This window comes from Melospiza melodia, chromosome 1, assembly GCF_035770615.1.
Source record: "Melospiza melodia melodia isolate bMelMel2 chromosome 1, bMelMel2.pri, whole genome shotgun sequence".
Lineage (NCBI taxonomy): Eukaryota > Metazoa > Chordata > Aves > Passeriformes > Passerellidae > Melospiza > Melospiza melodia.
The window spans coordinates 140,878,039-141,166,396 of NC_086194.1; the positions used below are offsets into that span (position 1 = coordinate 140,878,039).

Genomic DNA, 288,358 nt, shown 5'->3' on the forward strand with positions numbered 1-288,358 from the left:
CTGAGGAAACTTCAGGTTATTCACTGACAGGCTCACTATGCTATATTTAGTCAAGGAAAATTGCTAAATATCCACAACATTTGTACATTTTTTTTTTCTTAGAACAGATGTAGTCTGAACTTTCCCCACTACAACAGCAGGCTGACCTGATCCTTTTCAACTGTTTCAGGGTTTTATACAGTCACAGAGTACTCAGGAGAAACCATGGGAATTTTACAGTGCTGAGATAAAGCTGTGTGAAAGTCCCTATGCATCTCCACGAATATTTCAAAACTCAGAATCTCAGGAGACTCATTTTGCACTTAAAACTGACACGTGAAATCTTGTGAGCGTGAGGTTTTGAGCAAAAGTGATCCATTTTCTTCAGTGAGGTTCATACAAAGAAAATCCACGGCCCATATCCTAGTGGCCCCACTAGCAGATAATTTAATTTAGGAAGGCTCTTAGCTACTGCATCCCCAAATTTTGAGTAATAAATTAAATGCAGCAGCACCTTTCTGGGAACTGTAAAATATTCTTTTCTCCTTGTCAAATTTCTCACAGTCATTCAGAGCTGTTGCAGTCAGTCTCATGCATTTTGACAGAGTTGAGACTTTTACATGTGTAAATGCCTCTGCAAATAAGGAGTTGATGGCAGGGCTACGGACCTTGGCATTAGCCGTGGTTCACCTGGTCTGAATGTTTATTCTGAGGTGAAGGTTCTACATAAATACTCAAGAAAACAAATGAAAACACCAGTAGGCTGAAGGTCAGATTTTTTGGCACTAAATTAAATGAGTATGGAAATATAATTGTAATGGAATGTATTATACAGCCATTTCTAGTGAAGTATAAGAGCTCCTTGGCTATATAAGTCAAGTAAATGAAAGAAGTTAGTAGCCTGGAGCAAAGAAGGGCTTAATCCAGCCAAAGAGGCTTTAGACCTCTGATGCCACAGACGCTTTTCTGGGCAGGATCTTCCACTTTAAGAAATTATGCAAATGGCATGTGAAAATGTTCATTGTGAAAATAAACACAATTTCATTATCCTCAATAACTGCAAGCACCCAGATCAAGTCTGTCTTTTTAGACCATTTATACCCCCTCCTAAGAACATGAGGCAAAGGGATATGTGGAATTTGTAATGCAGCTTGGACAACCAAGGGAAGACTGAGCGTTGCAGCACATGATAACAACATCTGGTAAAAGAAGAGGGAAACTTTCCTGGTATTCAGATATGACATGCTAAAGTTACTAGTATTTCTCTTTGAATGCAATTCCAAATCTGCAGAACATTTTCCAGGGATATGTTTTTGAGGAAACTGCACACTTAAGAAGGGCAGAAAAAAAATATAAAGAAAAAGTGAAGAGGGAAAGATTTCCTATTAACAGAGGTTTTTCTACTATCTCAATCTCTTGCTTTGGTGAATGCACCAATTATTTGTTATGACATTTGTCCTATGTCCAAAAGTCTTCCAAGTACAAGCTCTACCTTTTTCACTGTTGTATTACAAACCAGATTTCCACTCCCTAAGCTGAGACAGATGTAAAGCAGAAAGTTCTAACTGCTATACGATCATCCAGCCTACTTTTCCAGATTGCATTGGATTTGTATTATATTTAAAGAACTATGATTTCACATTCAGTGTAACAAAAACGAAAAAGAGAAGGTCCCTATGTTATATATAGCACCACTGTTACTCACAGCAATTATAATCACTTAGTAGCCTTTATAATTGCCACTATGGTGACAGGTTGGATGGACCAATCTGAATAGAATACCCTGCTCCTGCCAGTGTTCAAGAAATCAAATTATACACTCTAAATTATTAATCTATCATCTATACCTTGTCTAGTCAGAAGTTTCCCCTGATATTTTGTTAATCTATCTCCTGGTTTTGCTGCTTCACATTTTTCTGAGGGTTCTATTTTTCACTTTGCATTAAATTGCAATTCACTCCTTAGAGTCATTGAGTCATTTGGGTTGGAAAAAATCATTAGGAACATCTCATTGCTCTTCATATTTATTCCCTTCTCAGTCTCAATTGTCAAATGTCACTCCCCCCTCCCCAGATTACTGGATCACTCATCAGAAGTGAGACTGAACATTTAAGGATTTCAGAATTGTCTGTCCAGGCAAAACAATACAAAATCAGCCCTTAAAGTATGCTCTCATGTTTAGAAAAGACTATTTTTACTAGATTATATAGCAACATTTTAACACAAAAGAAGCACACTTCATGCATATTGAACTCATGACTGCCCTTTTAGTGTATATAAAACATTTAAAATAAATATCCAAAGCACTATTAAGCTTCCATGATCCTTTTTTCCTTTTATTAATTCAGATATTGTTTAGACTGTCGAGGAAATCCAAATATCTTTCAAGGAGCCACTAAAAATTAAACTTTCCTGTTTGCTTGTAAATAGACTTTATTTAGTCTTTGATGCAGAGTTGCTCTCTCTTTTAACTCTAGCAAGAATCAAAAACCTATGAAACCTGGGTGGACCAGAAATAACCTCAAGGCATCAAGCCTGCAGCCTCAAAAACCACTAAACGAGGTTCTTTTTCTTTCATACATCCCTTTTACTTGGCAAAATACTTAAAGTGATGCCAGAATCATAAAGAAGATGATCTACCTCGTAAACTCTTGGCTACTGATGCTTGCCCTGGAGTCGCAAGCCCGTTGTTTACCTTTCCTTTTGAAGCCTGGGAAAAAATATATCAAAGTATTTCAGGCTGCCAGAACTTTGCACACACAGACATTGGCATTGTGACAGGAAACCCAGATGAAAAAAGATGTCTAGGCTTAAATATCACACTCTTCTCTGAGCTCTTCTTGGGAGCTTAAAAACTAGCTTGCATCAAGGAGATGATGATTATAAAATCACTCACAGAAATGGAAGAACAGTATGACTGACCTACTCTTTACATGAACCATCTGGGCCTGACATAATCAGGCATTTCTTTCCCCAGACTGCTATGGGAAAAGGCCTGAAAAGGGCCATTTTGTTTTCCAGCCCATATTTGGCCATTCATATTATTTACCAGTGTTGTTGAGGACAGAACACCCCTTTGCAGCAAACACTTTGCTGTAGAGCAGAGAAAGTGACTCTCTTTCTAGCTTCATGTATTGATTTGCTAAATGGACATAGATCCATTTTGTGCTGAAAGGTTTGGCACAACTCACAAACTGCATCATTCTAATTGCAGAAACTATAAGAGTGGCTTTTTTCTTTTTTACTTTTTTTTTTTTTTTTTCAGGAAAACATTCCCTTTTCCTCTGATCTTCCAAGTAAAGCTTTTTACTCTCTTCTCCCCCTCTATCTGTCTCTTGTCCTGGTAAATATTCCACTTTACCTGCTGAAACCTTTTGCTACAAACCACATAGAGCTTATGTCTTTCTGTTACTGTATAGAATGTCTTTGCATAGCCATGGGGTGTAAGGTGCTCCAGCCATCCTGCAGTTTAATTGAACTTATTGAACAGTTAGACCACTATTCTTCCTCAGTGTAAATAATAGCCAAAGAAGTCAAGCTTCCTGGGACAATTTCCTGTACCATTTCTGTATACTAGAAGTTTTCCCCTAAGTCACACCTCTGTGATGTGATGTCCAAGGCTTAAAATAATAAGAGGACCTTAATCCTTTGTAAGTCCCAAGTATATGAGGTATGTCACCAGGCTAAGAGAAGCAGCAGTTCTGCCTTATTTGAAAAAAACATTCCACCACAACTTAGAAATACCCTTGTAGTGAAGAAGAAAGGAAAAGACACCCCATCAACAGACAATTTTCTCTGTTCTGAAGTACCAGTCCCTTTTCTCAGCAGGTCTCTTCACAAACACAGAAACTGGGCAACAACTGTAGATTCCTCAGGTTAGCTTCCAAGAAGGTTTAAGCAGTTGGTTAATTTGTTTTTTAGACTAACCCACACAATACATTTTGCTCTTTCCTATATGGACTATGTAGTCTTTGGGCAACAGAAAGACAGCAGCCATACATAGGTACAATACAAAATAAAGGGATAAGACAGAGCAAGGCAATGATATGATTACATGTTATGCATGTTCCATTCATTCACCCCCACCTCCACTACAACATTCCTTCAGGAGATCACCCTGTCACACCATATAATAAGATGATACCTTCTCCCATCATTCCATGGGATTTCTCTTTACGTAACATCTTTGTGTTCCAGATGTTCCACTGAAAATAATTTCAATAGTATAGAGGAGACTAAAGTGTTCCAAGATGTTGGCAACTACCAACCAAAATTCCAGTAACACATAATTTTAACATCAAGATCCTCTGTTTGAGCAATCTCTTTGCTGTGGGCTATATTCCAGCAACACCCTTCTCCATTGTCCTAGCAGCAGAAATAGGAACTGTGAACATGCAAAAGCCTTGGGGACAAAATCCCTCTGGGCCAGCAGCTCCCTGTTCTATGAGAAGACAATGTTTGCAGATGTTCCTATGAGGCCACTTGCAAAAAGCACACATCTCCCCAAGCCCACAGGTGTGCCTGACGAAGTGTAGTGCTGCCACAAGAAAGATTTCTTTTTTATTATGAAGAACCCTTGTAAAAATATGATTCATTTTTACTAGATTTTTTTCTGATAGAAGCAAGTAAAAAAGTTTACAGGTAGCTGAAAAGGAGTATTGTTCAGGTAGTTCAATACTTTTTTTCTGTCAGAGACTGACTCATCTCTCTCTTTGGTGTTTGTATTTCGAGCATTCATTCATTCTGTGCCAACTATGAACTGAGTTTCAAAATGCCACTCAAGTGACTGAAAGACCATTTTAGAGCCCTTTTTACTTCAACAGGTTCCCAGCACAGCTAGGGAATAAAGTCAATTTTCCTCTTCCATCCCAAACCATGTAATAATTTTGGTTACATGAAAATAGACTTTTCGTACCCCTGGTGTAGCCCTGTAAGGCATTAAGTCTGACTGGGAGCTCAACCAGGTCTATGCTGGCAATATTTTGTCTTGTCAGTTGAAATTCCCTCTGTGGAGCATGCTGAAGGTAAATGACCTCTTTCTGAAAGAGCTCACATTGCTTTTGGTCCAGTTTTCAACTCATCACCATTGGCTGTGAGTTTGTTGCTTCACGCTGAAAATGGTCAGCGTGCACCAAATATCAGCCAGCCTCATAAGCAAGCAGGAGGCAGGCCAGGAAATACCTTCACCAGTAATATCAGAGAGGTCCTAGAAGAATGACACAGCCAAACCCAGAACTGTCACCTTGAAAACACCCCTGTCCACATCTTTTGGATCCACTTCCCCCTGCCAAAAAACACCTTTATGATCAGGTTTGAAAAGATGTAGATGCATTTGCTGGCTCTCAGCCTAATTCACCTAGGTGGGATACACCGAATTCTTTAAGGTTAAACAGTTCTGGCCTCATTTTTTGTGTTTTTCTTTGAATAACTGGGAACTGTGAGACCCCACAACTAGTTGAAAGCAGAGTTATGCTTTTTTAATACTATACAATCTTCAAAACAGTAATCCCAAAAATATCTATATGATTGTACCTGATCTTGCCTTAGCCCACCAACTAAAACCCACCTCTCTGTTGACTTTAGAAAATAGTTTCCTTTTCCTTAAACTTCCAAATATTTTTATTGCACTTCATTTAAATGTACAGCCAATGTCCGAAACTACTCCAATAAAAACTCAGAATCCACAATCTCTCCTTATCCTGTAACATTTTTCTGAAGCAAACAATTGCAGGAATTACACATTTTGCACCCATTCTTTATGTGCTGCTTTTTAAAAAGAAGTATTTAACCACTGAGCACAAGCTAGATCCCACTAAAAGCCCGTAAGCATGCCACTTGCTAGAAATTCCCTCCTCATTTGTCACTTCCAAGACACCAATATGATGTGGTAGCAAGGATGAGTGCGTTTAGCATGGATCAGAAATGCTCTTGTCTGCTATTCCACTTCAGCAAAGCAGTTGTTTCAAACAGACCATGTGTTTTTGGGTTTCCCATAATGTTTTTTTCAGTGGATGTTACAAAATGACATGTGAGATATTTAGAATCATAATGCATTCAAGCTTTAAATTACCAGTGTATGTCTTCAACCCAGACTGAATTTTAATGTATTGTTTTGTTATAGCATTGTCAAGATCAGTACTTTATTATTTGCATATTTACCTATTCCAGTTTTTGTTAGGAAAATATTTGTTTCAATTTATTCCAACCAGCTACAACTTTCTTTCCTCACTTGTTCCCACCTTATCTTAATATATATTTTGTCTGTTTCAATCATAGAAACAGTATGGATAAAGTTCAAATTATATTATTATAATTATTATTAGATTTTTTATCTCTTTGTTTATTTTTTGGGTTTTTTTGTTTGTTTGTTTGGTTGGTTGGTTTTTTTTTGTTCAATTCAGAAATATTTAGCAAAAGCAACAAAAGAAGCACAGAACAAAAAAGGTTAAGGGACCCTTTCCTGGCTCAGGAATTTGTTTGAACTTGCTGACTTAATAGCTCCCAATGATTGAGCTATAAGAAAACCACTTCATCCCCAAGACAACAGAAATTGTGAGATAAACTCTGGAAACAAATCAAGCATTTTTGTGGGGAAACTCATGTGGTCCTGTGGAGCAAGAAGAGTTGTAGGAAATGTCTTTGAAATCAAAGTTTATGAATCACTAGTGTCTCTAAAAATTGCATACAGATGTTATAAAGTGCCTTTTCAGTTATGATTGCCAAGAAGGTAAACTGAAAACACAGTAGTTGTAAAATGAAGGCATAAAAAGCTGATCAGTGTCATAAATATAGAGGAGAAAACCTGTTTTTTAAAATACTTTTTTATTTGTATCATCTACTGATGTAACTTTTGCAGCTGTTATCAAAATACAGATATAACAAGTTACCTCATGATTCAGATTTGTTCTTCTGCATATATTCTATGCTCTTGCATTTGCTTGTGTATACAATTAAAAAAAATCCTATCAGCATCTCTAATCCTCCCCAAATCTGCCATCCACTTTGTTAGAACAGTGTTCAAACCTGTTCTCAAACCTTTGCACTACTTCATGACTTTCTTTGGGGTCTTTTGCCTCCTTACTTCTATTCCTGAATGTTTGGGAAAGAGTGCATTGCATTGTTTTTTGGTTTTTGATTTTTTTTTTTTTTCTGAAAAAAATAGCCAAGTGGCAAAAATGTTGAAAAAAGTATTACAGATGCCAGGTGCCATGTCTGCTTTTCAGCCATGCTTTATCACTTACACAGAGATTCAGAAACACTGGAAAAGTTCTTATCTGGATGTATAATACTTAAAACCTCTGAGGCAGCTAGCAACATTGGCCTTGTGGGTGTTGAAGCAGTGCAAAGCATCTGTGTTGAATATCAGAATTTTCCTCTATGTCCATTTGTTAGCCCAGCTGGCTGTTCCTGAATGCCAGGTACACTGATACTGTCCACAAATGTCCACAGAATTATAAAAAGTCATTCTGCACAGATAATCTAGTATCCCTGTTGGATTACTTTTTCAAGCCTGAAGATATTTCTTCAGCGAGTTATAATAGATCTTCACTTTTCTCAGTTTTCTAGATCATATATTTAGAAGACAGGAATCATCCTGAGATCTCAACTTTTGTTTTAGTTAAACAAGCTCCATGGAATATATTTAACGACAACAGCACCAAGAACAGAAATATTTTGGTATTATAGTTATGGAAATCTTTTTTTTCTACAGTAGAAGAAGAAACATTTCCTTTGCTCTGCTCCTCACATGGATGGTTGAGTACATCAGAAAATAAAATCTGGGCTGGGAAATAATTCACTGAATTTAAGTGAGTGATGAAACAGCATGATGTATAGACTTAACCTAATTGGTCAGGCATGTGCACATAATGCTTCAGATATGTAACAGAACATTAAGAAGTCTGAACTTCTTACCAAATAAAAAAATATGGTATATATTACTAACCCACTTCCCTGAGTGTCTGCATCAAAGATGCTGCTTTATGACCCTCATTTTCACTTATGCCACTGAATGCTCTGTGATACAGGGGGGAAGAAGTCAAGCTCAGCATTTCCTGTCCTTTGTTATTTTTAGAAAACTGAGGTAGTGTATACATCTGTGAAACTGCTGTGTCTAGAAAAAGCACTTTGTGCCAGGCTGCTGTATTATTGCATTCAGAGGGAGGTGGAAGCAAGGGTCAAAGCAGGTGATGGTCTCAGAAAGACCTCCAGCTGGAGTTCGGTGGGAGTGAGGGGGCACAGGGTGCTCTGGTGGAGATGGTGATCATGCAGGACACATGAGCAGATACTCTACATATTTATATATACACATATATACATATACATATACATATACATATACATATACATATACATATACATATACATATACATATACATATACATATACATATACATACATGCATACATATATACATATATAAAATTGTTGACCTCCATTTCTAATTACTGAAGAGGCAGAGTTGGAAGAGCCTGGGTTGTTTTCCAAGATGGTTTTAGTGATGTGCTTTTCTTTTCATTTTCTTTGCTTGTACTGACTAGCTCAGCTTTCCGGTTCTGAAATTTGGACATAAGGGACAGGACACAGAGACAAGCACCACAGGATGGAACAAATTACATCAGCATTGAAAAAAAGGTTACCTGCTATTTAAAGTTCACTATAATTTTAAAAGGAAATAGTTTACAGATGAAAATGAGATAAAGCCATCTGGGTCCTGATGTCTAAAGAAAAAGGTGGCTCAGTGTGGGACAGCAGCTCTCCTACAGCTGCAAAAAAGTAATGTCCTCAGACAAACAGGCTGAAGTATGCATAGCTTCAGTCCTCATCTCACTGAGTGTGCTTCTATCTGTGTTCTTCAAATCACTATCCCAAATTTCACATGATTCAAAAGATATTTTCCAGCCCTGTGACTATGGCTGAGCTTGTGATTCCTTTCACCTGCACCCCATCAGAAGGTTCCCATAAACAATCTGAAGTGGAATTACCCAACTGTCTCTCATCCTGAGACCCTGAGGCATGATGCTTTTCCCACTCTGAGTCAGATTTTCCAGTTGTGATGGAAGACAATGACTGCTAACACAACAAACCTAAAACCCCCTACACTAAACACCTACTTAAACTACTCATGTTTTACTCTTCAGTTTACAGAAGTCCACTATTTCTTTCCAAAGGGGCTTTCAAAATAATCCTGCATTCATATTCATTTTGCATAACACAGCTTTTAATTTCCCTGTTTCGCTCATTATATGGTATGCATCAAAAACTACATTAACACTCTTGCACGTCTCCCTTTATTCTGAATTCTGATTACATGAGCAATACCTTAGTATTTGCATGAGTGAGTGTTGAAAATCAGGCTTTCTGAAAGTGCATATATTTTTGTTAATTCTTTTGATTTGTGTTTTGTGGCCAGGGCTCAAAAATTAATTTCTTTTATTATCAGGTACCAGCTTCAACTACAATTTGAATCAATGAAATGCCCTACAAAATGTCTTGCAAAGTGATTTTCCTTCCACAGAGGAAAAAGGTAACTCCTTCCTAAACTCCAGCCATGGCTGAATGACCTGATGTTGGCAGTGGTTCAGAGACAATCTACAAACAAAATTATAATCACTAGGCCATCAGTTTCCATAGGTCTGGCCAGAAAGGATTTTTCCCCCAGACCTTATCCCATTTAATCTTGCTTCTTTTGTCTTCATCGTTTCACTCTCTTCCTCATACTTAATTTCTCACGCTTCTCTCTGAGTCTTTTTCTCAATCTCCACTTTGGTTTCCCTTTCCAATCATCATCCTTTATTTGCTTGATAACACTAGGTGCAAGAAAATTCCAAATGAATCAGATTTGGCTCAGGTCTTAAGGGGTTTTTTGTTTGGTTGTTTTTTTTTCTTTTCCTATTTTTTTTCTTATTTTAAATAAAGCTGAGATAGGAATTGTAGTCTGAAATACAGATACTAAAATCTGATTTATGAGTTTTGACTCCTACATCTGTATTTTGGCATCTAAATAAAAGTGGTTCTCCAATAGCTTTGAATATCTGCAGTGGAAGTGTTAAGTGTTGCATTTAGACATTCACTTATAAAATGTTTCTAATTACAAAAATTGAAAACTTTTGGTGGTTAAAGTATTCTGTAAGTGAACTAGTAATCTTGTCTAGAAATAAGTGCTTCATAGTAGCAAAGTTAAAAGTGGTGCATTCCACATCCTGTGAAAGCTTTTTTGTTCCATGGTTCCATAACACCATGTTTTTCATATTATGTTTAATTATGGTATTTCTTAGCCAAGATAATAAGGGTTCAAAAGGAGCTGCAAGAGCCTAATTAATAATAATCCCCATCCCAAAGACTGCAGTGAGATTTGGGAAATTAGTATGAATAGAACCATTGGTCTTTCTAATCCATCCATTTTCTTTGGGCTTCTATTCATCAGCCATGCCCCAAAATGCTCTCCACTCACTGCTCTTCAACTCCACGCTGTTTGAATCTTCATCTGTTGTTAGACTTTTCAATACCCTAATTAAGTTTTTAAGTGAAAAATCTCTCATTAAACCCCAACCTAAACCTCCTTCTCATTTCTCATTTCAAGTCACAGTGGAAGCAAAACAATGACCATTACAGATTTAGCCTTTTTTTATGCAACATTTGTTACATTTAAGTTTTCCTGTCAGCACTTTTTTCAGACTGCAGACATTCAACTCCTCAAAACAAGATATGGCTGTAATATAGCCAAAGGCAATCACATCAAGGGAGCTTCAGTAAACATCTTTAGAGAAGCTTTTACATTTGGAATTTTCCTTAGCTTAATGCTAATTACTTAGTTATTAATGACTATATTTTTGTAGACCTGCTAGGGGAATATGGACAGCAAAAAGGCATCTAGTATTAGTGGCGGTGTGGGTTTTATAGTGCTATTTGTAAACATGAATTTTTGGTTCCTAGATCGAATCTCCCTCTGAACTAGAGGTCAAGAGATGTGTGGAGGAAAAGGTAGGCAAATTGCTTTTTCCCCATTAATAGTGATGAAGAACTTCCTTATACAATTTAAATGACATGTCCATGGTGGTATGTGAAGGACTGTCTCCCCACAATGCATTTTTCTTTGTAAACATCCTGTCAAGGTGCCTCAGTGAGTTCTGAATTGTCTTATCTCTGCCTCAAGGGGAAAAAGACAGTTGTCTTTATAATCCTGTGTTTTAGGATGCTTTAGATGCTGATCTAGTCTACAAGGATTAGGCACTCTGTGGCATGTTCCTTAATCTGGGCCCCAGTGAGGGCTGTGTTCAAAGCAGAGCACACTTTGGGAATTGATGCAGGTCCCTTGTGGGCTCAGCACCTGTGGAAAGTAGGGGAGAGGAAGAAGGCTAATATCTGCTTGGGACTTCTGAAATGGATTTGCAACACACAGACCTAAACATTCACATCATGGAACCGCTTCTGGGGTCCCCTACAGCAGTCATAATAGAAGCATAACATTTAAACTTTAAACAGATGCAAGTAGGAATGTTAAACACTTCCAAAAAACATGTTGCATTTGAAACAAACAATTGTCTCTCCACAGCCCAACTGGCAAACAATTAAACCTTTAATACTTTTCTCCTGTGTGCATGCCATCAGATGCAAAGTGTACAGAAGGGATTAGTAGGTCACTGAAGAATTTTGAAATGAAGTAGAGAAGGAGTAAATAAAATTCCCAGATGCTGTGAGGTGCCAATTTAATCTGTATCCTCAAAACATTGGAACGTGAAATGTTACTAACAAAATTAGTTGTTTTATAGGTACTATCAGTATTTTGACATCTGTAACCCACTTGGTTGTGAGGAGTTAATAGGTGTAGGGGTCTGACTGATATGCTCCATCCATGCCCTTACTGAAGTAAATATATTATGACATGCTGTGAAAAATCTCATCATTCTGCTTATTTACATGTCACCTTACATGTCTATATCAGATTTTTTGCACTTGGACTCTGGAGGATTATGGTTATATCCTATATTTGATTTTATAAACCATGTTGCTGTAACAGCAGATGTAAGCTGACAAGTACATTCCCCACCTGACATGTATAGGTGATGTTCCATCTCACAAGTTCATGTTAGGACCAGTTCTAATAACAGCATACAAATCTCAAAATATCATACAAAACTAGGTGACAAATGCTTGGCCTTCCTCCACAAGCTGGTGAAGGGTAAAACAGAACTTTCTAGGCAGTCGTTCTTGGATATCACACCAGTCTGGATATTCCCCAAGCATCTGATCCCGGCTAGAAATATTTGCTCTTTAATTTGTTCTGATCTCTATGACATAAATGTGTCATGAGCCCCTTACTAGATCCCAGGAGGGAAACTCTTTCCATTTCCCTAAACCAGGATAGGAGCCTTTCTTTAAACACCAGCCAGCAGGCAAACCACAAGGGATTAAAGAAGGTGACCTCTCATGTGCTTTGGCAACTGCAGCCTCCCAACATCCTTTCCTGTCTAGGGCTAAAAGCTCTAAGGATTCTGAACTATCTTAAAAGATATACCTGTGACTTTGTCTTAGCAATAGTAAGCTGATAAAATAGAACACTTGGTGTAACTAAACAAAAAAAAAAAAAATTGAAAAGTTGCCTGAGCAAATATGGGTTCAGAAGCCCGGGACAAGATTTGCAGTGAGACTTAAGCAGTTCTGAATGACTTACAATGAACAGCCTCCTTAATAACTTGCACTCTTTCTTCTTGTGGATCACTATTAAAAAGAGTAGTAGAAAACAATAATAACAAATATTTATTACTTAGTACTTGAAATAAGAAATGCTTTTAATGTTTGTTGCCTTTGGGAAATGGAATTGTAAATGTTCACACACAACGGTGGCTGGGGTCAGTGGGACTCCAGAACAAGATTTGTGTTAGCTCAGTTTTTCATGAGCAAAGCTGACGTAGCCCTGACACTACCCAGAGCCTGAAGTGGCTTGGAGAGATAATGGGTGAAGGCAGAAGCAGGACTGCTGCTCAGTACAGCAGAATGGCTGCAGTTTTCTCACAGGACAAGGTGCAGTTATCCCTGCCATGCTGGGTCACAGGCACACTGTTCCCTGACAGCTCAGCCAAAAAGACTTGCATGGTTCTGGGCTACAGCTGAGCACAACCAGCCTTTGGCTACTGAAGTGCACACACCTGATGCCATTGGTAGAAATAGGAGCCAGATGTGTGAGCTGGATGTGTAAAATATGTGAACTGACATGTCTGCTGAGGTCTCAGCCCCATCCACACTGTGTAAATCCCTCAGTAAGCCCAGCGCAAGTGGCAGCCCAAGCCTGACCCATCAGCTGATTGTTTGTGTGTTCAGGTGTCCTGGAAGTGCAGACAAGCTGTGGGTGCTGACCACACTCTTCACTGGGCCATCAACCCTGCATGTAAACCAGAAGCAGTTCCTGGCCAGGGAAGCTGGGAATGTTCACTGAACAACTTGCCTGGACCATGGGAACTGCCTCTGCACAGCCTTGGTTGGATTGGTTCTGTACCTGCACTGAGAGCTGGTTCACTCTTGTCAAGCAGTTGGAGGACCCATCCATGGTCTTGGAACAGAGAGCATTTTCATCACTATTTTTTAATTTTAAAATTTTCTAATTTTTTAAAAATAAAATGATTTAAACATACAATATACTGGTAATTAAACTCTTACATTTATGTCTCTCTTGGAAGTCAGTTTTGTTCCTAACTCAGATATAGGATTAGGCTTTTGTGAAAGTGTTTGCTGTATGCAGATTATGACCATGTATACAATAGTGTGTATTTGGACTTTTTACATATTTTACTACTTTTAAATATTAAAACCTGCATGTTAGAAAATGGTCCTTGAAGTCTTCACTATCTAGTTGTATAAGTCTCTTGCTATTATTTATGTAGCAATACTATGATATAAAAGCACACATATAGAATGCACAGTAGAGATTTTTTGTTCTTGTCACTGTACATTATATTCTCTTCATTACAACAAAGCATCTTGTCCTCAGATGACTCTCAAGAGAATCTGAGCTCTGTGTTGTGATCTGAAGGGCTTGCATTATACATTTGCCTGGAGCTTTCATTATTAATAGACCCTCCTTGAGCACCTCTTAGCTAACTGACATTCATTTGAGACCACTGAATTCCTAAACTTCTCTGACCTTGCTGCATGAACTCAAGATTCATAGTCTCCAGTAGAATGGATACATCAAAGAAAATATTTTTTATTATGAGGTCTCAAATGTTGACAGCAAAAGAGAATAAAATTATATTGAAAATTTGTGTCTAGAACAACATGCTTTTATTCCCCAGTTTTATGGTGTTTTTCTATTGTGTCAAAGTGAAATAGCAATTTCTTCACTTCTAGCCAGTTATATTGTATTTGTAGTAAAAGTTGAATAGGAAGTTTTTCAGAAATTATTTTCATGAGTGTTTGAACAGTCAAAATGACATCATGGATTTTTTTACAGTAGCATTAGTCCTTGCCAGCTATAATATGTCAGTCAGTACAACTGTAATATGAGACTCTGGTAGGAATAGGTATTGGATTTGTTTTATGTCAAGGTTTCCTTCAGATTTTTCCATACAGTCCCTGCAGAATGAACTTTCCTGTGTTTTGAGTCGCTTACTCTAAGCATTTATTCTTTTGTTTCCAGCACTTTGAGAAGAACAAGAAGAGAGGTCATTGACAGAAAAATCCCAGCCTCACTGCAGAAAACACCGGATCCTTTTTGGGTTTTGGGGTTGAGAGCACGTCCCTCAGCAACATACAGCAGGCAGCCTTTGTGTAAATTTGTCCTTTGGTGTTCTTTCTACTACTGAAGTTGAGGTTTGAAACACAAAACATGCTACTGAGGAGGGTGCTTCTTGAACCCTTGTTAAATATGAGCACACAGTATTTGTCAAAGTCTGCAGGGTTCATTCCCTCAGCACATCTGAGTTTCCAAGTGTCTAAGACTCATCCCTTAAGGAGCAGTTTGTCTCTCACAACATTTCTGCCAATTCAGAAGAGTGTAAAGTCCCACTCACAGCCCCAGGAGAATTTTACCAACAAAAGCTCCATATGTGTATGATAATTCAGAACAGTTAATGAACACCATAGATGTCTTTGCCATGTAGACAAGAGGAGTTCTGCAGAAGTATCTGGGGAGAATGGAGCCTTCAAACAGCTCAAGTCCTCTGTCCAGGTGACATAAGTTTCACAGGAACCCTCTTTAAAATCTGAGCAAGGAGAAGATGTATAAACTTGAGGTATTGCCCCAGCTACATAGCTAGTCCTGAAATCCACAGTCATGTCATATTACCCTCTCTGGATTATTGCTTTCTGTTGGAGGGATGTGATGTAACATGCTTTCAGAAATACAAGTCCATAAATTTATTTTCAATAATAAAACTATTTTAGATTAGTCAAAAGATACTGTGTTTAGACTTCCATCTATTAAGGCACTGCAAAAATAGAGATGCTAAACTGTGCACAAGGTTGTATACATAAGCTCCCTGAATTTTCCTTTGAAAGCAAATTACCACCCAAAATGCAAATAAGAAGGTTGCATCTGGTGTGCCACCTTTGGAACCTAATTTAAGTGATTTGAATATATGCTTGGAAGTATCTTTTTCCACTGACTACAGTAAAAGTCCAGGGTAATTGCCTGGGATGAATTATTCACTAAATTTAGGTTCCTGAACTTAGACAGTATGATTGTCTTTATTGCCTACTGCTCCTGTCTTAGTCTTTAGACTTCTAAAGGTGGGGAAACAAAGACATAAACAATTATATCTGGTCAAAGAGTGAAGAAATTAGGTCAAAATGTTTACAAAGTCCCTATTTTTAATAAAAAATATTTTGAAAATGTTCTGAAGATTTTCCTTACTGTAAACATTGTCTTCCTACTACCTAGAGAAGAGCACTGCTTCTGGAAGAGGTGCTACTTCAATTTACCTGGGAGAGAAAACGACACCTCAGAAAGTTTTGTGTGGTTTTCTGTGTCTGGAAGCCTTTCAAGGAGCATGCCTGCTATGGTAATATTACAGCAACACAGAGATACTGATCAAGGACAATACCAGCTCCTTCCTAGAGGTGTTTGTGGCAAATGATGTCTGAGGTTTCCTCTCCCCCTGACTTGTGGTTGCCTCAGAGGTTTGGGCTAAGGAGTGAGGGCACAGAGCAAAAGCAGAGCCAACATGAGGCAGAAAGACCATTCACAGCTCTCTGCATGAGAAAAAGTGGCAAATGTCACAGTTCCTGCAAAATTTGGAGCACTGGACAGATCTGAGGGTGGTGACTGGGATGGGATATAAATAAAGGGTTTTACTTTTTTCTTGTTCCAGTGGAGAAGAAACTACCAGGACTATTTGCCTGTCTTTGGAGAAAAGCCAAGGGTTTTATCCCAAGGGGAATAAATTATACACATAAAATATGAGGCATCAGGTAATGTAATTAGCTCAATTTAGATGCACTATTGACATGACACTAGTGCTTATTACTAATGAATACACTGCTAGTGAATCATTAATAATGGGAGTATCTAACTACCACGCTTATGAATGCTTTATTGTGGAAAGGTAGAAAGTTCATTTAGGCTGTTGGATTTTTGTGGGACAGTTGTTTTCTTCACTTTTCACCTTTTTTGATCAGCTATTCTCACCTGGGTTTGTGACTTAAAAGAATATGAGCTGAGTTTTGAAGGAAATTTGATGACAAGGGTAATGGAGAGGTATTGAATACCTTCAGTACATTTTCTTTGCATCACAGTTCTGGCCAGGACACAGAAAAAGGCACATAAATCTGGAAGCAAACTGAGAAAGAACTGAATCAGCAGCAGGCAGATCCCATTGGTGCAGAGGATGTGCTTGCTGGAAGAAGAGCATTTAAACAATGGGGAAGACATTTTCAGAGAGGATTTGCAAAGGTTACAAAGACAGTCACAGAGGTGTGTGGAAGGGGGAAGTAAAACAGCTACAGGGACCTGTTTTGCTCCATAGCCATATCCCAAGCCTCTCACAGGCCCTCATCCTAAAAACTGGATGTGTCCTGGCAGCTGCACTTGTGGGACCAGGACTTGGAGCAGGGACACTGCAGGTGTGCGGCACGGTGGAGGATGTGAGCAAGGGATTGGGCCTCGGGCAAGTTCCTTAAACTTCAGCTGTGACTTCTGGCACCAGAGGGTTAATGGCAATCCCTGGTGTGGCAAACTGCTTGCTTCAGGGCAGCTCCATTTGTTTTAAAGTAGAAATCAGGGATATTTGGAAGCCCTTGCAGTGGTGACTGGTGCTGGGCGGTCACAACAGCTCTGTCTTTTCTCAAGAGGACACCAGCCCTGCCAGCAAACCCTGTCCATTGTAGCCAGAGGTTTTGCTCCTCACCAGATACCAGGCAGTGCTCCATGTTTCAGGATGTGGTGCTACATCCCCAACTCCTCAGTGAAAACGTTCAGGGAGATCCAGGTGCATCAAAACTGCATGGATAACAGGCTTTATATTGGAAACGCTAGCTGGACTCTCACCAAAACTGAAATATTTTACAGGCTGTTTGGAATCTGAGCAGTAGGATGCAGAGATGTGGTATCTTGTGACAAGCTGGCTCTGGCTTCTGGTATTGAAGCAATTCAACTGATGAGATTTTGCAAGCCCAGGATCACTCTTGTTATGCCCTTGCTAATTGATTGAAGCTGTTCCAATACCAACATTTTCCATATAAAAATGAACTTAAAAAAAAGTCTGCCTTATAGGAAATAGAGTTTTCAAATAAAAAGTATAATTTTACTGATTTTTTACAGTCACGTTTTGTTCTGTATTCTTAGCTATAGACCAGATTTGTGTGATCAGGATTGTATGTCTGTGTTGAATTCACCCAAAAGGACAAAGTGCTCAGGATGTTTCACGACCTTGACCTTCCCCTCTGAACTTGCTTTATCTCTTTTCAGAATAAAACACAAAATAGATGTGCTCAGACTTGCTTGTCCTTTTCAGTTCACACCTTGCACCCTACACAGCCCCTTTTGCATCCATTTTCCTCCTTCCTTGATCAAGATTAGTCATGCAAAATGTAGAAAACATCTAACCCTTGATGTACTGAATTTTTTCAAACTATTTTGACAAAGATGTCAGATTTTAAAACAAACTGAGACAAAAATCACACAATATTTATGGTGTGTGAGTTGAAACAATTCCTCTTGGATGGATAATTTGTTTATAAATAAAAAAAAACTCATAGAAAGATCATGCTCTGAAAAAATGAAACCTTAAGTGAACGTGTAGTGCATTATTTTTGACTGACTTCATATTCATTTAGCACAGTTACATGAATTTGCAAAGGAAATAAATATTCTTTGGGAAGAAAAAATTACTTCTAATCTAGAGGATTTTTGCTCTGGATTGTCTTTCTTTCTCGAATTACAGTATGCTGGAGGGGACCACAAGTGATTCTCAGTTCAAAAGGTAGCTATAGAGGGTAAAATAAATCTCCTGGAAGCCAAACTTCCATTTTTTTCTGGCATGCTGTACATCAGGCAGAGTGTTACACTCTGGGCTGCAGCTGATAAAAATGGGACTCTTCCCATCCTTATAAAACATATGAGTATTTGCTAGCACTTACTATGATTATCCCCGAGAAAATATTCCTGTGTGAACATGGAAACAAATGTCCCCAGTCTACAATCAGATATGGGACTATGGAGCCTGAAACCCACAAGACTCTGCACAAGCTACAGCTCTGTATCCATCCCACGGTGGCTCAGATTTCAGGATCAATGCCCTAATTATCCCAAACTTGAAAAGTATGCTAGAAAAATGGTTTTTGCCAAATAGAGAAGGAAACGGAAAAGACATTTCCAGTGTGAACAGACATGTCTATGCCATAAAGACAATTGGGGTTGGTTTCAACAGAGTTGTCAACTGCCACTGTCAGCCCTGGGAGTGTTTAATCACTGAGGTAGTGATATATCCTTCAGTATGGGAGGTGCTATTAAGGTGTTGTGTTTCCTTCTAAAAGCTTCTAGCAATCTCATTTCCTAGAAGGACACAGGTAGTAGTTAGGAGCAAGCAGAGTACTTACTGTTCAGATTTTCAGTGGGAATTTTGTGCTACTTGGGTCGTGGAAAGGTTTGACACATGAGGGTGGTGGGTCCCCAGTTTTGCTCTTGCTTTTCTTTCAGACTTCTTGCCTTTCCAGTTTCAGTTCTTGTTTCTCCAAGTTCTACCTCCCAAATACCAAACATTTTCACTCTATGGACACTCCTGAATTTTACAGTATGCACAGGGAATCCAGTACTTCTATGTCACATTAAGCTACTGCACATATGCACATACTGTGTGTATGGTGAAAGTGCAGAGTCAGATGCTTATTTAAAATGCTTTGCTCCTGGAACCAGCATTTGCCAGTCCATATGCACATATTTTTTCATGGCCAATTCTTGATTGCAGTATACCTCCCTTCCTCTCCTATTACCGCGCCTGAGTGGGTCGCAGCTGGTGAGAGAGAGACGGTGAATCTTGTTTCTTGAATCAGAAGGCTGTATTTATTAAGATATTATATATAATACATTATGACTATGCTAAATAGAATATAGAGAGAGGTTTGCAGAGCAGCTAGGCTAGCTAAGAAAAGATAGAAAGAATCCACAACAAAGCTGTGGCCAAGGACTCAGTCCCCTGGCTTGCACTGGTGATTGGCCCTTAATTATAAACATAGAACATGAACCAATCACCAATCAAAATAGGTGCCCCTGTTGCATTCCCCAGCAGCTGATAATAATTGTTTACCTTGTCTTCGGAGGCCTCTGGCCTCCAGAAGACACAGAAATCCGAAAGAAAGGATTTCTGTGAAGAAATGTCTGCGACATTCTCCCATCCTGCTTTCCACTGGGGGACAGTTTTCAGTAAAGCTGTTTCCATTCTGGAGCCTCATGAGGACAGCAGGTTGTGTGATCAGGATTGTATCTCTGCTGTAAACTGAGTTCCTGTGACAGCCTGACTGCAAAAACGATATTGCAGGGCTTCAGGAAAACAAACTTCCATATCTTCAAGGAGATGGTCAACAGGATCCCCTGGAATATTGCCCTCTGGGACAAGTGGGCGAAACAGAGCTGGCAGATCTTTAGTGAAGTCTTCCATGGAGCATAAGAGCTAGCAATTCCCAGGAGCAAGAAATTGGTCAAGGAAAACAAGAGATCTGTGTGGCTGTGTAGGGAACTGCTAGTCAAACTAAAGGGAAAGAAGCAAGTGCAGAAGCATGGAAACAAGGATAGGTAACCTGGGAAAAGTATAGAGATGAAGCACAGTTGTACCGGGATGGAGTGAGGAGGGCTAAGGTGAAGCTGGAACTGCCTGGCAAGGGATGTAAAGAATAACACCAAGTATATTAACCAGAAAATATCAAAGTGTTCCCTGCTGAAAACCAGGTCTGGAATACTGTTAAAGCAGGTGAGGAGAAGGCAGAGGTAACAATTTTTGCCACAATCTTGAATGTTAGCCTCTCTTCCCACACTCCTTGAGTGGATGGACAGCAGGATGAGGACTGGGGGAGCAAAGTTCCTCCTACTGTAAGAGATCATGACCACCTGATGAAGCTGATTGTACTTCAGTCTGTATGACATCATGAGCTGTATCCCATAGGCCTCAGGAAATTGGCTGATGTAGTTGTCAAGCCACTCTCCATGATATTTGAATTGTCAAGGCAGTCAGGTGAAGTCCCAGGTGACTGAAAAAATGGTAGAAAGGAGGACCCCAGGAACTACTGACTGGTCAGCCTTACCTCTGTGCCTGGGCAGATCATCCAGAACCTGGAACCAATCCTTCCAGAGACTAAGCTTAGAAACTTGCAGAACAGGGAGGTGATTTGCAGGTGAGAAGCATGAAGAAGAAACCCAGGACAACACCCTGTGCCCTCCATCTTGCTTCCATCCACAGCATACTAAAAGTCCCAAAACCTAAATTTCTCATGTAAGTGATACACCAACACTACTCTCGGTAAGCTATTTCACATTTTTGTGGATTCTAGTCTATCTTGCAGTCTTGGAAACTTTCTCCATGAATGAGGGGCAAAGTCAGTGCTCCCCTGGGGGTCAGGGCACCCCAGAGCAGACAGAGAAATATTCCTGGTGCCCTGGGTTTCCACATTTGCAGACCTGCTTATCTCTGGCAATTTAGCTGTAATGCCTCAAACCCCCATGAATTTTAATGATTTGTATGTATTTTGCTCACTCTGCTCACGAACCATGTAGAGGATCTGAGAAACATCCACAAAACTGATAAGTGCGACAAACCTTAGTTCTCACTCTAATAGATTTGGAAAATATTGACTACAGGGTGATTTCAGAGCTGTGCTCATCGCACCATAAGTGCGCACATCTCTGAGTAAAATGCACATAAAGGTTCAGGCTTCTACATAAAATTCCTTGGGTCCTGTAATCACATGCTGAAAGCTGAGCCAGGCTACTGACAGAATAGTTTGCCTGCAGCCATAAATAGTCTTATATGGCTTCCTATAGGAGACTGCTTGTTACCCACAAAACTGGACAAATCACAGACATGCATCTTTTTCAATCGTTCCCTAATATCTCACACATTGCAGAAACCAAATCTGTATTATGCATACTGTAAATTTTAATTTAGTACTTAATTATCTCATTATAAGAGAGATAAAAGTGAGGGACCTCTCTCTCTCCCTTTTTGGGGCAAGGGTGTCTTTTGTAGATAGGTTCTCTGATTATGATAATATAAAGGTCTCTTTATGTGTAGGAACATGTTCATCTATTTTGAGAGACAGTGGCTCCATTAGATTTAGATTTTCCATTAGTGGCTCCATTTCCATTTAGATTTGCATTGGTGAATATTCTTAATATCAATTTATGTGCATGTGAAGGTGAATATTAAGACAATTGTTTTGGAGCTTTATATTTGATAACTTTCATATGTTTATTCATAGCTTCAAAAATTCTAGGAAGTTTTACAGACTTTTCATCTTCCCACTGCACCCAGATTTGCCATCTTGTGCTGGTCATTACTCATGCTCATTCACCCTCTTTTGAGAAAATGGATTTCTAACTAAGGGGAAGCCTATGCAATGGTTTTAAAATAGGATAGCATTCTTCCAGTCTTCAGGAAAGCACAGCTGAGCTCACACAAATTGGTGGGCTCTACTTCTCTAGTGATTATTTAGCAACACAATGGCTCAGCAGCTTATTTTTTTTGCTGGTATAGTTGAGCTCCACTAAAACAGTTTTCAATCACCTGAAGCTGACTTTCAGCTAATTAATAGCATTTTTGTCATTAACAATCTTTGCTATTCCCTTTGTTCCTCTTTATCCCTTTCCTTTTAATCACTTCTTGACAACTGAAAAATGGGTTGATGTTGATGTTTAAGCTAAACTCTCAAACCTATCATGTCCGAATTGATTTGAAATTGGGGAAAATGAGTTTTTATGGCTCAGCAAATGTAGCTACCCTGCAGAAGGGCCTGAAACTGCCCATGATAATTGTTTTCATATTATCTCTACTGGAACTTTCCAGTGATGTATTTACTGCCTGTTCTGGCAGAGGTACAACAGCACTAGTGGGCAAGTACATGTCAGACATTCCTGTATTTGTAATTATGGTTCCTTGCACATGCCAGATGAACTGAAGCATGGCACAAGTGCCTGTGTGTTTCTTCAGTCTAAATCCATACAATTGCTCTAAGCTTTTACCAGCCTGGCAGAGGAATCTCTTGTATTCAGCCTTTTCTCTTCAGCATATAGAAATTTTTATTACATTACAAGAGTGATGAAATGTTGAGACTGTCTTCTGCAAATCTGATACAAATCAGGAGGCCAAATTTTTATTCACATGAGCAGTTCAATTGCTTTTTGTGGGCATAGCACATAAATATTAGCAAAAATTGAGACTTGAGTGTTTTATTACATTTGCTGTGAATGAATGTGGCATAGATTAAAAAAAAACTGGGAAGTGAACTTAGTGAAACTGTTTAGTATCATAAAGAGCACTGTGAGGGAAATCCTTGTTCCAAAGGAATTAATGGGAAGCCTGATGTAAAGGACAAGCGTCAGAAATATGGTGTATAACCACAAGAATTCTCAGGCATATGCTCTTAGTTAAACAGTTTGGAAGTTTTACTTCTTACATAAAATCTAATATTAGGAATATTTGTGTTAGTTTAGAACTCAAATAAGTTGAAGAGGGCTTCATTTCAGCAGATTACCTTTCACACAGTGGGTTCTCTTATTTGTGGTGGAAGACTAAAATTTGTTTCCACTGGAGAATATAATTGTGTCCTGTGTGAAGTACTGTAGGTGAATTGGGAATATATGATATTTTTTCTAATTAGAGCCAGGCTTTTGCCTAATTAGATCTGAGAAAGGATTTCCAAACTTGGGTCTGACAGACTTTGTGTGTGTGATAATTTTATTGTGGCAAATAAATTAGTTTCAGGCTCATGAGGCTATATTCACTGCAAGAACAGAGAATGGGACAAAGCCAATACCTTTGCAACTCCTTGTGAAACTTAGTAGTTTCAGGTATATTTTGTAAATATAAACCTATAGTAACCTATGGATAATCTAGGAAAAACCTATGAACGCCTGTGTCCATGTTGGAAGCTGGAATGGTGGATCAGAGCTGCTCCCAGATTTTCTAGCTATCTCCCTTTTCCTAATCCCCTTCAACTGGGTATTTGCTGAAAAGCCCTGGGGGGTCTGGTTTAGCAAAAACATATGAAATTCCTATCTGTTGGAGCCCTCCCATAAAAAAAAAAAAACACTTTCTTATATTGAATATATGTGTATGTATATATATATCTCAATGTATTCTGATAAGTATTTGAACTCTCCTTTCAATAACCAGAGAATATTTACAAATATTTTCAGTTCCTCATAGTCTAAACAAATGTACTCATTAGAAACAACTGAGCAATGAAAACAAACATGCCCAACCATGTAAACCAAATGCAAAAAATCTGCCAGTCATTTGTGAAAATGGTTTTGATTTGACTATATCTAAATTGGTGGTGGTAGAATTTTCCCTCAGGAACACTGATGTGGTTTTACATGGAGGGTTTAATAAAAGAGGTGGCATTTGAGAAATGCAAAAAAAAAAAGTGTCAGGATTGTTATTTTTCACCTAAAAATATTGAGACAAAAATACAACGGGCACTGTAAATTTTACTTTTTTTAAGATTAAAGATACTCTGTACCATCTTTTGCTAGAGGAAATCCAGACTTACAGGGATAAATGCTCTACTACTTTCAGAAACATGTAACATAAATTTTGCTCTAATACTTTATTTTTCCTGTAGCACATATACAGCCTACTCTGAGTTTGAGCACACCAAGACCAGATTATGAGTGTTTCCAATGATCTTAGTTCTGTAAAGCACAAATTTTATCAGCAGTAGAAAACACTCTCCCATAGGAGTCTCTCCTGGAACAAATACCTGGTGTTTTTTGGGGTTTTTTGGAAGTTTTTTTAGCAATTTTATCTGTGTGTCAATTGCAATATGGTTCTCTGGTTCATATCAGAAAGATAATTTAGTTGTTACAACAGGTCCTTTAAGTGATACTTCATTATTTGTTCTAATTGGACCAAAAGTAAGAATAGCTGAAGTATTTAATGGTATGAAAAGTGCTGAACAATTTGGGCTTTTGATTGTTTGGTCCACCAAAAGGTGGACATTTTTATCAAAAGACTACTATGCTCCTAAGTATGACTATCACATTTGGAATTTATAACAATGTCTTGTTTTAGATAACATCACAGTGTTGCAATTCAAACCTTTATTTTAAAACAAGTATATTGTCTTCAATATACACTGAAAAAATACTATTTAAACATAATGAGTGACAATAATTCCTACTAAGTTCTTCTCTTTTCAACAAAATACTGTATTCCGTGGAGCAAGTGGCATGGTTAAAAATGTCAGTTTGTGCTTATTCTGTGCCCAGTATCTTTCTATAACTTGTGGCTAGCTTTGATTACAGTTTTCCAGCACTGTATGCTACTCAAATTAGAACAAGATTTAATTAAGAATATTAACAAACATAGATGGACAAGCCTGCAAAAATCTGAAACAAGATTCACTGACTTCCAGGAAGTCCATAAGGATTTACACTATAAACAACATTGCAACATTTGGCCCTACTTCTTTGCTATATCCACGTGTATAAATTATAAATCTCAAATCTGGACTCTCACAGCCTCTCCACAGATTAATTTCTTTATCCAACCTCATAAAGACTTCTAAGACTCCTCACTTGGGCTACAGAGAGGTTTCTGATGCCGAAGTCCAGAAGGTTGTGCTTATTCCTGCACCCTTTAGAGGTCTGAAGGGGCATTGCTGCTGCTTTGCATCTGTGATTCATCTGCAGTGGGATGGAAAACCAGCCCCTGCTCTGCTCTGCAGGCTCTTTGTGTAGCCATGGCTGTCCCTGGTTCATGTCCTCTTCCCCTCATGCCCTCCCATTGCCACTTTTTTTCCAGCAGCCAGCACTCAGCAACTCTCCTGCACCTTCAAGACACAACAATTATATTTACCATGTTTTTAAGGAGATTTACATATGGTTTTCTGCCATGGAAAAGTGAAATCAGAACATCACATCAGAAAATGGATTAAATGCCACAGCCTGTGAGACAAACAAATCTTTCCTCCTTTAACAGCATCAATGACTTGCAGCCAAGTTAATGCCCAGCTGCACATGTCTGCAGTAAATCTTCACCTTCTTCAACACCTCTGCATGATTTGCTGTCTTTAGGTATACTGACACCTTTTCTCATGTGAGAACTTTATGGCTTGATAACCATAAAGGGACAGCTGGCCCTGCAGAGTGGTTACTGCTTACACTCACCTCCTAGTTAGTAGCAATCTAAATATATAGAAATGCATGTACAATTCTCACTTGTAACCTGATCTATGGGAAATGTCTAAGCTTATTACTGCAGGGATATGTGTCTTAGATCAGCAGTGGCTTTTTAAGTCCCTTTGTAATAATATAGCTGTGGCTCACTCTGAGCAGCCCTGAGCTCTGAAGGAGACTGAATGTAGTTCTCAGTCTGAGCCAATGGGCTGGGTCTAGTTCCAGCTTTGGCTGCCTCTGTTCATGTAGAGAACAGAGTGCAGAAAAATCATTCATAGGTAGGTATTATTTAGAAGAAATATCTAAATTCACGGTGCCGAAAGTGTGTTTGTGGCTGATTTTGTAAATAAGGGAAAAATCAAGACATTAAAAAACTTTTATTATTTTCTCCCTTTTTCTTTCTCAGTGTAGTCTTGAAGATCATTTTGGAGGTGATGCACTCTTTCCATGAGGCTGGGATGCCCTGTGATTTCCTGTCTGCAAGAAGAGCAGACTGTCTCATCTTTACAGGCCAGGCAGACCTGTAGGGACAGTGACTAATTACCTTCATTTATCATGCTTCCTGGCATCCCTTCAGATAATCTGATCAAAATCTCTTATTTGACAGCGGCTCAGGAGTCATCATTTCACAGGACCACCAGAGAAAAGTACTGAGGTTTGGGGATCCACTATTGTTCTGGCTGATAAGGTATTTAAATACTGTAACACAGAGGGAAAACATTGCACGTGTGTCAATTGCTAATAAAACTTATGTCTTTAGTTTTGCCTTTATAAATCCCGAATTCAAAGTAATTCTAGGTTTGTGGTTCCCTCATTTCACTGGGATGAGAAAGAATACAGAATAAAGAATACAATACAGGAGAACAGTTGTTGTCAGGTAGCTGGGAAAGAAAGGATGAGGGAGCAAGATGCATGACAGAGGCAACCTGTTGGTAGCTGAGCTGCTTTCCTTTAGCTCCCCATCAAAATTAGGGCATCCTATGTATGGGTTTTTCCACAAAGGAATTGTGAAGACCAGACACTAACTCTTGCCAATGAGATATTGTTGGAATTTTCCCCCTCTCCTGCCACTGAAGAGAGGTCCTGGCCAGATGGAAGGTGTTCAATGGGGCCATAAACATTGGCCTTCCTCTCCTGTGGTGCGGAAAGGCACATCCAGGATTGTGGCTGGAGTGCATCCACAATGGCCTCATCATAAGAAAGCCTTTTCCTTATTGCCACTTTTCAGCTGGATGAATGATGGAGGATCTTTAAGGAAAAAAAAGAACAGCTGGAGGTAATGAGATGGAACAGCTAAAATCAGAAGTGTTTTGTTTCTCAGAAATCAGAAACCAGCCAAAGTTTCCAGCAATTGCAAGGACGGCCCACAATATGATAATAAAGTTCTCATGACTTGATGGTTTCTGTGACAAAAATTCCTACAGCTGGACTACCGTGATATTGTTTTGTGAACTTTCTCAAAAATTACGTTTTTCTGCCAAATTATCAGTACCTCTTTCTCAAAGCTTGTATCATGTCAGCAAGTTTTCTTTTCAGTTTAAGATGTGAATAATATCCTTTGCTTTTACCAACCTTTCATTAAATTATTTTAAATTCATGAAACATGCCTTAAATACTGTTTATTTATTTCATTAAAATTTCAAGTGTTACTTTCCTCCCTTAGTAAAAGTCACAATCTTCAATCCATATCCAGATCCTTATTAGGGTTTTTTCCTTATCTGAATGAAATGTTACCTTGCAATTCCAAGAACCTAAGAAACTTAATTCTGCACTTAACAGAAGACTAGATTAAATTGCAGAAGGCACCTTTTGTTCTGTTCCTGATTTTTTCATTACTTTTTACAAAATTTACCCACGGCAAGAGTTAATCTTCATTTAGGGAGAGTTGTTTATTGTGCTCATTCTTTATACCATTAATCTGAACTTTCCCCCTTGTAATCCATTACGTGAGCAGAGGACCTTTGCACAGAAAGATATCCATTTCCAAGCATGAAAATGAAATGGTAAAAAATATGTTTTTCCAATTGCAATATTCCACAAGAGAAAAAACCCTCAGTAAAATTATTTATTGTTTTGAGAAATTGTACTTTACTATTTTGTACATTCTCAGAATGTAAAATGAATTGGTCCATTGACCTAGGATCCAAAATTTCATTTATTTAATCTTCTAGAGCTCTGTTAAATATATCCTCAGCCATGTCAGTAGCAGTGTATGTCTATGGTTTTGCAAGTCATGCACTGCATGGTATTGTGTTACCTCAGAGCTATATTTTGAATCCCACACACATCTATTACTGTAAAATGGGAAAGTACTTTCCTTTTGGCTATGCTCTCTTAGATATGTCCTTGCACTTGACTGAAACTCTCAAAGACTTGTTCTGTTTGTTAAATAGATATTCATAATTTAATAATACATTCCAAGAGTGATCACTTCAAGCATCAGGTACTTGGAAGGTTTGCAGAACAAAGCCAGTACATACTTGTACGCATTTCATGACGATTTGCCAATATACATTTTGCTTTCCTTGACCTATTCCTTGCTTTTACAGCTTAAAGCAGAGCTTTTGTGAGAAAACAAAAAAGCTTCTTTTTGGGATCATCTCATAATTTGGAATGTTATCACTTGGACTACAGTGGCTGTTTGACTTTCCATTCTTTTGCTCTTGCTGATTTTCCATTCCTTGAATGGAAACTGTTTGTGTCAATACCATCCTATGTTCCTTAGCAATTATTCTAATGCAATACAATTTATATTAAGGTTCTACCACTACCAGGCTTTTATATAGGAAAGAAAAATGCAACATTAATCACACTATTGCTATGCCGCAGAATGGTGACAGGAATATGGCATCAAATGAACAAAATGAAAAAGTTCCCCATTTCCTGGCAGAGGGAGGGGAAAAGTCTGTGGTATGTGATTATCTATACAGCTCATTTAGAATTATATTTTGCTATTACCTGCCCTGTTTTCTCTTTGATACAGGTAAAATTCCTAAAGAAGACTGAAGTAGCCAGGAAAAAATAATAAAAATTAATATGCAACATAAGACTGTAGTACAAGTCTTTTCCTGACCTGTATCTTAACTAACTTAATGAACTTTTCTAGCCTCTCAATGGAAGGCCTGCAGTCAGTAAGGCTGTGCATTCACAACAATTTATGGTAAGAAACAGAAGGTAGATGTCTTTTTGTATTATTTTATGGACAAGACAAAGTTCCATTGATTTTAGAAGAAGCTTGCATCCTGCTCCCCACCCTGCCATTCCACAAACTGTCCCAGTCAATTTTGTGACATCTCATGCACACAGGGTTAGGCCAGGTAATCAGTGGAGCAAGAGGACTTTTCCCTGTCCAGCTCTGCAAGGCAAGTTTCTCTCTGAAGGAGAGCTTAATAATTTTTGTTCATGAAAAAGGTTGTTTTAAATTTCTCAGAGTGGTTCCAGTTGCTAGAAGAAATTTTAGGAAAGATGGATTAGTGAATATAATGGAGCTAGTGACCAATCCCAAGTGTGCTTTATTCCTGAGGTAGATCTACAACTCCTAAATGCAACTGTATGTTTACAGGTGATAGCACCTTAAATTTGAGTCACTTTTTCTGGGTATAGACATGGCTCCCAAAGTGAATACATTTGGTCTGAGTTTGCATTTTTGGCCTGTGAATACATTTTGCCAGAGATGTGGCATTCTGACAGGCAGTCAGGGTAGGCAAACTCATGGCTTCCAAGTAACAAAATGCCTGTTTTTAGTGCTGCTCAGGTTTTGGGTGGAGGTGTGAGGAGCAGGGTTGGGATTTTATTTTCACTTTTGTAACAGAGGATGAGAATTATTCTCCGGATGGATGCTCAGCAGAAGGAACTGTGCTCATTCCAGGCATCCTGAGCCAGGCAGACACTGTATTTTGTTTTACTGGCAAGAAGCAGTGATGGCTCACCAAATCTGCTGCCCCAGGAAGGGTAGGAGACCCAGGTCATGCTGTGGGAAGGCAAGAGGCAGCATGTGGTCAGGGTGGGGATGCATCCTGGGAATGTCACCCAGCCACTGCCAGCTACACAGCCCAGACCAGCAGCAAGGTCAAAGATCTGGAGACACCAACCATCACTGATGGTTTAATTTAAATTCATCCATGTGGGTGACTCCTTAGGCTTTGTGGGTAACTCACAGATAGATCACTATGTACAGGTGGCCTTTGAGTCACAGTAAAAGATATGTACTGTATATAGGCCTTGCCCCGGTAGGTCCCAGTTGTTCTTGATGGGCTGCAGCTGCGATGTCCTTCATTGGGCTGCAGCTGCGGCTAGTGAAGATTACTGGGATAAAAGGGGGTGGGTTGGCTGGTCAGGGAGAGCTTTGAAGGAGCCCTGACTAGGAAGGAACTGTGTGCTGAAGAAGGAGTCTGTGCTGTGGAGGTCTGCAGCCATAAGAAAACACTGAGAGAAGGTATGGGACTCTGGAAATAAAATAACAATGACTATGGTCCAGGGGACCTGAGATTAGGAACCATGAAATAATCTCTTCAGACTGGAAAATAAAGGCTGAGGCTGTGTGAATCTCTGCAGGGATTGTGTTTCAGGACTCAAATTGTGCCAGCGTCAATGGTCATTAGTGTGCTCCCTTTTGGTATCACAAGAAAATTTTCCACCATAGAGAAGAACTAGCAAGGTTAACTTTTTAGCACTGAAAAATCATCAAGAAAAAAATAAGCTGGCAAATACCTGTAAAAGCTTCTTGTCTGCAGGTGAAATGTCCTCAAAACACTGTTGGATAAAAAAAACCCCATAGCTCTGAGAGAGCTGCACTCAAATTACTGCCACACAATCTTTTTCTCACTGATAATACTTTTTTTGGGAGTTTGTTCATCAAATTATAATTAATGTATTGAACTACAAGTCATCAGTAGGTTAACCACAGGTTTGTGACTGTGATAGGCAAATAAAGCAAGTGCAGCAGCTTCCAGGGACTCTGCTATCCCTGGAACTGATTTGCAGGAATGCTTGAGCAGACTCTGGTCAGCACCCCCATTGCTGTGGCTATGCGAATCCTCACTGATGTGACAGTGCTCCATGATGGTGGGCTAATCCAGGGAGTTACTGCTGCAGCAAGGAGACCTCCAAGTACAGCAAGCACAGTCTGAGCAATTCCTTGGGAGAGTTTCTCAACATTGTTTTATCTTCTTGTAGAGTTTCTTTTAAATGTAAATGGAACAGGTGAAGTTGGAAGGCATCAGACTAGAGATCACCAAGTCATAGACTAATAGAATAGTTTACTTTGAAAAAGACCTTTAGTACCATAGGTTCCAACTGTTAACCCAGCACTGCCAAGCCCAGCACTAAACCAGGTCCCCAGGTGTCACATCTACATGTCCTTTAAATACTTCCAGGGACAGTCACTCAACTACTTCTCTGGGCAGCCTGTTTCAATACTTATGAACCCTTTAGGTGAGAAAATTTTCCTAATATCCAATTTAAATCTCCACTGGTGTTGTTTGAGGTTGTTTCCTCTCATCCTATTTCTTGTCACTTGGGAAAAGAGACTGAAATCCTGCTAGGCCTCCTCTGAGGTAGTGCTAGAAAGTGAAAACCCAATGTTTTCCCCAAAATGGTGTAGTCAGACTTAGCTGCCCTTTTCTGTAAATATTTGCTTTGAGTTAAATAACTCAGAAGAAATCTACAAAAACTGTTGAAATCAGCCAAAGCAGTTAAGTATCTGCTTTGAAATGTTTTGATTCACTAGCTGTTCTCTAAAAAAGTGCCATTTCAGTAAGCATTTTGGGAACTCCAGGTGATCTGAATGACTTGGCTTTTGGTGTGTGCAGGCATGAAGAACATGGTCACTCAAAAGGGGGAATGTCTGGCTTCTCTCATGGATGAAGGTCCTTGAGGCCCAAGAAAAAGGTACATCAAAGCATGGGCAGGACATCAAGTACACGAGCACTGCTGTTGCCTGTGGTGGGACTGCTCCCAAGCTGGGGGTGAAACCAAAATTAAAAGATTTCCTGGTCTTCTGCTTCACCTTGCACTTGTTTTTAAGGCACGATTTAATTTTTTTAAGCAACAAACAATACTTCATGCTATTGCAGGCCAATGTAACAAGACGGGTTCACTTTATACACTAAATTAAAAAAATAAATCTATTCTCAGTTTTCACCTGAATTTGACATTTCCCTTGTTCTCTTTGTGTTTAAGTTTAAAAGTGGTAGCCTAAGGGAAGGCGTTTGAAGAATTCTGTGTTTATAAATGGTCTGTATTATATTTTATATATGTAGGCAGTAGCTATAGCCTTCCCTTTTCGGCCTGAGGGGAAGGCAATGGTTTCCTGCATGACAGAGCTGCAGCTCCTGTCTGTAGGCAGGTACACAAAGCTCCCTTTAACTGCCTGGAAGGAGCGGTGAGATGAAACATGCCCACTGATGGTTAACAGATCTGTCCCTCAAGACTGCTTTTCACCGAACATGGCATTTGTTTACACTCAGCTAAAGCTTTTAGCATTTTTGGGCCTATAAGAGGATTTGGCTGGTAGCCCTGCTGCTGATTGTCATATTCCCTAGCTAGAAACGTCAGTTACCACTTCTCTTTCTTCTTCCGTTCATTAAACTTTTTGTATATTTTCTCTGTCTTTCCCAGGAATTAGTGATGACATGTTCCATTTGCATATTACTGTAGTTCTTCCAGGGGATGTGAGAGCACACAGAGCTTGCAGCTTTTAACCCACTAGGGATTCAGGGACCAGGAGCAACATAATATCACCAGAATATTGTTTGTAGCATCTTGTGTATAAAAAAACCCAGTGAAAAAATAAGAGCTGTTCAGCAGGAGCTGAATATACACACATTCTGCTTTTCTTTCATGACCTACCACTGAGCATTTTCTCTGCAGATGACAGGAAGGTATTTCTGGAAATCTGTCAGAGTATAACTATCTGAGAGGAACTCTGAGCTAAAATTGTTTAAAAACTCCCCTTTTATTACTGTGTGGTGCTGAGTTGTCCCACTGGCAAAGCAGCTGATTTCTCAGATTTGCCATTGAAGAACCCTCACGGGGTTGTTGCTTCATACCGCCTGCCTGAGGAGTTACCATGGGCTGTCTCTGCTTCTCCTGTGCTCACATACAGGGGAGAAACACTCTTCCCCCCTTTCCTTAGGTAATACAACTTTCATAATAATGCAGAATAGCCTGCCATGCAGGGCTGAGGCTCAAGACCACATAATTGAAACTTCAGCCATGGACAGATGATGCAGTCCAGCTGCTGCCGATTCACATTTGTTGGTTCCCACCCCAGAATGCTCCGTTCTGCCATTTTTTCTTCCTGGTTCATTCACAAACCCAGAGTTCATTGACAATTATTTACACAATCAGAACTGAGGAGGCAGTAGCCTCAGGGAGGTGGCTAGGAGCAAGCAGCTGGGCATCAGTAGCAGTTGACTTAATTTGCCTACCGTAACTGTCTTGGCTTGTTACAACAATGAACTGGAGGGATTTAACCACACCAGAGTCATTTCACATACTTCTACCTAGCTAAAAGTTATAAGCTTGTCCTAGCTCACAAACTAAGTACCTTGTCTAGAAAAAGACAAGGTACTAAGGTGCTTGTCTAGAAAAGAGACCCCAGAGGGAATTTCTTCTTAGATGCTTTCAGAGCAGCTCATCTCACTCTGTCTCCCTGGATGATGGTAATAGCTACAGATTAGGGCAACCAGGCTGTATGGATCGGTCTGGAATTCCAGGGATTGAAGAAAGCTTTCAAGATATCAACTTGTCCAGATTTCAGTAGCATGAACTGATGCCTTGAGAGGAATACTGCAAGAGATTCATCTAGGATGTGTCTTCCTCTTCCTCCTTGATATGAGTCTTAGCAACTCTTACTCATTTCAAACCTGCAGCAGGACAGGAAGTTTTCTGCCCATCATGTTCCCTGTCACGTTTGCCATTCCCATTATAGCTGTTAATCCTGTACTCAGAGTCAATCTGTTGTATTGCAGGTGTAGATTACCTTGGAAACTTCAAATAGTTAAAATCCAGGGAAATTGAATGTGGTATAGACATGGCAACACTGGCTTTAAAATGGATAGCTCAGAGAACAACAGCAAGTAGCTCTAACAGCAGGGACCTCAGTTCATGCTGAAAAACCTGCCTTTATGAAAAATTTTATCAATCTCATAGCAGAACTCCATTCAAGCAGGGCTACATCCACAGCCGTATCAATTAGCTACCCAAGACTGTATCACACAAGTTACCTATGCAGTAATGAAATGTGCATGATCTTACTCCCTGTCCCTCTCAAAGGAGACTTAGTCTTTGACAAAGGCTCTGGCCTAGAGAGGCTGTCGTTTATTAAAGACCCACAGTAACCCCAGCTCAATTTGTGGCTGGCGCTTGGCTTTTATGTATGATGAATTAGAAACTGGGATGGTTCCTCCTCACACTACAGGTTTCATTTTACTCTTCTTTGTGAAAAATTCCTTCCTTTCAACCCACAGACCTGGAAAGCATTTCAAAGCCTGTCCTGTTCATGTGATAGTTTGGTAACTCCTCAAGAACTGGTGAATTTAAGAAGTTAAAAGTTCCCCATGTTCAATTCTGAAGCATATCTCAGGGCAACTTATATTGTTTCATTTTGTACCACTTCTGGAATGTCAGAGATCACTTTGATTTTGGGTGGTAAAACAATGTAAATATATTTCTAATAATTCAACTAAACCAGCTGAGCACCTTCTCTGTCAGCATGAATACTGCAAGGAAAAACCCATACAACAAAATTTTTCTTGAAAATGCCCTACAGGACTGAGGAAATTTCAAGTATATATACGTTTACTTTTTTCAAACGCACCTTGTTTATTTTATTTTTTTTCTGTGAAGTAGTCCTTTAAACAAAGTCCTCTAACTGTTTTTTAATTGCAAGCTGTTACGTGCATGCCAGGCTGTACATCCTCCTGTTATCCTCTTGACAGTCCAGTGAAATCTCTGCTAGACACACAGCTGCTGTGGGATCCAGTTTCATTAGCCACTTCCTGCAGCTCTGTGCTGTTGCTGGGGCTCTCAGCTATTCTTCTTCCCCTTCTTTCAGTTTGCTCCCCCCTCATTTATTCTCAATAGAGTAATATACTGTAAGGTACATCAGCTCTGATGTCTTTTCTGAAAAGTTTTCAAAAGAACTGGTGCTCTTAAAGCATGCAGAGATGAATGTATCTGGTTTCACCAAAGTACACATAATTGAGGGAAGAGGGAAGTTTCAGGCAAAGGCCTCAGTTCCAGCAGTAGCAGGGCCGCATTTGTATCTTGCACATCAGCAAATTATTTACACAGCCTGAAAGTGCACTGAGAGCATTGGTGTAGAAGGGAAGGGACTGCCATAGTTTTAGAGCAGGGACACACAACTTCTGCAAAAATTCAATAATTATAGCATATGCTGAAACTGGCCATATTCTGCTGAGATACTCTGCAAAGTTATTGTACGCATTTCACAGAATGGAATTTGGCTAACTGTATATCATTTAGTGTAAGTCGTTTGCAGTGGCTCGCTACCTTTGGATAAGGATGTTGTATTTGATCTGTTTTAAACAGGGACTCTTCAGTGCAAATGGTCTTTTTTCATGAGTACACAGTCTTAACCCAGCGGAAAAGGATGGTTTGTCAATGCTATGTGATAAAGACAGTAATGCTACTGATTTAACAGAAGCTTACAGCTGATAGGAATTTTCTTCTTTTGCATTTAATCTCTCAAGAGGATTAGACTTCTGAAGGAATGTTTTGCCTTGCACTCATTTATTTGTCCTTTTCCCGTTCATTTATGAAAATTATTTATTTTTAAATGCACAAAATGATATTTTATAACAGATATTAACATTCAATTTTCAAAACAGCCAAAGCTTCTAAGTATTTATTGGATAAATATTTGGATTTGGCACATAGGGAGCTTCATGGTTTGAAATCTTTCAGCATTTGAACAGCCTAGTGAAAAGCTATTTCCTTGTGACTAAGTTATCACAGTTAAGTATATGTGGCTTTTGTAGAAATCACAAAGTGATTGTTTTCCTAACTAACTAATTTTCTCCTGCCTCCATGCTTGCTTGTGTAAGTAACCTTAGAGGAGTGCTCAGTCTCTGAGGGTAGGACTATTCTAGTAAATTAAAAAGTGGCAAGGGATGTTCCCAGGCACTGTGCTTCAATTACATTTACTTCTAAATTTTTAAAAAGGTCCCAGGGATGGTTTTGGCTCACGCTAAATATCCAGACATGATCTGAGGGTGAGAAAGGGATGGAAAGCCTTCCCAGTGGCAACCTGAATGCAGGGACCCCATTTGGAGGGCAAGAGTGTGACAATGTGAGCCCAAGTACCAGCTGTGCTCATTGCCAGAAAGTGGTTCCAAGCATGTTTAATTTATTAGTTCAGATACAATTTGAGTGGTATTAAGGGTCATCTACCTCTTTGGTACTTGAAGGGCATTTAAGGTACCTCTCTAATTTCAAAGGAACTGATAATGAACCCACAAAAACTTTGACATGCAAAGACACTTAACCAAGTAAGCAATTCTCTGACAGTCAGCAGTGTAACTCATAGGCTTGGGGTCAGCTCCATCTTCATCACATCTCTGGGCTGAAGCCTAAAGTATGTAAGTTTGGAGCTCTCTGGCCTCACTGAAGTGGAATCTTCACAGGATGGTCTCTTGTTACATTGTGAAAAGAATCTGAGGAGACACCATTTCAGCCCAATTTCAATCATTAGGCCTCTTTTTAGTACAGGCACGCTCTTTATCCACAATGAAATATTTGGTTTCTGCCCACTTACACGGTTACTCTTTATCTAACCTACACGGTGTAGGAACAGGAAAAGGCACCAGCTGGTGCCTCGTGTCACTTGTCTCAGGAGACTGATGACAGCACCAGTGTTGCCATCCAACTCAGCATCTTTAAAATAGCACAGCTTAGGGACAAAAAACGTATAGATGACAGCTGAAATGTCTGAATCAAAACTTGCATGTGCCATTCACCTCTTAAAGATAAAATGGAAAAGCTGGTACATTTGTCATTGATGAAAAGAGAGAAAGCTTGTATCCCTTATTTTTACCATCTGAAAACTACATCTCTGACCTAACCTAGCTTAGGTTTCATTTGAGAGACAAACAACACTAAGGACACCTCAGAGAGTATTCTTGAAATGAAAGGCTTCTGAATGTACCTTGAGGTTGTGCATTAAGTACCAGACTTAACATAGCTAAAATAGAATCCTACCTTAACTCCTTACATGAGGATTTTTACATTTTTCTGGAAAATAGATGCTGTTTCAGTTAGATATAATGTGTCTGGAGTCATTCAGTGAAATTTGGTTGTCTGTGTTCCTATTAGAGGAACTTTACCTCTGTGTTTAAAAGTTACTGGCCTATAAAATCATGCAGAGATGGCACACACAGAATGACAGAAGCAAGACTTAAGTAGGCAGACTATACACAGAGATGCCTTTGCATGGTTTTGCCCACCACAAACATATGGATCACACATTCAGCATCAGCATTTGATACGGCATCATTTGGTGTTGGACGGCCTTTGTGCCAAGCTGCCCTAATGAAAATGTTGTTTTCAATGCAGGGCTTGGTTGTCTTCATTGTTGCTTCATAACACTATGAAGTGTTAACAGAAACTTTGCCATGACATGAAGGGATTCTCAGGAAAATAACAAAGCTTTGTTGTTTATTTATTCACATCAAGCTCTGGATGTGGTAACAACTCCAGCACAATCAGGGTAACCAAGCCGTCATTGCAGTAACTAAGCAATACAGCTCAGACCAAGAAGAGGGCATCTTGTGCTTCTTGTGCTAGGATGGATTAGAAGAGTGTCTGAGAAATCTGACAGAAGATTTGAAAAGATAAACATTATTGACCACTTTAATCATCATTTATCAACAATGACAAACCTCCAAAAAGTGAACTGTAAATCTTGAGTACCCAGAAGTGGAGAAATAAAATCCAGGGGGAAAAAAAAATCTGTGTTGCCTACGGGGAAGCCTGTTGGTCAGGACCAAAGGTAAAAGGTTGCTATGAAGGGATTGCAGATGGAATACCTCTGTCAAAAAAAAGCAAGAGAGTCTGCCTATTTAGTCAGACCAGAGGTAGCCCAGTGTGGCATTGCTATGAGGACCAGGCTGGTGGACATCCTCAGTGCCACGCAACTTCTGTCAAGTGCGCTTGCAGTAATTTCCATAACACCAGTTGCAATGGGAACAGACGGGTAGGTTGCACAGAGCTTACTTGGAGTACCTATCATAGCAACAGGATACCAGTCCAGCCTGATATAGTAACAAGCACACAGTAATTAGTCTGGGTGTGAAAAAGAAGCCCTGCCAGAGTTGTATATCTTGACTATAAATAGGTGGGCACATGGACTTCTAGTACTTATTGAAGACATTTTACCTCTCCCTCTTTGGATTAAAACCATCAAGCTTTAGGAAAAAAATCACCAGCAACTAAGTCAGGCAAGGATTTTTGAGTCTAGAGACAACAAGAGCCTCAAAGTGGGAAGTAAGAAATTTAATTGCTGTTTCTCTTCTCCTAGCCCTTCTCATTGAACAATTTGTCATATCTGATTGCGGCTGGCTGATTTTATAGTGCAGATGACAGATCTAGGCAGGCAGCGCTGCTTGTACAGTAGGACCAGGAGGAAAGCCCAGGTAAATCTGTGCCAGCTCATGAAGTTAAAACAGTTTTGCATATGAAAAGGAAACCATAACTAATTAACACCAGGCAGGTGGTCTAGCTGGAAAACTAAAATCCAAACTAGGTCACAAGGGAATATGGGACTTGGCAGATGAAACTGTAACTGAAATCATCTCCTAAGACCAGCCAAGTGAAAGCAGAGCCAACTACCCTGATGAAAAAATATGCCTGTGCTAGTCGTTTCTGGGAAAAACAAGCCAAGGACAAATGACTGCAGCTCTCAGAATGAGCATGATTACATTTAGTCTTCAGGGCTTTGTTTCTAAAAGAGTTTTTTGTTAAATGCTAATCTTATTTGGTCAGATTCACAGTGAGATCAAAATCAGTTTTCATGGTGCTTTAAGAGAATCAGCAGGGAAGATGATTGGGGGTATCAAGTATTAAAACAAAGGGAAGGGTGTGAAAATTTATGTCAAATTTTGGTGAGACTTGGAGGAAGCAATAGACCCTGCTGAGTTATGAAAGCAAAAGCAGATACCAGCCAAATACAGAGCTGGCTATGTATCAACTACAGTATCAGGAACTGTAACCAGAACGGTGGGAGAAGGTTTTGTTTGGAGGAAAGAAATGGAGAAAGTGAGATTTGTGAGGTGAAAGATTCTGTTCTTTCACTGAAAGTAATGACTGAACAAATACAAGCACAGCATCTTAAAACTTACCACTGGTAGTGTATGGACTTTGGGAAACTGAACACCCAGATCACATATTCAACTGGTGGCCCTTAGGGAAACCAAAATGATTCTGTCCCCTCGAATTCCTGAAATGTAATCCTATGTAATCCTAAATGGTAAAGCAGACTGATGGAGACCTACCCACAAGTAAAGAAATAGGTGATAGATTTGGACTTTTAAAAGCTTATGAAAGCTTGCAAATGTGTAAGCTAACAATGTGTACAAAGTCCCAGCTATTCCTGCTGCTGCAGGTAGATTATTCCACTCAACTCACTGTACCTGTGGTCAGAATATGTCTAGTTTTCCATGTGAAAATCTTGAGCTGTGCATTTAAAACACACAAAAAAAATACAGCCTGCAAGATCAATTGACTGTATTTTAATGGCATTCTTTGGCAAGCAATTCAGTGAAGAGCTAATTGTAATCAGCAAGCAGAAGTAGCTCTTTAGCTTTAATCAGCCTCATGGTACCATTTATACTTCCTACTATAAACACTATTATGGTAATTCTGTAACAATTCTCATTCATGCTTCACTAAGATCGTGATCGTTTGGCTTTACACAGCAACACTCACACGTAGTCACTCACATATGCATAGCATTAAACACATGCCTAAAATACAGAGGCCCAAGTTTTTACCTGATCAATAATGGTGTAAACTACTGCTGCCAGGTAAAGTCCACACACCTGCATGAAATCCCTGCCTTTCAAATACCTTTTAAGCCATATTTAAGTGTGTACAAGGCAAGGCACAAACTACTAAGGGATCACATTTTGCTTGTAAAGAAAGCCTGGGACATGGAATGATGCATTCTGCCAGGTCAAACTAGAGTACTTAAGACTTAACTGTCCTCATTTCTCCATTGCCAGCTCACTGGACCTCCCCTGAGCCTTCAGCTCCACGCTATGAAGGCCACCCAGAATAAATGAGCCCAGATAAACTTCAAAACTCATCAACGAGGTTTGAGTTAACCCACTAGCCCTGTGCTGAAGTGGATTAGGAAAAACTCCCCATGCTTACTGCTGAGGCTGTGTTGGCATAGCAAAAGTCTGTCAGGGTGAGTAACATCTTCTGGTACCACAAGGTTTGCAAGGTAAACGTGTCATGTATAAGAGAAATGAGCCCAAACATAAAAACTATTAGAAAGATGGAAAAGAGAGGTTATTTGTCACAAAAGGCTTAGGAAAGTATTTCATCTAGAGGACAGCAGCATGGAAGGCAAAACAGTTAAGACTGGGAGGACGTAAAAAGGGCAGAGCTGATACCAGAACTTAAAGCAGCAGCATGAGAATGTAGTTTATAGCTCTTAGTGCATGAGAAGAGCTGTCAAGCATCTGCATCAAACTGGGAATAAAGCATGCAGGAGCTAGAATCTATTTCACCAAGACAAAGGGGAAGTTTAATCCCCCTTTCATATCATGTTCTCACTAATTAACTGCTCCCAAGACATTGCCCTGCTAACTTACTTTCTTGTCTTCCTCCAAAAGCCTTCAATTCATAAAAAATAAGCAATTAAAAACAAAATAAAAGACAAGGTTGACAACTGAGCAGCCAGAATCTCTTCTCTTTACACGTTCTACTTTAAGCAGTACACTGTTCTTCCAACAGGCAAGAATATTCTCTGAATGGGAGCCTAACCAGCTGAGTACCACTGTTTAAAAGCTCCATACCATCACTGACCTGCTGCAGTAAACTGTCTGCTCAAATAATTTGGGAGTCTTCTACCATTTGTGCACAGAAGAATGATGGACTAATTGATGCAGTCATCATAATCTCTGTAGAAACATTTCTCATTGTCTTGAGGGAAACATATCTGAATCTGTAAGAACCTTTATTACTTATATTAAAATTATTCTCTTGCACAATTATCATATTGACTTGGGCAATGTAGACTTGGGCATTAAGTTGAAACCAAGCTATTAAGAAACCACCCTGAGGTGATTTTTTGTAAAACTTTTAATTATTGAATTAAATAAAACATCACTTGTCTTTTAATGAAATATGTCATTGCATTCAGCCTTTCCCTTGGGTTTACAAGGTGTGCTCAAATGAACACTCAGAGACAGCTCTGTTATTATAATTTTTATATTTATAGTGCCAGATAAGTGCTTGTTGTAGTCTAGAGAGGGACAGATAGTAGTCTAAATATGCTTGGACTACTCAACATGCAAATGAATATCACAGGAAAAGAGGCTTTAGGAGAATGAAATGAAATGAAAGAAGGTCAGTGTTTGGCTGCCATGGAGCAAAGCTGATAGTCTGTGTTGCAGACTCACTGCATGGCTACAGAAGAAGGCAGCACTTTCATAAGAACCTCAAATGTCCAGCCTGGGTCACCCAGGCAAACCCTGTTCCCAGACCAATTGCAGGCAGGTGCCAGACCTGAAATGCTCCCAGACTACAGGAAAGGAATGCCCAGGGCTAGACTATTCCTCTGCCAGGATGCAACTGCTGTTCATATGGCAGTGAGCCCAGGCATACTGAGAATCCCATTATGGCTTTGTTGTGCATGCAGTCCAAGGGAAGACAAAATGGCCTGGGAATCACATTATGGAACTTCACGAGATTTGCCTCAGATGCTCCCATCCCTGTCAGGGCACATGTTGACTGCACATGTTCAAGGCCCTGACTGCTGTCAGGGACAAAGGCAGTGCTGGGAGACAGCATCTGCTTTATGGAGCAGGAGTGGTCCTTGACAGGAAGAATCCTGCTTCACTGTCATAAAGCATCTTCTCTGTCTTGAACTAGCAGCACAGTGACAGGGTAACACCTTTGTTATCAGTGTTTTGTAAGTGCTTAAAGTGAGGATAATGGGTGCCCTATGAGGGAAGCAATAGAGGTTTAGATGATACATGGGCTACTGCTGGACTTGGCCCAAGGCACACTTTGGGTGAAATCAGAGTCATCACATTGGCCTCCCTGGGATTTGGATAATGCCAGTCTGGCTCCCTGACCACCAGGCACAGTTTGTACTGTTCATGCAGATTATGTTGTTACCCTTTTCAGCTTGATTATCTATGCCAAAAAATTGGAGGCTTGAAGGTTATTCTCTTTAGGAGGAGAAATTGATGATGGAGTCAGACAACCTGCCTGCAGTTCTCTCTGGCTGCCAGCCCTGTGTTCCTAAACCAAGGTAATATTAATCAGTGGGAGACAACTCTGGCTTTGGCCAAACACATTTGAGCTTTTGAGCATGTTCTTACACCTCTTTGAGTAGAGGCACAGGTTTGTGTTCTGTTTTGAGAGGCTGCTATCATTTCTTTTACACACTTCCACAGAGGAACTTCATAGTTCTTTTTCCAGCTTCCACCCAAGGAAGGGTGGCAGCTCAGTCCACTTCCTTCGTGATCACCTCAGTTCAGCCTGCCTGTTTCACTGTAGCCATTCCTCACACCGCATGATTTTCTCTCTCTATTGCTCTTCCATTTGGTATCAAATTTTCTGCACATTTTGTGTATTTTATGCACAATGAAAATCAATAAAACAGATTGAACAATGAAATGCTAATGAATAACAACTGAGAGACTGCAGCTGTTTCATTTTATGATGCTTTTAATCTCCATTACCATAGCCAACAACATGCTTTTCAGTGACAATGGTTGCCAGGACAGACGTACTGTCCTCATCACTAATTATAAATCACTGGAAGACCTACTCAGCTGCAGCATTGCTGTGAATGATCTGAGTCCACTGGCTGAAGCTCCTACACCAAAATGTAGGGGTCCCTGTGCAGCATCACTTTCAAACACTCAGATCTATGGAGCTGTTCCATGAAGTGACTGAAGCAGTGCAGCCCAGGCTCTTTCCGTCTTTGCTGATGTGCCTGGGACACAGGGGAAAGTTAAGGCAAACCAGCTCAAGGTGGGAAGTACTGCACATAAATTACAGCATGCTAATCCCTTCCACAGATGCTCTCATTTAGGTGTAAAATGGTTTAAGGTTATTGAAGTTCCATGCCACTGGGATTTATTTACATTTCCTGTAGGAGGCTGTGGTTTGATGTTACAAAATGGACAACAGTGATACCAGCTTAAGAGAAATTTCCCCAGTTACAAAAGGAACAACAAAAATCCCCAAAAGACCCAAAGCAAAATATGGCCCAAAGATTTTTTAACTGATTTTGCAAACAGATCCGTTCACCAAACTTGTTCACAATGAAGTCACACAAATAGCAAGCTAGAAGCCTTCCTTTTCTTTCTGATAAAGTTTGTTCTGGAAAAATTGAGGTTTTATGTCCATGTTTTTCTGTTAGCAGTTAAGGATAGTTCCATTGTAATCAATTTTGTTCAGTTCTGCCTTACTAACTAGCACAGTAATTGCAAAAGTGATTTCAAATAACTGTCTTAATTAGCTAAATATGTATATGCATAGTTAAGGCAGAAACATGAGAATATCTATTCAAAAATTTCCCTCATCATCCTGTACTTCTGCAAATCCTTTAAGTATTTGCACAGTTGCCATGAAGCCTAACACAGAATTAGTGAGTAAATGAAGTCAGTGGACTCTCTCTGGTTTGTAAGGTACAATCCAAGAAGAATAAAACTCATCTTACTGAGACTGGTGCCTTTGGTCAGTAGGGACCCTGGTCTGGTAAAGAGAAAATACCTGGGATTACAGGTGTCCAAAAGCAATCTTCTAGCTCTGAGACCTATGTGGAGATGGGAAAGTTAGGACCAGAAAGAGAAGGCTTGGAACCAGAGTGTGAATGACAGTGTACAAAGTGGAAGGAAAGAGTGTGAGACCAGTTTTGAGTTGTAGTACTTAAAATCCCCCTAGGAGCTCTAGGAAATGGGCCAGGATTTGGCAATCTTAGGAATTAGACCTAGAAGTGATCTCTTGACATGGGGATGGACTGAAGCTTGTTCCTGCAGTAGGAAAAACCTCAGTAACTCTACAAAAATGCAGCAGTAACTACTGAGTGGTACTGCCCAACCAAGTAAGAGACAATGATCTTTATTCTGCACTTTTCTGTGGTTGGACATGCTGGATAGATACTGGCAGATCTGCTGTGGAGGTACCTGGGACAATTCAGAAATATTAATCTCCATTTCTAGTGAATGAGTCAAGGCAGATCCAGTGTCCCTAAAGTGTTTGATACTCTTAAAAAATTTACTTTTACTAAACATATTGTCTATTTAGGATTACATCAACATTAGTCAGTAGCATTCTTTGAATAATAAACTAGAGTCCAGCTCCCTGGCAAAACTCACCTTGATCTGTATTATCATTTAGACTGCACCTGAAAACCTCATTAATTTAAATAAGCAATAGAGACTGAAATAAAATTCCATTCATGCTTAATTCTCCAATGTGGTTTTGAAAAATCTTTCTTCTTTAGCCAGTCTTATGTTACATGCTGGATGGTCTTTGCTTTGACCACCTCATAAAAAAGGGCCCATAAATACTTTCATGTGTTATTTAAACTAGCGGTACTCCCTGAGGCACCATGCTTTTATTTTTAAAAATCCTTTGTGTATTCCTAAAACATTTCTAAACCAGTAGCAGAGGTAAATGTGTATTTTAACTCAGGCAATTCACCTTCTGTCAATATCAGAACACAAATTTTCTTACTCTGTGCTGATAAGAATAAAACATTTTTAGCAACTTCCAATTGATTCATGTGCTTCTCTCCTAAAAGTCAGCAATTTCTCATTATGAGTGTAAATAGCTGAAATTATTTTTCTTGACTAGATGCTTTCCAGAACAGAAAATGAACTCCTAGTATGCTATAAGGCACACACTGGGAGGGTCTCCCTTTCTGCTTGGGAATACTTTGAAAGAAGGAAAGAAGTATAAAAGCAGCACCTGGGATGGATGAGAGCTTGCCTGGAGAAGAGTGTCATTAGTTCAGGTGTGACTGTAGGCATGTGGAGCAGGTGGGGAGATGGGAATGCAAAATATCACCTGGCATAAGAGATGTTTTGTTTTCCCTAATTGACAACTATGAATAGCAGTAGAATTAAGTTCTACTGTGAGCAACAAAAAATATACAGCAATACTGATGGAATATCACATTTTAAAATATTGAATGTAAAGTAGCACTTAAAGCAAAAATATTAGAAATTACACAGTCAGAATAGACATCAGGCATTTGGATAAATCCAGATATTCCAGAAGAGCTAGAATGGTTCTTCCACATTCCAGTTCTGCTCCCAATTTATCTTTCAACAGGCAAAGAAAACTCCAAAAAAATTTTTTTTGGCTTGCAGCCTGAGCATACACTTGGCAATTTATAACCTGTGAGTTTCTTTGTATTATCCTAAATTAGGTCAGGAATGACATCATCCTGAGTGAGACAGGTATTGTCTTAAATAACTCCTCAAAAGACCCAGGCTGTGGTGCCCCCACCAATATACTGACAATAAAATCTAGAAAGAGAAGATTTCTAGATCTTTTCCTTAGATTCTGCTGTTGTGCTGGTGCCTTGGGTTTAATGGCAGGTAGAGGGGGGAGCTATAAGAGTGCCTTCCATGAGAAGCTGCCTGAAGGTTCCCCAAAATCTGGTAGAGCCAATGCCACATGGTTCCAGGATGGATGTGTTGCTGGCCTGAGCTGAGTCAATGAGAGATGGTGGCAATGCCTCTGTGGTAACATATTTAAGAAGAAAGAAAATTACATTGTGTAGATGTAATTGTGCTAGGGGAGGAAAGGAGTGAGAATATGTGAGAGAAACGCTCTGCAGACACCAAGGTCAGTGCAGAAGGAGAGGCTGGAGATGCTCCAGGCAGCAGAGCTGAGATTCCTCTGCAGCCCATGGCGAAGACCATGGTGAAGCAGCTCTGCCCCTGCAGCCCATGGAGATCCCTGGGGGATCAGACATTCACCTGCAGCCCACACCAGAGCAGCTGGATGCTCAAAAGAAGGCTGTGACCCTGTGGGAGGCCCACACTAGAGCAGGGTCCTGGCAGTGACTTGCAAACCTTTGGAGAGAGGAACCCATGCTGGAGAAAATTTCCTGGCAGAACTTGTGACCCTGTGGAGGACCCACGCTGTAGCAACCTGTTCTTTATGGACTGCATCCTCTGGGGAAGGACTGACATTGGAACAGTTCATGGAGACCTGTTCCGTGTGGGATGGACTCATGCTGGAGAAGTTCATGAAGAACTGTCTCCTCTGGGTGGGACCCACTCTGGAGCAGGGGAAGGACTCTTCTCCCTGAGCAGCAGCAGCAGAAACAATGAGTGATGAACCAACCATGACCTCTGTTCCCCATCTCGAGAAGGCAAAGCCCAGGAAGAATTCTGATTGGTAATAAATTCAATTAACATCCACAAGTTGTGTCTGTTTTGCCCATGATGGTAATTAGTGAGTGATTTTTCCTTGTCCTTATCTCAAGTCCTGAATATTTTGCAATATTTTCTCTGTCCTGTTGTGAAAGGGAGTGATAGACCATTTTTTGATGTGCACCCGGCATCCAGCTGGGGTCAACCTGTCACAGGTGGAATCTCCTTGGACACATGAGGATCAGCTGGTACAAGGGATAGATAACCTTTTTGTTCATGCAGTTCGTGTCAGTGCCCGACAGGTCTTTAAGGTTCCCATTTCTTTAATGGATGAATTTCTATTAAAAATTTTTAAGTTTTTCAGGAAAACCCGCCACGCACTAATTCTTGCTAAGATGCATCACTAAGACTCATTTACAACCTTAGAAGTAGCTGATCTGCTAGATACCATATTTAAGAACAAATGTCACAGAAAAGTGTTCACATACTCTTTTTAACAGATGCTCTTTTAAATCAAATGCTCACATTGTCAAGACTTCCTTTCATTTATCCTCAGAGTTTTCAAAAAAACAGACACTGAGGAAAACAAAATAAACTCCCCTGATCCTTGACCAGAAATCTCAATTACTGGGTAACCTTCAGGATTAAAAAAAGGAGGTAGAAAAAGAGGTTTATGAAGAGATGAGAATTCCGTTTAATAAGGGAGAGAGAAAAGTGGCATTAGTGCTGGTCTAATAATACTGGATTTAAAGCAGCTTTTTCTGTAAAACTATTTCTTCCTCCCTCCCCCACACTCAGATAATTCCCTTCAAACAAAAGCAAACTTTTCACAACACCTTTACCATTCAGCTGGCACAGTAGCTCTAGGATTAAATTCCAGTTCAATTATGGTGCTGGACTGCAATGGTCTCTTACACACCTTGACAGTAGCCAACATGGGAGCCATGGTCAGGAGCAGAAGCAGAGTTAGGAGCTTTGCTTGTAAGAAGCTTTCTCCTCTGGACATGTTAACAAATTCAGCCAGAGATGAGGTTCCTCCTTCCCTGCAGAGCCACCAGCCTTGAATTTAGAGGGGTGGGAGAACAGGAAATGTCATCTCCATATGTTTTTGTTGTGTGTTCACCAAGGATGACCATTTTCCTTACCTCTTATTGCACCCTATGCATCATTTGGAAACCTAGAGTTAGGCCACTGTAATACCCTCGAAAGGAACACAGAATTTTATCAGGAGAAGGAGAAGAGGGTCTCTAAAAAGTCTGTTTGACCCACTGGGATGGAGTAAAGAAAATAACACAATTGAAATAGAAGTAATACTACAAACTAAAATGAATTTTGTGTGTTGGAGAAATACACGATACCTCACTGTATCTGTAATCTTCCGTTGTCCCAGCACTGATCTATGTATGGTGTTTTCCTTACTAAGAGGCAAGAGACATCAGATACAGTCAACAAGTCTCGCATGACCCGGGGAAATCAGAGGATGCAATCTGCCTGTCCTTGCACTCCCTCCAATACATTGCTGTTGACCCACAAGATATCAGCTCAAACTGGAAAATGTATTTCCATGAGGTGCCTTGGAGGACAATAGTTGACAAGGATAAGGACTTTTCCTTGCTGGCTATATTCACACTTTACCTTCCTAGGCAGCATCCAGGGGATGCACATGCTGTACATCTCTGCCTGGGGTTCATTATTTTAGCTCTGGTGCTGCATGGGCTCAGCTGTCCCTGCAGGAGCAGCAGAGGTAGAGGTGAAGATCCCCAGTTCACAGGAGGGTCACACATGGCTGTGCTGCTGTCAGACAAGCTTGGCTGCTCCTGCCATGGAGCACTGCTTGCTCTTCTTTCCAGGGGATTGGCTAAGCCCCAGCCAAATTATGACAAGATATTTCAGCTAACGTGCACTCTGAAATCAACCACAAATGCTGGCATGGCATGCAAAGTGCTCTCTAAGCCAAAGCACATCTCCTAGCCTGGCTGATCCTTTCTTCCAGACTGCTGCCTGTCTTTTAGTTTCTGAGAGACAAGTAATGATTGATGTTTTTCCATCAGTTGTGTTATTCAACCTGTTTTTTAACCTAGCCTAGCCTGGCCTAGCCTTTTATTTTTAAAGATCTAGAATAGTTGTTATACACCATGCATCCTAAACTACTCTTAAATGAAGGAACACTAGAATGCTTGCAGACCGATGCAGACAGCATCTGGCAAGATTAAATGCTGTGGCAAAATAGCAGGCACCACATGTTAGATTTGTGGGCAGAGGTTTTTACCATTATCCTATTTGGTTTTGGGGTCTTTGGTGTTTGGTAATCAGCTGTCCTGATTAGTGTTACTGAAGCATGGTTCTTTAAGATTTACTGTCTGTGCTACAGACCTGAAGATTTGGGGAGTTCTGGCGGAACTGAACATCAGTGCTGGTGGATAAATAAAATGACTCAGTTGCACAGATTCAACTTTTGGCTTGTAGCTTCAAATCATAGAAGTGTCTTTCACTTGTACTTGTTTGCTTTCCTCTTTGAAGCAAAGAAAACTACAAACCACTGTAGATTTATAAGAATATATAAGGATATCAGACTTGGTTAGAGTCTGACTACTATGGCCCCATAGTTTATTTTTTTAATAGGCTATATCACTAACATCACAGTTAATCTATGTTTTGGAGAATTGATGATTAATTTTATTTATAAACTCAATGCAGTAGTTTCTTCCTGGCATTGTATCTGTACCTGACAGGCTTAAATTTTGCATGCTGTTGTTAAGAAGTACTGTAATGAGTTTGAAACACAGCCTTTCTTCTATCCATAGACCTAAATTGTCTAGGTCTTGTCTTCTATCCATAGACCTAAATTGTTCAGTGATTCCCAAAGACAGCCTGGGTAAAATAAATTATGTTTATTTTATATTCTGTTTATTTTACCCAAGCTGCCTTTGGGAATCACTGAACATGAAGACAAAACAGAAAATTCTCCTTCAAGTGAAGATATAAAATGAATGAGACATGAGGACCTGATATGTGACTCAGTGTCTTGATTTAATAGGAATCCAACCTGTGTAAAAGAGATAACATGCCATGACAACAAGACACAGCTCTGCTATTTTGTGTTCTTTCAGCATTACTACAGCAATTGTGAACACAGGGAATTACTATTACATAATATCAAAAGACCATGGTCAATGGGGCTGAGGCTCTGCAGATTTATGATGCAGAGCTGCATATGGAACAGCTTGAGCCCAGCTGTGGCAGACCAGGCCCTGCACATCTGGTGTTGAGGCTGGTAATGAGCAAGATGGGCACAGAACCATCTGCTGCTGCTCTGGTGCTCCATTCCTGGTGTCACCTGACTGACACAACAGAAAAGCAGGTGATGGGTGGCTAAAATACTAATTTCTGCATAGACATGGAATCAGAGTATCTGAAGACATGGGATCAGAGTATCTGATGATGGATGGGCAGGACCCATGGTGGCCCTAGGTGCATTTGGGAACTCCACTGATACTGACCACAATTGATTCTGGAAAAGAAATCCAAGTGACAGGGAATGAAGCACACAGGTTAGAAGTCTGGGGAATGCTTGTTACCTGTTTCAGCATGTTCATGTGCCAGTTCTGATGCCTAGAGAGGCTACCTGGAACAGAGGTTAGACAGAGTTAGAGGAATAAAGTAGGTATTTATAAAAAAGCCTTCAAAGGAAACGTCTTGGGCAGCACAAGAGCCCGGCTGTGGCTCTGCCTAAGATGGACCCAAGATGGAAAACTGGTCACAAGTTGTCATACTTTTATAAGTTTTGGTCTATTCACATATTGGGGTTAATTGTCCAATTACAGCCTCAGGTTATGAAGTCCCATCCTCTGATTGCTCTCCTCAATTCACTGTTTTTACCTTTTGGGCCCAAAGCTGCAATGGTGTCCTTGGTTCTCAGGCTGGAGAAGGATGGTTTTGTCTAACTAGACTGGGAAGAGAACTTGCTAATTTACATGAAGTTAGAGTCAGACTCTAAAGCAGTACAGAATCTGAAAAATATGAAAGCTAAAACTTAAGGCATCACTTCTGCTACAAGAATACTGCATCTTTCTTAGCTTTTCTCTCTTAGTTACCCTCTTGCAGATTAAAAATGATATCATTTGGTCATTTAGGTGGATTAGTAAACTTAAAGGCCAAAATCCAAATCTCAATCTCTCTACCAAATTGTGGAAATAACGGGATTTAACCTCAGACTGCAGCTGTCCTTTATTTCGACTCAAAGGATGTTTGAAGGGGGTCTACTTTCCATTTCCATTTAGAAAGGAGTGGATTAAATTATTTTTTTTCCATTTATGAGAGCCAAAATCTTCCTATACTTTAGACTTCTGCATGAACAGAATGTCAACTCTCAAGTCTAAGGAAGTGTAATTAACAGACTGATTTGAAGGCAGTATTCTTAGCTCATATTCAGATTCATGTTACACAATGATGCATTTACAATGGTCTATTCTTCTTTTACATAACAATTAGGTCATAATTTCAAATAAGATTTTTATTTCTACAAAATTGCTGGCAATTAGTTTGTCATCTGGATAGTAAAACCATCTGTCCAGAATTATTCCCACCAGGAAACTGAGGGTTTAGAAATCCCATGTACTTCCACACTTTGGAACGATACCACAAATATTCACCAGAAAGCCACTGTCTAAGAATTAAACCAAGTGCCTTGTGGAACAGACTCCTTTTGCCAGCATGTTTTCAAAATTACTAGAATGGTTTTAGAAACCTGACCAGAGACAACATAACCATTCAAAATCCTGCCAGAGACGTACAAAAGGTTTGAACATCAGTCTATATTTGGTACAGATGAAAGAGTAATTAGAAGGCTGTGGAAAATATTAGTATCCAAACTGTAACTTTTCCTCCACATTTCAGGTGCAGTACTCTCCATCTCAGAAGAGAAGGAAATGCATTATGTACTATTATGGAAGTGTCAAATAGCTTCTGTCTCAGATGTCAATGTTTAAAACTTTGGTGTATCATGGAATATGGAGGAGGTCATTGCATGGGTTAGGACAAAGCTAAAATGACAAGAATAAGGTCATAAAAGATCAGTTTTTCACAGACAAATGTGGGAGAAAATATGTTAAAAAAAAAAAAACAAAACAAGAAAAGAAAGGAAAAAAGGAGAAGCACGAGATCAGTATCTTCTCTCATCACCCAGTGTCCCAGCTCAGGACTTGGACTGCTCAGCAGGAAGGAGGATAAACACCAAACCACATTTCCAAGCAAAACATGATTCAAGAACTTAATAAAAGTCTCCAGTCAAAGCTCTGGCTTCAGGCTGCCATAGCACTCATCACGTTTTTCTCACTCCTATTCCTTGTGGAAAAAAAAGAGCAAATATTAAGCAAAAAGTCCAGTAAGCTTTAAGGGTCTACTACAGTTACAGAACTGCACACTTGCCCATAACTTTAATTGAAACCAATGGGCAACCCAATGCCTGGAATTTTTAATAGACAGTTTATCTTCAGGTTTTGAGGGAAATGTAGCCTTTGACTGCAAGGAATCCCAATTCTGCATATCTGTAAGAAAGGAAATCACAGAAAATTAATGTCCAGAAATTGAATTTCTCAATTGTCATTTAACACCCACCTGTTGCCTGTGTTAAGCAAGAACAGCCAAAAGTAACAAGGGCACCTTCACTCCCACGAGGCACTAACATTGGCTCTGGTACCTTCTTGGCACACCCATTGCCTGTTTTGGTTCCTCTGCAGGGAAATGCCCAAGGACAATCAGCAGAATCTTCAGATCTGCTGGTTCACACAGCTACTGGAGCCATGGAAAGAGGTGGCATAAGAGCAAGTATTTGAGAAATTCTGGACAAAAAGCTTACAGAACAGTGGATTACAGCTGAACTATCGAAATATCAAAAATAATGCTGATATTCACAAGAGCTGACTTTCCCCTCCGTATAACTGTTGTTTAATAGGGATATTGCAACCTTCCTAATTTTACTTTGATGGGTTTTCCTTGTCTTCTAGAGAACTAAGTATACGGTTTAGGGTTGTTTTTTTGTTCCAAGTCCCCTTTAAAAACTTTCTGTCTTGAAACAAAAGGACACCAGGAAGGCTCTTACCAGGTATAAATCTGTATGGTTTAAATTGAATTTCAAACTCTCGTTTTATAAGAAAGTATCAGGAGCAGTCTGAGAGGATTTACCTGCTGTGTAGTGGAAATATTACTGAGCAGACCCCCTGTGACCCCAGATTAGTGACAAATACCAAATGGCATGTAAGTAGACCTCTGATATCCATGATACAGATGCTCTACTGAATTTTAAGTGAGTCACATATAAATAATGACTGCACAGATAGATTTAGGAGCTGGAACATGAATTTAATGCAAAGTTAATAATCCCTTCTGGAATTATAGCATTTCTTGAGGTAAAGGGGAATGTAATGGCTTTTTTTCTATTCAGTTGCTTGTCTTGGTACTGAGAACTGCACTTGTTTACTCTGGAGAGGTGTTTTGCTGGTTTTGGCTGGGATAGAGTTAATTTTCTTCACAGTAGCTTGTATGAGACTGTGTTTTGGATTTTGGCTGAAAACAGTGTTAGCAGTTCAGGGATGTTTTAGTTACAGCTAAGCAGGGCTTGCACAGAGTCAAGGCCTTTTCTGTGCCTCACTCCACCTCACTCCAGCAGTGAGCAGCTGGGGGTATGCAAGGAGCTGGGAGGGGACACTGCTGGGACAGCTGACCACAACTGACCAAAGGGATATCTCCCACCATATGGCATCAGGCTCAGCATATAAAGATGGGGAATGAAGAAGGAAGAGGGGGGATATTTGGAGTTATGGTGTTTTCTCAAGTCACCATTGTATGTGATGGAGCCCTGCTTTCAGCTGGGATGGCTGAACACCTGCCTGTCCATGAAATTGTGAAGTAAGACCTTGTTCTGCTTTGTTTGTGTGCACAGACTTGGCTTTAGCTATCAAACTGTCTTCATCTGAACCAATGACTTTCCTCTCTTTCACTCTTCCAATTCTCTCCCCTATTCAAATGTGAAGGGAGTGAGTGAGTGAGTGAGTGAGTGAGTGAGTGAGTGAGTGAGTGAGTGAGTGAGTGAGTGAGTGAGTGAGTGAGTGAGTGCATGGGGCTTAGTGACCTGCTGGACTGAAACCAAAGGAGGAAGGAAAACAGGTATTCAGTCTATCCCATGGATTTTTCTGAGGAGAGCTAAGGGCAGCACTGGGTTTGGTAGCATGAGCACATGCCTCAGAGACAGGAGCCCTGATTTATGTGCCAGTTCCCAGGACTTCCTGTACTTTGCATTAAGCAGCTACAGAGAGGCAAAGTGTTTTTGCTCTGCAAACATCATCCTCATGTGCTTCACTGAGAGCCTGCACATTTGCCCTTCTCTTTTCTTCCTCTCCCACAGAACCCCTCTAGCTCTCTGAGAGGATTAACAGCATGCAGCTCCCACATAGCTCTGGATGGGGTTGAAAAGAGGCCTGGCCTAAAGTCACCTGTGTCCTGTGCAAGTGGTCACTAATCACTAAACTTCTGCAGGGATGGTGAACAGTGGGCGCTGCACAGGACACGGACAGCTCCTGCCATGCTCCTCAGCATGGGCAGCGTCCTGTCCTGCACAGGAAAGGATTCCAGCCATCACTTTGGGGGCAAGATGTGGCACCCAAGCTCCTGGTAAGGGCAGGATTTTGTGCACAGTTCTGGTGACAGTAGCTGGCTTCAACAGCTCCTCACTGAGGCTCCCAGTTCTCCTCATGGAGAGCATGCAGGACCAGCCCTGGATGTCCTGCAGGTGACCAGCCACAGTGACACAAAGCTTTGCTGAGCCTGAGTCCTAACAACTCCTAGGGTGTTCTGTGGCAGAGCCAAGAAATTAATTTGTCTTCCTAAACATAATTTTGTCCATTCTGAACAACTCAGCATTTTTCCTCACTCCTTGCTTTGCATTATTTTCTCCCAGATTTATTATCCTACATTTTTCAAATGAATTCATGCTTTGTCTTTTTATTTCTAACTACTTTTCACCTTCTCTGCACTATACCATCTATCACTGCAATCTCAGCTATTAAACTTAATCTGATATCTAGATGTCACTTCACTTCCACGTCAAATTTGACATGACTTGGCAATGAATAAAATAAAGCGGGCTGGAGCTTCCTTTGCAAATTATTCAACTCCCACTTTAGAAAACAATGCACCTGTGCATAAAAATGGAAACAGCACAATGTCAAAGGCCAGCCCTTCAGGAAGCAGCAGAGAGCAGTCCATGCAAAACATTTCTAAGTGAGGGTGAGAAACAAAATCCAAGCCACAAATACCTCTTCCCAGCTGAGACACTGCCAGTGCTGGTGAAGTGATGGGAAGGGCAGATTGCATACTTGTACCTAGGTCTGACTTCCACATCACCTGGCAACATCATGTGGCTTCCATGAGAGCTGGCATACCTGTATTTAGCTCTAGATAAATCCAAATATTTTATTTTTCTTCTGATGTTATTCTATTATCATTAGCAGGAACAAACAACCACTTAAAAACCAGAAACGGCAGTATAGAGTATTAATAAAAAACAACCAAAAAAATTTCCCTGGTGTATCAGAACTGGTGGAAGTTTATTTATACTCACACAGACTGAAATGCTGACAGTTACAAAGATGGATGATTTGAGTAGTCAAATGTTTATTTATCTTTATTTATCTTTCATAGCTGTGCTGGAGAGCAAGAGTAAGGGGCATTTTATATTGCAAACCATTTGCATAAAGTCACTCAGGCAACAGGTTCAATGATACACCATTTTAATTTTGCTGTCATAACAAAGCTCGGCAACAAATATGTCTGTCTGTATTTGTGTATCTAGCTATATATCTATATGTATGTATATGTGTGTGTATATATGCACATTTATAGTGCAGAGAAGGTCACACAGTTGATAGGTTGAGGAGAGAATTCAGGGCATGTACTCCAGAGTTTTCCATCTTTGCTGTGTCCTTTCTGGCACATGCAGGTACATGCCAGCTGTGCAGAGGTAATGGGGACAGGGCAAGAGTTTCAGGAGGAGCCAGAAGAGGGATGGCAGCCAGTCCCCCTTGATTTACATCACCCTGCCCTGAGGCCCATACTGGGTTATGTGCTGCTGTCCGCCAAGCTGTGGCCAAGCTGCCATCCACACCATGAAGGTGGTGGGATAGGGTGGCCAAGAGACTGTGGGACCTCTCACTGGTCTCTTGTCCCATCAGATTCCTGAGCATAATCCTGAGCAGCTGCTGGGGGCCCATCTAGGAGCACTGGGTGCTCCACTCAGTGACCCTTCCTGGTTACCTGCAGACCCTCCTTGCAGCTGTGGCCTTGTAACCCTCACACCTCTTCTCTGTGTTTTTTTCCAACCTGGGAGATGCCTGTCTTCCCCTGGATTTTCCCATTTCTTTCTAGCCCTCTGCCTGCACAAGAGAGCTGGACAGTGTTGGTAGAGACAGTGCCTGGCTAAACAGAGAATGGCAAAAGTGGCAGCTGTGCAGCCTTGCCATTGACAGAGGACAGGAAAACTGGGACAGGCCTGTGCCTCTCCCTTGGCATATGACACAAAGAAACGTGTCTCTTGATATCCATCCTCGAATTATGCAGGGCAGAATTCAACACTGAGAGAAGTAGAAAACTGAAGAAAAAGGCAAAAAAGAATTTCTAACAATATTTTATTGGCTTGCATGGCAAGCATTTTTGAGACAAAGGTACCACTCACTGAGCATGCATTCCAGTCATGAGAGACATAAATAATAATAATTACTATTTTTAATTTCACTTTCTTGGCACTACCTCAAAGTTACATATGTGTTATTCTTAGAATAAAAACCATTACAGCTGAACATTTTTATCAGTGAGCATCTAAGAAATGGAAACTTCAAGCAGTACTGGCATGCTTCAAAAAGTGGACCCCAAGTTTATGTGTTGCCTATATTATCTCCTTCACTCTATAGGACTTCTTTCTTTCTTGCAAGATTTTGATTTAAAAAGTGTTTTCATATTATGCGCCTTAATTTTTTTTTTTTTCTGAGTATTTGCTCAGAAAGAAAGACACTAACTTCAGGGGGCATTTACATGCTTACTTCATCACACTAATTTCTAGCATGGTTGGTGCTGTGTCAAAAACATTTAATTCAGCTCTGAGCATGCAACTTCCATGATGGTGCCAAGTATGTAGAAGCTGGTCCTTGGATTTGCTTCCATTTGTTATGTCTCACTAGACCAGCAAATGAGAGTAAGGAAAAACCTGCTGGCAGCCAAGGCTCTCACTGATGGGCAGAGAAGCAAAGAGAGATCTTCACCAGACCATGTGTGTACAGCAAAAGTATAAAATTGCTATAAAATGGTGGTCACTGGCATTCTTCTCAATTTAAAGGGCAGCCCTGCTCCGTGCTTGGTAAAATTAAATGCCAGTACTGAATTCCCAGGTGTTCAGGCCTGTTTAACCTCAGAGGATGGGACTTGTAGCCCTGAGTGAGATGTCTGAATGGCAGATTCATCCATTCATATGGATTGCTTTGGATGACAGAGGCACCATGAAGTTCAGGCATTTGCTGTAACTCAGAGACATTTCCAGGACACCAAGGCCTTATTTTGCACTGACTATCTCTAGCTGCTGCTCCTAAGCAAAAAAACTGCTGCTCATCTAACAGAGCCTTCTGTAAACTAGTTGCAAGTATTCTTTAACCTGCTTAACGTCTCAGCTGGGCACCAGAAGGTGAATACCTTCTGTGTCTTGAGACAGCAAAGAGACGACAGAGGTCTCCTCATTCCCAACCCAGAGGGCAGAAATATCACAGACTTGCATACAAGACAATTGATTAATACGTTCACAAATCAATTTTATTAATTTAAAACAAAATTAATGAAGAAAAATTCTGTACACAATTGTGGACACAACACACTTTTTGTACAATAAGGCCCAGATAAACTGTTATTTTTTCAGTCCGCGAGTGACTAAAAATTGAAAAGAGCCAAAGGAAAAAAAAGACACCAATCCCCCCCATCACTGTCTACTTTGCTTGAGGAAAGAAAAGGCTAATGATAGTCTCAATTCTAAAAACTATCCACAATGTGCTTTATGCACGTACGTGACTCCAGCATGAGTTGCAGAACCCATACTGGGTAAAGTAAAGCACACGTGCAAGTCTTGGTAGGATAAAAACCTCTCTGTTGGTACTAGGGCAATCCACAAATATTTTATTCTAGCAGCAATGTGATTCCTCCAATAGAGAAGGGTGTTGGTTTGTAGCTACATTGGTGCTCTGTAGCTTTGCAGGTAGCTGTTTCGAGGCTGGTGGTTTTTTAAAAAAAATGAAAGAAAAAAACCAGAAAATTAACCAACAAAGGTGAGGTTTCTTTTTAATAAGATATTTAACTGGGTCAAGGGAATTGGTACAATTCAAGCCAAAAAAAGTCAGACTAACAGTTTATTTAACCAAGTAGCTCAAAGCCTTCAAGATCAGAAAAGTCACAAGTCACAGACAGACACGGTCTAGGTTTGTCCTTTAAGTTAGTACGGACAAAAGCAAATTTTAACTCCTTGTTGATAACCATTTCAGCATTTCCATTGCCGGCAATGGATGTTATATCTTAGGAAAATCTGACTCCTGGTGGAAGAGGATTAAAAAACTTCAATGTATATGAGCATTTTTGTTTAATTTTTCCAAAATATTCCCATTTCTAATTTCTAAAAATATTAGTGATGATAATTTCCTTCATTTTTGGATGAGACAAAAGCTATTCAGTACCAAGGTTCCAGTTTAAGTTACATCTTAAAATATATTTGTGTTCTTTCTCTACTACTTTATGGAACGAGCTCCTAATTATTTTTTTTAATACTCTAAAAAAGAGTTATTATGTTAACTTTAAAAGAGGAAACAAAAAGACAATAAAGGCCTCCTCTTCACTTGGGTTTTATCTGTATTTGCTTCAACCAGGGGGGACACACAAAATCAATCTTTTCTTAATCAGAGGGGGTGAGAGAAGAAAATGCAGAGAAACAGCTGAGAACAAAACCCAATTCCTATTGACACTTGACATCCATGCTTTTGGTCTTGACAAATTTATCTAAAAAAAAAATCCATTATCTACATATTTATATCCAACACATTGATAAGGCACTGCACAAGTTTGTGCACACGTGGCCTCATTCTTCACCAACAAGGCGTTACTATCTTTCAATAGCATTTACCTTAACAATATGTAAAAGAATCATTCATTATTACAAATTTACACAAAAAATTCTTCCTGTACATGATTGTCTCAGTGATGTACCTATTAGTTTAAATTAGACATATTTTAAACTACTCTGTAATGTGCTAAAATCAAAAGTAGTTGCTGTACCATAAGGCAAAGGCTTATAATAGCCTTTTATCCTATTATACATATCCTCAGTTATATGATGTCAAAATACAGTCTGTTCATAAATAAGTAAAGATGTACAGAGTACCCTGGGTATGAGAAACCAAACGTAAACCTTCTTTATAAGAAAATTACTCCACTGGTATTTTGTAAAATCTCAGTCTTCATTGTGCAATCAAGTTTGCTGTGTTGAAGAAATTGTGTGTGTCACATTGAAGAGGCTAAAAACTACAAAGCATTTGCAGGTCCTTTTTCTTTTCTTCACAGGTATGAACCTCTTATTTCCTTTTCTTCTTCTTTTTTTTAAATTTTCTTCCCATTTTATTTTTTCCTTCTCTATTTCTTTTTGGTAGCAAATGCGGTAAAGATGAGTTGTTCAAACACTCGCATGGCTTATTTTGGTTGGGCTGGCAGTGCCGGAGCCAACAGCTGTTCTGAAGAAAAGGACTTGCTCCTCTGTTCACTGAAAGGGCAAGGGTTAACCCCGACTGCAGCTGTACGTCAACATGCTGAAATCACAGAGTTCTCTAGTCCAATGCTGACACTAGACACAGGCATCTCATCCACGGGCAGAAGGAGGCTCTGAGGTTTGAAAGTGCTGCTAAGCTGCTACAAGTACTCCAGTTCCAAGGCATGGTGAAGGGCCATAAGGTCAGAGTGGCTCGAGATCCTCCAAAACGGCATAGCATGCTGTGAACAGCACAGACAACATGTAAAAATAACCCCAAGCATTCTGGTACTTAGATGCACACTTTGTCTTTCACAGGGATAAGAGAACACTTGGGGAAGAGAAAAAGAGCTCTTAAAACCTTGAGTCCTTCATGTTTATGCCTGGTTTCTCTGACCCACCCCCTAAGCATAAATTTTCAATAACAGCAAATCTATTTGCAATAGGAACTACAGCAAACACATCAGGAGATCATAAGGAAGGGAGGGGCTTCTAATCTCTTTATATGAAAAACAGATTTCAGAGCACTTCAGAAGAAAATATTATTTCTGGAAAAAAAGAAATCAAATAACATACATATGAAGCATGTGGGTAGTTTCAGGAAGGAAACAGAAAGAAAATAAAGAAAGTGAAAGTGTTGTTTACTCTCAAAATGTATTTGCTCCCTGTAAAAAACTACTCTTGGCAGAAGAGTCAAGAACAGAGAAATGGTCATTCAGAATAACTCATGTGTTGCTCACATCACTTTGAAAAGATTTTTATCCCATTGGCTTGTATAACACTGGTCATTGCTAACACTGATCTTAAAGCATCTTTTCCATGTGAGACATTAAAATAAATACATCTTTTTTTCCTATTAGTTGTAATAAAATCTGTCTGGAGCACAAATACTTTTGCAAAGAACTTGAATTAACCAAAAACACAAATCCCAGGAAAAAGCACAGATCACCTCATTCATGAAGGGTAAAAATCTGCTTAAGAACTACCTTTATACTTGAAACTGGGGGTTATAATGTCAGCAAGAACTTTTGCATAAATTAAAAAATAAGAAAAAAGAGCTTTTGTCAGGAAATTATTCTCTAAATCCAATGGGAAAATAGTTTAAATTCAACAGTATTCTGAAGGCTAACATGATGGTGTTCACCTTTTCATCGGGTCAGTTTGTGTCTTGACATCTTTAGGAGGCAAACCACAAGCAATTAATTATCACATTAGCTTTTAAGTTCCCCAACCATTTTTATCTATGATTTTCCAAAGAGGCTTCCATCATCCTACTTCAGCAGCTCCTGAGAAAATTCCTAATTCCACTGAAATCAATGGCAAAACTCCATCTCCTCTGTCACTTTTATTCTGCTCTCCTTTTTTCATTCTGGTCTTCTCAAATTTTAGGTTAGAGAAAAATTTTGAAAACAATGTTAAACTCACTGATTCTAGCTGCACATTTACTGTAATTTCTGTACCTGTCTCAGAAGGCAAACACCTTAACACTCAGCCTATCACATCCTCTTTGATATGACACTCCTGATTCGAGTGAAGATGCAATATGGATGCATCAACACGTGCCCACAGTCAGAGAATGCCTAGCTTCTAGAGCAAAGGAATTTCTTCAGGAAGAAAACATTATGATCCCCAAGAAAACACCATTGTAGCAGTTTCTGTTCTGGTTTGCTTTGCTCTAGAGTGTTAGAAAGCCTTGAGAAACAGCTGACTGAATCTCAGCTTAAAGATAAATTCATGAGCGATGGCTGACAATGGAGACAACAAACCAAACAAAATTCAGAGAGACAATAGAGGTTTTTTTTTTTAATGCTCGTGATATTTCCAAAACACATTTATATATGGATCTTTTCCTTAAGAAGGAAATGTTAAACACTACAACACTTTTTTTCCCTACATCTTCAATCTGGACTTCCACTGTACTGTCTCTACGCTCCATCAGCTACAGAAAGCAGATGCAGTTAGCTCACTCAGTTACAACTCCATGTCCCAGGATCTTTCTTCCCTGTTACATTATACAGGCAGCCTACCCTCTGTGCTCTGTCAGGCCTGACACTGCTGCTTTCCAACTCAGATTTCCTGAAGGTGAACTTCTTGCATCATGTTCAGCAAATGAACCAGCAAGAGCAATACAAAATAAAAATTACTAGCCATGCCATTCTCTGGATTTTGTAAAAGCTTCTGTGCACCTCTCTAACTTAGGCTGCAAGATCTTTCTGGCAGGATTTGAAATACCTGATAGGGATACTACATCAAGCACAAAGAGTCACAGGTTTGTGCCTGCAGCAGGTCCATGCTGTGTTTGCCAGATGACTGCACAGGTCGGCGATGCTCAGCAGTGCTGCCTCATTTTCGTGGGAGGTTGCAGCTTCCCTTTTCTCTCTCACACCCCTGCCAGGTGGGACACAGCTGGTCTCCCTGACAGCCAGCCATAGCTCCCTGCTCCATCTCTTAGTCAGCTTGGCAGCAGGTCTGCTTTAGCCACTGGGTCAGGGAGGTGTAAACAGCATACCTATGATGTGTCTGGCAAAGACTTTGGTGGACACCTGCCTATGCAAAGAGTCTCTGCAGAAGCCAAGAGTCAATGACACGGATGCCCTCCAAGGCCAGGCAGCAAACCAATGAATAGGGAGAGCTATAGGAATAAATTCTTGGCTTCCAGCTCCCACTCCATGCAGTTCCAGCTTTATACTGCTTCCCTAGTAACAACCTCAGCATCACAGAGCATACACACACCAGATAGAGCAGTTAAAGACTCTGATTGATTTAACAGAAGGTTTAGCTTCTGCTAAATCAAATTACAGCACCCTGTGCTAGATGCCCATGCGCAATATTGAGTTTTGGATTACCCTGTTTATGGGTCAGCTGTTGATGGTCAGATTTTAAACCAAAACTGTTAGCAGTCATTATTTTGACTATATATTTCTATCTCAAATTCAGTTAAGTGTCTTCTGCTTTATTTATGTCTGTCTGTGAAAGGAATATACCTATATTTACTCCATGCAGTTACAGCAGCAAAGTGTGGAATGACAATAGAGAGTCTCATGAACAAAAGGAGGTTGTGTAAATCTCAGGATTATAATTATTTTCAGGCCTCCTTCATGTAGGTCTAAAGGCCAGCTGGCACACTCCTGAGAAATAAAGCATGCCAAGAACATGGTGGCTGCATGGGGCTGGAATCTGCTCTGATGCCCTGGGCATGGCTGAACGTGGCCAATTCAGATTTCTATCAGTCTGACCCTACACTACATCCTTCAGAGCTGTGAGGAGGGGAAACAAACCTGATACAGCTCTATATATATCTGTATGTTTGTGTGTATATATAGAGCCTCACACATATGTGTTCATATATATGCCTGTGTTTTCATGAGGCAGGCATACTAATTTCCACCCCATCTAAGATAATGACTCTATGAAACTAGAACCCTTAAAGTAAGAAAATTATCATACACAACCTGGTCCATTATTCCTGTATTAACATGCATTGTTGATTCACAACTATTCAGCCACATCAAAAGTGGCAACACACCCATGAGATGGAAGTACATTTTCTCTTGCCAAATGACTTGAGCTCATTTGAGAGAGCAAGAGACCCTTTGTATATATCTGTACTAAATATTGCCTTTAAAAAGCCATCCCTGCCAACACTTAGCACACCCCTGCCATGCAGAATGCTTCTATTCTGAGCCAAGCAAGAAATGCTAATCTCACATTTGCTGCTGCGGGAGAATGGATGACAAATGCTAACCACTAATAAATAGGTGGTGAAACTGGATGCATTAATATCTAATGGAACCCTAAGTCTACTATTTCAACTTATTCCAAGTAAATATGAAGCATTTGTCTTTTAAAAATCATGAATTGTTTGGTAGATGATACCGAGTAATAAAACATCTATGAACTTTTAAATTATTTGATTTTGATGACATTTTGAAATTAAATATGGTGGCAAAATTTTAATTTTAATGTAAAAAGCATAAAAAATCAAACTACAAATTTAGTAAGCCTAATAATTAGAGTATTATTAAATAATCTAAGATATTAAGCTATTTTATTTCTGAAATAGAAGTAATTTTATTTTCAGTGTGTACTTACTTAATGTACAAAACTTCAGCTATTTTACTCCACCAAATAGTGCTGCTATTAATACATATGCAAAACAAATCCATTTTTTGATAGCAACACCAAAAAGTCCAGATTACCCTCTATCCTCCTTCCCTTAAATGAATACATATTTTTAAAAAAAATTACTCCTGAGATTTGTGATGGATTTGAATAGAAAACTCATCAGTTTTTGTCATCTTTCATGGTATTTTTATTGTATTCCTGCCAGATTTGCTAAGCGGCCGTCTTTACTTCCTACCCCAGCCCTGACCAGCACAGTGTGACTCTGAGCTTAAAAGCAGTGGCATATTGGATACCCATTTATATTCTATTTATTGCTCCACAAAGATTTATGATTTTTCCTCCCAGGCAGCATGACCATTTTTGAGACAAAGGAGAAGCCCATTTGCCTAGGCTCTCCCGAATCACCTGATGTAAAATCCAGCTTCTCAGTGCAGAGGAGCCTTTGTCTCATCTCACAAATTAGAAATCCTTTGGAGACTTCTCCTAAGCAGAGAAACTCGGGAGCTGGGGTTTTTCTGTCTTATTAATATTTACTAAATGTGTCTCCAAAGGCAAAGGCAAAAGCTGAGCACAAAACACAACACAACAAAACAAAATAACCTCCAAACCCAAAACACAAAACAAAGCAAAGCAAACCAAAATGCTGAGACGATGGAGTCTCTGGCAGAAGACCCCAGACCCTTGTACTGAGAACAGCTGTGTCACCACAGTGGCACTCTGAGGTGGTGGCTCTGCCCCACACTGGTGCCAGCAGCTCCAGGGCACCCTTTGGACTTTCACACTGGCTTCTCTCAGCCCTTCTCTCCCTCTTTTGTGGGGGAAGCTGATATGAAGGTAGCAACCTTCGTGTGAGCCCTGGTGTTACAGCCAAGCTCACGGGCTGCTGCACTGACCCAGAAGGGTACAATCATTCCTCAATCCACAGGGCAAACATCCTGAGAGTTTAACTATCTCATCAAACATTTTGCTGGAAGTCACAGCTAAACAAAGGTGTCACTATCCTAGTTCAACTAATGCTACCAGAAATGTAACAGTGTGCAGTTTTCTCAGTGTATTATGTTTACTTGCATCAACCAAAAGAGGCATTTTATTACCAAACTGTTTTTCCTAAAAATGTTTCTCAATAAAGCAATGATCTTTTAAGTGGCATTAAGAAATTTCTATTATTGAATTTTTATACTAATGACAATAATAAAAAGATTTTAAAAGTTTCTTTTATTTTCCTACTGCTGTATTGACTCAATATTTTCCATGATGAAGGACATACATGAAAATCTTGTTTTATGATGAAGGAATTTATAAATGATTGGTAAATTTTTTAAAATAATTTAACCTTAACTTTCTTAACTCCTAAGCTGGAAGCTCAACTTTTTTTTAAATACACTGAATGAACATAGAATAAAAAAAAACCCTAATTAAATAGGCTTGAATTTATATGCTCACTTGAAAAGACTCATTACAGTTTACATGTAAACAATGAAGTGCTATCTAAAGAAGGTTGTGCTGTTTATGCTCTAAATAGTGTAAAGAAACACACGTATGCTAATGGCTTCACCTCAGGCCAAAGCCCTTCAGAAAACTGCTGTGCAAAGGATAACAGAAGACCTGTCCCTTCTCTGGAGAAGGCCACAAAAGCCGACATGCTGATGGGAAGCAAGGCAGGACGGAACCAGCTACCAAAATTTAGGAGTAAGCATGACAATGGGGTACATCACAGGACAGTTATGCCACTCTGGATTGAGATGCTTTGGGTAGTTTTGGGGAGGCAAAGCTTCTGTCTTGTCTGTGTGCACTCCAGAGAAGGTTTCTACTCTTGAAGGACGTGAAGGAAAAAACTAAAAAGGCAAAGCCTGCATTCACAGTGTGAAAGGGTGAGTTCTTATTTGGTGGACTAAGAAGCAGGACAAGAATCACAGAAGCATTTTCCTAAATCAGATTGATAGTTTATGCAGAAAGGCAGGGCTGCTGCTCTACTTATTGACTTCTCTGGCATTGCTGCAGCAGATAATTTAATCCAGAGCATCTAACATGCTTTCAACCTGAAAATTCCTTCCACCAGGAAAGAATACACACAAGTAATTGCACAAAAGAACTTTCTATACTGCTACTCCTCTTAGTGACTGGAAAGGCTTTCTCTTATGCTTTTCTGAATCATGTTTCCTGTTGAAAAAAGCATTGGAATAGATAATGTTACCAAAAGGACTACTCCTGCCATTATCATATACAACACTATTTCACCGAGCAACAGAAAAGGAACAAAGAAAAGGAACTTTTTTTTCCCCCTGATCTTAAATACAGCTTTTAAAATGTAATCATTTGCAGCGGGAAAACATTTCTCTGCAAAGATGAAAGGCATTTATTTCTGAAGGAGAAAGGAGCAAACTGTTCCGCCAAAGGGATATATGAAACTGAGACTCTGCAAAGTGCTGGGACGAGCCGGGAACCTACCCGCGAGGCTTCAGGGGCTCAAAACCCAGATTTCATGAAGCAAAACCAGTCAATGGTTGTTAAAACGCCATGTGGACTAATTAGTTTCACTTTTCCAATTTAGAAAGTCACAGTGGAAAGAGATAGAAGTATCACAGAGAGTTTTGTGGTGAAAAAGCAGCTGTGTAAAAGCAATTTATCTGTGAAAGGGAGCAAGAACAAAAATGCCCATTTTCCTGCTCTTTCTCCTATTATTCAAATAGCCAAGGTTATGCCTCATTCCTCCAAGCAAAGAGTGTGTATCTGCAGATTACCTAGGGTAATTTTTTTAGCAAGACTACAAATAAAGCCTATTATTTGTGAATGGGAAGTGTTGCTTTTTATACAGCTTAATTCACATTGAAAAAAATATTTTTTCCCTTCTTCCCAGTGGGAAGCAAAAAATAATAGACAGTCAAATAGTATTCTCTGCTCAGTTATCTGAGATTATGAATGCATGCCAAGCCACAGGTTGTTGTCTGAACAAAGAATCCAAATTATGGACACACAAGAAAACGGAAATTCCTGTCTACCCACTCCAGTCCTACATGTCTTTTTAAGGTGTGACATATACGTATTTCATACAGTTAAACAGCACACTGCCTTTGATCACTAAGAATCACCATATTTTGCTTACATTCATAACATCCTATGTGGTATTTTGGGTTGCCAAGGAAAACAGAACTGTTAGTTCTTGGCACAAAGGCCAGAGCCCATTTTCAGGCCCCTTTTTGAAATGCATCAAACATACATAGTTTAATGTGTCTTTTGGAGAACAGCAGGGCAAATCATTATCTATAGGCTTACCTGGGTTTCTACTAGATATACTCAACACAGATTTTATAAGGCAAAGATATCCAACTTAAATGTCAGTGCATGCTGTCCCATGCTGAAGCAAAGACAATTATCCAGACTCTTTTAACCAATCCTCACCAAAAAAAGGTCATTACCTTTTTTGCGCCTTGTTCTTCTTCAACACCATCTCCTATAACAACATACACTACTTTTCTTCCAAATCTTTGAATTATTCGCTCAAAACAACTTTCCTTTCCTGAAAGAAAAAGATCAGACTATTCAAGGTAGGTGGTGATGGGATGTCATCAAATAAATAACGTTTTAGCTTTTTAGCTTGGATCTCCCCAACCCTTGGACTTCTTAAGTAGAGCTACAAAGATGAGGAGAGTCTGTCCCTCAGGATGGTGTATCAAGGCTTGACTGCAGCAGAGACAGCATACTAGAGATCCACAATATGACCTTTCTTGTCTCATTCCCTAATATGAGAATGAGACACAGGTTTTGGGGGGAATTTTACCACCAGGAGAATTATCTACCATTTGTTTATGACCAGTAGCTTGATTTGAGTAAATTGATTGAAGCTGAGTTGAAATTCTATCTTTTTCTCCAAAATCTGTTACCTGATTAATCACAGCTCTTACAACAGTAGTACCTTGACTTAGAAGGTCACTCAAAAGATTAAGATTTAAATGCCTGTAATCCAATACATGGGCCATGTCCTTGATCCTGCGCTGGGATCTATTCATATAGGTCATTCTTTCCCTGCACACACCTAGGGAAATGATCTCAGTGCTCCAGCCCTATGCACAAGTACCACAGAATCACAGAAATGCTAAGGGTTGGAAGGGACCTTAAACTCATTTAGTCCCAAGTCATCCTGGCATGTGCAGGGACAGTCCCACTATAATAGATTATTTAAGGTTATCCAAGGTTATCCAGGTTATCCAAGGCCTTACCCAACCTGGTCTTGAACACTGTCATGGTTGTGGCATCCACAACTTCCCTGGGCAACCTGTTTCAATGTTTCACCATCCTTACAGTAAAGAATTTCTTCCTAATAGCTAACCTAAATTTCTTCTCTTTCAATTTGTACCCCTACTGGGAAGTTTCAGGTACAGTACTGAGAAGACAAAAGAAAGCAAAAACCTAAAGCTGAGTTTTCCCATATGTCCCCATTATGAAAGGTCACTTTAGTTTGGCCATGGGATATGCTGAGTGTCTACAGCAATGGATGGGAAGAATTGTGGTTTATAAAATAGCTATTTCATCTAAAGAACAATAAAAGCATAAGAAAAAGTAGGCTGGAAATTAAATGAAGTTTTCTAGACATTACAGAAGCCAAACTACTTAATGATACCATTTGACAGTAGCACCAGGCATAAGAAACCTCCAACACTAAGCTAGAACATTGTTTGAATATTATGAATCATGCCATGTCACAAAAATCTCATGGTTTCTTGTGAGAGTCAGTGACAGAGCATATTTTTCCAAAACCACCCTTCTACCCCATATATGTGAAGTCACAAGTGAAGATTTATTAAAATATGTTTTAATTAAAATGTGTATTTAAAGCATTATATTTCAAAGCTATTATTTACTACAAAGTTTTGATAGAGGGCACTATAACTTTTATATTCAGGAAAAATTTTAAATATTTTATGGGAATGCTTTCAAATTTCTCTGTAAAACTATGAACCAATTTTTGTTTTGACTTGTTAAAAAAAAATCAAAAATATGCTACCATTTGAGCTTGCTGTATTATACTTAAGATACTTAAGAACAGATGAAAATTGTGTCCCACAATTATGAGGGAATCTGAGACAGAACAGATATGTCATAATCACATTAAAAACTACAAACACCATTGCCATCTGGTCTGGGGTACTTCTACATACTCAGAATAACATCTTTTATACTGAACCAGAAAACAGAAATAAACATTTGCCTGGTTGAAGCTTATTATAGTCAGTATGAAGAAAGTTAAATAATTACATTTTGCAGCAAAACATTCTTGCTTCTGCTAAATTGTTTACCAAAATTTTCTCCAGAGCCCATGAAAACAAATAAGCCAGGGCTTACCTTTACAGAATTTCTCCTACTGCTGCTCCAGGGAGACTTCAGTGTTCTGTACTTACTGCCTATTAAAAACCCTTCTCAACTGCTACACAGCCCCACAGTTTTGAGAAATGATGAAAAAACGCAATCTTTTTTTACATTTCTTCCTAACAGAGACTGTACCACTGTTAATAGAGCTATAAAAAACGTTCTGTGCTGGATCATCACACATTCAAAAGGCACTTTTAGGATGCTTTAGCAATGTTTCATGAGGATCAGGTGTTACTAATCTCTGTATTTGCTACAGTGAAAGCAAGTTAGAATTAAATATAGACTACAATACCTTTTCTTTTTAGAAATACAGCTTTAAATGTATCACAACATGATGAAAATAGCTCACCTATTTTAGTTGCACTGTAAATATTCTCTATGGGAAATACAACCCCTAGTCCGTACAACAAGACTTTTGCCAGAGCTGGAATTAGCTGAGTAGTTGTTACGAGAATGTTCACACAGTTTGTCCTACAGAAGAGAAAAATGCAAATATCCTTTTTTAGCAATACAGAAAGAAACAAAAACAAAACAATAGAAGGAAAATCTTACCCATCCCATCAGAACCCCTTCAACATTATTATCACCTCTTCAAATGAACGTTTTTTTTTACCACCGTATCGAGGAACAAGGTGTGGCATGGTCAGATCAGAATAAGAAACGAGGATAAGGTCCTCCAGCTTCAACATTTTGCCCACCACACCAGACAGCCTCTTCCAGATCATAATCAGACATGCTGGAGCTTCCTCCCTACTCTCAATACTCACCTCGAATGTATGAGGGTGAGTGCTTTCAGTGCAAGTGTTAACCAAGAATCTGTCAAAGCTTCAATTTCTGCTCTCAGTTGTAACCAAGCCTCTCTTTTTGCTGGACCAAGAAGACCTGTGGAGTAGACAAGGGCATGTCTGCACTGGTACTAAGTAGCGCTCTGTCATTTTCCTTTGCTTTCACCAGCTCAGACAATTTTCTGCACGCTGCAAACTAAGCAGCTCACTAAACACTCCTAGGAAGGAGCAGAAACCAGTTCTTCCCATTTACCACCTCTAATAATCCGTGTTAGTCAGACACTCCAGAGTCACTTGCCTCCAACGTTGTTTTTGTAGGTGTTGTATATTTCTTTTACTCGTCTGTAGCGGAAGGCCAGTTTCCGCATCCAGTCCACTCCTCCGCGCACGCCAGTGGCCAGGCACAGGTTGGCGCTGGTGGCAGCCGCGGGAAAGCCGTCGGTTCCGAAGTTATACGTGCTGGGCAGGGATAACAAACCCCACGGATTAATAAAGGGCAACAGGCTGCAATGAACCACCAGCTACCCACTTGGCTGGGCTGCAAAGAAGACAGCTAAAGGAGAGCAGGATACTTGTGAGCATCGCAGCAGCCCATCCCTCGCCCAGGAAGGAATTTGCAAAGTAACTGCTTATCTTAATGAGTTCTCTTGTACCTTAAATCTTGACCGTTGTCATCCGAAGACACGTCGTCAATGTGAACCTGGTCGCATTCCTAAGGTGACAGAAAGATTTTATAATTTTCTTGATTTTGCAAATTTTGAAAACAAAACTATTTAAAAAAATCTATGACCAATCTAGTAATCAGGGATATTATTAATTGTGGAAATCAGTAGATGGCAGTCTTGTTAAAACAACTATTTTACTTATTCTTTGTGCTCATTCCTTAGAATAAATGCACACCGTCATTAGCTACTACTGTTAAATGGCTTTCCAAAAACACATTTTTGTGTTTAGAAATGAAAGTGGTTAAAAACAATTAGCATATGTGTTCCATAAACGTTCTTGTAGCCTTTCAGGTACCTTAAAACATCATGCTGCTCAAAGCTGATTCAGTCAGTGCATAAGTGTAACTGAAACCAGACATTTTGGTAAATGTAACATATTAGAAAAATTAAACCTGATGCTAACCGCCAATGAAATTATGACCTCTGATTGCTGTTGAGCCACACACCAACACAGCCTGAGGCCAGTGTTTCAGAGGAGTGCAGATGAAAAATCTGTTCCTAGTTTGCCATTCATTTGAGAGTTGTGAGTTTCCTTCTCTCTCTTTGGTCTTAGTGCATGAAAGCAGCATGCAAAGATGAAGGAAATCTGAACAGAAATACCGAAATCAAACCATCTTTCTTCAGCTGCTTTTATGCAAACTAACACAATATATTAAAAATTAGCTTTCTCCATCTCTATTGCAATGTATATTGTTAAAATTAAAACATTACTATTAACATTTTAACTGTTGGCAGGAAAACAAATAAACCTCTGACATTTTAGATCAATATCAATTCAATGCTTGTAACAATAAGGGATTTCAATTATTTTAATAATTTCCTCCTCTCTCTCCTAATGTGAAGTCCTATAAAAAGTATGATCTATTTTAAACATGAAAATGCTGCAATTCTTTATTTTTGTGTTGCTTTCCTCTGAACACATTTTGTGTTGCTTTCCTCCTTTTTCTCTCTCCATGGATTTGTGAGGAAGGGAGGGAAGATAGAAGTGGAAAGAAACTCAAACCAGCTGTTCCCTAACAGAATTAAAATCATGACCCTCAACCCTTTTTCTAAAACATCTATTTTCCAGCCAACCCTCTCCCAGCAAGCAGCAAGCTCCAAGGAGGAAAAGACTTTGACCCTGTAACCTTCTCCTCCTCTCCTGAGGTCAACAACCTCAGATAAGAAAAAAGCTGAAGAAGCCTATGTGGCCTCACATGGTGGCTGTGGATTCTAGATTTTTAAAAACACAGGTTTACAAAAAATGCCTCAGAAGCTTGAAATGTTTTGAAGAACAAGGTGTGGTCTTGTGCACTTGTACAACATATTCTTACTGTAATGCTTACTCTTCTGTATCTTATGCATAGGTAGCTTGTGCTAAAGAGAGAGGTAGAAGTGACAACCAGCACAGGAGAGACAATATTACATTTGCCCATATTTAACCAGCATACAGTGAATTTCCTCCTTAGGTAGACAAAATGCATTAGATGTACAGACACAGCTGAAACTGCAAGTGTGAGCATATGCTGCCAGGCTTTGAAAATCAACTTGGCTGAAAAAAGAGCCAAGAAGCTTCTTCAGCAAGTTATCAAATTCACATAATTTTTTACTGTTTTTCTGTTTAAAACCTAGAGCAAATGCCCATCCAAATGCATACCACATTAACAATTCAAATATGAGCTGAATGTAAGCTAAAGAAGCAACACGCTCCTGAATTCATTAGTTTCCCACTTTAGTTACTCTTCTACTGCTCAGTGATTCCTCCTTCCCCAGCTTAGAAACTATGAATGACAACTGCAACAAGCTGCTGGAGAAGAGGACTCAAAATAGAAATCTGTTAAAAAGAAACTATTTTTTTTGTAACCACAAAACTAAAGGAAGGAGTAGAAGCTCATCTTGTCAAAGGAGCAGATGGAAGAAGGAATAACTCAAAAATCTTCCAAATTCAACTCTCTCAGGGAAAAGATAGAGGAAGGAAGAATGAGACCACCACAGTTAGAGAGAACCTGGGGACTTGGAACTTTAATTCACAGCACAAGATCTTGGGACCATCACAAGCCTTGGATCATGCCATTCTCCTCTTCTGTATAACCACTTGCTTGGTAGGGAAAAAGTGAGAACCGCAGTGATATGTTAGAAATAGAAATTGTGGCATCAAAAGAAAGAATTATTTTGGAGAGAAAAGCCCAGAAAATAAATCCGAGACTAAAAACTGATAGGGCAAAGGTACAGAAAGCGCCAAGAAAGTAAGAAAAAGGAAGGAAATGTCACAAGCACTGCAAATTTCTGACAAAATACTGACTATTATAAGGGCGAGATACTGTCCTCTTTTGTCAGGAATAAAAGAAGGAAAAAAGGCAGGAAGGGAACAAAGCACAAGAGATACATGTTATAATTTGGAAAGGATTAAAGCCCAGTGTGATTGACACTATGTTACAGCTAAAGGGAGGTCACAAACAGTGCACGACTGTTTTGTTCCTTTTGAGTGGCAGGGCACGGCTTTGAGGCTAAATGTGAGCTTTGAGCGCCAGGTATTTTTTCACACTGTCTAGCTGACTCAGACTTTGGGCTAATGAGTGATGGCTGCATTTTTCCACCCCTGAACATGGTAAGGAAAAACATTCATTTAGCAATTGCCCTTTTAGCAGGGAAGTTATTTAGGAGTAATTCTTCAAAGAAGCCAATTACCTGCCTATCATTAATTGATGTGGTCCATTCTTATATCAGAACCCCCTGTATTTGTTTCCACCTGCTTGGCTTGTGTGGAATATTCTATTTGTGAGCTACCTGAGACACTGCTCAGTCCTCTGACTAGATATAAGCAAGCACACACCGTCAACAACTTAAAATAGCAGTTAGCTCAATGTGCACCACAATCAGGGATAAGGTAAAACACTGCCTAAAAAATAAAGCATGTCCTTCAAACCAGAACATTTTCACAAAGGTGTATGTATGTATACACATAGACTCTAAAATCCTCAAGCACTTCTCAGAAAGGTGAGGGGAGCTGACTTATCGCTAAATGGCCATCAAAAAAAAAAAAAAGTTTGTTTGCAGGCTCATCATTTCAAAATTTCACAAATGTATTCAACATTTTTGTAAAACTTTCATAGGAAATACAGTACTAGAATTCTCCCTCTAATTCTCTGGCAAAGTGATATCTGAAACCAATACAGAGAGTCCCTGTAGAAACACTGTTATTTATGCAGATGTATTTTATTATGACATGATCAGTTTAGCAGTCAAGTCCAAAGAAGAAAATTAAAATTGTGGGATTCTCTTAAAATAGGCTGAATTGGCAAATAAAGAGCAAAATATCCTGTGGCTTACACATAAAGCCTATGCAGCTAGCTGTTTTTCTCCTAAACGTGTTGACCTTGCAGCTTCAGTGTATCCAGTTTGAAATCTTCAGGAGGAACTACAAGTGCTAACATGTTTGTACTGAAGATTTGTACTTCAGCCAGACAGGCTGAGATGCAGCTCTGCACTTTCAGATCAATCCCTGGAAAGCAAAATGTGCTTGGTATTGTTTAGAAATAACATTTTGAGGGAAAATGGGACTGTCAGCATGTGTAACCTGGCAAATCTACCAATAGTAGCTTAAGAAGTTCCTGCCCATGCTGTCCTTCTTTGCTCTTTCACACAGCTGGCTTGCACGGATCCATGTGTTTGTGTCCCTCAGACCTTTCTGTGCCACAGCTGGTAGCTTAGATTGAATCTCCTGCAGCAGCTCAATTAAACCAACAGATGTTGCATGGAATAGCTGAGATTTGTTTCTCCATTCCCTTCTATCAGCTCTGCTTTGGGGCTCGAAGCAGCAGCAGATATGTGCTGGACCAGCTTAAAGCTGCTGCAACCATTTGCTAAGTGAGTGTCTCCAGTGAAATGCAGCAAGCCAAAGAAAAACAGCAATCAAAAATGAATGACTAGGTGAGTCTAGCCTAAGATTTGTACATGGAAAGCTTATGTCTTCTCCCTCTTCCATTCCCAAAGCATTTGTTAACTTCTTCCTGCTGAGTTTTCCTCCTTCTCTTTTCTGTTTTTGTATGACTAGCCAAAAACTCCCAGAGATGCTCCACAGTCATCATTCACAGCTCTTAAAATGCCTGGACCTATGTAGTCCTCTGGAATCATTCCTTTAAACTAACTTAGGATCTTTATAAAGATTCATATGCAAAGCATTAACTTATGGCAGAAATGTTCTGCAAATATTTATATTACTTTGCTCCTTCACTACCACCCGTCAAGTTGTGTACTTCTGCCACAATTATGTAAAATATGCTTCACTACTCAACTTACTGTAGGAAAATTAATAACAATAATAATAAAAAAAGAGATTAAGGCTGTTATAATAGTTCTCTTATCCGTGCCAATACTACATGCCAAGTGGAATGACGCAACAGTCAGCATGCTGATCCCCTACATTTCTGTGTTACAAAACTAACAAAAATAAATCTAATAATTCTGCTGCCTTTGAATAAACACTGACATAAGGTAACTGTGGAAAAGTCTGCACAATATAGAGAGGAATAATGTGAATAATATTAACATAACCTCAGAAGTATTACAGCTTCAAATCTGCTGATGGTAGCTAAAATACGTTTCCACATTTGGTTAATCTGCTTAATTTACCGTGAGAAAACTAACACCACACTGCCAACTAATTATTCCAATACCTTAGTCTGCAAAGTCAAATGAGAGAGGGGAAAAAAAACGCCAACCAACAAGTTCACTTCAGAATGAGCTATTTTCATTTTGCCTTTACATCAGCGGGCCCATTGAGACATCCTGGAAGCTGGCCAACTCACAGGAAATGATTGCTGGGATTCTCTGTTCCTCTCATATCTGTCATTACGCAATTATATCCACTGCTTCATTTTCCCTACTGAACAGTAGAGAAATTTGGTCATGTACATGTGAGAACAGATCAAGTTAAAGATGCAATCCTTTATAAATGTGAAGTATCTGTAAAAAAAAAATTCAAAAAATCCCCAAGTGTACACTGCTGTGATTTTAATGCAGCTTTTTATGACAGCAGTATCTCTGTTTATGTCTTTTCCAGGAATAAGATATATATACACTTTCAGTTGTATATACCCTTTAAGACTATTATCTACTCCACAAATACTCATCACTCCTACTAGCCATCACAATGTGCTTCTTTTAGAATCATAGAGTTACAGATTGTCAATTTTGTTTTTCCAGGCAACAATTACATATTTCAAAGTTAGGTTGTGAATGCCCCATGCCCCCATCTTTTTACTCATAGTTGTGACCACATGCACCAACAATATTTGCCAGCATTCATTAAGCTTTAGGAGTCAATCTCTGGTTTTCACTTGACTAGAAGGATAAAATCCCTGGTATGTGCAGGTTGGAAAATGGAACAATCTAAACATCCATGTCTTTTGTGTGCATGCGTGTGTGTGTGTGTGCATATTTTTTTTTTTTTTAATATAGTATGAGCTGCATCTAATGCTTCTCCACTGTACTTCTGTGCTTGCTAAATCCAAAAACCCTCTGCACTTCCTTTCAAGCTGAGGCAACAAAGACTGAAGTGCTGAGCTCCCTAAGCCATCATTGCGGAACGCCTGCTAAGGCACAGCACAAACCCCTGTGAAAGCAGCACTGCTAAGGCACAGCCAAACCCCTGTGAAAGAGCAGCGCTGCTAAGGCACAGCACAAACCCATGTGAAAGAGCAGCAGTGCCTGTAAGGCACAGCACAAACCCCTGTGAAACAGCAGCACTGCTAAGGCACAGCCAAACCCCTGTGAAACAGCAGCAGTGCCTGTAAGGCACAGCACAAACCCCTGTGAAACAGCAGCACTGCTAAGGCTCAGTCAAACCCCTGTGAAAGAGCAGCACTGCTAAGGCTCAGCACAAACCCCTGTGAAACAGCAGCACTGCTAAGGCTCAGTCAAACCCCTGTGAAACAGCAGCACTGCTAAGGCTCAGTCAAACCCCTGTGAAAGAGCAGCACTGCTAAGGCACAGCACAAACCCCTGTGAAAGAGCAGCAGTGCCTGTAAGGCACAGCACAAACCCCTGTGAAAGAGCAGTGCCTGTAAGGCACAGCACAAACCCCTGTGAAAGAGCAGCACTGCTAAGGCTCAGCACAAACCCCTGTGAAAGAGCAGCACTGCTAAGGCTCAGTCAAACCCCTGTGAAAGAGCAGCACTGCTAAGGCACAGCACAAACCCCTGTGAAAGAGCAGCACTGCTAAGGCTCAGCACAAACCCCTGTGAAAGAGCAGCACTGCTAAGGCACAGCCCAAACCCTTGTGAAAGAGCAGCACTGCTAAGGCTCAGCACAAACCCATGTGAAAGAGCAGCAGTGCCTGTAAGGCACAGCACAAACCCCTGTGAAAGAGCAGCACTGCTAAGGCTCAGCACAAACCCTTGTGAAAGAGCAGCACTGCTAAGGCTCAGTCAAACCCCTGTGAAAGAGCAGCACTGCTAAGGCTCAGCACAAACCCTTGTGAAAGAGCAGCACTGCTAAGGCTCAGTCAAACCCCTGTGAAAGAGCAGCACTGCTAAGGCTCAGTCAAACCCTTGTGAAAGAGCAGCACTGCTAAGGCTCAGTCAAACCCCTGTGAAACAGCAGCCACCGTGGTTCGCAGCTTCTCAGCGCTGGCACTCCATTGGCAGGACCTGTCATCTCTGTCTAGCCTGCACTTTGTGACCCTAACATTTTCTCTTCTTTCCCACCACAATTATTCAGTGCTGAAGAAAAAAGGTGCAGATTACCTGTGGGTCAGGCACAGGATATGAGGAACAAAGAGAGTTCTTGAAATCCACTTCATTCTGTCTGACAATTTGTGGATGAACAGTCAAGGAATTAAATTGGGCTGTGAAGGCTTTCAAAATGCTCCCATTTTAAACTTAAGACTATAAAGAGAAGCTTATAATGTAAAAAAAGCCCACAAAAACCCTACCAAAACTCACCAAAGCCTATCTTTCATTGTTAAATATAACATCAGAACAAAAAATTAATTCATTAGCCATATAAACTGTTATATATTATCTATATAAGCTGTTATAAACACTGAGGACTAAGAACTGAAATTATTTACAAACTCTTTTTCACACCCAATGACTTTAAAGTACTCCCCTGCGCTGAACATGCAACCCTTTTGTAGCCCAAAATGGATGCCATTTTTTTCCTAATAGAAAAGGTGATTAAAATCCTATTTTGCTTGCTCACATCCAGAAACGCATTTGGATCAAATATGATACTCCTAAAGTAAACAATGTGTATTCCAAAATAAAGGTCTTATTCTGCAACTTGTGTTTGTTGAAGTAGCTATGCAAAAACCAAGGTTTACATTTTCATTTCAACTGCACCTTGTAACTGGAAGAATCTAATTTAATATAAAATATGACCTAAACAAGTATCTGCAGTGGATAGAGTGCCTCTCTAAAAATCAGTTCTTGCTCCAACTCTGAAAAAGCAATTTCTTGTTCTCTTCTGTTATGTTATTCTATTTCTGTATATTTTGCAGGAAGGGAAGAGGGGGGATGTCAAAGAAAGAATTTTACCAATAGATAGAAACAGCTAAATAAAACTCAAGTGAATCTGCTTGAAGGGTGTGTTTTATTCCTGGAGAGAAAGGTGTTAAGTTTAAAGAGTCAAAATAACTGTATTTTAAAAGGCCAGCACTTCACATGTGCTTTCACATAGTATTTTTATGATATGTATCCAATTATCTGCTAATATATATATTTGCAAAGACAAAAAAATTCTATGATTAATGGGAGACAGTGAAAATAAAATATGAAGATATTTTAAGAAGAAAAAAAGCCATGAATCTCATCAGAATGTAATGAATTATTCTCAAACTCATTAACTTGAAAGTATACTTTTAGGAACATACACATTTTGTTGAAACGATACACTAAAGATTGTTAAAATATATTTAAATTTTAAAGCACTTAAAATTAAACTTATGAAAAGAATGATTTTTCCACAAAAGCCATAAAATATCTAATTTCTCTTGAAATAACAGGTTCATGTAGAAATTTCCACAAGATGACCTAAGCTGTGTGTTTCAGTTCCACGTGACCAATTAATTCAAACTTACAGGGCCTTGATGCTGTTGATAATCTTCTAAATGCATATGTTTAAAATGAAAGTTGCAATACTTTGAGGGAGTGAGTCTCCCATCTTTGTAATTGTCTGCTAATAAGACAAATCCAGGATTTAAAATTCTCTCTGCTAACCTTGCCAGTATGGACAGCAAAAGCATTTTCTTCTATGGGCAGCCTGAAGACCTTTCCACAACACTTTGAATTTTCTCTTTCCTTTTCTTTCCCACTCCCAGTGTTGTGGGATTGGCTCAGTGGCAGAAGTGGGGAGCAAGCTGACCCATCACTGCCTTGCCCAACCAGAGAAGAGGAGAACAGTTCTTTGTCAGAGTTCTAGGAGTGCCAGCTAGAGACACAAGAGTTTTTGTGCCACCTTACAGCCTGTGGTGCTTTAACCCCAGCTGGCAGCTCAGGGAGAAGCAACAGAAAGGTGAATAATGACAAAGTGATGCTACAAGCATGCTCCTGGGTATTTCAGCTCAGCTGTACATCTGCAGAGAACAACCCATGTGATCCTCTTGAGAAAGGAAATCATATAGGCTCTATTTTTAGGGGCACCTAGCATGAAGGTACTTGTCATTTGCCATGTGAAAGAAATTAAGTGGTTAATAAGTTGCATAAGCCTATAGGAATGGTCTTCTCAAGTGAGCAAAGGAGGTATTTGTTATTCTTTGTAGCTCTAACACTCAGGAACTGCAGCAGCACATTCCACAACAGCCAGGCATCTTGCATTTCAGATGGGTTGAGGCTTTTAGCTATGTTTTGCACACACCAGCAAAGCCACAGTTCTGCCTGAATGAAGACTTTGTTTTGCATTTTTGTTCATTTACCTACAGCTACATGTGTGATGTAATTTAGTCCCACATTCATGAAGTGGAACTTCATGAACTTTCTGCAAGTCACCCATGGTAGTAGCATCACAGATGAGAAACAATTTCCAGTCATTCCCTCACACACATATTAGGGAAAACCCTGTACTGTGATTTGTATTTCCTTTCTTCTCTCTACCCTTCCTTTCTGCACTGCAGCTGAGCTGTTCTTGAATTGCTGCTGTGGAAAATTAAATGCAAATAGATGGGCTTTGTGTCTCAGTCGGAATGTGCAAAGGGAACTGCTCGATACCTGCTGGAAGGGAGTTCACAATTGTTGATGAGTTCCTTAGAAAGTGAACTTGTCTTTGCCAACTCTTCATAGAACTTACAGTACTTTAAAAATTAGGTTTAGGTCTCTAAAAATAAATTAAATGTTGTTAAAAGGTTTTGGAATAATTACATTTTGCTTTCCCAGTACTCTCCATTGATGAACTATCAGAAGCTGAATCACATGCTTCTTATAAAGCATCCCTGGGCACTACCTGGTCAGGAGGTTCCCATTACAGACATCACAAACATTGGGAGGAGGTGAACTTTTATTTCAACCAAAAGAGAAAAGTAATTTCTGAATAGATATTCTTCTGATGACTCCACTCTGGGTGACCAAAGATTTGTTCAGCTGCCATCCTTATGGTATTAAGGGGTGGGAGGAAAATAATTCAGTCAGCTCTGTTTGAAGCTTTCTTTTCCCTGAAACCATTCCTTGTATCTCACCAGGAATAAGGTTTATTCAACAATCATTCCTGCAATTGCTTATTTTTTTTGAGTCTGATGGCCCAGAAATCTATTTTCAGTATATTCTACAGTCCTTTCTATGTTTGGTGTTTTTGTTTTTTTTTAAGAAGTGACCTCAGACGTTTCTTATTCAACCTCTAGCCAACCAATGAGGAAATGAAGAGCCAAAGGTTTGCTAAGACTTTCCAGGATCCATCCTCCAATCAAAGCCAAATCAGACCTACTCTGCCAAAATCACATTCATGATTTTTGCCTCAAGCAAAACAGATATTTCTCACAGCAGTAGAACTAGACCTAGAGATCTGAATATGAGCTTCTGTCCATTGTTTATTGCAAAATGAAGGTCGTCTGGCAAAAACAATCATGAATGATTACATTCAATGGTCAACAAGAGCTGTTTCCACTTTCAGCTCATCTTTAACTATTTTACTCTTTTGAAAACTCTTCTCAAGCAAAAAGATTTTCTTTTGTTTTTAAAATATTTATATTGAAGAAACATTTATTAGAATTTTAAAGAATGCACACACTGTTTTTCTATTCTGAGAGAATGTGATATGTAACTTCCTAAGAAATTTATTTTCTTTGGCATCATCTTGGTCAACATTTACTTTTAGGTTGGTAAACCTATCCCTTTATCTCAACAGTGGTTGACCTCCACCTATCAACAACACAGTTGCTTTATACTGGATTTTTTTTTCTTTTTTACTGCTATTGACACATCTAGACTGAATTTCTTCCTTGCTGCCACATGATTGGTGATCCCAGCACAACAAACCAAATTCATGCCACAATGAAAAAAACTGAGGTTTTGCAATGCTCCTAGACAAGTTTGCAAATGAAATGCTTTAAATAGAACTGGGGTAATTGTCCATGATGAAAACAAAGAGTAGGAAACACTCAAAGAAAAGCTGTCATTTTTACTTCTTGAAAGAGCTGCTACCTATTTCATTAAAAAAAAACCAACCCAACCACACAATACAAATAATCATAACCCCTTTCATATTCCAAAAACTTGACTTAGGAATGGTGGAACAACTAAAACCCATGAAGTTGCTGTATGGTTGTAAGAGAATCATTAAATTCTATGTAACTTTAATCCTCATTTTGAATGGAAGACAATGCCAGCTCCACTTGTGGTGCTGCAGACTTTATCAGTGGGTTAAACTTTTCAGCATTCTGAAAGCTTATCACAAACCAAATGGAGATAGGATAACTGTTAATACTAAGTTCATCAATACCTTAATGCATTGTCCATCACAATTTTCTTCTAATAGTATCATTTCAAAAACCATAAATATGTAAACAAATAGACAAGTGATACAGGAAATAATAGAATTTATAAAAATTATAAATAAAGTAAACAATTATAAAATTTTATTAAATTCTAATACAGCAATTTTTTCCTTCCTCTTGAATTATTTTAATTCATATCTACCAATATTTTATGTTCTGCCATGGACTTTGGTATAACTTTGAGGTAATTCTACTGATTTCTGGAGCATTTTTTCACACCCCTGCAACTGAACGACTAGAAGTCTCACTTGCTTTATGGCCAAAAGAAATGAGCTATTAAACAATACACACAATCACAGGTAACTTGTTTTGGAACAGCAGCACTTAGAGAAGCAATACTCTGATTTACTGTTGTTCTGATTTCTTCTTTTTCTATGGGTTACCACATCATTTTGTAAACATAATTTGTCACCAACACCAGCCAGAGTTCTCTGTAGCTACTTTTTGCCTTTCTTTCAGATCTGTTATTCCTGCTGAGAGAATCTACTAAAGAAGAATTTTTCATACTGACACCAACTGTAGTCTTGCTGTGAATAACCACATTCCCATAAAAATCATTCCATTTATTGCAAAGTTGTTGGCAGACCATAGGAATAATAGTCAACTCAGGAAACCTTTTATCCTGAAATCACACAGCTTAACCCTTTGCATGACCACATGCAGTTCATACATAAAAGCTATATTACCACACTGCTATTTAATTTCATTGTAAAAGCTTTTTTGCTGTTAGCAAGGTTTTAAAATTATTTTCTTCACAGAACTTCATTTAAGTAAAATTTAAATAATAGGTTTTTTTAAGACTGAATCTGAATTTTTCAAGCAGTATCCAGGGTTTTTTCTCAGTATACATTGCTGTATTAAAAGTTAGATATTCTTTTCCACTACATGAAATATTACATACCATTTGAGGGTGGCTTTGATTATAAAGTAAAAATTTGATTATAAAGTAAAAAACATCCACAGAAAACTTTTGTTTTTTCTACCTTCCTATGGTAAAGAAAGATTTATGAATTTGCAATATAATTAAAAAATTAGAAATAAAACCTGTTTGCTGTATGATTTTTATTTTTGGTGGAAGATACTTCTGCTAGTCATTATATTTGCTGTGTTAAATACCAAACTAGTGGAGATTAGATTCAGGAAAGAGATTTTAGTTCTGTTAGTTAATCCTCTTGACAGTTTGGGAGTCAGAGGTTGTATTGCTTGCATTCAAATTTCTGTCTGAATTTATTAAACTGATGGAACAAAAAAAATGGTGGCATATGTTTTCACTGCCTATCTTGTTCTGCCTGTAAATCCTTGCTTGTAGGTAACCACAGCTTGATTTATGCTTTCTTCATGTGCCCAAGGCAATAATTGGAGTTTTGGACTTGTGAACACACCTTTGAGAAAAATATATGCATTTTGTTCCAATAAATGAATTTAAACATTTGTATTTTTAAACTTTTCAAAGTCAAAGAAAATTCCTAGAAACTGTCTCTCTCGTGTTCTAGCTGCTGCTACAACTGTCTCTCCCCCTTGCCAACAGTGCTAGGGAAGCAGTGATTCCCCCATGTATCCATACTTTACATTCACAATGTGAATTATACAAATATGCAGAAGAAAAAGATGAGGTTTTTCAACTGATTGAAGGGATTTTCTACAGTTCAGAAAGTGTAATTTGCTCAGATAAAGCTGATCTTTCTGGTGACAGCATTTCAGCTGAGCCAGTGCTCAGCAGTCTCACGCGACAACTCTCATCTCCTGCCTCACAGTGCCACAGGTAACCTTCACTTAATGCCTGGACTGCCTTCTTCTGACTGGACAAGGATCTTGGAAAACCCAAAAAAAAAAAAAATCAATGCTCCATTCCTTCAATACTTCATTGTTTCTTTTGTTAAACTTTTTGTCTGCATTTTTTTAAAGTCCTCGTAAAGTCTCATGCTTTAACAGCACACTTTAGGGTAGTTTTAGTCTGCTATAGGATCACCCAGCCTCTTGAACATATCTAAAGAAAAATTTTATAAATGCAATTAACAACAGTCAAATCTGACCTTAAACCACAGAAAAATAGAAGTGATACTGCAATGAGTAAAGGAAATAATGCTCTCCCCCTTTCTTTACAGTTTCATTAGACCATTGAACTGGATGAAATTCAGATAGAGGCCTTATTGTAACCACACTGAAACAGTAGAATTCTCCTGAGACTGTGAAACTCAAACATTTTGGGAACCAACTTCAAGCACTCTTTGCGTGCTTTTAAAGGAAAATGAATGAAAGAAAAGTCTTAATTTTTTCCCTGTGGAAACATTTTATTATAATTGCTACCAAAAACCCAAAACAAGCAAACAAACAAACCAACCAACCTAAAACCTCAGCACAGATATGTTTAAAATTCATATGTATGCATATTTTCTTAACATTTAAACTTCAGCCATGGCACTCACACATAACCACACCAGCACAAATGGCTTTCATGATATAAAACAACTTGTAAACAACTCTGTAAATCCATGCCAAATTTAAACCTAGGCTGACAAGACTGATAGAAACAACCTACCATGCATATTGCTAAGATGCTTAAGCTGCGGTTTCAAATCTTTGTACTTATGTGAGGATTGGCTAATGTACTCTCATCCTGCAAAATAGCATGTAAGGAGGACACTTAGTTTCACCCAGCTTTCCTAAAATGATTACATTATGTAATTTTCAGAGATTAATCCACTCAAAACCACTCAAAAAATCAACCTGAATAATTCAAATATGAGATTTAAAAATCTTTCCTAAATCAATCAGGAAATATTTTTTCTAAAGGTTGACTATTATGCTCTCTTCAGTTTGCCTTCTGGGTTTTTGTATTGGAAGAGTCCAATAAAAAATATAGTTTTCCACAAAGTAGTGGAATCAGCACAAAATAACTGCATTATGTGAATAGAAAGGGCAGGCTGGGAAAGATATTTGAGTGTAAATTAATGTTGATCTTAGCTGGAATAACTTGCACTCTTTAGCACTTGCAGCTGCACCAGGGACTTCACTGGCTATATGAGATTTTACACATCTGTCAGCTTAATCAGAGACAAAACACCAAATCTACTGTTCAGGAATGAACAATATTCTATTTTAATTTATAAAACTTTTATGATTGCAAACAAATAGTGGAATACTTAGTGTTATGAACAAGTCTTGATACCTATAATAGTAGATAGGATTTTGTTCAGTGTTATCAAATTCATAATATTTAAATAAAATGTTAAAAAAGTTCACATCAGTTCCATGAAATATTAAAAGCCAAAGTGAAGCCTCTCTTCACAAGAATAAAAGGAAAGCCATACCATAATTAGCACATTAACTGCTTTTACTGTTAGCATCAATGATTTATTAATTTATTTGACATTACTGCTCTACTGTTTCAGATAATTCAATTAATAAAATGAACTTATTCAAATCTGAAGTAACAATTCTGGCACTAAGGGGGCCATTATTACCTAGTTTGGATCTAAAATGATGAACCATCAGGCAGTGTATTGTATCTGTGCTTAGGGAACGATTTGCATTGTAGAAAACCTCTGTGGCACATATCAGCAACTTTGCAACCTCTCAAAAATAAAAATTCATTAGGGCATTTTTATGTGTCAGCAATATAACATAAGACAGTTTTGAAACCTGCTAATGGTTGCAAAGTTCTCAATCTGTTACATTTCTTGTGGTCAGTTTTGCATCTCTTCTTTTCCATCAAGTCTTAGGCTTTTTCAAACAACTTTATTGTTTCATTACTGGCTGCAAGAGAATTTTCAAAGTGCTGCCTCATGTCCTTCACTACACAGCAATCTGCATGTTGCCTTTCAGAGCCTGCCTCTGCAGCCCAGCACTTCAGAGCTTTCTGCTGCAATTCAAGCTGGCATGTGTGGGGTGGATCTGGGATTCCAGTGTCAGTCCCTGCCTGTACACAGCTTTGACACAGGTATTGGAATGGCTTCCAGGTGCCTTACCACTGTCCTTCAACACACTGTCTCCTGACCTAGCTGATCCTAAATCTGATATTTCAGACTCTGCAGAACCTAGCTGTAATGGGGAGGTACAATTGCTACCTGGAAAACATGCCAGCATATTTTTTTTCCTGGGAAAGGGACAAGAATGTTAGTTCTGTCACTGGAAGGAGTACCTTTAAATATCTAATTTGGGAAAATACATAGACAAAACATGTTTTGACATTTTGATAGAAATTACTTTTAGTGTACCAACTTGGAGATGGGTCTCATACCATTAAAAGTTACCATGCTGCCTACCCCAAACCTTTTTGGACTAGCATATATTCCACTGACAAGTGGGATGCCATCCAGAGGGACATTGACAGGCCTGAGAAGTGAGCTAATATGAATTCATGAAAGGCAATAAAGTGCAAGGTATTGCAGTTGGACTGGGACAATCACCCATATCAGAACAGGCTGGGTGGTGAACTGAGAGAGAGTAGCCCTGTCAAGACTTAGGGATTCCAGTGGATAAAATCCCCTGGATGTAACCTGCACCCCAGAAAGCCAACAGTACACAGGGTTATACCAAAAGAGGCCTGAAGTCTAGTTGGGGGAGGTGATTTTCCCCCTTCCCCTTCTCTGCCCTGGTGAGATCCCACATGAAGAACTGCTTCCAGCTCAGGGGCCTCAGCACAGGAAAGAGAGGCAGGCTGTGAGTCAGGCTGAGAGAGCTGAGGTTGTTTAGCATGGAGAAGAGAAGGCTCTGGGATGACCTAATTGTGGCTTTTCAACATATAAAGTGGATTTAGAAGAAAGATGGAGAAAGACTTTTTACCACTGGACACGGAATAAGGGGTAGGAAAGAGGACAGATTCAGATAGGTACATGGAAGAAATTCCTTCCTGTGAGAGTGGTGAGGAACTTGAACAAGTTGCCCAGAGAAGTTGTGGATGTGGATTGCTGAAAGTTGGATGGGGGTTTGAGCAACCTGGTCTAGTAGAAGGTGTCCCTCACCATGGAAGTGGGTAGGACTAGATGATTGTTAAAGTCTCCTTCCAAATCAAACCATTCTGAGATTCCATTAAATGTTCTATACTATACTGGGCAATTTGCATGTCCATGCATTTCTCCACAAAGCATGCCTGCCTAGTCTTTAGCTGATTTATGCTACAGAAAAATCTGGGTATCCCAAACAGAAGCCCTGGTACCAGCTGACTACATGGAGTTCCTACTAGCTCCCAAGTACACACACCTGAAACACTGCCATGACTACTGATGACTGATGCCCTTCTGCTTTAAATGTTGGGGTGTTTTTTAACCTGTGGCTTTAAAAATCAGACCTTACCTGAAATGCATGAATAACTCAAACTGAAACAAGTACAACTTACAAAAATCATTAAAAAATAAAACAAAACAAACAAACAAAAACAAAACAAAACAAACCCCAACATAGAAAAGAAATAGAAATTTAATACAACAGAAAACTGGAAAGCTTTCTTGGCTGACTATTTGCAAACTTTTGGTACTTTTTTTCTTTTCCCTTATTTGAAAATACATATTTCCTTATTGTGTCAGTAGAGAGAGAATTTGTGCCAGTATGTTCCTGAGGACTAATATGTTAAAGAGACCAAGCTGAAGCTTTGTTAGAAAGCCAGCTACAATTGTACACAATAACAACTGCTATAATCACCAGACTCAACTGCTGATTTTCTCTCTTGAGTACTTTATGACAGAATTATGATCCTTGTATCTGTAGATATCATCCTTATCATCACCATGATGAGAAGACTAAGGTACACTGATGAGGAACTACAAAGTACTGGCAACCACAAACACAGACCTCGTGTCGTGTCACCTACATAAGTGTTTGTAAAATATGGTCTAGACAAGTGATTAGTACCTAATGCCAGCAAAGGTTCATCCTGTCAATGTTCAGGGCTTGGAGTACAGCTTTAGACACAAAATGACCTTGATCTGATTTTTATTTTGTGGAGAAGTTGAGAAAGCTTTTCTCTCTGGTAATGGTGTTTCACAATCTCCTTCTGCACTTCCTTGGTCTGACTGCAGCTCCCTCAGCTCCTATCACGGATTGTGGATCTCTGTAAACCTAGGCAACGTCACACCTGTCATGGCTGTCCAAATCTGGCTCCATGACATTTCTACAAGGTGTGGAAGAATAAATGATGGACTTCTACACTGCTAATAGTGGCCAACCTGCTCTCCCAGCTTGCTTTGGAGCTTGCTCAAAGTCTGCACTTAAGAGCTGGCTTGCATCCAAGCACTTCATTTGTTAGATTATTTGAATCTAGGACCAGATGTGCTAAAATGCTTTCAGAAAGAAGAGCCTTTTACCCTACAGTGGTCATGGTTCTTTGAGATGTGCAATAACCTGCATATGGAAAGCCTGCTGAATGCAGTAATGAATTCAATAACAAGAATTATCATAATGCCCAGAATCCCAAACCATCCTTTGGAGTGCTACTGTGCTAAAAGTTACCAGTCAGAGTCTGTGGCGTATTAAAGTGCCTCAGACCCAGGTCTGAGGGGAAATGATTTCCCTTTCTCCTTCAGATTAAAGAACCAGAACATATGGCTGTATTGCTTCAAAGGCATTCCTACAGGGCACTGCGTGGTACACTGGGGACATAGCTGTGTGCACGGTCACTGAAGGACCTGGGAGGAAAGTCACTTAGTCTCCTGTGGTGTTACTGATACCTACAAAGGAGAAATTTTCAGGCTGATGAAAAGAGGATATATGTCCCTGTCATGAAAAAAGGTCTCCTTAAGTGCCAGAAGTGATTTATAGGGTACATTTGCTTCCAGCAGCAGGGAGGCAGCCAGGTTTCACCTGTAAGAATTGAAGGCAAAGGCCAGAAAGGAACTAATGTTCAAGGAGCTCTGTTCCATGATCAGGCTTTATGGATGTTGTCCTGGGTATTAGTTGTTCCCTTCCTTTTCCCTGAGTTCTAACAATGATCTCCCATCTTGGAAATCCCTGTAGTGCCAGGTGTTAGTGCAGAGTGTATCCCCATCTGCTTTAGTGACACAGCAGTCTGCCTTGCAATGTGGGCTTAGAGGTCCTTTATGTTCCTTTAGGGAACAGAAGGGCTCAGCATACTGCTGGGTGTCAAACATCTCCATCACATTTCAAGTAAAAAGCTGTCCTACACACAGTCATGAGCTTGAAAAGGAATAGAAGGGAGAGGTAGAGTTGATAAACACTCACAGTCTAATGACTGGGGGCCACAATCAAGAGAAAAACTTCCACATAGCAAATTATACAAGAAACAATCCACAAAAAGCAGTTTTCATTTTAAAAATCTTATAGCTAATTTCTCCCTACCAACTTCTAGATCTGAGTACGTTCAAGGTAGCAGTTACAGACTTGCAGGAAGGATTTATTGCCCTGTGTTTGCACACAAACAGAAGTGAATTGTGAACCCACGGGTGTGCACTATACATCCCTCACAAATGGCAAAAAAATTAAGGCTAATCATCACCATGTGTGTCAAAGGTGGGAAAAAATGTTTTTTTATAGTATCATTAGAATCTTATTTTGAACCTTCCCACAAATGCCTACACCAAAACCCATGAAATGAACAAACAGAAATAAAAGTCCTAAAAGAAAAAAAACCACCATGCAATAAAACTGCAAATTAATTTGCCTTTCATTACTTCAATAGAATTCAACACAAACCAAAAAAAAAGTGTTAGGCAAGATTAGACAAGATTTAATAAGTGACATATTCAGCTTCAGTATATACCTCTAAAGGAATAGATCTAATGAGATGGTGTGATTTTAGAACAAAGTTTGCAAAGCACTTAACTAACTTTTTCAAATAAGATGTTCCTAATGATTCACTACCACCAATACCTAGTGATACCTTTAACATACCTTGCTATAATATGTTCCCGATATGCCAAAAAAATGAGTAAACTTTTAAAAGTATCAGTATAAACATATACAATCTTTAAAGACGCAGATAGAATCACAAAATGGTTTTGGTTGGAAGGGACCTTAGAGATCGTCCAGTTCCAGGCCCACTGCCATGGGCAGAGACACCTTCCACTAGATCAGATTGCTCAAAGCTGCAACCTGTTCCAGTGTCTCACCAACCTCACACTGAAGAAATTCTACCTAATACCTAATCCAAACCTACCCTCTTTCAGTTTAAAGCCATCAACTCTTGTCCTGTCACTACATGACACATTGTAAAAATCCCTCGTTGGCTCTCCCCTCTACTGAAAGGCCACAATAAGGTTTTCCTGGAGCCTTCTCTTCGCCAGGCTTAATAACTCCAACCCTCTTGGCCTTTCCTCATATGAGAGGTCTTCCAATCCTCTCATCACCTTTGTGGCCTTCTCTGGAGTCACTCTATGCCCCTCTTTAGTTGGGGCCCCAGAGCTGGACACAGTACTCCAGGTGAGACCTCAGGAGAGCACAGCAGAGAGGAACAATCACCTCCTCAATCTGCTGGTCATGCTTTTGATGCAGCCTAGGACACAAATGGCTTTCTGAGCTGCAAACACACATTACCAGGTCATGTTTAGCTTCTTGTCCTTGAACACCTCCAAGTCCTTCCACCCAGGACTGCTCTCAATCCAGTCTGCTTCAGATTTACCCAGTCCAGATGCAGATTGCTGAAGAGGCCAAGGTCTTTCTTCCAAAGTGCAGTGTTGAGAGCTTCCTGTGCACCCTCCTTGCTGCCCCAAGTATCTTAAAATCCACCATTTCATGGTCACTGCAGTCAACCCTTGAGCTTCATATTCCCCACCAGTCCTTACTTGTTGGCGAGAACAAGGTCCAGCATAGCACCTCTCCTTGTTGTCTCCTCCACCACTTGCAGAAGGAAGTCATCACCAACACATTCAACACATTATAGAACCTCCTGGATTGCTTATGGCCTAATTTGTTGTACCTCCAAGAGATATTTGGGTGGCTGAAGCTCACCATGAGGACCACAAATTGCAAATGTGAGGCTACTCCTGTCTATAGAGAGCCTCATCCACTCAATCTTCCTGGTTAGGTGGTCTGTAGCAGACCCCCACTTAATGTCACCTGTTCCCTACTCTCCCTGTAATCCTGACTCACAAGCTCCCAGTCAGCTCCTTATCTATCTCCAGGCAGTGCTCCATGCACTCCAGCATTGACATCCACTAACACAGAGGGTTACAGGCCCGCCTTGTCTCCCCTGCCTGTCCTTCCTAAACATCTTGCATGTTTTCATTCCAACACTCCAGTCACAAGAGTCATCCCACCAGTCTCTGTGATGCCAATAAGACCATAGACCTGCAGGCATGCACATGCCTCTAACTCTTGTTTACTCCCCATGTTGTGTGTGTTTGCACAGAAACATTCAAGATGGGCCTCTGATGAAGCCAACTTACTGGAATTCCTTTGTGCTGTTCTTCAGGTGCTCTTCTGCTGACCTGTGATCCCACTCTGGACACCTATGGCTGCCACAGGTATCAGACAGGTAAGAGTGGGATGGATTGAGGTTCCTCTTCTCCAGTTTAAAGAGGGCTTAAGGCTCTTCCTCAAGCCTATGACTGAAGATGCTCTTCTCCGACAGATGGAGCCAATCAGCCCCACCAGACCAGGTTTCTCAAGCAAGTCCCATGCTCTAAAATACCTGAACCTCTGCGGTACGAGTTCTGCAACCATTTGTCAATTTGCCAGATTTGACTGGCCCTTCCAAACTCCTTTTTTATGGCTGGGAGGATTGATGAAAGAACTGCCCACACTCCAGAATCCCTTACTGCTGCTCTGCACAGGGAGCAGGGCACTATAATCCATCTTGACTGTTTTTGTTTCCTCAGACTGGTGCCCAGGTGAAATAACAGCAGCCGATGACAGAAGTCAGAGGACTGCATGAGGCTTGGTAGTCTATTGGTGACATCCTGTCTTGGGGGCACACCCCAAGGGACATACCCCTAATACAAGGCTCTGGCAAACATCACACCTCTCTAGAGAGCACCTGATGCTGGCAAATAAGACTCTCAGAAGTGAGTTACCTACTACTATCACCTCTCTCCTTCTCTTAGTTGCTGTCATTGTTACATGGGGGGGTTATGGGGTCAGGCTCCTTACTCAGCTCCAGCATCTCTCCTGTGTGATGTGTCTCTCCTTTTCAGTCTGCACACCAGTGATGCAGTTCTGCAGGGGCACCTCAGGTTTTGGGAAGGTATCTTCCTCCTGCAGGTTCTTGCTTACATTCTGCAATGTTATTGCTCCCCCTCCCTTCTGTTTGTGCCAGTGGGGGAGGTTTTGGCTCTTTGGTCATGGGCTGTGGGTCTGCTGCAGACTGCACTTGGAAGCAGCTATGCAACTCCACTGAACCAGCTATACAACTCCTTCTCAGCCACCCCGATGCTGTGCAGTCTTCCTGCTGCCTCCTGCAGCTCAGCCACCTGCCACAGGAGCTCCTCCACCTGGCACACCTTTGGCAGGCAGGTCTGCTGTCCTGTCCCTGCCTCAGGAGAAGCCTCAATTCACTTTCTGCAGTCTGAGTTCTGCACTGCAGTCTTGTCCTTCAGCAGCCCTGCCTGCAGGGAGGCATTGGCCACTGTCAGAACAGACGGTGCAGATCCCCCATCAGAGCTGCAGCCTTTCCCTCAGATGAGTGCCCACCATTCTGCCCTGGGAGTCAGGTGGGATGAGTGCCCCTGACCTGTGCAGATGGCTACAGAATGGAGCTTGGCTGCTGGTGGACTTCACGTGCCCGCGCTTGGCCAGTGGATGTCCCACCTCTGTGTTGTCACCTTCCCTGCACACCCTGCTGAGCAAACTGCTACACCAAGACCTGTCTGCCTGCCCTGGCCACGTGCTCCTGGCCACAGTGCTTGCTAGGGCTGCCTACTTTGGGAAGAGGGGTTGGCCATCATTCCTCCTGGCCTCGCACATGCCACTCTCATAAGAGCAGCCAGCTCCTGGTGGGTCTCTGTGCCCCCCTGGGCCTTCCCTGGCTGAGGAAGGAGCTCACATTCCCTGTGAGCCACTCTCCCCTGCTCTGCTGTAGAACACACCTGCACCAGAGCTGATAACCTCTGTGGATGTCACATCTCAGTCCTATCATCAAGTTGCTCATTTCCCTAAAACACTGGAGCATACCTCGTTAAATACATAATATGTGTAATTGCTCCATATAGACCTTTAAAATATTATACCTTATTATCTCTATCACAACATAATCAGCATGCAAAATCAAAACTTTTTATTTTCAGATGAGATAACCGTGGTTCTCTTGAGGGCACTACACTAATGTAATTATTCCCTCTTGCACACAATTAAAATTCAACTATAAAACAGAGAGTATGAGACATTTACATAAAAATCTTCAATACTGAAAACTAAAAGCTCTTGTTCAGAAACCCAAATGCAGATTTTGGAATCAAAATTTTTAGAACACTGCACTATCTTCCACTGTTCAGCCTGGTACACTTCTCTAATTTTATTATGAAATTACTTCTAATGCATGAAAATACTGTTTATTATGGTACTTAGATCGAATTATACATAAGTAAACATTAATATTTTTCCTTTCAGTATGTTAAAAATTTTGTCATATCCCTTTAACATGCTGTTTTAAGAAATATTCCTAAAGATCAGAAATTGTTTGCTATTACATCACTTTGAAATTAATTACTCCAAATAAATCTGTGGAAAGTGAAAGAAATAAGCAATTTATTTTATTTTTTTCAAAGCAATAAAATAAGAACTAGTGCAAGGGTGCAAATCTAACTGCAGTTCACCCATCCAGAAACAGAATACTGACTTCAAAGCTAGATAGTGAGATCTGACTGAATTTTTTCAATGAGTTTGAAATTTTTAATTACAAGTATTAATATTATTATTACTACATAAAGAACAACATACAAAAAAATAAATGATTCATTTACCTGGCTGTATCCCCTACTAAATTTAACTGATACACAATGGCACTTTACACAGACTAAAAACTGACCACTGTAGAATTTAACCTAGTAACATTACTAAATCTCTAGGCTGAACTTTGAAAAGCCAGTTAGGTCATACATAAATCAAACTGTGCTTCAGAGATCACTGCTGCAACTCTGCCCTTTGCATTCAAAATGTTCAATCAGACTTCAGCATTTTATAAGACGAAAAAGTATTTTCACTTGGATAACAAGAGAGCTATTCTGATTATAGAGTTTTCTGGAATGTTGGATGATTTTTTTATTTAAAAAACATTAACTTGTGGTATCTGGAAAAATGTGCATCGTAGGCCAAAGCTATGACAGATGATTGCCTGCCTTTAAAAGCTGCCTCTGTATGTGCCAAGAAGGGTTCCCTCTGAGCCTGGGTGAGACAGAGGGCATCAGCTTTCACTTTCCCACTTTGAATTAAGCCTAGGCTCAAACACACATCTACTCTGTGGGTTAGATATGTTCCAAATCTCGCTTTGCTGTTCTTCATACGACTGCTGGGCATGGATAGCCAGGCTCTGCAGCTCACAGGCAATGTGCCTACAAATGTTTTCAATCCCAACAGCCCAGATACTTGTGCTGATGATCTGCAAAGCTTAGACCTGATCTAGATCTTTCAGACTCAGTTCTTCATCAGTGAGAATAGATGCTTTAGGCCTGAGGCATATCCAAACCAAATTGTCCACAGTTTTGCTGGAAGCCTGTCAGGCTGTGAGCAGCCTGAACTCCAAACCACCAAGCAAGGACTTTTGAGTTTCTGAGATGGATGTGAGGAATCTGCCCTGAGGTCACAGCCCTTGGGAAAACGGCAGACCCTGCTTGCTAAATGGTGATGCTCACAAGAATGACAACTGTGGCTCCAGGAGGACATGCTCCTTCAAGAACACGACATTTCTGTGACATGTTCAAAAAACTGTCTCACTGCTGATGAACTGAAAGCCCCAGTCTGTGATGAGGCCTAGTCCTTACATGCAGCTTCCCACAAAGTACAGGCTCCCTTACACCCTTCCACTGTGTGCTCTGAAGGCTTGTCCGTGCACACTGAATGTGCTCTTCACCCCTAGGCATGATCCCTCAGACTGGAGCTCCTGCTCCCCAGCCATAAGGATTAGGGCTGGTGTACAAGGACAAGCACACAGCTGCTCACTCCTGGGTGCCTCTATGTGTGAGGAAGGCAGGCCAGGGTATAGACACCAACTATTGCACTTCAGTTTGGACATACAACATAAACTGGGGTTATGGTGGAAATGCAAAGAATCAGGCTTAGCATGAGCTCCTCTGCCTCCATGAACCAGCAGCTGTTTTCTCATACACACCTTCAAAGTTCTTGAGTGAATGAACCACTGTGCTCCATTGTTAAGGCTGCAACGTGTCTATTAGCAGAAGATAATCTGCCACCCCTAAGATGTGGATGATTAACTTTCATTAAGTCAGTGAGGCTGACAATCCTGTATGAAATAGCTACATATCTGGCTCTGCATGGCAAATGAAAACACACTGAACTTTGTTAAATATACTTAAATACAAAAAGAGTAGTACTTTTTCATTCTGCTCTGGTTAAAATGAAATATAATCAGAAACAGAGTTGAAAAATAACTAGCATTGTTATATTTTTAGATAAATCTGAAAAATAAGTCTCATACATGCAACTCATTGGTGCTTCTTATATCCAAAACTACAATATCTTTAAATACCACCTTAATGGAAGAAAATGCTACTTTAAAATTTCAAGAAACCAGCTATTTTACTGTAAGTATAAAAAATAAATACTCTAAGGAATGGAAGAAAAAAAAGCATGTTCAATAATTTCATTACATTCTAAGATGCCAAATCATCTGTGAGTGGTTTCTTTTTAGATGAAAAGAAATCAAAATATAGGACAGATGTTGGATAAAACCACATTTGAGGTCTATCACACACTGGCATTTTTCAAATTATTTTGGCTCATCTATTGAATAAGGTGTATTTTGCTTGATTTTGAAAAGGGAAACATCAGGAAATATTTAAAGGCCAATTGCTGCCAATTAACTTTGATCAGCAAAAGTTGCATTTGAATCTTTTAGATTCTTTTGCTGTCTGGAATAACACACTATTCTAAAATCTAGCAAAACAACAACTTGATGATTAATGTGTGTTGGCAGTCCCACCACAAGCTTGCTTAACAGCTGGATTTTAAATAAACAGCTGTCTTCACTATGATGGGAAAGAAGTCTGACTGTTTTCATGTTTTTCTGTTATTAAAATGTGATCAGAAATTGCTTTTTTCCCTTTTAAGATGAAACAGCCAGGCATTAGAGTGACAGTCTCTTTCAGCAGTTTGGAGAGCTTTGGAAGGATCTCCCAAGCATTGCCAAACCATAGGCTGTGCAGGCTAAAAAATCCCTTGGCAAGGCACCCACAGCTCCTCTCTGCAGGCAGAGGGACCCCGGCACAAAACACCCCGTGGCTGCTGCAGGCACAGCAGCCCCAGGAACAGCCCACAGACAGCCCATGCAACATTTATCATGTCCCTTGGGGCTAAGGTAACACTTGCCCACCGTGGGATGTAAGCAAGAAATCTGCACCCAGCCATCAACTGTTTACAGAGTTTAATATTTAATGGCCTGTGCAGACTATTGAATTCTGTGTGTTTATGGGCTCCTTTGGTGTATCCACTTCTGAAACTTGTCTACTGTCATCATAAGTGCTAAAACCTGTGAGGACAAGATTCTACCATTTAAGCTGCAGTAACCTTTGAAGGCCAGTTCAGACATTTAGTGTAGATATTATATATCCTAATGACTAAATGATATAGCTATTTTCTAAGCATTTGGGTATTGAAACTGCAAATAATTGTCAAAGCATCTAACAACACATAAAATCAGACAAATACTAAATATTAATCATCTCTGTGTGTTTTAAAAGAATGAACACTTACTTCTAAATCGTTAAAGAATAGATGCGTGTCGGCCAAATTGAAAATCATCTCTTCCATTCGCAGTCCAAGGGACACAGAAGTGGGAGGATCCTTAAAGAAGAAATTAAGCAAGTACACCATCAATACTGTGCCTAACACATATACCCAAATACAAACTGGAGGAACAGCTTTTCATAACATAATACTTATATCAAATGCAACATCTGCTTTGTCGGTTTCAGTTCAGTAACTCTCTTACCCTTTACTACAGCACTTCCCAGTAACACTCAAAAATATGCCTTAAACTCAACTGACTCCTTGATTTTGCAGCGGGACTTCTGTGGTCCCCCTCATGCATCCCTGCCACTGGCTCTTTGATCTCTGTGCAAATCCATTTCAGCTAAAACTTCTCCAGATTCTACAACTGCTCACAAGTTTTATGATCAAGCAGGGGTATGATAATACTATTGTTACTCAAAATAAACTGGTCACAAATGACAGGGTTCAACCCTGGGAATACCTAGTGACTTTAAAGCAAAGAACTATTGATGTTTTATTTGCAAATGGTAATTCTATTTAAAACCACTCCTTGATTGTCAAAAAAGCTTTAATTATGTTTCCAGTTTGGCCCACCCATGCAGAGTGAACAAAACTATTGTTTGTTATTAATACATAACACACTTTAACTTCTCTACAGAAATTACCGTAACAACTTACTCCTTACTGAGCTAATAAACTCAAAAAGCATGTTCAGCATTGTGGTTACCAAATGCATTACAGATGTTTGTCTTGTTTTGATTTTTTTGGTGTTTTATATATTTTCAATCTGAAAAATCGAAAAGAGAGTCTAATACATACGTTTGATATAGAGTTTCTCATTTATAATGCCAAGTCTATCCAAGAGCACAGGAGCAGGAGTTTGAAAGAACATGTTATATTATCCCATAAAAGCCTCTATTAATAATGTTAGTTTGTTAGGAATTATATTTTAAATAGAACTGAAGAAGTGACAACCCATATTTTACTTAAAATAAGCTAATATTCTAAACTTGATGACAAGTCACAGTTAAAAAGCAAGAGATGCAGTCCTTAGTTTCTTTTTCCACCTCTAAATCAAATTAATAGATGCTTCAACATGATCTCTGAACTTTCAAACATTTTTCTATAACTACTGGTTAAAAAGGCAAAATGCGTCACTAGTGAAGAGCTGGAAAAGATTGGTGATTGGGAGCCTGTTTGCCTTCTGGAAATGCCAAAACCCAAGAACTGCTATCCAGAGAAAGAATTTTTGAAATTTCAAAGCAGAGCAACACTGAGCAGACAAAACATCTATTCTTGAACCCACATCCATTAAGAGCAAGTTTTTTAAAATAAATTTAAAAAATAACCCTTATAACTGGGGAAAAAAATTGCATCATGCTATTTTGATGAACTTTGCCCTTAAAAATAAGTCTTTTATTTAAACTGGCACAGCCAAAAAAAAAAAAAAAAGGAATATTTGGCTTCTTAGTTCAAATGGAAACACTTTGAAATATGAACAAAAGTATTCTGTCTCTCTGTTTTAATATTGCTCTGTTTGTAGACCTAAGCTTTCCTCTGCTTTACTTTTGTAGGTGAGGTGGAAAGCAGGTGGTATTTTCTCTCTAGCTGGGCCTGAGGCTTCTTCTCCCTGTGACATTTCTGCTTATCTTCGTGCCCAGTTAGCAGCTCATCATCCTACACAGCTCATCGGGCTTCTTTATTTTTAAACAAAGATTTTTGTTGTGCCTGAGCAGTAACAGAAGACACCTCTCAGGAGCCTCTGCTGTAGTTATTAAAGGAATCAAATGGGCTAAAAGTCTAATATGCAAATGAAGACCACTAGCTGATCTTGAGTATCAACTACTAATGCAACAAGGAAGAAATAATTCCCTTCTGACTTCCATCCCTAAACAGCAACATCATTTTGAAAAGCAGAATAAATGGGGAACAGAGCATGATACTGGTTATGAACTCATTTGACTAATTTTGCAGTCAGACTAATGGCTGCAAATATATATTTTACATTTCAGTGCACATGACTTGCTTTTATTATTATCGAACATTTTTATCACATTTCTGAGTCTGTAAAAAGAGGATTTTGTCTGTAAAAAGCTTCCTACCCATTTTACTCCAAGGTATTTTTACATGGCAGAAATAAAACAGAATGGTTTCCTCCAAAGTAATACTAAAATAATGTCATTTATTAGGTTAATATAATTAGGCAGAAAAAATGTATGAAACTCATTGGCACCTACTGAAAGTGTCAATTTAAATAAATCCAAACTAAATGGATTGCTTTTCAAAGAAAGTTTAACTCCTAGTTTAAATACAATATTTTTATATAGGAAGTTCTACTTAACACAAAAACTATGTTAAACTCTGGCTCTCGGTAGCTACATATTTAACAGAAGCAAAAACCTTATCTGCATTAACATTTTAAATAACTGTGTAGTCACAAACTTGCAACTAATCCAATGAAAAGCACAAGAACCTTGGTTAAAAGCATTATAGTATATCAAACTCTGCCACCAGACATTACAGTGGGGGCAGTAAACTTTAAAAAAAAGATAAGGCTAGAACAAGATTTAAAAAAAAATAATCCCATACCCAACCTTCTTTTGCACTTTTAAGCCACTAATTGCTAACTAATTATTGTGAGGTGTCTCACAATGAGTAGGAAAGCTAACAATCTCTTCATGTTGCCTGGGATTTGCAGGTTCAGTCAGTGTCTTTTCAGGTATGGTCAAAATCAGGTACAAATCTCTGAGGGAGGTACAGTTTGACTAAAGAAAAGAAATACCAATGTCAAACTGCTTAAGTAGGCCTTTTGTTTTGAATACTGGCATTGGAGCCAAAACATTGCCTTTATGTCATTTCTAAATTCTAGCTACTTGATTTCTTTGTTTCCTGGAGAAACAAGAAGCTGAAAAACAGGAAAGTTCACTTTGGGTACCAGGCTTATTTTCCACTTAAGCCTACAGGTCACAAATGAAGGGTTAAGTGAAACCAGGCTTTGTTTTTCTCTATCTCTAAAGTATATTAAACCACAATAAAATAGCTTATAATTTAAAGGAAAATTCCTTTAAAACCTCTGCATATAACTGCTTTCACTGGGGATGGAAATGTATGTAAAGACCATAGTATTCTGTGCCAATGCTGAGATATATTTTCACCTGCTCTTAAAAGGCTCCAACTTTTTCCAAATGCCAAAACTTAATCAGCCCTAATGTCAATTAAACTAACTGGTAACTTTATATTTGATCAATACATCTCTCTCTGTACATAGTTAAAAAAATTCAAAAGCAAATGAAAATGTTTTGGGTTTTTTTGTCTAATCTTCTGGAAGGGCATATTCTTTGAGTTTCATACATTTCCATTAAATTCACTAAATTCAAATTATCCTTAAATAAAAATTAATGTTTTATGGAATAATTTTTGCCATGAATGTATAAACTGAAAAATAAAGGTGTTATTATGTTACAACAAAACTGAAGGAAAAAAGCAGGAGGAAAATAGAGCACAATAGCAGCTAAAGGAGAGCAGGTGATAAAAACAGATGTAAAAGTAAGAAGATACAGAAAAAAATGGTACAAGGAAGAAGTTAGGAAGAATGAGGGAGAGAATTAGGCAAAGAAAATCAATCCCTTCAGCAGCAAGGCCAAACATCATTCATAGTCATTCACCATGAAACTCACTCAGGCATTATGAAAAGAGCTGAATGCCAAGTTGCCAAATCCCCTATTATTTAATTAGGACATTCTTGTTTGTTTGAAGATCCAGCTTTTGTATTTTAATGATTATGTGATCACCCTAGACTTAATTTTTTAAAAGGGCATTTCTAGCCCTCACCACAGCACAGATTTATAAGAGAACATGATGTTGGGTTGCTCATAAACAAGAATACAGGTGAAAAGAGCAATAATTCCCCTCAACTTTCATTTTTTTCAGATTAACTAACGGTCCAGATTTCTGATTTTAAGTCATTAACCAGAGGCAAACCCTCTTTTAAAAACATGCACCTTCTGCTGCCACAAATAAACCCTAAAATTCTCATGGTTTAGCATGTTTGCCTTGAACATTTGACACTGTCTCTCTAACATCCCTGGAAATTACTAACTGTTGTCTGAAGCTGTCAATAGCCCAAGAGAAACTCTGATTTGAATGAAACCTTAAGAAAACAAAACCAGAATGGCAGTTTCATGGCATCATCTGGGAGCCACGGACAGGCATGTTGCTACCCCTCACCAAAAAGATTTCGTACTTATCCAAAGATTAAGCAGCAATGCCATGATTGCTCTCACCATCAACAGTTGGCTGTCATTTAGCAGTGCAGGAATATTGTGCCAGATGCCATGAAACCAGAGCCAGCTGGGCAAAAGCTGCATCTTATGTAAACAGTGCCAACAGAGATCGAGCTGCACCCAGGAGTCAGCTCCCTCCTTGCAGCACACATATTTATATCTCTTTGCAATTGAATCCCAGCCACTTTCCTCAACTTCAACCATCCAGCAATAAAGTGTTTATGTTCAGGTTCTAATTAATGAATCCACTACAGGGAACTAGTAACAAATGGAAAAAATATGCTCACATTAGTACTTCTATGGCAGTGACTAATTAATTAGGCTTTCCCAGCACTACTCTGCTGGCCAAAAGCCAGTGGTGAGATTCTGTTGACACTGAGCTTTTTTGTGAGCATTGGGATTTGTTCTCCTCATTCTGAACTAAATTGTCATAGATTTTGGGATACCACACAAAAGCTGGTTTTAGTTTGAAAAATGGAAAACAACTTTTGGTAAATATTTAATACCCTTCGGTAAGTGCTTTTGTCCATACATATCCATACAATAATTGTTGAAACATTAAAGTTTCAACAATTAAACTAAATATATAAACATAAAAACTAAAATAAATATAAACTAACAACACCTAGGAAACCAAGGTTGCTGAATTAACTAAATATAAACTAACAACACCTAGGAAACCAAGGCTGCTGAATTAACTTGCTTTTCTGACATATAATGAAAAAAACCTAATTATATTCTTTAAACAGGTACACTGTTATTACAGTAAACACTTCTGCAAACAAACCTTACCTGAACAAGGAAGAAAGGTTGCAAAGTAGTATTGCTTTAGACTTTTATAGTGCAAAAAGCTATTGAGAGAAACTCAGAACCTGACCCAGGCACAGACTGAACTGGAGGTAGCTTTGCCCTTCACTCATCTGGGTGCAGGGTAAAACCTTTTAGTGCTAAATAGAAGCTTTACAAGAAGACATAGGCATTACACAAAGCCAGACAAAGCTATGTAGCTGTTCTTTACACATAGAAATTTTTGAGGTTAACAAAAAATCACATTGCAGTCTTAACTCACAGGAGGTGAACATAAAAGGCTATAACAGATTTTAGCACAAGCTGTTAACTTTCAAATACAATCCTGACAAAAAGAACTCTGATCTCATAAGGACATTCCTTCCATAAACTGTTCTTATTCACCAAAAATCATGTTTCTCTTCTGAGAATTACAAGGAAATCTGCTGTCTGCAGACATATTCATCAGTCCAGTTATGATTTATAGACTGTGCATAATATAAAGATTTGACTCATAAGCAGACTTTTGAAAACATCAGTCAATATTTAGATTTAAAAAAAAATCAAAGGTAAAAAATTTTAGATTAATCTGGCCATGTCCAAAAGCATTCTTCCTCTTTCCCTCTCAATACAGAGCACAGCCAATCCATCATAGCAATCATTCCTGGAACTCTCTAAAGGGATGCAGATCTTCGCAGATTTTGATGATGTCAAAAGGTTTCAGACAACCTGTATCTACAAACCAAACCTCAAGTGGTCAAAGTATTAAGTTTGAGTATCACAAGTATCAAGTAACCCAACATTATCTAAATATGTACTGAACACAAGAGCTGAGCAACTGCAAAGCCTAGACATGTAAAACAGCTTGATATTTTTTTTGTCTTGTAAGGCCAGTACCAGTTTGCCTCTATAAATCAACTAATGTTCTGGTATTCCTTGTGTATCAACCATAAACCAGCAAATATTACTGAACATTTCCACCAGTTTCTTGACACTTACCCTTCCATATCTGTTAGCATAGGACCCTGTAAGCAAGGAATGGAAAATGATGATTGTCTCATCCAAATCCCAAATGAATACTCTCTGTAAAAAGAGAATCAAATCAATGTGTTCCTTTGTGAAGCTAATACTTGAAATGGAAAGTTAAAATTTGAATCAGTAAGCACAAAAATGGGAAAATTGTACTGATATGGTTGCATATTAAAACCATAGCTTCCCTGCCATTTATTTTCAAAACTAACAAGTAGGTTTTTTTTCCAGGGTAGGGTAATACAATCTGTTAGCTTTTTACTATAATTTCCATTATATCAAATACTTCTATTAGAATAGAATTATAGTATAGTCAAATATACACAGAAAATGAAACTGTACAATGCAATTTTTGAAGCTTGATGTGAGATAGAAACTCAAATAAACAAAGAGAAGCATCTGAAAATTAAATCTTTGGGGTTAGAATTCTGTATTTCTGCAAGTCTTACAAAACAAAAGTCTTACAAAAATTCATGTAAGTGCCCTTGAAAATTACCTCTAAAACCAAAACAAAGCAGACTGCTGCTAAGCACTTTGTTTCCCTTATGTTAAATTTAATGCATTTTAGGCATCTGAAGAACAAAAACTATGAGCTTGGAGGATGTATGCATAAAACTTATGGCATTAGTAAATAATTATTTTGCTTAGAGACAATGGAAAATACTTGTTTTAAATTTGTCCTCTGACCACACAAAAAATGATAACTTAATGAAAAATAAAGTGTTCAAATACAAACATTTAAAATCCTGGTGAGATTGTATTTCCCATGATGACAAATGGGGTAAGCTTCTGGAAAGGAAAAGTAATGCAGTGTGGACACTCATAGCTGTGGTGTGTCATTGGAGATGTGTTCTCAACATAAACCATGGGCCACTGGGAGGAATGTGAACAGGGCATGGGAGAACAAACCCCACTATTGTGCTAGAAGTGTCTCTTGTCCAATTCAAAACCTTTATTTGCCTTGGGAAAAGATTGCTCCTTTTTTTTTCTTTCTTTTTTTTCCCCATTTGGTTTGTTTTGGTTTGTTTGTTTGTTTGCTTTGTTAATCAAAGGAGAAAGAAACACCCAGTATTTTTCCAAGGAAGTAGAAGCTCTTCCTGAAGAAGGTTCTTTAGAAGAAAAATCCTATTATCTATGGAAATACTGTTAGGAGAAAGGGAGTTTCAATGCCACTTTATTTTTGATGCATAAATAACACTTTGTGTGAAATAATGATAAAAACAAAATTCTGTAACAGGCCAAAGATATTTCATATATAGTACCTCCAGATCAGAGTCAGGTGGTGGTGAAGGATTATTGTTTCTTCTGCCACGTCCACGTGATTTCCCATCTGAGCTCCGACGCAATCTGTCTGAGTCTGAATCTTTAATGGGGGTGGATGGACTGTGGATTGTGCTGTATTCTGTCACAGTAAAGAAAGAACACTTTTACCCTTCAGTTCAGCACTCAAAATGTTCAGCTTACTTGCTCAAACCCAGTCCTAACTAGAATAATGAAATATAAAACAGTAAGAGGTCATATCGATTCATAAATTAATTCAATCTAGCTCAAATTTTATGTAAAAAGAGTGACAAGCGATTTCAGTAAATGCCTATAAAAGACTCAGGAGATAAAAACTTCATTGCTTCATTCCTTCGATTATTACAAGATTAAGCAAACAATTTTACAGGATGCCAGTTTTTCATAAAACAGCATTAATTTAACTCTAACTTTTCAAACTTAAATACCTTAAATGCTTTAAAATGACTGTTATGGTGACAGGTAAGAAAAATCCAACCAGGTGTGAAAAAAGCCCAGACAAATATAAATTGAAATATTTTCCAAATTGCCTGGTTGGACACTCTTAGATTGCTACATTTGAGCCAGAAGAGTAGGATTATTCCAAGATATAGCATAAACCAGAATATTTATTTTCCTACAGTAATTTAAATGAATAAGTGTTAAATATGCATCAACTGAAGGTGAGATTTCAAGTATTTTTAAAGGCCTAATCAACACTGAACATTTCCAATGAGTACCTTCAAGACAGGATACAAATCTTTACAAACAGTATTGCATGCTAATTATTATGCCACATTTATTTATAAGAATATTTACTGTTACTGAACAGCTGTAAAAAGAGCGATGATTCATGTAGATAGGAACAGCAGAGTTTTTCTGAAAACATGCAGCTTTGAAGATATTTTGCTACTCTTAACATCCATATCATAGTGAATGCTTGTACATTAACAAAGCATACACTGAGCATCAGTTTTCCTTCCCATTAATTTAATTAGCAGTACCGTAGTCCTTAGAAATGCAACAACACATTTTTAAATCTCTTTTGAAAACTTCCTTTCATAGTCTGAATTTCAGAAATACTTTTATTTTGATGGTCACCATGATTTCTTTTTGTTTTTCCTAAAAACACTACTTTATGAAGGCAGCTGCAACTTTTAAGTTTTTCAGTTTTACTGCTAGGTTAATATTAACTACTCTTTAGAGTTCAGTAGATGCAAAATTTTAAATTTGAATCTGCCTAGACCACAACATTCCAGCTTGAACAGACAGGTATACTTCTCACACAAGGGATTCTCTCTCCTAGGAAAACATCCTGTTGAGGTCAAAGGTTAAATTAAGGAGGAGACTCTGGACATCTGTGTAACACCACATATGCACAATTACTCCAAATAATAACAGTTACTTGTCCTGAATGAAAGGAAAAGGTCTTGAAATTCTCATGCTCAGCCTTCAAATCTACACTTATTGAGAATAGCTCACATATTTCACCTTATATATTTACTTAAATATTTCAGACTACATCAAACAAAGATGTAACTCAAAGTTAAGCAGAGAATCCTCTGAAAACATTTGACCTATACTAAAACCCCATAAAATAAACAGACCAGAATTTCTTCAACAGGTATACTGGTGATATGATGTTCTAAATACGTACTTCAAAACTTAGATGTAATGAAAAATTGCATTTTCTATTGACTAATTTAAATTTCAGCTGCCTTTGCTCTTTGACACTGTTTTCAGGAGTTTGGCTTTAGTTCCCAGTTTTAGAAACTTTTCTTACAGACATGCTATGCCTGAAAGCTTCAAGAATTAAACTTGCTGGAGTAATACTAAAACAAGTAGGGAACAGGTGAGATGGAAAGAGTATAAACAAAACTCCATGACAAATCAACAAACAAGGAAACCTAAATGAGTGAGGACACAGAGCAGAGCATGGTGGGGGCAGGGAAGAAAATCTGTCTGTAAGAGGCATCCAGCTCTCCATCTTTGCAACACTTTCACTTATGAATACTTCATTTAAAATTTTAAACACAGGGCTGCAAGTTTGGGTGGAGGCTCATTTCCATTTCCCCTTCCCAGGTAATCTGTCTGGATGCACCAGACTGTCACCTGACAGAAAAACTCCCAACCCTGCCTCAGGACCCCTTCTTGGGACCACTGTACTTCCATCATTCCCAAAAACATTTGTCTGTCCTGCTCTTATGGATTTCCCCAGGAAATCTCTGCTGCTTGGACAGCTGCATCATAACATACAACTTCAGCATTCATTACAGCAGTAGAAGTTTAATCTGTGAAAGTGGGGGAAAATCACTCCCTTCATTGTATCTGCATGCATTTGAAGACTGTTCACAGATCCCCTTTGTTGTTTAATTAACCCTTCCCTGTCAATCTTTGCTGGGGTCTGATTCTTATTCTCTACAATCTCGCCAAACTGGACAACATAATGCAAAGCAAAATCAAGCAAAGCTTGACTTCCTGAATGTTCTGCAGGCTACCCTCCCAGGACACCACTTGGCCAGAAAAAAATTGCACTGTCTACAATATTTCCATAAATATTGGACTGGGCATTCCTAGATTGTCCTCTGAGGAAGAAGTGACATTGAACTGGTTGTTTCTCCAAGACTTGGCCAAACCTTGCGCATGACTGAACAAGCAACATTGCTGATACCTGCAGCTCCTGAGCCTGCTGAGGAGATCAGTGTGTTACAATGTGACAGACAGCAGTCACCAGTGGGGGAAAACATGAGGTTGCGTGCAAGAAACCTGTTCCATGTACGTGAAGGGAAGCCTCTGTGTGCACGGCTGTGTCACCAGCTCAGTGTCCAATGGTCACTCTCAGGGCCTCATAAGGAAACCCAGTTAAAGAAGTCAGCGTCCACCTGAGCCCTGAGCTTCAACACGCCCAGCCCTGAAAAATTCTGGAGAAAGAAAAACAACAGTGGCTGAGGGTACTCTGTGTGCCACTAATGTCTGCAGTACTGAGAGGGCTCTGCAGGGAAAGGTAGAGCCTGGAAGAAGCTGCCAACATTCCCTGTCCCACATTTGTGCAGTTCATCATTCCTGCCTAAATGTATACCTCACACCTGCTCCTATTCAGATCACATCTCCATTTTTTGAGTTCTCATCCCGTTTCCAAAGGCCTCACAGCCCCTCTCAGCATGGTGTCATCTACATATTTAATAGGCAAACACATTCTGTTCTGTCACATAGTGATTAATGAAAATGTGGTCTGGTGCTAGGCCCAAGGCAGACACTGAGGAATGCTGCTGCAGCCATCCCTCTGTTTTAGCAGTGAGCTCTTACTAACTCCTCTCTGGACATGACTTCCTGAACTGCTTTTTATCCTTCTGCTGCAATTCCTGCCAAACTGCCTTAGCCTAGCTTGCTTTTAAAATTGTTAAGTGAATTGTTAATTATATTAAGTGAAAAGATTTAACTGCCAGGGGCATCAAAAGACTTGCTGAAGTCAATTTACATAGACACAAATAATGTTATCACTACACTCATTACTCTATAATCATTGCTAAGAGAAGGTTAATTTGTTCAACTTCAGCTGACTTGTACCAGACACTTTAATACTAGCCAAGTGAAATGATGATTTTTCTAAAACACTGAATTCAATTTTATCCTGTCCTTGAGCATCACAAACCCAAATAAGTGCAGGAGAAAACCCTGCCCTGCACATAATCTTGAGCAGAGAAGAGGGTGAGGATCAGATCCATTGCCTGCCCAACACAAAAGCAAGATCACCAAAGGGAGCTGGCTGCAGCCTGGTTAAATACAAGGAGTTCAGATAAAACGAGATTTGTCCACATTTTGTAAAAAAAAAAACCCCATGCCAGCCTCTCAAAATGTTACATGGGTTCAAGAGGGGCCTGAATACATCCCTGGAAGTGAAGCATTCAGGGTGCTACATTAGCAAGTTGGATCAGTGGGATCAGGCAAGTGGTGGCAACGACATCAGGCTCTGCTGGCTGTTTCTGAGAGGTTGTTCCAGTGCAAGTGCATTCTCAGCTGAGCTCCTGGGCACCCTCAGAAGGGCTGGAGCAATTAGGAGCTGTTCTGGAGGACACTTTCCAGGTCAGCTTTGACTGGAAGGACTCCACTTGGGTGCCCTAGGACTGCTCTACTGAGCCGAAGCTTCAAAATTAAAATACTAATGCAGGCACACCCTAAACACACAAACAATAGCAGGTCTGGAAATCCCCCGAGACAAAAATATCTGGGATCTGGAAAAGTGCTTAGGGCAAATCTTACACAAGCCCAGCCTGCCCTTGATGCTCCCAAGGTGCCTGCTGATGGCCCCTGCAGCAGGCAGGGTACAGCCTGCTGGATCCATCAGCCCACACTGCCAGTGCTGTGGCTCTGTGTTGCAATGCCTTCACAAATTTGTATTAATAGCAACAGTTAATATTAAAAATTTGTATTAATAGCAGCTGTAGCAACAGTTATTCTTCTGCATCCATGGACATACACATCATTTTAGATCTCCCTGCTATAGCAACTCTCTGTTCTTTGCTCCAGGCAGACACGAAATGTTATAGGTTACTTCTGCTTCACCTTCTGAACCTTGGATAAGTATAAAAGTCTCCCTCTTGACTTCTACAGTCAGTCAGAAAAAAAAAAAAAAATACGTTTTAAGCCCAGATTCTGTAAATATCTTGTTTTCCAGGTGTGACTGGTACTCCCCTGCTTCTGACCTGGTAGCAACCCCTGTAGCATACAGTGACATCAAGCCTGACAAAAACATAACTGCGAGGAATGAAATATGTTTACATTCTAGCCTAACTAGAATAAATGAACCAGACTGCATCAGACTTTCCTCTCTGCTTCAAGGCACCATAACACTGCAACTTGACATGAGAGTTCATCAGTTTATAATTCCCTTTATACATCACTCTGGGCAGCGTTGATGGTTTTGTCACACAGGACAATTTTCCATCATCTCAAAACTAAAACCACCTTGACTATTTATGAGCTGACAGTACAGCTGCAGAGAGAGCATTTGCAACACCATATTCTGTAATTCATTTCTGTTTGTTATGAAAATCCCCCATAGTAATTGCCGCATTTTCTTACTGTTGATTTCAATGTACAGCAATAGTGTCCAGTGACAAATCTGGGGCAAATGGCTACGCCAGAAAGCCCAAAATCAAGTGTGTCTTTAGGTAAATCCAGCTGGTGTGTGTGGGTAGAGCTTTTGCTGCTGACAAAGGCGTTGCAAATTTTATTAGACTTTTTCCTTACTACACTGAAAGGTTATGCAAAAAAGAGTAAACGTACATTATCAAAGTAATCATATCTCATGTCACAATGTAAATCACATGGATAAGGTGGGTCCAGGGTACTTAGTACGGTCAAATGTCTCTACAAGTACCTATGTACAAAAAACATTCCATTTAGATTGTGCCCCGATTAATGGCTTTCCCTTAAATCTTATACTTCATTTTGCCAGTGTTATTTCAACTTCTGTGTACCAGAATAAAAATACAAGATTCAAATAATTTGAATATGTCAGTCTCACACTATGATTTTCTTACTTTGCATAATTAAAGTTTCCTTTTGCATAAATAAAACTAAACACAAATTCCATGAGCACCTATACAAACTTCTGCTTGCATACAACTGGACCAGGATTGAACATTGCAGCAGAATCAAGTGTATTTGTGGATGTTCCTTTTTTTACTTGTCCACTAAAAAAATAATACTGTATTAGCAGTAAGTAAAAGCACAAAGTAAATATTGCAAGAAATACAATAATGCCTGCTGTCAGGATCACAGAAGTATATGTCTAGTGCTGTTTTGACAAAATGTCAAAATCTTCACTTGAAAAACAAATTTAATGTTTGTATATTGAGAGTTAAGAGCATGCTATTATAAACTTGACAGAAGCTCTCAACAGTCTGTTAAAAATAGTGGCAAAAATGACTATTTATTTCAAAGCCTGGTTGAGGTTTTGATTTAGGTTTGCATATTTAAAATAATGACAAAATATCATATATAACAGTATTTATAAATATATATGACCACAACTGACAGTGGTCCAGATTTTTGTCCTCCAGCATTCTTTATCGAGGAAAAAACATGAAACAATCAATAATGAACCAGTAGTACCTGTATCCTTATTAGTTATTTCTTCCTTACTCATCAGTTCAGTTTTCAAACAATTTGAAATCATTGTTACTTTTAATCCCACCAAAACCAAAGATAAGCATCCCAGGAGAACAATTATTATGAGAAAAGCAAAACCAGTACTGCACTTTGCTATTCACCACTGTATGCAATTTAATTTCTGTTTTGACAGAATTTTCTGTGATTTTCCTTCTTTGTATAATATATCCTCTAGATTTACTCTTCATTTATATTTATGGAAAAGAACAAACATTAGAATACCAGAAATGTGCTGCAAATATAGCTGCATTTTTTTCCATAGAGGAAAGAAAAGTCGTCTATATAAACTATTTACCCTCTTTCACTTTTGTGTCTCTAATTTATTGTTATGAAACATGATAAGAAGAAACTGTAAAAGTTGCTTTCCCTTTTGTAATACTAAAGATGATATAGTACTCAAGGAAAAAGAAGTTTAGTCTTTAATAGCAAAATAGTGGCCCATGTCTGAGACCAAGTTTTGCTGGCTGGCACAACCCCTGTGAGGTTTTTAATCTGCATTGAGAAGTATGTGAGTAATATGAAAAAAACCCCAAACCTTCCAGTAATATATTAAACACACTTATTACAGAAACCAAGAAAAATGAAAGAGATTGAATCGCAAGAACAATGCAAGTCTCTCTTGTGAGAAACACTGTTTAATAAATTATAAATATATCATCATATGAAACAGAAGGATAAATTCAGCCTTCCTGACTGAATGAAGAAAAAATATTGCACAAATCAAGAACTTTTTATTACAATTTGTGATGATGGAGTTGAAATATTGCAAGAGAAAATTATTATGGCTTTATAAAAGGTAGTTTTATTTCCATATTAACTCCTAGAAATAATGTTATGAATGTTACACTAAGAATTTTTGAGCATCAGGGTAGGCATAGTGAATGGGGGCATAACTCCATCTCTCCAGGGTAAATTTCACCACTGGCAAACAGCTGGAAGGTAAGTAAGAAAGCATAAAAAGGACAGACATCCACACAGCACTAATTAATCCCCAGTCTCCACTGATCTGCTGCATCAAGAATTTCTTGTTGTCTCTGTAAATTTAATATTTGAGCTTGTCAAAGTTAGGCTTGAACTGGCACAAACATTTTGCATCCACAACATCCTGCAGCAAAGAGCTACACAGCTTACCTACATGGAACATAAAGAAATACTGCTTTTCTTCACTCAACCTATTTCAATGAATTTAAATAGTGGAAGGGAGAACAAATATTTGCTCATTTATCTACTTCTATTTCATATTTTTAATTCTTATTACTTCTCTTAGATACTACAGCTTAACAAAAAATCTGCAATTTTCTGATTACATCACTAAGAAAAATACAGGCTTTTGTTCACAAGAAAGTAACATTAATTTCTATATCTGATTTATGGATACAAAGACTATAAACATTTGGGCAATGAATGATTTTATCCTGACTGTGGTACAAGAAAGTTTCAAATCCTGAAAGCGAAGAGAAAGAAGAAACACTGAGCATGGAAAATCCCAGGTTTTTCTGCAGGAATTCCTGCATGTTCAGGATTGCATGGCAAAAACTTTCAAATTTAACTAGTAACTGAGGAAAATCATAAAAGGATTATTTTATATTTGGACAAGGAATAAAACATATTTGAAGTGAAATTATCTGAGATTTCTGAGTCGGCAAAACTCTATTAAAAATGTCACATGAGCACAAAATTACTTTCTCCCTTTCACATTTTTCTTACCAGACTCTTCTGTTTCACTTATTGGCCCAAATTCATAGAAACCACCTATGTCTGTCAAATCATTCTGGTGCCTCTGTAAAGTCTGAAGGCTGTTCTGTGCTTGTCCTGGCATAGTTCATAACCACATGGATTACATGTTTTTTTTTAAATATAGAATATGTCTAAGGACAGACAGCTGCAATTCAGCAGCTGGAGCCCATCCTACAAAATGTGATAGCTCTGCACTGCTCCCCACATCCCTCATATGAAACATTCCAGTTGTGGTAAAGAATCAGCAGCCTAACTTGAGCAGATGTGGCAAAACAGCTTACAGAAATTTTACTAATTGTAATAAAAATTTGTTTAATTTGCTGTTTTGTTCTGTGTTTTTGACCCGACTGTGAATGTCCTTCTGTTGAATGTGCCTTCCACTTGTCCCCACTCCACCAGCATTTCCTTCCTATATGTTGATCCCTCTTTTCTTTGAGCCCAGCCTTGCTTTGTCCTCCAAGCAGGCTGTTTATGACCTCAGCTGAGGGCTGGCAATAAACCTCAACAAGAAAAAAGCACAACCATTTACTGTCCAAGGAGAAATGGCAAGCACAGCACTGGATTCACTGATGGTTCCTTCTTTCCTTTCTACCAGCGCTGAAGATGAGGGAGCAGAAGATTCCTGCCTAATTTCTCCTTAGGAAGCCAGCACAGGTATGTTAGCCACTTTAAACTGTTTTCATGCCACTGGAGAGGCTTTGGCATCTCAGGATTAAGACTCTTGTTAAACTGAACTCTGAGAAGTGTTCATCTCTCTCCAGGCAATACAGAAGGAGCCTAAATGAGCTTGATGCTAACCTAACTGCATAAAGAAAAAAACTGCATAAAGAAAAATGGAGAAATTTGGCCCTAGACCTTCTGCTGATTGCAACCACATTGATGGAGATGACTTTCACCAGTTCTTTCTAATAGGTACACAGGTACCACATTTAGGTACTTTCCTAAATGTGTCTCTGCCTCTGGTAGAGGCAGCCAGCCCATGATAACTCCATTGCCACATTAAGGGTTGCTATTTGCAAACTGCTGGAAGGAACATTTTCTGAACTGTTAAATCAGTAATGTTAATGTCTCGGGAATGAAATGGAAGTCCCAGCAATGCCAGAGGAGGTGTGCACACGTCTGAGAAAGGGCTAAGCAAGCAGTGGTAGGGCATCCATGGATGTACAGCTTTCAATACATGAAATAAGAAATTAGAAGAAGGATTAGGTGCAGAACTCATCCATGAGAAAGCTCACCAAATTCTTTCAAATTTTTAGACAAAACTGTCATAAGAAGAACATGGAAGATGTGGGGGAGAAAAGAAAGACTTCTTAAAAAGGAACTGAGAAAAGTTCTGTTCAGGCTTATAGAGCACAGAAAACTATTTAAATAGGAGGACAGTCTTTAACTCACTAAGTTTGAGCTTGGGAATATTATACCTCCTCTCTTCATATGCACATTTACTATAGCTTTTAGGAAGTAAATGCTATAGTAAAGATCAATTAGAAAAATGCATGCAAAAATATTGCAAAAGATCAAGACACAGATGATACAACGATTCAATTTTAGTATCTTGATAACAGCTAAAACTTGATCACCGTAGGGTTTTGGGCTAAAGAGGAACTTAACTGCTTCCAACTTAAAAAGAAAAGAAAACAAAATCACAAGAAAACAAAAGCAAAAAATTTTCAACAAGTGAAAAGCAGGATAATTATGCAGACATCAATATGCATCCACATCTAAATGCCACAGACCCCAATAAGCGCTCACATATTTAGAAAGATTCCTTTCTCAAATACAGTGCACACACGTGACCTGGTGTACATAAATGCACACACCAGCTGTATTTTCTTCCTTACTTGCAACAAATGTCTCAAAAAAGACAACACTGCATAACATTTTCTTCTGGTTCACACTCAGGCAGAAAAGCAACAGAGGCCTAGCAAATTATAGTAAAATTCAGCATTGCACATGGAAGATCAGTCCCATCAAGTGCTTCAAGAGAACTAAAACCAACCTCATCCCAAAGAAGCCAGAAACAAAACCACCTGATAGCACTGCCAAATCATAACTGCTTCTTCCTGCATTACTAAGAAACACATCTGCAATCTTGGAATTTCTCTCTGACAGACTTCATACCTCTGCCATCTACTAATGACTGACACACCTGATCTTTTAAAAAGATGGATTTTAACTTCTTTTTAATAATGAGAAAAGTATTTTTCACCACTCATTTCCAAAAACAGCTGGAGCAGTTTGGCATAAATGTTCAAAAAGTATCTCAACTAGTAAAGGACTGCCAAATTCCACCAAGAAAGGTAAAATGACTGGGAAAAAAGAATAAGCCACTGAAAATCTTTTCTTAAAATGGAAACACTTGTGCAATTTCCACTCTCCATTGCAAGCATTATTATGTCCTCTGAAAGAAAGAGCTCAAAAGCTCTCTTTCAAGTAGACAGTTGGGTTATGGTTCGAAGGCCTCTTGATTTCAGTTTTAAGAAAAATCAAAGGGGTTTATCTTAATGAATACAGAGCTTAAAAGCACCAGGTTCTTGTTTACTGTTAAGACTTATTCATACCCTGCAATTTTTAACACACTTTGCAAATAAATACAAACAACTTGTATTCCAGATAAGCTTTAAAAATGTTACTGATCCTCTTTTTTCTTTACTCTATTTTCTGTTAAAATCTGTCCAAGATATGCCACAGGCTCAGGATTAAGAAATAATAATAAAAAAAAATCAACCATTACACGAAAAAAAATCCAATTCAATCCCCTTTCAACTTACAAAAACGTGCCTCATAGGGACCATAAAATCCATGTAATTACCTGCTGCAGGATCTGTAACTGCTTGACTGGTGATGCCAGATGGTGGTTCTTGGAGCTGGTATGTTGCATTTGTGGAGGGTGTCGTAGGGCTGGTGTTGCTGTTTGTCATGTAATGTGAAGGGTATGGTGAGCTATTGTAATACTGTGCATATTGGCCCTGGCCAAAACTGGGATAGGAGGGATATTCCTGCAAGACAAAAAAGCAACTGAGTAGCCCATCAAAGTTTTGCTACTTTTCAGTATAAATTCCAAAATATAACTACAAACACATGTCAGACTTTGAGCACGTATGCTTCCTGGACTGGATGCTGTAGGACCTAAAACTGTGAGGCAGTAAAATGAAATCTAAATTACACATAATTAAGTATGTCTTCTCATACAAGCAGTTTATTAGACACACTGCTGAAGATGCGTGAATAAGAACATGAATAAGAACATCAACCTCTGACAATTAGCTCTCAGATGACAGATTGAAGAAAAACATTTATAAACATTTTAGTTTGACTTGAAAGATGACAATTTCTTTCAACAAACTAAGAGCTATATTTTTTCAGCAGATGAGAATTCTAAGTTTGCCAAAGTTTGCTGAACTCCTATTAACAAATTTACCTGCTGTGAACTATTAAATCCAGTAGAATTTGTGAGTGAATTATTTCCTGCATATATTCCTGATGATGTTGTAAAACTGCTGCCTGAAATGAAAGGAAAAATTATGTGAATTACTAAAACAAAGTATTGGAAAATAACTTATATCACACAATTATATCATAACATTATGGCATATTTGTAATATTTCCCATATGTTGACCGATTCAGCTCTATAACATGTTAATACTTAGAAAGTGATAATTCATAGTTCTTACACTCTGTGTTTCATTATTACAATAAAAAAATCCCCTTGAAATTTAGACTGGAATTTTGGACCCACCTCAGGTCTCATTGAAAATTCAGCTATCACACCTCTTTAAATAACACCCAGCACTGTGGAAGTAATGAGGGTTTCTTTACTTCTTTTTTTATTTTTCTTTTTTGTTGTTGTTGTTGAACAATAAGGGCTTGTCCTGAGAGACACCATCTCCCCTCATGAAAACCTGGTGGCTCTGTTTCTCCTGCCACCTTTGAGAACTGTGTCCTCTCCCCTCCCTGAGCCTCAGCCCCTCACAGGAGCAGCAAAAGCCATAACTCCCTGCTCCAAACAGCTCAATCCCACTGCAAAGCCATTAGGACTCACTAATCGATCAGAGACAGCCTTGGGCTGCAAACCTCCCCTCTTTTGACTGAGTGTACTGGGCATGACACAAGAGAAAAAAAGTACCTCTCTGAAAAGGGAGCCCCAAGATGGAATTTAGCCCAGAGACTGAATTGCTGCCTTCATCTCCCTCCTCCAGCTTTCATGAGCCACCAAAAACAGACAGATGGGGCTCTCTAATACCCAACCTGAGAAGCTGTTCCACTAAAAGGGCAGTGACCCCCTTTCAGCTGTCTTGCCCTCGCTGGCTGTAACCCAGGAGTGACACAGCCACCAGTTGAGACATATGGATGCACAGGGTGAAGCTACATAAGCCACCACAAAGTCTGTAATGAGGCAACCTCTTGAACTCATCCAGCAGGAGAGCATCAGTCAGCACAGGTTATTAAAGTGCACAGGTTGTTTACAGCCTCCCTCACCACCAAAATCTGCCTCAGTGCAAAGATATACAGAGACTTTGGGGGTAAAACTTGCAGGTGAGCAAAGGAGACAAGGAGGGATGAAAATCAACAGGGAGTCAGACACACAGATGCACCAATCCTCTGACGTACCTGACACAACTCAATTAATAAACAAACCCAAAAAGAGGTTACTCATTGGGAGAAGCAACATTTCTTGCAAATCCAGAGGACAGAATGCAGGCAGGGGTCTGTACTTATTACAGCCCCTGAAGGACATTTGTCCCTCAAAATGCTATTTACTTTTCTTAAACAAAAAATACCAGACCAATAGGTATTGTAGCTAAGAGAAGTCAGAAGGAAAAATATTTAAATGTTTTGACTGCAAAAGTTACTAAAACCACATACAAGTTAAGTCTCAAAGAAGTAGATGAGAAGTTCAACAGCAATGGGAGTAAAGGATGAAGCTTAAACTTAATGTATGAAATAACTATAAACATTTATCTTCTATCTTCCACTAGTGCAAAATCTCTGATTGTTGATAGATGCTACTAATCCTGTGAACTAAAATCAGATTACTTCAGCAGAGGAGTTGACATCCAAGTTTAGCAGATAGTACAGATAAACAGTACTAATGAGAAAAACATGTTGTTTTAAATTTAATTTAAAATTGGAAAACAGATGTTATTTTTTTTATTGTGACAAACACGAAAGCCAAAATACATCTGAAAAATATTTTAAATTGCAATTTGAAATAATATTTTATTTCTAATAGTGCTCTGGCTGGAAAACCATAAATCACTGTGTCTCTTCTTATTTCTAAAGGTTTTTTTGCACATGCAGTAATACATTCAAACCCAGGTTTTAAAGGCGCACAGTTTGAGCCACTCTAAAAAGATATAAAAGGCCTCTCATAGTCATAAGTAGAAAAAAACCCAGACTTTGTTTGAGGAATATATTGTCTTTCCTCAGAAAGTTTGGAAAATAATTTGCAAGAGCAAATGAGAAAAGTAATTACATGCCAGCCAGCATCTCTCCCTCTCAGACAAAGACACACACACAGTAACGTGCAGATCTCTCTTTCATCTCATGGTCAGCACTGGCTTCTATGGAGGAGGGGTAAGGGTCTCCTAGACCGTAACAAACGTGAAGCAGGTTTCTCAGAAACAGCTCTGTGGGCCACCCAGAACTACAGGCCTGAAGTTGTTTTTAAAATACTCCTGATTTTGCAAATTGTTTTTTAAATATTCAGCCATAACATGGCATAGAGCCGCTACCCTGCTTTAGCCGAACAAACACAAAAATAAGAATCACTACAAAACGTGCAAGATTTACTGCCCTAAGCTGGCTGGCTACATAGCTTTAAAATGTGATAAAAGCTGTAAATTGCAGGTCAAAGGTCTATTTTGCAAAGAGCTCTGACCCACATTAAAGCTGGGAATCCCAGTCAGCATCGGAAGGCGGCCGGACCCTGCTGCGAGTAGGGCGCGCTCCAGGTGCGGGGCGCGCCCTGTGCCGCCGCAGGCACGGGATAAGGTCCTCCCCCGTGTATTGGGACAGAAGCCCATTTGCCTTCCTAGCTCAGTCTCCTTGCCATGGGCTATGTCTATCATCAGGGTACAATGTATGAGGCAGAAGTTTAGTGCAGCTCTCTTGGGAAAGCCTTCGACGGCCAGATGGGCTATTTAAGCTCAAGGTTTCTTCCGTTTGCTTACAGTGTTTAAAAATCCTTGGCAAACTCCCCCTTGTTGTCCTAGTAACTGCTTAGCCATCCAGCACAATATTTTTATACTGTATAATAATAACCAAATACCTTAACATTTACTTTTTTACGGTTGAATTCCCAAACCGATGGGATAGTTATGCTCTATCATCACAGCCTCGGTAACTAAAGCAATGTCAGTGCTCATCACAGGTCTAGCACCCTTCCAGTGGTAGGGTACTCGGTGGAAGGTACAAGCCATGCTTTTTATCACAATCAAAGGAGACCCAAATAAGACATTTGCAAATGGAGTTCTTTCCTTGCTGTTTCCCCCAGCCCTTCTCCACTCCATTTATCCTCACTGTGCAATCCTTATAAATCTGCCAATATAGGAACAAGGGCCCATTCCCACAGCCATTAGTCATGTAAGTGGTCTTTCAACATCTATGAAGCAACTTATATGAAAAACAGCTTAAGGAACACACTCGTTAAATAAAGTAGGGGGGGGGAAGAGGGGAGTGGGGAGATGGGTCACAGAACTGCCTGAATCCTCTTGTCACCTTCTCCCCTATGCACTCTGTTAATGAGATTATAAATTTGTGACAAACAAAAATCCAATTACCAGAATAAACTTAGCAAGGAGTCACAGGCAGCAATTCTCCTTACAATTTTCATAAGCTGGCAGCCTCTCCCCCCACTATTGTTGGGTGACTAATGACGCTGTAATTTTAGCAGGGTCAGGAAAAGCACTGGGTTTAATTGGCTGCACACGCACCGCGAGGCAGCGTCTCTGCATTGCAGGCAGACATCCATCCCAGGGAGAGGAACCAGAATTAACTCCAAAGCTTTGGAGCACGAGGTAACCCCAGTCAGGGAACACGAGCAGGACAACTGCAAGGCCGCTAGGAAATCCCCTTTGCCGCAGGCAGGAATGCCAGCAGGGCCCCGAGCCGCTGTCATGTAACGCTCGGCTGCGGAGTAGGTTGTGGGATCCATTATCTCCATTTAGCAGCTCAGCAGCTGCACGCAGGAGATGAAGAACAGCTATTGCAGGCTATGACAAGGCTGGGGCTGCAGCCTGCCCATATACTGCTAGAGGGAAAAGGGAGAATAAACTCATTTTCCTCTCTGGAGGTTTCTGCACAAACAACTGAACAGCAGCGGCAATAACCCCGTCTTCTGTCATGAGAATCAATTTTGTCCTTAAATAATAGTTGAAATTATGAATAGGTTCTCCTTCTGAAATTAAATCAGGAAACAAATGTTCCTGTTTACTTTCAACAGCTGTTCAATCAAAAGGAAGAATTAAGTCAATTTAGAGTTGTTTCAAATACACAGTTTACTTAATGAAAATATCACTAAGACATATATTCTCACATGTAGTACAGACATATATTGTCAAACATTTAACTGCAAGAAAGACCTGTTCAGAAATGTGATTCTTTTCTACTTAGCAACTAACAGCTCCTCCAGTCCTTTCATTTGAAATATTCCCCTTATTTCCAATCTTATGGTCTCTGTAGAAAACCAGTCCTTCCCTCACCCACACATTGTGCTATTTATGAGCACAACAGAAAGGACATGCACACCACAGGGATGCTCCAAGTCTGACCTGTGGCTCTTCTGCCCAACCCAGACTGTCAGTGATCCATTGACTTCCACAGGTGGGCAGCTCTCAGCCCAAGCACAGCACCGCTAGAGCACAAGCCAGAGTAAGACCTCCCTCCCCCCAAGCCCTGCAGACAATTCCATCATTAAATCAATGCTTCTGATCCTTTTCCTATTAGAGCCTCCCAACTGGGTCATCTTTAACATATTTCTTTTTGCAGAATATTTTAAGATCCTTGCTTCTCAAAGCATACAGGGAAATGCTTTCCAAGATGTTACCGTTCCATCTCTTGCCAACTGTCATCCTTTGCTGAGCTTGAAAATTCTGATCTTATACAAATTTTGCATATAGCAAAGAAAAAAAAAAGCAATGCCCTTTATGGCAGACTCTGTAGTATATTGACGGAGTCCAAGCTCTGCACTACTAATGCCAGCATTCACATTACTTACAGCTTTCACTTAAAATTTTCCAAGCACTCTCTACATTATCCTTTGCTGCTCCCTCTTCCCTCCCTCTGTTGAATGAGTTTCCCATAGACATCTGCAAAACTATTTCCCTGCCCTCCCTAAAATCCCTTTTTATTGACATCCCTCTGCTTGAAATCTTTCAAAAAACACCTTTAGAGCTGTTAGATAACCAGTATGGGGTGCCAACTGTACATTATACATAAGCAGTGTCACCTTTATTGTTTCATTAGGCTCTTCTAGTCTGTATGTTTAATTTTAGCCTCCAACTTCAATGGACTATATTTTTATTTGCCTGTAGAAGTAAACACGACAGGATCCCAGTATATGACTGTGGCATGAAGGCACTACTGCAATAGAAATTATAGGCAGCCCAGACATGATTTTTCAATCACACCATTTTCTAGCAACTGTGAATTATCAGTTCCTTAAAAGCTGAAATGTTGATTCAGAAGTTCATATTAGCTGCTGCTGGCAAACATTTTGAGTTTTCCCCTACAGAGAGGTAGGATTTTTGGAGGGGGGAAGGTGGGTGTGGAGAAGGGTGTGGAGGTGTGTTTGTTTGAATTCTTTTGTGTAGCTGCCTGCAGAAAGCAAACCAGTAACCTTGTTTGGTTATATTAACTCTGACGAGGAGAAGACCATCAGTATTCAGCATGTAGATGAAAATCCATGTGCTACTCTGGTCCTGTCCCTCTTCCCTGTCAGAGCACACTATAAATCAGCAATATTTGAGATGTCAGATGGTCACTTCTGCCCTATGGAGCTACTCAACACGCAGTTCAAAAGAAGATTTAAAAAAATACAACAAAAAACATCTCTCTTGAGCCTGAGCAAAGTACAGGATCAATGTATCCTTACAGCTGTGGAACAAAAGCAAAATTTTATTCACTTAGTCTCTGAAAGCACTTCTGCCTCAAGACATTTCATGGAGTGTTTACTTGGTGGCACACAGTTTAGACTGAGCTTGGTAATATACAAAAGTGCAAAGCTTATAAAAAAATTTGGTCAATTTCTGTGATTGATTACTTATTTCAACAATTCCAAAATCACAACACACCTGATATCTACTGCCAAATTCAGGGGTGAAAAGGCCTGCAGCAGACATCCCAAAATAACTATTTCTGGTAAACAAAGATTTTTTAAAATATCTGTTAAATGGGAACAATCCCAAACCAGGCACAACCAGTGACTTCTCAATACAGAAGAGAGAAAAGGAATTGGGGGAACAAAGTGAAAAGACATTAAGTAAACTAAACAGGCAAGTACAGCTACAAAATATAATTGATAATAATAGCCTGCACATACAAAGACTTACAGCTTTTAAATAGACTTCAAAGAAACAGACTTCAATCATTACTTAGCTACCTCCACAGCTGCAGTAGGTATTTTTATCTTCTTCTCCCTCCTCAAACACGCTCAGGTGTCAAATTATATTTGGCACTTCCTAAATTCATAATCCTGTCACGTTTTACAGGACTAGCTTTGTCTCAGTCACTATTTGCTAAACTGTTGCTATTCAGAGAAACATTTTTTTACTGTAACAACACTAGAATATTTTGCTATTTAAAATTTAATGAAACAAGGGGTCTTCTAAACTGCTGAGAGCTGGCCTGTTACTCTCTCAGCAAAGGCAATCATCATTTCATCAACAACTGCAATAAAATCAGAGCTAAGAGCTCAAGCAAACATTCATTTTTATTCTAGGAATATAACAAAATAAGGAGGAAAAAAACCCACCACAGTGTTAACTACAGCTAATTAATGGTAATATCTGTTTATACAGACCTTGCATCTGGTAGCTATAGGGAGCCTGTCCAGGTTGAGGTGTGCTAAAGCTGGCACCATAGCTGAGAAATCCTGTTTGTCCAGGTGACTGTGACTGTGCCAATCCACCTTCTGTCTTGATGCCTGCCCACAATGCACCTAAATCAGTTAGTGACAGCAAATCTATTTGTTCATATTCAAACAGGGATGGAAAATAAAATCACTTAATTAACAGCCATTTTAACATATACCTACTATTGCCTGAGAGAACAAATATTGAGAGCATGCACAAATTAATAAGGTAATGGCAGTCTAAGAGCACACTGAAAACTGAAGTTCACCAGGGAAAGGTTAAATTCAAAACTGTGTTTCCAATAACTGCAAAAGAAATTTATACATGAACAGGAAGTTGCATTATTCCTTTTTCCCTCTCCTGCCAGAGGCAAACTTTTCCATATATTCATGACATTACACAGAGGTAGATTAGCAACTTTATATGAATTTAATGAAGCATAGCATAGCCAAGCTCTCCTGCCATCTACCCATTAATGACATAAATGAAAATTGCATTGGATATTATTCCTACATGAAAATCACACAGCTCCAAGAATGGTTTTTTTAAGAATTAGAAGTGGATAAAGAAAACTAGCATTTTTCTCTACTAGTATTAAGTACAATGATGATTTTTCAAAGGTAATTAAACGTTAATTCAGTTCTTTAACAAATAAGCACCTAAGAGACAGGAACTATTCCTGAAGCAATCTCCTGAACTGGGAAAAACATAGCAGAGTCATTAATCTGGTGGAGAAATCCATTACACACCACATTACTCTCTCACTTCCACATTTAGTTATAAAATAATCCAAAGTCTGATCAGTGAATGACTTGCTGCCCAGTTTCAGTGATTCTTCCCTCAATTTGTAAGGCAATGAGCAAGCAAATATCAGCAGGCAAAATACTGAGGAAATGCACACAGTTCAGCCTCTGTCTCTTAGTTTTAATTATAAGTTTGTCCCAACATGAACTACCATTTAAAAATAATTATAGCCAAAGTAATGGAAAAGTGATACAATATTCTTAGGTTTCACTGTGGCATTTTGTGATAACTCATTGTTCAGAAACCAACAGTATTTGAACTGGATTTACTAAGTGTGAATTAGTAACATTCATTTGAAAATTACTGTTAATCTAAGTTCATTTCCTGGTTGGATTTTTCTTTAGACAATATTCAACAAGGTTTCAAGGTAGGAGTGGGCTCAGAAACTAATGCATTGGCAAAACTTCAATACCTCCCTATATACAAATGGCAGCAAATTTTCTGCCATCTAAGTAATTATTTTTCAACTGTTGTCATTAATTAACCTCAATTCCTTCTGCCAGACCTTCTAACTGCTGAGCTAAACCTGTTTGCTTGTTTTTCCCTGATGCTTACTTGATTCTTCTGTTTCATGTTACAATTAAGCAGTTCGAATGACGAATCTCGACACCTCATTTCCAAGGGGAAACTCCTGCTGTGGATGGCTTGGTATCAACAATCCCTATTTGTTATCTGTTTAAGGACTTCTGAAATGCTGATTAAATATGGCTTAGAGAAAGTTTAACTAAATCAAGCATTAAATTTCTAGTCTAAATTTCCCTTAGCAGCCTGATCCAACACACCATCTCAGACGGAGCAGGAGATGATCAAAAGCAGCAGTAGGAGGATGCCACTTGAGTGAAGACAACTTGGCACTGACATGCCCTTTTGCAAACCTCCATGCTATGAAGAGCCTTTCATCTCGTGGGACTTACACTTGCTCTCATCCCCAAAGCCTTCACTCATCAAACCTTGATGCTCCCTTCTCCCAAGTCTAATGTACTCAAGGAAGTGGGAAGGGACAGTGACATAAGAGGACTGCCAGGATTTGGAAGGTAAAGAAGTTGGGAAGCAAAGCCTGTGCTAGATGCTGGTGCTGGAGCAGGCAGGAGGAAAGAGCTTCAGGAAATTCTCCAGCCTCCTCAGGGGCTTTGCAGATGAAGCAGAGCCAGGAGCCCCAGGGCAGCAGCTGTCAATGGCATTCCCCTCCACCCCCCTTCCTGCCTGCATGGCTGCATGGCTGTGGAGGTGGGGAACTGGAAAAATGAAGAGGCTAGAGGTACAGCTGAGCACCTTCCCAAACTCTGCTCTAGAAAGAAAACCTGGGGCAGGCTGATACAGGAACTCACAAATACTCTTTCTTCCAGTAGACCCAGAGTAAAGAAACAAAAAGAAAGAGGCCTCAACTCAGTTTTTTCTTTCTTTCTCATAGGCATAAGTCTTCTCCCTTTATACTGCTGTAAGATTTCTGCCTGGATGAAAGGCAAGACAGAGGGTACATGGGGTCTAAACTGCAGATCAAAGAGTAGAATTCTGGTTCTAAGCAAGGCTTCAGCTCTTGCCTATTGCAAATGAGTGTCCTAATGCTCCCCAATTTCATTTGGGAGCACAGATTATATGGCATGCCTTAAATAAGCAAAAAATATATGTTAAGTCCTAAAACTTTTTAATAGTTATTTGCTTTTAAATATTACTCCTATAAAGGACATCAGCAGGAGCACCTTAGCACCAGCCACAAGGCACAAGTCCGAAAAGAACAAAGCACATAAAAATTCTCTTGGCTCAGGAGCTGAGGATTTCAGTGGTCAAAAGTAAGCTCTGCAATGTAAAACATTGCAAATTTATCTGAAGTCCTAGGCATGGGGGATGGACTAGGCAAAAAACCAAACCAAAACAAAAGAGCAGGCAGGCATGTTAACCCCCACAAGCAGTTGCCAAGTAAAGCAACTCTCAATTACAGCTCCGACGACAGTGAGACAGCTAAACTCAAGTAGTGAAATCAAGGCCTGGCTGAAGTCAGTGGGAATTTTAGAGCTGACTTCAGTGAAGTCAGGATTTAATCCAGAGGAACCAAGCAAAAAACCAAAAAAGTCACAGTTTGGGCTGCCCAAACATAGCAGTCAGCCAAGTATGAATACGAGGTGTCCACAGGAGAAGCAGGTCAACAAAAGCAGGGTGGGGAAACAGGCTGTTTGTTATCATCCCCCCTGATCCAGATGGAATTAGCAGACAAACTCTCATCAGCAACAGGAGCTCTTGTGTGTGTCTGTGTGTCTGTGTGTGTCCAAGACTCCTCATCTCACAGTGTAAGTTTAAAATGTGTTCATTCGAACTGAAGCTAAAACATCCAATTTATAATAAGAAACCTATTTTAAAGTAAGGGAGAAAATAATGCATTTCTTTTGCCTACTGTTCACCATAATCTGCCATAGGATATACTTGAGATCCAGTGGATTTTCAGCTCGCAGACTTCAAGATTCACCAGTTTTGCACTTAAAACTTTTAATACTTTTAAACTGAACAGCTTATATGGCAAGTTCTGTCCTTTTGGTATAAAACTTATATTATCTGAACACATTTTTACAAAATATACTGCTCAAAGCATGTGGATTGTATATTTTTAATATATTCCCCCAGAGGAATATAAGACTTATTTTCTAATAATGCATCCTTGCTGCTGCACTGCTATGTGGTCTGCCAGCAGACAGTCTGGCAGGAAAATGGTCTCACCCATGGCAGCTTGTTTTTAAATTAAATTTTTTGGGAAATATTTGCTACTTAGTACTATCTCCTTCATCAGGCAGACAGAGCTTTAGTGGCAATTTACCTCAATTTTCACCTCCAGGGAGTTTTAAAACATTGGAAAATGAGATTTTTTTTTTTGATGGAGGCATTTTTGAATCTTTTTTTTTTTTGCCTGCTGAAAATCAGCACAGCCTCGCAGATTCATCTGGGTTCTAGTAATCTGTACCAGCTGAAATTCAGACTTTAACATCCCGATGTAACCTCACACACTGCTGGGGAGCAGAGCCCTGAGCAAGTCACCAGGGGCTGGGTCTGTTTCATGGAAACCCTGAGATCTCTTTTCCCATTTCACTGCTGTTTTTGATGTCACCAACAGAAAGCTAACCATGAACCTCTCCTCCTGACCCCAAAATGGCGTTTAGTTTCTTGAGTACCTTTTTAGCGCTTTAATACATAAATTAAACATCACTCATTCCAAGGTGAGAAAACTAACAGTCTTCCACAAGAAATGCTCTAGTGCTGTCCCACTAAGCACTAACCTAAGGGTCCCAGAGGCTTGATCTAAAGAACGTTTACCTGAGGAATAAAAGAGCACGGCCGGGATTTCTTACCATAGGAAGGGATTCCGTAGGGCTGGCCGGGCTGGGGGTAGGTGGCATAGGCTGTGGCTTGCTGCATTCCCGCTGGGAACTGTGCCTGCCCATAGGCAGCCATCGTTTGTGAGGACGGGGTGGGGAGAATGTGTGGGTAGGGTCTGCTATTGATTACAAGGGACAGAAAATAGGACAGACACTGCATTAGACAGACATGCACGTACTTATTTTTAGCTTTATTATAATCCTGCTGCTTCATTAACACATAATCATAGGCTGTGCTAGACAATGGAAACTTTAGGAGACAAAATAAGAAATAAATAATAATAATAATATAATAATAAAGAAACCATAAGAAATCAATAATAAAAGAACAAGTGAAATACGTACTTTACAAATATTTTTCAAATACATTCTTAGCATTTAAAAAAAAATTCCCTAGAAGCTGCTGCAGTTCAAATTATGGCTTAACAGATGGATCCAATTATTATTTTAAATGAGGTTAAAATCTGCCTATTCCAGTTATTATTATTACTACTACTATTATTATTTTAAAAAGATATCATACTTGGAAGGGTAAATCTGTGGTGGGGAGAACTGGTGTGTTTGTCTTGGGCTGAAACCGCTGCTTCCAATTGCTGCACCAAGGAGAAAAGAAAGCATACAGAAGTGTAAATACACACACCAAAGATAAATATTATTTTTCCTAATAGAATTTCAGAGTATTAACAAGATTTTAATTAAATTCAAATATCATTGATATCTTAGATAGAAAATAATATTTTATGAGGAACTATACAGGAATGCTTAACATTAAAATCTTGATTGCAAATCTCAAATACTAAACTGCCCCTTTGTACAATTCCTGAGCCATAGTTTATTCTTTGGTTGCACACAGGCAACATTTTCAATGCAAACAACCTATTTCCTAATGGAAACATTTCCCTTCATATTTTCAAAGGATTGTTGATATCTCAAGTGCAACATTTTATTAACTTTTAGAATTTTTAAGACCAACATTTTATGAAGGAGCTTTATGCGTGCCTCGATTGGAAACACATGGCCCACTTCAGAGGACACGCCTCTTTTTAAAAAAAAGAAAAATTCCTAATACAGACTATGTATTACCTTATTTCAATTCTATTTTTTTTCCACCTAATCTGCTGTCTAAAATGCTTTCAGCCCTTTAAATCAGTATTGCAGAAGGATGTCCAGGGTGCAGATGCAGTCAGTGAAACAGGTAAGCGGAGGAGGCTGCACCGCGAGCGCTCCCCGCGCAGCCCAGCAGACACGGAGCCTCCCCCAGCACTGCTCACTGCTGTCAGCATCTCTGGGTGCTGCTCAGAGCGTGGCAGCTCTGCTGGCCTCCTCTGCTCAGGACAATATTTTTGGGAGCCCTTCCATCTCTGGTTACTGTCTGGGTGTCACTTCTCCTCTAGGTCCCAAGGTGGGCCTGGGAGCCTTTGCCAGGAAAGGGTCAGCAGCAGGTTATGAGACTACTGTAAGATCAGACAGCCCGAGAAACAACAGGCCTTATGGCTAAGTGCTTGGAAATAAACAAGGCACACATAATTACCCCTCACCAGCTACCCCCTTCCTGGCCAGCTACAGGGAAAATCCATCATCTTTACACTCTGCGAGGGAAGCAGGGAGTCTCTTTCTGTGCCTTCTACATCCGATAATTTTTCTTTTCTGTGGCCTGTGAGGCTGCAGGCATGCCAAGTGTTAATCTCCAACCTTTACTCAGATCACCAAGATGTATGTAGCTACAATTAGGTACATACTGTATTTTCTTCTTTCAGAGAATTAAAATACCTTAGAAGCCTTTCTTTGGGCTTTCAGGCTTGATGCTTTCAAACTCATCAGCCTTTACAGAAAATGGAGGCTGTGACAAGACCAGGAAAGGGCTGGCTACCAGGAGTCTGACTGGTTGTGAGATGTCAAATTTTGCCACTACTGAAATGTAATCCCACAATATAATATTAGATCCTTTTCTGATTCGATTTGCACCATAAAACCAATGTGCTAGAAATACCACAGTTAGTCCACAGGTGTGCAAAACTGAGCAAACATCTTAGATTCTTCTCACAGTGTTTGTATATTGTACGCCAGGAGCTAAGATGCATATTTGCCTTCCTCTAAGAAAAGAAGCCTGACAAAAGAATAAATACTTTGATAATAAATTACAATAAATGAGGAAGACCTCTCCTCAATTAGAATAATAATCACAGAGGCATGTATGTTTACTCACAGAAAACAACAAAAAAAAAATACTCTGGGCCAGAAAACTCCCTAGTGAGACTCTCACCAAAGACAATAAGCCTGATATCAATAAGCCTGATACTGTGATGCTCCTCACTTGGGGAAAACTCCTGCTGACTTAGACTAAAATGTACAGAAATTGTAAAAGATGGAAAGTAGAAAAAGCTTTTTAAGAGAGGTGTGCAGGTTTAGATCACATGGGATAAGAAAATAATAAATGAAAAAAATGCTGAGCTTAAAACTTGGGTTTATTCCTTACCTGATCCTGAGAAATTGTCTAAAGACCCGTCTGTGGTAGTAGTAGTAGCAATCTCACTGCTGTTCATTGGTTCTGTTTTAACTACAGAAATATAAACAGAAGATATTCTATATGCTCCTAATATTCTTGCAGGCGCATGCACACACACTCACCACAAACACAAACTCAATAAAGCAAAAATCTGCCAAAAAAGTTCTAAATCATGGCTATCAATATTTTGCATTTTATGTATTTGTGTATACAAACAGTGCAAAATACTGGCAGCTATGATTTATTTACACATAAATATAAGATGATCAAGAGGGTTATTCCTGTCCCCAAGGAATAAAAGCCACTGTAACAAACCAGAAGTCCCCATGCAACTCTCTGCACCTGTCCTGATTCCTCTTAATCCTACAGACCCAACAATAAGGATCCACATTTAGATCAGGTCACACAGCATTTATAGGCTTGAAAGACAGCAAATTGAATAAGACAAAAGAGGAAATAATTTTTAAATGGTTTTCGCTGAGGGCTGTTCAAATCTTGCTTCCAATTAAATATTTTTTCAGAAGAAAATAAAGGATTTGTGATGAAGTAAAACACTTTTCTTGTGGTGGATTTCTCCTCTCAAAATGAAAACCAACTTTATTCTCAACAACCCTGAATACAAAAAGAGGACACAGTCCTCACCAAATACTTCAAAGAATGCTTTTACATTTTATCCCTCTGCACCCACAACATGACACAGCTGTCTGAGAGTTAAAAAGAAATAGACCACGTGATTATTGGCTGGCTCATGCTGATTCATAATCAATAATCAATTAATGACTTTAAGTAAAACCTCAAGTAAATTAGCAATTTACTTTTCTGTCGGTCCAATGCAAAGTCTGTAATGCTAAGATCAGGACAGTATCCTGATCCAAAGAGCAAGGATGGGGCTGACTTGGCATGGATGCAAAATAGGCACCAATAACTACTCCCTATACAGTTTGAATATACATCTGTGTTCAGGAATTACAACCATCCCTAGCAGAAACCTTTGGTACCAACTTTGAAAAGGGTGAGGCAGAGGATGTCCCTCTTTTCACAGAAGACCTTTCCTTTCATTGCCAGTCCACATTCTTATTTCTGCATGTTTGATTTCCTTCACCAAGCCTCCTCCATGGGATTTGTAACAAATCTCTCCAGATTTTACTAATCGTCCAGTATTTTCTTTTGACTCTCATGCAGGATTTCTGCCTGCTAACTTTGGAGGTCAATGCTTAGCTGCACACAAAACTCTGCTGTGTCTGCATTAACAAGCAATGCAGTCCATTTAGGAAAGTTTCATTATGTGAAATGGTTGGGGCAGAGGGCCCAGTGTCCAGAGGCTGGGCATTTTTGAGAGCAGTTATACAGCTTGGGAACATTATCTGCACTTCTGCAAAGCAGCTTTTTTGAAACAAGTGAAGTCCAAGAGACTCCCTAAGGGGAATTACTGTGGTAAGAAAAAGCAGCCACGAGGTTCACTCCAAAAGTGCACTCATGATTTGAACCATAACTCTATTACAAAGGTATTTCTTAAAAACACAGAATGTAAGTTATACACCATCCATTTAATGACTAAATAATGAAAGTCTAAAACAGAGATACAATGAGGTATTTATTGCAGAGTGTGTATCTAAGAAACACTTTTACAACATGTTCTACAGTTTGTCAACCTAGATACAAAAAATTATAGGATCTACATTATCTTCTGCCTTTTCTTAAAAGTTTATCACAGCTACATTTTACAGCCAGATTCATACTTCTCTCATAGACTACTACAAGTTTCCCCAGAATTTGCAAGTCTTCTGAGCCTAATTTCCACAATGCAATTGTACTTTGGGAATAACAATGAAAGATGCTTTCCTCTATAGCTGGCATCTGTGGTGGGGGAAAACAGAGGAAGATAAGACAGATCCACCTAACCTGGAGTACCGGGGTGGAAATTTTCAATATGTGCTTTCTCCAAACTCTTCTCCATTGCAGAAACAACATTCCATATTCTTCATTTTTTGGATCACTCCAAATTAGTAGTCCGAGGGCTATGCTGAACTGCTTCACACAGTATACAGAAGTATAGTGTCAGTTTTTCTAAATAAAAAGCAGCCCTTCTGAAAAGGACTTGGGATTTCTGGAGGATGGGAAGTTAGGTGAGAGCTGGAAATGTCCATTTCCAGCCCAGAAAGCCCAGCTGCATCCTGGGCTGCATCAAAAGCAGCGTGGCCAGCAGGGCAAGGGAGGGGATTCTGCCCCCTGCTCTGCTCCCTGAGACACTACTGGGAGAGCTGCATCCAGCACAGGAAGGACATGGACCTGTTGGAACAAGTCCAGAGGAAGGACACCAAGATGACTGGGAGGGTGGAGCACCTCCCCTGCAAGGAAAGGCTAGGACATTTGGGACTGTTGAGCCTAGAAAAGGTTTTGGGGTGATCAAATTGTGGCTTTCCAGTACATGAAGGGAGTCCACAAGAAGAATGGAGAAGGACTTTTTACAAGAACATGTAGTGTCAGGAAAAGGGAGAATGGATTCAAAGGGAAAGATAGTAGGTTTATACTAGATACCAGAAAGAAATTCTTTACTCTAAGGGCAGTGAGGTACAGGAACAGGTTGCCCAGAGGAGCAGTGGCTGCCCCATCACTTGAAATGTTCAAGGATAGGTTGGATGAACCTTTGAGCACCTATTTGGATACTTGTTCAAGATACTGTTTTCCAACAACCATAATCAAAATCTAATTTCTGTTTCTATAAGTAATGAGCAATACTTCTGTGCAACATAGTTTAAAGATGAATGCTGTTTACTACACATATTATTTTAAAGATATGGAAAAAATATTAAATACAATGCACTGCCATCTTCACGGGAAGGAATTCTAGTTGCTGACTAAGGCGCTCACCAATTTTTCATAAAAACTTTGTCTTCTCTCTCAGCTGTTTTATCTCCTGAATATATAAAAATCCCAGGATATAAGAAAGGATGTTCCCACTATCCTGGATATCTGGATCAGGATACCCATTACTTGGGTGATAATAAATATGCCCTAGAATGCTGTCTTTAGAAACAACCACAACCTTAATGAACCTTTGTGGCAAAGATAGCTGGGAATTTAATAAAGATGAATAGGTACTGAAAAACTCTCCATTCTCCAAGCACTCTAAAATGCCTGAAAATTGCTGCATAACTCCTTCTATCAGCCTAAGCACTTTTAAGAGGATGAAATCTTCCTATACAAATAAATTGAGAAGAATAGCCATGGGTTTACCTGTTGGAAATATTTACATGTAGTCTTACTGCAAATGAAGGTCTCTTTGTCCAAGACAAAACTCAACTGCCATGGAGCATCTTTCCCCTCAGAATCACAGGCAAAGAGAACTGCAAAGGGATTGCCTAAGAATACAAGGCTCACAGTCTATCCCAGCAGCACATGAATCATCCATGTCTATGATGAGAGACATATGGAGCTGTCCAAGGAAGCCAGGCTTTGGCTGGGCACAGATCTGGCCCTGCCACATGCTGCTTACGGGTGCTCTGGAGTTCAGCTCTTCACATTTCCCATGGCAATTAACATTTCTGCAACGTGTCCTAAGCTTTCACAAGATGACACTGGGACATGAGTGGGAATATTGCCACATCTAGACAACACATATGGCAAGCTTGCCAGGACCAGCCAACACCATGCTCACTTGTGGTAAAAACTGTGAAAAGTGACACAAGAAAAGTTCCCCTTCCTGCTGTTCCTTTATCAAAACTGACCTTTACAGAGATGCAGAATCATCAGACTTGAATTCTAGAGACAGACCCTGATTTAGCAATGTACTACTAAGTTTTAGTGCCATCCAAATCACTCATGTATGAGATTATCAATAAGAAGTCCAAGAAGCAGACTAATATCTTCTTAACCTGCTGCAAAAAGTCTGTTTATTTACAACCAGTGATTTTGATTTGCTTTATATATGGAAGAGCTTAAGAAATTATGTCAACAAAGAGATTTTTCCCCCTTACTTTTGCTTCTAGTAATTTGTGAGATTCTAAAAATACTTAAAAAGAAACTGTGTAAGAAAACACATGGAACAGTAGAAAAAATTAGGAGTAGCAGATAATAGCACAAATGCTAGCTTGAAGAAAAAAAGAAAAAAAATTCAGAGATCCCACAACCGCTGATCTAATGTTATATAGATTGTTAAGATTTTTCTTCTAAAAGAACTCAGGGACTGCAAGTGCAATGTGCCCTGTTTTGTCAGTTGTATAGCAAAAGGTGGTCAAAAAATGACTGACATGGCAGTTTCTGAACTCTATTGAGAGAGAGAACTCCAGACCAGAACCCACAAGTTCATGTGGTTCATTGGCCAAGTAACAACTTTCTGAGTTCACAGCTTATCATGCAGTTCCTGGTATATATATCAGTAAAGACTGTTATGAGAATGAGATGCTGGCTGTTTTAAATATGGATTTTGAGACCTAATATTTGGCTACTCCTAGCACAGAAGTTGTAGGAATACCTCATAAAGATTTGCACCTTCAAGCATGCAAAAAGTAAGGTTTTAAAATATCTTTTAAAAATTGCTTTTATTACATTAAATACATATAAGTCTTGCTCTACTGAACTAATTTTTGTTCACAGCTATACCATATACATTAAATCAGAATAGAAATGTTGCAAACATGCCTGACATTAAATAGGTTCTAATTTTACAGTTTTAAGATTGAATTAACACTATGATGTTATATTCTTTGTATTTTACAAAAAACTGGGCAAAATTAAATTACTCTTGGCTGACAGCTCTTTCATGGGCTACAAGAGACTCAACAAAGTGTGGTAGTTAGTTTATAGACATATATAAAAACACAACCTCTTGCCCTATTTTGGCTGGCATCTTCAAATAATAGTAGTAACTAAACACCATGTAAATCTTGATTAAGTACTTTATGCATAATCAATTGCTATTCATACACTTTTTTGCTTGACATCATCCCGTTTCTGTACTCACTGCAGAAGTCCAAAGTTCACCTAGAAGCATAAAGATAATTTTTACTAACAACAAGACAAGAATTCTACCTGGAACCTCTAAGCTGATTATATTTTCCATTACTTTATTCAAACAGCCCTTTGTTTGTAGTGAAGAATCTTGCAATTATACAAAGGTTACAGGTTACTCAATTATACTAATTCCTATCCAGGATATTATTGTCTCTGTCTATCACAGATTATCAAATCATCAGCTCCTGACCATGAAGCCTGATAAACTTACTTGTTACTGCTCCTCAAAGAAGAAAACTCTTCCTGAATCTTATTGTCTGGAAACTACCAGAAGGTAATTTCCAGCCTAAATTTTTGTATGGTATTCAAAAAAGTCCCTGCTCAAAGCAGCACATTCTAGTTCAAGCCCAGACTGTTCCCTGCTTTCCCCTCCTCTGATGTGAGAGGCTTCAAAACTTCCCCGATATTTGGGCTGTGGTTTTACCACATACATCCCCAAGATTCTCATCTTCCTCTTGTGCATTTAAGGTGAAAGAGCTTTAACATCCTTGTACCTCCTCATCTAGCAGTAAAAACCTTAAATTTACAAAGAAATGGTGTCACTGCTACAGTGCAAAATCAGAAACAAAATCACAAAGAAAATTCAAAAACATCTGGATAGAGACAAAGCTGGACAGTGTTTGCAGCTGCTAAGCAAGATTCTGCTTGGATTTTTATCTGAAAGTACAGTCAGGGGTTAAAATTCACTGCAGCTAGGGGATGAGAGTATCTGAGTCAAACTAAGGTTCTTATCCCTTCACACTCACATGTCCAATTATACAAAATGTTTTTATCTCTCCCCTGCAAATGGAGGCAGCATATATCCAAAACCAATACTTTTAAAAGTGTCATGGACTATTCTCTTTCCTATTTTTTAAAATTTTCCTCTTTTCAGTTGGGAATCTGCACATGTTTAACATTTTGCAGTGCTCCCAAACAGTATTCATATTCTTTAACCAAAGCCAGACAAAATGACCACAAAACATCACAGGCCCAGTCATTAAGGGCAAAGAAGGTGATCTTCACTACCTTCTGGGAACATGGAGGTTTTCATGGGAACAAGAGAGCAGCATGGAGAAGTCAAGCCTGCTCTGCCATTACAAGACACAACACTATCTCATGAAGATAGAAGCACAATGACAAAGCAGGTGGGACTTTTCATAAATGGGAAATAATATGCTCTACATTTGGCCAGTGACTGAACTCCAGGACTGACAGTTCCCCTGGACAAAGAGAGATAGTTCTAGCTTCTGTTCCCCTCCAGCCAGCACCAGCAGCAGCAAATTCCCTAGCGTGTTTCACCAAACCTGGTGACACAGGTACTTCACTCACTGACCAGGGGTGAAATGACATGGCCAACCCTCAAGTGTAACCAAGTTTCATGCTTTTTTATCTACTTGGGACAAGCAAAATCCATCAGAAGATTATAAAGTGCAAATGCAAATGCTACATCATCAAGCCACAAGTCTGAAGTTGCCAAGGCTCTTCAAATACTACCCTATTAAGGTGTGATCTTAGACTAAGATGTTCTACTTCTGTTCCTTCTGCAGGTGCACAGTGACAGCTGGGGCTGAATTTCCTTCTCATGTATTACTGGCCAGGCATATGACAAATGACACTTCATGTAACATTTTTGTATGGAATCACACAACTGTACACACACATGCATAACAGGCTGCTCCCACTGGAAAGACACCACTCCTAGGATGATGTGTTGTGGCTGGTTTTGAGAAAAGAAATGGATATCCTCACAGGCCCTTGAAACTCCACAGTCCGTGCACAACCACTCTGGGACCCTTGGGCACACTCAGAGGATGCTCTCACACTACCACACTTCATCCACTGTCTGAAACAACATGTGTTGTGAACATCTATCTGAGAAGCTTTCAAAAATAAATTATATAAAAATAATAATGCTTCTAAGATTTTCCTTTTTTAAAAAAGTAATTTGCCATTTGGAGTATTTTGTTTACCTCAAATGCCTGTGGGACCAGTATTGCTATTAACTTATCACTTAAATGAGGTCCTTTCTTTCAGGAAAAACTTACGGAGGAAACTGAAATAGGGACTCTTTCAAAAATGGATGCACATACATATAGAAAAGACACTAAGTAAATAAATATTTATTAGCCAGTCTCCTCCCCAAGACCTTGCAACAGGAGTTGCTCGAGTCAGCAGAGAAGTGGACAAGTCATTTCACTGGCCAAGTGCCTATGAAAGAGGAATAATAGAGCATTATGCTACGTGTGCTCAGGACAGAAAGACTCTTGGTGAAGCAGAAGAATAAAAGATAAGACAGAGTCTGGAAGGAAGCCAGTGTAATACAGCAAGGAAAAAAGGTGAAGAGCAGGGAAGAAAAGATAGATCACGTCAGCCCCTTGCCTGCACATAAATCAGCTGTATCTGATTTTTATCCTCCAGAAGTGACATCAGGTGGAAGGCGCTTACTAGCCTCTACAGACCCCCAGCTTGCATTTGGGAGCCAAAGACCCCTGCAGTTTTTGCCTCTGGCCAAACAATGGTCCTCTTGCACTCTTCTGGGATGAGTGAAGAATTTAGGATCCAGAGCTCTTGATGCTAATACCCTACTAAAAGGCAAATATTACATCTACCTTTAGTATGCTATTATTTCAGGATGTCTACATACAGAGGTATCAATTACAAGTTTCATACCATCAAGCTCCTTAGTGCAAACACAAGTATAGAAATTTCAGCATACATAATTAGCAGGACCTCAGAAATGAGTAATTAAAAGGTACTGGAATTCAACCAGAATCACCAAAAGAAGCATTATTTTGTCTGATTACCATCACCTACCATAACTTTGCATCCCAAAGCATACAAAAAGCCAAAAATTTTAAGTAAAAAGAATAAATTAAAAATAATTCACTGCCAATGTGAATTGCTTAATTGTAATACTGAAAGACTATTTTGAGTGCTACAAGGTATTTCTAGAATCTCAAGAAATATAATTTACAGAAATATAATTTACTTAGAGAAATCTACATCGCATGCCATAACAGCAATCAGCTCTACCCTCTCTATAGATTTTAACATCTTACTCCCCCATTACTTTAGGAAATACTGAAAACAATTTTTTCTCCATTCTGTAATACTGCAACTTGACAGCAAACATACCACACAGTGCTGCCTTTTGAAACCCCGAAGATGGATTTATGTTCACCAGACTTAAAACAACCTTTTTAATGGCCACAAATCAGATAGTCTCGTAGTGGAGAGCTTTGACTGCCTTTGTGTCAGATCTCATTCTCATGTTGCAGCAGGTACTTAAAGAGTGAGAATCATTTTTTTCCAAAGGATTTTTAATGTCCAACTCCCTTTGAAGCCTCCCTTCCTATGTATCTTTGAAAATCTGATCTTCAATTTGTTATCCATTTTCCCTTCCCACTTGATATCACAATGCCTTCCCTCCTTCCTTCTTAAACGCTCAAATAAAAGGGCAGTAGCAGGTCTGTAGTGCTTAAATGAGTGAAGAGAAGTTGCTCAGAAAATAACAGCTCCTTCTCTCAGTCCTCATCTATTCTTTTCCATTTCAGTTGCATAAAACATCATCATGATGGGCCACAGGCTTCTGTTTCTCACTCTATGCCATCCATCAGATTTGATTTACATTCTTAAGATAAAAGTAAAGATCATCGTAGGCAGAAACTGGATGCAGTTGTCTGCCATGGAAAACAGATTTCCTACTCCTTTCAAGTTTACTGATTACTCACGGCCTTTCCCCTCTAAAGGGTATCCACCAAAGTGGGCACTGTGTTGGAATAGCCACCAGCTGTCTGATAAAACTTAATGAATGGCAATTTTATGAGCTTCTGTTGTTATTGTTCCTTTAACTCCTTCAGTATCAACCCACCATGGCAATTCACTGGCAAAGGAAGATTAGAGATAAAGTAAAACTATGAAGATTTTGATCCCTACTCCAGTAATTTGTTTTAAGAGATTTTCTTAGGCACGTTATACAAGGCCATAATTTTGATGGTGTCCAGTACCTGCTCCTTTCTACAACAGAGGGTATGTTGTGGAAATATACTTAAAGAGAACAGGAAAACCTCAAATACTGTAGTATTTATATAGTCAGCATCACCTTGGCATACTAGGCCTGATTTTTCCGAGTGCCTTTAGCCAGACATTTTAGTCCTCTGCATTTGATCCTGGGAAACTTCTGTCTGGTCAAGATCTATAATTTCCTTGTTACTTCCCCGTCACTGAAGACCATGCTGCCTGGCCAAGAGGAGAATTTTGCTCTCTCAAAGTGAATTTAAGCACACAAAGAGTTATATATAAGCTGCATGTAGAGATTAAATTCAGACCTAATCACACAACTAAATCCTCATTCAGTGCTTTGAAAACTTACAGCTAAGTGTGAAGCTAAAAATATTAGCTAACAAAGTGAGCTATCTTCCAACCACATCCTCTTCCAGAAAAACATCAATAGAAGACAAGTCTGAAAATGTGCCTTAGAGGAATTAATGAACATTTGTTTGAAATGCAGCCATTTCACTTTGGGACAGGGTTTTTTTTTCCCTTCTTCTTTCTTCTTCCCCTCCCCTCATCTAGTGAACATATCCTGTGCTTCAGGGTATGGAACCCTGTCAAAATCACACCCATAGTCAAATCAAATTTAACATATCTTTACAAGATATTTATAACATGCAAATACCTAGAGGCCCTTCTTCTCAGTCACATGAAGATCTCTTATGCTAGGGAACGAGGGCTCTTTCACATTAGTGAGAATCTGTGCATGATAGAAGCTGATTTCACATATTATATTTGACATGTGAAGATTCAGCAACCCACATCTCCACTCCATGTGCAACAATCAAGCAAACCACACTGCAGCATCTAGAAAGAGTTATTCAGTGAGCCCTTATAACCACATCCTTACAATCAGCCACTTCTGGCTCAGCAGGATTCTGCTTCAAGAATCCCAGAAAAAATAATTTTACTTCAACCTTCATTAAAAAAAAATAGGAAACTTTTGCTTCATTCACTCCACTCCTTCTTAACTCTTTTAAGCAGCTCAAGGAGCCTAACAAAACATTTTTTCAAGATAAAACAGATAAGCAGTAAAAATTCCACCTTCAGATTCTTAGGGATCTGCTTCACTTACAAATTTTGTCTCTTGGCACACATCTCATTCAGAAATAAATTATTCTAGTTTCTTTGAAAAACTTTTCCTTCTTTGTCACTTAAGAGCAATCAGAGACAGGAATTTTCAAATTAGAGAGCTCAGAGCAGAACGGCCAAGCACAAGCTGTCTCTCAGGACACTTTTGGAACAACATCCAAAATCGCATGCTGAGTGCCCACGCCTGCAGCACCCAAACCTGCAGGGCTCTGTGTGCTAGGGCTGAGCAGCCAGTCTGCAGTGCTGAGGAGGGTCATGTCACCTGAGGGAAAAGGGCAAACAAAAGAAAACCATTTGGCTTCATCTCAGGAGGCAAACATCTATTGCAAGTTAGAGCTTTCTGGGTAGAATTCACTCCAAATTCTTTTAAACTGGAAAGTTGTAGTGTCAGACAAATAAGTTACCATGGTTTAATTGACTTCCTTCAATAAACTCTGATACCTACCTAGAAGTTGAGATATTATTTCCAAAATTATTTTCTACCTGAAGTCAGTGCATTAACAGATACAACATATACCTCATTTCCTGACAAAGTAATATTAAGCATTTCTCAGAGTGGATGCACATGGCACTACATGTTGAACAAAAAGTCGTCAGATGATGAACATCTTTCAATGTTTCAAGAAACACCCCCTATTTTTTTTTTTTTTTTTTTTGCTACAAAAGAACCTTCAAGTTATATAGAAGGTATAAAAGCTCATGAAGTTTACAACAAAGGCTTCTGTGAGCTAAAGGAATTTTAATTTGAAAGGGCAATTTTATCATGTACCAAAAGTGGTATATACCTGGTAATATGATATAAAAAATATAATAACATACTTGTATATTTTAAAGGAAGAAGATTAATTTATGGACATAAAATATTTTCCCGCTTAAACTCCATGAGCACACTAAGCACTTTATTTATCCTTTAAAAAGGGTTTGGGTTTTTTTATGGCTTAATATTTGATTGAAGCAATACTTTTACAGCAATAGCAAAAAGTAAATTACACACAAGTCTGGCGCAAGTCCCTGTTAATCTGATAACCCATAAACTGTCCCCACTACCAAGGACTCCAATTACAATGAATAACAAAGATATGTGGGGAATTGAGGGGGGGTACAACATCTGCTTGATTGACATGTGCCTTTCCTGGAAAAATGCATGTCCATAATCCTAAAGAGTTTGACAGCACTACTACAACCCAGTTCTTAGGGGAAAAAAATCATATCTTTGCTACAACAGTTGTAGCAGTTTACCTATACAGTTATACTGAAGAGCAATACTGAATCTGCATGACTCTGTCTTCCAGTAATGCATTAAGTCTCTGTTCACACAGCCAGTTAAATATCCCATATGATCCTTCCACTATTGCCATAGAAATGCTTCAGGAAAGAGCATTTTTTGCTGCTCGTTGCATAAACCCTTCTGTGTTTCATTATATGTATTATTATATGTATTATAGCTGTATTATATTACTGGCAAAGCTGTTAGGTTGTTCTGCTGTTAGTATTCTACTGAGAACAAACATAACTTATCAACTGCCTGACTGCTTCTTGAGAAATAGGTATCAGTTTACCCCATTGAATTACTACACCTGTTTGAATTTTGGTCACTCCATCACAGCAGCAAGCTAGCCTGAGGAACTTTCAACACTCAGTTTTATTAGCCTACTTGACAAAATTCTCATAGCCTTAGGAGCTTACAAAAAGTGAGACATAAAGAAATACCAAAATAGCAAGAAAGACTGAAAAATTACATTTTGTATTATGGCAATTGTAAACACCTACTTCTTTTCTCTCATCATTAAATTTCCTTTACAGTTTTTTGACTTTTTGACTTTTTTTTTTTTTAATTTAAGCTCTGCACATACTACCTGCTCTGTCCACTCAAAACCCATGAAAGAAACATAAACCTGTAATGAAAGCTATTGCTGAAACTTGATAATAGTAACTACTAATAAACATTGAACATTGCCTTTATGTAACATATGAATAAACACAGAACACCTAAAATAGAAAAACATTATATAGCGTGCTGACTGTGAGAACACCAAAGATAAAAAGGAGAAAAAAAACCAAATTATGAAATATTGAAAAAAAAAAAGTCTGGCTCACCTTCTGTGCCATTGGGTGTCATGGAATTATTATTTATATGGGAGTTATCAAGTTTTGGACCGCTGGGGGATTCACTACTACCACTTAGTCGTCTGTGTGGGCTGGCTAGATCCTGCATTTCCATAGACCTGAAAACAAGATGCAACTTGTTTTAGTGACATAAGTCAACATGAATTACAGAGGAACTGCCTTTATGAGATGCAGCCTGCTATTTATCAACATCCCAGAAACGCTTAGTAAAAAATTAACTACTTTTCCCAACTTGATCTTTTCCAGTGCTTAACTCATGTTGTAGCCCCAAACGGGAGTGGAAAGCTACTTTAATTATTTTTGCAGCTTGTAACTAAATAAAACCTAGATTCCAAGTACTGCACTTTAAAAATTGATGCATTCTCGTATTTTTAAAATACGTACAAAGATGGAATCCCCAACATATGAAGACATATATTCTCTTGAAAACAAATTAACACTGCTTTTTCAAGATTTACCACTCAGTGGCAATATAATGGGCCTCCAAAACAAATAAAACACTTGAAGCAATTGTGGAAACCTATCATCTACTGACAGGGAATGAGATATTCCTGATGTATGTGTTTACTCTGGCAAACTACTTAATTGTTCCTCTGTTTCCTTTGAAACAAATGCAGCATTAAAACATTATTATGTCTGCTCACTTGTTTGCTTTGTGGATTACATAAAGCGTGCCCAACTGGGAAGGGATCTGCCCGACATGCAGTGAGTCCATGCAGGCGCTGGTGTGCCTGAGCACTCTGCTGTACCTCAGCAGCTGTCGCTCACTCAAAATGAGGAAAGAAAAATTCCCAGCTAAAGCAAAAATTAAACGTTTAAACAGCATTAAAGCAGCTAAATATTTCATATTTGTGCTTTCAATGGCCCTACATTAACAGGACAAGAGTCATCGCCACCATGACGTGTCCCTTGATTGGTGGTGGGACTTATCACTGAAGTTCCCTACCCTTCTGTGCCTTTATATCTAAAACTTCTGATATTGTTATTTGACGTACTCATTCAAAGTAATTGCTCCCAGTAGAAACTTCATAGGTTACTGTGCCTCCAAGGCATTTGAGCTAGTCATTTTTCAGTTTAAAAGTAATGCTTAGGCTCTTTTAAAGACTATTAAAATTATATATAAAATTACTCCTGCAGTAATGGTACAAATATTCTAAGTGTCATTTCAGGTACGAAGCTTTTGTATTTTAACTGAAGTTTTATCACAGATTCTAAACATAGATTCTTCATTTAATATTTCTTTACCTAAAACAATCTACACAAAAAGAAGAAGATGATACTGCTATGAGTTCAAAATGCCTGCATCAAATATAAACTCAAACAATTTAGTGGAAAAGTTACGTGCTCATGGTTTACAGACTTGGTTGCACACACGTAAAACCTACGCTCCAACAATTACTCATCTGCTTAATGTGAGAAACAAGAATAAATACTTTCATTATCACTTGAAGTTTAAAAAAATAACCAACAATAGAAGGCTTGTAAAAAAATTAGCAATTTTCAATCAAATCCTTACCTGCAGCTTGAGGAAACAGCAACATCTGAACTGGTTTGGGACTTCTGCACCTGTAAACCAGGGAAACAAACAGAAGCTTCTCTTACTCCACTTTACTACGAGGCCTTAATTTAAAGAAAGGATATCACTATGGATGACAATTCTGTCCTTTAAATCCAAAGGGAGAGGAGGAGGGTGCGGTGCCCCTGAAAGGCATATTGTCTTTAAATTGAAGGCTCAACTGTTGTTTCCCCGGCAGGTCGCTCTCCCTCCTCCCCGCGCCAGGGGACGGCAGCCAAGTGACGGGATAGTGATTCATCAGGGGCCCGTGACAGCTGCACGGGGGCTCAGCCCTCCTCCCCCGGCACGGCTCGGCTCGGCTCGGCTCGGCTCGGCTCGGCCCGCACCCCGCAAAGGTAACCCCGCCAAGGGCAGCACCAGCTGCTCCTGCCCCGAGCCCCGCAGCATCCTCCGCTCCTCTCATCCCTCCTTCCTCCTTCCGTCCTGACCGATTCTTGCCCTCATCACACTGGTTTTCTTCTTCCTTTGCTCCTCGCCATCCTTCCTCTGTGCCACAGGGAACCCACCAGTCAAGCTCACCCCAAAGGCGAGCTGGAGATGCTGATGGTGTTTTTGGGGGAGGAGGGGTAGAGAATAACAACGGGCAAGTCTACCTATGGTAAAGACCTCCACTATATAGCACGCAGCCTGACAGAATCACCTCTAAAAGAAGCCCATCTCCAGCCAGGTCAAACTAAAATAAAAACTCCACATAGTTATTGCATAGTAAAAATTTCAGTTGCTAATGAGATTTCTGGTAAAATTACTTAAAAGCATACTTCTGGCTAAATAAATGGGAGGAAGCTGTAGAATTTACCTCTGAGGTCGCTCATGAAGAAAAGGAATCTTTTTCCACTGGAAAGCCCACCAATAATTTTTTAATTTAATCAAATCATTCCTTTTATAACTCAGGTGAGTAATAGTTTTCATATTTCATCAGAAAAACGCTGTTGCTTTACTAACAAACTTTAGGCAGTAACAATTGTCAGCAGGTGATAAAATTCAGGTGGAAATACACGCCTAGACACTGTTAGCTTAAAAGCACACGAAAGCTTCCCTGGGCAAGGTATATATCCTCCCAATGTCTGCAGTGAGGAGCTTTCTTGTGCGTTTCCATTCAACCTGAACTGACATCTCTTAAATGATCACAGAGCAAAGACAAGGGAGATGAGGCATTTTAAGTGCCATAAAAATCATCCGAGCAAATCCTACTTATGTGTCTGTAGGGTGGGTTTTTTGTTATTTTTAATCACAGACGGAATTACTACTAGCAAGAGTAAACAACTGCTAGGGGCAGTCAGGCAAGGAAGAACATTACGAATGATGTCAAGAAGCATGCAATAATGCATGCTGAAGAACATCAATCTTTTTATAACTGGGCACTTAAAGTACTGCATAACACGCTTTTCAATACATTGCTGCATGCCAAATCAAACTAGACCTGCAGATAGAGTCAAAACTCTGCATTTTGGTTGAAGGAATTTTTTTCCCCCCTTAGTTCTTTACCCCAGAAACTGCTGCAGAGTGCCTTAGGATATGCTTCTGCTGTTACTTCTAAACACCTGGAAAAAATTATAGGTGAGAACTAAGTTTGCCTACAGAGCTATCTTCACTCCCTCTTGCACAGGATCTTTTAAAACCCATCTTTTATAATAGAAAAAACTTCCTTTTCCAAATGGATGCTTTAACAACCCGATATTTTCCAACATGCACTACACAATTATTAATACTTGATTCAAATTTAAAAAATGTAATCCTCACTATTTTAAGTACCAAATATTTACAAAAATAGCAACTTCTGTACATTTGAAAATATATACATCATATACATATATACATGTCCATGTATGTGCATAGCAAGAAAGATCTCATTAATGTATTTGTGGGACAGGGCAAAAAAAATAACCAGCTCATTCACAGTGAATTAAATATATATCTTAAATGTCCTCCAACACTCCATGATTTGTGAAAGTTCATATCCACAATTTTCATTTTCATTAGACATACTTTAGATATATTCCTTTGTGTCTCAAGGATTATTTAAACCATGTGTTGCACGTTACCAAATTTAAAAATGACTCTTTAATCAAAATAACTTTAAAACAACTAATCCTCACTTAGGCTGGTCAGCTGAATCCACAGAGTGGTCCAGGAAAAATAAATCTACTCTCAAGAATGCGAATGCAGACAACAATTAGACACAGATGTGACTGAAATTAGTTACAGTTTACAAAATGCTACACTTCACATGCTTTCAGTTTTTTATGTGCAGTACAAAATTACAACGTAGTAAGGAACCACACTTATGACGACCAGTTAATTCATAGAATAAGAACATTTCTGGGTGGTGTGTGCTTGTGCTTTCCCTCATATATTCCCATTTTGTCAACAGGTTTCTGGGTAATTGAAGTTTGGCAACATAACTCACATATCAAATAAAAAGTGGGGGAAAAAAACCCAAGTGCTTGGCCTTATCTGGATAGAAATGGGTCACAAAAAAAAAAAAAAGGAGCTGTCACACCCCCTTCATACTCAATGCTCTGCTTAAACTAAAAATGCCTTATAGGCTGAATGGCATACAAGTTCTTCTTAATGCTTCAAAAACATTACTCTGTATAATTTGATTTTTGTCAGTAACATTCACATCTTTCTCCTTAATACAGACTGCAGATTGGGCACTATGTAGTACATGGCGAGAAAAAAAGGACAATGATAGCAAAGCTACTTAAAATTCATCCATTTAAGAATCTTAAATCAGTAACATCAAATTCTGATTAGTTAATGAGGTCTTTTAAGTTTGCCCTTTTTTCTAATTAAATTTATAATTCTTCACAGATGTAGGTTTTGTTGATGTTCAATTTGTCTCTCTCATTTTGTTAAACCTCACATAGTACTCCACCAATCCACTGAATAGCCACATTAAATCTGTTAATACCATGCTCTTCAACCCCAGAAATTATTTCCAGAAGGCAAACTTGCTTTGAGAGATCATCAAACAAGACTTAAGGTACACATTTTATCACATTTTCCCTACCACAGAGCTCAGGATGCAGAGGAAAATTCATGACTTTTGCACTGTTTATTATACTTTGCTAAATTACAAATCAAAAGCATCTGACAGAAGATCATGTATGAAGCCAAAAAGTTAATAATGTTCTGTGAAAAATAAACTGTAAATGGGAAGAGATTCTAAATTTCAGCAACACAGAGCAAATAAAATGTAGGTACTTGTCTAAATTACAGGTTTTCCACAGTATTTTTGCTTGCTAGGAGCAATTTTTTTAATGGCTATAATTTAAAACATTTTTCCAGCTGAAAAGAAATTTTCAAAGTGAAAATAAGAATTTAACCCAGAAAACTATAGCCAGCACACACGTTTTCTCTTGAAATACAGTTCTTCTTTAAAGAAGCAAATTTCAAAGACACTGGCAGTTTTCAAATGAAGGTGTTCCTTCTTAGGGGAAAAAAAAAAATCTGTCATTTTTAGGAAGGGGTGGAGGGAGGGAGGGAGGGAAAGGGACTTTTTCCCCAACAGCACTCTTTACCTCCCTAAAAGAGCAAAGCAGTCAGTATCTACCGACATAATGGCTTCAACAGCCAAAATGTTACAAAACTAAAATGCCAATTGGCTGCAGAAAGGCACCTTGCTGGCAACCCAGGAAACTTGGTAATGCTTTCACTCTTCCAATAATCATATAATGCTGGGCTCCAAGAGGCTGGGCTTTTTCATTAGATATTCACATCAAGGACAAATTGTACTTATTAAATTAAAAGCAAGTAATTGCAGTTTAAATTAAATTTTTAATTGCCAGTTTAAATTCTTCTGAAGTGCTATCCTGTGTGCTCATTTCATACACTCATGAATGAAACATTTTGAAATCCCAACACTTTCTTCCCCTTAAGAAAGAAATACTACAATGTGACAATGCTTCTATTATGACCAGCTATTTAAGAATGTCTTTCTACTTTTCCAAGATTTTTTTTGGCTCCTGAGAAATATTTCATACTTATTGCAATTCAAACAAAATGATTACTCATTCTTTTTTTCTCCTAAAGTGAAGCATGACTCAAGCTGTCTGTCACTGCACAGAACTGTTGAGAGGGGATGGCTGCTCATTTCCAGACCCTTCCAGGCCTTGGGAAAACTCTGACAGCAGCGAGGTGCTTGGCTAAAAACTGCATGTCATAGGTTTGTGAGCAACATGAAAACACTGTGTGTATACGTGTTTATACACCTGAAATTCTGTAATGTGTTTACACACACGTATACCAATGTACTTCTACCAATGCATATCCATATCAGTACTATTCATTTATTTGACACCCCAAAACAGTAGTCTGCGTTCTGGCAGATGCTTTGTGAACCATCTCAGTATGGGTAGGAAAATAAAATAATCTTTATTAGTCTTTATAACTGGTATCTAATGTTAAAAACTTCCAATGATACACTACACCACATTTCCACTTCTTATTCCAAATTCCCCCCGGTGCTCATTTTTAAATTTAAACAAACTACACGAAACACACTATCATTTTTTTTCCCCGGAAAGCTTTTATCTCTTCCGCTTACCTCAATTTTGAATGTTTGCTTACAGAAGAAAGAAAACCACACCATACCCCAACCACCTTCAAAGAAGCGTTTTTAAGTGCACTAACACCTTATTTTTCCAGAATCAATCTTGCACTGTAAAGGGCAGTCCTTCCTCTTGGTGTTTGAAACACCAAGAGAATGTTTGGTGGGTCTTGGTTGCTCAAAAGGAAGATGTAAATTTAACAAGACTTCAGAATGTCTTTAACTTCCTTGTTCTAAGATCACCGTTCTGAATAAGCCACCTAAAATGTCAATAAACGTCAGATATTTCAGTTGTGTAGATGTTCATTCTGTCATCTTGAAAAGTTCTCCTGTGGGGATCTGCATGTTTTCCTTGGTGTTTGGAAACTTTAAACATATTAAGCGAAAGGATTTCCTGCTTCAGAAAGCACTGTCAAAATCTCTGTCAGGCATTCTTCCTCCCAATTTTCTTTATTATTTTTCTCACGCTCTCATGTCTCTTTCAACAAGATCTGCTGGTTTCGTACCGTACGTGCCTATTTCCACCCCCCCATTTACCATCTCCCCATCACGTTACTGCTATCTGCCGAACCATTAGCGCTCCAGGAAATCAAACAGGAGAATCCCCAAACCTGGCTGATCACAATAAACAGAACCTCCTAACATCTGTTTTGCGGGAAGCCTACAAACCCCAGCCTGAACTACGGCCAAAATTAACGCTGCAGCCAGTGATTTATAATTGAGCGCCGCTCTCCTCCGGGGCGGCAGGACGCGCGGAAAGCGCCGCTGCCCTCGGCGCCGCCCGGACCCCGCTCTGCTCGGCAGCCGGGCTGCGGCAGGGCCCCGCTCCCGCCGCTCTCCTCCCTCCCTCCCTCCGCGCTCCCTGCCGGCGCTCCGCCCGTGCCGCTCCGCGCGGCCGCTGTCCGCGCCCCGGTACTCACGGTGCCGCTCGGCGCTCGGGGCGCTCAGGGCGCGCCTCCCATGGCGCGGCGGGGCAGGAGCGCCCCGGGCCGGGCCGCGCCGCGCCGGGCCGGGCAGACAAAGCGCGGCCGGGGGAGGCTGCCTGCAGCCCCGCCGTCTGTTTGCTCAGCCGTGTGCGTCTGCCCAGGCACTGCCTGCGGGCACGCCGCCGCTCCCGCGCCCGCTTGCCTTCTCACTCCCCTTCGCCTTTTTTTTTTTTTTTTCCTTTTCTTTTGTTTTTTTTTTTCTTCTTTTCCCCTTTGGGTTTTGTTTTTGTTTTTGTAATGCAAACCGCAGCTATTCTCTTGTCCCAGCCTTATTGGTTTAAAAGCAACAACTGCAACGAGGCTTGCACGGTCTCAAGTCAGCCGTCCTGCACGGGCGAAAGGCGGCCGGGGCTGCCGCGCTCCGCCGCGGAAACTGCGCGGCCCCGGCCGCCCCCTCCGCCCCCTGCCCGGCCGGCAGGGCCCCCCTGCCCTGCACCTTCCCCAGCCTCACCCCAGAAACACTCCTGAAAATCCCTCGGGCCCCTCCTCATTCAGAAAGTTGAATTGTCCGTAGATGCGTCCCCTCTTGTAAACTGGGTTTAAACTAAAGCCGTCCTAATAGAATAACCGGAATGACACCAACATTATATCAATGAGAGAAGCTAAACAGGGATACTCATAGAGGCTCTTAAGCGTACAACCGGCGTGCACGTCCGGACATGCCGTTTTGATTGGATATGTAACAGATTTGTTCTCAAATATCTGAGATTCTTGCAACCTTGTAAAGAAAGGGTCTGCTAAAACTATTTAAGCTACCCTTCTCCAATTTAAGGGTATTTATTAAACAAAATATCTGGGACTTTTAAAATGGTTTAAACCACTTAAACCATTAAATATCTGTACACCTAAAAACAATTGCAAATATAGTCAAATTCATATTTTAATTATTATGAATCACTTACTAAAGTTTTAAAATTTGAAACTGTATAAAGGCTGTTTCCAGAGACCATATAAATGTTTCCAAAGAAGGAAGAGATGGTTGCACAGAGTTAAATTTGTGCATTAAGTAACCTTAGCTTTTACCAATCAATAGGTAATTAAATTATTTCATTAGTAAGCCATTAAACTGAAATGGGTTTATGATGCTTTTCTATTACAGAACTTTTAGTTGCTCATAATTTAAAAAAACAACAACAACCTAACTCTTTCAAAAATACATACATTACGTTAAAAAACATTATAGCATACATAATAACTAAATTTGACCAGCATTCTCCAGAGCATTTCCACTACGCAGACAGTATCTTTCCCTTCACGTAATGCTAAGTTTTCTGCACCGTTTTTCAGTGCTCATAATCCAAATATGATGAGGAAAACAGCGTAACGATTCATAGTACCAAAAAAGAAGTCTTAATACCATTCCAGGTCTAAAGTACTGAATTTTAAAAAACCAAAACAAAACCAAAAATCAGCAACCCCCCTCCCCCAATTTTACACTGTATAAACAGATTGAAACAGAACTTTTTTTCCTCTTTACAAAAACCTGTGGTTATTCACTGCTAATATATCCTTACCTTCAATTAACTAATCTGTGAATGTGAAAGCAATACTTCTAGAGGAGAAATATCTTCTGGCTACTACATCCCAGTAAGTGAGACATTATTTTGCAGCAAGTACATTGGGAATGCTTCAGGAAAGCAGATCGGTTTGCAAAGCTACAAGTCAACCTCGAGCTGAGAACGCACCTAGGATTTCATTTTGTTTAGCGGAGAAAAGGGATCTCGGGACAGTCACACACCATATATGGGAAGCCAGGTCAAAATAAGCAGCTTTCGATTGGGCCCGTCTGCGTAGCCAGCACAAACACAATCCCATCACTTCTTCAGAGTCACAAACCACAGCTCACGCCAAGAAAACTATTTACCGTGTTCTATATTAAACTGTGAAAGAAATGCAAATTACTTATTATGGAGTCACGCAGTTGTGCCAGGTAAAAGTCACTGAAACCCTGAAGCACAAGGCTATGCAATCTTTCTGAACTATACACTTTTTTGGAACAGCCGCGATCTTCTGGAAAATGCTTACCACTGAATTCTTTACCAGTGTTAATAAGATCATTTTTTAAAAGCACTACTCAATCTGATATAAAGACACATCTTGCTTCACTGACTGTAGGAGCTACATCTATTAAAAGAATAATATCAGGCACAGATTTTAATAAAGCAGAAGTTCATTTCTTTTTCTAGAAAAACTCAAAAATAGAATATTGTTGTTTTGAGATACAATCTAACACTGGAAAATGCTACTCAAAACTCTTTTTCAAAAACAGTGATACTTAAATGACGATGTGGAAATAAAAAATATTTTAGAAGAATAAAATGTGTGACTTCACTGTGACTTCACTGAGGCATGCAAATTTTAGCATAAATCTATTTCATTCCAATATTGAGAAAAAACCCCACCAAAACCAAATAGCACAAATATATGAATAAATTTTAGTATTTTAAATGTAAAGATGACTGAAACGGGCTTATTGTTGTTTAGTTTATAGTCCCTACTGGGAGTTATATCTAAGTAATAACTTCAGGAGTGTGCCCAGTATCTGTATTTAATTAAAATAAGACAGATCCCCACACACATGTACAGAGCTTGATGATTGAGGATAAACATGGGATAAATTACACAGAGGCTAAGATGATCAGAAAAAGGGTGTTGGCAATGCATTGCAAGAAAAGAACCAGCTTTGAATTTTTAATCTCTTCTGTAGTATGGCATGTAAGCAGTATGGGAACTGAAGCTATATAAATGATCTAGATGGGGAATATAAGATAAAGTAGGGTCCTCTGTGTTTATTCAGCCATTAAAGAGTGCCTTAAAGTTCTTTATCTGATGTCTGAAGACTGGACTTCAGATCAGTGTATATCATTACCCCGTGATAGGGTCTAACCTATGAACTTATCCTACAGCTGATACCACGGACTAGATCCTCATTTGGTTTGGGTGAGTGCAGTTCTTTTTATTTCAATAGGTAATCTAATTATGACAGCTGAGTACTGCACCGATTTGAAACCTACTTAAAAGAGGTTTGTTTACTTATCTTTTGGGGTTTGTTCTTCCCAGTAACTGCATACCAAATCAGTGCAGGGTGGGTTGTTGGTCACTGGCACCCAACATCATTTTCAAACCACAATTGCACTAATACTGGGTTTGGAACAGAGATTTCAGTAGGATTTGCATATGTTTACACCATGCCTAAATTTGTCCTGATTCTGCATTCCCATTAATGCAGCTGGCATCACAAGAGTCCTAAGAAGTGAAGGACCAGGCCTATTACATAACATCAAATGCACAACAAGCCACTGGGTATATTATTACAACCATTACTCATGCAATATGGTTTTAACTTCATATGCAGTGTCACACACTTGTTTTAGCACAAGTAAAATGGGTCCATCTGGAGCACAACATTTACTGGGCGCTTAGGTGCCACGATTACAGATGTTCTGGTAATTAAGAAAAATTCGATGTAAGATGGATATGGAACAGTGGGATGTTCATATGTTTGTCTCCAAGCAGGAAATACTACTGAAATATTTAATATCAGAAATAGGCCTAGAAAGACCACACTTCACTAAAGCAAAAGATGTATCCCACTGCTCCTGAGAGCCACCACCTGGCTCTTCCCATAACAACTGCAGTGCGACGTCAGAACCCTCTGAAGCAGCAATATCCCTCCTATGCCTCCATACAAGTTTTATCTTACACATAGCAGCTGTTGCCTAGAGACATCCCTGGCTGGAACAGAAGTTTGCAGCATTTGACAGGAGCCCGCATTGTCTCATGCTACTCATGTGAGCAAAAGCAGAAAGACCTTGGTAAATACAAACAGTAAAAGTGACAGAAAGCAACAATTTAAAGTGTTCAGTCCAAAAATTATCAGTGTGCCTAAGAAGAACAATTTAATTATATTCTTTCAAGATATATTGGATAAAATTCACATTGAACTAAGGTCTGTGTGTAATGTGTTTTAAGAAAAGGTATGTGCTGTTAGCCATCGTCCTTAGCCAGAACACATATGAACTGCTGGCCCCAGTTTGCTAGTTTGGCTAGTTTGCATGCAATTGCAGTTGTTTTCAATCCATCACTTCAGTACAAATTACAGAACCTTTAGTATAATTAAAAATAGGAAATAGTAATCTTTATTAATGTAAAGTAGAGGCTGCTTTAGTTTTTTGAATGAATGCATGACTTACATATGATTCTGAAACAGCTGACAGCTATGACACAAACAAATGCAGACACTGCCCACAGAAGAAGTGTTAGAAGTCCAGTTTGAAAGCAAATCCCTTATTGTACCTCGATTTTTCACTCTCCAAAGTGAAAGTATGCTTGGTTTTTTTTCAGTAGATTTCTTGCATCTTAAAAGCTTTATGTTAAAGGGAGGAAAAAATAGTGTGTGTACAAGCACCAGTAGTGTAAATTATATATATACTCAGTACTCCAAATACAAAATAAAAAAATAGTTTGGCACGGTGAAGGAAAGGTTTCCTAGATGAACTTAAATTTTAAATGTTTCTAATACTATCATTTCCCTTCTGGTATTTTTTAACACCCTACATTATTTGTCTCTTCTAGAAATCTCATTAAGGGAATGACTGGCACACAAAAATACTGAAAAGCTTTGGTCTCCACATCCTCCGAAGTGGATGTTTTACCCAAAAGTGATGGCTTTTCCCTAAAAACTTAGACACCACGTCTGTGGCATCCTGAGGGCAGAGCTCTGAGATCAACTCCAAGTTTAAAAGTAATGTACCTTTTCCAACTAAAAGAGTCTTCATCTTAGCAATGTTTTAGCTATTAAACTGAGCTATAGAAAACTACGTTCCATTTTCCAATAAAGTTCAAGAGTTTTACGGGGGATTTTTAATAGTGTCTGCAGTACCTAAAAACCAGTGGAGTGCTACTTTTATTTGTTGCACAAAAAACCTCTGCTCAAAAGAAACATAAACATGTAACTACTTATAAAAGAAGTCCTGCTGAAGACAACAGAGATGTGTCTGAAGAAAGTTATTTGGAGAATTATCAGTTTACAAGATAGGGGGTGAAATCAAGGAAGTAAATTGCAAGCTGTGAGCTTCCTTAAGAAATAGCTAATTTTTCTAATTGACATTCAGGCTTTTACTCCAGCTCAGCATGGAAACATAACTGCCTAAACCTTGAAAATAATCATCCTTCACTGTGATATGTGAATAATAATTTGCTTATAAAAATGAACAAGTCAAATCAAACGCACCACTGATGATGAGAAGCAGCTCACTAGCATTCTAAGGCGTGATAAAAGCTATAATCAGTAGCTCCTCCAAAGACTGGGTTGCAGGAAGAGCACACTACAAATGAGAGATTACCAGTGAGCTGACAAAATAATCAAGTCCTGTTGTTCTGCAAAGACTATAAAACACATCATTTCACACACATGCCATTTTTCCATAGTTCACCCTCCCACGACTGCTTAGGCCTTCCTCATCTTCCATTTAGTGCTACTAGAATAAAGGTGGAACTTAAAAACCATCGCAAATTTTTTTTCACAGCAATAACTTACATTTTTGCCAGTGATATAAATGCAGCACCCTGCATGACATCAGTCAGCTCAGTAATACTACAGTGTCTTTTTTCCAACTTTTTCCCACTTAAGTGAACAAAACCAGCTTTCTCAGCACCTCCTATAAGGTGAAAAAGAAGATGGAAAGTTCCTCTTTGTTTTTTAACTCTGAATTAATCATACTCAGAATACTTTACTTGGCTAGAAAAAGATCTTTGTTCTCTAACCACAGAAACTATAGGTTTTTTTTGTTGTAAATTCCATTTTGCTTTTATTTCCTAAATGCATTTTGGTTTTTTTTTCTGGAGTGTTATTCATGTCACTGTTCAACAGTAGATGGAGCAGTGGATCATTAGTGTATTTTAGTTATTTGTTCCAATTATTACATAATTTTTCAGCTACTGACACATAAGGTTGCACAAAAACCCCCAAAAATATTATATAGAGAAAATAATTATTGATTAAAGCATTTTGAATTATAAAGAATGTTGAAAGAACAACAACCCAGGCTCATTTTGACAAATTATTAAGAAAAACCTGCATATATGACTAATATAAGTAACTCATCAATACACATTCAAATTACAAACCTTCCATGAGCTGAATACAGTGAATATGTACATCCTTAACTTTGAAACATTTATTCACACACATTTTTTCTTTTGGTGATCTGAATATCTTCTAAAAGGGACATGCATAAATATTCCCCACTGTGGGCCTTGTAATGGAAAGGACAAAGTGGAAGTGTAATTTAAAATAGTCCCGTGATTTATTTTACACTTGCAACCATGTTTTTCCCAGAAACAGTTTTTAGGTAGTTTAACACAATAAATTCTTCCAAACTTTACAGTAATTATATCATGAGCATCATTTGTTCAGCAGATTCTCACCTATGTGTAATCATCTAAAATTAAGGATTTAGTTGAAGGTGCGCATGCAAACCTTCATCCACAGGGGAGAGGGAAACACTTCCAGTCAATGCAGGGGACCCAGTTGTGAGGTGTCCCCTCCCAGTAGACACAGATAATGGATTTAAGCTACTCTTAGGTTTTGGTAGCTACAGCTGCCCCAAGAATTCAGACTTTGTCAAACCCAACAGTATAATTTCCCTCAGAATCAATTTGGTCTCAATAGTAATTGTATTCACAGAAGTTACAAAATAGAGCATTCGGCTCTATTTTGAAACTTCATATAATTACTGACTCAGACTGCCAATATTTGTTGTTACAAATCAAGGCCAAAGGAAAACTTCTCAGATGGCTTCAAAGACCCAGTTCTCATCTCCAAGCCCAGCTCCCTCCCCCGCTTCCTTCCAGCAGCATTAACTTTTTCTCTGCAATCTCACAAAAAGGAAAAAGAGTAACCTCTAAAGCTGTTTTAGACTGAAGGTCAGAATTCAAAGGATTGGTAACTTTATCCACGGAGCCTTGCAATCACATTGCTATTGGAAACACACCCAGAAGCACCAGCACTGGAGATGTTTTTATTAAGCAATGTCAATAGGTACAAAATTTGAAGGTTGGATTGTTGGGGCTTTTTTTCCATAGCGTAAGGTTTATCAGGACTCATATTTGCAAGAGATCAAATTGCTTTCTGCCACTGAATTTTAGTTTAACATTCTCTCAGGTAAGGAAACTGGGCTCTGTGTCACATGCTAATGAAAACAGCAGCTTTGGTTTGTTTATCTAAATACTTAAAGAGAGGCACCTCTTGCAGCCAAAGTGTAAACAAAGCTTAAACTCTTTTTTACTGCTTGGATACTTCCAGGCTACTAATATGGAATTGTTTTTTGTAATTAATGGCATTATACAGATTTTCTACATATATATCCTGCTTTAAAATATACCCTTCTGAAGAAATATTTAATTCTTAAACCAATTATTCATAATTACACTTTGAGCCCACAAACACAAGATGACAGATCCCTTTTAAACCTGGGCTCAAGGGGAGGAAGAAAACCATCACAGACAACAGTCAGAAATTTTGTCCCTGCAAACCTGTCACTAATTAAGAGGGAAATAGGTTAAAACAAAAATTTCAAGTGAGTTTCACAATAATTAAGAACAAGCAAAATTGTGATTCCAGTATCTAGAAAACAAATCCTATACCTTGATCCTCTGTCTTGTACCACCTCTGCATGCCCAAAAGAGTGAAGCATTCATATCCACCCAAGCTATTCACCTGAGGAAGTTCTGAAAATGCATCTTTAGGGATGCCTTGCCTTGCACAATGCAGGAATCTCCAAGCACAACCACCTCCATTAACTGGTGTTGCTAAACTAGGCCCAGACAAACAAAAATGCATCTTGCACTGGATGCCAGTTCATGGGCTGAGAGACACAGCATGGGTGCTGCACCCTGGGCAGAGGCAGAATGCTTTTCTTGCTGTGGTACCAGAAGAATGCAAGATCCTAAGGAGAAAAGGACACAGAGCTACACACAACCGCAGACAACTGCATGAAGAACTTGAAACAAAGTTGAGTAACCTGGTTTTGCCCCTTACAATTTGATTTTTAAAAAGTTGCAATCTGTCTGCTATCAGTGTAAGGAATGTGTTGAGTGCAACTCAGAAATGCTTATTTGTCTTTGGTGAATCTAGTGCCACTGTAATTACAAGCAGGATATTTTTTGTAACTGGGCTGATTTTTAATAGCTCTTTTGGAGAGCACAAAAGCCCAAATTAGAGCCACCTTGAAAAATTTAGTAGTTTTAGTAGCCTGGAAATGCATTAGTTTGAAATATATTCCACCAATGTACTCCACTGCAGATGACCAGTTATTGAAAAAAAAAACAGAATTAAACTTGTGGAGACTGAATGTCGCATGTGATGCCTTATGGTGCTTGGGACACAAGGGCTGCATTGCCCTGGCTGAGGACACCTCCTGCTCCACCAAGCCCCAGTGGGCTTTGGCCATTCACTAAAGCATCCCCAGCCCCTGCAGCCATGGATGAATTTTACCCATCCCTCAAGTCTCCAGAATGAAGGCTCCCTCTCCTGAAGCTTAATCTGTATCTAGAATGGTTTTGGATTAAAAAATAGGCTCAGGAACTGTGTGGTGGTCTCAGGAACAGTTGAAAATGGGAAATCCAAGAGTCGGAGAGTGGCTGACCCTCAGCTGGCTCTTGTTCTTCTGTGAAACCCAAAAAGAGCTGCCACAAAGCAGCAATGATAGCCCTAGAGTGTATTTCTCTTCTTCAATCTCCTTTCTCATAAAATAATCATTGCTTTCAGCTGGATTTATTTTTTTTCCTTGTTGTTTGTTTGAGTTTTTAAATGAGAAAACACTCTTTAATATCTTCACCTTCAAAATACTATAAAATATTATGTATGCATCTCTAAAGCTTGAATTAAGACAGAATCAGCATCACAGTAATTGGTCTCAGGCACATGCAGTATAGCAAGAACAGCAGGAGGTTAAAGGTTGGTTTGTTGGGGTTTTTATACATATATTTTATACATATCCATACAAATCTTTCTCTACTAGCTGATGAATTACAGGATTTGCCTCTTGTTTTCCTGGTAAGTAAGTAAATAATAGTATATAGTTATGCAGCATGTGTACTAAAGCAGCAACTTTTAGGTCAACTATTTTTTCACATCAATGTAATGTGGGGTTGCCTAAAATTTTTTTTGCCATCTGATGAATGTGCAGGATGAAATGCATTTGAGCAGCAGGTCCTACATTACAAGGTTACTGTCAACCAGTGTTGGGGTCTGCCTCAGCCCAGGCCACTGCCCGGCAGTGCAGTCCAAAGGTGGACTGTGGTACCCATCAGTTGTCCTCCTGACCTCAAGGGGGTTGTGTACTGCTGGCTGGAGGCCATCCTCACAGTCCAGGTTGCTGGAGACAGGACTAGCTATCTCATCATGTTTGGATGCACTGAAGTTCACCAAGACACCAGTTCCTCAAAATTTGAATGGGTAAAATAAAATGACTTGAAACGAATGGCAGTGAGAAAATAGCTGTGAGTTAATATGCAATAAAAATGTTTCCTATTAATTTAATAAGAGAAGTATGCTTTAGAGAGCCTTAATAAGAGAAGACTTCTGTTTACATTTGGTTTAGAAACTCATAACTATGAATAAATCCCAATAAATCACAGAGATCTAAGAGATTGGTCAGAGACACTGATTTGCCAAATCTTTACACTCACCTGAGCTTGCTTTTAACTTTGCAAGTTTCTCTGCTTTAATAAAACTGCACTGCTCAGCTTAGGGATACCTGCTGAATTTCCAACTTCAATGCTGTTTAAGCATGTGTAGCTTTTCTCTTGGTAGAAGGATCCATGGATAATACCAATAAATCTTCCCTGAAATAGCTGAGAGCTAGCAGTAATGCGAAGTATTTGCAATCAGAAAGCAGTGATGTCATCTAACAGTCAATAAACATGAAAGTACACAGGCACACATCAGTGGAAATGGGATAACCTCATATTTAATAAAAATACTGATACCTAGACTTCATAAGATTTCCACACAGGTGTCATGTGCTCAGGGGAGTTAATATCTCCTTTAGGATATCACAATGTGTTTCTTTCCTTCCGTCCCAGAACTAATAAGCCACAGCATCTATCCCTGCCTAACATCAAATGCCATGCTATCCAAATTAACATCTCTGTAGGGTTGGTTCTACTGAAAGAAGTAAATCCAGTAAATTTTCATCAGTTGTATTGGTCTTGGATTAGCTCCATTATTGGAAAATCCCCAAAAATGTACTTCTGAAATGTGTGAATGGATTTACGGAATAGAAATCAAAAAAAAAAAAAAAATTGAAGTCCTGACTTCCTCCAAGACTAAAAAACATAAATACTGATTTATCTTTTAAAATTTGTTTGGTTTCCTCACCTGCCTTCAATCATAACTCTAACTTCATTAGCTGAGTACTGCTAAATGCATTCCAATCATCTGTTCATAACTGAGCCCTGAAAGACTGTTTCATTTCTTCACTCTTGATCACCTTATCTGATTATTTCTCCATTTACATAATTCCTTGCTAGCTCTGGAAATTACTTTCCAGAGACCATTTATCACAGAAGTCAATGCATTGTCCAACACGCCGGTGTCTTGCCCCTAAGCTCGTTACAAATTCCTTCCTCGGAGCTTGTTCTCCCCCACAGGGGTGACTGCCTCATGGCGTGTCAGATGTTCACTTCCCTCCTCTTGACTCTGCAGCTACGAGAATGGAGTGGATGTATATATTAGATCATCTCTGTGAAATCATCTAGATTTCACTCTCTCATCTCCCCTGATCTGAACCCCTGAAGTAGGAATCACTGATATTCTGAATTATACTGGCACTGAGGACACTCCTGTGGCACCACAAGCTAGGTGGCTCAAGGTTTTGCTCTCCATTTATTCCTGAGCTGCCAGCAACAGCTGACGATGCCCACATTCACCTTGCATGATTTTCCAGCTCTCACAATTTACTGTTTCATTACTCAATTTACAAAGTTTGCCTTTCTTTACACAAGCCTGTTAAAATTTCCTTCTCTGGGGGAATACTCACATGTATTTGCCAGGGGAATTTATTCTCTTAGATATTCTGTAGGATCAAGAAGGTGTTTGCATTTTGTTTGTAGGGGATCACTCTCTCTGATACTTATCAATTTGTTATATATTCCTCCTTACCTCTTTAACCCCATCTTGCTAGGAAGGGTGTGAGATTGTCGGTCCTGCTGGAGATGTGATTGTTTCTTTTTTGAGTTTGGGGTCTTGGGAAGGAATTTTGTTGCTTTACAATGTCAGCAGTTGAGGATCTCTTGGTTAAAGCTGTGTTATACAGAGAGAAAGAAAAACATTTCTTGTCTCTGATCTTTTGCATCTAGCATTCAGTCCATAGGGCAGAGAAGTTAGGATGAACTGACAAAGCCCATGACAGACTAATTTGTGATGGAATTATTTTGCAGAAGATTGCTGCTCTTTGACAAGACTTCCAAATGTGAAAACCACTTGGTAGACAGGGAAAGCTGCAGAATACCTGCTTCTCATGCCAAGCTTTTTAAGGGCTATATTGATTCAGAATTACTCTCATTTTACAGGCATTGTTATTTTTTGACCTGCGGCATCTGTCCTGGGAAAGCCAAGGTGGTACAGCAATATACTGACAGCTGAAATTAGTTCCGCAGCTCTTGAGTTTTGGAGGGATGCAGACACCACATGATATTTGTTTTCAGACATAACCACTTCATCTTTCATTCTTTCCCTGAGCTGGACTGACAATCAGAAACCATGAGCTTTGCTTTATTGGATTCATGATGTTGAATGGAAGCCCAGTGGGTAATAAAGTTAACACCATTCATGACTTAATTAATGATAAGCACCATGTGTCTCTTACTAAGCCAGCAGTAACTGGACACAGGACACAGTGGATAGATGGGTTCTGAAGCAAATGCAGAAGTCTTTCCTTTTACCTTCTACACCTTTCTCATATCATCCTTCAGTGCAGCTACAATCTTCAGAGTACAAAGAATTCAATTAATCCAATACTGAGATCAAAGTAAGACTCTGGATGCATTACCAGAAGGTTGTTTGATACCTGGTGATCTGATTCACATACACATCTCCTTTACAGTGACGCAATAATCTGTATTTTGGAGGTTTTTATGCATACATGGGAGTAAAGATTTGAAATATATTTTCTAAATGTGCAAGCAAGTTTAGTGGCTTCATGAGAAAGTAAATTAAAAAATATTTCCATTCTAAATAATTGCTGAAACAGTTTTCTTTTATGTTTAGCTACTTCATTCATATGTATTTTTTATTTCTGGAGAAAAGTGGAGTTTATGTCAATAATCAAAACAAAAAAAATTATGTGATCACTTGGTATTTACAATGGCTTTTGCTTCATTGTCTGCATATTATTCTGGTTGCATAAAAACACCCAGGGAAATTTTCAAAGTGGTGCATAGAGACTACACTATGCAGTTCCTATTAATTTGAGTAAGTCACATGGTTATGTTCTCACACTCTAATTTGAAAATTTCCCTCCTGCTTTCCACCATCTAAAATAACCATCTAATTCCGGGTATGCACTGTCTGCATCTCCCACTCTGCAATCTATAAATACAGAAGGAACATAGAGTCTTTTCATACAGACACTACAGGATGCTCCATTAGCATTTCATACTCAGAAGAAAAAGTCTCCAGGCTAATGAGAGTTACTCCATTCCTCATGCTGCTCCTAATCCTCATCTCCAGGGATATTTCCATTAATATTTTTGCTGAAATGCCTTTTAGATGCATAGAGTATCAGTATCCCGGGAACGTCTAAAATAATTAGAAATACAATTACAAAAAAAAAATAGTATCAAAAGAACCACTAAAACTAGAGTAAGAGATAATCAACCTCTAACTCATCAAGCAGTCTGAGAAATTGTGCTTTGACATTCCAGAAGCTAATGACAGCAAGTATAAATGAAAGATTTTTGCATTTGACTATATTTGAACTTTCCCCACAACGTGCCAGGAAGGTCAGCCAGGGTATTTTAGAGCAAGGCGGTGAGTAGAGAGAATTACAGGCTTAGAGTTACTTACAGGGCCTTGCCAGAGATTCCCTCTGTTTTATAGCTCACAGGCTTCAATTTTCACAGTTGCTGCTTCTAACCAGTTTTTTTACATCTCCTGAAAACCAGGAGAGGGGGAAGGGAGGACATTTTCCCCACACAGATAACTTCAAGAGATCAGTGCCCATGGAGGCAGAGGCAATGAACATGGGCAGCCAGGGGGAGCACAGCTGGCTCAGAGCAGCCCTTGGAACCAGGATGAAATCTGGTGGTGGAGCAGCTGCAATGGGTTTGGAGCTTCTGAGGAGAGAGGAGAGGAGAGGAGAGGAGAGGAGAGGAGAGGAGAGGAGAGGAGAGGAGAGGAGAGGAGAGGAGAGGAGAGGAGAGGAGAGGAGAGGAGAGGAGAGGAGAGGAGAGGAGAGGAGAGGAGAGGAGAGGAGAGGAGAGGAGAGGAGAGGAGAGGAGAGGAGAGGAGAGGAGAGGAGAGGAGAGGAGAGGAGAGGAGAGGAGAGGAGAGGAGAGGAGAGGAGAGGAGAGGAGAGGAGAGGAGAGGAGAGGAGAGGAGAGGAGAGGAGAGGAGAGGAGAGGAGAGGAGAGTCATGGGATGCCTTAAGAGAAGAGAATCAAGTGGCAGGGAAGAAGGAGATGTGTGCTGATGACATTGGTGTAGTTCTGGAGAGGAAAGGGTCTGGCTTTTGGGATGCAAGTTGCTTAAAAGTGAATTCTCTGGGCTTGGAAGTCCTGAGGGTGCAATGGCTTGGGGTTGGCACAGACCAGCCAGGTACCTCTCACCAACACCCCAGTCTGGAGAGAGGGACGCACAAGGGCTTGTGTCATCACCAGCACCCTTAGGACCAAAAGGCAGCTTGCCTGCACTGGAGACCTGCACGCCTCCAACCATACATTCAGCAGTATGCAACAGCCCTGTCCTAGAGTTTCACAGATGTCCACCCAAAGATACATTTGTCTTTAGCCTCTCATCAGCCAAGGACACCTCCACACATTCTCCACAATCCATCTTTGTGTTTTGCTACAGCTTAAAGGAGTGTGGCACATGTGAGGCTGGACTGAGATTTCCCAAGAAATTGCAAAGAGAAAAAAATTATTAGGAGACATGCAGCTAGACAGACACATAAAAAGAATCTGGTTGCAAAAGCCTTTTTGCTTTAGGAAACCAGGTTTTAACAAGAAACTGCCTGATCTCCATTTGCAGTTCTGTTCAGCTATTTTAATGAAGTTTTTGATTTTGCTGACAGGGCAAATTCATTTTACATAAAAAGACAGTTCCCCAGAGGGTAAGATCTGTCAGTTGTCACAAAAAAGCCTTTCAGTCCCTACCTACAAAAGTAAAACTGTACCACAAAAAATCAGGTTCATCCTATTGAGCTGCTGAAGGAAGGAAAACAACACTACAGATACAAAATTATGCATTGCTTCCTTTCAGGGACCAGCTACAGCTGCAGTCAAGAAGTCACCTCTTATTTATATTATAAATTGTTTTAATTTTTTTCAATCTCAGATCTGGTGCTGTTAACAGCTGGACTCTCCTCTCTTATATGTGAGTCAGTTTGGCTTTTTCCTCTTCACCACATTGCAGCAGATGATAAGCAAGAGTGATGTCAATGGAGAGCATCTTTCTTCACCCATTCTTTCAGTCCACTTTGATGGACACCAAAAAATAAAATCAAAGGCACCATGGCAATGCAGGGAAGGATGAGACCACCAAAAAAGAACTACAAGCCAACAACAATGGACACCATGTATGAGCTCATAAATAATCTGATTTTCCACCAAGTAGGTCTTGAAAAGGCTTTGTTACACAGCCTGCTGGAATGCCTGAGGCTGTCAGCTTGTTTCAAAGCAAAAGGGAAGACTGCTGGCAACCTCAGGGCCTAAAATGGTGGGAAAAAAGCTTTGCATCAGGGAGAGCTGGAGCAAGAGTCTTTCGTCCTCACTTAATGGCTTGATGCCTTGATGATTTCCAGCTAGAGTTATCTGGTTTGGGAAAATCATCAATGCTCTGTAGAAAAGGATTTTTTCCTCAAACAAATAAGTCACAACTCAGGAATCTTTTCACCTAAACTATCAAAAATATTTTAAAAGGTGTAAAAATAAAGAAGCTGAAAAGTCTTTGCATTTAGAATGTCCTAAAACATTTACTGTATGGTGCAATTTTCTGAAAACCCATGTTTTCTTCTGGTTTTAACAAGTGTTTCCTTTTTAATATAATTTCTCTCATGCAATATTATTTTTACTACTTTCTTAACTCCTCTTCAGAAACCCGTTTCTAGTAAAACAGTAATGGAAGGGGAAAGCACTAAACAAGCAACAAAGGTGAAAATTTCACACCTCTAAGTAATATTAGTACTAAGCTCAATATCTTTTTGTAAAAAAACACTTTAAAATTATATTAATTCAGAACCATACTAAATTGATTCAGTCCTTTATTAATAAAGACAATTGACCAAAGACTATAACCAACTAGACTCAACCATGTCATGTGTTTTCACCATCAGTGTTAAAAAAAACCTCAAAAGTTGAATACAGCTGAAATCAATAGGTTTTAAAGATAGTGATACCTATGCATTATTCTATTAATTTTGGTCCTTATTAAATGAAAAAAAATAAAGTAGAAAGAAGAAAAAGAAGAAAGTTAAGTCTTTAACAAGCTGTAAATGAAAACCTGCCTACAAGGTTTTCATAACAATGGTGAATTCATCACTGAAATTCTAATTTTCCTCACAGATCATGTCTTTGCTCAAGTAAAACTGTCAAAACTTGCATTCAAAGTATTGAGAAGATGTATCAAAAAACCCCTGCTCCATAACATAAGATGGTTTTAGGGTTTGTGTAATGCTTCAGCCTTTGAAGCTCTTAGAAATCTCACTTTTTCACCTGAAAAAAATTGTATCATCACATGTAAAAAGAAGAGAGGAGTATATGGAGAGTTGCAATCACAGTCAATTTGCAAACACTGAAACTTTCATGCAATATAGGTGTAAAAATTGCATACACCTACCAGTACATCTGGCCTGACTGGATAGCTATAATTTAAGCAGGTGGCTGACAGATGTCATATCTCAGGCATGCCTTTTCATGTTCATTTTTATTTTAATCTCATTTTCATGTCTCAAGTATGCATTTAAAATTATTTGCTAACATATTGTAGTGTGTAGTGTACATGATCCTTGAAGGAGATTTCAAAGTAGAGTTCAAAGCTGCCAATTGATTATACAGTGGGAAAAATGAGAATAATCACTGCCAATTTACCAGCCCCCAACACAGACAAAGAAGGGCTGTTCCACAGCTAACTGCAGCAACAAGGTTTCAGAATGCAAAATACAGAAATCTTTGCCAAAGTTAAAATGAAGTTTTTGCTGCAACTTGGTGAAAAATATATTAAAATGTTGCTTTTAGGCTTAGAAGATGTAGATGTAACTCACCCTTTCACTATTCAAAGATCTGCAGATGGTAATCTCATTGTACTGCAATGTTGCAAAGGTTTTCCTCTAGACACTATTTTTAAGCTTCATTCAGAGGTTTGGTTCTGCAGAGGAAGTGTCAGAAACCAGAAATTACCAGTTATGGTACCACCACTTGCTTCATATAAGATCTTGGTACTTTAAAAGAACAACTTCTGTGTAACTACATCCCAATCTTACACATGACCATATCTATCCAAGTGGGACATGAGTGGTTATTCTGGAAAATGAGAGCTAAATTCTCAGCTGGCAAAAGCAGCATACCAAAAAGCAAACTTAAGTTCTGAATATCATCTGGAAAGTCGTCCTAATGAATGTAATCTCCCTCACAGGAATAAAGCCATTCTAACAAACCCACCAGGGTACACTGAGATTTAATTAACTGTCCTGACTTTCAGGAAGAAAGCACCAAATAATAACAACAGGTGACATTGATAAAGTCTTAAGTACAAACTACAACTGTTTTGCCAAATACAAGCAATACTCGTTGGTTTTTATTAACAGATGCATAGTGTCTCATTCCTTCAAGATGAGGGCTGAAATGCTCTATAATAATTTGTGTGAACTTTGGGGCACATTTACTTAAATCCTCTAAAATATGCAGTCTATTTGGCCAGTGAATTTCAAAGTTAATGAAGCAAACATCCTCTTACATGCATAAGTGAGGAAAAAAAGGAAATAAATCTTTCTGTTTGACCCCCATTCAAATCTGAACATGAAACACGAGCACTTTTAAAGCAATGAAGAATTTTGCAATGTATTAAAAGCATATGCTAAAGCCTACTGCTACTAAAAAGCCTCTTGCTCCTCACTTTATCACTGCACTGCATATGCCACCTCACAGGTGTCCGTGAGCTTTTATACACACACAACTTCTAAATGGGAAAAAAGAAGAATCAACTAAGAACAATCTTATGATGACTTTGCAATTTAAAAAAGAAAGCTCTTTGAAATGCTGCCCTGAGCCACACAGAACTCCAGTTGAATAATTAATTACGTATTGACAAGGTCTTATAAAAGAAAAGCTCAGAGCTGTATTGACATTTATATCTTTTTCTTAAATTCATTAGAAAATGTCATTCTGCTTGAAACAATTTTTGGTAGCTTACAGTTTTTGCCTTCATATCCAAATGCTTATCAAGAAGATATGTGACTGAGGATGCTTTATGGTTATAGGACTTAACAAGTTGCCTAAAATCTAATCTTTATGATTGTGTAATTTATATTACGAGAACATTAGTCTTCTATCAACAATTAAGAAATTATTGTGTGAACTTAAAAGCAAGTCACAGTGTGCTGCAAACATTTCTTTGAACTATTCTAATTATGCTTTATGTCTGAATTTTCTGTGCAATTAGGAACTATTATCACACAAAATATAACAAAAAAAATGATTTAACATGACTGTCCATGAACTTTATTGGCAGGATCTAAAAATGAGATGCACAAAATAATTGCAGAATATGCAATACTGTCAAAATTCTTTATTTCAAAAGGAGAAAGGATAAATTTTCATATTTCTATTTTCCTATTAAATTTGCAATTAATTGAACTAATATGGCATGCACATTTCTGCTGGAGCTCTTCTGTTACAGTACTTCAGTTGCACTTAATAAATTGCACCTTCCATGAAAAGAAAAGGTGATGGATTGAAAAATGTTTAGCACAACCATGCATAATTGATAGGTTCCCTAGTGCAAATAAGTGTCTAATAAATAATTAAATTTAATCTCATTATAAGAGTTTTCATAATGGGATAATTTAATTAAATGAAAGCCAAAGGGTTCTTAGGGGTTGAAAGATGCTGCTGATGCTATATTTGGCTAATGGTCTGGGGATAGTATAGTGAAGAAGGGTAATTCACATGGGTACATGCATTATTTAATGAATCCCTCTGAGATGGAGGAAAGGACAGATCAATGATAACTTGTCATTTTATCATTGCTTACAATGCACATTTAAACAACCTGGGAAATGTTAAAAACAGAGAGAGAATCGTGCAAGCCTTTGCAGTGCATCAGGCCCTCTCTGCCAGACACACAGCGAATGTTGCCTTTTGCAATATGCAGTTTCACTCTCATCTAGCATTGTTAATTTTTTTCCTTCTTTCAGACCAAAAATAAAAGCAAAGCCTTACAAGCTTCTGTACAGTTAGGGCAAGCCTGCCCCTAAGTGAAAGTTATAATGGATACAGCATGTATATCTGATACTAAAAAATTGATAGCTGTGTCACGTGGGACCCATTAACAAGCTTTCTGAGTGGGCTGAGTTTTGAGCTTTAAGTCTCCAGAAGCACTTAGCTAGGGTAGGATACTAAAACCATACAAGTCTAAGTAGTTAGCTCATTTGCAGGTGATCAGTTATGAATTAATATGAATACTGAAGGCTATATCTTTACAGATGAGACAAAAGTGTCACCTTGCACACAATAAATGTGAAAGACCCAAAAAGCTAAATGGATGAGTTTGCAATCTGAACTTTCACTTTTCCATGACCTGTACACTCACAAGAATTCCCATTTAGAAACTTTTATCTTTAGTGGTAGACCCTGAATACAATGACCACTGTAGCACTGCAGGCTTGCAGTTTGTCTGATGGTACCAGACATTTTTATCAGAAAGATAACAATCACTCTTTTAGAAAAACAGAGGGATACAGTTGCCCATGATTTTGCCTTCTGATGCCTAAGGATTATGTAACACACATAAAAAAATATTTTTATTACTGCACTTATTATCTGTTTTACCTTTGTAAGTACCCTTCTAAATCTTTCTGAGCCTTAAAAGTGATTTTTCTTCTATCAGTAATACAGGCCTATTACTTGCACAAAGAAAATATTTTTTCTAGTATCAATGAAACAATTTTAGTTTTTGTTTGGTGCTGTGCTATGAGCAGAAGTGGCAATAAGCTACACAAAATGATGTTTAAATGTCTGTAGGAGCTATGACTACCGCAGCCCACATTGTCCTACAAATAGTTTGCATTATATTGCCAGTTATATGAGGTCCCACAGGAGTTCTTCAGCCTTTCCTAATCTTCACCTAAATTATCTTGTCTTAAATTTGCCATCTCTCCAGTCATCCTATTTTTAGTTGATTAATAAGTACATTAATCAAAGTACTTTTATTATAGATGCTGAAGCTTTTGCATGATGAATATCAATCTCCTATTTCTCCTATTTGTTTTTTAATCTCCCAGACACTTTTCAATCCACATGGAAGTTTAGCAGTAACATGTTTTTTGAATTATTTCTTGTGAGAAAATTTCTTTCTGGAAAATACAAATACACTGTATCTGTCTGGTTTCTGTTCACCTTCTCAGTGACTCACACAAAGAATGCAGAAACCTCATTGTGTCTCACACATGTTCTCTGAGGGATTTACACTTCCACACTCGCTGGTTACCTCATACAAAAATATGTCTCAGTGCTTTCAGTATTGTTACTTATGTTTTTTGACCACCCCCTTCTTAAGCTGAACAAATACAATGCCATTTGGCTTTCTTGCTGCTCTGTTATTTGGTTTAGCACCTCCTTCAGCATTGAAAACACAAACAGTTCCTCACTTTGTATAAAAAGTAGGTGTTTAATTTTACACTTACACAAATGAATCATTCACGAGTCATTACAGAGATGCAGTGCCTCTTCCCTTCTCAACTGTTATATTTAGATTGTTACAGTTTAATAGCCTGACTGATTAATGTTCTGGCTTTTACAAAAGAAATAACTGGATGGTTTTTATTCTAATGGGGATTTGCAAAAGGATCCTAAGAAAAATTATCACAGAATATTTTATGTTATTTATAAGATACCATCTTCCATCTATTTATTTGCAAACAAACAAACAAACAAACAAACAAACAAAATATACATGACTTGAGAAAATGAAATGTTTTCTGTCTAGGGTGCCCAGAATTCAATAGCCTGATTTCCATGAGAGTTAGACATTGGTGTCTATAAAAGAAGTTTCAGAGACAATGTACTGAAATTAGGATGTTCTTTTCTATAAATAAACTTCTTCAGGCACAGTTATCTACTTAAATATTTGTGTACATTTTATTACAGATTATTCAATTCAAATGGCTGGGAAGATCTCTGATCATTATAGTCCTTCAAGAACTAATAAAGCTCTCCATCCACTTCCCATCTTCTCTAAGGAGATCTCCACTAAAAGAGACCTCCAGTAAGCCAAGCTAAAACACACAAGGCATTATAAAATTGAGAGTTCCCCTGTCTTATATAAAATACAGGAAAAATACAGTAGTATTTTTTTCTCCTTTTTCAAATTGCATTTCCACAATGTCTTATTGGAGCATAACTTCAATGCTGAAATATTCTGACTGGTATCCAAAGTTTAAAGCATTCGGGGCAGAGGAATTTTGTTTTTTTAAGAGAGGGACCTTCTATTTTTCTTATTAAGTTACAAAGTTCATTCGCCTGTCTCCAGGAACTAGTTTTCTTACCCCAAAACCTCAGCAGACTTCTACATATAATGTTGCAATAGTGATCATACCATAGATTTGAATTACAATCTGTGATTTCTACTCATAGAAATCTCCTCCTGCTTTCCCAGCCTGAATGATAAAATTCCAATAAATCATAAAAGGGAAAAAAGACTCAAATAAGAAAGTGACATGGAGATATTTTGATGGGAAACTACCTAAAAAAAAAAATCTGTTTTCATAGTTTTTTTCTTTAAGAAAATTTCTGTCAGCCACCTAAAAGTCCAAACTTTGGCAGTCAGAGTTTTCACTCTATACTCCAGTACCTGCAAAATTTAACATTCACATGTGGCAGAACAGTGGCTCCATGTACTCTGAAACAGTCAAATCACCACAGTACAGTATGGAAATATTGTAACTGAGCTGCATCAGCAGCTTGTTTTCTAACCTGATTCTACACACCAGCATCTCCTAGTGAGGAGTCAGTGCTTGGCACCAGTTAATGCCTTTGTGGAGCTCTGCTTATTGCACGTCTGCACTGCCGAACCTCAAAGCACTGGAACGAGGAGGCAATGGAAGAAATACATGTGATATGGCCCTTTTAAAGCCAAGGAAAACCCATTTCTAAAACTGCATCTGTACCTAAGTTATTGTGCATTTGGGGCTTTTTTGATATGGCTAATATTTCTTTTGAAATCTACTTCTGTGAACATAATTTTGCTGTAGTATTATTGCTTCAAGAAGTGAATCTCTTTTATGATGACATTGAGATAAACTGTGCAGGACCTATTTAAAATATATCAATTAAACCTGAGAATGACTTCCCAAATAAGTATATATTTTATTATTTCCAAAAGTACCATGAATCAGTATTTCAGCCTAGCTTTTATTTAAAAAACCCAAGCACTAGTACATGAATTTACACTTTCAATTTTTACAACTTGATATACAGGAATGACCCCAGAGGTTTTTTCCCCAGTGTATCAATCCATATCTTGTAAGTTTGTTCAGTTAAACATAAATTTAATAGGCCTCAATAACCAAATGAAAAACCACAGTTTTACTGCCATTTCTGGACTCCTTCCTTCTGCTATGAAGTCCTTCCCCAGCCTATTTCCATGACCTGAGTTCTCCATGAGACATATTAGCTGGCATAATGAACAACAAAACTTCAGTTATGTGGAGAAAAAAAATCTACTTAAAATAGAAAGAAACCAAAACACTAATATTTTTCCTGCTTGCAGCATGGGAGGGATTCTCTGGTAAAACTGGTCAAAATCCCTAGAACTTGGACTGGTTGCTAAATGAAGCCTTCCCAAGGCACTGCAGACATGATGCAATCAAACAAAAGTCAACTAATAAAAAAGCAAACTGTCCATCTATCCATACATTGATCCTGTTCATTCAGTAGCTGTTGCCAAATCCAAATGATCACAACTTTTGATATTCAGAAGGACCTGGAGATCTGCTCCATTCCTTCCCCATGCTTTTCTGTCCCTCCATCTAGTACGTCTCTCCACAGACTCAGGTGGCCTTCCAAGGATGAGAACCTCCTACCAGCCTTCCAAGGATGAGAACAAAATGCTAAACTGCTGTCCATTTCCATAAAGACAGAAATCAAAAAGAAAAGTTTTCTATCTCTACACCTAACCATTGCAGACCGAGTTTTTACAGTAGAAACAACACAACAGTACACAAATCTAGATACCAAACATAAAGCTATCAGAGAATCTCAAGGAATTCTTTATGTTTCCTGCCAACAGTTTGTGCTGAAAATTGTCAGTTAGACAAATTTCATTCGGACTTCATGAAAGCCTCAGCTTCACACGACCCAGCTACTAGTTCTCAGTAGCCCTACAAGGACAGAAACATTGGAGCCAAGCATAAAGTTGTGAGAGATGAGCAAGACTCCAAAAAAAAATCTATGAATCTGGTCTTCCCAACACCTTACACACAGTAATTTCTGGTGTGCTGTAACTGCTGAATGCAAACTTGTTAATACAGCTGGACAGGTCAGTTCTGTATTCTTAAACTACTGGCTAGAAAGTAATAGATTTTCACTTTTTCTCTAGACATACACAGGATTTCTTTACTAAAATGGGAAATAAAAAATGGGATTGATACATAAAATACTTATGCTTTGTCTATTTTAGCATTTTTCTTTGAAACAAATATAAGACACACCCTTTAATTCCCTTTGAGCATGTATGGGAATGTCCCCACCTACTCCCTTAAGTCCAGTCTTAATCCAGACACAAGAACAAAACATTCTTGAATGCAAAGCAACAAAGACAGCTGATGACAACTTTGAAATACATCCCCAGAAGGCTGAGATTCATTGATTTGCAAAAAAAAAATATCTATGTTCATAAAAGCAGATGAACCACTTTTCATCTGTATAAATATTTTTGAGACACCTCATGTTGAAAATTAACTGTGCTAAAAAAACACACAGCAAACCAAACCATATAGCAATCAAGCAGCAGATGTCCTATGAGTTTTATGAAATACTAAGTAGTAGTTAAATGGTATAATCTGGTGAAGATCAGCAAAACAGAAGTTCTCTGAAGATAAACTTATGTTCCCAGTAGCTTTGTACATCTGACTTTCATTTTAAAGTTTAAAATCCCATCAAAAGGGCAGAAGGCAAAAAGGATGCCAAGACAGTATGTCCTCCTGAATAGATTAAGTGGGAACTGTAGAAGAGAGGAGAGCTGACCTTTGGAGGAACCTTGCGTGATTAATATAAACACCAGATTACTCCTGTCCTGTGAAGAGGCACTCAAAACTTATGCATGCAACACAGAACTCTGAGTATCCACAACCTAAAAATCCCTCCCAATACTTTAGTTCTTTATAAACTGAACCTCTGGGCACAACACTCACAACTACTCACTGATGTCAGACCAACACTGGTACAGCAGGGAAGGGCATGCTCCTAACTAACAAAAGAGAAGGCAAAAAAATCTGGACGACCTAAGCATGCCAACAGACAGCTGTTGAGAGCTGTTTAAAAGCTAACATGGGGTCTTTATTTCTCAAAATAATATGTGGTTTAGCCAGTGGAATAAATCACACAAATTCTACTGAGTTTAGCAGGTAAGGGGGAACCTAATTTCAGCCTTCCAGTACCTGCAAGAAGGTCATCAAGAAGAGCCAGGCTCTTAACATTCATTGATGCCTGGTGGGAGTTTCAGTGGGCACAAGCTGAAACTACAGAGTTTTAGAGTGTAGAATAGGAAAATCTTTTTCACCCTGAGGTTAAAAACTTGGAGGTTTTTCAAGATTGAACTAGATGAAGCACTTGTTCTGGCTTTTTGGATGATCTTGTTTTGAGCAGGAAGATGAATGAGGCACCTCCTGGATTGCCTTCTAAACTGAGTTTTCCTATAATCCTAACATCCTAAATTATTAACTCTTAAAACAGATAAATGGCTAAATAATTAAATATGAATTACAGAAGAATTAATGCACAAAGCAAGAACATGTAGCTCTAGCATATTGCTTAGCATTAGCCATTGCATGCTAGGCTTTCAGATTTCCTACAGCACATTATACAAGTGTCTTGATAAAGCCTTACTTAGCATGTATTAAAAGCTCAAAAGAAAATGGCAACAAATCTTAGTCAATAAGCCATAAATTAAATTGTCTCCCAGTAGATCTTGGCATGTTACAGTACATTTCCATCCAATAGGCCCTGATTGGCAGATTGTAATGACTCATATTACATTAGTAATTCATGAAATAGTACAATATACATAATCCTTAAACTATGTTCAGACATAGTGGAGAGGGGCAGCTCCAAGAAGCTGACTATTCTTCTCCATTCCTCACCTCCAGCTAAAACAAACAGCAGCCCACCCTGTAGTTTACTAACACAGTCCAAAAAGTAATGAAACACAGAACAGATAGTTTCACCATGACCTCTCTGTCCTTCTAGGTTCACTTTTCCTGATAAGAAAGGAAACAGATGGTACAGGAAAATTATCTGTATCATTTCTGGGCAGGGACAGGATTTAGGTAGCCACATATGCATGTCCTTCAGAACAACCTGATTCCTGGGAGAAATAAGAGGTGAACTTTTAAAATGTTTTAGAATAATTTCTGGACATCTCTGATTAAACCCTTTCCTAAAAGGCTGAAGATTTAACATTGTCAGGCTCCAGCAGCGTCCTTTAATTTGTGTTTGCAGTAGAACTGCAGGCTTACACAGGTAACTGAAGCACCTAAAACCTGACTTAGCAGCTGTAGGTGCTCTACAAGCCAATATGCTTTTAAAGTCCAGGGATTATATGCAATGCTATATATTTCTGAATGTCTAGGCATGTATTGATATAGATACACACATACACATAAATGGTTGTGATTCATTCTCCCAGGAATAATTAGTTTCTTGTCAGTGGTTGATTTGCCAGACCTGGGCAGTCCCACTAGAACATGGAGAATGTTCAGAAAAATGGTATTTATGACCTATTAAATCAAAATTATGCTGAAAATCTATTTACAACATCATTTTATTTGCAGTATCCCTTCTGGTGCAGTGAAATGGTAAGGAAATAGTCGTTTTGTTTGCGGTTTTTCAATAGTGATTTTGCAGAAATATTTTTACATTTTATCATTTCAACTAGGCAAATTCTGTTACATGGCTTTCTTAAATAAAGCACTGAACAGTTGAAATGATAAAATTCCAGCACCAAGGATTGTTATTTATGTCAGCAATGGTAAATATGCCATAAAGGTTCAGAAAGGTAGAGAAACATACCTCTGCCATATTATCTATTAAACTTGCAAAAAAATATGAAAGTACAATTTCCTCCATTGGAACAGAAGGCTTGCTGCTGAAGGTTACAAAGAACATCTGGTTTTCATTTGAGGAGCAATGAAGTGTTCATTAAAGTGTCCTTGTTGGTCATTTTCAGCCTTTTTCTTTTTTCTTTTTTCTTTTCTTTTTTCTTGCTTCACAATAGTTTGTGTCCTAACTCTGGTAATTACAGCATACTGCTAAAAATGGTCATTGTCATTGCACCATTTCCCTTTTTCTCCCCTTTGAAAAATTGCAGGAGAAACATGAAAGAACCAAATGCAGATCTCATCTGATTTCAGTGTAAGAGCAGCTTCCACAACTCACCTTGTTCATACTTCCTAGGGGTGTTTATTTTCTGCAATTATTCATCTAGGCTTCACTGAACTTGAATACTAATAAATTTTAAGAAGTGAAACGAGAAGCCATCATGCTGTCTGCAGGGAGGCCTCAGAAAACTCTGCATTGAGAGTTATTAGTATCAGCACCAAAGGTGTTAATTCTTTGTTACTTGTCACAGAAAGCCAGATCAGGTGAAAAACATAGGAAAAAGAAAACAAACCCTTTGTACATTTTCTCTGAACACATTAACATCCTCTAAATGATTAATCTAAAGTAAAAAGGTTTAATATGAACTGTAAATACTTTCTTTAGATTTGTGTTGTGGTCCTCTATAAAGTTCTTAGATGCATTATATAGAAATCTTGGCTTTAAAAATTTAACTTCAGCAGTTTATACCCAAATTTGGGAGGAAATATCAATTATTTAATTACACAAAAGAATGTGCATTATTTATAGTCACAGTTTAAATTTAAGGAAATTACTTCTGTGCTTTAAGCTACATTTCTGTCTCAATGCTTGAGGTCAAGAAAATTCAGCAACACACTGGTACTGCATCCTAAGTAAATTAACATTGGTATGGTTAACAAAACTACAAGGATTCAAAACACTTGAAAGGCAAATAAAAAGACAAGACTGCCTCCAAGAACTCTTACATGTGGAGTTAGACTGAAACCTCTCTGAAATGCAGCAAAAATTCACAGGATGTAAATGTGGGCTTTAAACACACATAGGATGCACATGCTTACTGTGTTCTCTGAAACTAAAAGTATTTTAATGGTTACACAGGTTACACAGAGGTGGTTCTGCCAGCAGGCACAATAAAAGCATTCTCTGAGTGTTGGGGGCTATAAAAATGCTTAAAAGCCTTGCAGCCTGATAGGGAAAGGGTGGCAAAGAAGTTGCAGCAGAAATGGCTTTTCAACTTCCCAGCCTGGCTGGCAGAAGCCTATAAAGCTTAAGTGTACACATGTTCTAACTAGTAGGTGAACAAGTTCCACAACAAATTTGCAGCTTCCCAATATCAAGCTGATTGAAAGTAAAGTGTCAAGCAAAAGTGTTCAGCCATTTCTAGAATCATAAGAAAGAAAGAAATTCCACCCATATTCAAAATAATTATAACTTTTTAAGTTGAACAATACATGAGGAATGTGAAATTCATTTCAGGGCAGCAATTATTAACTTTACTAGGAATCTTATAAAAAATAGTTAACCCTGGAAAACTGCACTTAGGGGAGAGACTTGACAACATATCACATTTTAGCAAGTCAGTCCTATGGACCAATCTGTTCACACTTGACATGCTTTGAGGAATTCTGAGAGCTGTCTCATAAAATTAGGTCAGCAATGGGATTTATCTTCTTTCTAATGATCTTTTCCTTCCCCTCATTCTCTGTCTAGTGTCTACAAAGGACAGAGAAAGAAGTTGATTCAAATGCAGGGAAAGAAGAGTAGCTGAGAGAGAAAATGAGTTCTGTGGCTGAGGAAAGCATGAAGAATAGGCAGACCAGTGAGCAGAGGAAGGAAGAAAGCTAAGGATTAGTAAGGACAGGAGATAGGGATGCAGGGCTGTTAGGGGCAATGCAGGACTGGGGTTGGAAAATGAAAGAACAAGAGGTGGGAACACCATGGGAATGAACACTAGAAGTGACCATGAGAAAGAAGAGTGACCAGGAGGATTCTCTCAGGAAGAGACATCAGTATTGATCAGGGCTGAGACTGCTTGCTGGGGTAAGACACAACGGGGATGCCCAGGGGATCCTTCGCTGCCCTCCCAGCAGAAGCCACAGGCAGGCAGCCCCTGGGCTGGGGGCTCAAGCATCTCCCTGGCCAGCCCAGCGATCCAGCTCCACACGCTGAGGACAGGCAGGGGGCAGCTCTCTGAAAAGCTTAAAAGTTTCCTTAAAAGCAGACCAACATATCCCAACAGTCAGGGAAGAAAAGCAAATTAATGCATAGGGAAGGGACAGGAAATAATACAGGCGTGTGGCTAAAGTAAGGAAGACATTTTTTACAGATTCTGAATGTGATCACTAAAGGCAGGATAAAAGGTGTTTATTTAGGGTGGAACCATAACCTAGAAAACAATGTCTTCTGCATGAAAACGAACCACCTTTATCAATAATTTTGCTAAGTGCAGAAGATAACTCATTCTTAGAAAAATGTTTCCTTACATTCATGCCACCTCCAGTTCTTTTTTTTTGACTTCTGCTTACTTGACTTGACATCACCCTTAATATAAAAAAAAAAATTACCCAACAGAGACCATCCAGAAAATTCTACTCTTCACAACTCTTTGAAAACCCTTACCTACAACAACATTCCCATGTTTCCTGAGCGTACCACTTACTCTGGATCTCTTTATGCAGCAAAGATTATTGTATAATAATTTAGCATTGTTCACTGCAAATACTTCAACTACGTCAAGCATCCGAGAAAATGCCATTGTTAAAGGATCCCCTGAACAAACTGAGTTTCCTATTTCCCTGATAATGAAAGCCACAGTAGTTGTGGACAGTAAGCACACCAGAGAACTGAGACTGGGATTAAAAAACTATCTCTAAATACCAGCAATCACATTTCTATGTGACTTCTTAAAATAAGAAAGATAACTTAAATGCATTTAAATACATTTAGTTCCTACACATTCTACATAATCCAAATATTCCATTCCTATCTTATACGTGATCCATGGCACAGTACTGTCTGCCTAAACACTCCCATTTACTACAAACAGAATAATTTGTTTAGCTATATAATCAGCAGAGAGGCAGCACACAATAAAAGAAAGCATTCCAGCTTTAAAATGAATAAAAATTGATTGTGTCCCTATAAAAACTAAATTGGCAGAGTGTTAATTGCATTTCACATAAACATCTGTAGCAGTCGGTGACTTGTTACTGTGCTGTAATGCAATACAGGACACTTAGGAATAAATGCATCCTCTAGATGAGTTCATAGAGATTTTCTAAAAGCGCCTGATGAGATTGTAAAAATCTGATTAGTCAGAACTGCTAATGACACTTAAAACAAAGGGAAATCTTTAAATAAAATTATTTTGCTTTTCTTTTCTCTTGATAAATTATATGCAAATTACTGTTGATTGAAAAATGCCTGCCTTGAAGGGTAATTCATACTAATGATGGAAAGGTCATCAGAAAACAAAAGTATTTGTCAAAGAAATCTGTAGGCACTTAAATAATATGCTGGAATAAGAAAAGATATACATTTCTTATATTATTTGTTGTTGCTATAATGCATGAAACTCTCCAGGGAGGAAAGCAGACTGGTTTTGCTTCCCTGGAGACCTCAAAGACTCAGTTCTCCAAAGATGCAAGCACGTGTTTAACTGTATCACCTCAATGTCAACCACATTAGTGACATGCAAATACATATCTGCAAGAACATGGACTAAGAAATCCATGATATGGAACATGCTCAAAACCAAAAGTTTATGCCTGAGCTGATGACTAAATAAATAAATAAATGATGTATAGAAATTACCAGAAAAAAATAGATGTCCTTCTAATTCTTCCACTAAAAAAATCAGTAAAACAGGACTGGAAATACAGCTAGATAAGAAAAATACATAAGTTTTAATAATTTCAAATGCAGAACGAGTGATTTCATTGTAGCTGTGTTAAAGCTCTATTGTATAAAACATTTATTTCAACAACAGCGATAAAATACAAAAATCAAGTGAAATAAAAGCAAAAGTTGAAATTCAAGATTCTCACTGAAAATTTTTAGAATTCCCTAAATGTCAAGTCAGAAAATTAAGCCTATCTTTTTAGTTTCTTCTAATTATCATCAACTAAAATTATACTTAATATGTAAAACAACTACAACATCTAAACAAGAAGCTGCACAGATACGAGAAAGCCACTAGTGCATAAGTTGCAGCGATGGAGAAATGGTTTTAGAGCAGATCACAAAACAAATCTAAGCAATATGTGTGAAAAATGTGTTGATCCTGTTGTGACATGCAAAGTAATCCTCCCCAGAAGGTGAACGTTGCAAAGAGCAACAGAGACGATCAAGTCGAGGAAACACGAGTTATCAGGAATTGCTCAAAGAACTGAGCTTGGTGGGTCTAGGGTTGGTGGATCTAGAAAGAAAATTGAAATTAAAAAGAAGAATGTGATGTATATCATTACTGATTCCTAAAAGTCTCCCAAAAAGGCAGTGAATTAACCTCTGTGAAATGGGAATGGAGCAAACTCCACTACCATGCTAGAAAAGTGTCCCAGTGGTACAATGGGAATTAAGATGTTTGATTCTGCTTCAGAGACAGTGATAGATGAAACAATCTGTTGAATTTCTCATCCATGCTTCAATCAAGATTGTTCATTTTACAGTCAGCACATTTAAAATGTTATGGTGGTATGTAATGTAGTAAAGGAGAAGTTTAAAAGGGGTTATTTTATTCAGAGATCAATGATGATTAGTCTCACACGGGCCTTACATACATATACATATACATATACATATACATATACATATACATATACATATACATATACATATACATATACATATACATATACATATACATATACATATACACATACACATACACATACACATACATACATACATATGTAAAACAAATGTTCTTTGTATATAAATGGTAAAGCAAGTACTGAGAACAAGATTGAGAATTGTCTTGTATCATTTTTAGCATTACCACTTAAACTACTGCACCAGCCAAGAATGGACTTCATCCTCCCTGCATTTCTATACAACAGTAGTCCCGTTCCTGATAAGTGTCTCTAAAGAAAACTCTTCTATAACTCTAAAAATAGCAAGTCCCAGTTTCAAGCACTGATTTTAGTAGAACAAACTCATGAAAATGCAGCAAAATAAATACTCTTCAATCCTTGAATGGAACATAGCAGAGTTCTAAATTCAATAAATGTGTTTTCACTTCAATCCCACATGAACTGTAATTTTTCAAATGAACAAGGCTTGTATCTAACCTCACAACACACTGTATGTTCCTTGCTCAAATAGATTATTATAATGTGTTGTAAAGCCACTTGGTTTGAACTGTGGCTGATGCAGTACCCTTCAATAAATAAAAAATGAATGGACATATGGAACCACTAGAATCCACTCTATTCATCCCTTAATGGAGAGTCCTAAATCACAAACCATAAGTTTAGCCTGTTGGTAGCTGCACTGATTATAATGAGACCATTTACTCCTGAGGTTAATGCTTAAGCTGACTCAGATTCTTAAAGCAATCAGATAAGGCTGGCCAAGATGTGGTGCTAGACAGAAGTGGATGTTCAAAGGATTTCCCTGCTAAATAGAAAGGCAAGCAGAAGGGTTTTAGTTGGGCTGCAAAGTAATCCATATTGCCAGGAGAGTCCAGTTTGCTAAAGGTGACATCCCTCAGCTGCTTTGGGACTCAGAAGCAAGGCAGGCCAATGGAGCACAGAGACTCTTTCACTTCTTACTGGGAAATCACACTCTTTCTCTCTTTGACTCTCCTGAGTAGGCAGTGGACCCCAGGCAGCTTTTCATCCCCAGGGATTTTAGGAGGGGGCTCCCACAGTGAAGAAGTCTGTCCACCTCTGGTTTAAAATTTGGAGGCTTGTTGAATGAATTGCACTTAAGTATTCACAATTCAGCCAATTCCACATTCTCACGAGCCTAACTGCAGCAGATTCAACTTGGCTGCTTCCTCAAAGACATTGGGAAATACAGGACACATTGCATTTGTGCTCTCCTCCTTCACTGACATTGCCCCAACAGCAGCATCAAGCAAGGAAGAAATGAAGAACCATTCAAGCCATCTCCCACAGAAAAGCTCTTCCCTGAAATGTCAGCAAAACATCTCTGATTTTATTTAAATTACTGATTAGAAAGCAAGACAGGAAATTCATTGGATTCCTTCCAATTAATATTACTGTTTTCTGTGAATTTCTGCTAAATAAATTCATTCAGTTAAAGTAATTTTTGTAGTAAAAGTTTTATACATTATAAAATTACCAATTGCATCCACCTTGGTAGGGGAATTAATTTTTCCAGGATGCATGAGTGGACAATCCCTTGAACTTGCAAGTTTTAGTGCAAAACTGAAATACTAATGCTTTTAGCATATGAATATAGGGAACTGAATACATGTTTATGTTTCTTTCTCTGAAAAAAGTTAATATTTTTATAGTAGCTACAAAAGAAAGATTACTAGAAAGCAGCTCTGACAAGTATCCCTTTTGAAAAAAGGAAGAGAAGATAGGAAGAGAGCTCATTCTCCATGGAGTGTTTTTCTCTGTACATGGCAAAGTATTTTTCAAACTAAGTTATTTAAAAAACAATAAAGGTACCCTTCTGCCAGATGAAAAATATTTCTACATTTTCTGATAAAGGATAACTTTTGCCCTTTAAAATCTATTATACAGACAACCTGTAAAATGCCCTTCCGAGATTGAGTGTTGTAGCAGTCTTGTATGACTACTTACTGAAATACTTTCAGTGCATCATAAAATTAAATTATGTGTTCCAGCTCATTGGCTTCTAATTTAGATAAAACAGTAAGATCTGAATTCATAAGGCTAGTTGGTCTGTAAGGGGGCCCCAGTAAGGGACTGCATATTAGGCTATTAAGACTTTAATTTTAGCTGGGTTGTAGTTATGTCATGTACTTGAAGTGAAATCATGATTAAATATTTTGAGAAAAAAAATGATCAATGCGATGCTTAAATGAGCATTTATGGGGAAAGCATTTAGACCTGGCATTTATGCAGACCATAAACAATTTCTAATTACATCCACAATGTCTTCTCTATGAATAGATCATGTTTTCTTGCTTTTATAGATCAGCATTTAGATAAGAGGCAAAGAATTGCTTAGGGGTTAAATGTAATTTCAAATAAGCGTCAGATTCAAACTCAAAGATACAGTTAATTGCTTCTCCCTTGTATGTAACTAAATCATCATCTTCTCCTCTGGAAGGAATAAATCTGAACATATCTCTTCCATGGCAGCAATTTTCCATTTTGTACAACCATACTCTCATCTCTGTTACATTTTAAATAAGTTCAGTGAGTGAAGAGTTTACCACAGAGAGTTCATTTTTACAGAGTGTTAGTTCAGCTGCAACTTCTCCTGAATGATTTAATACATATAGCTATTATGTAACTCAGATTGTCTTCCTATGTTTTAATTTATTCAGTCATTTCCTTTTTAAAACATGTGTTATAAGGTACAGCATACCTCCTGGTTGCGATTTTGAAAGCTTTCAATTTATTAGTTAGATTTCAGACACTTAAATATTTAGTTATAAAAATGTAAAGATTTAGAACAGTTGGAAACCACTGTTTCCATATTTTATTCCCGTCTTGCAAGGGCTTTTGTCCCAAGGTGAATGTGGTAATGATGTAGATTTGATTTGGATAAGCCCAAGATAAGGTATTTTTTTCCAGAATACACATTGAGAAGTTGGTGAGGAGAAAAAGTTATGAGAATATCAGCAAGCCACCAAGGATTAGAGGAAGGAAACTTGGAGCTGCATCTCTTCTGCTGTTCAAGTATGAAGTCGTCCAACTCATTAGTTATCTTATTCAACCTTGACATTCATTTATATGGAAGACAAGGCTACAAATGACTTTAGCAGGCATGCTGAGTCTCTTCCTGAAAGAAATACAGTCAGAAAAAAAATACAGTAGTCATTTTAGAGCAACTTGCAGAAGGAATGTTGTCTCTGTTAGGAGCTTATCTCAAGACATTAATTATTTGTTTCCCCTAATAAACATCCAATTACACTGGTTACTATGTTTAGGCTCAAGATTGACAAGGAGGTCTTGCATAGCAAAGATTTTAGCTACTGTCTCATGGTGCTGCAGACCAGATGCTCAAAAAACCTGGTCTCACACAGAGATGTTTTAATATTTGTGTAGCAGCCAGGCAGGCGAGTTTCCTGTATAAAAAGGACATTTGAACTTTAGGCGTCAACACTAAAAGAATTCATGTTCTTTAATTAGGTCACTGATCCCTCTAAATTTCTATGTCTTGACTAGACATAGAAACATTTTTTGTTCCTCAAGACAGTCAGCCTGTCCCCTCTGGTTCATCTGAAAGAGGATGGTTAAAACTGTCTTCCAGGCACATTCATCTAAATCCCCTAGACATTGTTATCTACATAACACATAGAGTGTTTATAAAGGAAGAGCAAATCCTATCAAATAAAATCAACATTTTCAGAAATGTGCATAATGAAGTGGGCCACCTTGCAAGCGAGAATATGATCCACAAATACCTGGATAAGGTGTAATCAGTTTTAACTAAGACCTACAGTTGCAGAAGAATCTTAAAAGTCTGATGGTCTATTAGCACTGTTTAGTATAACAAAAGGGGAAATGAACATTAAAACATACCAAAACTTTTATGGTTCTGCATCACTTTTGTGTTGGCCAGGACCTGTTCTTTTTTTTTTTTAATTATGAATAGTCCTGCTATTAGTTACTTTCCAGTGAGTATACATCAATAAATTTCTTTCTTACTATTAATGCTGGCTATTACATTGGTAATTCACTTGAGGGGCTGCTGTGGTACACACAGAAGTACTACATGAGTTCCCATCAAAACGTAGGACACAGAAGTCATACAGTGGAGATTACTTCCTTCACACTCCCCATCTTACCTCTTTTGGGATTTTAAATAACTTTCAATTGTTTCCCCAGGATGTGTTATCCAAGTTATTGATTTCATAATCTGACTGTGCAAAAGATCCAAAGCTTCCTTTTAACATCAATGTGATCTGAATTTTAAAAAGATCCCATGGAATCTACTTGACATCTAATTTCTTTTACTCTGAGGTGTATTTTCAACACAGGATAATGCTTAAAGCTTTACTTTGACATCTGTCTTATTTATATTTTATTTTTACATGACAGAAAGATTATTATGTTAAAGGGTATATGCTAAAACTTAATTTTTTTTTTAATTTTAAATTCCACAGCAAACAAAAATCCAACTTCACATAAAAAGAAAAAACACTAAGTATTTTACTGTCATGCAGACCATGTGTTTGTCATCCTTTGCTTGGTAGCATTTGGATCTGATAGACAGAGGGCAGCTTCTACAGTGCTAGGGGACAGAGATGCCTAAGTGGAAGAGAGATTCTTCCCCATAATTGGAAAGTCTGCCTCATAACCTCAGTCAGATTTTAGATAATAGGAAATCCAAGGAGGAGACAGCTACTGAAAACTGAGCTTCATAAATTGCACCAAAGGTCTACTTTTAATCAGATAGAATTCAAAATAATAGTCTTGGAAATGCACAACAGACTAATAGACTAATCCACTACAAACCAATTATCAACTGGTAGGAACTGCCACATATATATAAAGGGAGGAATTTGGGCCATGGAGTTATCTCAAGTAAGTAAAAATTACACTTGCAAAAAATTGGGAGGCTCATCCCTCTGAAATCAATGATTTCTTGCTGATTTTGACAAGGTTGTAGTTTCTCTCATGATATCTGCATTAGGTACCAAATCATTAAAAATAATTACAAATATCTTAATGTACCTAGGAATACACATGTGATTAGAGCCCTAGACACCACACTGAACAACATTTATGTTGTTTGTATCATGAGAAACTAATAATAGGTCATAAACAGAAGAACAGGTCTGCAAAAACACTGTTCATAGGACTACCTATAGTAACACTGAAATTCTTCACTTACACTTGGTTCATACTGAAGATCTTCCCTGTATAACCTGAAAGCTCACAATCAAAAATCAAGCAGAATCAAACAGCATGACAAACAATCTGCCTAATCTTCACCTTGGCTGGCGTTCAGAAATGTCACCTTAAAAATGAGTCTTGGCACTAGCAGAGTTTTCTTGATAATTTTTTTTCACTCAGATTCCTAAAAAAGTTAAGTGTAAAAGTCCCTTTTATAAGTCTCCTTCTGGGAGATGCAATGTACTAACTTTGAAAGGTTTTGTGATTTTAACTTTGTTTCTGCTGAGATGAAAAGATAATACAGAGGGAATTAAAGCAAGGGATTAGGGATAAATACTTGAAAAATTCAATTAGTTTTTAAAACAAAATTTGCTTTAATAGATCATTTTTCTTTTATGTAAACTTGAGATCCATTCTCTACTGATGATAGTTACAGTACTACTGAGAAGTTTTCTAAACATCTTCCTAGTTTACCCAAAATATATAACATACATATGTATTTATATAACATAATTATATATGCATGTACCAAAACACATGTTTTATTCAGGTGTGTTTTACAGAAAAAGGCAAGTCACTGGAACAAAACATTTAAAATCAACCACTTCATCAAGGACATTTCTGAACTGCAGCTTCACCACAGCTGAAAACAACTGCATTAATATTCAACTACATGCCTAATTTTTTCCTTTGTGAATTCTTGTATAAATCTTATTAATGAGAAACTCAAATGTAAGAGATACAAAAAAAAAAAATTGGTATAATGTTATTTCAAAAATTCATCATTAACACCCTTTTGTAACTTATGCAGTCTTTTTAAACACGCTCATTTATTAAGGTCTTTGAGTTGCTTTATGGAGTTTCAACTACCACAACTATTCCAGAAACCACTGAGTGAGTCTAATTCTTACCCCTAAAGGATCAAGAAGAGATGAAACTTCAGGCCTATTACTATTTTCAGCATTATTATTTGTGCATATTTTAGAAAATAAAGTTATTTTGAAACCTTACATATAGGTTCAGCAAATTTAAGACCTTAAAGGAAGTGTCTGTGATGGACCCAGTTTAAGCCCTGCATAATGCAAGCTACTTTATAAAACTAAGATTTTACAATTTAACACAAATAGCATGTTGTGTTAAGGATATCCCCAGGCTTAAGCCCAACGGGGCAGCAGTTACTTGATGGAAACCTGACTGCAAGAAGGGACAATAGAATTTAAACTAGTTTTCAGTAATTGTTCTTGAAGTACCTCCTTAACAATTTCAGAATTAATCATGTTACATTTAGCACTCAGTAGCATAAACTGGATAAGGTGGACAAGGCAGAGAACTGAAAACATCGCCTGTATCTACATAACTCAGTCTTTGCAACATTCAGCTTCGTGTCTCAATTATCAACTCAGTATTGTACTCCTCATTGTAACTTATCTCACAATATGAGCAAAGCTAAGTCCACTGATAGGTACCAAAGAGTTATGGCTTTTTGTCGCTGTATTAGTAAATTCACTAATTTACTGATTACTGCTCTTCCCTGCAGACAAGGGCAACAAATGGAGTACTTAAAAAAACCCTCAATATAAAAGGCAGGGAACTGGAGGCATCCCAGGAAGTAGGGAAAAGCATTGTTTTAATGTTGTGGGTATTGAACTTGTTTGGTACATTACATAATGGGAAAATATTTGGGCCCTGGTGTTTAGCTACATTAAATAGTTTTTGCGGTTATCAAATTTTGTAGCCCAGTTTCAGCTTTTAGAAGTTGCCACAAAAGCAGTTTTCTGTTATGTACACTGTACAGGCATAAACATTATCAATTAGATAGACTGACAGAAAATTGCTGGTCATTCAAAAGCAAGCACTTCCCTCAGGAATTGATAAAATTCTATCATGCTCCCAAAAGTCAAGGGGTGTGTTCATGCCAAAAAGCATTACACAGGAACAATAGTCATTCAAAATACAATAATTACTTTGCATTCTTCTTCAAAGCGGAAAAAAAAGCAGAAAAGAGCACACTTAGATCAATTTCCTAACCTAAGCAGCCATGGTTTACATCCACAATCTGCACTCATGTCTTACCATTTGATTTCTTTTTTGCTTAAATGGGCAGCCACTGTTAATTAATGCCAATTTCTAGACAAATGCCTGCTTATTTAAAGCTATTTCCTTTGAAGCTTAGGGATAAGAGTGGCCTTGAAAAATTGTTCTCATCTTGGGAGAAAGGAGTATGAAAGCAGTGCAGGTTTGGCAGACTCAGCAGTGGGTACTGCACAGTGATGGGTGAGATCAGGAGCACAGCACAGCCCCACTCCCCCATCTGATCATTCAGAAGAGCAGGTGGGACCTCTGGCAGGAGCCCATGGGAGTAGAGGGGCCCAGGAAAGATTGTTCACCCTCAACAACAGCCTCCCCAGTGCTCTGTCCTTTCCAACACGTAGGAATCTGAGCAGGAAAGGCAAAAGGCCAGCATGGACGAAAAAGACACTCTTGATTCAGCTTAAACACAAAAATGAAGAACACAGAAGGTGGAGGCAGGGATAGGCTACTCATGAGGAGTATAGAGACATGGCATGAGTGTGTAAGGATAAAGGTAGGAAAGAACCATCACTGAGCATCTCTGAGAGGTCACAATGATTAGAGGAGACTCCTTAACACTTCAGAAAAGTAATGCAATATCATCATCAAGAAGAACAAGAAGACTCTGGGAAAATACAGTCGAGTCAACCTAACCTCTGTCTCCAGGAAATTATGGAACAAAACCTTTCAGAAACCATTTTTAGGCACAGGACAGACTAGAAGATAGAAAGAAATAGCCAGCATGGATTTAACAAGGAGGATTTGTGCTTAACTTGATTGCTTGTGAGATGAAACAACTGGCTCTGTGGACAAGAGTCTGCAAGCCTCTCATGGTATCCTTTCAGACAAATATGTAAAAGATCAGGCAAGTGGAGAATTGGCTAAACATTTGGGCTTCAAGGTTTGTGCTCAGCCATGTAAAGGCCATCTGACAGGTAGGTGCCAGTGTCATCAGGCATTGACAATACAGCCCATAATGCTTGCTATCTTTACCAAGAAGCAGGGAGAGGGGTGATGTGTACTCTGAACAAGTTTGCAGACTGCCCTCTGCAAAGTTTACAAGGGCAGACTGCCCTCCCCAAAGTTTACAAGTTTGCAGCTCTGCCCTCCCACACTGGTAGGGGAAAGCTGCAGCTCATCAGAGGGACATTGATAAACTGGAGATATGGGTGTGTAGGATCTCATGGAGTTCCACAAAGGAAAGTGCCCAGCCCCATGCCAGGACAGAACACCCCCATGCAAAAGTGCAGGCTGGGAGCTGACTGGGTGCAGATTTACAGAAAAGGATGAGAGAGCATTTGAACACGAGCTACGAGAAGTGAAGAAAGCCAGAGAATACGGGGCTGTGTTAGCAGGAGTGGAAGCAGCAAATCATGGAACATTTTCCCCTCTTCTATTTGGCGCTTAAGAGACTGCATCTGAATTACTGTGACTAGTTTTGGCCTTCCCAGTATAAGACACTGGAAAGGGCCGGACAGGAGTCTGTCAAGATTAGGGGGAACATTCTGTATGAGAATAGGCTAAGAGAACTGGTTTTGATCTTACTGCTCTTTTTTTTCCCAGTAGGAAGATAAGAAGCCTGATTCTTCTTGGAGGTGCACAATGACAAGGTGAGAGACAATAAACACCAAGTTCAATATGGGAAATTACGCATAAGAAAAAAATTCACCATTAGAGTAGTGCAGTTTTCAATAAGCTAACCACTAATTCTCAGAGCATCATTGTGAGATACTTCTACTGGCTGTCAATTTGTTCTTTGGATAAACTGAACACAGTTTATTAGGGATACATAAGAATATGTCAATACCAATTTTTTCCTTGTGGTAAGTTTGCAATTCTTTATTGTTCCACACTGGAATTCCCTATGATTGAATGGCACACTCTCAGGAGCACCTGACACTTTATGCAGCAAGACTGGCATAGCAATAGGTCTCATCCTAGAAATGTTTTTTACATGCATGAAGATGAGTCTTTCCTCATAGCTTAATCATTGAATGTAAATTATACAGTGAAAGAAATAATTTTCAGTAGGAACATCAAAATAGGACAATTGGCTGTGCAACGAGACGTTTCTATTTAACACATCTGATGTAAGGAAGCTATTAATTTTCTAAATGCATGGCCAAACTTCTTTGTAACACCTGACACAGCATTTTGCTAGGGTAATAAAAGAAAGCTTGACAGCTGCAATTTCTAGAAATATGGATTAAGCCTTTCAATATGCTCTTGGGGAAGTTTTCTCTTCTATAAGCTTCTCTAATTTGTTTTAAAATGGCTGATCATTCAGACCCAGAGCTCTGCATTCCCTCCAGCTCCAGCTTATTTTTTGTCACAAATATATTCAAGCATTGAGAAAAAAACCCATATAATCTCCTTCATATTCTCTCTGGCATTGGTTTTAAAATTATTTTGTTTAAAACTTTCTTCCAGGTATTCATAACACTAAAGATTACAGAAACAAAAATCATGTTGATAGACTTGATTACCACTTATGCTAAAAAAAACCACCCCAAATTATATTAACTGAAGGGGAACATTGCAGAGAAAGTATCTGGCTTTCTCTTCTGTGAGCGAGACGCACTGGTGCCTTGTGCTGTCTGGTGACAGGAACTAAATATATTATCTGAATTCTCCAAGACATTCCACTTTGAACTTAACATGCCAGTAGTCATGGTACTAGTAAATGGACAGCTGCCATGAGGAAGGCATTTAATGTTTGAAACAAAGATTAATAGACCAACCACAGTTAAATATAAATTAAATAGGAGAAATACATATGGCAAATACTTTTATATTTATAATGTAAAAATAATTATTCTAAAATTTGCATTATTAAAAAAACCATCAAGTTACAAGAGAATAGATTCTTGCTGCTATTAAAATTGCATCACGTAGCCCTCTGTTCATGTAGTATCATTTGTACACAGTAGCAACAGCAGATGACTAAAAGTAAGACTACTAACTTTGTCCAATCTTAAGAACAGCCAAAGAAAAAATTTAAAATTTGCTTTAATTTATCCTGGCATTTTCTTCATTTTTCTCCCAGTACCACTTTGCATGAAGCTACTCAATATACTAAAAAACTACTAAATATATTCTATAATTTGGGTTATTGCAGAATATTCCCACACTATATTCTGACCAGATGAGAACAAAGCAATGTGAAAGTATTGAATAGTGTCACTTAAAGATGTGCTTAGCATTTTAAAATGTCAATGTCTGCTATAGAAAATAATTGCTCTAGAATTTAAATAGCACCAAAGCATACCTTTTTTTCATAAAGTATATAACAACCATGATAAAAAGTGTGTGCACTCACTAAGCAGAAGAAGTCATACAAATAATATGACTTTAGAGAAATTACTGTATTTACCAAATATAGAAGAAAGTTCTGGATCAAATTCACAGCTTTAGCTCTGCACACACAATTCTCATTCCCTCCATGGGGACAGATAACACAGTGTTCAAATCTAGACTTCAGATCTTTATCACTTCAAAAACATATGGGTCAGTCTCTGTGTGTTTTGTATTTGTCCACTGGAACATAGTTTCTGTGAGCACTTACACAGAGATCTTCATAGATCTTCATAGTTCATTTTTCATGCCTGGCACTCTCATTTTACTTTCAAAATGATAAATTCAATGCTCAGGACTATAAGACATTGCTTAGTGCAACCTCTATATATAACAGAAGCTTACCACAACTAACTCAAATTATTTAGACTAATATGATGAGAAGGAAAACATTACTGTCCCAATTTGCAGACAAAGAATAAGCAGAGACAAATTACAGGGCATCACAGTCACAGAAGCATTTTGCAGGACAGCCGTGGAGAGGATTCATTTCCCAAAGTCAGACTGACGTCTTAACAACAAAACCCTCCTTACTACCAGAACATTACATCCAATTACACAAGGAGATCTCAAAGCAGAAAAATTTCATTTCCTCCTTACTGAAGTCTTAAATGTTTAAAAAGTGTCAGCGGAGCAATCAGGAAGCCTTTAGTGACAGTGTAGGCTAACACAAAGATCTTGGATTAAACACATCAGATGTTACAGTTAATCCAGTCCTGCAATTTTGACAGATTCAGAACTGATAAAAATAACAAAGTTTTAAAACTCCTTTATGAACAGTAAAATGAAAGGGTGTGGTGGATTTAGGGAATGCCTGTTTCAGAAGCCCAGCTCCTGGACTCCACATGGTCAGCTTGTTTATGATCCCAATGATGCTTGTTTAGTGCCCCTCCAAGAGCCTCTACAGCTCTGCTAACACCACCATCACACACTTCATCACAGCCATGTTTATTTTTCTTGGCAGACCTACACAGGTCCTGTGTAACAGTTCCTATCACTTAATTTACTCAAATGTTACTTTTATACCTCCAAATTACTCACAGAAAACAAATGTTAAAGCACAAAACACATTGCGTTTGTCAGCACCACTTGTTTCTGACAATCCTCTTTGACTTATAAACGTAACTCTCAATTTCCCAGCAGGGTGCAAGGCTTACAAGAAGAATAATAATGCTGTCTAAGCTTGTATCTCACAAGGAGTTGGTACGAAAGATACTTAAGCATGAAACATTTGCCAAGCAACCCTGTAAAAAGAAAAAATACTAAGACAAGAACTCCATGACAGTAAATGCCATGTGCAATAAAAAATGTGGCAAGAGTTTGCAATCCTCTCTAAGTAACGGCAGTAACAACAACATAAAATCTCCCACTGAGTTCGTTTGACACAAACTATCCTCAACTGCTCAGCAAAACCAAGAAGGACAGGACTTCTATTTGTAGCAGCTGTCTCTAATGCTGAACGCCCTGTGAACACTTCGCAGCGAATAATGTTCTCCTACTTAGCCACTGACAATGAGAAACACAATGAGCAGCACAAAACATCAGTGCTTGAATAAGATGAGTGCAGAGAAAAAAAAAGTCTCCAAAAGAGCACTGGTTTTTCAGCAAAGACAGCTGAGATCTGCAGTTTATTATTAGCACCAGCTGACAGTCAATGGGAGTGAAGCCAAAGTTGTACCAGTGCTTGAGGAAAGGAGTCAGGATGACCTAAACTGCATCAGTTTAAATCTGGCATTAGTGTGAAGTAAGCAAATTGTCAAAACGCTCATCAGCAGAAGTACATAATTGATAACTCTCAAAGTCATGCTGGGAAAATATTTAACATCCATTTTTATTTTTGTGGCAGAAGACTGAAGAGCTCAGAGGCACAAATAATTTTTCAGGTATGTGCTGCTATGATCCTCGGTCAACTGAAATAAAGGACTTTTCTGTGCCAGTAAAACATGAGAACAAAGATGAGAAATCAAAGGCTTGGAAAGGCAAGTAAGTGGAGGAGTACTTTCAGCTGAAGGTAAAAAGAAGGAGCAAATGACATCCTTCTTTTTTTCCCAAACTTGCCTCACCTCCCATTCAGAGTTATCTTCCACAGCATGTTATTACCCACTCCTGGATTACACTGCACAGTGCAAATCTCTCCTTCCTTCCTACCTTTGCTCAGCACAACCTCCTCCTGCACAATACACTGAATGCCATAACATGCAGGTAACAGCTCTAACACACAGGAGAGGCTCCAAAAGGCCCAGGAATTCAAAGGTGCCGGCATGACCCTTCTCACTACATGATGACAAGCAGTCAATACATCTTGGCATTTCAAGTACAGAGGAGTCATCACACCCCACCATCACAATGATCCACACACAGACTGTCTAAATCTTTAATAAAGAAAAGCAATTAATGCTTTCAGAATTTTAAGGTATTATAACTGCTTTCTTTCTGCTAACACTTCTTGCTCTCTTCCCACTTATATGCCAAAACCTTTCAAGGGGAGGTCAACAAGTGGATAAAATCTTTGTTATGTCATTATAATCCAATGGTCATTGGATTAACTCTTCTCTGGAAGAAGCCTGGGAAGAGACAGAAAAGGGATTTGGAGCTGCTATATTGCTGGTGCCCAAAAAAAAAAAACAAGAGTAGGAGGAGATATAATTAAAATAGAAACAGCTTCTGTCACCTACACACCTTTAATTGTAATATGTTGACCAAGTTGGGCTCATGATCTTATCAGCTGTTCTCAGATCTACAAACTATGCTGGTACCAGACAGTGCAAGGTATGCAATGTTTTAGCACTTTTGCCAGTTGAAGATTCACAACTCAAGCGCCAGAGGAATCATGCATGTTAATTAGGACACACTTTTCTTGAACAGAAGGTAACAGAGGTGGGAAAGAGGAAGAATAAAGTGTAGAAAGAAGAGCACAAGGTAAAAGCAGAACCACACATTTTGCACTCCAGCTGACATGCTCAGGATTTAGCCACAGAGCACAGGCGTGATGATGCAGACTGTCTTTTCAGTCCCAAGCTCTAAGATTTACCCAGCAACATTGCAGCAGGCACTGGCTGCAAGCGCCCACTGAAGCCAGGGGTGCTAAACTGCCTGGGGCCTGAGTCTCAATAGATCTGACTGGTTACTGATCTTTAACTACAGGGACAAAGCCCTGTATAAGTGTCAGCATTCGAATAGTGCATCTGTTCAACCAAAATATAAGAAAAAGCAGTCACTGAATTACTTATTAATAGTATTGAATAATTCATTTTTCATTAAAAAATATAATATTTAAAAAAAATAAAATAGGTAGTTCAATTCTCAGAATTTGCTTTTAGAACAGATGGGCTTAAAACTCTAAAATTTAGTCTTCCATCATATGTTGCTCTAAACTGAACATGCAATTTCTTTAGGTGACAGCTTGCTTTTCCCTTTCCTCTCTCTGTGCCACCTGCCAGAATGGGTCTTTGATCTTCCCCCAGATATAAAGGACATGTATATTTTTTTAAACTCACAAAGCTACTAATTGACCTTAATATTACATAAATAATTAAATGTTCCCCAGCAGTATCTTTTCTTGGTCAGTGAGAAGCAGGTTCTAAAAGGAAAGTAAAATACACTCCCATATGCAAGTTCTTCTGGTAAGTTATGTTCCCACTCTCCCAAAACCTATCTGTCTTCCCTTTTGAGTCAGACCATAAATCAGAACTACCCAGAAACTTTACTAGCAAGGGGAGAAGAAAGTTTTGGAGACAGAGCTTTTAACAAAAAGATTGGATGACAAAAGAAAAAGGAGGTAGGTGGCTGAGGCAGGTGTTTCCGACAACCCTATCTTACAAGCCAAAGAATGCAAAAGAGATTTTAAATGTCACTTCTGCCTGATTAGAGCTAGAATTCAAACTACTCCTCCAGGAAAGCACCATTCCTCTTGTTTGTCAGGAAGAAGTTGCTCACCTGTAGCCAAATGGGCAGAACACTTGATCACAGAGGCGAGGTGTTCATTCACCTCTCCGCACCGGCCCAAGCTCTCTGTCATGGGCAGACTCCCAAAGTACCATCACCAGAGAACAGAGTGAGGGGGGGCTGGAATCACATCTTCCTGATTTGCAACTGATGCCAGTGCCCCCAGTTTCTGGTGTTTTTCTGTGAAAACTTTTTAACTTAATTCATCACAAGTTCATACAGAGTTTTAGCTTCCAAGACTTTTTTGACTGATCATCTTTAGTGAGAACGGTTCTAAATGTCTGTCAGAGACATTACACAAGCTGAGTGCCACACACCACAGTTAAATACTTGAAACTGGAAAAGGGCTCATGTTCAGTAGCCTCTGGAAAAGGGCTCAGTTCAAATGCAAACACAGGAAAACATAGGCCAAAAAATAACCCAGCCCTGAAGAACCATTTGTTATTGTCTCAGATTAATACAAAAACTTCATTAAAAACATGCAAAAAGCCAACATTTAACTGTAGTAACAAAGGAAAATTCAGTCAAGATAAGACTACTACAGAAACAGTTAAATTAATTTTCTGCATGATGCTCACTATCCAAGAAGAGAAGACTCTGACAGCAAAGTATCAGCAGAAGCTTTGGGAAAGATTAACAAAATGAAGAGACACAAACCAGCCAGATTCAAGAGTTCACCCAAGAGCTCTAAAACAATGGAAGCATGATCAAATCAACTGCTATAATAAACAAGATAATTGGTAGGCACATGGGAGTATGATGTAATGGGGAAGAGAAAGCATAGCTTTGTAAAAAGAAGCCATAACTTCAAGATTACTAGCATTTCTGTAAGGAGTTAACGATTATTTGGATAAGGATGATTTGGTTAATGTAGTATATTTAGATTTCTGAATAGCTCTCATAACCCAAAAGCTCTTAAACAATTTTGTCATAAGGTAAAATAAAAGATCTGTCATGATTTACTATTTAAAGGATGGAACTGAGTAAGTGGGCAGTTTTCACAATGTTACTAGTGGAATTGCAAAACAACCTGGTCTATTAAACATAAATACCCTGGAAAAGATGAGATATAGAAAGGTTACAAATTTGTTACATAACTCAGGTCAGCTCAAAGTAAATCTGCCTACAGAAAACTGCTTTTATGGTGACTACACATGACAAGAGTTGGTGAAATTCTGTGTTGATAAATGCAAAGTAAAAGACAACTCAAACTAAGAATTCACAAGGATAAGTTCTAAATTACCTACTGTTCCCAAGGAAGACATCTTGTAGTTGTTGCCAATAATTTTCTGGAAACAAGGCCTTAGTGGCCAATGGCAGTCAAAAGGGTGGAAGTAGTGTTTAAAACTATTAGGAAGGAAACACATAATAAAACAGAAAACATCACACAGCCGGAGTGCTCACATCTTGAATCTCTCACACAAAGCTCAGCAGCAGCCTCGGGAAAAAACAAGGCTCTTCAGTTTGGAAGAGACACCTTTGTGTCATGAAAACAAGAGAATTCTACCAAATCAGGAAAGAGACTGCAGGAAGTGAGCAGATTGGCAAGTCATTATTTCTCATGTCAGGAAAACTTAAGAACCCCATGTTTTTGCTGCAGTTATTATGCAGCAAGCATAAAACAACAGAGCCACTTTCTTTGAAAACGCATCATTATATTGTGGAACTTACCACTGCAGAGAATCAAAGCACACATATATCCAAAAGCAAATTTATGAAGGACAGCATTAAACACAGTGTTTTGGATGTATCTTCCATCCTCTCAAAAGCAGGATTTGCTCTCTTCCTCCTGCTCTCATTAAGTGTCTGCCACCAGTCCCAGAACACCAGGATAAGTTGTCTATTCCAATCTGGTGGCACTTACCTCTTGTTCTCTCCTGTGCTAGTCCCAGTCTGAGGTTCTTCAAGCTGTCATATGAGGCTCTTGCTTTTCTGTCCAGCCCTGAAAGTGTTTGCTTCTGAGGAGTTTTTGTCTTTAAGCCTCACTAATCAGACCAAATACAAAATCAAATGAATTACACTCCTCAGAGATAATTATTTTATTTTAAAAACTTGCAGATGGAGAAGAAATTGCAAAGATGGAGATTCCAAGCTACCAAGAAGTGCATGATACTCTTTGCTCCTGCTGATCAAAAGCGGATGCAATAGTGTCAAATAAGACAGTCTTTGAGCCTCAATAAACAAAACAAGCTAAGAACAGAAAGAGCTGATGTCCAGCGCTGCAAGGATTTGGCAGTGTGCTTGTCTTCTGTTTATAGAAAGCATAATGGCAGCATACAGCCCTTACAGGGACTGAGCAGAGGATTTGTGCAGTGTCTGCACTATAGAAACCTGCTTGATGTGCCACTTAGCTTTTACAGAGCCTTGCAAAAACCAGAGGAAAAACATAACATAGATCTTGCACCTTCTCCCTTTTCAAAGTATTGTTGCAAAGGACAAAGATCTGAGGTACTCATCAGCCCACCACTAAATACACCTTGCCTGTCCCCCAAAAAACTAATGGTTCAAACTAGAGCAGAAAAATAGAAGTGGAACAGGGCAACCCTAAATTTAGACTCTTTCTTCATTACATATAACTGAAGGTGAAAGCCAGGCATATAAGCATTTAACTAGTTGATTCTGAATACTGAGATACTTTTAGATCTTTTAAATTATTTACAGGCCTAAAAGGGTGGTCAAACATGAAAAATATGCCCAATTATTAAGAATAAAAATAAAATAAAAAATAGATCATGCTTACTTTCTAAAAATATCTACAGTACTAAACACACATTCATCAAGAGTGAATTCCTGAATCTATGAGCACCAAAGCAGTGCTTGCTCTAAAAGGTCTCGCTCTTTGAATCCCCATTTATTTTGCCCAAATGCTACACTTAGATTATATTTTAAAATTACTCCACAAGCTAAGGAAAGTATGAAAATGCATCTGAAATTACTTACTCTCCTACTTTCTTATTTTAAAATAGAATTTAAAAAAATAGATAAAACCAATTTTTTTTAATCTTCAAGCAATTTCATTCCTTGACTCGTGACCACTAACAGCCTTTACATCTCTGTAATTTACAATCAGGATAATCAAATCCTGTGCTTTGGGGTAGGAGCTGACCTCCACAGGGGCTGGGAAGAAATTTTCTCCCATGTGCTGCACTGCACGGTTGTAGAGGTGCACTGTCAGTACAGTGGAAAGTCCACCCCATGTGAATGGTGGTGGCAGAATATAAGGCTTTGAATGCCAAAAATGCCGAAATGACAAATTCTATGTGATTGATGAGAAATCCCTATGAAGCTTTCTATTCCCTGCCAGACTCTGCTGCTGTGCTGTGCACAGACCACGAGACCACTGAGTCTACGACTTCCAGGACAGTCTAGACAGTACAGCTCCAGCAAGGCAGACAGAAATAGAGAAGAATCTCTTTCCTACCAAGCCTGAATTTAAATTTCTCCTGTTGTAAACAGCTCCTTGACTCACTAATCTTACCCCCAGCAAATATAATTTGATTTTACTGTAGCCATATATGTAAACATAATATGAGAAAATCATGGCATTAACATTATTAACTACTAACAAAATTATATTCCTCAAGTAAAAGCTGGAACGTAACTTAATTTAATCTAATACATTCCATGCACACAGACACACACAGACACACATATATAAACTCACACCAAAATAACATTAATTTAAACATCATGTTTCTGAAATCCACTAATGTGAGGTCAGTATATACATGATTGAAAATGGAACTTAAACAGGATTTCTTTGTCATTCTATTGTATTTTCTATTACCATAGGACAACAGTAAGAATGAATATTTCAGAGAAATCTGAAATTGGGAGGAACTTATATTTCAATATCCTATATAAAATAATAAAGTAAAACTAGAAGTTTGTTCTGTATGTAGGAGCAATACCAGTGACAGCCACAGCCCAACCCAGTACCATAAATATTTAAGTGCCAGCTTGAACCTCCCATCTGCTGACATTGCTATCCATACAGTTATCAGGACACACGTGAGCTGCACAGCAATGCCCCATGCCAAGAACCACCAAAGACGGCAGAGGGAAAAGGGTGAGTTGGTGACCAAAATCCTTGTCAAAATACTGTTTTAAGGAAACATAATTCCATTAAGCACAGGTAGAGCAGCTTCACTACTGGCTTAGTGACTCTTCTTACAGACAACATTCCTTCTGCTGGGAAGCTCCAGCTCACCTGAAAGTCAATGTCATGGGGATGAAGCTGAGTGCTGGAGTTGGTCTGTGTCATTAGCGTTGCTAAATACAGGGCTCTACCTATCCCATAAATATGCATGGTATAACTCGAGACCAAATTTACAAGAGAATGTCTCTAAAAAAGTTGCTGAAATCCATGTGATTGCTCCACACTGCCTTTAAGATGCTCATTCAAGTAGCTGAACATGAAATGCCTGATCTGTAAAGTTTTAATTTTATTTCTAAATATTCACATTCTCTCTTTCTCCCTAGAAGTATTCATAGAAAATTTTGGGTTTATGTATGCATTAAAATACTTATCCTTTGTATCAGCAAGAGTACTTTAGACTAGAAAACACACTTAAAATTGTATTAATTTCCACATTTACTCAAATGGCACCAGGACAGGGGGTGGAATAAAACAGGGATGGCATGTAAGTCTTGGCATCTGAGTGACTACCCCAGCTTTTGAAGCAGCAACAGAAATACATCCTTTGAACTTGAAATTATTATTTCAAGAAAAACCGTATGTACTTAAAAACAGCATTCCAGGTAGTCCACATAATATTGCAAAAATATACTTTGTACTAAAGTTTTTTTTATAGAAGTCAAATTCAAAAAACAGTTTAGGCATGTGCATGTACAAGTAAAGCAGCCTGTGTATGTGTGGGTGTGTAAATACCATATACCCAGATGCAAACCTTCAATGCATTAAGTAAACTTCAGCTCTATACCTTAGTACTCAATTCTGAGTCTGGTTACCTTCCGGATTGTTAAGTCTTTCTAAATTAGAACAAGCAATTTCTCTTTGTTTTACCTAATATTTGAAAATGGCAAAAAAGTCCCATGGGTCACTGAAAATTATCCCTTCATTCCTGCCGCCTGTTTCAAGTCAGTCAAAACATTCCAGACTTCAAAAGGGGGCTTTGCCTGCTTAGGCCATTTTGGTGTCCTTCTATGGTTGGCCTATGAGGGATTGGTTATTTGGATAAATTAGTTTGTGGAGCCTGCTGGCCTTCTAGAAGACCTCAGTGTCTGACTGCAAATTAGTTCTACCGAACATGTAGAAATCCCTGGGCAGACGAGAAGAAATAAATGGTGATAAAATCTAATACTACAATGTTTGTAATGTGATTTTATTCTGCTCTGTAGCTTGTAAGCAAAGCTAATGTTGAATTAAAAATTTTCAAATATAAAAATGTCCATGAAAGCACAAAATCAGATCAGTATCCGAGTCACAGCAGAGAAGGCTGGATGCCAACTTTAAAGTTAAGCTTCCCGCAGGAATCTTTTACAAGAGCAAACAAAAAACCTCCTGGTTTTCCACAGAATCAAGTAGGTATTTACATTACGGATGCACCCCTGCTTAAGCCAGGAAGTCACACAGTTGAATTCGGCTGGAGCTTGGGCTGTGAATAAACTGCTATGCAGTCTTTCAGTGCATAGTTGTACAACTGCCTAAGGAGAGTTTATCCTTAAGGAAGAGAAGTCAGAGAGCCAAAACTAACAAACATGGCTCCTCAAGCGGAACAATGGTCCAGAAAGCCTAGTAAAAAAGAAAATAAACTTCACTGGCAGTTTGCTTTTTACTGTTAAGGGCTAAGCTACAACTTCATCAAGACTTTCAAGAAGAGACTCCATGCTGAATAGTTGCACACAGTGGCTGGAAAAAGTCAGATGGATTGTGTATTTCTCATATGCCCACTTTTACAAGTCTTCTAAAAATGCCTCACTCTGTTAAAAAGCAAAAGTTCCACCCCTCTGAGGAAACAAGGATTTGCAACTAAGAAAAGTGGTGGTATCTGTGTATGGACCCCAACAAAACCCCTGCAAGGTCTTTGTGACCTTGAGGAATCTGCCAAACACTACAAGCTGTGGGTAGCAGTACTTCTGTCAGAGATGCAAGCACTGCTGCCTACGGCACCTTAGGATTTCTGCCACCAATGAGGAAAGGTACATTTTAAATGACAAGAATTTCTCCATGGTGTTTCTGCAAACATAGATGAATGAAAAGCCTGTAGTAAATAATGTTTTAAAACTGTCCACAAACAGCTTACAATTTTCGGGAGTATTTTCACTAAAACCTTTTGAAAGAAAAAATTCTATTAATAGTTACTGATTGAGTAGTTGCTATAGACGACCTAGCAGCAGCTCACTTCAATTTGGGGAACTTAAATACATCAGCTAGTTCCGGCTGTTCATTCTTTTTGACACTTACTGAGCGTAATACGTGGGTTTTGTGGCTTATGTTTCCAATATTCTACCAATTTCAGATAGAGAGGGGAAGGGGAGTGGGAAGGGTGCAGGCGATTACATTTTATAGGCTCAGTTACAGATTGCAATTGCATGGTGCTTGCTGGTTATTGCCTTGCAGAGCTTTCCAAAAAGGAAGCGTGTCACGCATTTCTTCAGAACAGGAGGGGAACACAGAGGGGAGAACTTTGCCAGTCTTTGACAAAAACTAGGCAGCACATGCATGACTTTCACATGACAACGCTCTAAGTTTTCAACCAAAGGTAAAATACTTCTATTTTCACCCTTCCTCCTCGTAGACTTTGTTCCCTAATATGACAAACAGGTAATGTGAGTAAGCATGACAAGCATGTCATTGATGATGCTGTTCAAATGTGCAGGTCACCAGCCATGCCCTCAGGCACAGCCATGCCATCACCGTGGCCGTGGCCTCTGAAACCGCTCGAGAGTTGTGCCGCCGGATCCTGGCTCGCCTTGAAACAAAATGAACTTTCTAGCCCTTCTGGTAGTGAAGATAACCTTGAAAATGTGAAGAGAGTGTAATCTGATGCCTCAGTAAGACTGCAAGGAGCTTGAAACAAAGACAGAGAGATGTGAACTGCCCCAGCCATCTCTCTCTGGGCCCCATGGACTCAGCATTTCTGTGGTCGTGGAGTCTGGCATTTTTCCAAGATTCCACAGAATCTCGCATGTTTGCTGCAAAATTCATTATTTTGCTGCAGCCAGGTGCTGGATGTTTTTTGGTTTGGGTTTTTATTTTCTCCCTCCCCCTTTCTTGCAGAAACCAGCTACTTGCTCTGTGTGTTTCCACTAAGGGAGGTAGGAGGTGAATTTTCGGTGCAAAGTGCCGCCCTCCGGTACGTGGCATGGGAGAAGGGTCCAGGGAGCAGCAGGGAGGAGAGAGAAGTTGGAAATACACAGCCAGGCTGCCCAGAGTGCTGACTGAAAGCTGAGGTTTGGGGGCTCTGGGGGGAATTAGAGAAGACTGACTGCAGGAGTGGACCAAGAGCACCTCCTTTTTTGGCTCGTTGGGTACACACCATTTGGATCTACCTTGACTGCTGAGGGCCTCAGAGTCTTCGCTCTGTTTTCCAGATGGGCAAACTCCATCATCAAAAACACTCCTTGCTGAAAATTCTTCTTGGTGTGCAATTTTGCAATGAGAATTTTCAATTATGAGCCGGGACAGGTTAGGAATGAAAATTATTTTATGTTATATAATAACTTAATATCGGTACCAGAGAGAGAGCTATGGAAGAAAAGCCCTCCAAAATATCCCCAGAGGGTATAGTAATTGCTAAAAACATGCCAGTATTTACTTGTGAAAATTTTCTTGTGCTGAGTTTTGCAAATAAATAAATCCCACACATTAAAAAAAAAAAAAGGCAAATCAAATAAAATAAAATACTTGCTGACCTCTACACTGCCTTTTTCGAGTTTTTTTAAGAAGTCATAATCAGGGTACCTCTAACCACCTGGGTTATCATGCTGAATCTTATCATTGTTTGTCATATTTTTAGGGCTTCTAGAGGGTTTCTAGGGCAATAGATTCATGTCAATGCCAAGTTTGGAACTGGTAGACTTAGCCTACCACAAATACAAGCAATCATAATTTTGCATATATATAATATATACTATTACACAGCCCCAGGTACCTTACAATTAGAATTTCTATAACACCCAAAATGACATTTTCATCTCAAAAATAATTAAAACAAGAGGTTGTTTTTTTTATTTCTCAAGTATATTTGAGCAGTGGGACCTGTTGCAAATGACTGACAGACAGAAAAGCCCCTTCAGGATGATGAAGAAAATACTAATTAAAAAAATTCAACCATTTGTTCTAGCTTGATGAAACATGAATGAACCATCTTTGATAGGTGCATATATCATTAGCAAAAAATCTTCAAAGTCTTTTTTGGACTTGGAAAGAAAGCAACAGAACTTCAGTGAAATTTTCAGACAGGATGAAACACTGACATCCTCTGTCCAGCCAGACTCAGGTTTGTATGTTGCTTCTTTCTCAAGCACCTAGTAAAGGAAAGGCAGGGGCAGACATAATGTTCAAGTCTGCAAGCTCAAGTTTGAAATTCATTTCCTACAGAATGCAAATCAAATAGGTGGCAATTAGTACAATTAGCACCATTTCTTGATTAGGAAATGGCTAAAATACTCTCTCAGCTGTGTGAGGGTAACAGAAGTGCAGAAGTGAATTTACTGGGCTTATTATGGAATCCTCTGTACACATTAACACTGACAGGCTGTATTCCCAAGTGCAACACCATCCTCTTCCTCAAAAGAGAAATCTTGGCCAAAGACAATGGCAAAGTACTTCCTCATATACTCTCTCTTACTGTTGTCTGGTAACTTTTTTTACATTATCCACCTTCATTTGTCAGTTGTTGAATAAAGCTCCTCCCTTATCCACATGTACCTGAAATTGCTTCCACCACATAGTTTGCATTGGCCAGTTGCAAAATTAAATTACCTTTCAATTGGTATGTGTAGGGAAGTTTTATTCTTTTCCTGTGGACTATCACCAGGTTTTCAAAGTCACTACATGTGTTTGAGATCTTAAATCCCAAAAAGGTTTCCAGTTTCTAATTACAGAGTGCTAATCTATCCCTCACACTCTCTTACTTTCTATGCACACACACAGAGCAAAATAAACAAAAACCAATGTTCATGCCGTCATTTTTATTTTCACTGAGACTATTTTGCCTTCTGATGACTGCTTTTAGGAAATCTCCCTGCTGGTCAAGTGGCTGATGCAAATGCAGCACACTGTCCGGTTATGAATGACTTCAAGTGAGATCTAATTGAAGGATCTGACTCCAGGGTTTAATACCCCAATTTTAAACCTCTCCAATGACACTGCAATCAGAAGAGTCACACCCTGCCCTTTACCATGTACCTTTGGGCACCTCAGCCCTAACTTACAGAAGCCTGAGTGCTGGTCAGTGCAGTGAGTCTATTCAGCAGTTACAGGCTTAGATTTTGATAATCCTGATACCATCAATAACTACCACCCACTTGGGTAATGTGAAGGGAAACTCTGAGCAAATGAAGCATTTTACAGGCTCCCTGGACCAAGTGGTGAAAAGTAGGAACGGAATGAATAACCCCAACAGGAGTGCTGGTGGTGCCAAACCATGAACAAATATTTCCCTTCACACTCCTGTTATGTTAAGCAACATTTACATTTATCATTACACACAGCCCCAGCACACAATCACCCAGCCCAAACCCTCCACAGCACACGGAGCCCAGGCTATGCCAGGCACACAGAGGGGAAGTATTGCAGTGGAAGCCACAGAAAATCCTGACAGCATCAGGGAATGGCTTTTCATGCATGAAGGAAAGCCTGATTCCAAATAGAACGAGGAGCTTGGGTGGTGCTGAAAGCTCTGGCATGGCAACTGCAAACAGGACCATCCCTGTTTAGTGCCTGTTGGTAACCATGGCCACCCTTTCCCTGAAAGTGAACATGGTGGTAGCAGTGATGGATAAATATCCAAACATACACATAGAGACAAGACTGGAACAAATGAACATTGGAAAATAATCAAAGCCATATTGCTTCAGACAGCAAAAATTGCACTACACATGAAGCATAACAAAAAACACACAACACAACAGGCTTTTCATCAGGGACTTGGTTTTTTCTACTCTGTTGCTACATGAAATGGAAGCATCAGGAAAACTGGATATAGAAACATAAAATACAAAGGGAAGAGTGAGAGAGAATAGACTACTGTCAAATGTAGAAAATAAACACATCAGGAAAAAATGCAGGAAATAAGTCTAATTAAATTTACTAAATAGCTTTTGGACTGATTTTACAACTGGTAAAAACAAGGTAATCTCAATACACACTCTTTCTGTTAAACAATTCAGAAAAAAAACATATATGTAGTATTTTGAATTTCACTGAGTGCCAAGAATGATGTCACAAATTAAACTAACAAATCCAAAACACACAACTAATCATTTGACCATGCATTAAACATTCTTAATTGTGCTTGATAGTTTGCAAAATTTCTTAATAATGTGACTCTACAAACAGGCATTTACAACAACAACAATGCTACTACATTTTTTTGCCACCGTTCTTAAGATTTTGCAGCTAGGAGTTGCACTTGGTTTTCTCAGAAGCAGTATTTTCATATATTCACAAAGGCTAAGAGAAATAACTTCAAATAATGGGAAGAAAACTCTCCAACAGATAAAAATGTTAACACATAAACACAGCAGGCCAAATATTTCTTAGAGAAAGCAACAACCATCATTTTGTAATATGAATCATTGAAGACAAATATTTTTAAAGCCTTACTTAATTTTCTGTAGCTTTAGCACAAGCCTCCATCTCTCAATTAATTTCATCATTCCCTGCTTCTTCCAATCACTTAAAGTGCATGTAGTTCTCTTAAGACTTTCCTTCGCTTGGTTGCCACAAAAATAATTGCCACTTTAAAAGCCGCAACTTTTTTTCTCAGGACTGACAAGTTGTTTACTTACAGACTTCCCATTTATTCCCTCGGGGTCTTCCATTGAAGATTTCTCCTTCCAAATTATATTTGGGCTATTAGTTACAGGGAGCTTCAGACAGTGCTAGCACACACACACCTGTGGAAAAGACAGCACCACATCGGCGGATTAATTTGTTGGCATGAAACTAGGAGCTGATCTTCACTTCTGCAACTTTCCAGCAACTAACAAGTATTCACAAGTTGGGAGCAGTTGCCTTTGAAGAACTGAATCAGTCTTGAAAATAAACACATAGCTGAGCTGTTTATTGCGAATCCACGCAAGCCAAAAGCAGGCAGCGAGAGCCCTGTTGTGCTCACTGTCTGCAGAAGCATAAAAGGCAGCCAGGAACGCTCCTACCGCCACTATTTCTGTGCCAACAACACAGCTCTTCTTTTTTCCTTTTTTTTTTCCCTTTAGGAAGCTCAGCCTTCCCCTGATATCTATCAATGTCAATCGTACTTTAATGCTAAGAGGAAATAATAACAAAGCAATATGATTGTAGACTGAGCCAGGATAAAAAAGAAAATCCACAAAGTTTTCAAACGTTGCCCTCAAGCTAAGGATATTTTTATACTAAATCTCTTCAAGTTTACATTAGGTCACAGTCTTAGGCCTCATAAATTATAAATATGGGATGCTTTGTGTTCTCTCACCTTCAGAAAGGGTGCTTTTTGATGTTTAAAGTAACAGTGAAGTACTCAGATGAAACACCAAAAGCTTACCCTCCCAAGCAGATATCAACCCAAAATATGGTTTCCTTCCTCCCTCCTTTAGAATAAAATGCTGTAAACATCTTAAAATTCAGAATTATTCATTGGTGTAATTTAAACAAACCCAGCTAAAGTCTTCATTAGAAAAACTGGCGCTTTTTTAAAATACGTGGGGAAAAGGCTGTCCATAAAGAATAAAAATGAAAATGTGATTTTTTTAAAGTGTGTATAGACACACACACACACATACACGTTATATATACACAGAAATGTGAATAACACTTTGCTCCTCTGTGACAGTTGAAGATATGGTCTGAAGACATTCTGTTTGTCCTAAAACCACTCTGCATAGGAAATACATATATTTTAGGAGCAGGAACCAAAGTCTCATTCTTTATCTTTCTACCTGGATAAGACTCTAGCAAGAAAGTAAAAAAAATCCCTTCAAATCCATTTTTTTGGACACTACTCACTGCACATATTTGCCTACTTGTATAAAATCTAAGCATTAAGAAAGTGTTAACAGGTCCACTCCACACCCTAAGGAAGATGCTAATATGAACCATGCTTCTGCAATGCATCCACTCCCTTCTTTCTGGTTTACAATTGAGAGATCAAATCCAGTCCTGCTCCTGCTGAGAACAATGGCCAATCTGCAATATTTCTGTGAAATCAGGGTTTGGTGCTTATATTTGTTCTGACACCAGATTATAGGTTAGAAAACTATTTATGGCTTTTAAAAGTGACAATTAAAGTTAGGGAGGGAAAGGAAAAGATTTTTTTCTAACTTAAAAAAAAAAAAGAGAGAAGAAAACAGCCCTCTAACAATGCCCCACTCCTAAGCAATGACTGACATCTGTTTCAAAAACTCTTTTATTGCAAAACTCAATAAATGGAAAAACCGCACAAACTGAAAGTCTGCCACTTCAGCGAGGGAATAAAATGGAGCCTTTTCTAATGGAAAAATATTCAAAAGTCAATTGATGTAATGCTGGTATGGATGACCTGATGGATTTTCAGATCAGCAGTGCTCTCTTTACTAATGGAAAGAAAACTTTACAAAGACTGGTAATTTTCTCTTGAAGCCCAGAAGGAAAAAGCATATATGCTTTAGTGTATATTATAGTTCAGCCGTAATTAGGCGACCTAACTTGCAGGAGCTGCTGTGGCAAATTTTTCTCTCTCTGGGAAAGATTCCTACAACACACCAGTGTTAAAAGAGCTTACTCTTGTAATTTCTGCTCTGACATATGCTGCACTTCATGTCACTGCAAAAGAGGTTTACAAAAAGCTCTTATATATGTGGGCACCCACCCACACTGCTAGGGGCAAAGACTTGTCTTGCTCAGAAGCCACCAGAGACTTCTGGCAGCAGAATCAAGTCACAGTAACATGAGGGCTTAGATATTAATACAGAACAGCTGATCCACAATGAAGTAATAATAATTAAGTAATTTTAATTTTGAAAAATTCAACTTTTAAACAAGAGCAATTCAGCTATCCTGATTCTAATTGCCATGTTGGGTTATTTTCAACCTTTAGTGAAGCTTAACAAAAACTAATTAAATTCCCTTGACATGTTAATATATCAAAAAATATATCCAAATTACACAGTATCTATTACAGAGAAGCTGTTATATGCAAAATGTGCCATCAAATATGAGTAGGACAAAAACTCAATTTATTGAAAAAAATATTTAAATTGAAGAGAAGTCACAAAAGCACATATCCTGTTTTATTTTTCTCTACTTCTTTGGAAGTCCTTTGCTTTGTGAAATATTATTACCATTAAATACACAACAGTATTAAGAGTCCCACCAGCTAAAGAAGCACCCAGCAGCCCTGTTTCCAAGCAGCTATTGCCATTTAAAAGGGCATTAAAAGAACCCACAGAGGAGCACAGAAAGCGGTTTATGGGGATTTCTGAACCGTTCGCCAGCGCTGTGCAGTTTTCCCCACACACGCAGATCCCAGCCCACGCCTTTGCTGCCAGGCACAGGGCGGCTGCCAGCCCCTCCAGCCACTGCAGAGGTGGCAGGAGCTTTATTTTAACGAGCTCCTTCTCATGGCAGTGCTGTCCCCCTGTCCCCATCCCAGCAGCCATCTGAAAACCTGGCAAAAGCCAGTGGTGGATCACCCGGGAAGCAGATGTTAAACACAGTCACTGATAAACACCCTCTTACAGTCAGGAGGTGCCAATGGAGGTGACCACTTGTAGAGAAAATACCAAACACAAGGGTGACCAAAAAGTAACTGGCCATGGCTGACCCCTGGCACCTAGACACCTACATCTAAGGACAAGGAACCTGATTCTTTATGCTTGCTGAGCTGTTCCTCATAAAAGCTGTGCATTTCCCATGCAAGACCTCCAACGCCACTAATCCACACCTTGGAGCTGTCCCAGGGCTGCTGTAACACACCTTCAGCTGCCCTGAGCCCCTGGCAAAACTCACAGTGACCAGAAACAGCACCAACACATTACCTTGGGCTGCCTTAGCCCTTCCATCACCAAGGAGAAGGAATTAAACTTTTCATCCTGCTCCTCTGCCACCAGCAAAATCAATCCTGTCTTACAACCTCCCAGCTGATTATGCCATTGCAAAGTCTCCAAGATAAGGTCACTTTTAGTGCCATCAGTGGTTTCTGCTTTGCCCTTACTTATTTTCTTACACTCTCTCAGGAACTGATGGATTTTTCCACTAACACTTTGAAAAAGTTATATCTCCCCAAACTATACACATTTGTTAGAAGAAAAAGAGCCCAAAAAGCCACACGTTCCTTATCTTTTAGTAAAGAAAATAACAAAAGAAGTTCTGAGGCTGGATGAAATGGCCTTTTTTTTACCCTGTAGATTATAGCATGAGGTATTTTACAGTTAATGTGAGGAAACTCAATGGTTTTGATTTTAGGTGCTATATTTGGTAAATTTCCTTTTAGGCACTTTCTAAAGACTCACAACATTCACTCCATTCCCAGGTAGGTCTCTCGCCCCCACCCCCACTTCCTTTTAAGGTGTTACATTTGGCAGATAACCTGGGTAGCATTTAGAAAACAATTATTTCCAAATGCTGGGAAAGAAACTTGCCAAGTGTAACAGCTGAAAACTGAAAAGAAAGGAAAAAAAAAAAAAAAAAAAAAAAAAAAAAAAAAAAAAGAGGAAGGAAATAAAATGGAAGAGGAAAGGTATTTTTAAAAAATGAAATTTGGTAGAGACCTTTCAGCAGCTTTATAAACAATTACCTCCAGGGCTGTGACTGAAGACCACCTCTGATTCAGCCTGGAATGCCTGCAGATGCAATACAGCATCTTGCCCTCCAGTGAGCCTCAGGGACTGCAGCAAAACAGATGGGCGCCCAGTTGTGTGGGCCCTACCATGCACATCTGCATGAAGGCATCCCACACCAACTGCAGAGCTGACACTGAGCAGAGAGGGAGTCTGGGGGTGTGCAATCCCCCAGTCTGCTCCGTAGCCAGGCAGCAGTTGGTGTGGGATGTGTGGGTAACACACTGAACAACACCACAGAGGGTAAGTCACTATTTCTGCACCCCAATAAACATCCATGTTCATCACAACAGAGCTTTTTTTTCCACTGCCATCAAACAGAAATACACCGAGTGTCAGGACTTGTGGCTGAAGTAAACCTGTGGGAGAGAGGGCAGAAAGTTTTCAGTTTTATTGGTAAGGTTTCCTTTATATAAAATAGAACAAGCACTCTGGTGTCCTGGACAGGCATGTTTAAAACCCATAGCTCTTACACTCACTGTCAAGTTTAGGTCTAGCACCAAATAAATCTTGTTCTTTATAAGGAAATAATATAAATTCAGCATCAAGAATTTTGTTTTGCAATCTAGGTAATCACTTTTAACTTTACTTTAAAGATTAAAACTATGCTATTTCCCTAACATTTTTAACTTCACTGAGAAGTTAAAGTTCTGGTAAGGAAACATGAGGTCTTATCTGCCTACACAGGAATCTCACTGGGTGTTGGACCAGAATAACCAAAGAGACTCAAGAGTGAAAGCAAGCAAGAAGGAAGGTAGAAATGAAGCACTATGAACACAAAAAATACATCACACACAAATGATATCAGGAACATTCTGGGAAATACATCTGTGCTACTTTCTGAATCCTGATTACATTTATAAAATTTCTATCACACTGTAAGCCTAAATATGTCTTGAAGGAACTACTCAACAATAGAGTTTGTGCCCCATTTCTCCCATATACCATTAAATCATGGAAAAGGTGTTGAGGACACAAGGGCCATGACAATGGTTAAGACCAACAATCCTCCTGGCGCTGTCTCCAGCAACAGGAGGAGGAGGGCAAGAACAGAACAAGCATATGCCATTTTCATGGCATTTTCCCAGTTTCCTGCTATTTCAGCTCAGAGGGTTTCCTGAGACAGATGGAGTTCATCTGTGTAGCAATCCTCAGTACAACTCTCTCAAGTACTTGTCTATTCTCCTCATGAAGCCTATGTAATTTTTTTTTTTTTTTGGTTCCTATCCTAGCAGTTCTGAACATTCATTTTTGGGAGAATTGCTAAGAACTGAACAAATTTTCTTGGAATTATCTTAGATGCCAAGACCCCACTTCTGAAAGGGTCAGCCCAGGGCCAATCACCTTCCATGTACAGCTACAACTATTTTAACTGAGGTTCAGCAGTTCACATTTATATCTGCAGAATTTCAGTAGTCATTTTCTTGTCTACTGACTTGTCTCATAAGATCCTTGAGCAGTTCTTCACCACTCTCCTTGATATTCACCTCAAGTGGAAGAAACCTACAAAAATTATTCTGCTTGATTAGCACAGTTATTGAGACCTTTGGAGAGTGGAGTGGGGATAACAGAAAAGTCCTACCTGAAGAAACAAACAAAAGGCAAAAGATATTGGCATGCTTTTATGGGTATCTCCTGGTTGCTAATTTCAACAAGCTCAGAAGAGCTCTCTGGTCTCCCAGAATTGGAAGAGATGGTCAAATACAAAGAAAACTTTCCTGAGGTGGAGACAGAAGCCTGAAAATGTGGTGTTCAAAAGTTAGAAGGGTAATAAGACTGAAGAACTAGAAAAAATGAAGTAAATAATTTGCCATTGCTTTCACAAGATCTAAACTTGAAATATAACTGTTTCAGAAACTGTCTTCAAGAAGCCTTTGAGTTGCTTCCTGCATCCAATGGTCAGGAATGGTTTTGAACAGGAATGAGGACCTGGTATGTGTTTCAGGTATGAGACCTGGTGCCTGCAAAGGGCAAATTTCTAAATTCAATCTCCCACACACAAACATCCAGGAGGGCGCCTCAGGCAGGAAGCTCCACAAAAGCCTAAAGTGGGAGACATATCCATACAAAAATTTAAAGGAATAATGTTATTCTAAAAGCAGAGCTCTCCAAACATAGCAAAAGATCATATTTTTCATTGAATACTAAATGCACACAAAAGCCAAGCTGTAGAACAATGTTAAAATTATAGTGGTTAGTTGCTTGCCAGAATTTCTTTTCTAAATTACTTACAAAATTAATACTATATTTAAACTATCCAGTGGGATCAACTTGATTTGTGTCTGAAATGTAGGCTGAAACTGTTCAGCAGAAAAACACACTAACAGTTTAGGACAGGAAATAAAGAATATTCTTAAGGACAAAACATAAAAATTCTGCTTTTAAAAATTAATAAAATTACATTTTACAAGGTGAACTTTGCCTCAAATAAAGATTAAACAGGTTTCCCCTCAGCATTCCATAGGATCTTTATCGTCAAAAAGTTAGAATTTCCCTGGTTTTATTTATACATCATTAACAAAGAACAAAACCAGAATGCAACAGCCAATTCCTTTGTCATCACGTCTTTGAGCAATAGATCTGCTTTCTGCTTTCTGTGTCAAACAGACTACAAAAGGTGGGGGGGATGAACAGATTAACACTATTAGGTGAAGTGTCAAGGTTACTAAAAAATATGAGATACATACAAGAAAAATGCTGAGCTACAAATCATAACTTGCAACTGGAACACTTACCTAGCTCAGGAGAGAAGTGTAAGATACTTCACAAACAAAGCTTTCTTTCAACCCGTGTGGTTCTGTACAATGCAGTAATTATACACGTGCTTTAAGAAGCCTTTCTACACCTATTATAAATTTAGATTAAAGGTAGAGCATTACTTATTATTTTACATGTGCTTTTAAAGTAGTTTGTAAAATATATGAAGTCTATAAAAGTTTGTGGTCTAACAACAAGCAACTTGTCCTGCTTCTGCATAATTCAGTGCAAACAGGTAAAAGTTTGCTAGTTATAATTAATACAGGTCACATGTAGAGGTTTTAAGGTTTACACAGAGCAATTAAAGTAATTTTCCTCTAGGTGAAATGTCTAAGTTTTATAATTTTAAAGGTTTTTTTTTAAATAAATCAGATAAATTTGAGTCTGAAGTTGTAACAACCTTCATTAAAACCTAGGCTTCCCTCAAGGTGGTAAAAGCATTCCAGTAAGAAACACTACCAGCAATATTTTCAGTAGTGGATGCCACAGCATCCCAGAGAGCAGCAAAATCCACCTAGACAGAAGGAATAGAAAGTATGGATGCAAGGGAGTCACCCTGGCTATAGAAAGCCAACGTTCAACCAGGAAATGCAGAGGCCAAAGCCTTGGCATCTCCTGGTGAGGGGGACCAAGCACTGGGTCAGGGCCAGCTGAGGTCCCACACTCTGTGAGAACCACCCAGCTGCCTCTGGACTCCCCCTGCCCTTGGGAGCAGTTGTCCTTGTGTGGCACAGAGCCATGCCTCTGGTGTCCCCATGGGAGTGCCACTTGCACACCTCACAATGAACCAACTACCAACTCAGGGTGCATAGCAGGGACCTTCCTCACACCACCAGCAGCAAGGCTAAGGATGCTGCTCTCTTCCTTACAACAAGAAAACTCTGTCCTCCTCTGACCCTGTCCCTTGAGGTCCACCAAAGTTTTCACTGGTAAGTCACAAGAATCACACACTGCAAGGAGCATTGTATTTTCAATCTTTACAACAGATCAATTTCTACAAATACTTCTGCTTCTCTTCCTGCAGTGGAGAAGCAGAAGTATTTGTAGAAATTGAAATTGAGATGAATTTCACTAGTAGGTGCAAGTAGTCTATTTTCTTCATTTGGACTCATTTCTGAGAATGGGGAATTTTTCAACCTCTGTTAAATCCAAATGAAAGAGCATGAATGGTCCTAAACTGAGAAAACCAGAAGGCTGTACCACTGAACTGTCAGATCTGTCAGTGTGAGATCCAATGGGACATTTAAAGGCACCACATCAGCCTAAGCATCTACAGCCATTTACACTTCCTTGTTTGGCTGTTTTTATTGCAAGCACCCTTGTGAATTACAGTAAAGACCCAGCTGCACCTTTTGCCACCTAAACACTCTTGGAAGCCTGGCCCATGGTGACCAGAAATACCCACAATTCACTAACTGAAAACTAGTTTTAAGGCAGAAGTGACACTCTTTTTACCTAACAATGATGCCAACTTTCCTTCACGTTTCTGTTCTACATCCCCAGCTCTTGCCTCTCAGGAGCAATCCCAGGGAAGGCCCTGCCCAGCTCCCTGTGGGACCATCCCTGCTGTCCATGGGTCAAGCAAGGAGGCACTGGCTGGGACCTCTCTCTCTTTTCTAGCCAACAGTCACTCCTTATGAAATTAAACCCCACCAATACACTGTTGACAAATTTGGACAATTAGCATTGGAATATTACAGGGAAGAATAAGAAAATTATTGCAGGAGTATTTATAGGACTCCAAGTTCCTTGCAAAACAATGCTAAAACACTTTTGGTTTTTAATGCTGTTCTGTTCAACCTCATCATATCTTTTGCTTGACAGACGACATCCTTCTCCTCTGACTTCTTCCAGACTATATCTTCATGAAAATGAATTCAGTAACTCCTCATTATTAACATCATAAAAACTGAAATCTTAAGGATTTGGAACCTTGATAAATAGGTTTTGCTTACACAACTACACAAAGATGCATTTTGTGGTTTTTGTCAGCAAAAAATGCACCTAGTCAAACAACAATATTCAGTTTCAGTTCTCTATGTCTCCAAACTGTACCTACCAATGAGAATGAACTCTATATACACTCAATAAAAAAACCAAAACACTGAAGAGCAAAACACAGTAGAAATTAAGTAGTTAAACAAATCAGACTGTCCTCTAGAAACAGGCACATTTCCTAAGTGTTTGCTTATCCTAATAGTCTTGCAATCTTTTTCGCCATCACAGCTCAAGATGAAACTTTAATTATTGTTAAATATTACTGACTATAGCACTATTAAGTGGGAAGAACAGAACAGACACTGGTTATTAACTATCGAACACGATTTTTATAACTATTACAAAAATAGTTTAACTTATCAAATAATGCTATAGCTAAGTTTTTATAAATAATATTTCATAATAAAGGAAAAAGTGAAGAATGAACTATACTATCATTTTGAACATAATATTTCACTTTCTTTTGTGAACAATATAAAACATAAAAAAAACAAAATTTTATTCACACAACACCATGCAATCTCCTTCAATATTCAGATGATAAAGAGCTCAAGCTATTGAGCTGAGTAATTAAAATTCAAAATTTTCAGTAGCAATAGGTGTGACTCGCTATGGAAACAGCATGGGAAGGACAGAGAAACAACTTGCAGTTGGAAAAGCTTTTAAAAGCATATGAAGTACCCAGCTGTGGCCTCCTTGATTTTAAGGACTTTACACACAATTTCCGTTCTTATAAATAAAAAGAGCTTTCTCCTAGCTCACTTCATTATAAGGGGAGCTGCAGAAATGCAGACCCACCTCAGAGGGTGGGAGTTCACTCGGGGATTTTTCCAGGCAGCCCAGCACAGAGGGGCCCTGGGCACACTGGGGCACTGACTGCGGGCACTGCCCATGTCCCCACATCCTGCCCAAAGCCTGACTGGGGACAGCAGCTGCCCCCAGCCCCCCAAGGGCTGCACCTCTGGGGGTCACTGCCAGGCAGCCACAGCTCACTGCCACACCATCAAATCCAGGCAAACTTCTTGGTCCAACCATTTCCATGGTAGCTTGACCCATATCACAGAATTCAATGGTAAATTCGTATTTTACCTCCCAGCTCCATGCAGTAGGAATAGCACTATCAGATAGAGGGAGAAGATATTCTGTGTCACAAAGGGAAGGAAAAAAACCCAAAACCACATTGTTATGTCCAGACATTTGAGAAATCATTATTTTATGATGTTTGGTATATCAGATTAAACAGTCAAATAGAGTAAAAATGATAGAAAGGAATAAAAATCTCAAGCCTCCTAACTCAATTTCAACTCTTAATTTTGCATCACTCTCCCTCTCTCTAAATCTAGAAGAAAAGGTTATTTTGAGCAATAACATTTTTGGATTCTGAAATTAAGCAATTGAATGAGAGAAACAAAGAAAATAACGTAAAACTCTCAAAATGCACAGGATGCAAGAGGGCCCCAGTTTCTGGCTGACTAGGAGAAACTGTTCAAATGACCTTTGAAGATTTTACAATTCTCCTGCCAGAGTCCATCCCTCACCTTGCCCATAGTGACAAGTTTTGCAGCACAAGGAGGACAGAGCCACAAACAAACAAAAAATAAAAGAGCGACTTGCTTTGTCCCTTCTCTTCCTACCCTGTTTGTGATTCACTTCACATGGGAAGATGTAGTTAATGAAGAAAATTAGTAGTGATACATCAGGCTTGGAATGAATAACACCAGTTATTGGTGCTATTGGTAACCATTGGTTATGGTCACCAAAGGAACCAGTGACTTAATTTCTACTTAAATGGGTTATAAATACTTTTATTGATGCTATTATAATTTCTAAAACTTTGAGGGCTGGTAAACCATTCAGAAAGAGTAATCCATACATTTTAAAAGGTTGTTGAAGAACATGCATTCTTGTGCTTTACATCACACTTAAATCTACAGCAGAACAAGTTGTGTACAAGCTGGAACAAAGGTTTGGGAAGAACGTATCTAGACTAGCCTTCAGAAGATGTGCCAGCTACCTCCACGAGCTGCAGTCCTCAATTAGGGACATTTCCATACATATTGCCCTTCTGTCTCTCACTTTCTGCTGCAGTTGGACTACCTGCTCCGTGCCTACTCCACGATGCTACAACTCCCCTCATTACGGCTCATGCTTACACAGCTTTTGGCAGAGAATGAACAGCTCTAATCTGGAAATTGTTTCATAGGGACTTTCCACACACCACTCTTTTTAAAGAACTTCTGACAGCACTGAATGACCATTTTCTCTTCTTATAACCATATTTTTATTTTTAAAGTATCATGGAAAGTGTGAGTCTTCAAACGTAGCAACTGTCTGGTGCTGCTGCTCATACTGCATTTTGCTGGAGCATATGTAGCAATAACAGTGTTTTGCTACTAAAAGTCTGTGGGAGCTACTCTGTGCAATTTAAACAACACTGTGCTGCTACCAATCTAATAGGGAAAAAAAGGAGGGGGGATCGAGGGGGGAAGCCTACTGTTATATTTTCATAACTGAAGAAAACTCTGACTTTCTGATAGAAAAACTGCCAATTTGAGTACAGTCTTAAAGAACAGAGTATTTCCTCCAAAAAATTAAGCTTTATCTCCAGGATGAACAACAGAGACTAAGACCATTTCATGAGCACCCACATCCATCTATCTCTTTGAAGGTCTTAGGTGACGGCGGGAGAAATGACAGCCTCGGAAAGCGAGCTGAGGCACCTGTGGGCGCACCCTCTCCCTGCTGCCCTCGCTCTGCGCTGTCCTCCGCTGGTGCCGGGATGCGCGGAGCGGAGATGGGGGAGCACCGGGCACGATCCCTGCGTGCCCCGACCCGCGGGGGGCAGGCAGCCGGCGGGCTCCCGGCGGGCAGGGCCGCCCCGCGGGGCCGTGCCCGGACACCGCTGCGGTCGCGCTCGGCGGGGTCGCCGTCGGTGCCCGTTTCCCCGTTCGTCCGACGGAGGAGCTGCGCGCTTCCCGCTCCCCTGACACTCGCCGTGCCCACAGCGGGCAGCCCCGGAGAGCGGGGCGAAGGCGGACACGGCGAAGCGGGCACGGGTAACAACAGCCCGTCACCCTCCGACACCCAACCCGCGTTGTGTCACCCTCCGACACACAACCCGCGTTGTGTCACCCTCCGACACACAACCCGCGTTGTGTCACCCTCCGACACACAACCCGCGTTGTGTCACCCTCCGCCACACCACCCGCGTCCAGCGCAGCCGCAGCGCCCGGCGGCCCCGGCCGGCACCGGGGCTCCCGCTCCGCCGCCCCTTCCCCTCCCACGCCGGGGCTCCGCGGCCTCGCCCCTCCCTCCCTCCTTCCCTCCCTCCCTCCGCCCGCCGGCCCCGCTCCGCTGCGCGCCCGCGCAACCCCCGGCGCTGAGCCGGCGCCTCCCGCCCGCCCCACGTGTCCGGCACCCCCGGCTGCGGGCCCGGCCCGGCCCGGCCCGGCGCGCACTTACTCCGCGGGGCCTCAGGGGCGGCGGCGCGGGCCCGGCGGCTCCCCAGGAGCGGCGCCCGGCGGTAAGTTTCGAGGAGCGCGGAGCCGCGCTTGGCGGGGAGGGGTTTCGGGGAGGCGGCGGCGAGAAAACTTCCCTGGAGCGGCTCGACCGCCTCCTCCGCCTCCTCCCGCCGCCCGCCGCCGCCGCCTCTCCCGGCGGCAGCACCGCGCCTGCCCGGCCGCGCCGCCCGCCGCCGCCGCTCTCGGCCCGCCGTCACACGGGAGAGCGCCGCCGGCCGCCCCCCGTTCCCGCCCCACCAACACGCGCTTCGAAAATCATTACTTTCTTTCTTTTTTTTTTTAATTTCTGAGGATTAAGATGTTATTAGCGAGGGAAGGATGGGCCGTGAGGAATGCCGGCTCCTGCAGCGCTGCGGGAGGTAAGGCACGGCTGGCTGCAGGTTACCCAGCCGAGCCCGGCCGGCAGCTCCGCCGCTGGCTTGGCAGCGCCGGGCCCGCACGGTGGAGTCGGAAAGGGACCGGCAGCATCCCCCGGCCCCAGGGCTTGTCTGACACCGCTCCTCGCCATCGTGCGTAAAGCCATCGCTTGAAGGCACAGAATGAGTCGAGGCGTCAAGGTCTGCGTGGGAATGCTGCTCTGGGAGAAGCTGTGATAGGCATACGGCACCTGATCCCGCGGACTTCGGATCATCCCTAAAATCCGCGCTTGTACGCATCCATCCCTCCTCATTACCCATGAAGAGAGAAAGATGGGTCAGATTCCATATGTCTTATGCTTCAGTTATAAAGTTACTGCAGAACAGGGGTAGAACATCCTCTTCCCTTCCTCATCCCAGAGACATGAACTCAGACCCTGCAGGAGGTGTATAGCTCGGGCATCCGAGTATAACACAGGTGAAAGCACTGCTCAGTCTGGCAGCCTCGTCCAGACACTGAAGTAAGCAGTAAGCAGAGCTGCTGGGGTTTCTTTTACCTATAGTTGTAAATATGAACAGTGCAGTCCAGGCCTTCTTGTCCTCCCTTTCCTCTCCCTTAAACCAGAAAGGAAACAAAAAAGGTGCTATTGCTTCAAGTTCTTCCATTCCACTTCTTTGTCTTCAGTACATACTCTTCCACTATTTTCTTTTCCCAGCCCTCTTGGTGGGCGTTTATGCCAGTTTCAGAAAGTAAACAACCTACTTCTGCCTTTAAAGAAATTATGTCCCCACAAGCATTTATGTCAGTATACAAGCAATGCCTTTTAAATCACTAGAATATCTAATATTTGTCCTGAAGGACACAAATCACATGTAATACATTTTAACTTTTTAACAATTTCAAGAGTTTTGTCCTCCACATATTTCTACTCCAATCCTGTAAATTAAAGGGTGAGAGTTAATTAAAATGTCACTCATGGGGCCATATACAAAATACTCAGAGATCCACATTCTTCTGAAGGTAAATGAATCCATTAGGCTGTATTTTGAATTGACAAATACGAGATGTTTATATGTATATATTTTTTTAAACTTTCATTGTACCTGTATTACTTCAACATTGTATTTCTTGTTCAATATCATTTTAAGGTATAAAACCAAGTTTAATTCCCACTAAATCCAGTAGCGAAAACTCACCTTGACCCACAAAAATGGGATAATGGATTTTTACACTGCAGGGAAGGAGATTAAATTTTGGTAGCATACCTGAGCTGTGAATGTGATATAAAGGTTGTAAAAATTTTGGTTCACAGGTTATGAAAAAGACTCAAGAAAGGTAAAGCTGCTGATCTACTTGCTCTCTTGCAGTGGAATATGTAATGGAGAGCAGCACATGTGATTCCATAAAAATCTCTAGAAGCAAAATGGAAAACCTCATCTCATCTCTACAACATACTTTTTCCTGGACTTATGGAATAGACATGTGTAGCCCATATTCTACCTTGTACAATGCAGTTTCTTCAGAAATTCATGATCTTTGTTTGACTATCCACTCTGGCATGAAGCCTTTTTTCAAAATCAGTTGTGGGGCTAAGTGTACGTCCAAATTCTTTTTTCATCTAGAAATCTTACTGGTAAAAAAAAAAAAAAAAAAAAAAAAAAAAAAAAAAAAAAAAAAAAAAAAAAAAAAAAAGTCAAATATTCTTATTTCATAATTTTGAGCAAGTATGAGAGTATTCAAAAGCTATACACATACCAAAAATATTTAAGAAGGTCTCTGCCAAAGCACATCTAATTCCCCAGAGGTGCTCTAATTTTTGTGTTTGATACCTCAGAATAAAATCTTAATGTCCACTGCAGCAAGAGCAGAATTGTTGCACAGGCATGTGAGAATGCTGGCAATACAGCTCCAAGGAGGACCGTGAGAGCCCTCAACTTGCTCATAAAAGAGTGGACCTCCTTCCTACAGGAAGCCCTGGACACTCTGGTGGTAAGTGATGTGGATTGTCTTAGATTTGGCTTAGAGGTATTTCTGTTAGCTTTCCTTTTCTGCAGGGTTATGAGCTGTTAATGTTGTGAAAAGAACACAAGTGAAGGCTTCAAGTGAAGCCTATATGATAGTTAGGCACTGAGTAAAAAATCAGCATAATTACCTTTCACAATAGGAAATTGGTAAACATTTATAGATCAAAATGTTTAGAATAGCAGTGAGATTGCCATCCTGCTTCCTAGACCCCAGTCTAATGAGTTGTCAAGCATCTGCTGTTGCTACTGGATTAAAAACCAATTGTGAAAACTCCCTCCCACCCCAAGAGCTGCCAGGTCACCTGCTGCCATTTATCCCCTTATCTGCAATAGAAACCTCTGAAATGTTAAGTGGTTTATTCGACCTATAATGTCAGCTAAAACTGGTGTGGGTCTTCCTTATGTAGCTAATGAATTTCAGTAGGAATAGTAAGAAAGCATATTAGGTCTGACAACTCATAGCCCTGAAATTTGAAAGCCCGGTGCCTTTGAGAGCTGACAGTAATGCCAAGGTAAACAGTTTCTTTTCTGTTATTCTTTCACTCCTCAAAACAAGCACCTCTCCAAATCTGAGAGCTTCTGGCAGGTATGATGAATGGCAAATCCTAATGAATCCCATGGTTTGGCCAGAAGTGTTAGGACTTAGCACTCTGTACAAATTCTCATCTGAAATAGGAGTATCAGGAGCCAATTTCTTGAACATAATTTATTCCAGACACTCGCTGGAATAAACAGCATTCTGTAACCTCCTCAGATACTTTGCCAGTAGGGAGCTGTCTTTACACTTCTTTCAACTAAGCAAGGGATCCAAATACAAAATTCATAATTCAAGAATACAGTGTGGTTTAAGAGACTGGAGGATTCGAGTTCATTTCCAAGGACATTTTTGTGTCCTATCTGTATGACATTTTCTTTCTGAATCAGGTCTACTGTGGTTTGCTGCTACCTTGCCCTGATGAGTTTACAAAAACCCCAGCACCGGGGTTTAACTTTCTAGAAGCGTCTCAAACTTACATTCAGTTTCTGCAATATGTTTCACTTAAGTTTCATACTAGAAAGGAAGTATAAACCCGGACTTCCTTAGTTAGTAAATGTTCTTTTGTCTCTCTAAAAGTCTTGTCAGACTTTGATTCCTTCAGTCACCGACGGGCATTTTGTTACAAACAAAAGCACTGCCATGAGTATGAACCTGACTTATCCATGCAAAGAAGGACAAATAAAACTCAGCTTTTCAGTTCCAGGATCAGATGCTGTCCGTAGCTACATGTAGATGTAATTAAAAGCAAGATTTTTATTACTACGAAAAAAGACAAAATTCAAATGATGCCTAATGGCTTCTGATGGAACTGGGAAACATTTCTGAGACAGATGCTGTTGGGATCCAGTGCAAACTGGCACCCATAATGCCGTGTTGGAGAGCCACATGTGACAATAGATCTCCACCTATTCCTTTAAAAGGTCCCACGAGAAGACAAATAACAAATAGTCCATTCAAATGTTAATCTGTCTCATCTTCTAACTCTTGATTATACTTTATTTAACTCCCCAAAATAAACCATTTTCATATGTGATGCTTATGTTTTCAATACCACCAGTGTTTATCTTCCATATGATTGGATGATTTAAATATAATTTAAAGTATGTTTCCCTCTGCTATGCTGCTCATTCCCCACCCCATCCCCCCAGTAATACATTATTTTGTCGCTATCTTTCTGATAGGTGGTTGTCTAGAGTTAATGAAGATGGAGGTAGGTGGGAAAAGCAGCCATTTAGCATTGTGTGGAGGAGCAGATAAGATCGTCTTCCAGTTTCATAATCTGCTAATTGTGTCGCTGCAGATAGAAACTTCCCACAGTCTCCAGGTCAGTGGGAAAAGTCCCTCTGACTTCCAATGACTTTTGAGCACTGTTTTTTCAGTATCTGAAAATTATCGGATGCTAAGATCTAACAATGCAGACGCTTATGTTTTAGTGAAACTGCTCCCTGAACTATTCATGAATATATGGATTTACAGAATTTTACTCCATGAAATAACTGGCTAAACCCAGATTATAGAGTAAATTATCAATGTAATCCTGTATTTTAAACTGTCTGGTAATTTTAATTGTGCCTTAGCTCATTAAGATCTTAAAACTGAATACTCCAGTGCAGTGAAAGAACACCCTTAACCGTGCTCTCTGCACAACTCTAGATGAGGTTTTTCAGCAGTAAAGGCCTGGAATCAGAAGCCTGTGTGCCTAACATCGGTATTAACGGGAGGCTGAACCATTCAGAGCGACAAGCCACTTGTTTAATGTCATATTCTGCTAACATGGACTTGTGCATTATTGAACATAAGACCGTTCATAAAGTAGTTAAGTGCCGTCAGTATTGCAAATTTTGAAGTGCAGTTTATCAGGTACAGAAGTTTAGTCAAAGGAGTCTTGGGAGACTTGTACGTATTTCACATTCTTTGTTTTTCTTTAGAACATTATGACTCGATTTAGCTCCCAGCAGTCCAAGAGGCTGGTTGGTGTAATTTAATCATTTTTGCTGACAATGTTAAGTCCTGCTAATCTGTCATTACCTGTATCCTCACCTGTTTCACTGCAGAAAATTTCTTAGTATAATTGAGGAAATGGTGTTTGTAACAGGACGTTCAGGTGTCTTTGAAGAAAATAGTAATTAACAAGGCAATTATTTATGGTAATGATGACAAAATTAAAATAAATGTTTTCTTTTGGTGAGTGAAATTATATGAAGGCGTTGCAACACATTTCTGACAAGTTAATAGGAAAAGGTATCATCCTTAGCTATCTGGGGAGAAATGTTTGAATTTAAAATTACCATCTCTGAGTTGGCTCAAATCCCTTCTGAACACACGTCTGGAAATACTGTAGAAAGAGAATTTTTTTGTCAAAAAATGTAACGAAACGACGAATTTTAAGTAAATATTTTCCCACGATGAAACTGGGCAGTGCAAAGGGCCAGGAGCAAGGCCGGGCGCGGGGGAAGCGGCGCCTCCCGGCCGCAGCCGCCCCAGCCGGGCCGCGCTCGCCGCCCGCCCCGCTCCGCCCCGCGGGCCCGGGACGCGCGGAGCCGGCGGGGGATGCCGAGCCCGCTGCTTGGACACTCCCCTCCCTCCCTCCCCGGCTGTTTGTGGGATTTTCCAGGCTCGGGGGACGAGGAGCCCTTGAGTGATGGATGCTCCGAAGGACACGGCAGGAAGGCACCCGGCGGCTCTGTCGCCTCGGTGCCCCGCAGCGGGGTTCGGGGGAAGCCGGATTGTGGGCCGGACTGGGCTGCAGCCAAGCGTGAAGTCATCCCCTTCCCCCCACCATGGACCGAGCCCCGTTTCGCTGAGGTGACCTCCTGTGGCACCCGGGGGATGCTCCTCCAACACTGCTCGGTCACTCCAGTGGTTTCTTACGGCCAAACTAGGAGATCATATGGGGGAGAAAAAAACCGCAAAACCTATTCCTATTCGGCTGAAGCCTGAGTCACTGCTCCCGCTTAATAACGTTCTAAACGGGAGTAGACAATGTCCCACTGATCCCTTTGGCCTATTGCTGCCCTTGAGCGCAGCCATTGCCAATAGTCGCCTAAGGACTTTGAAGTTATGGATATTGTCTTCGCAGGCAGCAGTCTGTGCTTTAATAGGTCTCGTTCCGGCTCGGTCGCTGAAAGATGTAGGCAAGCCAAAACTTCAGCGCTCTTCTGGGGCATCTAAAACGTAAGGTCCCTCCTCCGAGACGGACTTCGGTGTGAGGCCAAGCGCGAAGAGACGAATGAGTGCATATGTTCAAAATTACATTTTCGACAGAAATTCAGATCTACCGGGTCGTGTTTAAATGCGAAGTGGGAGAGAAGGGGGGGGCGGAGGGGGGGCTCAGTGTGCAGGAAACATCACTGGGAAACCTGGAATGTAACAGGCAGGATCAAAAGTTAATGGCCTATTTGATGTGAAAAGTGAGCTGGGGATGCCGGGGAGCGGGAGCGAAAAGAGCCGGCCAGACGCACGCAGGGCCCCGCGCAAATAGCTGAGCCAAAAATGCAGCGCAGGTAGGAGCGCCTCTCCGCCGGGCCAGCCTTCAATGCGGTGAGTTTGTGCTCCCGAGCGGGGCGGTGCGGGGCCTCACTCGGCCCTGGAGAGCCGCGCCTGGCATCGGCTGCCCCCGCAAACCCGCGTACAAACCGCGTACAAACCGCGTACAACCCGCGCAAAGCCGGCACAGCCCACGGCAGCCCCCGGCCCTCTGTGCCCGCAGCGCGGCGGTGGCACCGCGGTGCCCGCGGAGCTGCGTGCGGGGCGCTGCACGGGAGGCCGCGCTGGGGAAGGGGTGCGGGGGTGCGGAACGGCCCGGGGCGCGCAAGGGCCGCCCCTGTGACCGCGCTCGCTGCCCTCGGTGCCCGCACCGCCGCTCCGGGGGCTGGGCCAAGCGCAAGGCTGTGTCTGCGCCTGGCACAGACCGACAGGGAAAAGCTCAGGAGGAGAGGATGCGCTCCTATGGATTGGCAGGCCACGGTCGATGCTCGCCAAAATTACAGACCGCCCTGCGACACAGCCTCGAGCCATTTCTGTGTTGATAAAGCTAAGAAAAAAAAATGTTAGCCTCTAGCACCATCAGAATATTTCATCCATGCCAATTTGTTTAACGATATTTTTCTAAAAATAACTCTTTCCATGTATGGCTCAGTTTCTTCGGCTTTAGCATACGCTTTGAATTAAAACTGTTGACAGGATTGTAACGAAAATACTGATTGATGCAAACATGCCCTGAAACACATCCACACCTGATTCTGGTTCTCTGACTACGCTGATTAAAGCCAACCCCCGCCTCCAGCAAGCCCGACCGGGGTCTCCAGCTTCCAGGGAAACTGCCCGTCGGGACATCCCGGCGGCAGAAAACGAAGGCACGGGGACAATGACCTAAAACCAGGGTTTGAAGCGCTAGGGGTTCCCCAGGTTGGCTGGAAGTGATGCCGAGACAAACACATCGAATGCAGTCTGTTTCCTCCTCTTTGGTCTTATCCCAACTCCCAGATACAGTCAAATGTTGAGAGGAGACTGAAGTCAGGCCACTGCCAACGCTAGAATAAAAAGGCTGAGAGAAGCCAAAAATGCCTGTGGTCTCCGTGAACTACATTAAATCACGGCGTGGTTATATTTAGGTGGATAACGAAGCGCGTAAAACGGTAGATAAAAATCAGTTGCTATGGACTGTCTAGGATTTCGTGTGTTTTTATTAATTTTCATAGGAGATTTTAAGATTTACGTGCTCCCCCCGTTTCAAACCCCGGCCGGAGCGCTCCCGGCGGCGGCAAGGGCCGGCAGGGGAGGCGTTCGCAGCCGCCCCGCTCCGCTCCGCGCCCCACCTGGGGCCGGCCCGGCCCTGCCGCCCTGCCCGAGCGGCTGGCGCTGTGAGTGGAGCCTGAGTGAGGAAAACGGGGGGATCTGATACCGGGGGGCGCGTCAGAGCTCCTGCTCCCGCCCTGCTGACCCCAGCTGCAGATCGGCTCTGCGGGAACGCCAGAGAGGTTTGGCCTGCTCCGGCAAGGGAGGGGGAGGATGCCGCTGCCTCCGCACAGCAGCTCTGCTCGCTGGCTGAGCAGGACAGCAGCACAGGTCCGGCTACAGAGCCGCCAGCCTTGCAGCCTGCCCATCCCCTGGCTGACCACAGCCGCCACAATCTCCCCGTGCTCCCCCTCCTCTGCTCCCCTCCCTGGGCCGCCGGCACCAGAGGCAGCACCAGCGGGGGCCACCGGGGCCGGGTAAACAGGAAAGTCCTGCTGGATTCCCTGGCGATTCCCCGAGCCGAGGGGAGGAGCGGCCGCCTCCCGCTCCCTGCTCTGCCCCCGCCTCGGCCGCTCCCCTCCCGCCCACCGCTGCGAGCGGGACACGGGCACGGCGGGGCCGGCGCGGCCCTCCCGCACCTCCGAGGGTACAGCGGGATCCCGCGGCATGCGGGAAAGCTTCCCGCTGGGATCTGTGTTCCTTTTAACAGCTACACATTGCCAGTGTAATAAAACCCAACAACTTCATTTTCAGTGAAATCGGTATCACTGGGAATGTGTGACTACCGACTAAGAAGGGGCTGGAACGCGGGCGGGATTTGCAGAGCTCCGCGGTCCCACAGCGGCGTTATCCTCCATCACAAGCAGAACTTAACCACCCGCAGCCACCGCCCCACCGACACCCGGCAGCATCCCCGCCCCGGTCCCGGGAGAAGCTCCGAGCGCTCCCCCTCGGCTCCCCAGCGCCTCAGGAGCCCCGACAGCCTGCGGGCACCCTCGGGGCCCGGCGGGTCTGCGGGGGTTCCGCGGGCAGAGCAGGTGCAGCCGGCGCTGCTGTGCTTTAGTGCCTCCGGGATTCACCGTGCGGCCCTGCCTGGTATCTTCCCCCCAGCCCCCGAGGTTTGGCCGCTGTTTGCTTGTTTGTTCTCTTTTCCTTTTTCTGGTGCAACTGATTTCAAACACTTCATGTTTTGTCCCTCGCTCAGACTTAAGCTACCTGCCAGGCGGAGCCTGAGATCCCCTGCGCTACTTCCTGCGCCCATTCATCTTTGTATTCCTTTTAATTTTTTTCCTCTTCCCCGTGGAAGTATAGACACATCGATGTGCCAGATTATTTTCAGATGGCCAGCACCCAGGATTTCAGACCGGTTAGGGAAGCAGCATCACCATCTCCTCATTAGCGGGGCGCCCATCGCAGGCTCAAACCCCGGCGCTCTCCCCGCCGTACCGGCCTGACGGAGCCGGGGGATGGGAGCGCTCCTGCCTGGGGTGAAAGGCGGGAGCTTCTCCCCTCCATGCCCTCAGCAGCAGGGGACTTATTCTGACACCGAGAGAAATGACAGTATGACTCAGATACTCATTGTCACTCCTCTGGCTGCTGGTGGAGGCACCTGCCAGGTTAACAAATTCAGGTTTGGATCCAAGCCTGCCTTCCTAAATAACGCGGCACAAGGAGCCCAGGTGGCTCCTGGGCTGCCGTTCACCTTTACTTTATAAAAACTGAGAGCTGTATGAATTTTACCAGCAGCCCTGCATTTTTTCTCTGCATGAGCAGGTTTCCATTGGACCCTGCTGGCTACAAACGAGGGATGGAAAAGACGCTTTCTCTGTCAGCGTGTAAGAACGGTGCGAGATTGTCTTTTTGGGCAGTGGTAAGGTCTAAGTTCAAGGATGGGAGATTTTCTTGCCAGGCGCTTGGAAGTGCGCAAACCCGCCCTTTTCCGCCCCGCCTCACTCCCTCCCACAAATCAACAGCAACAATCAACTCAGGATGCCAATAAACCTTAAAAAAAAAAAAAAAAAAAAAAAAGCAGCAATACAGTAATACAGTTTAAGATCCGCCTCGAATATATAAGCACACAGAACGCAGAACCATCCTTGGCTCCGAGACCCCTCAAAAGGTTTCTCTTTTTACAGGAGCAGGTAGAGACAGTGGTGTCGACGGTGTGCTCTTCTGGTTCCCTGCTGTGGCTGACTCCCCACGTCCCTGCTGCTGGGGTACCAAATACTCTTCTCAAAGGTGCCAAACAACACTTTTTATTAGTCCAGCTATGCGGGTAATGGTGTAGAGCATTTATATGCTGTGGGTCATCCCTAGGTTGGTATCACGGCGTATCTCTCCCTTCCGATTCTCCTCGGACACCCAGGGGTGATATTCAGGTGCACCCTAGAATATGGCAGCGTGGAAAATGCATCGTTTCCTGAAATAATAAACAATCAGCTTGTTCAAATAATCCGGTTTTTACCGTGTTTTGTGTGTGGAGGAGTGCTTACCTCAAGTCTACTCAGGTTTCCCAGGCATGAAAAGCCGGTAAACATTGCAAATCATCTAGGAGAGGGGTTGAATTCTACGCGTCTAGAAAAAGACACGTACTGAGTTTTTTAAAGGAAAAAAAATTGCAGGATACGTTGTAAAGAAAAAAAAAATCTAGTGAAGGGGGAAAAAAGGAAGAGAAACCGAAATGGTACTGGAAAAACCTTGGCTCTGGTAAGCAAGGAAACACTCTGTCTTCTTCCAGCGTCACTTGATGAGACCATAAAGAGACACATATTGTGCATTTTCTCAGGTTTTCAAAATCCCACACACATATAGTAATAGCAAGTTTCAACAGCTATTGCCAGGGCTCGGGTTGGTTTCCCTCAAGTAAAGAAATGCATCTTTAAGTGGGAAATCTGCCATTGGCTAACCACAGTCAGAGATGTCTGCAGGGATAAACAGCATTGTTAATTCCTTCAAGCTCCATCTGTGGAAGTGATAAAGTGCAGCCATTATGGAAGACTGCAAAGTTAAATTAATTAGGTTCCTCCATTATGCTGCAGTCTTCTGAAGATGATTGCTATTTTCCTCTTAAATGCCATTATTCCTAGATCAATCTAGCAGCTGATGCAATTAAAGCGAACGTAATGTAAATTTAACAACACAAATGACACTTTCCTCCCCGTATGTTTGAATGGGGCACGGGGGGGCTGTATCTCAAGCTCGGACTTCCCCCGTAAACATCTGATGTAACCTTAAAAAAAATTTCAAATAAACCAGTGTGTATTTGGATACTTTTCTTCGGCGAATTCTTGGATCAATACTTTTGTTTCATGTTTTCATGTTCTCAGTAATGTTAAGGGATCCAGTTACAAACTCTTGCCAGTAAGAAAGAAAATATGCCCTGCTGTGCACCCTCCTAAACACTTCTAAGAAATAGTGTTTTCTTTTCATTTGGAATGACGATTTTGTTTGTCTGCTCTGCCCCGGCGAGCGAGACTATAGATTATTAGTAGACACATTTAATTCCGGACCATAACGCGGGCGGCTGCGCCCAGGGCCGACACACCGGGGCAGGGCAGGGCAGGGCCGGGCGGGGGGCGAGGGCACCCCGGGGGCTCCGGGGCCGGGCTGGAGCCCAACGCGAATGGGGCACTGCCTCCCGCCCCGCTGTGATTTTATTTTATTTTATTTTATTTTATTTTATTTTATTTTATTTTATTTTATTTCATTTCATTTCATTTCATTTCATTTCATTTCATTTCATTTCATTTCATTTCATTTTTTACATTTATTTCTTTAAGGAAGAAGCGTGATTTCTCTAAGCCTTTTTGCAGCGCTTCATGGGTCATTATGGCTTAATGCTATTAACGTAACCTTTTGTAACCCAATATCAAGTACTTCCAGGACAAATCTTTAAACAGATCACTAATCGTAAAACAAGTTACGGTGTCTGGAGTGAAAACGAAGCTATTTGCTATTCCCTGATAAAAAAAAAAAAAAAAAAAAAAAAAAAAAAAAAAAAAAAGCTGATACTTTCAGCTTTTCGTCCTTCCCCCTTTCTCTTCTCTCTTGCTCTCGCATCTCGGGTTTATGGAGTTTGTTGAAACGCTGCTAATATTTTTTTTTTTTTTTTCCTTTAGGTCTCTGTTTTAAGCCACGAAAATCCAGCGCTGGGTTTTTACGGTTTTCGTGAGGAAGGCCGTCGGGAATGCGCTGCAGGAGGAGCTGGCGCGCAGGGATGAGCGAGCATCCCCAGGCGGCACCGGCACCGAGCCCGGCCGGGTCCCGCCGCCGCCCCGGGGGCCCGGGCAGTGCCGGGGCCGGGGCTGGGCTCCGGGGGCGGAGGGACATCCATCGGCAGCGGCCAATCCAGCGCAGCGCCCTCCCCCGCGCTAATTGCTTTTGCTTTCCTTGCAATTAGGGCCGGCCGGGCACGGGAGCCGTCACACGTGTCGCTGCATTCGCAGACACGAACATCCCCCGCCAGCCCCTGCAAAGCTTTCCGCAGCTCGCACGGACCGAGCAGGTTTGGCTGTGAGGTTTGTGTTTGATTTAAGGGCGAGAAGCGCTTCCTGGCCCGCTCCTTCCTTCCCGCCGTGCAGCCTGGGAGTAAATTCCGGCAGGATATTTAAATTTGGCTCAAGTGTCACACGGATCATTTATAGGTGGTTCAAGGTGGAGCCGCCGCTTTACCTTAAATTTAGGCTTATTGTTGCATGTCTGTGAATATATTTCTCTGTGTGACTGTTACATAGACCACGTCCATGTGAGCAGCACCAACAGAGGCCCGGTTCAGTGATGTGGTACCCACCATAAAAAATGGAACACAAAAAGCTGGGAGTAAATTATACCGGAGTTCTGGTTCAGGGGAATTGCACCACAGCACTCAGAATATTAGATTCTGTTTGGATAGATGGTTTAATCTACCACCCACCATCTCTGTACTTCAATTTTCCCAATCATGTGTGCAAAATTGGTCTTGTCCTGATTTCATTTTTACATCCAAGTTTTTGTTTGTATTCCTTGTTACCCCTGAGGAAAGAGAATTGCTCTAATAATGCCAGAAAATATTTTGTACTCTCACAGTGTACTCGTGCATTCTGCTGCATTTTATGAAGAGCTCTCTATAATGTGTCATCTTTTACTGTTTTGCATTGGACTTTAGCATGTCAGAAACAGGAATTAGGACTGCATATTAATCATAACAATGTATTTTCCAAAAAGGATGTAATAAAGGTCATATTTGAAAGGTCCCGGTTGTAAGTTTCAGAGAAAAAAGAAAATCACTTTAGCTTATCTGTCTTTGGAGAGACTGACAGGTTTTCAAAGAAATCTTGCAGAATGCACAATGCATTCACCTTGTCTAGTTTAATAGAGGCAGAAAATGATTAGAGTGTGTTTTAATACTTGCTGTACATGTGATGTAGGAAGCCAAGCCTCAGAACAGTTTAAATGTTGATATACCCAGCTTGAAAAAGCTTGTCAAATAAATCAAACCGTTCTGGGGGCAAACCCGTGTTGTTTTTAAACCACAGAGTGGGGTGGTGGGCGTGGTTACTCCCATGGTTGAATGGTGAATGTATAGATTTAAAATACATTTTGCCACACCGCTTTTCAGAGGATTGTTTTGGCCTCGTATTCCAATACCACGAGCCAAAACTCTGGTCAATGTTTTGACAACAGAGCCAGGAAAAACAAAAAAGGCTTACCCTCTGAAAAAGAAATGAAGATGTAGTGAAGGAAAACAGTAGTCTCTCTGCCACTGCCTTACTCAATCCATATGTGGACTTAAACACAGGAAATACCCACCATTCACCGCAATCAAGCCAGGGGCTTGTGCATCAGAAAGTGCCTTGTGGAACTAATTGTAGTTTATTAAGATTGTCATTGACATAGAAAAGCATTTTGAAGTCAGAACATTTAAAGAATACAGAAAAAAGATAATCTGCTGTGTGAGTGTTAATTTTTAAAGAAATGTATTTACCACAACACTGCAATCTTACAGTGTGCATTTATCATGGCATATTACATAAATTAATTATAATTTTGTGATGTTTTTGATATTAAACTCTTTATGCTTACTCTTAATCCACAGTTCTTCTGTTGCAGGGTGTGTTTCAGGATAATTTCAGAGTGGAACAAAATTTAAACTTCAGCAATTTGAAAGGATAATAAAGAAAAAGCATGGTACCTTTCATACAGGCAAAGTTTACGCAGAAAACAAATAATAGTTTCTAGATTTTTTTTTGTCATTTTACAAACATAAATGGAAACTTGTCATTGCCAACAAGTATTTGGCAAAGTGTTTATTTTGGGACTTTATGCCAGATATATTTCCTTGTGAGGTTTTGGTGATGCTTTTCCCGACCGCATTTTTTTTTTTAATTATTGTTATTTTGCTGTACCATTGCATTTTGATTTTTAGCGTGGTGAGTCACTATTAGACCTGACAAAACAGTGCTGTGATTGCCAATTAAATTCAATCTCTGGGTAATTTTCATTGAATTTATGTTCCTGTGAACACCTGTGATCTTTGCCTGATGATTTTGCTTCCTAGTGCTTTCCATCAAATCAGGAGATTATTTGTGCTTCCAGTAGTGCAGGCTTTTTCATACACTGCTCTACTGTGGGTCAAGTCACTTGGCCTTCCAGACAGACTGGGAAGTGCAATGTGTTTTCCACAGCTTTCAATCCATTTGAAATTCAATTCTTCACACCAGCCACACAGGTACTGTGGCAGGACTAGGGAAAGGCAATTTCAGTGCTTCAAATGGTGAAAAAAGTAAATTTCAATGCTTCAAATGGTGTCTCTGCCTGAAATTATTTTGGTCTTGCTGCTTGTCTCTGATCCTTCTTTTTTCATCATCCAAATTTAATGAAAAATTGCTGTTTAAAATCTCCTGTTTTTTAAAGAATTTCAAGAGCAAACTTGTCCACAGAGAGCAGGAGTTGCAGTTGTCACTTCCACACGTTGAAATGCAGCTGAATGAGATTTGGAGTACAGGTAGCTGCAGCTCCCAAAGCTGCACCTTCAAGCCCTTCTTTTGCCTGAAGTGATTTTAACCCACTATGTAAAATGTCATGTCAGTGGATGCTTGCTCTCTTTTGCCATTTCTTAAAACCCCATTTTATCTTGGTTGATTCACAATCTAGACTAAGGTATGGGATGTTTGAAGGTCACAATTCAAATTTCTTTCTGTTTCTAGTGCTAAAATACATTGAGAGTATCCCAGATCTTCCTCCAAGGTCGGTCCACAGGTGACCACCACCTAATCTCTGTTATTTTTCTACCTTAAGCAGCAGCCTTATCCTGATATTTTGCAACTTTTGCAGATTTGAGTTTAGATTTTATGAACCATTCCTTGCATTTTATGTGGTTTGTTGGGGGGAAAAAGTGGAGAGAAAATCTGTGTGTAAATACAAAAACAGGGGATGAATTTACAGGCATGAGTCAAGTCTGATTGTAATGTAAACACTACTGATTATTGTGTTGGTAGATGTCTGCACCAAAGTGCATTTGGAATACAATAATCCATATGATATATTCAGAAAGTAACTGAATATGTAAGAAATCAAGAACAGACAAAACCATTATTTCCCTATAAAGTTGTTCATTCTCCATATATATGATTCTTAACTTTTTTCAATGTGCAACAGTGCATACACAAAAAGCTGATCTGAAGAAAACTCTCAGCTCCATCCATGCATCCAGCAACATTCCTGTGGCAACGAAAAAGAGAATCAAAGTTTGGCATCTTGAGATCTGGACTTTGGACAGATGCACTGTCATTAGATTTTAGAAGTGAGAGCAAGGAACTATGGGCACTGAGATCATATTCTGAGAGTTTGTAGTTCTGGCTTTGGAGTGACAGCATGTAAAAAACACCCCTGAAGGTCAATGTAATTAGATTTCTAAGTCATCTATATTTTTCCTGATGAAATGAACATTAGACTGATGTGTATTGAAGGCAGTGAAAGTTAAAAGTTTAGGCTTCTTTGCTTTCTTTCTCTTTGCAGCAGAGTTTCCTTGGCCATTTGCCCATTACGGGTCTGAAAAGCCAATGTTTATACTGATCCATTTTCTTTTGCTTTTTTTTTAACCATAGACATCTGAATGTATAAAATGGTGGCATTCTGTAAGGACATAAGGACAGCAAAACAATAGAGATACTAAATCAGAAGAAGAAAGTAAAGAAATACAGGAGGTGGTGTGGTAAGAGGAAAGGCAGAGATAAATGTGTGTGGGGCTAAATCTCTTCCTTTAAAATGACACTTATGAAAACTATAAATTAAAACATACAGAACATCAAAACCTTTGCTGGCTGCATCTGCATCTTGTCCATGGCTTGCTGATGGGGTGTGTTGCACCTCTGTAACATTCAACCAGAGCCATGGAGGCAGGCATGGGAAAGAGAGCACAGATTTATAACAAAGAGGCAGTGGCCAAATTGCAACTGGTGTGAAAGTATGGACTCAAGGGAAGGTAATATTCTCACAAACAGTAATTGATGTTTATTTATGGCATCAGAATGTCAAAAGCAGTCAGGGCTGTCCTGAGCCTACTCTATCTTGGTTTTGGCATTAGTAGATAGGACTTGAATTTCATTCCAAGCCCTACTACTGTCAGTTATGCCCATGCATCAGCCTTTGAGCCTGGTTACTTTAAATAAAGGCTTTTAACTCCCCAAAATTGTAACTAGCTTCACTGATGAGTAGGGTGAGCACAATGGCACAGGCTATTACAAGGAATCCCTTTAGTTTGTAAGACATAGGATCAGTAAGGGTTGGGGAACCCAGAGTATGAATTAGACAAGACTGCTGGAGACAGCAGGCATTTTCTTATGGGCCATTGTAGAGTTCTTAAAATAACCATATAATCAAATATTAAATCTAAATCATTTAGGTAGCCTTGGGAAACATACATCAGATAAATTATGGATCCTCAGCTGATGTAAACATATGTGGTTCTATCAATGTGCTCCTCACACAGCTCTGGGCTTATATCCATAATAACCCACACACTGGACAGTGGTCTTCCCCCATTGTCCAAATGGCTTCCTAAAGTGTCCATCCTTTCAGAAGTTGAAAAATACAGACCTCAAAGTATGTGTACTCTGAATTGAAGCAAATGCAGATGTCATTGTATATGAAAATGTATTCCTAGATCAAAACAAAAATAATCCATTTGTATCTGTAACTGTGTGTTTTAGTGGGAGGCAGGGGGAGAGGAAAGGTATTACTTTACGTATTTCATTTTCTAATATTTCAGAATAAATGGTCTGGAAAAATCCAAACATTGTTATTTTTAGCCCAGTTTTCTCTCACTCTCTCCCTCCTATTACCCCTTCATCTCCCCAGAAAAATTCAGGCCAATTTCAACCACATTTGAGAAAGGAGGAGAAATCCCAAACATCATTAAGTTCCAATAACTGGCCTGAAAATTTGTGGTTGGATAGCAGAGAAAAAGGATATTTGTTCTTCCAGGTAACTCGGCCCCCGTTCGGCAAAGTCAGCTTTGCTTCTGCCTGGCAATGCCTGGGTGCACACAAATGCTCGTGGCCACGCACCAGCCGGCTCACCCAGGGCTCTGGGACAGCTCCAGGCTGTTCCCTCTCTTGCCAAAAGGGATTCTCGGGTGGGGATGTGAGAGATGAACAGGGTTAATACAGGAGGGACATGCAGAGGGTATAAGACACAAACATACAGGGGCTCAGGCTCTGTTAACTGCTCATTGGAACAGCTTGTTTCTTGAATATACCTAAAGTAGTTATTACATTCTTTCCTAGACATTGAGTCCCATGTTTATAAAGTATAATAAAGTATAATCCAATTATCCAAATAATTGGATAATTTATCACTTTCAATAAATACTAGCATTCAATCTTCATGCTATGGCTTTTTCAATGAAGTAATTTAATTGAAACAGGATCTATGGTATTTTTACACCAATGTGCACAATGTTAGGGCTTTTTTAAAGGACAACATGCTAAACTTTACACCACAAAGTATTGACATTAGCTTTATTTAAGTTACTAAAATTATCTTCCTATTATTTTGCATATGTATTTTAAGTATTTTCAAATTTAGAAGATGTATCACCATTTTTTATCCAAGTGAAGAGAGTTTAAGAATAGACACACTCAAAAAAAGTAAAAAGGGAAAAGAAGAGTCCTAGTAGACATACAAGGTTAAGCTTTTAACTACTTTTTGCCTATAGATTTTTGATTTCAATACAAGAAATCTGGAGCTGGCTTGGGAGAGTTGGTGGTGGATCTCTAACCTGCTGGGGGCTGGAATCCTCAGATCCTCTATTCAGGCCAGAGGGAAGTCAGGAGAATTTTGTGCTGGGAGTCCTAACTTGCTGCCTGGAGCAATCTCTCTTGTTCTGCTGGCTGTGTGGGAGTTGGGGAGACCTGACCCCCAGTTTGGACATTACTCTTAAATGCCTTCAGGCGCAGGGTGTAGAGAGCCTAAGTGGAAAAGGAGCTTCTTCTGACCCTGCTCTCAGCACGAGATAAACAGCCACAACAACATAAGAAAAGGTTTCTTTCCCCCTCAAGATGGACCTAAAGCAACAAAATTTCTTTGTGTGAGAAGGAAATTAAGAACCTCATCTACCTTAGCAGCCATGCAACTTGTCATCACATCTGCTCCCAGACCAGGCCAGGGGGCAGAGGTGGCATGGCCACACACAGAGAGGCAGAGAGGACTGAGCGGTTCCCTCATGGGCTCATTCATTTTCTATCTCCTCTTCATTCCCTGTCTCAGGGATTTCCCTTTCATTCACCTTTTTCCACACCAGTTTTCCTGGAGTGTTTTCATGTTCCTCAAGGGGATTTCTCTTGCTGCTTCTCCATTCCTGATCTTCTGTTGTCACTCCTTCAGACAACTGAGTTGCTCCCAACTCTGATTTCCTAAAGCTTTTGGAGCCACTCTACTTCCTCTTTCCTCTACTCTTTTCCCTCCCCACCTCTCCTCTTCCTCTCATGGTGTCTCAAGGCTTTCTTCTTTCATTTCTTCCTTTCTCCTTTTTTAACTCACTCCTTGGAAACTTAATTCATTTCCATGACTTTTTTTTTACCATCTCCAGGAGGGTGGCTACCAAGTCTAAATTTCTGTTGAAATTGACAACATTCTTCATTTTTGTCTCTGTAATTCTCATATTTCACCCCTCAAGTCTATCCAACATGCAATTGCCAACATTTTCTGGCTAGCTTGCATTGCAATTTTCTCACTATTTAAGTGAAAGAAAAAATAGGGCAAACTTTGGGTCTGGTATCTCCACAACACAAAGGGGATACTTCTATTCTTGGTGGTGTACCAGGTAATAAAGATAAAGCTTACTTTATTCTGAAGTCAGACTAGACTGTATATATTTATGTGTAGCTGCTATGGTGACACTTACAACAAATCATTATCATTCACATGAAATAATCTGTCAAAAATGCAGGGATTTAAATCTTGTACCACTAAAATCTGACTGCGTTTTTCTTAGTTGAATGTTGAAAATTCTGTGTAGTTCTTAAAACAACACTTTCCCCTCCAAAATATATTTTCCAAATCTGTGTTATTGTAAATTGCTATAAATGATCATCCTTTGTGTGGTAGAAAAGGATGGCAATGGGAATGCTCATTCCTCCTGACGAGCCCTTATTTGAACTGGCAGAGGACAACCAAGATCCCTCTGCCATGGGTGTTGTGCAGGAGGATAGAGAAGAGATGGAGGGATCTCTCTGCAGTGGTGGTTTGGATTTGAGTGAAGAGCCTTGCAAGGCTGGCACGGGGAAGGTGAATCCTCTCCAGAGAAGAACTGAGCATATTTCCAGCAAGTTTGGCAGACTGCGATGAGCCATGGGCAGGGTGCAGAGGCCAGGGATGGGAAAGTAAACACATGGAGGGGACAAGCAGGTAGCACAAGTCTAACAGTTGTCATTTTGCTGCTCTCATGGGAACTGTCTATTGGCTCCAAAATTAAACAGCTGCATTTGCTTCTGCGGTATGCTAGACAGCATCATAGAAACTGTCCCTCTAACATGAAAGAGTGTGACTTTCTGTGTGAAGACCATACTAATTTTGTAGGTCTGATGACCTTTAGCTACACTGTCAATTCCTGGATGTGTGCAGCCAAAAGACAGAGTGAAGAGATGTCAGACATGATGTGTTCTTGTGATTCAGTGAACATGAGCAAAGCAAAAGAAGACAAATCTATCCATGAATAAAGATGAGGAGTAGAAAACTAGAGCACACACTTCATTGGTATTAAGGTACAGACAGAAGTATATTACTTTTTATTTTGTATTTAATTTTTTGGATGAGCACCAGAAACAATAATTCTTTTGTCTGAATTGAAAGCTCTTATTTTCAGCTGCCAAAAATCCAAGTTGTTTTTTTTTTTTTTTTTAAGATCTCAGAGACCTGGAAACAATAAACGTTTTGTTTCCTCAGATCCAGTGATGGAGACCTGACATGCCAAAGTCATTCTTCTGTTTAGTAAAGATTTCTGCAACATTTGTCTTTCCATTAGGGATGTTAGTAGAACTAATTTAATATTATATTATATGCCTCCCCCACGTGTTTCAAAGATTAATTTAAGCAGTATTTAATATCCTCTGGAAAACCTTGAAAATGTGATGGCCTAAATTCTGGCCATGTATAGAATGTTTGTTCCTAATCTAATGTTGTGGAAATCGGTTTTGTAGCTGCTCCACACAGCCAAGAGGCTACCTTTCCTGCATATCCTCCATCATGCAGCACCAAGGACAACTGGAACAGGATGGGCAGAGGACTGTGGGTGTGTGATATGTATACATTGCCACTGCATTTAGCCAGAGTGGCTGAGCACAATGACTTCATCCATCCTGGCATGCCTGAAGCGTGACCTCAGCTCACTTTGGCTTCAGTTTGTGTTGAAGATTCTTAGCAGGTGCTGGCAGCTCTGTGGATGTGACACAACATATATAGCTCTCTCTTCATCCAAGAGGCAGGATCAGTTTCATGCTGACCCTGCAAATTACATTTGCACTATGTGGAGTTTGTCCTCTTGTTGTTGTAGCTTGGAGGATCTAAGTTTACAACCGAGTCAAGGCTTGCAAGCAGAGCTGATATCTTTTACTAGACCTAACTGGGGCAACAAAGCAAAAAAGTAATCTTTGAGCTTCAGCAGCAAAGATCTGTCTTGTCCCTCTGTAATGGCAAACAGAAATTCTGAAGGGCCTGTGTTACTCTCCGGAGAAGAACCATTGCCTGCCACCTTATCATTATACATGTAATTTTCTCCCATGCATCCTTAGGATATTTTCCCATTATGGACATTAACAACAACACAAAGCAGTGATTTGGAATAGAGTTTTTTATTTGTGCAGTCTGTTGCAGTGGTTAGTGACAGGTTTGGAGGGAAGTAGCTGTGTGCAGCAAACGACCCTATGTGGAAGTGTCAGGACTTCTGTATTCTTCTGCATCTACTAAGACATTTTACTTCAGCTGAAGCCTTGACTTTCAGCAAACCACCACATTCAGGATGCAGTGCTTTTCTTTGTACCAGGAGATCTTAAGCTGCTCTGGAGTCCACTGCTGGGTTTTCATTCACATAGACATCCTTCCATATGGCCAAATTAGCGCTGGTCAGACGTGTTATGTGTGCAGTAGTGGGTAGTACATGCTGGTATCAGCAGATCAGTGGAGCAAATCTGTTCATCCCAAGGACCAGGTGTGTCACAGGGGGTTTGCTTTGGTCTAGCTTGTGATTGGGTCTAGGACCTGTGCTACTGTGAGCTATTGCAGTGAGTTAGGTCCAGTTCTGGAGCCCATCTGGCTTAGTTTCATCCAAGACATGTCTATGGAATGTGCTCTTAGACCACTCTGTGCTGCGAACCAGAGCACAGTGAGTGGGAACATCCAGGAGGTTTGTTCAAAAATTCACTTCTGCTTTGACCTGTAGCACTGCTGCAGATTGCTCAGGAGTGCACTGTGCTCTAGCATGGTGCAGCAGCACTTCCTCAGTTTAGCACTGTATTTCCTTTTCTCAAGGAACCACGTGTTCCTGTGGGTGACTTGGGATGTAGACAGACATTTTTTCTGCCAGCACGACTATAACAAGACAGAAGTTATGTGTAGAAGTTATCTTCTAATTGAGTACATTCTAACACCACCAGGCAAATTTTATCCCTGGGGCTGGGTTACAAAGCCATAGACTTTCTATGACTGTGCATGCAGAAACTTGACTAACCCAGAAGGTACTTTTTAGCAGAACTCCTAGTCAGATGAAATATTTTTACTATCTATACAAAAGGAAATATTCTCTTTTTAGCGTCGGGTGATGTAACCATAAACTTTTAATGACAAACAAATTAGTGTGGTGCATTTACTAAAACAAAACAAAACCCCCAAACCAACAAACAAACCAACCAATTAAAAAAACCCAACAAAACAATACTTCCATCCCCTGGAAAAAAAAAAATCAAGGAACCTTTTAGAAGCCTCCACTGAAAAGTTCAAGATGAGGGAGGGGAGTGAAAAATAAGGCTGACCATACTTACCCTAATGAGAGGTGTTTTCATTTTTTAGTGGAAGTGCATGCTTTAATAGGCTAAAAAGTTTAATCATCTCAACTTTACGAGAATATTTTGATCACCAGAATGATTTGGAATGTTTTAATCATTAAATAAAAAAATATAGAAAGTACTGGAAGCAATTGTTTTAATAAACGTGAAGAAAGAATTAAGAGCCAAGAAACACATTAAGAGTTATATTTTGTCTGTACTGCTACAGTTCAGTATGGCTTGCACTCACTTGGCTGAGAGCTTTCTTCTGAAAGCATCCCATTGATTGTGGACAGAAGATGCTGTTATATTCCAGCATGTGACTTTATTCAGACACTTTTGTGAAAATAGTGCAAAACTTAACAGTGGGAAATGACATTAGAAAATTGTTTTTTTTATGGACAATGTATTAACACCGTGAGCCTGAAGAGGAAATTTTGCAAGGACTGTGATGATTTTGCACTTTCTTCAAACAAATTCTGAAGGCCTTCCCTGCACTCCTCAGTTTTAGCTGTGCACTGACTAGGCTGAATTGCAGGGCTTGGCTTTAAGCAGAGTTTCAGCAATAGGAAAGTTTGGAGCAGACAGAAAAAAAGTACTATGTGTGCCTGAATACATTGTAAAATAAGCAATGTAGACTATGAACATGGAAGAAGGAAACAAAAAGTAGACTTCCAGTATCTTCATAAACCATGAAATATGTCCTATAAGTAAAATAAAATCCTCTGTCTGTGCCAAACATTACTCCACTGTAATGTTTCATTGCCCTGTATCCATTTGCACGAGCCACTAACCCCCATTTGTAGCTGTCCACTGGTCTAGACAGACAAATCTTTGCACATTTGCACAAATCTTTTGGTGGATTTATCAGATTTCCAGACCCATTTTGCCCATCTTTGCAATTCCTGTTTGTTCCTCACTCGTGTGCTGGCTGCAGTGGATCGCTGAGGTAGGTCCACATAACTAATCCTGTGGCATCAGGGTGAGCAGTTCCTTCACTTGCCTTCTCTTTCTTTTAGTCTTCCTTGAAGTGACCCCCCCCTCACCTTGTACTTAATATGATTTGGAAGCTGGCTGCCTCTGCAGTGAATTAAATCCTGTATGGTACACACAGTACACTGCTGCTGAGGAGTACAGGAAAATAACTCCCTCAGACTCCCATGCTCCAGCTCCTTTAATAAAATGTGCGTTCTTTGTGCAGCATGTGCATTGAGTATCCAGCAACCTTAATACTGCACACTAGGAAAGACTTTGGGGACAGACAGTTGCTAAGAAAGGCTTTAATAAAGCAGTTTTCTAACACGGCAGTTTTTGTTTATTTTCAGAGTTCAAGAACACAGAGCTTTGGTAGTTCTGCAGTTCCGGATGTGTTAGGTATTTAAAAATCAGTTCCAGAAACCAAAGCAGTTCTATCCAAGGTACATGAAGGGCTAGATTCCAGCCACACATTCAGTATAAATAATGTAAAACCATCAGTCACATTTTATAGTAAGCAAAGCAAAATTGAAGAAGTAAAGACAAGCTAATAAAATAATTAATATTAGTGGAAAATAACTGGTATAAAGTAACAAATACATTTCTGTAGACATACCACTTAACTCTAAAAAAATATATACATACATATATGATGGCTACAAATGAGCTTGTGATTTTCTTCCAAAAGTATCAGAGCAGGAAGTAAAACATTTTCCCAGTGGATGAAATAACATTCATTTTTGCCAATCTAAGCAAGGCAGATTTAAATTTTATGTGTGTCCAACTGCTTGTTCCCCCTCAGCTAATAACCTGCCTGCTGGAAGCATTTCAAATGAAAAGGAGTTCACAGTTCCTAAGCCCAGCTCTGAATATATCTGCCATGCATGTAAACAAGTAAACCATTATGTTTCTTGTTGAGATAAAGAATACCATGATAAGTGGGGACTTTTACCAAACAAAGGGCTTCCTATTGCGAGTGTGGATAATCTTCCAGAAAACCCTGTGTTTTGGCAAATCACACCAGATTAATCTATTAGGCATCTCCTTTCATCATCAAATTTCCGCTGCCTATCACAGTGGCTGCCTTATCAAGCACCCTTTACTCAATAGCAGGCCCATTCCTAGGATTTCAGGTGCTGGCCTTCCGAGCTCAGAAAACAGGTGTCCCCACTGTTTTCAGGCAGGAAAGGTCCCTGCACAGAAGCCTGGGAAAGGGCAGGGGTATCAGCCTCTGTTCTACCTGAAGGAACAGGTAACAGGAAACTGTTGATTCAATGGGCTGACTTAATTGGCAAGCATTAGTCAGCACTGAGTGTTTTTTGTGAATTAAAAATCCTCATAAGAATCCTTCCAGACAGAAGTTTTGGAAAGGGGGGAAGATATGTGCCCAGAAATGCCCTCCCAGGAGCAGTCAGTTCTTGTAACTCTATTTTAAGGGCTGCATTCTCTTGGTGTAGTACAGAAAATATGAGCTAGGAGCAGAGGGCAGTGTCAAGCTTTACCTGGTTATGTGTAGTGCCTGAGCTGTTAGGCAAATTGCCTATATTCAGGAGGAAATGGATTTCAAATCTCAAATAAAGGCTAATATTCCAAACCAGTTAGGATGATGGATGAGGTTTTTGGTTTTTGAGCTCAGTCTCAGTGCCTTCCCTGGCCAGGCTTTTTTTTTTTTCTTCAAGCTAATGAAACTGGGGATATGGTTTCTGACCAGACTATTCATCTGTGAAACAAGGCCATCCACGTGGTCACTTAGCAACAATGCAATATGGACCACATTCAGAGTCAGTGGTATAAAGAAAGACATTTTAAGGTTGACAGAGGAATGTATTTTACAGGAGCCAGTAAATCCTTGCTCATCTTATTTAACTTTCAGGGCTTATCTCTTCTCATCCAGACAGCATCAAACAGCTCCTGTCCTGGCTGGTGTCTCAGTATCTGCCTGCCTCCTCAGGCAGAAAGACCTTCATTCTGTGCTCCAAACCCCGCTCCTGAAAAATTGGCTTGTACAGACTTTGCTGTAATGAAATCAAGGCAGGCAGGCAGGCTGGCGTAGTGACAGCAGGAAGGGCCCATCTGCTCTCAGCTCCTTGCCTCGACAGCAGGGCTGCTCAGAGCACCAGGATGAGCTCCCAGCTCTGCTTGGTGGGTAGGAAGGAGTTGATAAGAGCATGCCTGCCCTTCCGGGACTCCACAGCACAGGCTTTGTTTCACCTCCAGATGATTAAATGTTCTACGGAGCAATTACAAACCAAGGGAAGGAATAGCCAGCTCTCTCCAGCTTCCCTCAATCAGCACGATTGAATTTCTCAGAGGAAGGCAGCAGTAGCAACAGCAGGCTCAATGGCTTTTCCTGAAAAATGTTGTCCAGTTTAAGATTGAGCTTTCGTTTAACTACTTGCTGTTTCATTTTATTAAGTGCAAATTGTGGCTTAATAGATTTACAGTTGCCATAAACTTCGGCACCATGAAAGCTGTCGAGCTGGCCAGTTGCACAGTGTATTTCTCAGATGATGCTAGGAAGGGTGAACAGGATAAGCCAGGCACCAAGAAAGTCTGCAGGGTATTTTAAGGGGTCTGTGCACAGTGTTCTGAGAAGCAGACAGAGATGAATCACAAGCAATTGCTTTCATTTGTTCCTCTCTTTTCTAGGAATTAGAGTGGAGGTGGAAGATTTCAGAAGTTTGTCTGCAAATGAAAAATAGCTCATTTTGCCTTTTCAGACACAAACTTCGTAAATTGACTGCTAGACAGTGGTTACCCCAGTCCAGAATAGGTTGTTTTTTCTGTGCACCCATTACACTGTTGCTCTGTTCTGCACTCATTACACTATGTTTAGTTCCAGATACATACCAGCAAAAAATATAGACATATTGGAGTGAGTTCAGAGAGAAACATCAAATTGGATTGATGGCAAAATGTACAAACTCCTGTGAGAACATAAGAAAAATTAAATTCAAATGGTTGGATTAAGCATTGATGGGACAGTGGGCATGAGAGACACCTACAGTCATTTTCCCTAGGACAAAGATGACAGGCTGTGCAATTTTACCTCCTGGTTAGATGACTGATTTACCCTGGATAAGAGGGAAAGCTGTTTACCTCCCTCAAACTAAGTGAGAAGGGCTAAAAAGAGGAAGAGAAGATGAATTTTCATTTTGTGTAGGTTTTTGTCACTTCTAAATAAAGTCTCCTATGGGAGGCTATTCATTTTGCAAGTCAGCAACTTTTCCCACCAAAGTTTTTTGGCAAATATCTGAGTTCCTCTGTGTGTTGCTAAAAAGTTGGTTCATTTATTCCACACAGCATACATAGGGATCTCTGTTACCTCCCCATCCAGATATGTACAAAAGAGCTTAGAGGCCTTCAGGGAAGTTTGATACTAGAATAAAACCAGACTGCTACAGCTCTGCTCTGTTGCATCCCCTGAACAAAGAACTCTCCCGTGTAGGGGTATCAATGTAAGGAAGAAAAAAGATCTGGTGTCCTATGCAGGACATTTTCCCTCTGTGTATCCACACAGGGGTATTTCACATCCTTGGCTTACACTGGAAAATACCTCCATATGCAAAAATGCACCCCAGATGTGAAGCAGTGGAAAGGAAAGCTGTAAGTCAAGGAGGGGGGAGCCTATTTTTGCTGTTACTGCATTGTGCTTTATGGGTCAAATATTCTGCAAAGCACTGAAATGTGTGTGAACTTTGGTGAGTGAAAACCACCCTACCAGAAGGCAATATATCAGAGGACCTAATAACTTTGTGAATAGTTTCTTGATGTAATGATCCTGTGTGAAACAAGGCAATTTATTTCAAAGCAAATTTAACAGACAAATAATTTTTCTGGTGACAATACCGGGAGAGTGAAATTGTAGTAATTGTACTTACAGAGTTCTGAATTACAAAATTCATACTGTCTTATGATGACTTGTAAAGAGGCAAGAACCTGCCAGCTGGAATTGAGGAGACTTTTGCCCTTCTGCTCTGCCAGCACAGCTCAGGAGCCCACAGCTTACATGGCCAGTGTACCCTTACAACCCATTCCCACTCCTTACCTGTCAGCAGCCATGCTACATCCCATAATGTGGTGCATAGATCATGTCAGAAGGACTGGAACAGAATTATAATGTGTTGGGATAAGTTCAGAGGTGCAGAAATCATTACCAGCCCAAACCATCTCACAAAACCAAATAAAAAGTGTTTATTTTTTAGACCTTTTTGTGGTCAAGCTGTTAAATTGTACTTTAAATTGTGTTTTAAGCTTTAAAACAATGCTTCTAAGGCAGCTTGTAGCTGAATTTAGAATATTGTCAGTCTCAATTCCTTCTAAACAAACATGAACTGTGTACTTTACTTACCTTTGTGTGAAAACACATCTTAAGAGACCCAGCCAACAAGACTTTCTTTTCTGCCCACAGTTACTATGTGTAAATTCAATTAATTTATTTCTGCAAATGGGATCTTACTGTATGAATAGAAATTAAGGGTTTTAAGGGTTTTGGTCCACTCTGCTAATTACAGTGTAAAGCACTTTGCGTATTTGTTGCCAAGGACCGTTTTGAAATCACATAAATATCTCAGAGAACTGCCTAAATCTTCTTCACTCTGTTAGCAAATGTCATATTTACAGATTGCCAGAGGACTTGATGGTCACCACGCTCACAGACAGCTGCCAGCACGCCGCGGCCAGCGAGGCCATTTGTAATTCTCATTAACAGTTCTTCCATTTTTGGTTGTATGAAAAGTGATAACACACCGATCTAACAGTCATTAAGAACTTTTTCTTACTCCTTTAGGATTAATTTGCACTGACCCAGAATTCTCTATTTGCTTAACACAAGCAGTGGGCCACTTTGATGTTATCTGCTTCTATAAACAATAGCATACAGTTCTCTCCTGGGCTAAAACAGCTCTTACTCTGCTGAGAATTAGCTGTATTAATCATTCTGAAGTCCAAGAGTGCATGATCATAAATTGTGTGCAGGGACCTCACTTAGCAACTCCCAAGACTCTCATTTATCAACATTTTTTTCCCTTCCTGGATATTTAGTATGTAGGGAGTAATTTATTTCTGAGCCGGTGCCTTGTGATGTCTTTCATGTTGAAGTAAAGTTGGAAAACTTTCTGCAACAAATATAATTTTTCTTACTTCCTTAGTGTAAAAAAAAAAAAAAAAAAATACAGACCACAGCTACAGAATGATTCCCTCAAGTGGTCAGAACAGAAAACACAGGCCAAGCTTGCAGTCGCAGAGCTTGAAACTCAGTGAACCAGACATCAGGAACTAAAAATGAGACAAATTGCACCCCAAAAATGCCTTTCCCTGGTTATAAAATCAGAGTTTTAAAAGTGTGGGGCATCTTTGAAGCTGATATATGCCTAACTTTTCTTACCTTTCTCAAACTAAGTTGCCAGAGCATTAATAAGTTATAATTAAAGCAAGATGAAATCTTCAGAGAACATTAATTTAATTTATATTTTCCCAGAAAAGGTCTGGCTACCAGCAGGTGATGTTTTTGTCTTTTCCATTTATTTGTCTTTTCCCCACCATCAAAACACAATACAAATCTGCCAAAAATGTAAGGATGAAAAATGCTGTTCCATACCAGGTCAGAATTGATGTGATATAATGTATTTCATACTTTTAATGCAGCTAGTAAGAGACTTTTATTTAAACTTTCCCCCAAATTCCCTTGTAAAAGGATACAAAGAGCATAAAAACTTCAAGAATAGAGGGACCAAAACTCACGTTTTGACTGAAAGAATGAAAACCTTGCGTCTCATAAGGCAGTCTTTCATCCACATGGCTCAATTTCTTCAGCTTTTGGGATTTTTCATTACCTAAACCAAAAAGGGAGACAGAAGCCTGAATTCTGCTTTTCTTGAAAGGAGCATATGTGAAGTATCTTCATTGGCTTTCCCTTCATTGGGGAAAGTCCAGAGTTGAGTAATTTTTGATGAGAAAAGAATTTTGGCCCAACTCAGGCAGAATCAGACTCACAAGCACAGAAACTTTTCTAACATTTTTCCTAGTTTCATCTGAGTTTAACTTCAATTTCAAAGCTCTCACTGTTTTATTGTAAACATGTGGTTTTAAAAATACTGCACTGATCCAAAGTTATCAGCATGTGAGTTTATTTTATATTAAGCAGTTAAAAAAATATATGAACATAAAATGCCAACAGAAACAACAAAAAATATAAATAAATCACCACATTCAGCAGAAGTGCTTTAATTCAGAATGCAATAAAGACAGTCAAGGTTTAAAAAGTTTATGCCAGAGTGTAAACTGAAGGAATCAGTAATTTATTTTTCTTTCCTGCAGACAGTTTTGCTGCTGCAGCCAAAAAATTCTCAAAGGTTGTCAAAAATAAAATTAAGGAGTAAAAGAAAAAAGACAATGGAAAAATGTTTATTTCCCCTCAAGAAATTCTGGCTTCTGCAATTTGGCATTTTTCTCAGCTTTTGAGAACATTTGTTTTAGTGGAGGCCAAGAAGTGCTGTTATATTAACAGATTCTCCCTCTCTTCCCATAAATAAGTGTTCAAGAGCTGTGATCTATCCTCACCTAGAGCTGTGCTGTCTCACTGATATTCATCAAATCACGAGAACAGTTTCTGTAAGAGCTGCTCATACTTCAGAGACTGCCCTAATTCTTCCTGGACTAATTTTGGAAGAGTTTGCTACCAGAGTCAGAGGGCAAAATTCAGCCAGAGTCACTTGAAGCACTGTGACAGATATTTTAATGCAGTCAAACTATCAGTAGCTACCTGTGGAAGAATTTTTCTTTAGGATTATGGACCTGTGTTGCCTGCTAATGCCTTTTGAGATGATGTAGGTGTGCCAGTCCTATCTCAGTATAATAAAACTCATAGAATCATAGAATATGCTTAATTGATCCCATCAGGATCACTGAGCCCAGCTCCTGGCCCTACACAGGACACCCCAAGGGTCACACCATTTGCCTCAGAGCATTTTCCAAACTCTGCTTGAGCTCTGTCAGGCTGGTGCTGTGACCACTTCCCTGGGGAGCCTGTTCCAGTGCCCTTGCCTTCTTGCTCCTTCTTGCCCTTCTTGAAAACTGGGACAACATTACCCAGCTTCCAGTCAGCTGGGACCTCTCCAGAATCCCAAGATGGCTCTAATATCATTGAGAGGCTTTAGAATGAAATCAGCTAGTTCTTGGAGGATTCTTGGATAAACCCCATCAGGCCCCATAGATTTGTAGGGATCCAGATGAAGCAGCAGACCTCACACAATTTCAGGGTTGGCTGGGAGTTGATCATTCTCAGAGTCATGGTCCTCAGGCTCAGGGCACTGAGAGCATCTCAGTTTGTCCTTCTTGTTGAAGACAGACAGAAAAGAATGCATTAAATACCTCTGCCTTGTATCTGTCCCTGTTGTGAGAAGACTGTCCCCATCTTGTCATGGGCAGATGCTGTTTCTACATTGCCTTTCACCAGTATATTGGAAAAAACCTCTTTTTATTGTCCTCCACATTTCTGGCTGGCTTCAACTCCAGTTGACCTTTGGCCACATGAGTTTTCTCCCTCCCAGCAGCAGTGAGCAGCATCTCTGCATTCTTCCCATGTCACCTGACCTTGCTTCCACTGGGCTTACGCCTTCCTTTTTCACCGCATTTCCAAGAGAAGATTCCTTCCTCTTCAGCCAAGCTGGCCTTCTGCCTCACCTGCTTGACTTGTCAGTTTGGGAATTTTGCCTGCTCCTGTGCCCCTAGGAGGGGATGTTTAAATAGCAACCAGCATTGATGGACCCTGGCATCTGCAAAAACATTTCCACAGGGGACTTTACTTACTGATTCCCTGAGCAGCCTGATCTCCTCATGTCCAGAGCAGAATTTTGTTAGCAATTTGGGTGTTGTTTTTCACTAGTTTGGCTGATATGTCACTTTGCAGGAGTAAGGACATTTTAACCCTGCCTCAGGAAACACTGCACTCTCTTCACAGAGTACTGCAGACAGGCTTATAATGCAGTTAATCTGAAGAACATCAGGCCATCTTTGTTTAAAATGCTGTGGATGGATGCTTGACAAAACCCTCAAGGGTTATTTTTGCATCACCCATATGCTGAGAACCGTACTCCTGGCTGAAACAAAAGCAAATAGGGGCTTTCAACTGCCCTCACTTCAATGGATGGTCAGCAGGCTTTTGACTGCTTGTTCTGTGCTCCTTTTTATACTGCTGCTGCAGCAAGATTTGATCTGGGCTTATGCCTTGAGCGTTATCTACTGGATCCTGTGTCTGTAGTCTGAGACAATGAAACTATCTGCCTGATTTAAAATCCATTTTAAAAGTTACAGCACTTCCAATGCCCTTGTCAGTCATGCTTCCATTGGCATATCTCTCAGGAATTGCATAATTTAAATAAAGCTATTATTTTATTGAGGGCTTGCTATTGGTATTATTACCTCTCCTGAGACTTAATTTCTGATACTAATTTTGTGCCTTCTACTAGCTGTCACAGTATATTCATTTGTATTTATAGAAAATTCATCTTTTGCTCTAAAAGCCTGTTTCTAAAATTTGCAATGCTGAAATATGTGTTTACTTATGAAAGTCCAAAGTCCTCAATAGTGTCTCATCTACATGTGAAGGTATAAACATAAAATTGTGTTTGCTGGTGATGTTACAAATAACAAACAAAAATTTTAAAGTTCATTTCAGTCCTTTCTTTTTATGGCTGTATTTGGTGGCTCACCTGTATCAATAATTTCATGATACTATGGGAGAGGCCATGTAAACCCAAGGCTTCATTACTGAGGACTCTTCTACTCCCTAGACCTCTCTATGAGTGCAACTGTGCAAACAGGCAATAGATGAGGTGTCTATAGATGCCTACAGAAATCTTCTTTTGTTTTCTTATCTCACTGCAAAAATAATTTGCCATCTCCATTCAAGACACCAGGAGGCTATCTCACTTGTGGAATTCTTTAAAGGAAATGCCAGCTGTCTGTTTAGAATCTATAATACAGGTAGTTGGAATTCTACTGTGACATCACTCATCCCAAATTCTCTGCAAAGATTTAAGCACGGGGTCAGCTGGTACCTGCCCTTTGCAAATGTTGCCTTTCCAGTCGCTGTTCCCTCGTGTTCTGGATCCCTGCTGGAGGCACAACCATTTCTCCAAGTAGGATTTCCTTCAAAATCTTAAGAAGGGGCAGAGAGGAGAACAGCTGCATTCAATTACCAAAAGCATGTGTCTGCTAGTCAGGAAGAAAGGGTGACTGCTGCTGCTCAGACAGAACAGCTCCCTGTGCTCTGGAGGCAAACTCTGGCAGATCAAAAATATACAGTATTTTATTTTGGTGAGAGCACTGGTTTTGAAAAGCAAGGCAGCAACTTGCCTTGAAGAAGAGTGGCCTCTGAAGAACTTACACATTCTGGTGGTCCCTTTAAAACAAACAAACAGAATCTTTCGAAAATCAATTTCTCCTTAAAAATTGTTTCTACTGTAGTTTGGGGGTTAAGGGTAGGGAGTAAGCAGCCTCTGATCGTGATTTCTGTCAAACCTGTAAAAATGAATAGACAAAACCTGATGGTCTGTGTGGATAATCTGCTCCCCAAACATCCTCTCCCAGTTTTTCTCGTCTGGTACTTTGCTCCCTGGAATATTGGGTTCTTCCAAAGTGGAATATGAAAATGCTAAATGAGTACCTGAGGAAGAGATCACTTGATGGGAGGATGTGGCCCTCCATTTTAGTAACAGAGACAATGTCAAGAGCTCCATTTATGATGCAGTTCTATGTAGAACAGCAGGAAATGAGGAATCTGCTCCCTGTCAGCAGGTACTCTACAGACCCAAAGTGAAAACTCAGATGAAACCATTTGGACAGACACTCTACTCCTCAAATATTGGCTTTCCTTTTGCCATGGTGTATCAGGTTCTGCAAGGGGGTGGAAAAGAGGATGAATCTCAGAGGGTTTTAAGAACAGACCACAAATACAATGCCCATGCAAAGCTTTCAAAACATTAGGCATATTTTTTTACCTCATATTTTTAGGGTTTTTTTCTTCCCAAAATGTCTATTGAGTTTTAAAAATACTGAATTGCAGATGACAACCATACTGCACTGAATTAAATAGAGCTCTGAAAGTGAACTAGAAGAAACTATACAGATTATGGGCCTTTGAATTGGAAAGCAGCCAACATTGTTCCTGGTATTTAGGTGATCTTGGACATAAGAGCCTTTAATATTTAACTTGTGAATAGTCTCCAGTTAATTTACTGTGGGATTAAAAAAAAAAAAAAAAGAAAGGAAGAAAAAATGAAAAGAAAAGAAAACAAAAGAAAAGTAGTCCAGATTACAAAGTTCAAGGATTTTAAAAGTATGTGGAGGAAGGAGAAGGTTATACTACATTTAATCCTACAATTTCCTTACTGCTAATGAGTTATAGGAGGATATGCAGTTGTTCTAGCTTCTGAACTGTGAAAGGCAAATTAGAATACAGATTCTGTTGCCCTAAAGCAAAATCTGGGAATTCCACCCTCAGAATGCTCCTTGTGAATCACCTTCTGACTAGGAGTTCAATAAACTCCTCATTTCTAGAAGGTGTGAGGGTCTTGGAACTGCTCAATATGAAAAGAGTCACAAAAATTTCTGCTGAATCTGCAGTCACTTCAGCTTTGAAAGTTTTGCATCATTAGTAATAGATAATGTGTATATTAACACTAGAGCATTAGGCAGGACAAAATGGGAATTTATGGAACTGGTTAAGGCTCTGGCACTAGTGAGAAGACACATGCTTAAGTTTTGCAACCCTTTCTGATAGGGTGAAAGGGTCTGTTTGGAGGCAGAGGTAGATGGTGATGCAGAAGGGAATTAGGGACAGCAATTGGGAACACAATGGCCAGCAGCAGCAAGGACAGCTGGGGCTGTGCAGCTGCAAGGCAGATGGATTATTGGACACAGGGGGAGAGTCCTTGGGTATATCTCTGCAAAAGAGTAGGTGTTGCTCATATCTGAAGTCTGAGACAACATGAAGAAATGGCTTATGACCTAAGGAGCTAAGCAGATCCTTACAGTGAAGAAAACGACTGTCTTCCTGTTTCCCTTCTGTAGGGGAGGAAAAGATTGCTGTCAGTCCTTTGGTGAAAAAGAGACAGATGAGACAGAAGGTGGAATGTGTTACCTCTTTGACCCTGAGTGTGATGCTCATGACAGAAGATGAATAAACATCTTGTTACTTTTGTGTCTTCTGTTTGAATTCAGGTTTCCTTGAGTGCCAGGCTTGGCTTCTCTGTCAGTTCCTATGCCACTGGTACTCGTGGGTCATGCTCTAGTGTCACACGAAGAAGATGCAGCCATGCTGTTGTGCAGGCATTTAGACAAGGACTGAGCCTATCTCTCAGATCTGTTTATCTTCTTCAATTTTTTTTTTTAGATAAGCAATCAAATACAATAATTCATTCAATGCAGCTTTTTTTTTTTTTTTTTTTAATCAGCTGCTTGGAACATGCCCCTTCTGCTTCACATCTGTTTCAAGACATGCAGTTAGCTTCTGTTTCCTTGTTATTCCATCTGCAGTTTCACAGCTGCATGTGTCCTACACACTGCTGTTTTGTTCAGTGACAGCATTTAGATTAAGTCTTTATTTCTTTCTATAGTCACCATTCTGATAGATGTATGTGTCTCTTCAAGCCCACCTAGGGATCAGGATTGAAATTGTATCTTCCTCAGTATAATTTGCTAACATAAAGGACAGGCAAACCATAATTTTCATTTGATTTAGTTACTAATTGAAAACAAAGTTTTATGTATTTTTTATTTTTAAGTTAATTCTCATCCCTGGGAGGTGATGATGATATTCAGATTTTGTACATCAGTGCCTGAGCACTACTGAGAAAGGTTTCAGTCTTTCAATATCTGGCATTGTTTTCAGGAACTGTGTGGCTGAAGGAATGGAGTGCTGAGGTTTTTCTCTGCATACAGGTGTTTTGACTATTTAAACAGACACAGAAATATCTCAGCACTGTTGTTATGTCATATCACAGCACATGCCCAGAGTATTCAGTAGGCTCCCTGAACATATAAGAAACAACACCAGCTATCACATTCTGTCTGTGAGGTCCATTCCCTTCCTTAAACAAAATTAAGGAAAATGAAGAGGTTTTACTATTATCAAACCTCAGGACACTGTTACCAACTGAAGTGCCAATTCAACTTTAAGCCCCTCTTTGATATTCTTCCTTGAAGAGAGTACATGATGGCCATAAATCCAACTTGGCAATGATTCTGAAAGGTCACCTGTGGATATTGTTTTTCATGGTGATAAATAGACTGTAATGGTCTCATTATTGCTCCAGAAGGACAACTGGAAGTCCCATTGGTCTTCTTGCTGTCTCATAAATAATTAACAGGCTGTTTTAACTGGGTCTAACCTTTGTACAGAGTGGCTGAACTTCACCGCATAGCAGCGGCAGAAGAGATGCAGAAGAATATCATCCATCATTGATGGTACTAAAACATTCAGGTGATCTAGGAATTAAAATAGAAGACTAATAGTCAAGTGATAATCAAGCATTTTACAGGTTACTAGAACAACTGTCTTTCTGTACAGATATGAATAGTTTTACTATCCTCCATTACTCAGGTTATTCTTATTTTTTTTACATGTCTTTCCACATGACCTGTAAGCCAAGTTTCAACATGAGAAATTTGACTGTGCAATAGGTGAGAAAATTTCAAAATGTTTATTTTTCTCTTCTGCCATAGGTAAAATAAAAAAGAAGAAGGATTAAAGAAGGACCAGTTTCTTCCTACTATCAGGTCAAAACTTTCAAGTGGGGATGACTAAAATAAAGTCCTGCAATTAAAATATTTTTAATTATTCCTCATTTAGATAAATAGTCCTCTTCAACTCTTCATTTTGAGCATCAGCAGGGTCTAAACTAGTGTTGAATTTGATATCTAAAATACAATGCTGAAATCTGCCACACCTCACCTGGAAAGTCCCCAGGTTTCTTGGTAGCAGCAGCCAGTGTTAGCAATCAGGAGCCAGGGCTGATCTCACAGAAGATGTTTCATCATGACAAAGTTGGGGGTAGTGCAGAAAATGTTCCTGCTATTGGATACAAGAAAGATTGTCTGGAAAAGAAATGCTAAATTCCAGCAATGAAATTGCAAAAGGAGATTAAATATAAAAAGGGGCTTAGACAAGGAGAGAGAAAAAGAGAGACAGAAAACATGAGTCACCCAAATGTTTCAGTTTTACAGAAAGGCAGAATAAGTTGTCAGTAAGAAAATGATCTGTATTTTTTCACTGCAACTGTTCCTCTTGTCTCCTTTGCTCTTCATTTTGGGGAATGAAAATATATTCCATACAAACTATGGCAAGTTTGTATAGAAAAAGACATACAAACTTTTAATAATTCTGCTTTTGAAGTTCACTTCTGTATAATTGTATTCTCTTCTTGACCTTTACATTCATGGACTGAAGAATGCATGACAGTTGGAGGAAAAGGAACTCTCTGAACACCCATCACAGGAGGAGATGTGCAAGGGATTGCTCTTGAACACACATCCTCTCCCAATGTGCTTGCTAGCCACCCCACAAAGCAAAGAGCCTGACATTGGGAGAAGAAGGAATATTTTAGAGCAGAAGTAGCAGGAAGCTCCAATGGCATTTTACAGAAAATTGACAACCTGGTGGCAACATGTTTAGAGAACACCTTGATAGTGACAGTCAGAGTCTGAAGTCAAGCAGCTTTTCATGTGGGAGCCAGGGGAGGTTTTGAGCTGCTTTGCCCTACTGATCCCTGAACTTCATGGGTGTTAGAGGACTTGCTCTCCTGCCCTTCTTGCCAAGAAAACAAATCTTTCCCTTTTAAGAAGACACTAATCTTAAAGTCTCCAGCTTAAAGACATAAAAAAAAAAAAAAGCCCCAGGAGGGGGGTGTTTCCTATGTATTTTTCTGGAAACGCTTTCCAATACTTTGGGAGCTCCTTACAGTCAAATAGTTCACATTTTTACCGCAGCTTCTCTTTCTATCTTGAGCTATTTTTTATATTTTTCAAGTAATTTAAGGGGAAAACAGCAAAAACAGAAAGCCAGCATGCAGGTAATTTTATGAAGTAGCCATAATGGGTGGTGGTTTCTAGTTGCATGCCACAGAAACTCAGTGGTACTGCTCAAGATGTCTGTGGGGTGAAGGGGCACTACTTGGAGAGATTTATTAGGTTCTTAACCTCAAGTTAAAAAGGGAAGATAAATAGAGGAAAGTCTCCTCCCAATAGACCTCAATTACTTACAAATAGTCAGAAGACACATGGAAAAGCTAACATTTTTTTATCACAACTTTCCTTATTCTTTATGTAACTCTTCTCTAATAGCTGAACTGATGAATTACTTTCAGGACGAAAAGTTCCCTCTCCTTGAGGGGAAAAAAAACCCAAAAAAACTCCCAAAAGCCAAGAGCATTTCTTCCTCTGAGCTTCCTGCTTGTACACACAGACACACTGCTGCAGAGATGTCCACACGTGTGGACCTTTGTGCTCTGCCCTCCTGTTCAAAAAGCCTTGTGCACTCAATGAGCAGATCCAAAGCTCCATAAATACAAAGTCCTTTTACTGACTTCAGGAGGTCAAGACTCATATATAAGCAATTTGAGGAAAGGGAAACAAAAAACCTATTAGCTCTTGCTGACATTTTTGTGCCCTGAAAAAAAAAAAAGAATTTTTCATCAATTCCATGTTGAAGTAGAAGTACAGAAACTCCTAAAGGTGACGACTTGCAGCAGCAGCAGCAGCAGCCCAATGGCAAACACCAGCACTTACTGATCATGCCTTGGTGTTAACTCATGTGGTTTCTGTGCAATCTGAGGGCACATCTAAGGACTGTTTGCAATATCCCAAATTCCTCCTACTGTCTCTAATGTTTACTTAAACTCTAGAAACTCAGATGTGGATTTTCATTCATTTTAGCCTAGAAAATATTGTGCTTTTACTGACTGTTACTACTGAATGCAGTTATGGGATGGAAAGCAAACAAACCCTGAAGATGCAGGTGTGTGATGTGTTGAAATCTGATACTGCTTGCTGCCTGTAAGTAAAATAAACAGAATTGACTTATATTAACTCAAGTGTTGATTGTAACCTCAAAGTAATTTTTTCCTTTTATCTCTTGTATATATATATTGGTGACATTTTAAAACCCTAGGTCTTAATTAATTTTCGGGGGAGTTTTTCCTGAATACACAGGACAGGTTCTGATCTTTGACGTTTGGTGGAGTGTAATGACAGAGGAGCATTGTCCTGTTTTCATCACTGGCTTTAAGGGATCTTACAAAACTTCCCCGTTACAACCGTTGTTTAAAACAAGATCTGGATCTGTCTTCTTTCTGCCAGATCACAATCATCACAGAAATTTTAAAACAAACAGCCAGAGGCTACCTGTTCCTCTGTGCAGTGACTGAAAGCTGCCAAGGTCAGGTTTACATTATCGCCAGCGAAGAAGGAAAATCAGGTCCTGGAAAAAAAGGTACTGTAGTTAATAAGAGATTGAAAAAATCTGATTAGCACATCTGCAATTAATCAAAGCTGTCACAAATAATTCAATGAAATGTAACTCTTTGCTGAAATCTCTTTTGACTCAGTTTACAATAGTCTGAACAATTGTGCTCCTCTCCAGGAAAACAAACAAACAATTTCCCTGGCAAACAAGAAAGGGAGTATTGCTTTAACTCTACGTGGGATGACTGTTTTTTGTGTACATATCACTACAAGGACATTGGACATGTTTCCACAGCACTTACAGAGTAAATTTATATATTTCTTAAAGGCTTGTACTCTTAACAGGGTGACTGAGAGGCTGCAGGACTGGAAGAATTAAAGACATGTTTGGGTTGGTTGAGCACCTGGATGAGAGGCTGCAAAGAGTAGTTTGGAGGCTGTTGAAAGTGTTGTACATAATACAATACACTTTCTCAAGGTTCTGTATTTGATCAAAGTTCCCGTGTGGTTTTGAGAGAAGCTGTGCCCATAAGGAAATCCCTTTTTCATTTAATTTTTGTTTTGTTTTATTTTATTTGAACATAAAACCAAAGCTTTGAAAGCTTATTTTAAACCTTAAAGATCCCTTACAGCCTTTCATGAGAAGCTATAACATCAATAATGATGCTCTGGCTTCCTGAATTTCCCTTCCAGTTTTCTTGGATTCATTACTTTTCCCTCTCCAGGAGATAAAAGCTGGCTCTGCAGTACAGAATGGATGCCCCTGGGGTTTTGGTGGGGAGAAAGCCATCCTAGCTTGGACTCAGAGAGGCCACGATCCTATGCATCATTGAGCAGCTATTGAAAGAAGGGGAAACTGGTGGACCCAGAGATTTAATAGCAGCATTCTGACCCTCTTCTGTTTAGCCACAGCAGGGCTAGAACAGCAGGGTGTCTCCTCCTGCTGCAAAAGAAGAGTCTAAAATGGTTGCATGTGGCCCAGATTAATTTCCTACATTTTTATTGCTCTTACCACAGCCTACCTTTGGTATCTGCCTGTCTACTTCCACACCAGCTCTACAGCGTGGCTGCAAAGTTCTTCATGAAGGGGCTCCACTGTAGACATGCAAAGAATGGAGATTGCACAAGAAGAAAGAACCCTCTAGGTGGTGTTGGGACCATGTTTGCACACATGTGAAGGAGTGCAGTACCAGAGAGCTCCAAACAAACACAGTCCTATTGTGTTTTCCATTTTAACATTTATCCCATGACAGACACGGTATTTTCTATCTGTGCACACTGATGTGTGCCAACACCTAGAGTAGAACTCCAAACTTGCAAATACAGTTCCTTTAAATAGCACACAGTGCTCTGTCTTGGCTCTGCACATGCTTTTTTCCCCTACTTTTCTCTCTCGAATTTGTTATGTCACATCATAATTTAATATTTAGTCCTGCAAGCTGTGAAACCCAAGAAGTATAATAGGATAGCTCCCAGCATGTTCAAGTTCTGGTGGGAATGGACTATGCTTGCTGCATCTAGGAAGCATCTTAACCACTAATGTCACTGTGCAGAGACAGAAGGGCCAATAATAAATAGAGCAGTAAGGATGAAGTGGATGTATTTTATAGTATTAATTTCACAGAACACAATGTAATACACTTAGGAGGACTTTTAAGTATCATGGGTTTATCTCATGCTAGCCAAAGTGTAAACAAACAAGAAAAAATAGAACTCTCACTATTTCATTAACTTGATATGAATGGAGCACAACAAAATTGGATATAGTGTTGTTACACTTCTCTACAACCACAACTTTGGATGGTGTACAAGTCTTGGAAATAGCACTTTGTGGATAATAAAATGATGTGAACAATGAATATCTGATCCAAAGCTTGTTGGATAATTATTATTAGAAATGTGAATATTTCCAAGAAGGTAGCTTTTTTTTATTGTTCATATTTTTCATTCTGTAACTCTTTTTTTGGTGTGTATTGCTGGCAAAATGTCTAGGGTGGAAAATCATAGGCAATTCACATCAAGTAAAATGTGTAGGCCAGGAGTTTTGCATTAACATATCCACTCAGCTGCACTGAATTTATAACCCCTTAAAGCAGTACAAAGGGTTTTAGTATTGGATATAAATTATGTATAAAACACTCAGCATGAACTGTTGTCCCTGTATTAAGGTAGATACGCCAGGCATAAAAAATAAATGACAAAATCTACATTAATGTTAAGAGGTCAACTTTAAACTGACAAAATCAAGGAAATGCAGAATTACTGCTGAATCCTTCCTTCACTCATTTTACCCCCTACCCAGTTCACACTGGGTCATCCCTCTTCTTTCCAAGATGGAGTAAAACCTCTGCTAACAAAAAAGGAGCAATCAGGAGTCACGGCCTTGAGTACACGTGGTGCAGGTGATGACTGCTGCTACTGATCTTCCTTCTCAAGAAAGAAACCTGCCATTCATGTAAGAGCTACAACTTCCTTAGTTTCTATCTAGGAACATTCTCCTCCTAGGTGCTCCACCATTCCAACTTACCCTACCAGTGTGTGTTACACTCGCTCAACATTTAGCCTAACACACCCCTCTTTAAGAAAAGTTCCATTCTGTTAAAATGGAACCCAAATATGGTTTGGCCCTCAGGAATGGGTAACTTCTAAGTAATGGTATTTCAAATAATTCAGAGATGGTTGTGTTCCAAAGTGTATTACATTATTTTCCTAAGAGCTAAATAATGACAGCATCATTAGGAGGAAGACTTGAAGGGTGAATGTGAAACTAAGTTAATAAAGAGAACTAATTACAGACTGTACCCCAATAAAATACTTGGATCCTCACATCTACACCACCACTAATCACTATCAACATTCCTCTTTTGGAAAAGAGATAGAAACATCAGAACTAGAGACTGACATTATTTACTCTAATGCAGTGTCTTACACCTTTTTTAACCTGAGGAGATAAACAATTCATACAAACACACATTTTCAGTGAACATAGGATGCATTTTAAAAGACTTAAGGATAAAGCTGACTTCAGATAAGGCAGTGGGAATATGGATTGCATCCATAAATTTCACATTCAGGAGGGACTATTGTGTCAACCCAGCCTATTTGGAAGAGCTCTCCAGGTCACAGGCTTTCATTCTTTCCTGCTAAAGAATTTATTTCCCTGTGTCACCGTTATTGACAGTGATTAGATCAGCACCAAAATTAGTGAACATTATCAAACTCAGTAACTTGTGAATGAAGCGGAAAGATGTTCAGCTGGAAGGCTTCAAGTGACAAGGGCCATAAGGAATTATTTTGCTTCAGGGAACAATTACACACTTTAAAAGTAATTTTAGTCCCACCTGTAGCCATTAGATTGCATTATGTTCTAGTATTAGAAACCAAAAAGGTCCCTATTGCCACGTGCAAGTAATTACAGATTGTGATCTAGTTGTTTTTGCGAGCCTAATAATCCATAACAACCTAACTGCTAGTCACACATGGAAGGTTTCAGTCGTCTCCTTCTGTACCCAAGTCAATAATTGTCAAGTCAAAACCTTGACTTATTGCTGACACAGGGTGGACTCACACAGATTTTATAAAATATTTCCACTTTTTGTCAAAAAGAAATTGTAAGGGCAAAGAAACTGGAGATCCTTCTTTCAGCAACTAAGGTGGAAAAAGTACTGATGCTTGTAGGGCCAGTTACTGTTGCAGTTTCTGTGGGACCTGGGAACATTGTCTTAGATGTGATTGTCTGAAGGTGCTGTGTCCAGCTGCTGTCTTGGGAAGACTCCCAGATTAGTTAAATCCAAAGGTTTCTTTCTGCTGTATTTCTACAGGGACAAATGTGTGTCTGGCACACATATTCCATTTCAGAAAGATTAATATTCATAACATGAAGCTCGCAGAAATGTTGATAAATGTATTTTAGCCCACTTTGAGCAAAAATTACCAAGTTCAATTTTCAACATATTTATGTAAAAGAAAAAAAAAAGTGTCGCTCTTATGTTCTTCCACAGATATTTTGGGTTTGAGAGTGAGTCTTCCAGTATAGGATACTGAGCATTCTCAGCTCTGGACCTTCTTACATGGCTAAGGGATGGGTGCAATCCAAAGGACAAGATCCAGGTGACCTGTGGACAGCAGCATGGAGGCTGAGCACAGCTGGGCCAGCACTTCTTTCCTGCACTCATTACAGGCCAGGTCCCTCTCACAGTACCCTGTGGAAGTGAGGGAAACATTTTCTGCTCTTGCAATAGTCAGGTCACAGGGAATGCTGAGCCAAAAAACTAATTGTAATCCCATTCAATCAGTGCAATTTCACCTGATTTATTGGTGAAACTCCAGGACAGACAAATCTGTCCTATTATACAGGGCATATTATTATTCTATATATGATCTGGAGACAAATTATTGGTGATAAAGAGTTGAAACTGGAAAGCTACAGGACTTGGTGACACAGCCTATGATATCAAATATTTTCCTTGTTTAGTACTTTTTTTTTTTTTTTTGAGATAAAAGAAAAATACTTTTCCAACTGTTTTCCATTACATAAATTTCTACCAGAAATTTTGGTGTTTGCTGACATTTGCACCTTTCCAGGATACCTGAAAGGAGGAGTAGCTGGAACTGTAGAGGCTCTTGAAAAAGAATTAATTGCTAACCCAGTGATTTGAACTTGTGTAATCTACTGTGTTATAAAAGGGTGTTAGTTGGATGTACTCCTTAATATTTAGGATGAGAAATTTGGATGTGATTTTTTTTTGGAGCAACAGGAAAGGCACAACATTATGTCAAAAGTGCTGAAAAACAAAGCTAATTAACCCTTGCTCCTGAACTTAAAAGCCATGAATGAATTAAAAAAAAAAAAAAAAAAGGTAATTATCCCTGAAGAATAGTTTTATGGCAATGATGAAAAAGCATTAAGGTAGGAGTGAAATGATGTGTGCAATGTATTTGCTTACAGGAAGTAATACAAATAGCCAGTATGGAAACATTCAAAAATAATTACTATACAAACAACCTTTAAGTTCTGAGTGAGCACAAAGGTTCAGCCATGCTTTTGACTTTTCTTATTTGAAGTGTAACAATGCTTTAAGTACCAAAATGTAAAATCTGTTCTAGAAATGTCTATTTAGTTACAGTCTTTCATGAGGGCATTATGGCTTTCAGGTGCAATAAACTACCCCTCTTTGTAACAACACCCCTTTATAAACACAAAGCAAATCATTATGTGGAAAGGGGAGAAGTTAAAAGCCCTAAATCTTCCATTCCCAAGGATACTGTTACCTTCAGATAGAATGTATATTTTTAATGTATGTATTTACTGCTTAAATGTAGTATATTTCCATTGGGTTTAACTGACAAGATTTTATGGAGTTCTTCATTACTGATTTATATATATATATATAGACACATATATGTTCAACTGCCCATACTCTTTTTTGCTCCTGTTTCCTAGCATAAAATTATTGCCTTCCCTGGAACAATGAAAATGAAACTGCTTTCTAGACCAATGACTATTCTTTCTTTGAAGAGGCTCTTATTAGGATGCATGAAACATCTGGAAGAATTAAATCAAAGGGTGATGGAATTCCCACTGGAGAACACATGTCAAACAAGAAAAAGAGTCTTGTGGAACAAATGAGATTTTGCCCTGAGAATTAGCAAGTACAACAGCTAAGCTTAGCATTGGATTGAGATGAAAACTCCTAAGAGGCCTATTGATACCCTTTTTCAACCTCCATCGTGCCTAAAAAAGAGAATAATTTGTGTAATACAGTCTACAAGCAAAATATCTGTTTTTCCTATTCACAGCCACTATTCAGAGAAATTCCTGAGATCCACAGTAATCTACAGGTAGGGAAGATGGTCTGAGTGACAAACTGCATCTAATAAGCACATCACCATTAGGAGAATATCCAACTATAGCTCTAAAGCTGCAGCGGGGAGGGGAACCCCAAATATAGCAGATGCTTTGTGATCCACAAAGAGATAAATTATCATCTGCAGCTGAGGTTGTTAATTTTGGCACTTGTGCAATTCCTGTTGCCACACTAAGGCTGAATTTCATTCAGTGTCTTTCTAAGAAAACATTTTATTAAGGAGAAAGTTAAAACCAGCCTCAGATACTGATAGTCACATATCTGTCTGCCTTGCAGAGTCATCTCCTCTCATTCACAGCTGCCAAACCAAAAAAACTAAAATATGTCTCTACACTAATACCAATTTCTCCAAAACTGCACTGTAAGGTGGTCAATTAAAGCAATTTAGAGAGTAATTTAATGAGAACATACCTGAAGGATGGGATGCCGTCCACAGGGAACAGGACAAGCTTGGGAAGTGGGCCCATGGAAATCACATGAACTTTAATAAGACCAAATGCAAAGTGCTGCACCTGGGTCAAGGCAGGCCCAGGTCTCAATGCAGACTGGGGTGAGCAGATCAAGAGCAGCCCTTGGGGGTGCTGGTGGCTGAGAGACTGCACAGGAGCCAGCCTTGGGCACTTGTAGCCCAGAAACCCAGCTGTGTCCTGGGCTTCAATGAAAGCAGCGTGGCCAGCAGCTCAAGGCAGGGATTCTGCCCCTCTGCTCTGACCCCATGACACCCACCTGGAGTGCTGGGCCCAGCTCTGGGGTCCCCAGCACAGGAAGGACATGGACCTGCTGTAGCAAGTCCATGGAAGGGACACCAAGATGCTTGGAGGGATGAAGCACCTCCCATATGAGGAAAATCTGTGGTAATTGGGTTTGTTTAGCCTGGAGAAGAGAGGGCTTTGGGATGGCCTAAATGGGGCCTTCTAGTACCTTAAAGGGAGCCTACAAGAAAGATGGAGAGGGACTTTTTACAAGGCCGTAGTGACAGGAGAAGGGGAGGATGGCTTCAAAGTGGAAGACAATAGGTATAAATCAGATATAAGCTGTGGATGCCCCACCCCTGGTAGTGCTCAAGACTAGGGTGAATGAAGTTCTGAGCAAACTGGTCTAGTGAAAGATGTCCCTGCCCATGGTAAGGAGTTGGAACTAGATAATCCTTAAGGTCCCTGACAACCCAAAACATTCCATGATTCTGTGAGAATTAATTTATTTTAGTGAGAAAATAAAATGCTCCTTCGTTCATATTCTAATGGATACCCATACAATCTTTTTCTATTTCTCTCTTTACATTCCCATAAGTTAAAAGACTTATGGGAATGTAAAGAGAAGTGGTAAAGGAAGACGAGTGCTAAAAAATGGGCAAGACTATGACTGCACTATATTCTTGGATGAAACAGAGGAAATTTTCAAAACTTTATTTCTCATTGGTCCAAAGTCAGTTCAAGAGAGCTGCGATGTGGTTTTCCCTTGTTTTTCTGAAGTTTCCTTCACCCTCACTTGGTGGAGGATGCTCTACTCATGAAAGAGGGAAAAAGGTGAACTGACTGCAAGAAGCCCAAGTGATCTTGGACTGGAGATGCATTTAGTGGTTGGATTACTTGATGGTGTTCTACTAAAATATTTTAGCTCTTTTGGATTTATTAAAAACATAACTTGTGAAATAAAAATGTATTTTTATTTTGACTACAAAGGGCCTTTGTCTTTCCACTGCAGCAGGACTGATTTGAGAGGAAATTGGTCTGTTACTGAAGGTTATGGGAGATCAGATGTTCTACTGTGGACAACAGAATGTATTTATAGTATTGCAAAATGCAAATTGGAGCACTTCCTTTACCCTTTTGCATCTCATGCAGTGGTTCCCTTGGCCCTCCAGAGAGGCTGTATGATTTATAATTACAAAAGTTTTGATCCTTTTCCATCTCCTGGTCATGTATGGAGGGGGTCACCTACTGCTGTATCCATGGTGAAACTCAGTCTGTTGGGCCTTTATTCAAACTACTCCAATCACTTATGTTGGAGTAAAAAAGATGCACAGTAGGAAATATTTAAAGGATAAAACTGACTTTTGGAATCCCTGTGGAAAATAAGCTTCCTCTGCAGATAAAACAAAGAAAAGTTATTTTTACCGCAGTTAAATATTGGAACAATATGAACAGTACTCTGAACTACATAACCTTAAAAGTGAATAGTACAATTTACAGACTTCATCCCGCCACATAAATTTCACTGACTACGGATTGCTTAGTACACTGGAGCCTTATGCCTTTTTAGCACACCAGTTTCCCAGACAATCATTCCAACAATCATTCTTTTTTATCCTTGGACAGATTTTCCTGCAGCTATTTTTCATGCAAATTTAAGAATTATTCCTACTTTGTGGATCTGCAGCAGCATGTTGCTGTATTTGCAAAAGTTTCCAGACATGCTGGTTTCTGCCTTCTTGTTTGTAAGTTCAAATTGTGCCAGAAAGATATGCAGCTTTTCTGTGATCACAAAACTAATTGGGTTTGTCAGCAGTAGTCTGACGTATGTCTCCAGCTTAAGCCACAAATGTGTGATCAGTGCTAAAAGTGGTGGTGGATAGGTCAGAATAACGAAATTTTTCACTAATGTTTCACCTTAAGAGAATCTTAATGTATTTAAATAATCTAATTTCCTTCTAACTGCTTTATATTTCTTTAATAATCTCTTTTCTTAAAATGAATTGGTTATTTGTTCTGCTGAAAATCAATGGTGGAATTTTTTTTTTTCAGAAATATTGTATTTATTTATGTTGGAAACATAAAAGGGCTCCTGTTGTTATGTCTGAATGTTGTTATCCCAATTTTGAAAATAGTTTTGAACATAATGATCAAACTCTGCTTTTTTTCTCTCATACACAAAGGATTCTATAAATTCTTATAAGTCAAAATCCATACAGTTCATAATAATGAATATTTGCCTTTAGTGTCAGCAGAAGTTGTGTTTAAAATGTACAGACAAGGAAGGCAGCAGCAACTCACAGGGACATTGTTTATAGAATCGGTGCCTTAATTACCAGGTAGTAACACAAGGCATACTTTAAAACAAAGCAGAGTGAAACACTGGAGAAGTTTGCAACAGTGCAACAAGCAAGATTAATTTGGCAATTCAATAAAACGAAACATTACATTTTCTTCTTTGTAAACACCAGTAAGAGTCATGTCAGCTGCCAACAAATGAAAGATCTTAATGTATTCTAGTGAAGTTTCTTTCAACAGAATTTCTGCTTCATAAGTTTTCTAAACAAGAAAGCATCTGAACTGCTCCGGCATAGAGCTTTTAGAGGCTATCAAATGGCATTTAAAACACACACACTCTCTACATACCAAACTCTACCCCTCCGTTCCCCTCTGTGTTAATGGTACGGAGGGTCTCCCCATAATTAAACTAAACCCTGAAATCTTGACCATTGTGGTTGCTAAAGATCCCTTGCACTTTTCAGGAGAGGAGGGGCATTAACCACAGTTTCCTCCACAGGTTCCCAGCCAGGTAATTGCCTGCCTAGAAATCTCCCATCCAGATTCCACTGAGTGAGCTATTTTCACTCACCCTCTTACTGAAGCTGCTGGAGGGCATTGCAGGCATGGGCTGACAGCTGTGCTCTCTCTTAATGCTCTCTTGCTTTGCTGAATGTGAAAACACTGCTACCATAACACAATAAAATGAACAAAGTGGCAGGAATATATTTGCCATAAAGTTTAGGAATAGCAAGTAAGCTAATAAAAGCATTGGTAAACCAGGCCATTAATCTCTACAAAAGATACTGCTGTGTAGCAGGTTATCCATCATACCAGATAATGCAGATTTGAGGTGAAAAGTTGATGATCCCCAGTTCACACATTCAAGTGAGCACATTTCATCTTTTTTTAACTGTGGCAAGGAGAGGAACAGCCTGGACTTATTTCAAATGTCAGCTGTGCAAGTAAGACAAAGCCTTAGAAAGAAAAATGCCATTCACCCAGTTTTATTTTCAGGCATGCTTACAAAGCTCTCTTCTGGTTTCTATCTTCTTGTAACTTGATGGGAGCCTACAGGAGACTAAGATGTTCAGACAGAAATTCAATGATGGAGCTCAGAGTAAAATGACACAGCTTCCCACATACACTCCAGAGATATTTAATAGGTTCTGTCATAATCCATATGTTCTCTTCAAAAAATAGGAATAAAAACCAGCTGCCTTACAATAAATTCTAACTGCAGTATGAGTTAATTTTAAACTGATGTAACATTCAGTCAGTTTTCATTTAAAATGACAGTGGATATCTTTGCCAGACTAAGTGTGGATTTGTAAAAACAGATGAGGAACAGTAAAATGTTTTTCCTTCAAGACAAATATTTCTTTTTAACATGGAGCTTTTAGATAATAGGGGATTGTTCAAGTGAAGAAAGACTTTACATTCATCACCATGATGATGTATTACTAAAGTACTGTACTTTTGGACTCACTTAGGAACCCCTCAGGGATGTGGCAAAGCAGAGATTGCAAATGGTACCTGATGCCAGTTCTAGTGGCTCAGGCTCTGAAACAACTTGCTGGCACTGGTGGCATCAGGATGGTCAGCACCACTGGGCACTGGTGTGGTGCCTGCTGACTCCAGTCATAGATGTCAAACAAAGGAGGGAAGCAGCAGGTTAGATTATGTTTATTTGTTTATTTCTACTATTCTATCCTGAAAGAATTGCCTCAGTAATGTTCCAAGTGATTTAGAAATTTTCAAATATCACCCCTATGAACAGAAAAAATAAACAAAAATACAGTTTGGAATAACCAAGATCCACATTAAAAAATACAGCAGGCAACCCACTAATACTCCTCATTCCTACCATTCTAAATGCTCTCATCTCCCTAGAAAACCACTAATGACTGAGGAATAAAATAGGCTTATAATGTGTCCCAAAGATCAACAGTTTTGACTGTGCTAGCCCAAGAATGCAATCATTGCAGGAGAGGGGTATGGTGTGTCTTGGCACACACACTTGGCAGCAGTATGGCACGTCAGAGTGACTGGGACAGATGTGTCATTGAGGCCCATTCTGATATCTTATAGTGTTCTCAAAATGATATTTCATCTTAGGTCTCAAAAAGTGCACATCAGCCAGGTAACTATCCTATATCCTCTTTAGCTGAGACAAAGGCTTCTTCCTATCCTCCCTTTCTGAATTGCTGTCCCTGTTCCTAGAGTGATAACGCCTCAATCCTACATCCTGGTCTTATTCTTGATAGCAAGGCTGATAAAAAAAAAGAGAGTTTCAGAGACTGTCTGTACCCAATAAGACAACATGAATGGTCCCACACAAAAGCTTCAGCTTAGATCTGACCAGTCAAGGGAGAAGTTTGGGAGTCATCATTTGCTAGATGAATTGGCCAGCTTAGTGTCCAGGACTGGTCTTAAAGCCATATAATATTAACAACTGTGGAGAAAGAATTAGAAACAGGAAACACAATTATGCCAAAGCTTGACTTTTCCATCTTTTTAAACACCCTCTGTATACCCTGCTGCACTAAACAAGGGTGGTTAAGAACACACACCAGCTTCCATGAAGTGAGAAGAAAAGTAGGGTAGTAGCTTCTTCCATGAAAAGCGTCATTTCTGAATTCCCATAAAATATGAGAGGAGAGGATAGGAGACCTCTGATAGAGGACTGTAAGATTAACAAATAGTATTGAGAAACAAACAGAGTATGATTATTTTCTATAATAACAATGCACTCAATATCTCTGTAATTATTAGGCACTGCATTTAAAAAAAATCAAAGGAGGAATATTTTGAACTAAACCATAATTAAATTATGAAACTCATTGGGACAGAATGTTGAGAAGGCCAAAGCCCTGAACTGGCTCACAAAGGGACTAGACAAATTCCTAGAGGATAGGTCCAGATACTATTGTTCATGTTTAAATGCAGACTCAGAAAACTCCTAAACTGTTATTTCCAGTAAATTATGAAAATGTACTAAGGGATAGATTTTTTTCCTGAAATTTGTGTTACACACTCTGCCCTATCGTAACCAATGCCATCAAAGACTCAGTGCTGGGCTCAAGTGCACCTTCAGTAAAAACACAGAGAAGAAGTCTTCTGAGAGGGTTGTGGAGTATAAGAATGAATCTTTGAAATAAGTCATGAACATAAAATGCAAAACCAACTGCAATTTTAAAAAACTGTGTTTGATGGAGAAGGAAAAATGGACATGCTGTCACAGAGAAAAATGTTATCCCAAAAATAGCAATTTTTTTCCCCTTGTGACAGGTAGGCTTAACCTTGAGTGGGTGGCCTATCTTAACTTTAAAATAATTGTTTTCCCTCTGTAAGCTTCTGACTATGCAAATGCTATACACGTGCTTACCTTTAATCATATGGATGCTCCCTTGAGAACCATATATCCTACTTTTCCTGTGCTGTGTTGATATGCTATTCACTGCTTTCTCTTTCAACTTGGAGCAAAATGGACACATCTCGATGCCTTAAGAATTTAGCTTTTATATTTTTCAGATCTAGTACTGCATCAGTGTATATTCTAAGCTCCATATAGAGTGTTACTAAGTTCTCTTCACATTTTGGTCAGACAAAACAATCCTTCTAGGCCTAACAACCAAGGACACCCTCTGCCTCAGGCTCCAAAAAGTATAATCTTTTGGATTATAGGGGGATAATAATATCCCCCTATAAAGGGGGAGGAGAACTGGGGATATATGACTTCATTACCTGAAGCTGTAATTGAAGAATTAACTCCTAGTATGCAAATAGACCAAAGTTATATCTGTCTAAATGTGACCATTGTCCATTTTGAGCAGACAAAACCCTTAATGTGCCTGAAGGCCCTTCATTAAATAAATCTGTTTTTATCCTTTTAACTTTGTCTGGTCTCTGTTTCTAAGTAAGCCCAAAACAGGCATCAATATCACATATGGAGAGATGGCCATTACGGTCTTTCAGTGGCTAAGAAATCTACTACAAATCTTTCTAAGCAAAATCTCTTATTGGCAGCTTAGTTAGTACTGGAGCAGCAAGACTGTGTCAATGCCAACCAAGTGTGAACTCAAATGATGTTATTTATTTGATTCATAAAACAAAAAAGGATTTTGGGGGTGCAAAGGAAAGCTTTGTTTAACTATTGGGCTGGTTAGCAATGAAAAAGAATTTTATTTTTGCTTCCATTTTTTCTTGGGTGTCTTTTCTATCTGTCTCTGTCTTTTCCAGATGCACTGTAACAAATCCATGAATGTTCAGACCTCTGAATTAGGCAGGCCTCTGGAATACACAGGCCTCCTGCTGATTCTTGCAATTTTTTTTTCCTAGAGAACCACAGAAAAAATGTGGTTATTCATGATATTTCCTTGCTTGGATCTATTCAGTCCCTTTGTTACATAGTAATAGAATTTTTGTACTTTTCATAAAGCCTCTTCTGTAGCTAACTCTTATGAGGGTGGAAACTTCTGGGCAGAAGATAGCACATTTCACACTAGAAACTCACACTGATACCTTCCTGAACATTTTGGCACTGCTCTGTAAAATACTACTCAGTCCTTTCCAATGATCTGTGGGCTTGATTTAATGCACATTGCAAAAGTCAATGTCAGTGAATGTGTTATTAGTAAAGGAATAAGGAAAACAAAAAGGTAAAAGGCAATCTGAATACACAGTCTTTGTTTGAATGGGAAAAATATCCATTACTATGACTGGCTACTCTACATTGCAAGTGACTGGAAAGTGCCATAATTTAAATCAGAGTACCTTGTTTCTTCCTTGGGTTCCAGTTGTTCACTGGAAGCCTGTTGAATGTGGCTTAAAAGCACACCATTTGAAAATGACTGCTCTGTGTCCCCCTGGTATCCTCTTTCTGAAGTAAAATTTGCAAGTGTGCAAGCATCCTGTAATAGGGTGGAGCACTGCAGTGTCCTGTGGCAGAGAGAGCCAAAGGACTGAACATGGTGGGCATTTAGGAGGGTCATGGCAGGGGGAATGGGACAGAGCTCAGCTCTCCTGGTTTCCTGCATCATCTACTGTATGTATTGAGTTTTATTGTTTACTGAGATTGTTACTTCCACTTGCTCCAGTTAATTATTTCAGGGGAGGGTGGTAGCCTACACTGCGTAGGAAATTGGATTCCTCTTGTCCTTGAAATCTATGAATCTGTTCTTGTGTCTTACTCACTGAGTAGCAACACTTACCTATCACCTCCCAGGATAATAGCAGCACCCACTCTTCCCATTTATGCAGAAACCAGCTGATGTCTAAATGTGTTGGCAGAGACCTTGATTTTCTGAGCTTTCCGTGGTGGCCTACGTCCATGCTGATGTGAACATGTGACTCGATAAAAGAAGCTTTCAATTTTGATTAAGAAAAACCACATGAAGAAATGTCAGATGGTATGTGGAGCCTGGCCCATGCCTGTTATGAGAATAGACTCCTGCCCTTGAAAATTCAAATGAAAATGTTTATAAGGAAGTTGGTAAGGTAGAATAAATCCCTCTAATTGAGTAACCTAATCTTTCAAACAATCTTTCTCAATGCAATGCTATTTACTTTGGATTCAGAGTAAAAAGGGAGTTAAAGGACCAATGGGGCTTTAGGTTTCCCAGTGAAGGGGTGGCATTGTAGGGAAGGGGCAGAGTATGAGATGGTATTTATGGAATATAAATATCTATTAATAAAGCATGAAAAGACAGCTATGCAGCACTGATCACTCCCTCACTGTGGGAATTCCTGTGGAAGCACAATTCACATAACTTTTCACTCCTCTGTCTAAGGCAAGATGGGATTAAACATGGTTAGAAAACTCTTCACATATAAGGGGTAGGAAGACAGAGAGGAGGCAGCAATTAGCAGCTGGCCCTACAAAAGGAGGGCCTGCAGAGCCCCAGAGAGATTGAGAACTGATGAGAACTTGCTGAGCTACTGAGCTGTACATGCTGAGATTCCTTGCCTTTAAACTCCTGCACTGTAGGATATTTGGGTGTTCAGGGGCTGGAAACTCCTGCAGGCAGCTCCAGGACAGAACCTTGCTTTTCCCCATTCTCTCCTGCAGCCCTCTGCCCCAGCAGTACCTTCATCCTCACTTCTCACCACTCACACAGGACATACCTAAAAATACACAGAGAGGAAGAACACAGCTTGCCTGCATTTCTTCTCCCTCTAACACTGACTTTGGCTACTCTCCTTGTACTCTACCACATCAGATCAGCTCTGTGTGCTTCTATATTTTGGTATTCCACTTTGCATTGCTTAATGAAATTGCTGTCACTGCCTGCAACCCTCTGAGGCCACAGAGGAGAGGGCAGTCAGTCTATGGTCAGCTATGACAGGGGAGTAGACAGCTTAAATTTTTATTTTTAAGATCCGAGGAGGTATTATTTGGGAATGCTTTGTGGTAAGGAGAAGGTAAGCAAGAGATTCTTTATTTACTTATGCTAAGACCTGGACTGCATTTAGCTTCCCTTTCCCTAGTGCTGTGAGTTTGAGCCATGCACTTAAGCCTGTAGAGCTATTCTAAATTTACACCAGTGTGAAGGTATCTTGACTGTACATGTTTATTAGTGATTGTTAGCCACAGTTTAATTTTGAGTGCATTAATATCACCAAGCCTTTTGTTTGACCACCCACAGTTCACAGCAGAATGGAAGTAGTGGCTTATTTCCTACCCCAAAATCTGACAGATGCTTAGGTAGATAAGTACTACGTATACACTTCAGTCTGTGTTCCAGTACTACTTTGATATTAAAAACATTAATATCAAATCAGGTCTAAACAATGTGAAGCCTACTTTACAATAAATATCTGCCATGAAGTTATAAGGATTAACTGACAACTAAGTATTTGTTTAAATTGCCTGCCAACGGTGTTTTTTCTTCTTTGAAAAATCCAACATGTGCATAACATCTTCTGTAAAGTCTGGATGGCTCTCTTAAATGGAAAATGCACCCTACTGACCTCATTTGAAAAAGCAGTTTGGACTAATATAAATTTACTGCAAAGCCATTTAAATTTCCTATCTGTTCTTTCTGCACTGTGTTTACTGAATGTGACAAGTTTAAGTAGATCTAAAGTGGATAATACTTTTCATCACATTGTTGCTTCAATTGTAGCTATTCAAACTTCTGGTTAGTTTCCAAAATGAGAAGAAAAGCAGTGTAAAATACAACTTTGAAAATATACTTACTCAAAGTTCTGTCAGGCAGCAGTCTTCTGCCTAAACAATAAGAAACTATTCATTCATAATGTATGTATTCAGTAATTCTGTTCACACAATAAGTTGTCCTGTGAATTTGAGAGATCCAAAGGGACTGTGAATACTCTTGTCCACAGCAACAGATGCAGCTGTGAGGAGGAGGCTGGATCTGTCTGCTCAGTCTGTGTGAGCACCAGTCATAGTTGTTTTCCTAAGCTTGTTGCATAAGTTCCTGGAGGATGATGTTCCTGTTCCAGCAGGTGACATATTATCTTTGAGCAAAGACAAATTGATTTTTAGGAAGCAACCCTTTCTCCTCAAAGTTGGAAAAACTGGTAGGTTTGGAGGTGTTGTGGGTTGCAGGCATGGTGATACCTTATAGTCTTTCCAGCTTGAGGCTTTTACTCCATCTTTATTAAAAAAAAAAAAAAAAAAAAAAAAAAAACAGCTGGGAATTTTTGTTCATTTCTTCCTCTCATGAATATTGAATATTGGAGAATCACTGCTTCCAGTCATTCATATGGAACATGCAGAGTCAGTGTGGCTCCTGTGGGAGGGATGAGTGAGGGGGGTCATGGCTTGGAAGAGTTGTGGGGGACATGAGCACCACCTTCACTTGCAGCATCCACCATGGGGTCAGATTTACAGGGATAAAGCTCTTCAAAGAGAGCTCTTCAAAGAGAAGAGCTCTGAGCTCTTCAAAGAGAAGAAAACAGTTGAAGAGTGGGCAGTCAGAGAAGGAGAGCACTGCTAGCTCTCAGGAGGTTCACACTGATTTTGAACAACTTCCATTACTTTATTTTTTCCTCAGTAGATTATATGAACACTAGGGTAACGTCAGGAATATGGCATTTCAGGAATATTGGGGGGAAAATCCGGTTAGATTGTTCTTTAAACGTAAAATTAAAACCTCCAGTAATGAGGAAAGAACATTAGAGTATCTATACCATAAGGAGAGATGCAAAGTGAATTTTAAATTTCTGTATCAATTAATAATCTGGTATTTTAGTGTAGAAGCTTTTCATGATTTTGTGCAAAACTTATTATGCAAATGTCTATACCAGCAATGGAAAACTAAAAATTGAATGCCAACATCCAAAACAAGTATGCCTTTATATGTAGCATATTTATTCTTCAATGTACATTTTTCTTCTGAGTTTTCCTGAAATATTTGAGGCATCATATATGGTATTAATTTTATCTTCATGGAAAAAAAAAGTTCTTATTTCCATTTCAATCATCTATGTTTTTGTTTAAAATGAAAAATTCCTGATCTAGTTAAGGTTGAGTCATTTATAGACATATCAAATATTTAAGATAAAAATATGCAAATGAAACTGTTCATAATCTGTCGAATCACCTGACAACAAAGCTATCCTATCAACACATTCTTTCTAAAATCCAGCTGATTGATTGGTTTCCTTGTGTGACCAGAACAGTTAGAGACTCATGATGTGGTCACTCATGATGAATTTCACAACTGGAAAAGCCTTGTTGAAAAATCCTTTAGTGTTTTAGATAAAGTCAACAGCTGCAACTCTCTGCTGCTATTGCAGCTGCTATTTTGAATAATTATTTGGACTATCAAAGCAGTTAGGAACAATGACTATGAGTGCATTTTATGTGAGAAGTCCCCATCTTTCTCTGTGCCCTAAAGAACTCACAGTCCAACTGCAAGACAACAATAAATGAGGTTTGGCTACATGGCTCACTTCTGGGAGACATCCCAGAAAAGAAGAGCTTTGAGAAAAGACTGAGATATCTTTATGAGGAAATGGAGACAAAATTTTGCTGTTTCTGGAAGAAAGCATAGAATTTGCTTACAAATGTCCCTGATTGATGAGATTATAATTGCATAATGCTGAAGGACTCAATTTATTCGTGAAAGAGATGGATAAGTAGGCTGGAAGTAGGGTATGATGGCTTTGAAAGTGAAGGTAAATATTCTTTTTTCATATATTTTAAATAGAAGGGAGTAACCCCATTGAAGAGTCTACGCACTCATAGGCATTAATGAAACAGATTATCACAACAAGGCATCCCAAAAAAACTGTGATGGCACTATACATTATCTAGGCCAGAGGAAAAAAATTATAACAACCAAAGAGAGCTTGAATGACTTTTTGGCTATCTGGCTAATTTTGAAAGCCTATTAGAACTGCCATAAAAATAAAGCATTGAGGTTAGACATGATCTTGAGAGAAAGTGTCCAGTAGAAACTGCAACTTCAGGAGCATCTGATTGTCTCCACAGAAATCATGGAGTATTGAACTATTGCCCTTAATTTTATTTAACCTGACTGGCAGACAAAATGAAGCATGTGATTCCTTTTAAAGTCCCAGGAAAAACCTAGATTGCTAGGTACATGCAGGTGATGTAAACTAACAAAAATGAGTTTTGATGCCTGGGAGCAGAGGTTTAAAAGTCTTCCAGCCTAAACAAGAGCATTGAGATAAGAGCAGCTCTAAGGTGAGGAGTGGACATTCAGAGTAAAACAGGTGGTCTACTCAGCTCGGTATAGAGGAAGGCTAACATTTTATTTGGTGGCTTCTAAATGGGTACTCTTGGTATGTTTTTTTGGCTTAGTAAGAAATAAAATATTTCCAATCTGATACTGAAAATATTGTGGTAGCCTAGGAACTTCTCCATATAATTGGCCTAGTGCTAGATATGTATAGGCTAGCAGATGGCAGAATGACTGCATATACATTATATACATGTATTACTTCTTGGCATGGTGAGTTTATGGATTAGGCTTCCTAAGGGAGAAAATAATCTTATGCCCCTGCCAGACCCTTCTAATAGACAGAAATGGGAGAGAAAAACATCTGACTACATAAAATAGGAAAAGATCAATACCATTATTATATTTAGTGTAGAATGAACACAGAGGTGGAGAGGAAAGAAGGTCTGAGTATTCAATTAAGTGTGGTGAAAAGACAACTGGAACTACAGAGGCTGATACAGTTTGTTTTGGTCACTGGCAAACCTGGCATCACTGAAGGACATCTGTGAGACAAATATGAGAATGAATGTTAGAAATGGGTAATTTCATTGAAGAAATTAGTCATTTATTGCTGAAAAAAAAAGTTATAGGTAACAGATGACTGGGAGGAGACACAGCTAGGACAGGTTACCCCAACCAACGAACCAACCAACGAACCAACCAACGAACCAACCAACCAACTAGATATTCCAATCGATATTCTCAGCACATGAAGTTGGAGAAAGAAGGAGAAAGGGGGTACTTTTGGAGTGATGGGGTTTGTTTTCCCAAGTAACAACTACACTTAAGGGAGTCCTCCTCTCCTGGAGATGGCTGAACACCTGGGTGCCCCCTGGGAAGTAGTGAATTATTCCCTTGTTTTTCTTTCCTTTGTATACATGACTTTTGCTTCTCTATTAAACTGTCTATCTCAATCCACAAGTTTTCTAGTTTTTACTCTTCTCATTCTCTCCCCAGCCCTGCTGGTGGGGGAGTTGGTGAGCAGCTGCTTGAGGGACTTGGCTGCTGGCTGGGGTTAAACCACGACAATATGCCATTGGACCTGTTATCATAGTAAGATGCAACCTCTTAAATGACCAGATCTGCCTAAGGTTGAACAAACACATTGAACAGAAGCAGCTGTTGTGTTAAGGAAAAGAGCCCTCTCCAGACAGATTTCCTGTTCTGCTGTTCCTCAAGGCACAGTGTGCTCTGACTCCACACAGGGCTCGTGAGTCGTGTGGCTCTTTAACAGTAAGCAAAGGAAGAAAGTGAAGTCCTCTAGTCCAAGAAATAACCAAACCTACTGCCTTCAGTAATTTCTATAGCACGTTAAAGACATGTTCAAACGTGCTTGTAAGTTTTCAAGATAAGAGTCCTTGCATTTTGTTAATTTGACTCTTCCATCTTACCAAAATCATCATGTCAAATAAAGAACTTAGAAACTACTATAGCTTTTGGCCAATGGCTAATTAAAATTTGATTAAAACAACACAACATAAAGGATATCTCTTTGTGTCATGTACAGATTATTCACCACTCACTGCTGCATTGCAAGTGTGAATTTGGGGGAAATAGGGCAGTTTTTCAGCTGCAGAAAACTGGTACTTTGGGATACTGGCGTTAGGGATACAGTCCTACTGTGATCTGGCAGTGTGCACTCTTGAACTCAGACTAGAGTCAGGTTTCAAGTTAATGATGTAGAAAAACGTATTTGTATTTAACTCATATCTGGAAAGTCAATATATGAGTGAATCAGGTATTACCATACCTTGGTAAGTGGCACTTGTGCACCAATGTTAAGCACATACTCAGGCATTGCCCTCCCCACTCTAATTCACTTCTGAAGTCCATAACCTGCACCGGTTCTGGTGTCACCCAGGAGGGTATGAGTCAGAAATAAACCCAAACTCAGTGATGCACAGTTCTACAGTGGTAAGAGAAAAGTTACTCTTCCTCAGATGAGCATGCACATTGACATCCACATCCCAGTGGTTTAAATATTTTTTCTAGGAATGAATGATTACATTTTTTTCTTGATTCAGTCCAGTTTTGCTGATTAAAACCAACCTTGAGCGCTCATTGCACAAAGGCACAGGAACTTTACAGAGGCTGACATTATACTTCTCATTGTTATGAATTAAATTTTTGTAAGAAATGGAACAGAAAGAAATCTCTTCAATATAAAGACATTATATTACAATTTCCCTACTCTTAAAAGATTATCTGAAGAAAAATAATGTCCCAAGTTTTGATATTGGAATAAGTGTTTTGTATTGTTTTTCTACTCCAAGGAAGGAGCAAACATTAAAATAAGGAAACTGGAAACTAGAATATTTAAATTGCTCAATAAAAAGAACAAAAACACATTTCTTGAATAGACCTATTGTTCTTTAAAATGAGAGGAAAAAGGCAACTACCATAACTATTCACTGCTCTGGACAAAAGTACAACATTTTTTCATTATAGAGAAAATCACTGAAAGGATTTAACTTAAAGTATTTTAATTTCTAAAACTAGACCATTTTCCTACCCCTTGAAATAAAAAAGCTTAAGAATTATATAGGAGCTTAATTTGTTATATGAAAAGACTTAACCTCTTTGTCTCTAGAGAATTCTCATTTCTCAGGCTATTGATGTTCTATTTAATATACTCCAAACAGCGTGCATGAGCAGGCATGTTAACTTTTCCTTACACATTATTTGGGGACAGAAGTTAAGCATGTGGTGGCTATATCTTAAATCAGAGCTCTCATAAAGTGTCAAAGATGATTTTGTCATACTTTCAGATGCGTTTTTGCCTTCCTATTTCAGTGTTGGGTTGTAGGCATCTTTTGCATGGACGAACAAAGGCAGGGAGGAACAAGGACAGTCATCTTTGTGTGGCCCATACAATTGTGCTTACTTAGTTTAAGGAAGGAAGTGAGGTCAGTGACCTTGCCTTGCTCCACACTGTGGAGGGTACACCATCCTAAAGGCAAACATTAATTGGAAGCCTGTTTTAGTTAGGAAAGGAAAGAGACAAAAATTGGGTTTATGTGAAGGAAGCAGAGGAGAAGCCAAGGGGAAAGCCAGGGGGGTAGGTGCTGAGAGGGAAGTGCTGAGTGTAATATCTGTGTTGCTCAGGACTGTGGGACTGTGCTGAGGGCAGACTTTGAACGTGATGTACAAGGACACCACAACAACAGCCAATTTTTTGAAGGACTTACAGTGTAAAATTCTTGGCTGCAGGACAGCTCTCGATGGATTCAAAGAGAGAAAGAGAAAAAATGGGGTTACATTCATTGCAGTCCAGGGCATACAGCCCTTACCATCTGATACATTTTTAGACAATATACCTTCAAAATGGGTATTTGACAGATGTTTTCCACTCCCATTGTCTGCCTGCTGACCAGCATCCTGCTCAGGTAATGGGTACTCCCCATCTGCCCCTTCTCACTGGGTGCAGCTGCTGTTGCATAATTCCCCTCTATGTACCCTTCTCTTGCCATTGCTGGAAATAGTAATTAAACCCCACCACGAGTCTACCTTTTCTTTTTTTTTACTCCCTGGTTCCGGTTTTGCTGCTGCTAGCTCTTCATTTACTCTGGAAAGGATTTTCAGACCCTAGTGTCCTTCAAGAAATATTATCTCTTAACTGGAATATTATCTGAAGAAGTCATCTGTTTTATTGTCCCTACCTAATATAATCATCCCCAACTACACTTGCACATCTGTTACATATTTATGTGTTAAGGGTTCCCCCTTGCCCCAAAGTGACTGAATTTAGAGATATTCTGCAGGTGACAAGTTTGCATGCTACAGAGGCACAATGAGGTGTGAACGGTTCAATTGCCAGCAGGGAAGAAAAATTGTTATAACCTGCATCATTTAGAAAGCTTTATGTTTGGAAATCATATAATCTAACCTCAGCCTTCCAGGTAATTAATTGGTGGTAAGGAGCCAATAGAGGAAGAGGATAGCTTACGGTACTCATACACTTTATTTTACTTCCCACACGTCTACATCATAACCAAAATCATCTGAACATAAAAGATTCTGCAGCATCTTCAGAAACATCAGCGTGCCTCAGTAAAATAGCTGAACCTTGACTCAGCCCCTTAGGAATTGTTATAAAACCATTTTTGTGAAGTAAAGTAGAAGGATGGGTGGGAAAAAGAAAAACAGATTTTGTCACTCCCGAAATATGCTCAGATTCAACCTTCACTAACCCCATTGTGTAAAACATACCGAAAATTATTAAGAGAAAGCTTGCAAGTGTAAATATACTTATTCTCAATGAAATCAACACCATCAAACTGATTTGTAACTATTCCCTTAATACTGCTATAAACTTTACTGCAGTGAAAACACTGGCTATACAGATTGCTTTCCTCTTCCTCAGGATGTGTTTCACCTTTGTGGCATTGCCACTATAAATCTCATGGTCCAACAACCCCTTGTCTGCAAGTGATTTCAAGCACTATCATAAAAACGAAACAGACAGACTTAATTTGAGTTCCAGACTTAAGGAAACTCAACTAAAATATTAGCATAATTTCGCTGAAGACGGAGGAAATTGTTAAAATATGTGTATTAGAGAGTGTCTGCAATTCAATACATCTCTTAGCTGGCTCTTGGGTGCCACCCAGTGATTGATTTAACAGCAGGTTTGTAATGGTGTCTGTGGTGCACCACAGGCCATGCTAAGAAGCAGCACTGATCACAGGAGATCAAAATCAAGAATGTTAGGAAGTATAAGAGATTCATGACATGTTAAATCTGAACCTGTGAATAATAAGTTCTGTCTGATGGATTTAGTGCTTAGAGAATTTATATGCTGAACAATAATCCTATTTGTTTCACATGGGGACTGACAGATTCAGCAACCATTGTGCATGTTACTTCCTGAAGGAAACTGGGGAAGCTTGTAGTATTTTGATTTTTTGTACTTTATTTCTTTGGAAAATATGTAGTTTTTGTTTTAAGATAATAGTGGTGCTCTGTTTTCCACCAAAATAAAAAAATCATTTTCATGCAGAAAGAGTACAAGTTTTTCTGATGAGCATTCTTTAAATAAAGTAAAACCACTGGAAAAAAAGTCCTAGTTAAACACTAAAAGAGGTATGATGGAAATCTGCTAAAATAGCTGGTCCCAACATTGAAAAATCCTTTCCAGTGATACTATGTGAGAGTATGATGTTGTCCCAAGGAAATGTGATGCTGCCCTGGATCACAAGTCTTTACAGGCAATTGTTGACAACAATTTAGAAATATTGATGTGAAAAAGATTTCTCCTACAGAGAACTATCTAATCCCACAGAGAAAGCACAATGATTTCTACTGCCAGACTCAAGAAGACTAGTATTTTTTGAAGTGGAAGAATTGAAACACTGCCTCTCAAAGCATGGCTCATTCATCAATACTTAAGTTTTAATTGAGGGTAAGATGTATTTCACAAAGTGAGGCTGCAACTGAAACGAGGTCCAAAAATGATTAAGTGAAAGAAGTAGAATTAATTACCAAAATGGGCATTCCTTGTCTTGAAAGTTGTTGTTCCTTTGAGTTGGAGAAAAGGTTACACTGGGACAGAATAAAAGTGTTTTACCCTGTCTCAGCACAATGTCTGGCTGCTGTGCTACATGCCTGCACCTCTGCAAATCTTTGCTAAAATGCTTTGCAGAAGCTTAAAATTTTATGTACACTCTCCAACTTTAAACTGAAAATCTCTTCTCTTTCTCTTATATTCATGCTAGCTGGGGTAGGTAGAAGTTATCAAATTAATAAGTCAATTAAGTACATATGAATGCCCGGAAATGAAAGATTATGGCCCTAATTTCATGTACCATAAAGCAGCACGTTCTTTGTGGTTTCTTAGAAGGCTTAACAGAGTTTATTGGTTAAGGAGACAATTTTATCTAGAGATTTAGCGTTAGATAACATTTTTGTGAAGTATTTTTCATTACTGAAGTCAGTTTGATGGAATAAAAAAGAAAATGTGTTTTGAGTAGACTGGTAAGAGACCAGCAGGTTCAATGTTAGCACCTTCACCTTCCAAGCAGAGAGGGAGGTTTGAATTGAATACCTTTGGGCTGCAAAGAGAGAACAGGATTCTGTCAGCCTAATCTCATTATACATGTAGCCATTACAGTCAAAATGAGTTTCCTCTGCCTTAGTTTAGGCTGGAGTAAAAGCCAGTTCTCAGAGGAAAAGGGTCATTACACTAAGGTAGTAAGTTACTAAATTGAGCTTCTTATTATACTGGGGTATACACATTTATGTTTTCTTTAACCATAGGGAGTTGAGATAAATAATTTGGGCCTTGTTTAGTAATTGGAGTCGGACGTTATGTTCTGATGAATTAAAAAAAAAGAATAGACAATAAAATGATAAAATGAATTATATAAAATGTTAATTGTACAAGAAGTGGTTTGGGACCAAGATTTTGTTCAGAACACTCCCACACTTTGAGAAGATGCAGCATTAAGCCAGCAATTTGTGGCTCAGGCTCATCTTAAATGAAGTGAAATGAATAAATATATGTCATAGGAATCAATATTCTTTTGGCCACAATCCTACAAACATATGTGAATAATTTCGTGCATGTGAGTTCAATTAGATTATTCATATGCACAGTGTTAACTCAGATATCCAAGTGTTTGCATTATTGGAATCCCAGTTTATGGATGTTCACAAAGAGCCAAAATCTACAAGGAAAAGCTCAGATGCCACAAATGTTCATGCAAGTGAGTATTTGTGCAGAGGAATACAGTACTTTTGTACTCACAGTCACAAAGTTACTCAGAGGCTTCTACATAACACTTCACAAATCAAGAAAGGCCAAGTCTCACATATTGCATTTTTTACATGCTTAAATAATTCATTTGATTGAGCATAATTAATTATTAATTGATTTGATGGCCAACAAAGAAGACTTATTAAATCTCTAATGGATTTGATATATCATTCCTAAATTGTAGCCAATTTGCGTGAATTCCAAATGTCTTTTTATTTTTTTCCCTATTTGCATCAGTCTGTAAGAAATTTTGAGACATCCCAACCTAGATTCAGTAAACAGAACTGATGATTAATGAATTCTTAATTCAAATGAATACAACATTACCCAGCAGTGGCTGACTACTGCAGCCACCCTTTCCATACTTTTTTCCAAATATGCAGAAAATTGCAACATCATGATGAAAAAAGTTTTTTGAAAAATTAATCATATCAAAGTAACTGTGACATGGTGCAAGGTGAGCTGTGTAAGAGTTGGGGCCCTGGCCCAGGAGACCTGGCTACAGGTACAAAAGTAATTTCCAGGCCAATGTAAGGAAAATAACATCATTTCTTGTCTTTTTCTGTCTTTCTCTGAGAAAGGTAGGCATAGAAGTCTTTTCTATCATGTGAGGGTAAAGAGCAGAGGCTGAAAGAAATTCTTTCTCTTCTCTTCAAGGAGGTGAACAGTGCATCTGTCATTCAAGAAACAGTCAAAATCCTTTAATTAATGAGGAAACAATTAAAAAATAGCAACTAAAATTACAGGCCACATAAAAGTGCAGCACGGGTGCAAACTAATGTTTTCTGAATTTTGAGTCAAAACCCATAGTGAAAATGACTGTATATCAGTTGAGTGACATTTTGTGTGTGACAAAGAGAAGAAAAACTTGTAAGGCCAGGAAAGAGAGCTGGAACAAGTCCTGAAAGTGGCTGACAAATGAAACATTTGAAGAAGGAGTTTTTTAGTTAGGTCCTGGCTCAAAGAGGTACAGAGTTCTCTGAAATAAAAAAAAAAAAAAGGTCTTTGCTTTGCTCTTTGGCCATTGTCTGCAAGGATAAGGGACTTTGCACACTATTTGAAAGTGAACAAAAATTAACAGATTCTAGTACAGAATCATGGAATCATATCATATCCTTCTTCTCAAGTAAAAAAGAAAATCCAAGAAATTAAATCTGAGGTAGCCACACAAGATGCAAATGATGTGTCAGATTTAAGAGGATGTAAGAGCCCATACACTATGAGGCTGTGCTGCAAGAGTATTTGCCTGACCACCTCTGGCTCAAGACAAAGGTGGTAGCTGTGTTCCTACATTACTCATTGTCCACTCAGTCACTGTTGAGAGTTTTCAGTCCCTCTGTCCTGGCAGGACCAGGTTAAAGCTGTAGAAAACTGAATGAGGAGCAAGCTTCCTCCTGTACAGGGCAGTCACCCGCACTTCTTGGCTGCAGTGTCTCACCTCAGCCACGTGTAACTTAAAAAGGTGTGATAAAGATACTGTAAATTCCTCAGCAAAATATGCTTTAGATCTATGTGTTATTGAATCATTGCTTATCCTTGAGAAACACTGTGTTAGCAAAAAACTTTCCCCCTATCTCTCCAACATCTGCTAACTAAAAATGCTGAAGTCTTTTTTTCCTTTCTCAGTTTTTCAAACTAATATTGATTTTGCTTCAGCTAAAAATAGTTCAGTGGGAAAATGTCATTCAGAGGTGCCAGCTGACTAAAGAAGAAAAAGGATAACATCTCATAAAACACATAGTAGAACTGAAAATTAAATTTTGATATTAGTCTGCTACTCTCAGTGGATTATGTTAAATTTTACATGCAAGGAAGCATGTATGATAAAATGTTGCTATGATTCATCTTAATTTTACAGCTGAGGAAAATTTTGTTGGAAAGACTGTTTTTAGAACTGAAAAAACAGAGAGATTTATTTTAGTTTTGTCTACCAAGATCCATACATTTCATGGTAACTTTGCAGTAAAGCATACTAAAAAGGCACCAAATTCAACAAAGTCTGACTCTCATTCAGACAGTTTTTGGGCTAGCCTGAGATATATTTAAAGCAATGCTTATTTTACTAGAACACCACACTGCATCCACTCCTACCATATGAGATCAAAATTCTTATGCCATTCAATGTTGTCAGTGTTGTCTATTGAATCCTTCTTCCACAAAAATGTCCTTCCTTTTAGAAATAAGGTTTTCTTACTCCAGCTTCTGCAGCCTGCCTTGCCTTGGATAGTCCCTTTCCTGGAGGTGGGACAATGAACCTCGCTCAAAACAGGACATTTTCTCTACTTGGAACACAACTGTGAACAAAATGAAGTTCACTGTTGAGTGAACTTCAGTGAAGAGGTTCCCAGAAAGGTGCTGTGTACCTTGACTGGCTGATGCTGTGTTTGCTTTGCCTTTTCAGCTTTCTCCCAGGAAGAGAGTTTAGGCACAGAGTGTTATTTGGGTACAGTTTTATTTGCTTCATTGTGCACAAGACTCTGTCTCTCTGACATTAACTGTGGTAAGCTTGAAGGAACCTACACTGGAGGTAAGTAGAATAGTACAGGGCCATATTTTGCAGTCTTGCAAGGAATTTTTTTTCTTCCTGCAGATGAGTTTTACTCCTCTGTAGAAAGTTATGCAGTTTTGAGATATGGTTTTCTTGGCAATTATCTTATGCAAAGCAGTGCTTGAGATATGAGGAAACAAGCTTACTTAAAAGCTTATGGATATGTGCTGAGCATTTGAAATAATAAGTATCTTTGTTTTCATGGATAGTCTGTGGGAACATAAGGTCTGCGTAGATCACATCAAAGATATGCTAAATTTACTAATGGCTGTGGCTACTGGGTCCTCTAGCTTTCTGGGAATTGTCCAGAGCTGAATACTTAGGAATGGCACCAGTATAGAAAGTAACTTCACATGACACTGCTCTCTCTCTTACAGCTTCTGGAAATTTACTGGTTGGGGATTTCCTGAGCTGAAAGTTGAATTTGCATTGTTGTATTTAGGAACTGTTGACAGACTTTTATGCACATTTTTTCTACCTAAATATTCCTATTTTTTTATATTTACTATGTCCTGCAATAATTGAACACAAAAAAATTTCTTCTGAGATTGTTTATTTTAAAACTTCTGACTGGTCATTTCTTCGTGTGCTCAATCTTTGGCATCAGGAAGGCTCTCTGGAGAGAAGAAAATAAGCCCTATGTTCTTCTACCAACCAATGTTTTTTGAGTTCACTTGAGTTCCACATTTAGTTTTAACTTGTGCATTATTCCCATAGACCTGGCACACATCTGTAAATTAGGGGATGTACAAGCAAATGCAAATGAAGGGAAAGTTCATGTTGCCCAGCTCTCAATTTAAAGAGTAGCATCAGAGATTCTTTGTGATCACAGATGGATTAAATGATCCATCCTTAAACTTGCAAGATCATAATCCATTATTTAAATCCCTTGTTGAAATTAATTTTATCGTTTGAAATGCAGAGCATCCTCCTAAAGACATCAGAGAGAAAGAAATCTACATTTCTCCCCAGTCCTCTTGGTTGAAAAGTGGATGGGCAATAAGACAATTTCTCTCCACCTTTCAAGGTTGTCCCACCTCCAAAGGCAAGCAATGCCTTTGTGACAGTTCAGGCTGGTGTGATCAGAATATTTTGATTCTGCTTGTTCTGCTTGGGCCAATCTATGTGGAAAGAAAGAAAGAAAGAAAGAAAGAAAGAAAGAAAGAAAGAAAGAAAGAAAGAAAGAAAGAAAGAAAGAAAGAAAGAAAGAAAGAAAGAAAGAAAGAAAGAAAGAAAGAAAGAAAGAAAGAAAGAAAGAAAGAAAGAAAGAAAGAAAGAAAGAAAGAAAGAAAGAAAGAAAGAAAGAAAGAAAGAAAGTTATTGCTGAAACAGATTTTTCTTTGTTTATGACATTTTCTTAGTATGCATCACTGTGTCAAGTCTCTCTTTCTGATGTCACCAACTCTGTATGAATTAAATGTATCTTTCTTTGGAACAACTCTGTTCTCGTCCAAACACTGAATTGTTGACCATGTATAAGGAATGTAAGTGTATAAGTAATGTCTTCAGTTACTATTTGAGAAACTTTTCTACTGTAAATGTGTTGGAATAAAACCTTTCATTTATGGGTATCCTCTGTAATATGGCACTGGTAAATGCCTAGCTAGTAACTGAGACCAGACCACCCACTAGCTCAACACAATGACTGAATGGCTGACAAATACTAGAGACGTGCAAGGAACAAGTCTTATTTCTCTCTGCAGATCTTAAAATCTGCCCAGTTGTCTGTCCTCTATGCTTTTTATTGCCACACAACATTCAAACCTGGAAAAAGTTTCCCATTTACTCTAACTCCACACACTGCCCAAGCATTATTGACAAATGCTTTCAAATGTAGTGGCAGTGCTGAGGGGGAGTATTGGCTACTTCCAGAGTTATATTTATTCTTTTGTTTCTGAATTTGAAGGCAATAAAGAATTAATTTAAAAAAAGTCACATAACTAGAATGCAGCAATGGTGTAACTCTTCACCATACTATCAATATATCAATACCTTTATTGAGAGGATTAAGTCACATTATGGAAAAATCAATACTGGCTCAAATAACTGCTAAAATCAACACTGGACCTTTTTCTATTTGCGTTAAACTCTGGTAGCCAGATAAAGTAGCTTCTTTCACTCATCTCCTACTCAAACCAAAATACCTTTACTTCACTCTGATGTAGGGTGTAGCATACCAAATCAATGTGACCAACTATATGAAAATATAGTATACAAGAATGCAGAAAATAATATACTGTGTTTAAAGTTGAAAAGGTAAGATACATATGAAAAATGAGGTTAACATTCACAATGACATTTCAACAGTATTGAGATGGATGAGAAGAGTTGAATGTTTAGCTAATTAGATATCCAGAATACCCATCCTTTTAAATGTTTCTGTAGCGAATTCTACTGATTGGAATTCTTAAGTCCATTTGTTAGGTTTTTTCTTCAGGAAGCTCTACAGACTATTTTATAATACAGTATCACATGACTGGAAAATTGCTTAAAAAGGAAAGGTCAGCACTTCACAGCACAACTTCATTTGCATATGTTTAGAGTCTAAATGTTTGCTCATAACACGTGTTCAAGAGTGGGGGCCTTTGTATGACCAACCATACTGAAAATTTGGAGCTTTTCAGTCCACATTTAGGAACAGAAGCAAAACACTGTTTGAGATTATGTCTTTTTGTATTCCCTGATACACTTGGGTACACACGAAGAGAATACAGAGTTAACATGGATCTGCATATTATAGAATAAATACAAAAATTATATAAATTGATGGCCAAAGGTTTATTGAAACAGCATTAAAATAAATGAAAACAGACAAATGTTTATCTGCTGAATGGTATTGAAAACTTGCACCTTTGAATGTTTTGGCTGCAAAGACTGACAATGATAAATCTCTTTCCAACAGCTGTGGACAGCTGTTTAAGTCTGGGGTCTAGAGAGCTTAATTGGGGAAGTGTGTTATAAAATTAAAGTGCCAATGGCTCATTAAGTTATGTGATGACTTTGTGTGGCAGGCCAATAATACTGCATTCCAGTCTTTGGGAAAGGACATGCCTAACTCTCTGTTAATTAAGGGCTTGCTGAAGAATGCAGGTTTGCCAAACTGCAGTGTTTTCATAGGAGAGCATCTGGGAAAGAAGACTCAGAGGGATAAGCTATTTACAAGAGTTTACTGCAGCTAGAGCAGATTTCTACCTCTTTATATCCTGATGTCTAGGCATGTTTATAAATTACTGGGATACCTTAGATGCAGAGAAAGGACTTTCAGACCTGTTTTGATAAATAACCATCTCTCTGAAGTGAGTAAACTATTACCAATAGACACAAATATAAAACTCCACCCAAACATTAATATTTGCCCGCAGCATAGAGAAAAAGGTTTTCTGGGGTGACCAGAGGATTAAAAAACAAACACCTAGGAGAAGTGCAGTGAGGTGGAGGAGGTGAAGTATACTACAGCCATAAGGATTATTTGCAGGAATGTGTTGTCATCTTTTAAATAGTTTGTTTATGTTGATTTGTTTCTATAGCAGGAATTATATTTGTCTGTTTAAATCTCTAGTGAGCTACAAAAAAAAGTGAATGACCCTTGGCAGCAATGGTGTGGGTTGTAGAATGGGGACAGGGGGACTGCCAAATTTGAATTAGCTTGCAATCTCATTGCAAACGTGCTGGCTATTGCCTGTGCTAAGTGCAACCAGCTTCACACTCCCTCTTCTCTGTAGGGCCTAGAGGGCCACCAAACCTGGGCCAGAAGATTTTCCCTGTCACTGTCAGACTGCAAGGCCACAATTCCACACAGCAATTTGGTTTAGACACAGACCGGGACATGTTGTCCGTCAGACTTGACCTGCACAGTCTTCCTAAATAAATACAAGTACAAAAGTGCTGAAGGAAGGACCAAAATGTGAACAATACAAGAGAGATGAACACACCAAATTGTTAAGAAGCTTTTCAAGTGGCAATGTGGAAATTTGAGACACATCCTCATAATTTCATTTTTCCCTAACATTTCCCTTCACATTTCAATTAAAGATTTATGTCAAACTGTAGAACATAAAGCTCATTCATAACTCTGTTTTGTTCTTAAACTGCTGGCTTGCATTGCTTGGGATTTTCCATTAACCATTTCTGCATAAGTTTTTAATAACACTTTCCATGCATTAAGAAAGGAAAAAGGTAGTATCTCTTTATCTGTTTGCCTCAACCTAAACATCTTTTGCTAAGAAGGTCAGCTATCAATGACATTTTACCTGGAGTTATTAAAGACTTGATATGAAAGAGTCATACTAATCATAAATCTGAAATAATCCACACTCAGTGTAATTATCCAAAATTTATATCAACAGAAAACTGTTTGTCCTGAAGATGCAGCAACAAACAGGATACTTAAAGATGTTTGATTAAAGGTGTTTTAATGAAGGTTTGGAGCCTGGCTGTCATTCTGTAAAACTGAAACATGGTGGAAAAAGGAGAATTTTTGCTTATGTCAAGAGAATTTTCTCTGCAAATAGATTATTGACTGTCTTCATGGTAGGCTGTATATCAATTTTATTTTTAAGTACAAGACTGACTTTACTAATGAATTTGAAGCGTCATGCTCCTGGTTAAAAAAATAGCAGCTTCTTCTACTGAAAAAAAAGAAAATTTTTTAGTAGCTAGGTAGTTTTTAATTTTATTTTATTGTAGCCTTTCCTGCAGAACTAATTCTGCAGACTATATTTCTTCATGAGTCTAAAGATCAGCTGATGTGTATGTTCACACTTTGTTGTTCTGTGAGCTATTTATTGCTGCTTGTGAAGTTTGAGTGGGTATACTGTATTTTCACAGAAAGTAAAATAGTCCTTATGTGGCATTTAAGGAAAATAACTCCATATTCTGTCTCTACCCTAGAAACATATTACACAGAATGAACCTCAATAGTGATGTGGGTGTAGTATATATGTTTATGTGTATATGTGTATATGTGTATATATGTATATATGTATATATGTATATATGTATATATGTATATATGTATATATGTATATATGTATATATGTATATATGTATATATGTATATATGTATATATGCATATATGCATATATGTATATATGTATATAGTGCTTTGTTTTTTTCTCACAGAGGGGAATTTTGTTTACTCCAGTTTTTCAGTTTTAAGATTTCTATATTGTGACAATCATCCTTGTGGATGCTAAGAGCTCATTGAGCTCTCTCCCTTGGGAATTCATTGATGCATCTCACAAATGGACAGAGGACAATGCTGTTGAGCAAAATAAGCTGAAGTATCTCTACCTCTAGTGAACATTGGTCAGAATTATGGTTTCCCATGGACTAGTTAAAACACTTGATGCTGAGGTATGTGGCCATTCTCCTTCACAATATTCTGTCCAGTATTTTAAGGACAGAGGATGAAACTGTGGTCATATCTCTGCCACTATTGAAATTTTGGCCAGGTACCAAGGCCTGATTTGCCAAGATCTATTTGTGTTTGAAAGTCTCACAGGAGACACTCCTGGTGTCTCAATGAATAATTTAAGCACCGTCATTTTTCAAAATAGACACTGTCAACTCTCATGAAAGTAAGATTTGAGGAGGCAAAATTTCAGTGCTAAAGGTGCCCTTTTACATCCTTTATTTGTTAATTAACACTCTTCTAGCAAAGGCCAAGTACAGCCTGGCTTTGTTTCAGTGCAAATAACATCAGTCAGCTCAAATCTCTCTCAGCAATGAATTAATCTAATCTTTTTGACTCTGTGCTGACACCGATGAAGAGCTGTCACAGGGAGATGTAATCATCTCAGGAGAAGGATTATGATGAACTGATGAGATGTGGTAACTGTTAAATGCTACTGCTCTTTTGCAAGTGACTGACTGACTACAGGCTAAGTTTCTCTGTGGTTCACTCCATTTTCCATCCACATAGTCTTTAAAGAGGGAACACACATCCTCTCTGTGGGCTAGGCATTTCTGTACAGGCATGTGGTTTTTGGTTGTAAAAGGGTCTGACCCTGGCCAAAGTGTATAACAGGTTTGGAA

The 288,358-nt window shown here is 39.4% G+C and overlaps 1 protein-coding gene across 9 annotated transcripts; it reads right to left on the reverse strand.

The window, feature by feature from the left end:
* Positions 1–57,014: 57,014 nt before the first annotated feature.
* Positions 57,015–215,852, reverse strand: EYA1 (EYA transcriptional coactivator and phosphatase 1). 9 transcript variants are annotated; one of them, XM_063170229.1, is made up of 20 exons: positions 215,800–215,852; positions 203,578–203,685; positions 141,830–141,879; positions 140,284–140,411; positions 138,386–138,448; positions 128,017–128,097; positions 126,064–126,133; positions 125,514–125,656; positions 121,323–121,460; positions 114,722–114,804; positions 114,113–114,299; positions 103,377–103,516; positions 102,085–102,168; positions 95,999–96,088; positions 70,150–70,208; positions 69,795–69,955; positions 69,479–69,593; positions 69,061–69,182; positions 66,761–66,861; positions 57,017–59,461 (listed from the first exon to the last, which is right to left on the reverse strand). In XM_063170229.1, exons 2-20 carry the CDS (start codon positions 203,608–203,610, stop codon positions 59,381–59,383), a joined length of 1,929 nt encoding a protein of 642 aa, XP_063026299.1. In that variant the 5' UTR covers positions 203,611–203,685; positions 215,800–215,852; the 3' UTR covers positions 57,017–59,380. The 9 variants fall into 9 exon arrangements, with proteins under 9 accessions (XP_063026335.1, XP_063026299.1, XP_063026308.1 ...); XM_063170238.1 differs by having other exon boundaries at positions 121,323–121,445; positions 125,514–125,659; XM_063170218.1 differs by having other exon boundaries at positions 57,018–59,461; positions 125,514–125,659.
* Between the last annotated feature and the right edge of the window lie 72,506 nt (positions 215,853–288,358).

What these genes read in the sequence shown, in the direction of transcription:
- EYA1 (XM_063170218.1), bottom strand. Translation starts at nt 203,610, where the DNA reads ATGGAAGACCCCGAGGGAATAAATGGGAAGTCT. An exon ending in AGGGAATAAATGGGAAGTCT is followed by an intron (nt 141,880 to 203,577) that starts GTAAGTAAACAA and finishes CCTGGTTTACAG; the next exon opens with GTGCAGAAGTCCCAAACCAG. An exon ending in TAGCACACAGAGCCCTGCAG is followed by an intron (nt 128,098 to 138,385) that starts GTTTGGGTGCTG and finishes ATATTTCTGTAG; the next exon opens with TTAAAACAGAACCAATGAAC.